The sequence below is a fragment of the Lathamus discolor genome, chromosome Z (genome assembly GCF_037157495.1).
Source record: "Lathamus discolor isolate bLatDis1 chromosome Z, bLatDis1.hap1, whole genome shotgun sequence".
In the NCBI taxonomy this organism is placed as follows: Eukaryota; Metazoa; Chordata; class Aves; order Psittaciformes; family Psittacidae; genus Lathamus; species Lathamus discolor.
In genome coordinates, this window is record NC_088909.1 from 62,416,140 (window position 1) to 62,659,932 (window position 243,793).

A 243,793-nucleotide genomic window follows, 5' to 3' on the forward strand; every position below is an offset into this window, starting at 1 on the left:
GTAAGGTCTTTCTGCCATTCTTCATTTGGCCCTTTTCCTTACAGATAATAAGTTAGTTCTCCAAGCTGTGACCTTATATAGTGTTTTCCAGCTCTTTTTACTTACACAGGACAAGTTACTTGCTTTTTTTCATATGACTTTTTTGTAGTGTTATACCCTTTTCCCCTAAAAGCAACCTTCTTTTACTATAAAAAGGGTCTGTGAATAGATGCATTTTTGTGCCCACTTTTACTGATTTGCTCTTCATACTACTAAAAGCAAAGGGCTGAACAAGTTTTAAAACTGAGAAAGGTAATGAACAATGAATATATATTACAAATGTGTTCTAAAAAACTCCAGACTCCCAAACATGACAGTTTCCGAGAATCTAATATTATCTGGAAGGTACCTTTTTGAAGTTAAGTGCCTCATGAAACAACATATTCAACACGTAACAGGCTCTATGGTATTGATTGAAAAAGCATCTCTATGGTACTTCAGCAGCAGGAGGATACTCCCAGAACTAAAGAATTAAAACAAACAAAACTGCAGGATGGAAAGTGTTGATGAAGTAATTCTAGGAGTAAGACAGACACATGTTTAAACACAGATTTTTGGAAAGAAGTCCATGAGTTGAGGCAGAAAACTTTCAGATGTTAATAAAAAGATTAAAAAATTAAATGCTATGAGGGAAAAAATGTTTTAAAGGTGTCTTGTAAAGTTAGAGTTTGGCAGAAGAAGATGGAATATGATTTCCTATTAAAGATAAGAAGTGATGAACAGCTTAGCATACTTCATCAAAATAGTCCTGTTTTGGCCAGGAAAGCATTTCAAAACACCTTTGTAAGGGTAGCACATATTCTTATAAACTGCACGGGTTTGTTTTTTGTTGATTGGTTTTGTTTCGAGTTTTACTTTTGTATTGTAGTTGCTGTGGGGCTTTTTTGTTTTATTTTTGGTTTTTGTTTGTTTGTTTGTGGTTTTTGTTGTTGTTGTTTGGTTGATTGAGTTTGGTTTTTTTTTCCTTTATAGACTTCCATATCTTAAAAAAACCAAAAAACTGTGTTCCCCTGAAAATGTGTAGTCATTGACTTGGATTAATATAAGCTGCTTTCCCATTCCCTGCACTGGCAAGGAGCCACTGACTAATTATTGCAGGCAACCAGCTTACCCAAATGCATTTAGGAAGCTCATATTTTAATTTTATACTGATTTATTGAGAAAACGAAGATTTTTATTTTTATTTTCCATAAAAAACTGTGCAGTCAGTGGAAGCCCATGGAATATCAAACACCTTCTCAAGAAGAAGCAGAAGGGGCAGGAATGGGCATCTGAGTTGCCTTTTCTTCTTCCTCACTATGTGTCAGACCCTCCTCAGAGGTCTATAATTGACAAGATTTATTTTCTGGATGAAAAGCAGAAATATGCTTCTGTGCCCAACATCTTCCAAGAGGAACAGACTTTCAGTCAACTAGAAAGAGCTCCCCACCTCATATCAATTTTTTTGGCCTTTTTTTTTTTTCTGTTACTAGTGAGAAACACGGTACAGCTGTTCACATTGAATACCACTGTCTTTGGCATAAATTCCCATTCCTGCATTTCTCTGTTGCTTCTTGAATCTGTAATTCCAAAGATTCAAGTGAGATGCTATGCCTAATCCTATGTGGTTTAGGGTAGGCTAATCATAGTTTCTCCACTGAAGTACTAGTTGAGAATACTAGTAGAGAGTACATAATGTAAAGAATACATTGCTTTTCATGTAATCCAAAACAATTTTGTTTTCTCTTTTCTTGCTTTTAAGTACAAATTTATTCAAAGTATAAATACTTCATTCAACTTTTGCAGGTGAATACTACAATTTCAGCCTCATCCAATTGGCCTTTGGAATAATTCTCATCTTTCAAGGATCTGTTACCTCCCTTTCCAAAATGCTACTGGAAACATGAAAGTTACACAGTCAGAATCAGATCACCTGCCATAACATTTGAAAGGGGTGTTCGAGCCCTATAATCAGCAACATAGCTGTCCTGGGACTGGACTGACACGGGCATGCCCTGCTGTGTGGCAGGGCTGACAACATTTTGGAGTGTCTCCAGCCAGAGGGTCCCAAGATGCTGGCTCACCTCCTGTGTCAAACCTCCTTGTCAGCCTCTGGGGCCTTCACTGAACGCCACTGAATAGAAAGGGTTTGTTTGTTTGTCCTTCATCTACCTGTCTTCAAACCCCTTTCTCTTTTAAAAGGACTTAAAAATCTTGGTAATGCTAGCATCAGCCACAGGATCAGTGTGGATAATCAGTCAGGATTCACCTTAAAAGATAACAAATTACAATGTACCTATAACAAGTTTATCTCCCACTGTTTTGAACATTAGAGAATTTTTTAATATCAATGAACCAATATGAAATGAATTAATGTTAACTAACACCTTGAATATTATCTGATTTTTTTGTGTCTGATTATTGTAAAACAGCAATTTTACTTGGAGAAGCAGACTATAGCAAACAGTATGCCATTTGGAGTGCAATTTGTAGAATAGAAATACTCTTATTACGATCACAGTGCTACTTTATGCACAAGTCAAAACTGAACACTCAAGTCTGTGCAGCTGTGCATTGACAAGAGGTGGTGCTGTGGCACTGATGCTGGAATTACTTCACTTCCACCCACGTTCTTCTTTTGCTCTTTACTTGGAAATAAGCAATTTAGAGCCCACCATCCAGAGCATAGCAATACTCTTTTCTCAAATTGGAAAATGTAGTTATTCAGCAGAACTTTTAACTGTTTATAGAATTTAAACGGTTGTGGGTTTCGTTGGTTTATCCATTTTTATTTTTTTTTTTTTTTTAATCCCTCTGCATAGCAAGGTAATAAAAACACACGAAGAGATGTTCTTTTGTGGTTAGTTTTTGGTTTTGTTTTACACCTTGCAAACTTTTGTTGGACATAACTTCAGCAGTGTCTGTGAGCTAGAACTCGATTCAGATAGGCTGTGATGAACACCCAAGCAAAATGTCAAATACCTGAATCTGCTAGTATGAACTACTTGGAAACAAAATACTTTTACAGTTCTATATTCTGGAGGTTACAATTCTGAAAATGTCTTCCAGGAAATGGAAAATTCTAATTCTTAATTGAGCTTAAGGCAGGAAGGGGCAAAAGACCTCTGAGTGGAGTAAGAAAGGCTTAGATACACCCACATTTATTTTTCTGCATGACTTCAATGCTCCTGAAACCAAGAAGCTAATAGCAATGGCTTGGATCAGACATGGTGCGGGCAACCACTGTGAAATCCTCCCTGTGTAACTCTTTTAACGCACCTCACTGCTGGCTTATGGTATCCCTCTTGGTTCCACTCCTGGACCTCCCTTGAGTGGAGGCTGCCAACTGTATCACTCTCTGCCAAATTACGTGGTAGTTTTCCTATAGGTACAAATTGTGCCAAAGAGAGATTTATTTAAAGAAATGAAGCAGGTATTGAGATGTCGTTATAAATAAAATAGCACTATTTATAAGCTAAGCTAGTTTCTGATCTTTTTTGATATGTACATATAAACAATCCAACTCTTGTTAAAGTGTTTGGTTTGGTTGTTGGTTGGTTTTTATTCCAGTTATAAAATAAAAAAGCCACGCTGAGCAGGCTCAACTACAAAAAGGTTGGTTGGTTAGTTAGTATGCGTAGTAGCAGCCCCAGGAATAAAGTTGAGAAGAGCCAAATGTGGAACAAGATTCAGTGGAACAACTTCTTCTGAAGTTTTAAAGGTTCCTTTCTCAGAGTTTTGTCTATTGACACACAAAGCGACAAAGTGATTAGTGTTCCCATGTAGCCCACATGTTGCTGGATCCCTCAGTAATACAGATGTGTAGATATAAGACAGGAAATTACCAATTTTGGATTCAACCACTGCCAGATGAAATAAAGCCACAGAGCTTAAAATCTTAACAAAAACATTTTTAACATGGTAAGTGCATACCCTGGCTTGTTACTTGACTCCAGCATTTTGGAACTAGCATTGATGAGAGAGAAGACAAAAGGCCTGGTTATATGTTATATATGAATATATGTTATATATGAGTATGCGAACCCTTCGGGTAGGATTTTCAGAAGTGCTTTGTGCTGGATTTTCTTTGCTCCTCCTGACATCAACAGGAGCAGAAAAAAGTCAATGCTGACAATGCTACTCTTAACATGTTCTATTGTAGAATCTATACCACACATGACCCCACATTATTCCTCTTTTCTCTCATCTACTTATGTTCTGTTATAATTCATTCATGCTTCAAATTGTTTAGCCAGGAATATTCAGTGGCTAAAGTTACGTTCTATATTTCATTCTTAAAAAGACTTGCTGCTTTTAGGGAATGTAGGACAAATATATGCCATATTAGAAGCTATCTGAGTGTAACAGCCACATACTGACTAATGCAACAAAGACACGGGAGTTCTGTTAAGATAAGAATAACAAAAATGGATGGTTGTTCAGAGCTCTCTAGTCTACAAAATGGTCTAGAAATCTTGCAAATGCAAGGAGGCATTTCCAATGAAGTTACTTGCACATTTTGGTTGTAGCCAACTAGAAGTATCTCAGCAACAAACTTTCTAGTTTTATTTTTGGTTAGCTGATAGTTTCTATTTTCACCAAAACTGAAAGATAAAGAGGTAATTAAAACATGTACTTGTATGGTTTGAACATAGAATCATAGAATAGTTAGGGTTGGAAAGGACCTCAAGATCATCTAGTTCCAACCCCCCTGCCATGGGCAGGGACACCTCACACTAAACCATCCCACACAAGGCTTCATCCAACCTGGCCTTGAACACCGCCAGGGATGGAGCACTCACAACCTCCCTGGGCAACCGATTCCAGTGCCTCACCACCCTAACAGGAAAGAATTTCCTCCTTATATCCAATCTAAACTTCCCCTGTTTAAGTTTTAACCCGTTACCCCTTGTCCTATCTGATCTAAAGTGGAGGATAAAATCCTGTTCTAGGTTACACCACAGCAAGACTGGACTAGTACTAATCAGTGAATTTTCACTAGCATTTTACATAAACACTAAACAAATTAGGATTTAGCACACAGTTTAGATTTTTTTTTTATTTTTAATTTTTTTCACCCGAACACCAGCATTATAAACACATAGAGAGTAAGAAATCAAAACCTGTCCTTTCCAGGTAAATATACTCTAGAATTAGCCTAACATCTCTATAAGCATATAATTTCTTCATTTCTACCTGGTGAAAATGACAGAATGAAGAAGTTTTTGCAGAATTCTGGAAAAAGTTAATAAAGAATTAATGTTACCAATGAATCAATATGTGCAGTGATACAATTCCATGATGAACAAGACAAATGTGTCTTGTCACCATTCTTGGTTATCATTTTCTTAGGTTTTGACCAACTACCCCATCTAGAGCTGGTTAGGATCAACAAAAGAGCACCTGAACATCAGAGATATCCTCATCTGAACCTGAAATCTAGGTTGGATTATAATCCTAGATTTGAAAATGGAGGAAATGTGAAGGAGTGTAGACTCATCCAAACAACCTGGATTATTGTTGTTCTTTTGCCTTTGGATTTCACTCCCAGACACCACTGGCTAATTTTTTTTATCCAAGCAGACAGTTTAGTATGGACTTCTGTTAGTTTTTTGTGGTTATTTAATGGAAATGCTCAATACTACAACTTTGTTAGAAATCCTTTTAGGAATAGCATCCTCTCACTTTCCCCAGTTTTCTAGTCAAGCAGTATACTTTTCAGTGATGGTAGTGTTTTCCTTTATGTATGAAAAGTTAATTGCAAAGGTAGATGTCATCAGGTTTTAAATTATTAGGATTAGTTTTAATTAACATTAAGTGGTAGGAGCTTTTCCTGCCATAACCCTGAAAGCTTCAGTTGCCATGACAACTACTGTATGTGTAACTTTTTGATACAGAGCAATTACTGCTGCTGCTTACGTAAAACTTTCCAAAAGTATTTTTCTTTTTTTGTCTTTTCTTTTCTGAACCACAGAAACCATAAAAGTAAATTCAACACCAAATCAGCTGCTAAAACAGGAATATGGAACGCTGGCATATTTCCCTCTTTCAACATGGAAGATTCTACACAGCAGACAACGGTGACCTAGTTACAAGAAGTATTATAGGAAATAAAAATGAAAACGGAGGAAAGTAGTATCACAGGCCACTCTTTCATACTGTTGGTGGTTCCTCCTGTGAATAATTCAGAAATAAAAGTATTCTTCATCTTGTGACGCTAAGATTGTTCATCTACAACAATAAAAAGAGATTCATTAGAAAACATTGAGGGAATACCAAAGCTAAATTACTTTTTAAAAGCATTTTAGAATATGCTTTTCTTCATTTTTCTACTTTGCTGAAGCGCTGGTAGATTCAAGTGTAAATTAACCAGCAGATGGCATGAGTGTTTAAGATTTCTACAGCTGGTCTGTAAGTCATGGGCTTACTAATACATGGACGCAAGTATTTCAGAGAGTGCAAACTGCATAGTTGTTGCCTCTGCGACTCTACCTTCATAGCCAGGTTTTTCCACTTTATTGGTGATGTATGGACATCTACTTGATAACTTTAAGACTTGTCAAAGATTATTTAATGTTCCGGGTAATGGTAAAATAAGACTAACAGGACACTTCCAAGACTAATAGGACACTTCTTTGTAGCTGTCATTTCACCACTGCTTTCTCTGAATTTGCAAAACACAGAGACAATATGAAAGAGTTCACAACGGAGAATTTGCGTGTTTGTTTTTTTGTTGGTGTTTTTTTTCTTTTTTCATATCCACTTCAATTCTAGTACATTTCAGCTCTTTTTAATCTATTTGGCTTCCTTTATTGTTGTTATTAAAGGGAATGGAAAAAAAAAAATGCGCTCCATGCTGTCATTGCTTTGTAGTTACTTTTGTACCTAAGATAAATAATTGCAAAGAATATGAGAGCTCTGGACATTGTAGCACAAACAAAATTAGATTTTTAACAGAACTTTTGTGTTACTAAGATAGTTCAGGGGCATGACACATGCAGTCTCTGTTAATGGTTAGTTGATTTCTGAAAAAATGCGTGAGGCAGATGCCTGTTAATGTAAACTCACAAGTGTGACATCAACACTGTAGCAAACTAGCTAGACTTGAAAAGGTGACCCTGTTTAAATAAGAAATTTTGATCCATACTAGACAATCAATAAGAAAGAGATAATTACATTGAAGTTACTGATCCATATAGCCACATATTTTCACAGCTGATAAGTAAAGGAAAACAATTGTATCTCCCCAGGCGTCAACTGAAAATAATGCATTCCAATTTTATTGAAACAACTGCCCACACTCATATAAATATTAGCAAGAAGACTTTGGCGACAAAATGTATTGGGTGTTGCACAACATTCAACTTCGTGGTCATATCAGGGCTTGTCTTTAGCATTTAAGGTATATTCATTGCTCTTCTCTATATTAAGCAACCCAAAATCCCACAAAATGGCAATGACTGTTGAAATATAATCATGACAGAAATAGAAAGCAACTTACAGTGTACTGCAAAATAGTGCCAGTAACTCTTTTATGTAGTGTGCCCCATCTCTAATTTTCAATGGAGAACAAAAATGAAAAGAGAGGTAAGCAGTGAGATGCAATAAGAAAGCTGTAGACCTGAGTCACAAGTTAGAGAAAGATTTAGTCACAACAATACCATCTAAATACAGCTACAGTAAACTGATGCAAATGATCATCAGGCAAATAAAAGGTCTTAAAACAATTCATTTGACTGATATAATTTTATCTGCTGTGATGTTCCTAGTGACTTCATTTGCCAGTTAATAAGGTCTACCTTTATGGCAAGATGTCTTCACTTATTTATATAAATAGACTACCTGTCTCAGCTAAATTGGTACAGCTGCCCTGCACATTGTATACAAAATACATCATTGTGAATTATCTGCAATTTTTCTGGTTTTAAAATGAATTCCTAAAATTATTTTAGGGTGATTCTTTAAATATTCCAGAACAGAATCCACATATATTGTGCATTTAGCATCAGAACTGTCAGAAATCTATGCAGATATATCAGCATATTGCAATTCCCACCTGGGATATATAGCTTCTCTCTGTTGACTTAACATGCTACATCTTTTAAGAAACAGATATCTTGTGTCCTTCTTGGTACTTCAGAGGTAGTTGCAATATGTAACCCTAATACAGCTGCCAAGAGCTCTTCCTCTTGGCAGAGTCAAGAACATTTTTGGGAACCTAACTTCCTCCCTTCCATTTACTGCTAGTAATTTATGGATTTTTTTTATTTCTTGAGGTTGTTTTCTTATACACTTCTCTTTGAAGAATGCTTTGTAATCAACTGACCTTTGATTCAAGGAACTCCCTCAATGCTGTCAATAGCATTTTCTCTTTCTTGCATGAATTTGATGGTGAGTAGTGCTAGTAAAATGTCATTTACTGTCTTGCATCTGTTACCAGCATAAAGGATAACTGCAGTTGTTTGAAAAAAAATGAAAAAAAAATAATCTCTTAATTAATTAGCATAACAGTTAATTATTAGTCTGCACATACAACTTCACAGGGTGTCCTTAAGACAGTAAATGCCAGCAATTGTTGAAATTAGTAATTATGAATTAATACGTGTTTCCCTTCCTAGCTTGTGAAGAATTCAACAGCAAGTAGACTAGAAAAGCTTTGCTGATCCTCCTCAGTAGCTGGCTGCAATTCAGCAGTTGCCTAGAAGTTACAGAGATGTGTCAGTACATCATGTCTGAAGTTAAATGAGTTTGACACCACAGTTGTACAGCTTCCAGACCAGATATGGCTTCTTTGGGTCAGCTTGGGCTAGAGGAACTGAGCTCACATCTTGTTGCATCTGGCTATGTATATTTTGCCTCGAGAACATTACAAGTTCTTAAGTTCTCAGACAAGAGTCTGCTATTCACTTCCTTTTCCCTGGGTTTGATACAAATTTTTGATGCTAATATTCTCTACAGCAAAGGTTGACAAGCTAGCATGAACGGGATACCTCAGGGATACCTACATCTTAGTTTCAGAAACTAAATAATATCTTAGTAACACATATAAACTCCATCTATGGTTCTGGATTAGGGACAAGGTTAGACTTGGAAGAGAGACAGAGCCTAGAGATCCTACTGGTGTGGGGCTGCAAAGAGGCTGCAAATGAAGGGGTGGGCTCTAAAAAGCTTTCTACACTAAGACCATTTTACCCTGGCTGTGGGGTGTGTTAATACTAAACAGGGTGTGCTAAAAGTGGCCTTGTGCTTCTCGTCATGGAGAACTATCTGGGTCATGCTGTATTTTTTATATGTGCTATATCACTCTCAGTCACATGAGCAAATCTCTGGCCTGCAACACGAAGCAGCTTGGACATGCCTATAGTGGGTAGGTAAGGCATATAAGTGATTCTTAAAGGATAAGTTTACCTCAAACTATCAATGTTAATTATCACATAATTAAACACCATTTATGTTGTTGCTTTGGTTTTTTGTGTGGTTTTGGGGTGTTTTTTTTTTTTTTGCAGTTCTCAGCATCGTTATTCATTCACTGAAGGTCAAATCTGAATCTCACTCAACTGGGAAGACTCCATCTGTCTTTAAATAGCATTGCATGTGGACTTGAAATATTGCTTATGTACACTAGCTTTGTGAATATCAAAAAATTGCTCTTTTGTGTGGAAATCATTTCTCAGTAAGGGCATAGCCTCATTCTTTGAACTGCTAATGAAAAAAGTAAATAATTTTATCCCATTGCTGATGAATCACACTTTTCACCTGCTAATTTCTGAATGTATTTCATCAGTTTTCCCATACTAGTGCACAAAGAAACAGCTTAAATTTGTTTATAGACAGTATTCTTAATATGGTCTTAATCCAGACCTGGGGTGGGCTTTTTATTGTTTATTACTGGAAAGGTTTGGTAATTTGCTTCTTTTTGGTTTTCATGTTGTAAATTTCTGGAATGACAAGTAGGGTTTGACATGTGGTCTTTCATAGAATCATAGAATGGTTTGGGCTGGAGGAGACCTTAGAATCGTAGAATCATAGAATAGTTAGGGTTGGAAAGGATCTCAAGATCATCTAGTTCCAAACCCCCTGCCATAGGCAGAGACACCTCACACTAAAGTACGTCACCAAGGGCTTTGTCCAGCCTGGCCTTGAACACTGCCAGGGATGGAGCATTCACAACCTCCCTGGGCAACCCATTCCAGTGCTTCACCACCCTAACAGGAAAGAATTTCCTCCTTATATCCAGTCTAAGCTTCCCCTGTTTAAGTTTTAACCCATTACCCCTTGTCCTGTCAATACAGTCCCTGATGAAGAGTCCCTCCCCAGCATCTCTATAGGCCTCCTTCAGATACTGGAAGACTGCTATGAGGTCCCCACGCAGCCTTCTCTTCTCCAGGCTGAAAAGCCCCAACTTTCTCAGCCTGTCTTCATATGGGAGGTGCTCCAGTCCCCTGATCATCCTCGTGGCCCTCCTCTGGACTTGTTCCAACAGTTCCATGTCCTTTTTACGTTGAGGACACCAGAACTGCACACAATACTCCAGGTGAGGTCTCACAAGAGCAAAGGCAGAGAGGCAGGATCCTCTTTTGGCCTGCTGGTCATGCTCCTTTTGATGCAGCCCAGGATACGGTTGGCTTTTTGGGCTGCAAGCGCACACTGAAGCCGGCTCATGTTCATTTTCTCATCGACCAGCACCCCCAAGTCCTTCTCCACAGGGCCGCTCTGAATCTCTTCTTTGCCCGACTTCTAGCTGTGCCTTAAGGATCATCCAGTCGCAATCCCCTGCCACAGGTGGGGACACCTTTCACTAGACCAAGTTCTCAAAGCCCCACCCAACCTGGCCTTAAACACTGCCACAGCTTCTCTGGGCAACCTGTTTCAGTGTCTTTCCACCCTCATAGTGAAGAATTTCTTCCTTATATCTGATCTAAATCTACCCTTTCAATTTAAAACCATTTCCGTTTGAACCATCACTACATGCCCTTGTACAAAGCCCCTCTCCAGATTTCTTGTAGGCTCCCTTTAGGTATTGGAAGACTGCTGTAAGGTCACCCTGAAGCCCCTCTTCTCCAGGCTGAACAAGCTCTCACCCTGTCTTCATAGAAGAGGTGCTCCAGCCCTCTGATCCTGTTTGTGGCCCTTGTTTGGACTCATTCCTTCTTGTGCTGGGAGCCCCAGAGCTGGACACAGTACTCCAGGTAGAGTCTCAAGAGAGTGGAGTAGAGAGGGAGAATCACCTCCCTCAACCTGTTGATTACACTTCTTTTGATGCAGTAAACCTGGGCTGCAAGTGCGCATTGCTGGCTCATGTTGAGCTTTTCATCCACCAACTGAAGTCATTCTCCTCAGAGCTGCTCTCAACACATTCTTGCCCAGCCTGTAGTTGTGTGACCCAGGTGCAAAACATTGCACTTGTCCTTGTTGAACCTCATGGGCTTCTCACTGGCCCATCTCTCAAACATATCAAGGTCTCTCTGGATGGCATCCCTTCCCTCCAGTGTTCAATAGCACTGCATAGCTTGGTGGTGTTGGCAAATTTTCTGAGGATTCATTTGCTTTTATTTCCGCTACCCTTCTTTTGTACTTTATAGATTTCTTTCATATCCGATAGTTGCTTTATGAAACTCTCTACCTTGCTTATATTGCACATTTAATGAGTAATGTATTACACATGTAATAAGTAATTTTCATATTCACTTTGGAAAAAGAATCACAGTAATGATTAGAAGTCTGCATTACTTGAGTATGATGGTTTATTATCCAGTTTGGTTGTGCCTTATTCATACTTACATATTCAGTTAAGCATGTTACACCTCCAGTTAGTAAGCAACTCTGAACACTCTTTCTCCAGTCAAGCAGAACTCTCTTGTAGTTAAGGTAGTATTGAGAAAACATCTTCCAGAAGGACAGACATGTGCAACAGCTGAACTCTGAAGTGTTTGGCTAATTCAAAATATTTCTATACTTTTGTCATGAAAATACTTGATCCTTACTTACCTTTTTTACCTGTCAATAGCCCCCCACTATAAGCATTCCTCTCAGCAGCGTGTTTTACTGTGACTAAATAAAAGTTAGTAATGGCATACTGACATTTCCTATCAAGCATAATAAGACCTCCTTATTTGAGTTTTTCTTTTGATTTCCTGCCATAACTTCCTCCTCTAGAAAAGCTGAATGAAATTTCATGCAATAGGCATGCCAGGTATTGCTAAAGTATCTAGTGCATATGATAAACTGTCTTACTAAGGTAAAAGTTAGGACTCACTTGTGGTTTTCAACCTTGGAAAACAGTCTTCTTGTTTTTCTTTCTTTCTTTTTTTTTTTTTTTTTAAATATAATTTTCATCTACGTAAGAGATTATTACCCTCCTGGGTAAAAGGGATATTGAGATGCTAAGAAGCAGGAAGATAACGTGACCTGCTTATTGTTCTGATTCATAGGAAAGGAATCCAAGGACATACAGTAACATGAAGAAATTGCAATGCTTGTCCAATTGACCTGCCTTCTCAACAGGCACTGATTATTAGCATAGTTACAAAAAATATGCTGTGAATAACCAAGTGCCATGTTTCTGTGATGTAGCACTTTGACATGTTTAAGGAAGGGATGTCATGCTCACATATAGCCTAAGGAAGCTTATCAGATGCTGCATGTGGTGCAGTCCCTCTGTGAGTGTAATTTTGTTTTCATAGGATTGACTCATGAATGAATCAGCCATTAAAAATTATTTCATATATTTCATAATTTAGGGCACTAGAAATTACTGGGGGAAAACTGAAGCAGTTGAAACACATTTAAAATTAATCTCACAAGCTGTTTGTTTAGTCAGTATAAACTGAGAACTGTGGAATAAGATCAATCTCCTCTCCAGTAACCACCCACACTGTCCCTTAAGATCTGTGCTATCACGACTACTTCACTTCCCTTTGCTAGTGTCACCATCTAAATATCATCTGAACGTGTAAGCTGGCAAAACTTATTCAATAATTTAACTCTACCATTCTGGATAACCTCTCCAGTTGCCTGGTTAGATTACAGTACTGTAACATGAAGAGCTAATCAGCTATAATCAGCTAGCTAGCTTGTCCTGTGGTTGCACTTTGCTGCTGCTTGTCGTAGCCCTTCAAAAATGCATGCACTCTTTTCTCTAGTGAAGAATTAAACTGACAATTACAAAGCAATGTGTAACAATGATGAGCACAGTTCTGCAAAATAGAAACAAATACTGAGGAACACAGACTATATTTTGGTTTAATATTTTGGTTTAACTTCAGATTTTGGGGTTTGGGTTTTTTTGGTTTTGTTTTCATTCATTTTGTTGTTTCGTTGTTTGTGTTTTTTTCTGATAAGAGCTTAATTCTAGGGAATGGCTACGTACTTCGTTGTAACAGGATATGGCTTAGGAGGATAACTGGTCTGGAGTTTGTGGTTAGACTGAAAATCAGGGAAAGTATTTGGAAATATCAATATCAAACAATGTAAATGATAAACTCTTTAAATATATTATTTTATAAATGCTTTTTATTTAGCTAGTTTATGGCTAGGAAAATGATGTACACATGTTCACAAGTGCTTCCTTCTATTTTTTTATTTTCGTGGGGGAAAAGTCAAGTTTGTTCTGTGTTACTCTTTCCAGTGTAATTTTGTTTCCAACAGTAAATCAATTCCTGCAGCATATGATCTTGGATATTTTCCCCAGTGTGCTTAAGCTTCAACTTGAGCTACAAGAAGAAACCATTCTTAACCTTACTTGATAGTAATGATCTGTACAGCAGAGAAGTCAAAAGCCTTCCTTCCCTCTTCAATGAGATAATTGGTAATAACTCAGTTAAGTAAGCTTGCAGATTTTTAACCAAGACTTCCTAATGTGTTAATTCAACTTTAGAAGATCACGTGACACGCCAATGGGGGGACCCAGTCTATGACATCTCCCTTTCAAATCAATAACCTGTCTCAGCCAATATGTAAGTATTCATACACAGATACACACACACAATGCATATTAATATGTATTTACACACACATAAATGTATGCATATATACAGATATGAGTATTTGTATACATGTATATATGCTCACAAATATATACAAATGAATGTAAATATATATAAATATATATTTGGACACATATGAAACAGTTCTAGCTATAAGAAATTGTGAGTTACAAAGGTGTTAGACTCCTATAATCAAGTAGGACCTTTTAGCCCATGATTCCACAGGGTGAAAATTTGTAAATTTGTTTTCAGATATTGTCTTCTGGTATGCTTACTGTTTCGTCTGTTTTGGTGTACATCTGATAAATATTATTCATCTGTTACCCAGATCCTGAGGGCAAAAACTGGGGGAAAAAAACCTAAACAACAAAAACCAACAAAGGGAAAACGTATGTGAGACTGTGCTCCAGACAGTTATGTTGGTAGTGTGTGAGTAATGACTACTGGCACTTCAGCGTTACCCTGTACTGTTTCTGTCTGGCCCATGCTTCTGTACTTGTATATAATGTTGTGTCCAACATTGCCAAAAGCTTTTCTACACAAACCAAATACTTGCAATTAGTGTTTTCCTTTGCTCAGGAGGCTGTTAACCTGTTAGAGGAAGGAAAAAGACTGTTTTGACATGATTTGATTTTTGGTGGTATTTGTAATTTGGCTTCTTCTCCTCTTGTTTTATTCAGAGAGCTGACATTAATCTGTTTGCTTACTCTTTCCCCTTGGCTCTATGGACATTAAACTCAGGGATGTGCATGAACCTTACAGAATAACAGTATGGTTGATGTTGGAAGGCACCTTGGGTAGTCATCTGGTCCAAAACTCCTGCTCCAGCAAGGCTACCTACAGCAGTTGCAAAAGGCCATATCGAGAGAGTTTTTGAATTGTCTGAGGAAGGAGACTCCACAACCTCTCTGAGAAACCTATCCCAATGCTCAGCATCCTGGGTCCTTCCTCTATACCTGCTCTGTTACAGACGGCGATCACTGCTGCTTTCTTCCAGTTCTTATTTGTCATTGCCACTAACCAGGTGTTCCTGATCTTTTCAACTTGAAAAAAGAGGGACTAAACTTGAATTACATTGAAGGTGCACATTCCTGGTTGCACAGGAATGGACTTAACAGTGCTCTGTAGTGGCTGTTATTGTAGCATAAGGTAGTAACAAATACCTGCTGGGAAGGTAAAGCATTAATTACTTCTTAGCCCGGAAAAATCATGTGGTTATGCTCAGTTGCAAACCTTGTATTTACTTACTTCAGATCATTGATGTTTACCTTCTCTTTTGCAATTATTAAGCCTGTTGTTGAAAATATTTACTTGGCAATAATAAACTGAATGAGAATTACCTACTCCTTTCCTTGCAACAAGGGCTGTAGGACAATGACGAATGGCTATAAATTGAAAGAAGGTTGATTTAGATTAGATATCAGGAAGAATTTTTTACAGTGAGAGTAGTGAGACACTGGAACAGGTTGCTCAGAAAAGTTGTGGCTGCCCTATCCCTGGAAGTGTTCAAGGCCAGGTGACAGAGCAGCATGGTCTAGTGTGAGGCGTCCCTGCCCATGGCAGGGGATTGGAACGAGATGATCTTAAGGTCGTTTCCAACCCAAATCATTCTGTGATCTACAATTCAGTGTCACTAAACTACCTGAAAGAGTGTCATAATACTCCACAGCCCACAGGTGAAGTTTCCTGAGAAGAAAGGCATCCCAGGCTACTCCCTTTTCCACTCTGTTTCCTCTGGAGAGCACAGTTTTGTTCTCCAGGCTCCCTTACTCCACTGAGAGGGTCCTTGGCAGTAGCACATCATCATTTCAGGCAATGAAGATGGTGTTTCATCTAAACAGGTGTTCTAACCAGGTGTTTCATGCAATGAGAGGGAAGAACTGGACTTAGCGATCACAAGCTACTGGAATAAAATAAAAGTAAGTTGCCCTCTGAAGTTTTGTGGTGTGGCATTTAAGGCTTACTTCTTTAAGCATAATATTATTAAAAGTAATTTTAGAACCAAGAGAGTGTATGAGAACAGATTTCTTTGGAAAAAAATGCATGAATTGTCCTAGCATTTTTGCTCACTGAACTCTACTTAGGCAGTTTAAGGATATGAAATGTGCAACATATATACTAGCAGTGCATAAGTTAGGATTCTGTTGTCTGTGTCTAATGTCTAGACCAGGTATCCTGTTCAGTTTAGCAACAGGCCAGCTACTACAGTTTACCAACTATTATTGGTAAATCTATCCAAACATTCTTGAGTTTGGATAAATTTCAAAAATACTGATGCCATTTGCTTTTCTAGTCTGGAAAATGACCCATTAGCTCTTCACCTACCATATGTAAATTACAAACTAGACTATTGCAGCTATAACCTTGAAGACATTTAGTTATTTCAGCAAATTGATTTATTTCAGTATAAAACCGTAAATATTTGACTCGTTATAAAGAGTAATGGTCTTTTTTCCATTAGAAAACATCATTATCTTGGTAGAGTACAGGATTGTTAACTTGTATAATTCTATGATTCTATTATTCCACTTAAACCACTTTCTCATCTTTCAAAATGAATTCCACATCTTTAACTACTTTTCAGGTTATAATACTGATATTTGTAAAATCTCTTGATTGACTTTGAACAAGTTGTATAAAAAGTAACAAAAGTTCATTCTAGATAAGAGAAAGTTCAGATGCAAATCTGTATATAATTGTGTCTGATCCACCTGTCCTATCTTAATAATATTGTATTCTTCCATTTTTTTAGAACTGGCAGAATAATAAAAAAATAATCATTAATTACTTTACTTTGAGTAGATGATCTTGACGATTTCTTCCTTTTGTTTTCAGCTTTTAATTTTTATTGGTGTCAGTGGGAATTCCATATGTAGATCCGAGATTAAGGAGGAATATGTGCCTTTTAAAATACATTGACTGGCAAAGATGTATATTATTTAGAGTTCTGGGTACTCCTCCTAACGCCTTTCAGTAGTTCTGGATTTGATAATATTTGCATTCCATTTTGTAGGAGTTCAAAATCATGCTAGTTGTAAAAATTAAGAAACGCTTAACATTAGGTCTTATATAGAGAGATACAGAAGGACACATTGTACTCAGCTTGTATTAAAGACAGCATGTGTAAATATCAAGAAAAGAGCATAATAAATAAAATGGAAATAGTATCAGTAAGTAACTTCATAGTGGATAAAATAGACATAATTTTAATATCCAATTTAAATATCTATTTACAGATAAATATAGTGCAATTTGCTTGAACTCTGAGAATAATTGCTCCTATAAAGTCCCTTTATGTGCTTGCAGAAGTAAGTTTTTTCAAAGGTAGTAAGATTAACAGCCATGTCTTTGAATTACTTTGAAGGAAATTTGGTGTTAAAGACTTGAAAGCACTGAGACACAAACATTCAGTCTCCAGTGCAGCCCTGAAGGCCACACAGCTCTACACTGCCTTTAAAAATAATTTTTCTGTAATATAGCAGTTTAAATGATGCAAAGAAATTTGTTACATGATTTTTAAGACTCATCAGCGGGATCACTGTGCTAAAGTAATAGGTTAGAAGTGTTGCAAAGCTGCAAGGCTTAAATATCTGGTCTTTTGAGCTACGAGGCTGGACCAACATTCCTGATGAAGGTAACACAATTTATACAATCAGTAATTTGGTCTCATTTACATGATCCAGAGTAGAAATGAGGTCATCATCTCACTATCAAAGAGACGGATTTCTAATCTCAGACTTTCTGTAGAGTCCCAGCATCCTTGAGCCTTCCTCTTAACAGAAAAGATCAGCACCTCGCATGTTCCTGTGGCTCTGTTTTCTCCTCAGAGTCATATGGAAAGCACAGCTGGTCAAATTTGACACAGTGATGAAAAACAGAGTCTAGAATTCTAAGTTATTTTCTTCATTTTCTTTTTCTTTTTTTTTTTTTTAACCCTAAATTTCTCTTTTAGCTTGGAAGAAGGGTTGGCAGAACTAGAAAAGAGAAGTAGATGATTAATCTGAGTGGCCCACCAGAAAATCTTGGCAAAACCCAATGAGGTTACAAGGAATGACCAACTTCTTATGTTGTTAATTTTAAAACTTAAGAACTGGCCTAAGCAGAAGATGCTATCACAGCTTTTTGGAGTTGGTAGGACCTGAAGTTGTTTATGTAGGGAAAGCTAATTGAATATTAGAAAAACGGGAAGAAATGATAAAAAAACCCAGCTTTTTAACATTTTCTTTATCAGAGATATTAAGAATAACACTAAAGCTGTCATAGGGAGTTCTATGAAATGATATTGTGTGTTTAGCAAGATTACCCTCCAAACTAAGCAGCAGGACTCTTTTTTGCTTTACCTGCATATTTCAGCAGAGAACTGAAAGATGGAGCGATTACTAACAGAATCATTACCATACAATTAGCTCAACATTAACTGAAATGCAGGACAAATTAATTTGCTTTAAAATAATTAATTACAGGTATTTGAGAGATGCAAATATTGTAATTCTTTTTTTTTTTTGCATTAAAAAGTTATCCAACTTGTTAATTAAAAGGTAAAAAATGTTTATTTTGCACTGATTACTTCCACGTGATGGCTAGATATACTTTAATGATAAAAATAACATTTATTAAAATTGTTAATTAATAATAGTTAAATTATTTAATTTAACTTTCTGCAAATTTAACTGGTGCAATTAAGTATAGTTATGTAACAGTTATTCTGTTCTAATAATGACATCCTATACCAAAGCAAAAATCATGTTATCTATAGTGTCATTTCAGGATGACCATAATAATGCTTGCTTGTTACAATGTCACAGTAATTAGGCACCCCGGATTAAATTAAATCTCAGAGCAAAAGGAACAAGCTCCAGTGATTTTAAGGGAATTATTCCTGCATGTCTTGGGTTAGCTTCTACTACCCTTTACTTATAATGCAATACCCTGTAGCACCCTTCTAGCTTCCTTGTTTTCGCTGAAAGCACTTTGGCCTAGTATATTAAATTATGAGACTAAAAGAGTTTTAGTATTTAAAATGCTTAACTGAAGTGGCTTGACAGATGTGAAAGCTCACTTCATCAGTCTACAAAATATTACTGCCCTCTATTCTTCATTGGTATCTAGTCTCTGTGAAGTTTCCGCCTTCTATTAGAATATCTGAATGTTATGTATTGAAACTGAGTCATGCAATGCCTTGACAACAGATACCCAGATAACTGCATATTAAATATAGAAGAATTTAGATAAATGGATAGTGATACTGTAGTCTTTCTGACAGTGTAGTACTTCCACTTTATTTTGTGCATTTGATTCTTTATTTTTCATCTGTAGGTACAATTAAAGAGATATGGCACAAGATGGTCTTATAGGTTTCAAGAGTTAAGGTTCCTTGGCTACAAAAATACGGGGAAACTACCTTCATTGATTGCTTTGTCCCATAAAAACTTCAAAATAAATTGCAAAACTATATAAAAGATTTAATTTTGGAAAATACAGGTTTTCCAAACATTTGTCTCAGCAAAGGAAGGTATGTGTAAGGCAAAAAAAAAAGGATTTGTCCCGAGTTACAACTTCCAGACAGCTTTCCAAGCATGTGAACCAGCCACAGTATCACATAAAGTCTTATGTTAGAGAAAGGCTGCAGAAGGCTTGATCTTGTACATGCAATTGCTCTGTTGGACTTGTGCAGGATCCCACTTCGACTGTCAGGACTCAGTGAGGCATAAAGCCAACCACCTCTGCAAAGATTTATTTGCCAGGATCAGAGTCTCAGATGGTGAACATGTGAATTTTGTTGAATGGTTCATTAATTTTTAACAGCTTTGGGGGAAACACAACAAGTAACAAAACTATTAGTTTCACAGCTCATGGATCATAACTCTTAGAGAAGGAGAGAGTGAGCACTGTAATTCCCCACTAAGGGCTCCTATCATCAGAGCATAAACTTCCTCTTACATGGTAGGGAGGCATCCGGCTGCATTTGGCAACCAGCATCAATTACTTTAGAAGCTGGATTTGCTACAGTGCAAGGTTGTAGGGTTTAAAGAGTTATTCATAGGAATACTAATGGTTTCTTTTGCCAGTAGTTTATCAATGTTGGAATATATCCTTAGACTCTTCAAAATATATCCATACATCTAAGTGGATTTGAGCTTTTAACAGGGATTAACCCTGAAAACAGATGATCTTTTTCTCTGTGTCATTTTCAAATTGGAAAGTTAGTATTGATACCTGCACTTTTCAGTTATTGGACTAATTTAAAATGTTTCAGGTTTTGTTTCTCCTAACAGTGCCAAAAACCATGTAAGGGTAACCAAATCTATGAAAGTAGTATCTGAAGGGGGCCTATAGGGATGCTGGGGAGGGACTCTTCGTTAGGGACTGTAAATGATAGGACAAGGGATAATGGGTTTAAACTTAAACAGTGGAGATTCAGGTTAGACATAAGGAAGATGTTCTTTACTGTGAGGGTGGTGAGGCACCAGAACAGGTTGCCCATAAAAAGTAGTAAATGCTCCATCCCTGGCAGTATTCAATGCCAGGTTGGACAGAACCTTGGGTGACACAGTTTAGTGTGAGGTGTCCCTGCCCATGGCAGGGGGGTTGGAACTAGATGATCTTAAGGTCCTTTCCAACCCTAACTCTTCTATGATTCTATAAGTAGAATACTGTTTTCTTCAATGCTGACAGGCCTGTTGAGTGGATCCCTCAATAGCTGGAGGAAAGAACAGCAAATCCCAGTTTTTCTCTAGGAGTGATTTCCAGCAGCAGCATACCTGGAAAGCTCTGACCTACAGTGCAACCCCTGCTAGGCAGGGCAAGACTTCCAGGACCGTGGCAGAGAGGTCAATGGATAGAATGGTCAGAAAGGAGATTCAACAAATTAGATTATCTTTAATAGGATCACTCACTAGTAGACCAAACTGTGAATGAATGCTCTTACGGGAAACAAAAAAAAGACTTAAAAATAAATCTATCTGATTTATCCAGCTCCTCACATGTACCAACACACGTCTCAGCTAGTAACAAAAGGCGTCCTATTCTTTGACAGAGAAGATACAGGAGGTACACGCCACGGGCCACCCTACGGTTTTACCTGCAGGATCATGGAGAGGACACTGGCAGTGGGATATATTTGGCTACAATGTGCAACAAAATCCCTTAATTCAGGGGCAGGTGTGAAGAACAGACATTCTAATAGCACTACAGCTGAAACACAAATGAATACAAAGGTAAGCACCAAAATGATGTAAAATAGGAAAAGAGAACAGGGAAAAGACAAGAAAAGAAAGGGACTAATTGGGGCATGACGTGCTGTGGTATGGAATGCCTCTTTGGCTAGCTTGGGTCAGGTGTCCTGTCTCTGCTTCCTCCCGGCCTCCGCTCATCCCTGGCAGAGCATGAGACTCACAAAGTCCTTAGCCAGAATAAACATGACTTAGCAACAACTAAAATCATCAGTGTTATCAGCTCTGTTCCCAGGCTGAAAGTCAAAACACAGCACTGCACCAGCTACTAAGAAGGAGAAAAACTGACTGCTACTGCTGAACCCAGGACAGAAGGAGGCTGCTAAGAAAATGTTGAACTGGTTAAATTTAATGAACAAAAAAAAAAAAATCTGATAAATACATCATATCAGTTCCATTCATGAAGAATTTTTAAGCCTAAAAAATGCATCTTTTCAAGTAAGTCTTTGATTAAGTAGAAAATGTTGACCAGTTACATTTGAATTTTTTAATAAATCTTCATATAAAACTATCTGTTGCTGGATACTGATGTTATATTTGATGCCATTGTTTTTGACAAGCAGTAGAATATTTTGAGTGTGAATTAGGTTAATTGACAGAATGTGTTCAGAAACTGCTGTCCCTAAACCACTAATTTTAACACATCCAGCATCTGTATTTCATTAGATTTAATTCATGCAGAATAATTGCTTCAATTTACAGTAAGTATTGAAAGCAATTTAAAACATATGTCTCATAAACTGTCTGCCATAATATATGTAGATTTGTTGCTACAGCACAGATGCTTATGCCCAGGATGCTAAGAAATAAGTTTAAGCACATTTTTGCATTTACTGAAAATCCCCAAATTTTTATGTCAGTTCTCGACTTCTGTATATCATATACAAGTATCAGCCAGTCTTTCTTTTTATGGTCCCTAAATAGCTATTGTGTAATTCTGAGATCTGGCATTAACTGATTTTTCTTGGGAGCATCTACCATGATGACATGCCACTAGTTGAGCTGGACAAATGCACTCAGCTAAATTTATGAGAACTGGAAACATCTGTTTACAGGTGAATCCATCCCTTTTCGGATGTGTCATACATTCCCATAGCCATGTCAGATACTTGATAGTTCTGTATATGTATATATGGCTATTCCTATGACACTTTTTAGGGAAAACGTATCTGAGGAAAAACACTGGGTATAAACTTTATCTATGTAGATAAATATAAAGATAACTACAGACTTGAACAGTGGGCCAGCTTCCACTGGGGTGTTTTGACTTCTAGTTCCAGTATCAGAGAATTCTCCAACTACATCTGTGTCACAATCATGGGACTCAGTTTTACTCCGGCTAAGTGACAATGTTCATCTGCAGCAGTTTTAGAGGTACAAGGGAACTTCTAATGTGACAATCCTTACATTGTTTTAATCAGTAACTGTATTTCTTTTCCTAAGCTACAACAGGACACCCACTCTGAGATCTCCAGACTTTTTCTATCAGTGTTTGTACAAGCACACTTTTTTGTGAAGTGGTTTTAGATGTATGAGGTAAACTAACTGCATGGAAATAGTATTTTTTTTATACCGTATATTCGCATTCAACATAGGTGAGTGTCCTGATGTACTAACAAACTTTAAGTAAAATGAAAGTAAACTTTGTTCAATAGCATTTTGTTATGAAAAGTTACAAGGAGATTATACACCAGCAATCCTTGCCCCTCTGACTGAACTTCTTGGGTAAAATTCCGGCACCACTGCAATCAGCTGAGGATTTTCCGTTCTATCCACTGGGACAGGATACCCCCTCCTGTTTCTCACCATGTAGTAAAATTATAATAGAGGAAACATTAGGACTTTTGCAATGTCAGTGTCAGAAAAGTGTTTGTCTTCTATCTATCTTTTAGTTGCAGATAAGATGCTATCTTAATTAAGGCCATTAATAACAATGTAACTGATAACTAATATGGTAATTATTTGTAGTGTTGAAAAAAAAAGTTTCCTTTCATTACAGTGAAAGAATATAGAAGTCACAGCCTTTTCATGCCCACATCTCTGAAAAAGCCACATGCAAATTAATAACCATTCTCCTGACCTTTCAGAAACATCCACCCAAAACCTACAAAAAACCTACCAGGAAACAGGAATCTCAGTCAGTAGTCCCTACGGTAGTTAAGTACTGGTTGCTAAAGTAAAGAGCTCTTTGTCACCTGAACACTTCCTTTGATTCAACTTGGAAAGTTTGCCGGAAAATTGTTTGAGTTGGCCTTTCCCCATCCAGTGATTTCTGTGTAGTTCACCTCTAAGTAAATATGTAATCACAACAGCATAGAATTATGTTAAAATCTGACTCTGGAAAGTAAAAGGTTTAGTGGCTTTGTCAAAGTGACCAGAAATACTTTTTGTCATAACGCTAATTGGCACTTTAGTTTTGAAATGTGTGGTATTACGTAGCTTAGTTTTTTAACACTGGATGAAGATAAGACTGAAAACAAAATAAAAATGGGTTTTCTTCTTACTTTCCTGCTCAGAAAAATATAAAAAAATTCATTTGATTAATCACTGACTTCATGGCTCATGTGTGGCCTTCACCTGCATTTGGAGGCTAATATTATAAACCAGTCTATTTTTCTTCTATGAAAGGTCCTTATTGTTCAGCATCATTTGATCTGGAAAAACTGATTTCATTTTTTCCCTGCCTTACTATCAGAATATTCTAAACTAGAACTACTGATATCAGTATGAAAAATAATTTTTTGTGGGAAATAACTTCTCTGTGAATCTGATTAGATCGGGCAACCTGAGATAGAAATATCACTGTCAAGAACTGCCTTCAGTAAGGCTAAACACAAGATTTTCTGAGGATTCCTACTTGATATCCTTGCCTTTTCACAACTGAGAGATATTTGAGGCAGGCAAAGAATAGAAGACAAGCTTTCTATTGCCCAGTAGAAGGAGTTCTGGTTTACTCAGGTTAGATATTCCGAAAGATACTTACATGGCAGTTCATTGTGTCCCCTCCCTTCCCCCTCTCCTCCCCTTCCCCCTTTTTTTTTTTTTCTGCCTCTTTCTTTTCTCTCTCTTGTTTTCTATCAAATCTTGCAATGAATTTCTGAAGTACTAGAAAGCTGATAATGAATGCACAGAGATTTGGATCATCAGTCAGTTCCAGGAAAAATACTGGAACAAGTAGTCATTGTATTGCAACACAGCATTATCTATAGTCTACTTTCCAATTTCCAAGAACAGATTTTATTTTTTAAAATAAACATGTTTAAATACTCTTATGGACTACAGAGACCATGTAGGTCAATACGCGTTTTAGTTTTGCACATATATTTTCAGAAATACAAGGTGTTACATCATAAATACATAGATGCAATTTTTCAGGGGCAGTAGAGCAGAGAATACATGAAGTTCAATATATCTCATATTTCTCTTTAATCCTTTTTTTTCTGAAAATTATTTCCAGTCTTCAGTTTCCATATTTATTTTACAGTGTCAAAGATATTATGGCTTCAAGAAATCACCATGGTGACCTAATATGGAATAATGATATGCAAATATAAAAAAATAACAAGTAATGTGAACAGAATTTGATGCAGAATACTTGAATTCTGAGACTTCACATAACAACATAACTCATGAATGATGGTGAAATTTCTTATCTATATATCTCACTTCACAAAGGCAAAAATATTTCCGAATCCACTCCCATTTACTGTTGCAAGAAGATTTTTTGTCATTGATTTCCACGAGCTTGATTTGAGATCAAGATGAATAGCACTGTGAAGCATTCGTTAACTGGAAAAAGTATCTGTTGATTGTTTGCTTATCTCCTTAAAAGGCTAATAAGGGCCTTTTTGTAGACTATATGTAGGGGTTTGAGTGTCTCTGTTTTTTTGCAGTTTTCACCTTGCAACATTCAGCTAAGCTTTTCTGCACTCTCTTTGTCAAGAAATGTGTGACTGACCCTGATACAGCAGTTTACTTAAGTCTGCAGCTGAGAAGGTGACCAGCCTGTTGAGACAGAAGATTTCTTATAAAGAAGCTATGTAAAAGTCTTAATCCTGCTTCCTATAGGGGTCATTGGGAGTTTTGCATTTGACTTTGTGGGAGCCAAACTGGTCCCCAGTTGAAGAGAAAACAATTACTCGCTGTATAGTGAGAATTTATATCCTGCAAAAAAGAGTGCCGATTATTAAAAGAGACTGACATAACTAAAGGTCACTAGGCAATTTTAGTAGCCTTCAGATTTAGTACTCCTTTTTTTTTCCTTTTATGCAAGAAAAACTCACAGTGACTTCAATGAGAGTTTTTCTTACTTAAGGAGTATAGAAATGGGTACTTAGTAGAGAACTAAAGCAGCATTAATGACTTCCATATGTCATTGCATAAACCTCACTCATATGTTTTTGATTTAATGGATTATAAAACAGCAAACAAAAATATTCTGTGTAACGTTTTTGTGAGAAGCAGAAAGGCTTTAAAGATCATGGATGAGAACAACTGGATTTTAGTTAGATGTGGAGTAATTGTTTGAACTCTGGAAATCAGTTCTACAAAACACTCTCTTGTTCTTTTTGTTCAGTCTATCTGTCTTACATACTGTTTCCATTCTCTTGTCTTCGCCTTTTTTATTTCCATAAGCCCTGTGGGGATATTATGTCAGCACTTCTTGACCTCATGTGGTGAAGTTGTCAATGTTGAATTAAGGTTTTTTTTTTTAATATAACCATACTAATCCCATGCACAGATCCTTCGTACAAAGCCCTTGGTTATATAGTGAAGTGAAAATGCATAGGGTAATGCTGTAATTGACCTAAAATGAGAATGTGGAAGCTAGCAAAAGAATATGAACTTGTTACATAACAATTAACTCAACATACGGATAGCGTTCACCTCTCAGTTTTATGCAGAAATCCTTAAGCACAGACACAATTCCCTGCCATAGAATATGGGATTGCAAAGAGAGCAAGACTGGAAAAGAAAATGGACATAAACCCCTTTGCCACTGAATCTGTAAATAATATTAGCAGCATCTTGAAGTACTAAAAATACCCCTTTTCCTTTCCCCATATCAAGGATTATATCAGCATATCATATAAATCAGTCCTGTAAGGACAGGTGTCCAAAGTGGACTTCTACTCTGAGCTCAGAATCTGGGATTTGCAATTATTCATATTCTCTAACTCAGGTTTTCCTCCATAGCCAGTACTGGGGTTCCTCTTTCAGATAGCTGTAGACAGACAGCATGAAAAGAGCTCCTATTTTTGCATTTACTCGATTCAAAAATTAGTTTGTAATTTACCTGGATATGAACCATTAAAATAGTGTAAGCCTTAGATCGTGATACAAGGAGTTGATATTTTTCATCATATTTATTTAATGAACTGTGCTGTGTTATGCTCTTACTGATGAAATGAGTAAGAAAACATAAATATGGTAGTCTTTTAATGAGCTGTGGTCATACCAAACTAGCAGTTTTCAAGCAAACTTGCCGTGGCTGGTGATTTATATCAGAAGGTCAGGAATTACTCATTTAGAGGAAAAAGGTTGACATTGACCAACAAAGCTGTAGAATTTAGCGGCTTGTGTTAAAAACAGCAAATAATGCAAGATGAAATCGGATAAAAGGATCAAGGCACTGGAAACATCTGCAGGCCTCTTCCTGCGGATTACTACATTTTAAAGGGCTTTACTGAGGGCACTGTCAACTCTTGAGGAAGGAAGACAAGCCAGTAGAAAGAAATGAAGAAGCAATCATAATTTCATACAACTGTAATGTAATATTCCCACTGTCTACAATCTAAATATTTTCTCCAGCAGTTTATATATCTCTTTCCCCACTAAGTTAGGGCTTCCTCCATTGTACACTTCCAGGCCTTTGACTCCCTCCACTGTTTGACATGATTTCTCTCTCAGCTCTCATTCTTCGAGTGGTGTCCCCACTCAGTGTGGTCGTTCTTTGCAATATTGCCTGCCTGGGGCACTGTGGCGCACTGTCTTTTGAAGTTATCAGAAGGAAATGAGACCATTCATGGAAAACAAGTTGTAGAGAAAGAATGAGTAGCTGGTTATTATCTCAGAGCATCTCCCATCTCTCACAATTCCTCTGAAATCCCAATGGAGTGTTCCAGCTGAATGATTTGGTAACTGAAAGATTACTCATCTAATCGTAAACTGTTTATATGTCATTGATGAGGAATGCTGCTTCTCCATTTTGATTTTAAAGAAATTATTTAATTGATATAAGCAGACAACTGAACAATCCCCCACTCAGAGATTGCTAAAACATTCTGTCCCCTCTCTTTTGGATTTCTGATTGCTAGTACCAGTAAGAAATTATTTATCAGCACATAGGTGATGCCTTCCGGGTGGTAGCCCTATTAATGGTTATGTGTTAGCTGTGCAAACAGTAATTAGAATTGTATTTAACTTGATTTTGGGCAGATAAGACATCACAAATTAAATTATAAGCAATAACCTGCTATGTAAACTTGATAAAAGAAACTACAGTGACAGCAATCAGTCACTGAAACAGCCTCTCAAGGGACATGGTGGAGTCACCATCATTGGAGATTTTTGGTCAGGATGCTAGGTAATTTCATCTTGGCTCCTTTTCCCATGAAAGGTTGGACTAGATGATCTTTTGATGTCCCTTCTAACCTCAGCTGTTCTAAAATACTATCATTAAATTGAAAATAAAAAAAAAAAAAAAAACACGAAAGATGTAACTCAATAAAAAGAATCTGTGTCCTCAAAAAGTTTTTGTCTTAATGTTGGAAGGAAGTTTTCAAGGCGTTCAAAAGTAGAGACAGGGGTCATCTTGGACATCTTTGTTCATTGTCCTGCACATATAATACGTCTACAATTCCCAGGAAAACAACCAGGAGCTTGTGTCGGAGCCAGAAGCAGAAAGTCCTTACAGTCTCTAGAGGTATGCTAGTCTTGTTGGCTTTCTCGACAAGGTTTTGATACCTAGGTAAGCATTCAAATTCAGTGCAAACCCTGAGTCTTCTTATTGGAATTTACTACTGTTTCTTCTACCTGAAAGTAGTAGTAGTTGCTCAATATACAAATAGTTGTGAAAATGTGTATATTCATCCTCTCTACAATGATGTAATTAGAAAATTAAAGGGGAATATTATATGCAATGTATTTCCTGGGGTACACTGCAGGGCAGTTTTAGATATAAAGTGTGTTACAGTATCATTAATTAAAAATTACTGTGAAGGCTTTTTGAGTATGTAGATAAAATGATAACACAAGATCAACTAAAAAGTGGATAAGTTGAACCAACATTATAAAAAAAAATTACTCTCCAGACACTATCCCACAAAACCTCAGCATTTGTTTTTCATTTATAAACTTTGGTGGCAGAACATTGATCACATTGTGTCAAAGACTTAAAGAAATATCACTTTGAGAAGAAGGATTTTGTTAAAGAATGTACTTTGTTAGCAACAATGGTAGGAATAATGTATAGAGTGTAACATATACATAGGGCATGGCTTCCAGCTGTTTGACTCACAGCTATTATGTGCACTGTGAAAGAATAAGTGAGTATTTCAATAATGCAGCAAAACATTTTGGAGTCTGTTGATTACTCTTTCTGAAGATGTAAGGAAAGTTTCTTTTCACTATTAATTCTGAGGTACACAATAACTTCTTCTAGGTAGATACGAAAAAATTAGACCAACCAGTGAATTTCTGAGACTAAAGCTAGTTCAAGAAAATCTGTCACCTATTCCTAAACATATTTTTTTGTCTTAGAATTGCTAACTTTCCAGAAGCAAATGAGATTTCAAGTCAGTATTACAGTTAATATATTTCAAAGTCTTTTATTCTGGCATTGATTTAAATCTAGGCAAGTGAAAATTTTGGTAAATTCACCTTTTAGGAGAAATTATATTTGTGAGAATTGTCTCAGGTCAGTGTGTATTAAAAAGGCGGCTGTATTTTTCCAATTTCTGCCCTTCTGATTTTTTTTCCTGTTTAATGCCAGATACTCTTCAAATTCTATTTGAGGGAACTTCTTTAAGGCAGCCTTATTGGTTTTACAATACTTTTGAACGATCACATTTTCAATGGGAAATGATTTCTATTTCTTCATCCATTTCTTGTTCATGTGTGTAAACTCTTGAACACACCCAATGAATCTATATTTCCACCTAGGAAGAAGTGTATATGTCCAGAAAAAAAAACAGAAACTGAAAATTGAGGTAAATGCTACATAACATTTGACTTTTGATGATTGGGTTGAAAGACTGGGTTGCTTGTTCTGATGTCACCACATCCCACTGGCTACAATACTCTTCATAATGAGAAACTTGAGTTTTGAACCAAATATAAGGACCTTCTAAACTAGGTAATTCCTTATGGCACAACATTTTAGTGAACAACACTGAAGTTTAAGTATAAAATGTACAAATTGGGCAGTGTGTTGAAACAGTGTGGAATTAACTAAAGGGGACCTGATATGCTTAGGCAGATATGAATCCTGTTTGTGAGCCTGCATTTAAAGGCTGTTATTTTGGCCATAAACACAAGTACAATTTACAAACAAGAACGTCTCTTGTTAACCTCCTAATACTTCTGCCAAGAAATTTTAGAATTGAAAGATAACGGAAAATGAGACATGATTTAAGAGGTTAAGTATCTCTTCAGTCTGCTCTGTGGGATCCAGCCTGGGATATGCAAGTGGCTGCCAACCCACCAAAATATAACAAAAGTTAAGCAATGAAATGAATTACAGCCTTTCTCCTAGGTGTTTCATTTCAGCAAATAGCCTGTATGTTGGAACGAGAAACAAACAGAGTAATTATGCTTGTATATAATGCAGGGCTCTGTGTGTGTATACATGCCTTATTACACAGTAAAATGAACTTGTTAAACCATTTTTTCCCCATCTTTGCATCCAGATTTCATTTAGAGGAAAAATGACAGGATTTAGCTCTCTTACTGTCATTTCAGGAAAACATTTGTGTTGGGAGAATGGCCACTCAGAAGTTGGGGTTCACCCAGTGAGCCTGAGCACAGACAAATAACTATTTTCCTCTCTTTGTGTTATTCTGTCCAGCTCACTGGTATTTCTGCAGTCATCTTACGGCACTACATGTGACTCCATCCTTACACCTGAGGTGAAGCTATTCACCGCTAGTATCTTCTTTTCCTCACTAGCATCATTTTCTTTTTTGTCCTGTCTTGCATTAATAGTGTTCTTGGCTGGCCTTCTGCATTAGTCTTCACTGTTATAATATCAGAAGTTATTTTCTTATTTCAGCTAATTTAGTCCGTGATTTAGCTGTTTATTTGCATTGCAATTGTAAGGAAAAAAAAAAAAAGATGCATTGATGGCCCTGATTCTGAGTTTGGAACAACATGAGCAGACCCCCAGGCTTCTAGGTAGTTGCTTAAAAAATAAATAACAAAAAGAAAGAGAACAATAAAGCTCCATAAAAGCTCACAAGTTTGTCCACATGGGTCTAGTTATTATGTGATTTGGGCCCAAAAGTTATGTCCTTACAGATGGTCTGTAAATAACTTCTCTTTTTCTAGGTGCTCTTTTTTTAATTTTGGTTACTTGCATAAGTCACATCGCTATCACAACACGAGTGGGGGCTCCAAAGCCATAATTATATCTCCAAACCATTGTACAAAGTGATAAAAAAACTTGTCAAGGACCACAGAAGAAGGTTAGGGCAGAAAAAGCGTGGCATTTGCATTTCCCACAACCTTTTCCAGTCCTTGAAACGCTGGTACATCCTTCTGTTTCACTGTGACTGTCAACATTGTGAATCATAAGTTGTCCAATCTGCAGTCAAGCTTGAAAGCCTTAGTTATTAAATATGGGTAATTCGTAAAATAAGAGAAACTTAAAGGAGTTAAATAAACTTGCAAAAAAGGGGGTTTTAGTCAAGAGTGACCAGCATTTGTATTGACTGTACATTGCTAATTACGCAACTAAACCTCCTCAGAATTAATTTCTTCTGAGAAAGAAAGGTAAGTGGTGGATACTTTTCATACATAACTTTTCCAAAACATGCAATGTCCTGTATGTATGCTGAGTTACAGACAACTGGGCTTGGAAAAAAAGAAAAATATCCATATCTGGGATAAAAAATAAAATCAATGGGAAAAAACATTGCTGATATTAGGAATGGTACAATTTCACTTTCAATTTTTTAACTCTGAGTGAACATTTCACCTATATTTTGTAGTTAAAAACAGATAAACAGGTTTAGATATTAAGAAATATGAAAAGATTATGTTCCTCTGTAAGGAATTCTGAGAAAACAACAAAGTGAAAATGCTTCGTAAATAATTATATGAAGACTGATTTGTCCCCAAAAAATGTCTCTTTAGCTGTATTAATTCAAATTAAACCATTAAATTTAGCTTATGCTGAAGAAATCTCCCCTCTTCTTTGTGTTTTAAGGGCTTCTGCTAGGAACAAAGGATATTTGTCCTACATTTCAAAGTATTTAACAGTGATAGTGTAGAATAATAATCTTCTTTAGAAATATTCTCCATCTCTTAAAGTCACTGGTTTGTTGATTTGTTGAGGGTTTTTTGTTTTGTTTTGTTTTGTTTTTTTAATATTATTTTTTTAATCACTAAAGCTTACCTCATTCATTGGCACTTTTCTTCTTTCTGGAAAACTCTGACATACAATTTATTTATTGTAGTTTCACAGTTGTTTCTGCTTCATCTGTCACAAAGTTCTCCTTACACAAGTGCAGAAGTATGCAACAATGAAAAATAATGGCAGGAAAACACTTAAACAAACATTTCCAAGGCTGCAAGAGAGTTTGGTCTGGCATGAGAGAAAAGAATGAAGGTTCAGGTCATGGGGGTAAAATGGTTCTTTATTTTTTTCTAACCTGTTTTCCCCTCCTTTCAGTGATATCATAAACCAAAACCTACTAGTAACATAAAACAATAAGCCACTGCTTCGGTGAATTTATGTAGACCTGTATTTCCAGGAGCTGGTGAAACTAGAGAAAAGCTGCTCTTACTTTATGAGGCTGAACTCCATCAGATTTTTAAGGAATGATTCAACAAAGGTAACTAGTTATAAAAATAATTTTTTAAGTTTTCAGTTTACTAAAATGCACCTTGGACCTTTGCCCAAGACAAATATGTTAGATTTTGCTTTTGAAGTACCTACAAGTGATGGTCATTTATCATATCCCCACTGAAAGGTCTCAAGTCTAAAATGAAAAAAACTGCCACTGCCTTCAAAGAGTGTGAATGCAAATAGCATTTGGGCATTGATTTTAGCTGCAGATTCCCTCCTTGCAGCTAGTGCAGAGGTCATCAGGCATACAGGTGAAATGAGTTTCTGTCTGCACTTATCTCCTCTTCCACTTCTTTCTAGTACAAAACTAAACAGTGTCTTAAAACTGCTTAACCTCATCTGCTTGTCTAGTAAGAAACAAGTATTAAAAGGCACAAAGATTTGAAAAAGTGGTTTAGAAGCAACCACCTCATGCTTATTATTTGCTGTGTTTTATTTCTCCCCAGAAACCAACTGTACTTTTGTGAATGGGCTTAGGTACAAGAAATGGATGAACAGGCAGTTTATGAATAAATCTGGACTGAAAATCTACACATGCACCTCTTTAAATATTTCCTCAGAAAGCACTTCAAGAGTGCATGGACCCCCTTAGTTCTGAGAGATGGTGCTACACAGGGCTCTGCTGCCTTCATGCTCTCCTGACTCACCAGAAAGCTTCTAGTTATTGTATTCCTCGTTTTCCTCTTCAAGAAGAAGATGATGAGCTTTCCATTGTAAGATATGCAACTGTGGAAGACCAAGCAAAATTACATGTAGACGAATGAGGAGCTGAAAACCAACGTGAATGTTTAAAATTTTGAACACTATATATTTAAATATTCACATAACATAAGCCAAAATTAAACTACATGTTTAGTGATTTTTATCACTGTAATATATATATGGTTCCTCTTCTGTGCAGCAGACTGTTCTAAAGAGAAATTCGGGTCCAAAAATTGACACAAATATCTATGCAGCTAGACACCCAGAGATGAACAGCACTGACTCCAGTGCGACTTGCATGCATAAATACTGTTGTAGAGCTGAGCCGTAGTACTTAGCACTGGAATGGTTAATGACATATTTGGGATGTCTTGCAGTTGAAGCTGCCTAAGTATGTTTGAATTATTAGTGGGTTAGCAGAGAAAGCAGGAGAGGCTACTTAAGCATTTCTTACCCCGTTCAAGTTGTTTATCAAGTTCAGCCAAAGTTAAATGTTATGTTCAGTGCACTTCAAGTTTTATAGGTGGTATGGGGATAGATACATGAAGGGCTGTGCTACTTCTGCTTGTATGCAGCAATTGCTAACCTTCTCTTGCTCATTATTTAAAGCTGGTCTCCATAGGTCTCAACTATTTGGGACACATACATATAGCAACACCCCTACATTAATATGGCTCTCCTGAGATCACAGCTGGGACACAGAGTTTCTGTAGTTGCTTATGATTAGACAAAGAGTTATCACTTCCCAGATTTTGCTTCTTATGTCGCTGTAGACTCACAAATCTTGGTTTTGTAGCCTGTGCCCACTTAAATTCTGGAGACGTCCCAGGGAGATAACAGTTTATTGATTCTATTTATTTATTTTAAATTAGCCTTGCTGTGACTGAAATGGGTTTTACTATAAAGACTTTAAAACCACTGCTATTCCTGAAGGAATAACAAATCAATATGTTCATATCCACCTTCTCTTATACTCTTACTGTGAAAAATGGATATCCATTACTGCACTCATACCAGAGGGTACCATTTGCTAAGTGAATAAATTATGTTTCCTATTTAGTAAATAAATAAATCTTCAATTCGTATTTTTAAATTTATTTATTGCTTGCAAGGATTTTTCTTAGGTGAAGCTTTTAGTTTCATTTTTTTTAGTGCTGTCCTTGCTAAGATCCTCCAAAAATTACTTGATCCACATTCTCCTTGTTTTGGTTTTCTGGAAAAATCTGAAGAAACACGGTGAAGTTTTGGTGTCTGTCATATCATGAAAGGCAATCAGAACATCACATGTGAAATACAAAGAAAATTAATTGCACACCCGTAACATCTGTTTCATTAGCTTTTCAGATTTACCTGTGTTTTGGGAGAAGAAGCAATTCAGATACTGCCTATTTCTACAATGTCCCTAGCTTCCAAGGCTATGATTGGTGGGAATGCAGTGCTGCTATCAATCTCCAACAATAATATGAAATAATACTTACCAAAATACATAAATAATGAGGCAATGTTTTGTTTTGTTGTTTGGTTTGTTTTTTTTCTTTTTTGTCTCCCTTCTCCTTTCACCATAAACTTTAGAACTAGTTAGACCATCTGCAGTTTGACAACCAGACATTCATTTATTAACTATCTCACAAAAGTGCTGTGGTCATATCTTCTGTCCCTGAAATTCAGCTCAGTGAGAGGGAGAAAGATACCAAAATGGTGTTAATAAAGCACACAAATGGGAGAGTAAAACCAGCTGTTTGGTGTGCAGAGTCTTTGCACGGAAAGCAGTCTGACATACTGCACCACTACAGTACATATTGGATCAATCCCTTCAGTTGTTGCATTAGATATATAAACAACTGAAGAAAGGCTGAGCTGCTCTCCAGCTCCTCTCCTCTTTTCCTTTCTATTACCCAGCTGTGAGAATTCATGCAGACATTTTTATTGATGTAGAGTTAGTCCTGTTTTGCAGGATTAAGCTCTTAGCATGTCACAGCCTCCTAATAGGTGATACTTTGCACTTAGGGAATTTGGTCAAAATTTCTTTCTGTCTTCCTCCTTCTTCCCCCACCTCCTTGTCTGACTTTAACGTCATAATTTACATTTTTGAAAAAAACTATTAAATAATTGCTGAACACTTGCTTAATCTTAAGACTTGTTATGGTCATTTCAAGAAAGCGTGTATAATGTATATATGGATTGAATTTTTAATATATTGCATATATTTTATACCTTTTGCATGATGTTGATATTTCCTATGTAATGCATGGCCACACGTGATGCATATGCCCTACTATGGCACTATACTTAGGTACACGATGGGCAGGGATGCACTCGGTGCTCCCTGGTGGAGGTCCTCCTGCAGCAGGTGGCTGAGCTGAGGGATGCTATTAATAGGCTGCAAGATGTCAGGGTAGCTGAGAGAAAGCAGGACTGCTTGCTTCAGGCCCAAACTGTGCACGGGCCTCAAGCTTCTCCTTCAGCTCATGAAGGAAAGAAGGAGGCCGTTACCCCTGGAGACTGGGAATTAGTGACAAAAAAAAAAAAAAAAAAAAAAACAACAAATGAAGGAGGAAAAGGACAATTAAAAGCAAGGGTTTTCCTCCGAAATCTGTTGTCCCCACACTGAACCGCTTTGCTGTTCTGCAGGAGGCTAATGAGGAAATGCACTTGCACCGGAAACAGCCAGCTGATGCACAGGTAAAGATCTCTACTGGCGCTGCCAAGAAAAAGCGGCGGGTCGTAGTAATAGGGGACTCTACTTTGAAAGGGACAGAAGCACTTGTCTGTCTGGCTGACCCGGTCTTGAGGGAGGTGTGCTGCCTACCAGGGGCACAGATCAGGGCTGTTACAGAAAGGTTGCCGGCTCTAGTAAGACCCACGGACTACTACTCACTCCTAGTGATCCATATGGGTGCTAGGGATATAGATAACAGTACCCTGGGGAATATAAAGAAAGACTACAGAGCCCTCAGAGAGGTGGTTAGGGGCTCTGGAGTTCAGACAGTCTTTTCGTCAATTCTTCAGGACACAGAGGAGGACCTAAAAAAAGCTAGGAGAATTAGCCAGGTTAATAAATGGTTAAAAGGGTGGTGTCATAGTCAGGGGTTTGGGTGTCTTGAACATGGGACTGAAGTCTGTAGGCCAGGTCTACTGGGGGCTGGTGGAGCTGCTCTGGTAAAGGGAAGAGCACTTTCGGTAGGAGGCTTGCCAGACTGGTTAAGGAGGTTTTAAACTAGATGTGTTGGGGGAGGGGGGCATCATTCCATCCCAACACACCCAGTCAGTTGCCAACACCTATAATAAATGCTCGGAGCAATGTAGATATATTCCAGCCGCTCCAGCCAACGAGCCAGCTTCATTTGGAGCTTGGCTCAGATGCCTCTATACAAACACCCATAGCATGGGGAACAAACAAGAGGAATTAGAGATGTGTGCACATCTATGGGGGTATGATATAATAGGCATCACAGAAACATGGTGGGATGGCTCCTATGACTGGAGTGTTGGAATGGAAGGTTACAGGCTCTTTAGAAAAGACAGGCCCGGCAGGAGGGGAGGGGGAGTTGCCCTTTATGTTAGGGATAAGGCTGGAGAGTATGGAACTCTGTCTGGGGGCAGGTGAGCAGTTTACAGGGAGTTTGTGGGTCAGGGTTAAAGGGAAAACAGCCGTGGGAGACATTACTGTGGGAATCTGTTACAGGCCGCCTGATCAAGGAGAACCTGTGGATGAAGCACTCTGCAGACAGATAGGAAAAGCCTCACGCTCGCAGGCCCTTGTTCTCATGGCTGACTTCAACCACCCTGACATCTGTTGGAACGACAGTGTGGCCCAGCACAAGCAATCCAGGAGGTTCCTCGATTGTGTGGAAGACAACTTCCTTCTGCAAGTAGTAGAGGAGCTGACAAGGAGAGGTGCCATGTTTGACCTTGTGCTCACCAACAGGGAAGGGCTCATTGAGAATGTGGTACTCCAGGGCAGTCTTGGATGCAGCAATCACAAGATGGTTGAATTTGAGATCCCCAGGACAGTGAGAAGAGCGTGCAGCAAGCTCACTGCCCTGGACTTCAAAAGAGCAGACTTTGGCCTTTTCAGGAGCCTGCTTAGTAAGGTTCCATGGGATATAGCCCTGGAGGGCAGGGGGACCCAAGACTGTTGGTTGATATTCAAGAATCACCTGCTACAAGCTCAGGAGTGTTGCATCCCAACTAGAAGGAAGTGCAGCAGGAGGGCCAGGAGACCTCCTTGGATGGATAAGGAGCTGCTGAGGAAAATTCAAAGGAAAAAAGAGGCTTATAAAAAGTGGAAGCAAGGACAGGCGGCCTGGGAAGAGTACAGGGATGTTGTTTGGGAAGCTAGGGACAAGGTTAGGAAGGCTAAGGCCCAGTCAGAGTTAAACTTGGCTAGGGATGTTCAGGGGAAGTTTGGATTGGATATAAGGAGGAAGTTCTTTCCTGTTAGGGTGGTGAGGCACTGGAATGGGTTGCCCAGGAAGGTTGTGAGTGCTCCGTCCCTGGCAGTGTTCAAGACCAGTCTGGACGAAGCCTTGGGTGGGACGGTTTAGTGTGAGGTGTCCCTGCCCATGGTGGGGGGGTTGGAACTAGATGAACTTGAGGTCCTTTCCAACACTAACTATTCTATGACTCTATGATTCTATGCTGAGGCCTTATTGACACTCAGATATACAGCTAGTAGTAGCTGATACTTCAAAAAATAGAGAAAGATACTCTTAATCCTATCCATTCTTCTGTTTACTGGCTCTGCAAATGTGCAAATAGCCATAAGTATTAAATCACTAAACTAGTGTAGCATGTATTTTTCTGCAGAAATACATGATTATTTTCAAAATTGACTGCAAAAATTATTGTTAAAAAGGAAAGGCAATTTAATGGGGCTAGTCTCACAGCTGAGCTTTGTAGGTGATGAATTTACTAATGGCTTTCACTGATCTTGCATCGATCTGCTTTGGGTTTTTTTCAATTTTAATTTTAATTTTAATTTTAAAATTTTAATTTTAATTATTATTATTTCCCTCGGTCATTAGTACGGGCAAGCACTTTCTCCACTGGCTAATTGCTGAGAAGGGCTCTAAAGAGGTACCTTGACACAATAGCAGTTGACAGAGTTGATAGCTGCTCCAGCCTCTTCACATGGCAGTCACAGCCTCTGATGGAAAAGTAGTTTAAGGAGATGTAGTGAAAGCTCTGTGTCTGTAACAGATGAAAAGACAAATCTTGGACTCGAAGCAGTGCTACCAGTTCACATGATTCCTATTGCTAAAGTTGCAGCATTTGTTTCTTTGTTTTTCCTAAAATCCTAACTAGGGAATACTTGTGATTGAATAAAAATTTTAACTCAGAATATAAATTTCTAACTCCCATTTTACCACCACTCCTCCATATCTTCTCCCCAGTCTCCTAAAATTCACTCTTAGATTTGAAACTCTATAGACTGTAAGCAAAAATATATTAAAAGCCACTTTTCTAACCCATGTAGTAGCTGATAGTAAAATATTAACTACTTCAATGGTTGTATCTTTAGACTTTCTCAATAATGTTTTCTATCACATTGGTATTAGATTGGAGATATACTATAGCACTGAATAATTATGTTTGTAGTGCACATGTGTGGTTAATCTAGTTGATAGTTAGACCATAAAAGAATTAAGGACACAAATCAGTGAAGGGTGTAAATGATATTGTGTGTCATATTTCAGTTTTTACAAACTTGTAGAAAATTAGGTGCACAACAATTCATAATAATGATATTTTCTGTCATTGACTGAAAGAGCTGAGAATTTTAACAAGTGCAAGTTTATTTAATTAAGTTTAACAAATTCCTTTAAAATTATTATAAGCATTGATTTTATACAGATTGAGAAAACAACTGGAGTTTCTCCAGCCTCAGAGTTTGCATAATTGGTGTACTCCATACAGAGTTTCACTCTGTAGCTAGTTTCAGTAAAATCACTGGATTTACAGAATTTTTTTTGCTATCTGTTAAGTTCTCCACTATTGAAGCTACAGGTGTGGGACTTCAGAACTCCTAAGGGTATAGCAACAGTGAATTGCCAAAAAATGTACGGGCTTCAGTACACCCTGTAGTGTCAAGTCAATCTTTGATAAATTAGAAATACATTGTATGGAGTTTGATTCAGACTGAGCAAATTTTGAAGGCATATATCTCCATTAGACATGACTTCTCTTTGCTTACTTCTTATTCAATCTCTCTTTTAATTTGGGCATAGTTCCTTTGTGCTTCTCTATCAGATCACAGAAGCTCTCAGATCACTAGGATTTACAGACTACATACCTGGTCTTTGCAGAGGAAGTCTTGAAAGTGGTAAAAACTGTAAAAGGTAGGTGTTTGTTTTGCTTACGTATCCTTTTGGGGTGGAGATTGGGGAAAGGATGAGGGTCTTTTGTGAAGTTTGGAACAAGTTTGAATTTGATTGTTAATTTGATTGAATGTTAAATTACTATAGGACTTGAGTTAATTGCCACATCCTGGAAATACTCTTGGGTACACATTAGAATAAAGACTTTCAATCTTATGTTTTGTTAGTTGAGGGATTGTATTTTTGTTTGTTTGTTTCTTGGGGTCTCTTTTCTTCTTTTTTTTCTTTTCTTTTTGGCAGAATTCACCTTGGTAGATTCTTTTCCCTGCTTACAACTGTGAACAAAAATATTTCAGAAATTAATACTGAACATCTTCATCTAGCCCTAGTCTTCCAAAGGATCTAACAAAGACATCCACTATTTCCTTCCAGTTCTCAGCAGCTGTCTTGCAAATCTTTAATCCAGTAATCACCTAAAAATCCCAGTGAAATGAGAGGTCAGTACCTAGAAAAGTATAGAACTCAGTTACTACTTCTGAAACGAATCTGTTGTCTCCAGAACATGTGGAAAATGCCAGAATAAAGGGTTTGCCATCCCCCCAGATACTTGCGAAGCATGGGGCTGTGGAAGATTACAATATTAGAAAGCCATGGGACATAGCAAGAACATAGGTGAGTCCTTTTCTTTTTTTTCCTTTCTTTCTTTGCATGTCTTTATTTCTCTCTGGCTGTCCTTTTTTGTAAAGTAGAGAAATGTAGTAATGTGATCAGAAAACAAAATCTTCAAAAAAGATTTTAGTTTTAGAATTGAGTGAATGTTTAGTAAAGAAGCGATGATATTTTGTGTTACAATTCACCCCATTAGCATCATGTAAAGCTGTGGAATTTGCTATAAATCAGCATTTTAATCCATAAGATAAATATTTTTTTAGTTCTGTAAGCACTGTTGTGAATGAGAACATGTGGCTGAAGCAAATGGTGATGAAACTTTTTTCATCAGGTCATATCAGCATGAAATATGTGTTCTATTATTTATAACAATAAAGGGATTTATTATTAAAGAGTTGTTTATTCACACTTATTACAATTTTATGCAAAAATCACAAAAATTGGCTTAAAAGAACAAATAACATTTGCAAACACTATGCAGCTGTTAATGTCAGTTTATCCTTTTGTTTTGTTCATTACGTGGCAGCTGGAGATTTGCTCTCCATGGGCTTTGCAGAGGTCAACAAAAATCTTTCTTGTGATTTCAAAGACTGTATTCCTGTCTTAAAAAAATAAAGCTTGACATCTTTCAGGACATAGTCTGATTTGTTAATACAAAACTGTATATGTGAATGTTTATATATAATGCTAAAGATGTAGATTCTTGCCCATTTTTGGTTCTGAGTTTCATGTGGACTCTAAAAAACCTGTCTCCCTTATCAAACACCATTATAGAGTTTGGGCTTACGTTAATGATTTATTAGAATGGTACAGTACAGCAGTAGGATGAATTGATTATATGGCTAAACAACCTCATTTGTATTTCACACTTGGTTTTTCCATACAGATTTGAACTGTAGCTGACTGAAACTCACAAAAAATTTAAATATTTCTATTTCTTTTGGAAAAGATCTAGTATGGTGGAATGACTACATGTGATCTCAGTTCCTATCAAAACTGGAGAAATAGTAATGTGGTGAAGGATTTATCTAGCTGTAATAGGAAATTACAGTGAAACCTCTGATTTTATTTTCCAGATTTCTTTGACAAGAGTATGTGGATGTGCTTGCGTATGTATGCAAAATTAACACTATTATTTAGATGTTGCTTGTAAATGAGAGAGACTTGGGTGTTTTGTCTAAGAAGTGGACGGAAGTACTATTTTTTTTTTTTTTTTTTTTTTTTTTTTTAGAATTAGGATGAGACATTTCACAGTCGTGTTTTTTTTTTCCTGGCAGAAAAGAACATGTAATATTTCCTCAGAGGGACTCAGAAGCTGGTTGGGTCAGTTGTTTGCACAAAAGTAAAGGCTACACTTCTTTTAAAAACCTCACACTGAATATGTGTAAGTCTGTATGAATTATGTGAGAAGAATTCTGGTAAGAACTGGCTGGAATTTTCACAGAATTAAAGCGACCCAGGGGAAAGAAGAGGCTTTTCTCCAGTGTAATCCTAAATGGTCCCTTCCAACCCAAACCATTCTGTGATTCTGTGATCATCTCTGTCTTCTTGACCTTTGTTCATTCTGCCTGTCAAGGCCCAAACACTTGCATATTACCATAAGGTGCAGCATTTTCCATCTCTTCTTTTTTTCAGTTGTTTGATTTTATCAAGTTCAGTTATAAGTCCTGGAGAGTTTAAAGATGACCTCCCCAAGGAATTACACAAGTATATTTCAGTCTAACAGTGCTGTCTGAGACAGTCTTCATCAACTTCTACAATTTCCATCTGTGTCACCATTTGAAATTACTCATTTGTTTGACTAGTAGTGAGAGAATTAACATAGTAATGACCTAATTCTGTAATACCTGTTAGGATACTAGGACACAGAAGAACTGTCTTCAAGAGTACAGAGCAAAAACTTCATTGGTTAGATTTAATTCCTTAAAAAAGACCCAAAACCATTGAGCAGGTCAACCTTAATTTGTCTTCCAGCTTTAACAGTGTGAGAAAACTAGCTTATCCTTTTCTGATTGTCACTTTTCTAAGAAATAATCTACTTTTCTACTTGAGACACAAAGTTTGTATGGGGACAAATGTATTTTTTGTTCCATATTGACTTTTATTCCAAGTATGTGAGTACGCTGATATAAAGCACATAGGAATACTTGGGAATACATATACAGTTCCTTTTTAACAATACATATATCTTATATTTCCATACTCTACATTTTACAGATTTTTACATGCATTATTCCGTATTCCTTCAATAAGTCCATGGAGGGAACAATCAGTTTTTTCATTCAACACCATTTCATCTGGAATACTTGTATATACTTTTTTTACATTGTGTGTTAAGAGTGTGTTGTAACAGACAGTTCTAAAAATACTCAAAGAACATATATTTAGAGTAAAACTGTTCTTCAAAGAATACACAAATACTATATTTTGCTGGGCAGAGCAAATTAATTTACTATTTAAAAAATATGTACGTACTAACATTCATGACAATGATTAATCAGGTTTACATAAGAGTTTTGCTGTAAGCATAGAAGTTCAGGATTGTTTATCAATCTTGTGCTAATAGCATTCCTGAGTATTCCAGTTCTTTTATGTTCTTGTCTGAAGTCTTTATTCTCCTTAGCTTCTCACTCATGCTGTTTTGTACTCATGAGTGAAAGATGAACTAGAATGAATAGACTCAAGTTGTGTCCACCTTTTGCTGATATTTTTTGCTGCTGCAAAAGTTTTGAGATTATTTTTCTGTTTTCTTTTGAAGGAGAAAGGGCTTAATTTATCCTGCTGTTTATGAAACACCACTCTATTCTGAAAGGAGGTATCTCAGATTATGTGTGTGGTTACATGCTATATTTTGGCTTTACAGTCAAGAGGTCTCCCGTTGTATTCTCGGATGTCTCTGTACTCCGGAATATCCAAGTCCTGTATACACCTGCCTCTGCATCCATACCGATCTTTGTATTCACAAAATAATGTATGTGCACAGGTTTAGATTTTGTAATACTGAAATGTAATGCTGGAAAAATTATCCTGCTTTGCTAGTCTGCTTCCTTGTTGATAGTTTCACATAAACTAAACTGACAAAAGAGCCAATTAGCCATTTTCACTATTTCTGTCATAATGTATCTAATCAATCTCCAACTATTCATCAATGTAAACAGTAGATTTTAAATCAGTTTCTAACAGATCTGTAAAAAACTTCATCATATGTATACAGCCTTCCTTGAATGTAATAGGATGGTGCTAAAAAAACCGATGTTCCTATCAAAGACCCATAAGTAATACCAGGAGAATTAAAAGGAAAACTGCTGACTTGATCTCTGATTCAGTGGAATCATAATACAGTATTGCAGATTTATACATAGCAGTTCCTAGGTTTTTTAAATAGGTTCAATGTAACTTGAGTAATTTCCAGTAGCACTGAAATACAGCAATGAGTATTCAGTAAGTACTCAGTTCTAATCTGGGAAAATGCCTTAAAAAAGTGATTTAATAATACTTTTGAAGTTACAATTCTGAGCTATTAGTCTGTGGTATCAAATAATCCCTTATGAATTAAAATATTTAAATTCAAATGCACTTGTTTGTTATCTGGCTCCTACTGTTAGTATCTTGTAACTTACATTATAAAAATTCCCTTTTTATTGTGAAAGGAACTGTAAATAGTATCATTATACTTGTTATATTTGTATAAGTATCATTATATTTGTATAGGTATCATTAATACCTATATAAATTATGTGAAATTCACTGTCTTCAGAAATATTTCTTTATCAAGGAAAAATGGCTTTTAAAATAACTAGGTAATCCATATACTGGTAGTTATAACAGAGAAATATATTTTGAAAAGCCACATCTTCCAAGTGGAATTAAAGCAAGACACAAAACATTGTAAGCAATTTTTTTATCTGCCAAAACATGAGTTCAGAGTGATGCTTTTGTTTTATAACAGATGTCCACGTAAACATCCAAAGCAGCAATACAAATTTGCTCCTCATATTGGCTTTGCATAGAGATGCCCTCAACTACAACTGCCAAGAAAAAAAACCCCAACAACCAACAAAACAGAGAACCAAAATAACCCTAATTACCACAGATTATTTTATTTAAATGAAGAAAGAATTAACTTTAAACAGTTTGGTTTTAAAATGTATTTTAAAATCATTTGTTAGTGATTCTAAATTTGGCTAAAACTTCAAGAATCTTTGCATTTTAGAACAAAAATATTTAGTTTCACTTAAATTTCATAGAATTATCTTCCTGGAGACACAAAACCAGTCTAAAAGCATAGAATATGAAACTTCACACACCTTTGCAGATAGGTAAGGCAGCAGTTTTCCCTAGCAATAGTAGTGCAGAGTTGGGAACTCACACAACCCATGCCCAACCTTCAATCAGCTCATGTCCCTGTTGTATATCCCTTCCACCAGGAGCTCAGTATGAAAACAACATCAGGCACCTGGACCAAAGACATGTGGGCCCAGTTCAATTTATTATTCTCTGCATCAGCTGTACTGTATCATTGAATGATGAGAAAGAGATGATGGCCATAGCAAGAAGAAGGAAAGAAAACAAACAAGTGGCAGATACCCATAAGCAGTTATAGAACATTACTTATTTTCTCAGGTTACTAGGATAACTGGAAAACAGTTCTGTTAGGCTTCTTACATATATCGTTGTTTTCAATATAAGGGAGGCTTGAATACTGTCACTTGGGTAGTACTGAGAGTGGAAACTATTTGATTTGATAGATAGGCAGACTGCTATTTCAAAGGACCAGTAATGAATGTGTAATTACTGAGTACATTAAGAAATTTTGAATTTTCTTTTTCATTTCAGTTATACAAAGTGGAATAACAAATAAAGAGTGTATATGGACCTTGGACTGATTTATTTTTCATCTAGTTTAAACATATTTAAACGTTATGAACTTAAACATTGTTTGTGGTCTGTTTATGCTGCCAAATGCAATAAAAAACTTCCAGCAGTGCTTTATACAAGACAAAAATCACAGTAGGAAGTCAGTAGATACTTCTGTCTGAAAATTATTTATTATTTCTTATTCTTTATTTTTACTCCTGGTTTTCAAAATCTACAGTTACAAATATAAGCCAGTTGCTAATGGTAGAGAAGTGTTGCTTGCCAATGTTTTCTGAATTTCTTTTAATAGCATATTTCTGCACATATGTATTTTCAAATGATTAGGATTTCAGCTGTGTGAAAAAAAACACATTTGTGGAAAATTAAAAAAAGAAAAAAATGTGAATTGTTTTGTTTTGGCATATAAAATGTATGTAAAAGAACTGCTGAAATGATGCACTGTGGATCTACTCACAGTAATCTAGAGACAGTGCATCTCTAGACGTCCCATTACGTGGGAATTACACTATGGAGATGTAACATAAAGTAACAGAAAAATACACAAAAGAGAGATTAAATGTATGTAATTTAAATGCACCACGAAGAGCACACTGGAGCCTCAGAGAAATCTGTAATTTTATACCCTAACAGACCAGCTAACTAAATAATTTAAGGTATTTTCACTGCTTTGCTCATGCATTCTCCTGCATGTGCATGAGAATTCTCATCAAAGAATGTATACTAAAGTAAATGCATTTCAAAATAAAATCAAAAGATTCATGGAAGTGAATCTTCTCACCAAATGTAAATAGTGTAACAATAATAATAATAATAATAATAATAAAGGAAAGAAAAATTTCCATTAGTTTTTTTTTACAGGCTACTTTACAGGATGGGACAGAATTTGTAAATTTGCAATACGATGTAATGCAGTTTTCACTGCAAATTTGAGTGAACTCCTATCTGCTTTGCTCAAGCAGAGTTGAGAAATAGATAAAGGCACAGCTACCAGCTCCAAAATAAGGTGGCCATTTTTTACCCTGAAGGCTGAATCTACAGACTTAGTGCCTGCAGCACACTTGCTGTTGTAGTCTACCCACATAGTCTGTGGGCAAGAGCAGGGCATTTATGGGGGCCAGGGGAATTTCTGAGTTGTTCTGCAATCTCTAATCTGCTCTTGCAGTTCTTCTGAGCTATGTGTTCATATTTTACATGTCCTTATTGTCTTTACATTTGAAATTGTCTCTCTTTGCAGAAAAACTGCTTCTAGCTATGTCAGCTTGTCCACAGCAGGCTTGAGCACCATCATGCACTACTAAGTGCCCAAGTGAGGACACTGTGTCTGTATTGCTAAGTAAAATAAACCAAGACCCAAATTCTCGCTCCAAAGCCAAGCAGCAAAGCCTGGTTTGAGTCCACACACCTAAACTTTCCATGTCCACAGCTAGATCTCCTAAAAGAGGACAGTCACATTGGAGCCTTACTATATAGTTCCTGAGGTTTGTTATCACCCAAATTATGCTTGGGAAAGCACAGGATGGCCTCAGCCAAAACTGCCAGGGAACATCCTAATGACCAAGCAGAGCAGGCAGGCACATGAGAGAATTCACACTGTATATAGGCACACAGACCCATCTTTTTGCCCTTGAGGTACTTAAAATCTTGCAATATCTTGGTAAAGAACTCACTCGAGGCTGGTCTTTCCAGATATAGAGACCTTGTGGAAAAGGCAGGACCTGCTAATTTACTCCTGTCTTGCAACAAACTGTTGTAGTGTTCTTTGGACCTTGTTCTGAATCATCATCTTGTTAGAAAGAAAGGTCATTTGTGCCTGCTGAAATGCAAATATGTAAGAGCGAATAAATTATTTTCCAGTGGTAAATCTGGAAATTGATGTATTTCTACACCTTGTACTTCAGTTCTAGTCACTAGCTCATGGTAGGAATGGTTTCCCAGGTAAGGCTGATCAAATAGGCCTCAATTCTATTCCTTGAGTGGTTCTGTAACTTTATATTTGTAGATTATTTCATTACCATCACTGTTCATATTTTTGAAGTTACGAAGAGGTAAGGCAGAATCTTCTGTATATGCTTAACTTTACCCCCTCCACATCTATTGAAAGTTTTCAGTCATACTTTGATAACAGGTGCATATTAGTATTAATGCTTCCTGAGACAGTAAGTCTAAGTAGTCAGTCTCATATGAAAATGAATATTCTTTCTTCCAAGCTTCCTAATTTTAATTTAATATTCAAGACACATCAGCCTTTTCTTCAGTCAAAACGTAGCATGTGATCTGGATGTCATAAAATATCAGACAAGCTATAGAGAGAGTACTGTACAGACACTTTGGTAGAAATAGGAGGCATCTGTAAATATATTGGTAAGAGAACAAAACCACAACGTGACAAGTGAATTTATATGGGACAAGGTGCTGAGAGAATCTAATAAGTATAACCTCTCTTCCAGAAGAAAAACTACTGGTTTATAAGCATTTACAATTAATAGCCACTTATAATTGTTGTAGTTATTAGTGTTGATTTCACTCAAGTGTAAGTTGCATAAAGCACTCACGCCCTGCAAATCCATAGCACTGAATGGATTTTTACTTTTCTTCTCATTTTGCACATTGAAATCTTCCTAGGTATTTCTTCTCCTCATCTTGAAGACTGCTTAATATTTTGGGATGTTAAAAATATCCCTGGGCACATTTTTAGCCTGGTTTCCTGAGGAAACAAGGCTTAGGCAGTCATGCTGTCTGTGCGTCTGTGTCTCTCTCTCTAGTACCCTGGAGTCCCTTGGACAGTTTCAACAAAATTTGACAGACATTGAATTTTCAAGGATATTAGCTCTTTCAACCAGCCTGCACAAAATATTGCCCAGGGGCCTCATTCAGGCTCCAGAGCTATTTGTTTGATCCACCAAATTTGGGTTGCTCTGTTTAGGCTCACCCAGCAGCCAAGAAACAGCAACCACCCGGGCAGTCAGCTCATGGAGAGCTGCCGGTCAGTCAGCACGGCTGTGATTTTCACCAAGCCACAGTGCGTGCTGTTTCTTGCTGGGCTGTCAGGCCAAGAAAAGACAGAGAAACCTAAAAGGTTGTGGGCAGGCTCAGGTAGGATTAAGGATATGGCTATGTAGGACTGCAGGGCACTGTGATTTAAGCATTCCATAAAATAAATATATATAAAAAATAAATTCAAAACCAAAATCTCTGTACCTTTATTTGCCTTTTGTCACAGAACTACTTAAATGGTGAAACAAAACACAGGGCTCAACAGCACTTGCTAGCATCCAAATAACAGTTCTCAAAGCTATGTGCACAATACATCTGTTAGGAAGCAAAGAATATCTAAAAGCTACAGGAACAGGCACTCACATACAAACCACATGTAAGCAGGTGTTTGTAGATATATATATATATGCACATTTGCATCTGAATGCACTAAGCCTGGAACTTTCATAGCATGAAGGACTTCGGACATAGCCCATATAAAGAACCTCTTGTCATTTCCAGCGCATTTTGCCAACAGGGCAGTCATTTGCTAATTCATTCCTAGATAATGGATCAGAGTATGTGTTCACCAATTTTACTGTAAAGATTACTGATTTTTTTTCTTTTTTTTTTTTTAATAAATAAGATTTTTGGATAAATTATGCCATTTGTCACCAGCAGGGCTCACACTACAAAATGTGTGAGCTGCAAATAAGCTTCATAACAGCAATGGTGTCAGAACTAGTAGTTCTAGTAAGCAGCTTTGTTTCAGAAAAAAGTCAGAAACTATTTCACAAATTTCTTTCATTGCCAAAAATCTATCTTAAAATGTGTTAAACATTTGCCTTTACTCTTTACCATGAACTGCTGTCTGTCTTTGGTTAAGAACTGAATGATTGGAGCCAAATGTTTAAAGCAACAATTTAATATTTTTGTTTCATTTCATGAATAGTCGATGTTAAAAATGAAGAAAAATTTGAAGGGAAGAAAAAGAAAATATTCAGAGGGCACAACAGAGTGGACGGCAAATGTCCTATAAGTAACGCCAGCAGGCAGGAAATAACATATATTAAATTCAAAGCAACCATTCGTGTCTTCAGTCTCTCCAAGAATGCTAGTACAAATCCAGCTGGCACCTCAGGTAGGTTCTCCAGCCACATCTGCCTGACGCATTTGGCTCTGGGACTTTTTTTTCTTTTTTTCTTTTCTTAAGGAAAAGTCTAAATGCTAAGAAAAGTATGAATCATTTACTTCAGGATTTCAAGGAACAGATAATTCACCACGTGGCAACATTTCTCCTCATCAGCTTTTTCCTACTGTTGTAATGCTGCGCAGAAACAACTGAACTGCTGTGACTGCCATGCTTAATATTATTTAGAAAGGCATGGCTCTATTTCCATCATGTATTTGCACTGTGGTTTTCCTTATCCAGCAAGATGCCCAGTTACTAGCTTGAAGAAATGTCAACTTTTTGCTGTTGCAACTAGAAATCCCTGAAGGAAAGATAATAGCACATCAGTGAGGAAATCAGTGTTCATTTTGTCCAGATACAGCACTAGTTGGTTAGAATTGAGTTGGTCCAAAATGTTTTTATAAGATACTAGAAATCATTTTACATCACAAATTATTTAGCCAGATCCCTCCTTCATTTAATACTGTTGACTTTGGCTTAAAATCAGGAAGGATTTGGATAACTGACTAGAAACAGTCTGCAGCCTCAAAAGGTGAATCTAAATTGTCAAGTGTCTCTAACTTAGAAGTGGGGTTTTGTTTCAAGCTGTCTTTTTTTTTTTTTTTTTTTTTTTTTGTAAAGCAGGACAACACAGGATTATAGAATTTAAATGCTTTGTATTTTAGTTACATGTTTTTCAGTTTGTGAAAGTACGAGTTATTTGTTGACTTGAAATAAATGTCTTTTGTATATCTGCCTGCATGCAGTCACCTGGAAAATTTCATATAAAGTCCAAATTCAGTTTGAGTTTCAGCTATGTGAAACCTCAAAATGACAATGCTGTACAAAAAAAAAAAAAAAAAAAAAAGAACATTAGAAATAAAGAAGTGCATTATTCAATCTATTTCTTTATGTCTGCACAGCATCAGGCAAAAAACAGCTCTCAGTATACCATAAGAAATAACAAATAAGCACAAGAGAGTACAACTGAAATAATCCCAAAGAACTAAAGCCAAGCAATTACATCTTTTTAGATATACTGACTATAAAGCAGTGTTTTCCTTGAGGGAACATGAGGTTAACCATATGGCACACTGACCTAATCCTCAGACATACAAGAATGAGAGGCTTTTGATGAAGCATGGCATTGCTATCTACATCTGTGACACAGGAGAACAAATTATGTAGCTCTGTAGATAATTTGGTAGTCTTTATTAATAATTGCAATTATGCAAGTCAATATTTGTGTAAATATTAAAGTATAAGGTTTTAGGATATAAACTAAGCAGTGATGGAGCCAGGAAATCAAGTCCCCTATGTAGAACAGTGACTCATTGCAGTATGAATCATTTATGTCTAAAAGCAGAACTGGTCCTATTGTGTTTTGCATTGTGTCAGTATTTCCATGGTAAATCATTGTTTTCAGGGCTTCTATCCATTGAAAATAGATTTTTTAATTAAAACTGGTACACAAAACACTAGGCCAACAGTGCAAAAGCTAATGACTGTAAGTAATAGGTGTTTTCCTATACAAAAGCAATTTGTGTCATTTGTATAGATGTTCAAGACAAATTTGATTTTCAAATTAGTATTTGAAACATGCTTTGATTTTGTGAACTTGAGAGGAAAAAAAATCTGTGTATTTGAATGTGTCTCATTATTTAGCTTTTATATTTTTGTTCTGTCATTCCACTGTCTTTTCTCCCAATACATTGTACCACAGACACGTTTGCTTCAGGATTTGTTTACTACAACAGTAAACCCAGTGAACTTCTATAGGGCCTAGTTCTTTAGTCAAAACCAGCAGACTTTTATCTCCCTGTGTATTCCTTGTGATTGGATTTCTACTTATGGCTGATTTCCTAAATGTTTCTTAGCAGGTATAATGGAAATCTGGGCTACAAGCATATATGGTTTTAGTCCACAAGTTTTAATCAAACTTTCATAAAAAAAAATCTTTCTCAGTAATGGCAGTACATGAATAGTTCTAGATTTGCCAGACAAACAGTTTTAAACAGGTGTCATTGGTTTCAGGTAGGCTTGTGACTGGGATAACTAAAACTTTCAGGTCTGACAACCTCTTTCTCCTTAGCAAAATTATAGAAATGGATGTGGATAAACGGGATATTCCTATATAAGCATTTGACTCAGGTATTAAACATTACTAATACAGCTGCATAATCTGAAGATTGTCTGCCATGTAAATTATTTTAATTCCCAGGTTTCAGTACTTTGGGCTCTTGTACGCATGCATTTCCCTACCAGGAGCCTGTCCTGAAACATATACAGGTTGTGTGACACAATTTGTTGAAGGTGGGGTGAATTTAATAAATGTTGAAAAATATTAACAGTAGTAGGGTATCATGCATTCTGTGAACCTTCTTTATTATAACATGGACTATCCTGTGAATATTTGAAATTTTCTGGTCTAATTCAACGAAGTTTTGTCTCTAGGGCTCTATCTGATACAAATCTTATACAAATTTTTGCTAACATAAATTTCTACCTCTGAAGATATTATGGGGTTTAGACACTTTTCACTTTCTCAGAAACGCTATTTTATATTATTACACAGGCTGCTTGTCGAAGCCTTCATTTATTCCAAAACTTTAGAGGCAGTATTGTTTTCCTAAAATGAAAAACTTTCATCTATGACTACATCTACTGCTAGCATAAAAAAAAAAAAATACAAGTGTACAACTATGACAGTAATTGTTGAAATTAATAGCACCACTCAAATTATCATTAAAATGTGCTTGTGACAGCAAATCTGAGAGTCACCTCCGAAGTTAGAATGAAAGTATAGAAATCTCACAGCAATTAGCAAAGTTTAATTTTGCAGCCCTCAGATAAAACCCACACAGAAGAGAATATGAACTTCCTTGGGACAAGGTGTTTCAGTGTTTCCAAGTAATTAAAATCGGACTGAAAAGAATCCAAGAAATACGATGTGTAATCTGACATTTTTACTCCAACTTTAATACCATCTTCGAGTTCTGAGAATAAGGACAATTCTTCTTTTCTAATTATCATCTGATTTCTTGGCATGAAATGATGAAACATTTTTTACTTTTCTTTTTAATATGGACATTTATAGTTGAGGTTTATGTAGATCCTGTTCTTTTTTGCCATCTAGTATACCTTAAGTTTCTCTTGAAGTCTTACAAAATTTTTCCACTGAGGTCAATACAATACAATGCTCACTGTCTTCAATATTAAGAGGGCTTTTTAAAGCAAAACAAAACAAAAACAAAACTAAAAACATTAGAAGTTTTAGTACCTTAGAAAAACAACTGAGAATGACTACATAACTGTGGCAACTTAGCCTGTATGATCACCTGCTACCCATGCCGTCATCTTCTATCACTTGTCTTACGATAATTCTTTCTTTGCAAACAGATGTGCAAAATCCCATGAAAAAATGAGGTTTAAATACCTGTGATACAGCTTCTTTACATAAGGAGCAAAGACCTTGTTCCTGGTTTGTAATCTCCAGTTCAGATTGTAAAATGATGGCAGTTACAGCTTCTTTCAGCTAAGAATCAGATCCAGTGTGGATGACCAGGTATTTTCCTTGTACAGCCATACTTGTATAAAGAACTCCATAGCAGCAAAATAGTAATCATATATTTACTGTGCTTAATATTTAAAAATGATTTGATTATTTACTTGCTAAAAGAATACATTACTGAGTGGCTTTGTGAGTGAGGGGTGGGAAAGATTACTAACCTCAGTTTACTCTGACCTTTTCATAGTATGCATGTAATTACAGTTATTTTCAGGGAGGTTAGATGGCTCTCAATTTAGAACAATTACTAGCAAAACTTTCTTCTGGAAATTGCTGGTGAAATTTTGATCACCAAGATAATTAAGACCAAGAATTGCAAAGGACTTCAACTGAGATATTCAGAATCGCCTCATTCCTCACAAATTGACAAACAAATATGAAAACTTTCAAGCATTCAGCTACAACTGGGTGCAATTAGCAGCTAAGGTGCAAGTTTGTGGTACAAATACGTACTCATTTATTCTTCCACATAAAACTGAATGTACACTTCAAAAACCTATTTCTGTTCCTTAAAAGAGAATTACATGATGCCTGGAATCAGTATGTACAATAGAAGAATAGACTAAAATTTACCGTATTTATTAACGTTAAGTTGTGGGTTTTTCAAAACTTTAGTTTTCCCTTGTGCTTTTCCAAAGCTTATTATGAAATAAAGAGTCAGTAAAAAAGAAAAAAAAACAAAAGGAAGAAAACATAGAAAGAAAACAAATATCAGCCAGTGATCTCTGAATAATTGTTTTTAAAGTGTCAAGAAAAATATGACTTTTACTGCTACAGGGTATTCAGGTTTAAAATTAAGAAGGAAAATTCAGAGGGTTTTTTCTGTAATTGCCTTTTCTGTATAAAGTCAACATGTTAAACTTCTACCATTTTTGGTTGCCTTTTTTTGTGGTGGTGGTTTTTGTTGTTTTGTTTTGTTTTTTTCTTTTTTTGTGAGAGAAATCTTGTCATTCTTGATTTTTGTTTTTTTTTTTCCTATTCTGGCATAAGTTCAGGTTTTAACCTGAAAGAACTCCGGGGAGAAAGATGGGAGAAATCATCATCCTTCACTTTTTGGAGTGAAAGATTACTGACAACACTGCACCAGCCTACACAAAACATGCAGGAGAAACAGATGGGAGTAAATATCATAATCTTGTTTTCTTCTCATTATGAGTCAGGAGAGCAATTCCCTGCGTGGGTGGTATGTACTTCATATGAAAGGATGTGACATTTCCATTTTCCCCTTGCAGCCCAGGAGACAAGAGATGTCTATATGTCACGGATATTCCTACTCCAAGCACGAAGGGGGTGGTCAGTTGAAGGGGAACAGTTAAAGGTTTTGGGTTTTCTGTGATATACTCACTGCGGACACCATGAGAAAATATTTCACACCTACTACAGTCTTTACTTTTCCAAAAGGAGAGTATCAGTCATATTCCATGGATACGTTATCTCTGGCATGGATTATCTGAGTGCATCTGCATGGGGAAGTTGCTCTGTAGGTTTTTGGCAAAGGTCTCACAAGAGACACTGGGAACTTTCTCCAGGACTTTATTGTCTCATTCAGTTATTTCATCCTTGAAACTGCCAAGTGGAACTTTAGCTAATGCCTATAGATAATTTAGCTATAATACTTTACTCACTTCACTCACATACTGGCAGTATGCTTGCAATGTAGGAGGACTTTTTTTAATAACTGTTTGTTCTGGAAGCTTGCTGCCATTAATAGGAAACACTTTCCTACCTCAAAGGTAGGAAAACATATGCATGATTCTTGCCATCCTCAGGTGTTGCATTCAGAACTCTGTCTGGAGTTTGCAAATAACTCCTTAGTAAAAACTGCAAGTGTTTTATACTATATACATAAATACCTGAATTTTCTTAAGAGAAAGTTAACAAAGCTGGTTTGGATGTCGAAGAGTGACAGCAGTGTGTTTGCTCAGGTGGAAACCAGGTATTCAATAACAGGAGCCTCTGTGATGGAGCTTACTGTGCATAAAAGGATGTTGGTGAAAAAGGATTTATAATGTCAGCCTACAGGCTCTTGAATCAGGTGAGAGAAATAAAAGGGTAAATATCTTCTGCTTATATGCCTCAAGGGGTGGTCTTTTATATAAATGTGCATCTATTACATATTTAATAATAACTCCACCCTTGGAGATACCCAAAATCTCACTGGACACAGCACTGAGTAACTCTTTTCAGCCTCAACCACACTGTGATTCTGTGTAATGACATCTATGTGATAATCTGCAAAGTCTGGTGGACTATTAGTTTAGTTGGATGCCTTTCCTTCCTCACTCATATTCCAAATGCTAACTATTCTTATTTGAAATGGTTGTAAAAGAAAACAAATAAAACTTTATTTCTAGCTTTCTTCTATTTTTGAAAATTCCAACTCTAGATGAAAACAACTTAGAAGTTGTTCTCTCAAAGAAGTTAAAACACTTTGTGGTTTCTTTCTTTTTCCATTTTTTGTAATTTTATTTCATTTCCATAAAATGTTTATTAGGTGTAATTTGTATATCTGCTCTATATGCTATGCCTTCACACACAGAATTCGGTAACAGCTGATTTATGGTTCATAGTAAGCAATATTTGCACTTGAGTTATATCCTTGTCAATCTAGAAATAAGGGATGAAAAATTCTAACTCCTTTTCATCCTTGAAGCTCTGGTGCTAAAAGCCAAACACTAGAAGTTCCTGAAACATGAGGTTTTTTGGTTGTGGTTTTTCTGCATGAAAAATATCTGATCTTGAGCACATGGAGCTTGTTTCATTGTAAGTAAAGTACTGGGGGTGAAATATTCAATACCAAAACTGTACACTGAATTAAACTGAACTTCACATTCAATTGCAGTAGGTAGTTGGGATACTTTTAATCCTGATTTGTTTGTTTGTTTGTCTGTTTGTTCTGATCCAAATGGCATGGAGCCGCATGTTATAAAGATTATTTTTCTGAATTGTGGATTTAGGGGTTTCATGTTTGCACTTAGCTTATTGAGAGCATTGTGGAAAGGTACTGGTAGAAATATTGTAGGCAATGGGGCTGGATAATTTATCCCCAAAAAGGAGCCACATGGGCAATTTCATCCATGTAACTGTCTGGGTTTTTTTTAGGTTTTAGTTACTGTTGTTTTCGTGTTTTGGGGGGGGGGGGGGGGGGGGGAGGGGGTTGTTGGTTTACTTGGTTTTGTTTGTTTTTCTGGTTTTTTTTTTTTTTTTTTTGTAGTTTTTTTTCTTGGTTTGGTTTGGTTTGGTTTGATTTGGTTTGGTGCTTTTTTTTTAATGCAGATGTTTTGCCTTTGAAAGGTTAAATCAGATACCATATAGACTTTTATTGGCTAAGGAGTCTCCCCCACCCTGCTTCCATTAGAAGCCTTTGAACTCAATTCATATCTGCAATCCTCCTTCCTTTACAAAGTAATGTCAAGATCTTTGGAAAGACTGTGGCCTGTTTAATGTCTTATTTGTCACCTAGTTAAATCCTACTGTTTGACATTTAAAATTATCTCTAATAGCTTTACCTCTCTTCTAGAATCTTTGTCCTCATTCAGCATAGACTTTGTATAATCTTTCATAAAAGACGATGCCTAAACCCAAGTAACATGTATGTTACATAGAATTAAGAATTGTAAAGGACTATATAAACATCAAGTCCATGGAGACTCAGTTGTATAATTTCAACTGTAAGGAAAAGAAAACAGATGTTATACACTAAACTTAAACTACCTTAATCATAAACTGAAAAGATTAAAAAAGGGAGAAACTACTTGTTATTATTACTACAATCAACTGTAAGACCACTTCCTCCAGTTATCCACTTTTTAAAATGGAATTTAAAAAAGATTGGCAGATTGCTTCTAATGAAGAGTTTATGCAGTTACTTTTCTTAATTTATACACTCTTTATTAAAAATAATTTCCCCTAATAGTTCATAAGTATAAATTAAGGAAATACTCTATTTCCGATTACACTGCAGACTTTATTGTAGCATAGTTGCATTAATCTGATATTCAGACTAAACTTCTATCTTTGAAATTAGTAATTTAAATTACATGTTGTTTTATTCTGCAATCTTGGTAATTTTATTTCTTAGGCTCAAAATTCACTATTTAGATTGAAAGTCAACTTTTGTCAGAATTTATTTTCCACAACTTTTAGCATTTGGCACAGATCCTGACTACTCTCTTCACGGAACAGAGCTGAAAAAATGTGTATACTTTCCCTTCCTTAACCTTCAAATGGTGCTCCTGTTTCTGTGCCTCAGCATTCAGGTCTTTAGTTGTTTCCCTGCAATTCTTTGTGGGGTAGCGTTGAAAATAAAGTCAATGAAATTGTCTATGTTTAATTCAATAGCAAGTGTAACTATAATGGTGGTGGGGAACTCAGCATCAGACACATTCTGGCTTCTTGGTGGTTTTGACTAGGAAAAGCTCTCTACCTAGGTGTTGTATCTAGTAACAATCCAACCTAGAAGGATGGTGGTAAAGCATTCCATATGATACAGTGACTCAGGTTAAAATACAGTGGAGAAGGACTTTTACTTGTGTTTATAAAAATAGGAGTAGGCAGAGAAGAGAACAAAAGTATGTATCATATATATAAAATTCATTGTTCTGACATGGACACGGAAACCCATGTTAATAAAGCTTGTTGTGACCTCCTGTGGGTGCACCATCTGCTGTTAGCATGAAGAAAATGCCTTCTGATCAGCACAAGATTGCTCCCTGAATCATAGCGAGATGTGAACTTACACCAAAATAACTAGAAACAGCTCAGCACACATTTGTGACTGGCTGTTTTCAAATAACCCTGCATTTCTTTGCCTAAGAGAAATCTCCTGTTGGCTAGCTTCCTTGCCAAAGCAGAGTGTAAACACTGATGTCCATGGAAACAAATTTCTTCAGCCTGACATTTCCCCCAAACTCTGAGATTTGTGGCACAGTCCTCTGACACCTATCCTGCTATAGAGATCTGTCATGTTATTTAAGCTTTAACTGATAGCAGTGTTTGACCTTAAAAACAAAGTCAATTCCTAAGATAGCAATTAGGAACTGAGCCAAATCAAGTCATGAGGGTAACCATACTGATGGTGATAGACTTAGCATCACAGACATTGCATAAGACCCCACCACCACTATGCAAAAGAGGAAAAACAAAAGCTATCAGAGTCATAGATGACATTTCTGTAGCAAATACTACATAAATATCCAGTTATATAATCCAGCTAATTAATTCAAAATACACTTATCCCAGACCAGTTTATATTACACAGTGATTAAGCAGTGCAAATAACTGATATCAGAGAACATCAGACCTATTCAGGGAAGGGAGGGAGGAGATTATAAAAAGCAACTTTGTACAGGGGGGAAGAATCGTGTTTCAGTTATGCATTTTCCATTCCTTAGCCACAACCAAAATTGGTTTGAACCAATTTTCAGCAAACTTTTGAAAATCTATGAAGAATACAAACAAAGAAAATTACCTTAAATGGCTAGCTAAACTGTGGCTGGCTTCTGCATTGTAGAAGTCTGGTTATGACTGCAAATAGTCTGGAGAAGCTATTTTTGGCGGTTCTGTGGTGTGGAAGCTGGACGTATTTCTTTGCTTTAAATCAAACACTATATGTGGAGCTTCAGAGATGAAAAAGAATAGAAACTGAAATCTTCAAAGTGCTTGAGAACTGATCAAAAAGCTAAAGGAGAAAAGAGCAGTAGCAACAAAACAAATGAAAACAAAAAGGAATTAATAAAAAATGAATTAACACATTCTCTCCATTAGAGTTAAGAATACTGCATTTGTTTCGGGGTTCAATCCAGGGCATGTGGTGTTCGTTACAGAGAAATATCTATAGTATGTAGTAAAGAAGCAAATGTAGCAGCTGCTGCTCAGCATTTTTCAAAGTGTGATTTGTATTCCTGGTGAGTATGCAACACAGGAGGAAAAGTACCATCAAACATTTAAAGATATTCCTAGGGAAATGCCTTTGGGCAGGACAGGACACAACTGACCGTACAAGCACATACATTTACTACTGGAAAGGTATAAAAAGAGTACATTTACTATCCATAACTCATGTTAACTCTGACAAGCACATACCGAGTGCAATCATATTAACATTATATTCTGTATAGAGTACCAGAAACGATATGGAAATATAGTTTCCGACACAGGCATCTACAAAACACAACTTGTAAAATAGCAAAGCCACACAGCACAACCTACTCAATTGCCTTCACTGCCTCTGTCTTAAAAGTTGAGTCTGAGAGGTTTAACAAACTCTGTATTACATTGTGTTTGGCTCAGAAAAGGGAAGTGCATTGCACAGTTGAGATTTTGTTTTGGTTTGGTTTGGGCTTTTTTTTTTTTTTTTTTTTTTTTGTTAAGAAAAACTCCCTGCTTAAATTCTCTTCTGGAAGAAAAGAAATTCCAACCTGAGACCTGAGACTACATGACTGCAGCTGTGGCAGTACCAGCTGGATGGCAAGGCAGGCTGAGGCAAACTTGGGCTCTGTGTGAGCCCCATACTTTCAGCTGTGTACAGGGCCAGGTCCCGGGAACGGCAGTTCCTGCAGCTTCCAGTGGAAAATGCAACCTACCAATGAGACCTGAAAGCCTTTGCATTCCGGTCTGTGTTGGAGTAAAACTGCAGGAACCTCCTAGTGACTCATGTGTGGCTACCTCACTGCTACAGAACTAGGAAATCAGCCTAAAATTACCCAGTGTTTGAATTTTTTTCACGAGTTACACATACCCTATATCAAATGCAGAGTAGTCAAACCCAAGCAATGATTTATGTAGCCTTTGTCTTGAACAGATGATAAACTGCCACCTCTGAAGTGATGGTGACCACTTTCCTCTAGCAAGAGACCAGTTTACCATTACAGTTAGCATAAGTCCAAACCAAACTGAACAAAAAGGGGCTGAGAGCAGCCTGCCTCTACCTGACAGGGACATGTAATACCATCAGATTCATTCATTCAAGTTAATCCAAGCCCTGCTCCGTTATCATGGGTGTTTAGCCACCCTCCTTGATTGCATCTCCTTCCACAGTAATAACTTGCATTTACAGTGTATAGGTAGGTATTAGGACTCCCCTGTGAGGTATTCCATTAATTCCTGTTGTCTTGCTGGAAGCAACTTGGTTTGTCATGGTCTGCTGTGACACAGCCTGCCAGGAGACAGCAGCAGACATGCTCCTAGTTATGCTTCCAGCCCTTGGGAGAGCTGGCATTTTGTTTGTAAGAGGAACTTTTTGAACCAAGAAAGGAATCTGCCCTCAGTAATACCAGTTAAGCACAACAGGGCAAGCATTCTGCTTTGTTCAGTAGTGGGTACTGTTAAGTATAAGGAAAGAGAAAGCAATTTTGTGTAACTAGAAATTGAGACCTTATTGCAGAGCTCTGGCCCCACCTATCAGATTTCCTCATTTAGAAAGCATGTATCAGATCACAAGTATTTTCATTTTCCCTGTTCAGATCATCTACATGCTGTGTATATATATCACAATTCAGTCTTTGCCTACTTTGAAGTCCTTCTCCTCCTTCCTTCTCCCCCCTACTCCAAAGGAATGTGAATTCTCAGATCTTCTTGCCCTTCTGTGTCACCCTCTCTAATGGGATACTCTTGATAAATGTCAAATCTCAGCCTGCTTTCAAAATCATGGAATCCTAGAATAGTTAGGGTTGGAAATTACCTTAAAATCATCTATTTCCAACTCCCCTGTCATGGGTAGGGACACCTCACACTAAACCATGCCACCCAAGGCTCTGTCCAACCTAGCCTTGAACACTGCCAGGGCTGGAGCATTTACTGCTTCTTTGGGCAACCCATTCCAATGCCTCATCACTCTCACAGTAAAGAACTTCTTCCTTATATCCAATCTAAACTTCACCTGTTTAAGTTTAAACCCGTTACCCCTTGTCCTATCACTGCAACCCCTGCCAGAGAGTCCCTCTCTGCCATCCTTGTAGGCCCCCTTCAGGTACTGGAAGGCTGCTATGAGGTTGCCGCGCAGCCTTTTTTTTCTCCAGGCTGAACAGCCCCAACTTTCTCAGCCTGTCTTCATACGGGAGGTGCTCCAGTCCCCTGATCATCCTCGTGGCCTCTCTGGACTTGTTCCAACAATTCCATGTCCTTTTTATGTTGAGGACACCAAAACTTTGCATAAGTACTCCAAGCGGGGTCTCACGAGAGCAGAGTAGAGGGGCAGGATCACCTCCTTCGACCTGCTGGTCACGCTCCTTTTGATGCAGCCCAGAACACAGAATTTAGCAACAAGTGATAAAATAAATAGAAACAACACTGAATTGAAAACCTTTGTAAAACCTGCCCTTTTGAATTTTTTAGACTATAAGGATTGATCAGAATGATCTACTCGGTGATTCAGCAGAGAAATTTCAACTTTTTTTTTTTTTTCTTTTTTTTTCCTACATTTGCACACTGATGTTGATTCTGATTAGGAAAGGTTCATGAATCTGAAACTAAAGTAATGTTCAGAGATTTACTACCTGCACTAGAGGGCTTATCTTTCTGATGCTTGATATCATTCTAAAGATGTATCTCAAACATCTTTCACACATCCAATGTGATTTTAATAAAAAACAGCTATTGACCTCCATCGATATAGCAGGACGATTGATTAGGGAAAAGGGTACATACAGGAAAACCAAATGAATGCAAACTGTTATGAGTAAAAACGGAATGGAAATCAGATGTATAAGAATTCAAGGAATAAAATTTTGGAAGAGCTTTCCTAGAGGAATAAAAAAGGACAAGTTCATTTTAAGTGGAAGTTTACATGATCATGGAAGAGAGTACATAAAATTGTTTGTAGTAAACTGAGACTAGAATAATATTCCAAAAGGATTTCCCAGTTTTGTATTCTTACATCACATCAGAGAAAACCACAGGTAAATGGGGTGCATGATTTTTATTATGCAGTTGCTGAAGCTCTTATTTTTATTTTTACTTTTTTTTAATGAAGAAATGTTAAGTTTTCAAACCAAGAGAGTCTGGGTTTGTTTTCAAAAGGGATACTACTCAGCACATTACACAGCTGTAACTACTGCCAAAAATATTAAAAAGTATCAAAATGAAGTGGCTATTGTCAAGAAATTACTACTTACGAACTTATATTCCATTCATTTAGATAAGTCTCTACTAGAAGATGGATTCATTTTCTTAAATCATCTGCTTGCTTTTGAATTCTGTACTCATTTGTTCCTGTAAGTGCATGTTCAGAAATTTACAAAAAATTTTTTCTAAAAAGCTCAACAGAAAATGATAGACCTGTTCTCGAAGGATTTATAGGATTTACTTTCTGGGGCTTATGATTCAGCATAGGATTTAATGTGATGGTTCAGCTTCTTTTTATACATCTAAGAAATTCAATAATTCTGAAATCTCATCTTTCTTGCCACACTATAAAGTTGGTATCTTCAAATGAGAACCCCTATAAGTCTATGAAATATTACACAATTTTACTATTTCTGTGTTTAATTAATCAAACTAACACATTAAACCTCATTATCGCTTTAATGTTGCCATTTACTATTTGTTATTTTTAAGGCTATTTTTGTATTGACAGTTTAAGCAAATCCTTGGTTTTGCTGACCATGGTAATCCATAAGTTACAGCTCAGCAGATGTTGAGCACATTTATATGCTTAAATAGCACAGCTTGTGATTCTTAGTTGAATTTACGGTTAGGCAAGGTATGATTTCTAAAAGGAAGCTGTAGAAAAACAGGGGCAATTAAGCCAGGTTGCAACTTCGCATAAACCCTAAATTGAGAATAGCCATGACAAGGTAATAAATAAATTGAGTATCAATATTTGGCTCTTTTTTTTCCCTGTGAAAAGATCCGTTTCTGCTTGTGAGTTTCACTTGCTTCTTCCTGCCCCAGTACATCTGAAGGCAAGCAGTGAAGGCCCAAGTAACACTTTCTTCTGGTTTTCTATCTCCTATGGACAAATGCTGATAATTAATCACAAAAATCCCAGTCCTATCCAGACACATTTATTTTCCAGGTGTCCTTCTGCAAATTTAGGCTGTGAATGAGATTATGTCTGCCTTTTTATGTTGCTCGCTCTGTTGGCTTTACAGCACAGTACCCCCAAGTGGCCTTTTTAAGACAGAATTCAAACACAATAGTTCACTGATGTTTTTTTTGAACAAAACTGAAGCTGAACTAAGATTGGAAAAATAGAGAGAGTAGCAGGAAGCACTTCAAAGGATCCTATGTAAACAAAACTGCAGCTCAGCGACCATGTCAGAAGAAATGAATGTTTTACATAAAATCACGCAGAAGACAATCACCTAAATTTTCATGTTGCAATGTCTGTGGATCCTGGTTTGTGGTTTTGCTCACTGTCCATAAAGTGGTAACACTAATCTTCAAAGTAATTTTTCTCCCCTTCACAGAGGTTTTCTATGATCATGAGCCAAGAAGGATCTGGTGTAGCTCAAACTTGTTATCATGGCTATAACATAGCGTATTAAACAGCAGGGCAAATGGTAGACTGATGACAGTGACACTGCGAAGATTGAAGAAAGGAGAGGAAAAGGGAGAGGGAGCTTCACCAGAATTCTTTCTTTTTTTTTTTTTTTTTAATTGGCAGTTCCATCTAATGTTAATTCATGAACTAAAATGTAGGACATTTTGAACTGGCATTTTCTGTTTCAGGTTGTCAGTCAGGCTGTTGAAGTAAAAATTCTTCAGACAGTTGTTATAAAGTGCTTTGATTCAAATCATGTTGTTTTAAACAGATGCAGGGCCATATACTGCAGAATGCTTAATAGCTTCACTGAATTTACTAGGAGGTAAAGTCATACTCATAGTGGTCAGGGAGCATTGTGTTTTCATCAACATGTAGCCGCAGACAGAGGTACTGGCTCCAGGATTGGCTTGGGACTGCTGAGGATGCTGAAAACACCTCTTGCTGTAGCCTTTACTCGTAGCCCAATGAGAGTCATTCTAGTGATGAATTCTGAGGCAGAAGGCAAAAGAACATTTTTAAGGAAACTTGCCTGGCTTACACAGAATGATGTTTGTATCTGATTTCTTCCTACCATCACCATAATCATTACATAAAAGCTACTATATACTGCAGTAACTGTGTTTCACTGCAGTATGGTAGGATATCAAACCTTGAACTGAGGTTTCTGGGGTATAACCCTCTTTGAACTGTGCCAGTCAATCCATCTGACAGAAGGACAAGTTGATAACATGACAGCAAAGGGCTTCATGTAATATGATACCTTTAGGATTTTTTCTGTTTTAAAATATGAAATATATATTACTGTGTGAGATTAGGTTTTCGTGTCAAAGGCAAATTGTATCTCATTGATACACATCAACACAATAGTTGAATAATACTACCAGCTAAAATAACAAAGTTTAAATAAACCATGTATTGTCAGAGTCTACATGGTAGTCTATACAAGAAGTGATACGCTGGGTTAATATTGTTGTTTCAAAGGTGAGGTCTGGATGGAATTAAAGTAGCAACAGTTAAAAGTTACCAGAAACTTCCATTTTATATTTTGTTTCTTTTTCACCATAGGATTATTTCATTAAAGAAAAGGAAAAGAAATATTTAGCTGAAAATACAAGGGAAGATTTAGGATTTGATACATTATGATACACAACTCTGAGTGCTCAAGAGTCTTCTATTAAGGGCCACCTTCTAGAAATTCTGTCCAGATTACCCACTATGGCCAAGGCTGCGTGGCTTGCACTGGCTCCCACCAGCCAAAGTGATGAATCTGTATCTTCATTTTTAGGAATGGAAAATTTACCACTCTCTACAAACGATCATGATAATGTTATGATTTGTCACATAGTAGATTAAAGATTAAAATACTGAAAACTGCATGGAGAAGCTATAATTCACCTTCTCAATTTGTTTTATTATTAATGGTGTTACCAGTTAGATGCTGCCGACATGAACAGGAAAAGAAGTTCTCTGCCCCAAGGAACATATAGCACAAGGATCTGGTCCTGTATACTGCTGTGCTTACATGTGCTAGCATGTATTTTCTGTTTGCTTGTTGACTATGATGCTTAAAAGTTCGGTTTATTCAAGGAAAGTTCTCCCCTATATCAAAGGTAATTTTGAGAGTAATTGAAGTATGGATTTTTTTTTTTAATACTATCTAGTACTAGATTCTATTTTAAAAATCCATATGAACTGACTGGTAAGTATATTGATGCACATCAGATTATAGGTTTGTACATATGCCTAATAAAACAAGCATTCTAACTAGTCCTATGGCTACTTATTTCAACTTTTCTAAATCACTTGAGTTTGACGGTTTGTTAACTTCCTGATTTTTTTTTTTTTTAATGTTACCTCCCTGTCACTGGATACTTTCCCCTCTAAAGCCCTATCACTTTATCAGAAAAATGGACTAACTTTGCAGCTAGTCAGTTGCTGGCTATTCATCTTTACCTTGTTATCTAGAACCGTGAAGATTACACAATTTTTATTAGGTTATTTGTTCGGGGGTTTTGTTTTGCGGGTTTTCTTGTTATCATTTATGGACTTGTTAGGTCTGCATAAAATACATTCACTTATAAGAACTGAGAATGTATAGCATTTCCGCATTTTTAAATAATTCCTGTAATTTTTCTGCAATTTCAAATAAGTCCAGTGTAGGTCTGCAAGTGAAATTTGGCCTAAATAATTTCATTTCTACTTGAGTAATCTGTTACACAGGTAGGTATGACGCTGGCAGAATATTTTATTGCATTGTGTAAATAAAATCTAAACCCAAATGTTATTTAGCTGGTACAACAGTCAAACCTTATGTTTCTGAAGAACAGTTTTGAGACTGAAGATTCAGAGTTTCTGCAAACCATGAGATGTTGCCTGCCACAGTTTTAGAGTGAATGCTGAATATCCTGTAGTTTAAACAAAAAATCAAGAGAACTGTAGTTATGTAGAAGCAATTATTTTTTTTACTTCATAGTCTTTGGTTGTGGACAGACACAGTCATGTTTTTTAAGAAAAATTTAATAAACATTTCATATGAGGTAGGAGTGTAAAAGCAGAGAAAAGTAACTCTGCCATACAAGAAATCTGAGTGCTCCATAATGATTTTCTTTCAAGCTGCCCCACTTAACCAACATAGTCCTAAAATAAATAATTGTCTTCAGTCTTCTTGATTTTTATATTTAGATCAAAGAAAGTCTTGTGAATAATCTTAGTCTTTCAAGAAACTTGTTTTTTTCTCTCTGTAAATTTTCCACCTATGGAACATTGCCCACATTTGATCTTATAATGACCTTTTATTTGCTGAAATTTCCAGTCGCTCATTAATCACTGCTTATCTGGACTATTGCAATTCCCTCTTTATAGTCTTTATAAATCCTTATTATCTCATGGGGGGACTGAAGTATCATAGCCAGATAGTACTGTCTATTCAGTAAATATTACTGTCACCAGCTTCGTCTTCCACAGACTAATCCCTAGCTTTCTACTTAGACTGACCTTCTAATCAACTTCAAAATGGTCTTTTTCTAAATGTTTAATAAATTATTCTAATTCACTATATTAACTTGTTGTCCAACCACACCTAACTTTGTTCTTTCATCTTAGCAGCTTCCCTGTCTCTGCTTCATAATTTGAGCTGACTACTAAGGTCTCACTTAAAGACATTGCCCATCTTTACAGTGTCTCTATAACCAAGTAATTATAAATCTCACATTACTTTTTTTTAGTATAGGTTGCTTGATTTTGTGCAAAACCTTGTCTGATATGCTTCACACAGAATTGTGTTTCAGAATTTGCCATTATGAGACTGCAGAACAAAACAAAAAGATGATCCATGATATTTGTCTTTTTAATGCCCAAAATTGAAAAGGGAGTGTGGATTAAAAACACATACATAAGAATATAAAATCTACAGTGGCATGGTGAATTTGTAGGTTTTCAATTTTATAAACTGATGCATTTCAAATGCATTTACTACTCTCATTTTCTGAGCCTCAGGTGCAAAGATAAAAGAAGATTTGGACAAGCAATATTTTTCTATTTTATTTTTGTTAGAATGTCTATAAATTTTTAGCACAAGACAAGATATAAAACAATTTTGATGAAAATCCTTTGGTATGATGCATAAAATAAGTTGGGAGAAATGCTTTATAGAAGGAGATATAAATTCAAAGAAAAATATTATATATTAATTCTTAATCCCAATGCTAAAATTCACATTAGCTTTTCTAATACAGAGGGGTTTGTGAATAATTCCTTTCCAAGCTAAGTAAATGACCACTTGTCTTTTCATAAAAGCAACAAAACTTTGTAAGCCTATGAGGACATGTACCACTTGAAAGAATAGACTTACAACTGTCAATACCATCTCTCATTGATGGCAAGCACTAAATTTATACCAGAACTCACTTTCAGGCAAACTTACGCTGGCAAGCTCCTTTTCTAACAAATGGAAAGGGATATTCCTGCTTTGAATCATCCTTTGAAGGACTTTATTTCATTCTTTCTACTGGCCACATTTTGAATACTATCTTGAAAAATACAAAAATTCAAGTATAGATATTTTATTTGATGAATTCTCATCCATGTCACAATAGGCTAATTTATAATGTGTGAGGTCTGTTTTCTTTCTTTTTTTAAAATGCTGACTTGCAAAATGAAGTAGGAAGTAATTGACATACTGCAGGCAATTCCCACATTTTTACTGCCCTGGATATACATAGTTTTACATGAGAATCCCTCCTTTTACTAGACTAATTTAAGGGATTTTTTTTTCTTAAACTCGTGTTATGAATTACTGTATGGTTTAACCTGAAGAGCTGCTCTGTAATGTCTAATTTAACGTAATAATGATGCTACAATCCATGAAACTGTACTTATGAAACACCCTGACTTTTCAATGAGGTACAAAAAATCGTGAAGTACATGAAAGCTGCCAGTAGAAAAGTAATAGAAACAGAAACAGAAAACTGACAAGGTCAAGTCTGGAATATTTCAAAGACTTAGCAAATGACAGATCAGTGTGACAGATGCATGAAGGAATAGATTCCTGGAAACTTCTTTTATAATTAGTATATGAGTCCTGAGTATCTACTGGACACTATTCAACTACACCTACATTGATTGCTTAAATAACATTGTGTACTCTTTTCATATTATGGCAAGGTCACCACAAGTTCTCATGTTCAAATCACAGTATGCACACTGAGAGTAGTTGACCATTCACCATGTCAGGCAGAAGATTGGTTACAAAGTATCTAAAAAAAAAAAAAAAAAAGAAAAATACTATTAGAAATCACAATTATCACAATTTAATCACAATTTAAATTAAATGCGAGTGCATTGGGTGCTCACGTTTTGCACAATTTAAGTGCATCTGTCAGACTTAGAAAGGATTTAGAAAGGTTCTGTAAATGCAGGTGAATTTAATCTGTAATTATCACCTCATAATTTTAGAACTACAAAGATGGAAACATTCCAGACTTTTCCATAAAACAACCTGATTTTGAAACTTGCTACTTTTTCCCTCTCTTTTGGTATAAAACTACCGTGATTTCTACATAAAGCCATGTGATGTGAGGAAACATACCTAAACATGGAAACAAAGAGTATTTTTTAATAATGAAGACAGAGAAAAAAGATAGATTAGAAATTTAATGAACAGAAACAACAGGATTTTCTGATGTATCTAAAAGGCAGCTTGAAACAGACTTGCGAATTTATAACTCAAGGGAATGCTCAAGAACCACTAGTGTAGTTTGCCATTAGTTTATGGACTATTGCTGAAGCAGTTGCTAAGCTATGTCCTTAGGCTTTCCACCTACCACAAAACAATCAATTTTATGAGGGCTCCTTCAGTGCAGAGTAAAACAGACAGATTGATGTCCTAGGACCTTTTTATCTTGTATCCTGGAGGAAGCCAATCTGAGAGTCAGCAACAGTGAGGAGCTCCGGACACAACAATTGCAACTGCAAAGATACACACAGCAGCTACAGTGAGAAAAGAATTATTTTGAAGACACAAGTAAAAGTAATAGATATCAGTTTAACCATGAATAAAAGTCAGGAACTGCAGTTATCTTACAAAGGCAACTCAAAATTCAGGCTAAAGAACAGGCAAAATACTCTGCTGCCTGCCCTTCCACTCTACTTGTCATCTCAAAAATAAAATTAAAAAAAGACCACCCATGCAGTCAGTTATGTTAATTAATATGTTTGCTACATTACTAGCATAACTAGGCATTACTAAAAGGTATGCTACTATACAGACACGAGCAAGGTATTCCCAGGTCCTGAGCCAATAGATCCATTTAACTGCCATTAGAATATCACTTAGCCCACGCTAGTAAGCCCTGCTGCGAAGCACTGTGTATTATTTTTGGAATGAAGCCATGTGGCATGACTTGTATTGGTTGAAAGTGGAAGAGAGAACAAGATTATTTGATAGCTAAACCCCATATAAACATAGTTAAAATATAATTACATAATTATGTTTTAAAACATAATTGCACCAAACAGTTTAGTTTGCTCAGGCAGTTTACTTGTGTACCTCTAAAATCAGTATTTTCTACAAGTTTAGCCAGAGCCCCACCAAAGAACAAAATGAGTTACTTGCTTTTTTCCATACAGAAATCACAATATCTGCTACCTAAATGAGTTAGAATTAACCAAATTAATTTCTTCTTTTTTTTTTTTTTTTTTTTTTTTATGCCATGCTATAAGATTCCATTTCATTTTAACTATTGTTAGACACGATGTTGGAAATTAAGGGGAAGTACGATTGCAAAAAACCTTATTTTATGTTTCTCTCTCTTCTTAAATAATTGATAACCCCCCAAATTACCATAAATGATACTTTGCTAAAATCACATTTTATATTAAGATTGATTTGCAAATAACATATATATATTCTTAGAAAATATACTCTTTTCTCTAAGACACTGCTATGATTTTTAAAAACTCTTTATTTGGGAGGATAATATTACTTCCTGTGGAGACTTCTGATATGTAGATGCAAGGCCACTGGAACCGAGATACTGAAGGATGCAGATCTGTAAATCAGATTGCTTAGGAATACCTCATTCTGTACTTACAATTAGATGTGTACCAGAAAAAAATACTATTTTCAGTCAGGGTCTTTACTTTTTAAACTATTGTGTGGTAAAACATTTTTTACATTTTGTAGTTCTCCAGTGCAAGAGGAAGATGTAAGTAGGTATTTAGGTTGTGTGCTAGCACTATTTCTATAGGAAAAGAAGACAAGTGTAAAAATACAAAAGCCAAATAAAATCATTGAAGAATCTGATTCTTCACCTACATTTCACTTATAAACTGTAATTTTGGCCTGGCCTGGGCCTCTGTAAGGCCAGCATAGACTGACGAGAAACAGCAACAGGGATTTCTAGAATAAATAATATTTGGCAAAATATTTAGAAGAAACTGTTATAGTTTCCTGCACATGCTATAAATGAAGAGAAAACCAAATCAAATCGAATTTTGCAGTCTGAGCAAAAACTGACAAGCCCCAAAGCTAAGCAGAGAAAAACAGGTATGTTCACTGGGGCTGGGTGAGAGCCATACCCAAAGCAAATCTACAGTCCATACCCACAGTAAACCTGCAGTCCCTAGAGCTTCCCCAGAAGACCATAAATCCTTATTTTCCAAAGATAAGTTTGCTAGAAAACTTATCTTGCACTCTATTTTTGCACTCTATTTTTCAAGACGTGGTATATCTAACATAACAGCAATGGATAACGCACAGACCAATGAGAGTGACTGCAGGTACTCTAGTTTGCGGTTAGGTATAAAATCACACATCCCAATCCAAAAGGAAAACCAGGGCAGCAAAGTACTCTTAGAAAAATCATGTGGAGCCATTCCTACCTTGCATTATCAAATTATATGTTGGCATCAATCAACTACAAATGTCATATTTTAATAGAAAACTGGAGGTAGTGGGCCTATAATATATAAAACTGATGTCAGAGGAAATGAGGAATTGCAGAAGTACAAAGAAACTAAAACGGTCAAGCAGAATAATCAGTATAGTGGAGTAACTAAAGATACAGGAAAAGATACTGTATATCTAACAGGGGAAAACAAGAACATCTTGTAGTGGGGTCCTCAAAATCTAGTAGACAGAAATTGAGGAGAGGTAGGTACTATCATCTCAGCAAAAACAAAGAGAAAGGATAATGGGAACCTGCTAATTTGTATCAGAATGTCTTAAGTAACAGTGATAGCAGGTTAGGACTAATGCCTCTAACAAAGCAAAGAGATCCCTAAAGATCTGTAGCAAATGTAGTGTCTGTGCCTGAGGGGGAATCCACAGATCCAAGCCACGAAGACACATCACAGATACATCAAAAATATCTGATATGCTTTATGCAGTGCTCTGCATTCAAACACCTTGTCTTAATTACACACCATATGCCATATTACTTTTTTAGCAGTCTGAAAGTCTACTGCATTAGCACACTATCACCAACAGAGCTGTATCCATAATAATCCTCATAAAGTGTTGGTAAATGCTCCTCATAAAAGTTCAGTTTTGGTTTTTCTGGGTTTTGGTATCGCTCTGTGTTGGGCTCTCTGGACTGAATTGGTTTGTTCTGCTTCTGCACCCTGACAGCTACGGAACTACGATATGTGCTCACGTCCTCATGACATATGGCTATTTATTTAAAAATAAATTATGAAGATAGAGCACAAGTAAACGAAAAGTTTCCTGATTCCTGTAACCTTCACTGGACTTGGGACTGGTCCCATAAATAAACTCATTTGCTGTTGTTGCAAGCTAGCCTTTTTTGAACTTTGACAGATACCTACTTGCTTGCATGGGCTTAAAAATCTAAAGGCTTATTACAAGCTGTTTGCTCTTTACATTTTTCCATCATGCTCTGTGCTGTGTTGCAGCTCTAAACAATTAAAGTTTACAGTTTCTTTACCTCAAGCATACACCAAATCTTGTTCTTACTTATGACATGGTGAGATTCAGCACAGTGAAATCAGCCAATATATCAGGATTTAGCCTATGAATTTTCTATGAGAAGCATAAGCAAAAAGTGAAGTTTTATTAAGAGGGGAAATTGTTTGAGGTTTAGCATGACACCTACCATTGTAAGTGGTAATTCTCTTTCACTTTGAGTAAAGCAGAAATAAAATGTTTAACATTTGGTTAATGCTCAAATTGATGTGTTATGCTATGCTGGTGTTTATTTTGTTCAAGTCACAAAAATTAGATTAGCTTGTCTGGTAAAACTTACTTAACAATAAAGCTACACAATCACAGTCATTAATCATTTCCATGTTATATACACATCTTATAAAAAGTTTGAAATTAAAAAGTTTGAAATTAAAAAGTTTGAAATTAACCTTGAATGTATTGTTTTGGTTTCACAGCAGCATGTTTTACGTGGGGTTTTTTTCATTTCCAAATGAGGAAAAAAAAAAACAAAAAAAACCCCACCTAAACAAATGAAACTCTACCACCCCCAGAAAAAAAACAACAGAAAAGAAAAACAACAAAAACCCAAAAAAACAACACAAAAACCAGAACAAAACAAAGCAAAAAGACTCCAAGAAGCCCCAAAAAGCTGTTTTGCAGCATGGGGTTTTTTTTCTTTCTTTTTTTTCTTTTTTTAACCTCTCATTATACTCTTATGGTCTGCTTTGCTGCTAAGAGTGACAAGGGCTTTGGCAAGTATGAAAGCGCAGAAAGCTATTGAGAAACTTTATACAAGTATCTGTACATGTAGGGATATTTTCAATATACATTTTAAGTGGTTTTACTATTCATGCTATCTCTTCACCACAACCTCACTTTTCCAGGGCCACACATACATGAGATTTCTTTCTTATTCCAACCCTCTTACAGCTGAGGATGAATAATAAGGACATGGGAGCTGAGGAAGACACAGGTATGAGGACAGGATCAGGAACAGGACTTGCACTCAGTGGGGAAAATGACAGTGAGGAAGTGATTTCTTGGTTAAAAGAAGCTCTGGGAGATAAACCAGTCCTGTAGCACAATGATGTGGAGAAAGAGAAAGGCTAATGTGATGGTGAGACTGAGAAGGATGTTGGAATAACTCAGGAATCAAAAAGAGTGTACTGACATCTGTTTAGGCGATCTTTAAAAGGTTAATATTTCAGTAGTTGTGTGCTTCTTGACCATTCTGGGAGATGCTTGAGTATTGCTAAGAATGTGGTCAGAAAAACCCAAAGATGAATAAAAACAAAGATGAAGATAGGACATTATTTGTGGTAACACCTTCAAAGATCAGTAAATAGTTCACCAAAGCAACCACATGGCAAATCCCATAGAATCAGAATCATAGAATGGTTTGGGTTGGAAGGGGCCTTATAGATCACCTAGTTCCAACCCTCCTGCCATGGGCAGTGACACCTTCTGCTAGACCAGGTTGCTCAAAGCCCCATCCAACCTGGCCTTGAACACTTCCAGGGATGGGGAAGCCACAGCTTCTCTTGACAACCTGTACCAGTGTCTCACTGCCCTCACAGTAAGTAATTTCTTCCTTATAGCAGATCTAAACACACCCTTTCAGTTTAAAGCCATTCCCCCTTGTCCCATCACTACATTCCCTTGTAAAAAAAACCCTCTCCAGATTTCTTACTGGCCCCCTTTAGGTACTGGAAGGCTGCTCTGCAGTCTCCCTGGAGGTTCCTCTTCTCCAGGCTGAACAAGCCCAACTCTCTCAGCCGGTCTTCATAGAAGAGGTTCTCCAGCCCTCTGAGCATCTCTGTGGCCCTCCTCTGGACTTGCTCAAGCAGATCCACATCTTTCCTGTGTTGGAGGCCCCAGAGCTGGATGCAGTACTGCAGGTGGGTCTCATGAGAGTGGAGTAGAGGGGGGAATCACCTCCCTCAGCCTGCTGGCCATGCTCCTTTTGATGTATATGGTTGGCTTTTCTAGGCTGCAAGGGCACATTGCTGGCTCATGTTGAGCTTTTTATCAACCAGAACAAGTCCTTCAGGGCTGCTCTCAATCCAGACTCTGCCCAGCCTGTATTTGTGCTTGGGATTGTCCCAACCCAGGTGTAGGACTTTGCACTTGGCCTTTAGAAATTTATGAGGTTCACATTGGCCCACCTCTCAGGTATGTCAAATCTCCCCTGGATGGTATTTGTTGGAGGGAAAGAGATGATCTCACAGTGAGTGACTTTGCTACAAGTGGAGAATGAATTCGGGAGGTAAAGTCTGCAACAGGGAGACAGCCCTACTTTCAGAGTTACATCCCAGGGCATTCTGAGGGGCAGAATGACTAAGAAAGACAGCTTTCTTAGTTTTAGGGCAGAAAAATGCAATTATATGTTAGTACAACAAATAATGGAAGGCAAATCAGTGGGAGAATGATAACTAACTGCTACTATCAGAGCTGCAAGCTTTGAACAAATAAAATCCAAAGCGAATGTTCAAACCATTAAGGCTTTAGGATGGGCTTAACTGTACGGAGCATGTTTCTGTCAGTAAGGAACAGGATATTACCCAGTGTGCCAATAGGTACTGAAGAGGAAGATAGTGTTTGCAGTAAGGCCGTGCTTATGCAGATGTTGAACCTGGCTTAGCAAACGTTGAAAGTAAAGGCTGTGTCCCACACAGAAATGCTTGGTCTGAGCTCAGCCTCCCATTTAGAGTGCTCCCTGGGGTGATGATGTTGAAAAAAAGAGCTGCCATCATTATGGTTCTGGCTAGGGTAAAAGAGGCAGATGGGCTGCTCAGCCATGTAGCCAGCAGCTGTGTTTTGGGTTACAACTATTTGTTGAGCAGTACAGAGGAAGTCTTCAGCCTTGCAATGTGTGAAGGAACAGTTTGTCTAGAATGTAGCTTGTTTTTCATGGATGTGAGGTAGTGGGAGCATTTTCCTTATTCCCCATGGAAATGAAGGAGGATGTCAGTGGACAAGCAGCTGCAGAGCATAATTACTATTAGACTCAGTCTCAAATGAGGTCATAATAATAAACATCATAAACATTGTAAAGTGCATTTGATGTTCTCTTTCAACATCTGTAGTTTGCTTAGTATTCATGGAAGCCATCACTTCAGGAACAGAAAATGATACATATTTTTGTGAATAAAAATTGCTCTAGGTTTTCTGTTTCCATCTTTTCCTTTCTCTACTCCTATACTCTTTTACTCTTTTTTTGAAGTAATCTGCTCTTCCGATGCTTATTGCTAAGGCCCAGTTTCCTGCTAAGAAAATCTTATAGAGGGAGTAAGTGACCACAATACAAGGCAGACACTGTTTTGCAGTAGAATTTCTAATATTCTGGCATAATTATTTCTCTGCAGTAAATGTATGTTTTCCATCAGACTTTGCTCTACCATGTGGCTTAATCTTCTTGATATTTTGCCCAACATATTATGAGCTCAAGCTACTATTTCTTTCCTTTGTACAAGCCAGTAATATAAATGCTAGAGCAAATGGTATAAACCCCAATGGAAAACACATATCTATTTCATTGGGGTTATTAGTTGCCAATGGGAATAAACAGATTTTTGTCTTTGAAGAGCTCATTGGCTTCTAAGAAAAAAAAAAAAAAAAAGCAATACAAAAATGCTTTTTAACCTTGTAAATCTATTGGGACCCAAAACCAAAATTTCATTTAGTATTTTTGGGAGAGTCTGCTGACCTTGGCTTGAACAAAATCTGTAAGCTGTACTTTAGCCCACACAGCTTTAGATTCTCACAGTTAACTTCGAAGATATCCATTACTGCTTGTGTCCAAACTGAAAAAGGGTGTTGGTTTAGAAAACAACTGCCTGAGCCTCCATGATGAACTCCTCTATTAGATCATCTCTACTGCTTTCCCTACTATTTGAATACTTACCTTTTTCCTCAAGTTTGGCCAAGACAGTATGTTTCCTGAACAGTGTAATGCACCTATCAATATTCTCTGAAAACCTTATCCTCATACAGGAGTGCAGTGTATGCAAGAAGTGCAAATTCCCACCTACCTGTCTTGCTCTCTCTATTAAAAAAGAAACCCAAATGCCTGTTATTCTTAATTGATCTGAATTTCTATCATCAGATTATTCAAGAAAATACCAAAGTCCCTCTGCACATTTCTTGCAGGCCCCCTTTAGGTACTGGAATACTGCTGTAAGGTCTCCCTGGAGCCTTCTCTTCTCCAGGCTGAATAACCCAAACTCTCAGCCTCTCTTCATACGAGAAGTGCTCCAGCCCTTTAATCATCTTCATGGCCCTCCTCTAGACTTGATCTAACAGGTCCACACCAGTCTTGTGCTGGGGGCCCCAGAGCTGACTGTAGTACTCCAAGTAGGGTCTCACTCTCGCCACAGCAGAGTAAAGGAGGAGAATCACCTCCCTTAACCTGCTGGTCACACATCCTCCCAGCATATGGTTAGCTTTATGGGCTGCAAGTGACATTGCTGTCTCATGATGAAATTTTCATCAACCAACACCTCCAAGTCCTTCTCCTCAGGACTGCTCCCAATTCATTCTCCACCCAGGCAAAACCAGTATGGTCTGTCCATAATTTCTGTCACACTTGCAGCATTTATTACAAATATTTTCCTTTAAAGACATTGGTGTCAAAGTGTAAACATAGACAAGTACTGCTGTTTCGGGTATGGAAACACAGTTTGCGATGGTTTGCAGCTTAAAAATAATAATATATAGAAGCAGCAGATGCCTCAGCATTTCTCTGCTGCATTCTGAGGCTCAAACCCTGCAGGCAGAGACCATGGGCAATTCCTGTTGATGTCTGAAAGAACTTTTATAATCCATAGGTGAATTGCTTATAAATATGCCTAATCAACTTTTATAGTGTGGTAAGAAATTCTCACCTTCTTTGTGGAATGAAGATTTCATTTCTTGAGCCCTGTACATTTTCACTGCATTTATGTTAGCTTGACAACACGATCCAACAGAAAGTTGTAGATTTTGTATGTATTCTGTATGTTTCCTTATTATCGCACTATGGCGTCTTTTTTTGTACAAGGTAAAAATAATGTACCTCAGTTGTACTTTTACAACAAAATTAAAATTTGGACACATTAATGTTCAACTGGGTCTCTTTCTCCTGCTTATTAGGCTAACTGCATCAAGACTCATCAAACATAGGTTGTGTTAGAATCTCTGCCGCTTTTTGAGCTGCTGTTGCTACTTCTTTTCCTGCTGGGATTCTCCAGCAATTCTGATGGCAAGCCCATACTGCTAAGTCCAACAGAGTCTATCAATTCTGGGTCCTCCCCGCACACACTGTGACACCTTTAATGGTAGGGTGTTGGATTCATTGGATGTAGGGATCTTCAGTTTATAATAAGATTATAGTCTCAGGTGCAGTTTTTTTACACTAACATTCACTTTAATATTTTGACACAGACATCACTTGTTAACCACTGGTGCATTGCAAGTACACTAAATTCACTACCACAATGGTAAACTTTACTTACACAATTAACCATGGGATATCCTCAGCCTTTCTGAATTGTCACCAAATATTTATAGCATTTTGCTGTTAATTTATGGTGCCATTTTTAGAACAACTTACAATTGGTTGTATGGCATATACCATGGTTGAAATCCTGGCCAAAGGATATTATGAACTTCCCTTGCTTCAGTAGGCTACCAAATGCACATATTTCAGATTTTTTTAATTTTGTATTTAAACAGACAATAATATTTTATTTTAAATTAAAGGTTTAAATGATTTCATTTAACTGTATTCAAGTAGAAGTATTTTACTTCTACTTGAGTTGATCAAGTGTGAAGGAACTTACTGCCCTGGGCAAGGATAGTATCTTTATGAACATCCTTAGAACAACTTCAAAAATTCATCATTTCTGTAAGTAGGAAAAAAAAAAAAAGGAATAATTAAGGTTGTTAACATCACTGCATATTTAGTGTGTCTTTCTTGGATCTCCATTTTGGAAATAGTAACAATGCAGTTTGTAGAATCCATATTCTATATAAACTCTGATTAGAAATCCCTCTGAAAAATTACACTTAAGGATTGTCTGGACCATTTTCTGATCCAGACTGGCTATAAATAGCTCTGAAGATCTGTTTTGCTGCCTATTAAGTCATTGTTAAACTGATGTGCTCACAGCTGTAGGTGCAATGCAGCCTAATAATCCTTTTCAAGATTTAGCATACCAATGTTTTACAGTATCACAGGAGATAACCAGAGTGTCAACGACAAATACACTGATAAAGTCCGTATTTTATGCCACAACCATTCAAGAAAAAAGTATATGAGCTTTCTTTTCCATGACATCTGTAACATCTCAGTCAGTGACTACTTCCAAGTAATTGTCTACTCTTGGGGTTGGTTGAGTGTTTCATGATGAGGAATTTTTGTTATACTTGGATAAACTCACTAAAACTCAGACTTGAGTTTTGGCTTGCAAAGCAAAAGGCTGGCTTCAGAAAGGACAAATGTTTTTTTGGCTTGAGTTTTGGTCAACAGTGTCTCTTGGTGAGACTCTAGGAACACTGGGGAAGTTTCAAACTGATGAATAAGCCAAACACTCAAGTTGCTTTTGATCAATGAAATTCCTGGGAGAAAGCAAGATACCAGTTCATTTGTAATTGAAAGGGGTGAAAACTTGCTTTACTTCTCATTTCTTTCTGCACTGACAAGTGTTCAAATTACTGATGTGCTATCAAACTTCCCTTCCATGACAGTACAGCCAGAGGGGAAAAAAAATGAAAATCTAAATCCTTGTTTTTTAAGTGTTTTATAATTTGTGGCACAAAACTGCACTGATCTTTAATGTTTGCCACCTCACAATAAATGAGAATGAAGAGTGTAAAATTAAGCCATTGATGCTAACTGAACTAAAACAGGTTATAACCATCGTCCAATATGACAGAGATAAATCGAACTAGGAGTAATTCTTTATTAAATTATTTAATTTCTTTATGGGCTAAGAACAACCTTCCGGGTCTTCTACTCCTGTTTTTGAGACAATTTGGGATTGTGTGATTAAAATAGTAGTGGTTTTATCTATTACTTAGCTTTATATTTTAATTTACTAGGTACAACTACCAATAGCCATCTTCTCTTTTGTTAAGGGCATGTACGCAGGTAAATTCATAGGGGAGGAAAATAAGCAGAATTAGCCTTGTGAAAATTCATCAGAAAAGTTAATGGCATGTCCTACCCTCTTTTAGGGTGGATTGTAACTGAGGGATTACAGCACTGTTAGCAAGAGTTCCTCTGAAAGCAAACTTCTGTGATGTTCAGCTTTCATTTAATTTCTGGATGCAATATAAAGTTTGGGTTTGCATTTTGGTTTTGTGTTTAAATTTCTATCTCCTTAATTTCATTGGTTCTTATGTGACTCAGAGCTGCTCTCAGAACAGGGTTATCGTGGCAGGTGACTATGTCTTCAGTAGTTAAGCTAAGGGAAAGTGTTTATTCATGAGAAATTGGATACAAAGTCTTTTTGAATGAACGGTTTTTCATAGTTAAAAAATCCCATATGGGGTTATTGCAGTCTTTTGTGGAGAAGCTGATTGGTATATGTGAAATCCTTAAGAAATTTCCAATTTTCACAACAGAAACTCCAGTTTGACTCTGCTAAATTATAATTATTACTAGGATAATTCTGGCAGAACTGGCAAAGACATCTGATATATTTCTTGCCCTTTAATCCCTGATGTGCCTCTTGTTTGAGTTACAAATGATCTAAAGGCTGTCTTTGTTGTGTCTATAGTGAGAGCTAAGGGCCTAGACCACTAACAAAATTTTCAGGTATAATAGAATCATATACTCTGGGATCCTCCTGTCCTTTCAGTATAGGATTAGACAGGACTGCTGCATGCAGTCCTGCTGCTGCATGCAGTAGGGTTTACCACTAAATATATTTCCCAGTGTATGTCTCTATTTTCGTATGTATCCCCTTTTGGATGAAATCCTGTTGTTCCAGTGCATTTTACTTGACTTTAATTTACTTGACATCTTCTAGCACTAGGTCTGGTTGCCTCAGTCATTATTATATCTTTCTATAATGACTGTTTCTTTGTTTTTCTTACTGTTCCCTTACTCACGCCTCATACTGCCCAAGGACCCCTCTTTGTCAAAGAACACAAATCTCCATGTCACTCTACTTCCTTACAGCCTTCTGTTTCTATTTCTCACCTGATATACCCCTAAGTTTTCCTCCCTGGGAACCTCAAGTTATCCTTATTAGTTTTAGTTATTAAACACACTCAGCAGCTGAGTAGTAGGAATCCAGATACTGTGTTCAGGTTGCAGGTGTATCCTCATGCAGTATGGACACTCCTTTTACTGACAGGCTTGTGGGTTTGCCCATATGCCTCAACAGCATTTCCAGATTCCTGCGTGAAACAGAGGAACACAGAGCAGGACTTTCTGGTAACCTCCCAGGGGCTGCATTTTAAGCCTATGACCCAGGTGTTCTTTGGTACCTCTGTCTATCAGTTCACTAATGCATGGATCCTTTCAACCTTGCAAATTCCCCTGAACACTCAATGATAAAGACTATTTCTTCGTCTTGACTGGATAGTAGGATGTTTTCTTTGTGCGTGTGTGCGTGTGTATCTGTCTGGTCCAGATGCCTTTCACAATCACTTACTAAAACCTACTGAAAGTATTGTATTTGGGGGTGTGCCCAGAAGAAAATATTCATGATCTTAGTGCATTTTAAATTGTTCCTGGTATCCTTGTTTTTGTTGAACATCATCTAAGGCAAGCCTCAAGTATATGCCCAGAACAAAACTGGACATTAAGTTCACTCTAACTTTCATGGAGCAAAATCAAAAACTTGTTATGATTGAAGGGACAAAATAGCAATTCACACAAGTATCTTTCTGTGCAATTAGGCTGTACCTCTAAATTGTTCCTGGCACCCCACAGCTGGAATCCTCAGTTAGTACTCAGAAAAATACGGACTTCTTCGTGTGCTTCTTCTCAAACTGTGAACAAACACATTCTGTTCACTGCTGATTCTATATTGTTGTTGATTAAATAAAAACTGATTTTTTTTCTAACTAGTTCACATCACCTAAAGTTGAAAAATGTCAGCATTTAACATCACCATACAAAAAGCAAAATGACTGCATAAAGCAAAAAACCTTTGGTATGAGAAATAAGAGATAATAAATCTCCAAGGTAAAATAACTTCATTTCTAAGAAACCATTTGAATAACATGTTTTAAAAAACCACCAAACTAAAACAAAAAAAAAAACCCAACAACAAAAACAAAAATAAAAAAAAACTAGCAACCAAACAAAAAAAAGAAAACACAACCCCACAAACAAACAAACCCAAAGCCCAAACTCACATTTCTCCTACATAAATTGGTTTTGAAAAGACATCAGCAAGTGCCAGATATTGAATACACATTAACATATAAAAGTGGCTGGTCTTGGATCAGCCATCCTAGTCACTTGCCATTGTAAAACTGAGAACTAAGATTTTACCTTAAAACAGCTGTGGTGAAATACAATGAAATATTAGCTCCCAGGTGGGAGCAGTGAACAAAAAGAATGATACCCTCATGGGAAGGGATAAAGATCTTCCAGAACAATTGATCACTGAGATAAAATATACATATATTCTGTTTGACTGTATTTGAACCACTGCAAATAAATAAATAAGCAAACAGGTAAGTAAATACATAAATAAATGGCTCAGAGACCATTGGATACCCTTCCAGTCTTATTAGCTGTCTAAGTATGTAGAAGTATGGAACCGTGATGCTGGCATAAAAATAATCCTGTTCATAATCTTAATCTCAGCCATTTTTGTTTATTTTGTTTAGTAAAACAATTTTGTTTCTTTCCTTTAGTATTGTTTCCCTAATTTTTGTCCCCTGTGTTGCCTAAACTTTTGGATAGTGAAAATCAGTGCTTGGTCCCACAGCTGTTGAAGCTAATGAAAAATTCTATCATCTGCATGACTATATAGAAGCAGAACAATATTTACAGCTAGAGAGCTAGCAACAGTTTTCCATAGTGTTCATTGTACTCATTTCCTCACTCTTACATTAGTTTAATGGTTGGGTTTTTTTTTCCTTTAAATAATCCTTTAAAATTCCTGTAGACTTGATAGCTTGCATAAATTCAGACTTGCATTCTCCCCGACAGAACACATACTCTGTTGTTTTTTCTTGACAGCTTTCTTAAGGATACCCTTTGGCTATTTTGTTTTTATGCTTAAGGTTATGCGTACCCGCTCTGACATTTTTAAGAAGCTCTCATGCTTAGCTGAGTGACTCTAACGACTGATTTTTTTTCAATGTCATATTGTGTGGGGCTTTTAGCTCTGTCTATAGTTCCATCCTTATCAGAAAGATTTTGGGTTTGTTTTTTTTTTTTTGTTGTTGTTGTTGTTATTTCTTTCTCCAGACTGTTCTTGTCTGTAGTGTGGAGAGTAAGAGACAGTAATTGTGATCTCACTGTGTTACCATTCAGTGCTATGATCCTATTCAACCAATCTAGACATACCTCTACCAAAAAAAAAAAAAAAAAAAGAAAAGTGAATCCTCTCTAACTGTCACATGCTCCAGCATTTTAGTTTTGCATACAATTGTAAGCCTGTATTTGCTTCCAGATTTTCACAAAGACCATGGACAATTTCTGTTTGCTGTTGAGTACATGCCCACATTGTATCCATGTGTGTTGTAGGCAGAAAGTGTATTTCTACCCATCATAAAGGTTACAAAAAAGGTTAAAGAATAGTACTATCACATTCCATATTAAATCCCTCCCTTAATCACTCTGGTGCTGGACACTGCAACGGACAGCAGGATGGTTGTTCTGACTAGCTTCAAAGGAGTGCAAAGGAGAAAGGGTGAAATGGTTCAGCAGACTTACTAAGCCATGGCTGAGATACACAACTGCTCCTCATAGCAGAAGGGGAATAGGCAGAAGCTTAGAAGGACGCAGAGTAAAACTTAAATGCCTAAGAGAACAAAAGGATGATGATGAGGAGGAGAAGGTTTATAACTACCCTTACAGAGCCTGAGAACTTCACCTCTCCAGTAAATTTCTCATGTTCCTCCAGAGGGTGGCTGATGAAAATACACCTGTAGTGTGTCAGCACATTTATTCCCTGTTGTTCTTGATTGCACAACCCAGAGGTTGGGAAAACCAGAATAATACTTGCCAGTGAAATTCACTTTGGGTTCCTTTCATATGAGCATCATGTAGCATTTCCAAAAAAGGTAATGCTAGTAGTAACCATGGTGGCTTTAGAGGCAGACATTTGGTGAGATCATTTTATTTGCTTTCAGTTAGATTAGATTAGATCAGGTGAGATCACTAGGGAAACAGGTGAATTTTTCTTTTCTGTAGTAAATTTTGTGCTCTGTATGGAACTATTACACTCTTATTTTTTACTTAAGAATTGTAGTCTACAGTCTCAAACTTTCTAGAAGTTCTTTCCGTTTGTTTGCTGGCTATTACATTGAGAGAGAAGTTTACTAGAAAGATCATACCCACCATTTCCATGAGCAACTGAAATTGAAAGCCATTAGGAAGAAGCAGGTCTTATAGCTATCACAAGTTAATAAAGCACCCATGTGGACAGGCGTAGCTCTTTGGCTTATGATTAGAGGATCTGCTAAGGAGAACAACAAATCACCACTATGTTTCCTAATGCTGAACCTGAAAGATATGAGAAATTACAGGAAGGCAGAGAACACACTATCAAATATACATTGAGGAAGTCTCTATACAGTTTTTTCAGCTAATACCTGGAATGTACCTCACTCAGAGGTACCAGAAATCCCTTGTTATCATTATTAATTTCACTCTAAAAGCAAAATAGGGGAAATCAAAGAGTGCTAAATTTCTCTTCCCCTCTCTTTTTACTGGTCTTTTGAATATAGCAAAATCTATCATAATTCTATATGTCTTTGCTTTTGCATAATACTTATTCTAGAAGAAATGGTGTATTGTCCTGGAATACAATGTTCCAATACTGACTTATATAATTTAGCCATTTTAGAATGCGTTGCCTACGAAATAACAAAAGGTAAGTATATTACATAGTTAGCTCTTATGCTTACAAAAGATTTAAAGTCATGAGACTTCTTGTCTGGGATGAGGACCAAAGTCTATGTCAACAAATTTCCATACGGGTTGCCGGATGCCTTCTTGTAATTCCTAAATAGTTTTGCTTTCTAAAAGCCAAGGAAACAAAATATTTGTAAGCACTTTTGCTTCAGATGTGCTGTTAATGAAGAAAAGAATGAAGAGACACTGAAAAGAAACAGAATTTTGGTGAAAGAGCCTTCTGTTGAATGGAATAGTTCATCTAGTCCAACAGCAGCAGAAAGTAAATGAAAACGTGAACTGAATCTGCAGCTGAAAAAAGGGTAGAAGTTAAGCCCATTAGAAATGCTTCTGTCAGATTTCTGGCATAGTTTTGGCCTTATATTATATGTCTAAAATACTGTAGGTATGTTCTCAAAATAATAATAATAATACAACTGCAGTAGACATTACAGCAGTTCTTCTTGAAGAAGCAATAGAAGTTTAATAGAAACCATCTGTTAAGATGCTTGGACTCAAGAGGCCATTGTTTTCACTGGTTATTTTGATCTGTTCTGTGACATTTTTAAAAACAAACTCTTTGCAAAGATACCCTATTTAAATAATATCTAAATTAGAATGTCTGTATTTTTGTATTTTGGGGGCAGGGGGGGAGTGGGAATTTAATCACACTTTACTTTCATTTACTTTGTAACTGCTTATATGCTCTCTTATTCATGGCAATAAGCTATTGAATAAGCTGGAACCATTTGCTACCTTGTATTTAATGAAGTCTTACACTAAAGCTTTCTTGTAAGCATAGAATAGGGAGTTGAAGCATGTCACTGGGATCTTGTAATGGTCAACTTTTCTTTCATGATTTTTGACACTGAGCTCAGTAAGATGTATCTGGGAGGGGGATACTGCCAAGGATCTGTAATGAGATAAACTCTGTCTCTGCAATGATTAGTAAATAAGAAGTTTTTATTAAAGCAAAAGCCATAATAAAGTAACTTTTTTACCTCACCACACACTCCTTAACTTTGTATGTTCCTTCCTTTAGAGGCCATCCCTATGCACAGCACTGCACTGTCCCCTGAAAAAGATCTTAACTAGTAGGTTTCAGTTCTGCTAGCAAGAGAGGTAAATTGGCTAAAACACTAGGACTGGTAAAGTCTTAGAACCTCTTCTTGCTCCACATAGGTTTTGCATTGTGGCCATTTTACACAAGGGATCTTTGCATTGCCCTGACGACTAGCAATGCCAGGGCATGTTAATCCAAAGCAGACACTGAGAGGTCGTGGCAGCACAGCTGTATTGAGGGAGCAAACTGAACAGTGGGTAAGAAAGGAGACTTACCTACCTAGGGATGAGCAGATGAAGTGAACTGAGATAATCTGATTGTAATTAATGAGCCTAATCAAGAAAAGGAGCTAGATTCTTAATCAATTTAAAAGCACCTGAGTAGAAACTGTAACTTTTTCAGAACTCATATGCTTTTTCTGGTTGTACCCTAAAACCAATGGATGTTTTGCTTAACACAAAGTCAGGCTTTACACTGCATTACTTGCAAAACAGCATTTAGGCTTGAAAATAAGAAAAAAAGTTTATTCCTTATCATATAATATTATCCATACTCTGGTGTCTGTAACAGAACCACCATTTAAGTTACTGATGTTAAAAGCAGACTCAAATTTGATAACAAAAATAATGTTTAAAGCAAGAAAAATAATGTTTTACAGATCATCAGTAACCCAGATATTGTGCTCGGGATGACATACAATACATATATGCCATTTCAAGTTCACATGAATCATAATTCCGTGTAGTTATGCACCGTAACAGGATTCAACTGTTACTGATTCAGGTTGCCACTAAATCAGTAAGCTGAAAAGAGATTAAAGTCCTTTTTATCAATAGCACTGCAGCTTGAGCTGGGTGCCTCCAGAGAGGGAACCCAAACAAATAAATACCCTTACAATCTAAGTCCCCCACCCCTCATGACATATTTCAGAGCAATAGTAATATTCAGATCTGGGGTCTTCTTGCTATTTTATTGGTTTGATTCATTTGCTCTTTCATAAATAAGTGGTTGTTAACTGGTCATCTTCTCATACAGTATCACATTCTTTTAGATCAGTTTTGGCTGGGTTTTTTTAGTTAGCTACCTGGCATATTGTAATATGGTCGTTATTGTCCACACCCACACTCTATAGGCTTTCCCTATTCTAGCTATTAACGTTTAAGCTGCTACCTCAAAGTTCTACTAACTAACTAACCAGTTCTAACTAACTAGTTCTACTACCGCAAATTCTTGTGAAGTTCACTTGAGTAAATCTGTAGCTGCAGAGCTCCCTCTAGCAGAGTTCAGTTACTCTTAGTCATTTTTATCCAGTGTGTCCTCTGAAGTAGCTCTACAACTGCTTTTCCCTTAGTTTTCTTAAAATAAATGGCTTCATCTAGATGTTTTTTTCAGAAGTCAAAGTTAGATATTCTGGGAATAAAACTTATTTAAAATTAATTTATGAAATGCAGAAATATTATTTTCAAAATAACATTCATAATAGCCTAAAAGACAAAAAACAAACAAAAAAATCCCCCCCCCCCAAAAAAAAAAAAAAAAAAAACGAAAAACCAAAACCAACAAAAAACTTCTTTTGAAAATATGTAAAAAGATACTTGGAAAAATCTTTGAAATTTTTATTCACGTGTACCCTTTTGTGAGTATGTAAAATGTATTTCAAAAAGATGACAACAAAACAAAATCCTCTGTTGAAGGTATAAGAAGAAATCAAACATGCATTAAAAGGGCAATAAAAGATTATCACAACCACTTTCAACCAATGTCACCCTGTAGGTTTGAGAAACAAGCAGTTTCATTAATATATGACTGTTTCCACTGAACTGTTAGTACACACAACTTATATTTGAACAGTCAGTAAAACAGAAAGTGTTTTTTCTCAAGATCAAGCCCCAAGAGCCTAAGAACTTTAATATCTCCTGCAGATCTACTATGATTGGCGTATTTATTTCTCTAAAACAACTCAGTGTTTGTTTATTGTAATATAAACTCCTGATGGATACTAGGGGAACAAATGATGTAAACTACTGACAGATGCTAGTGATTTTAAATTAATCATTTGAAACATGGAAGTGAGATTAGTTTTACCTGGAAGGGTGTTTCTCTTCTAATAGAAAGTTTGCTAGAAAAAAGTGTGCAGAAGTTGGACAAAATGTCTTAAATGCTTTAAAATAGTATGCTTTTTGTGAAGCTCTGTAGGTTACTAAAGCAGGACCAAAACTTCAGCAGGCTTCATGCTGACTGCCGGTATGTCAGAGGGCCACTGCAGGAACTTTACAGCATTCATATCCATTAAAGGGGAAAGGATGTGGGGTTTTTTGTTGTTGCTTTTTTTTTTTTTTTTCTCTAGTTGTCTTCTCATTGTTCATCAGTTTTGCTTGTGTTTATGAATCACACTTCTTTACAAAAGAGACACTTGATTTTGTGTACTGGTAAGGATTTAAGAATGGAAGAAATGTAAGTAGGGAAAAATTACGATGTGTTAATATGGGCAAGATGACACTCCACTGCCAGCCACATCTGAACTGCACATTTGTGCTGGTTCAATAAATGCAGCTGATCTCTTGTGTACAAAAGACTGAATAGTTTACTATAACATGTTTTGCAGTGCAAAGGGGTGAAAGATTTTGCCCTCTAAGCGTGTTTTATTGAATGAGCAGTGGTCCTTCTCACTAGCTTTTTCACAGGCCAGCAGAAAGGAGAAACAACTTACTCATTTGGTGCATTTTCATTACCAAGACAGCCATTTCAAAAGTCAGGAGGGATAGTTAGAGGAAAAGTTTGCTTATTTGGCTAATTTTCACATAATTTCCTGCAATCAAACAATATCTCTGTTTGCTTTTGCTTTGCCTTCATCCTTTTTTTTCTCTAGAAGTCATACTAAAGGAGTATATAAACTATATGGACCTCCTGCCATGTAAAAACATGTATGTTTCTTAAAGAAGTTTAACCTTCATGACCTCAGGTCAAAAAGGAATTAAAATTGATCTACCTTTATATAAAGTGGAAAACATGTAATATCAATAATGCTTTTATAGACTGTGAAATATTAGTGATAGTTACCATGGTACCTATTTACGTTCTTTGCCAGCACTAAGCTAAGCCTGAATGCAGTTTTCTGGTCTTAAGTTTCTTCTGAACAACCAAATGGCTGAAAACTGACTTTAAGATTTTGGTCAAATGGTAGGAGTCCTGCCTGTGTAAGAGGTCATTTATGCTGGAATATCTGGCTGCAAAGAAGGAAGCTATTTAACCAGGCAAGGCACCCCACTCTTCCTTTTCATCTGCAATAACTTGAACTTGTTAACTTGCAGGTTGTATTATAGAGCCCCTGTCTCCCTACACCCCCCCAGGATTCTTCATTGCTTTGCAAAAATTATTTCTTTGGCTCCTTTTAGCATTTGAGAAACTCTTCCAGAAGAGATGCAATTACACCCAAAGATCAAAGGAAGTCTTTCTCCTTATGTCTGCAGACTGATGCATGAGGGGATAAGTAATGTACAAAGAAATCTTTCTACGTTATGAAGGAAATCGGATGTGCTGATTTGGCACCAATCTGCAGATATCAAACACAGGTTTACTGTGGCAAAAAACCCCCAGCCTTCTGTGATCTGTATTCTGCAAATACTTACCTTTCCTAGGAAACTGCAAAGTATAAAAGTATATTTATAATGTTTTAAATAAAGGCACAGGCCAGATATGCATAATACTTACATTCAAAATATGGTATTTTCCCTTTAAAGTCATCTTCTTATGAACATCTTAGTTTGTACAATAGGTTAAGCCAGTTTCAAGTCAAATTTCATTCACTCTTGCACAAAGGTCACTTACTCTGATTACAAACACAAACGAAAGTCCAAAACATGCGCTTACTGAGAGAAGTGGTAAGGCTTCAAGAAGAACCTGTTTTGAGTTAACTCCATTTCCAGAAACGCATAGGCCAGTTTGAGAGTTCAGGGGAGAGCAACAGTGCCCATCAGAGGTCTAGAAAACATGAATCTAAAAACATGACTGGTAGGAAAATACTGTAAAAATGTGTTGAACCTAGAGCAAAAAGACCTTAAAAAGCAGTGATAAATGTTTAATAGGCTTCTGCCAAAAAGAGAAATGGAAACAAATTTTATTCCTATCTACAGCCAGCAAAGTAACAGATTAAAAGTTGGGGAAAAAAAAAAAAAAATTAGATCAGACCTAAGGAAAAAGTAAGCTTTCTAACAGTTATGAGAATTTGATGCTAGAGTTGGTATCAACTAGAGAACAGAGATTTTTCACCACTGGGGTTTTAAATCTCCTGATAGATCCAAATCAACAATTTTAAGACAGGACACTGGCATGACAACTGTTTCTTGAGCTGGATGGTGGCTAAATGGCCTGCCCAACCATATTTTGCAGAATTACATTATGTGGAGAAGTGAGCAAGAGGGAAGCTTTCTGCTATGCTTACCCTATCTCTCCCTACTACCATGATGAATAGGTATGTAATTGGGTGTACTTAAGGTCATCTTCCTTGGGAAAGAAAAAGGGAAACACATCTAAGCTTTTCTTTGAGCATCTTCCCACATTTATACACTTCCTTGAAAGTGTGAGCTACTGGAAAATAAGCTCAATATAGTCAGAATTGACTGTATTGGCTACAATATTCGGGAGATCACTGGATTCTGTCTAGGTCCTTTGCTTCACCAAAAATTAAAAATATACTTTCCTATCTTTCAGTCATGTGAGTAGATTAAAATACTGAAAACTGCAAAAGGCTATGATAGTAGGACCTTTAACATTCAGGGTTAGGTACCACATGACTTGATTTGCAATAAGCCATTACTTCGATGTCTTATAGGAAATATTTCTATTGATAGGAAAATTCCCCTGTGCAATTATTATCAGAACAACTGCTAGCCTTTCTTCATAGGGTATCAAATCCTTCTGTTTTTTACTTTTTATTTTACCAATATGCTTATTCCACCTTCCCCAGGTGTCATAAAATGTACTTTGAATACTCAGACTGACCATGAAACTGGCTTATACTGCTGCCTGGGCATGGAGGTTAAATCACTGGTCTACAGCTCTTACTTTGGATGAAAAAGCAGGAGCAATCATGGACACCAGTTTTACATCAGCAGGTTTAGAAAAAGTATTTATAAATAATCCCAATGTTTTCTGACAATACATAGTAGTTTGCATTTCATTGGACAACTGAACTTTGGATATTAGCAACATACAGCACTTTTAATCTTCAGGGTGATCTGCAAACAGGAACTAATGTCTCCTTTACAGCAGAGATCTTTGAGCTCCCTGTTGACTGACACTTCTAGGCTTTGGCCAGGAACATGATCACCATTGTGTGTCTTGTGAATTTGTTTATTTCTACTGTCTGACCTCACTTAAGTACACTGACCTTTGTGCTTTTATTCTTATCTGCCTCAGAGTAATGGGCAGGAGAGAGAGGCAGAGATTAATAACTGAGGAACAAAACTGAGAACATCTCATGTGACACCAGTTTGCTGGGGTTTTTCTTCCCCACCTTAATTCAAGCAAAACAGTACGTACAGAGTAGCTTGGAACACTTCAGCTGTGGGTCTTTGGCTTTTTGCCTGTTCAACAGAGGTCTTACACAACCTGTGGTTTATGTGCTGTCACCTTGATTTCTCCGCATTTTAGCTGGTCTCCTGGTGCCACTGTTTGCCATTGGCCTACCTTCAAAGCGAGTGCCTGTGGACGGTACTCATCTGGTATGCAACATACAGTATGCTTTGACAACTCATGTGGTCTTAATGGGTTTCCCAGTTACAGGGGCTAAAAGAGCAAGGCAGCCTGTTCTGCAGGTTACCATGCAGCAGTTCTTATGAATAAATCCTTTAGATAGGAAAAAGTAAATCATTTCTGTGATGTTTGTTTTTTTATCTGGTAGATATAATAAAGTCTTTCTCTTCTGCGGCAGGGGAAAGTGCAAATAGGATATCCGCAATGTCATTTAAATGAATAATGACTTGGAGGCTAGTTAACTTCATTTCTATAAGGCTTCATGATATCTTCAGTGCTTGCAGCTAGGTGCCATGTTGAAGAAGGATGTCTAGAAATCAGAGTTCTCTTTGTGTTATCTTTGTTCAGCTATCCTATTGCCCTCTTTAAATCTATACGGAAAGAAATACGTATTTTAGAAAGCACAGTTATTTATAGGCCTCACCTTACAAAACAGCAAGGAAGTGAAACCTGCTGCAAGGACCACTTCCTTTGATTTACTTACAGCTTTTGAAGTGGTATCTCATTATCTCCTCTTCATCCTTGCTTTTTTTTCTTGACTTTGTTATCTTGATCAGCTTTCAATCACCTCATCTTCTTTTTCTGCTTCTGAGTTAATAGGATAATACATATGTTGTTATAAAATAAAAATAGTGATGCATCTATACTGATAAACTGAAGATGATACAGGAATTTAACTGCCAGAACCTGTAAAAGTAATTCAATTTTTTAAATCTTTCTTGGAGCCGTATTTCATGTTATACAAAATTTATCTGCCTTGTCTTTTGTATTTCTCACTTTTCATTCCCATTCCTGTAGTCTTCATTTTTATCTTCAGGTTTATTTTGTTTTCAATATACCGATTTCTTGAAAAAAAAACCCAACCCCCAAACAACAACATCACCCCTCACCCCCCAAAAAACCCAGCAGGTTTTTAGGGCTTTTTTTTTTTCTGAAGCTAAAATGGTGTAAATACCTTCTGAAGGTAATACCAATTGGCCATTTAAACTGTGTATGTAAGTAATGGAAAGTTATTTTTAACTCATTGTATGATTCTTGACATAAGTACTCCGCTTCTTTGCATAAAATCAGAATGAATTCTGAAACAGACTGGTTGCCTAGCAGGGCTGGGGGAACTATAGCTTATGGAATCTTTTAAACTTACTAGTTTACACATACAAGATATTTATCCAGCATTCACTAACAATCTAATCTACTTGTCAATTATTCTGGTTTGATAATAAATGCCATAGTTTTATACCTAGTCCTAGATGTTTGCAGCTGCTACTAAACACTTCCTTTCTTGTACAGCTTGTATTCCTGCTTTCTGTCCCCAGTGAATTTTCATGTGGGGACATGCCAGTAAGGAGAGGACGAAGTAGCCTAGTCAAGTTGCCTACATTAGGAGAGGTTAGAACTTTTTAAAAATAAAATGCTACAGTCACAAATGGATAGTTTTTCACCAGGAACCAGAACTCTAATTTTCCACCATTTTTGATGATACAACATTTCTCTGATTTCTAACCTGCTCTTACAGTCTGGCAGAGGAGTCAGTTTCATTATTTTCATTTCAGAGAGGGACTTCCCTCCACTATGAGTATTCATGTCCATGAAGCTATTTTAAGGATATTTTTGATTACTGCTTTTCTTTTTTTTTCACAATATGACTTGGTGAAATAATTCACAGGGTGAAAAACCTCAAAATTGTGACCTTGAATAAATTTAACTGAATTACATAAACTCAATAGGATCATAAGAATTGGTGGTGTAGCATAATAGCACATTGCTGCTATGAGTTTACCTTTGCACTTTTAGAGGTTTTGCATTTTAAAGCAGTAGAGGTATTAAGCTCACAGTAGTTTAATGCATGTCTTACTCCACAGGTCATCTGATTGGACTACTGAGTTTAGATGTAACTCTGAGATTTGCTCTGAAGAACTGCTGAAGAGAAATTGTTTGAAGTGGTCTTAAATACATACATTTTAAATAAACCCTTAATTTTGAGCATGTAAATAACAGTATAGAATTACAGACTAAACATTCAGACTCCTGTGAGCTAATAGGCAGTGGAAATTCACTGTTCAGTTCAAGGGACAGCGAACACAACATTTTCTGAAATGGAAAAAATCTTATTTCATTCATGCTTAAGTGGAAAAAAAAAATGCATCAGTTCATGTTTATCTTGCAGAAAAAAAAAATTATTTCAATATGCTTTTAAACAAGTTTATTTATACTGAGATAACATTTGCAAAGCACCCTAGAAACAGGAAGATGTGAATTTCTGTTTCTAATCTCAATGGTCATACGATACACAGCCTTAAGGTAGTAAGAGCCATTCAAAACAGAATGGATTTTTTCCATCCATCCAGCCTATTTTGTTAAGTTGTAAAAATCTGAAACAAATGTACTCAAAGATTAAAAAAAAAAAAATCAATGGTATCATCAATCTCATAAAGTATATGCATTAATAATTAACTATTTTCTTGTGAGGAGGATTAAAGGTTTGGGTTTTTTTTTTATAACAATCACTTCAGGCAATCTTGTATACTTTGTAAAGCTGAGCTAATTTTAAATCATTTCTGTAAGTAAAAACTTGATAGATTTTACAGTTAGATGATTAAGTAAAGAGAAGAAATAAACCAAGGAAAAGTCACGACTGATGGTGGCATCTGTATTGCTAGAGACTGACATTTTGAATTCAACAGTATGATTTGTTCATACTTATCTTAATCCTCGGAATTAAATCACTGAAACAGATTTCCTGTAAATTGGTGCAAAAAGTCTGCCCTTGCTCATGTAACCAAAGACAGTAATGGCAGCACTGATTTAAATAAAACCATAGTGGTGAAAGACATAGAGGACAAAAAGATGGCTTGAGAAGTCAGTCACCACTGATGAGGGCACTATCAGGAATGATTCTGGCACACTGAAGAAATGAGAAGTCAGCGGGTGGTGGGGCCTAAGAGAGCCCTTGCCCTGGCAGCCCCTAAGGGACCAATGGCATAATTCTGTAAATTTAACATCAGGGAAGACTAAACAGAGAGGAAATTGCCAGATCGCTATTGATTTCTACAAAATTAGGCTGATTTAGCTCAGTCAGGAAGGACTGACAAGGACACATTCTCTACCTCATTTTCTGTAATATATTTCTCATGTCAGTAAGATGATCTGGATTATCGTTATGCTTTACAAATCAACACATTCTTTACTTAATGCATTTGTGATTCTGCACAAGTCCCTCAGAATGCCAAGAGGCTTAGACCTTTCAGGTAGGAAGTGCAGTTTTAGAAACCTATTGGAGCAAACTAACGGCTTCTTTTCATTTTGCTTGACATTGAGCTTGAAAATATTATTTCTTCCAATTTTACAAACACATTGTTAATACCAGCCCTCCTGCAATATGTTCTGTAAAATAAAAACTATTTTGCAAAGCATTTTGGTGGCTTTGTGATGAGGAAAATAAAGTCTTTTGTGCAGTACATGTGGATACAATATTATTCTCTCTGCAAAATAATTGCAGTATGAAAGCATTGTTTTGTTAATTTAATTCTTATTCTTTTAGACATAGACTTCTCTGCACTAGTTTCACAGTGACGACAGTTAGCATGTGGTGGTCTACAATACCATCTACTAGTATTAACCTATGACCAGACTCTTTGTTAAAATTAATGAACACCAGTAGGGGCTCTATTTTATAGTGTACTTTCCCCAGAGTTAAACATAGAGAACTTCCCCATATATTTTTACTTTAACTATTGAAATGATAAAAAGAAAACATAAAATGAGCTACAGAAATTTGTTGCTGCTCCGCATTGACTTTAGTTTACCTTGTATTCGTATGTGGAGACTTATTTGAAATGTTCCTCCTTTTTTGGCTGGTGATAAAGTCAAACATATTAAAGTCTTTCTCGATTGGCTTCTTAGAGTCTCTTTACCCCCTGCAGCTTGTGTTGAAAAGGCCAAAATCTGCTTACCTTACCCGACAAGAGCAGCTCTTTTGTCTTTATAGTAAGACTATACATGTGCATAAGAGAAGCAGAATTGGGTCGAAAGGGACTAACATAACTTCGGCAGACTGAAAACAGTTACAGCAATTCAGTTTTAAAATAAGCAAACACACATGCCATGCCTTTTACCCTTAACAGCCCTGCAGGCTGTTCCTGCTGGCTGTCCATTTATATCTTTTGGGATGCAACTACATGCGCTGTAAGTAAAGATTTTCTCTGTGTATTTTTTCGACTTGTCTCTATATTCTGATTTGGTTTAAAAAAATACAACTGGAATTTGTATTCAGTATTGGCACAGGAGCTTATAAACCACATTTTACAGCATTTTCTGATCAGCTGTAAGAACAGTTTTGGCTGTGGAAAGGCTGCAGTATTGGGCTTATTAACTAATTCGCTGTAAAGTAGTATGTATGTTGTTATTTACTTGCAAAACAAAACTTCACTTTATATGCATTTTTCATTTTTAAGGTAATCTAATTATCAGGCAAATATTAGTTTGCAGGCTCTGAAACCCCCTTCCTACATTGGTAGATGTAAATCTGTCATCTTGTTTTTACTAAGCCCTCTTATTTTGGTTAGTGCAAGTTGGGTCAGATGCCAAAAAAAAAAAAAAAAAAAGGGAAAAAAAACCCCGAATCGACCACTGTATGACAAATTGGTTTTTTGTTTTTTTTCCTATAAAACCAAACAAATAATTAAAGATACTGTTTGGAGGCAGTTGAAAATATGTACCCACGAAGCATAGGTTTCAAGCAGCTATTGAACGCAACAGACAGCAAACTCCAGCTGCCTTTGGCTTTTGTGGAGTCTAAACGTGTTTTTTATTTACAGCTCTAACATGTGATTTTTGTTTGTTTGTTTTGCTTTTCATTTTATACAACTAACTTTTGGAAGGCATTCTTGCAGCGTCGTAGCTTACTCCTAACGGCACAGACGGCTTTCCTCTCCACCCTACGCTGCTCTGCTTTACCCCAAGGCGTCACGGTCACCTTTGACACCACCAACAGTAGGTAAAGCAGCAGAAGTTGTGATATGAAATTAGGCTTGTAAAGGGCGGGTTTTACCTGTTGCTTCTGCAGTTTATGCTGGCGTTAGACGTGCATTTAAAGCTTTTGCTCGACTCCTCATTTACTCGTTCCTCTACTGAGAGGGATCGGGGTGGAAAGTGATGGGTTTCCACGCAGAGCTGCGTAACGGGGGCAAGAGAAGTTTAGAATCAGATTACACAAGACCACGCAGACACGGGCAGCCTCGGCTGCTCCTGGACTCTGAGGCGCAGGCTGCGCGGAGCGCGCTGCGCCCTGCCTGCTGCCAGCACGCCCGCCGGGGCGCGAAGCGCGCAAGGTAGCCGCGTGGCGCTGCCCAGATCAGCGGCCCACGGAGCCGCCCGGGCGCCGGCCCTCGGCGCGGCGATGCAGCCGGGGCGGAGGCAGAGGAGGTGGGCCGCGCCGGGTGCCCGCCCGGGTGGGGCGGGGCGGGGCCGGCCGGGCCAGGGCCCGGCACGTCCCGCCCCGTGGGGGCGAGCGGCGGGCGGGGGCAGCGCGGTCGCCGCCGCCGGGGCGCAGCTGCCCGCCCGCCGCCGGGCTCCTGCCTGCTTGCGCCCGCACGCACCGGCACCCAGGCGCGCTCGGCCCCGCCGTGCGCTGCACATCCAGCGCCGCCGGTGCTTCCCGCCTGCCCGCCCCGCCGGGGAGCGCGCTTCGCTCTCGGCTGCGGTTTCTCGGCGGGCGCCCAGGTGGCTGTGCCCCGCGGCGCTCCCCGCCCGGCCCGGCTCTGCACAGCCGCCCCTGTCCCGTCTGCCCGTGTCTCGCGGGCGCGGAGCCGATGGGGGCGGGCGGGAGGATGCGCCTGAGCCGCGTCTGCTGCGTTTTCTATCAGCTGTGCGTGCTGTCCAGCGGGCTCGCCGCAGGTGAGTGCGCGCCTTTCGCGGGACGGGACGGGGCGGCTTCCGTGCCCCGCCTGCTGCCAGTGGCCAGTACTTGCCCATTGTTGGGCGCCTTAACAGCTGCGCCCGGCCCCTGCAACCGATGGGCGATCAGATAATACGAGCCCCGGCTCTGAGGGCGCGTTGCAATGCCCTGGTCTTCATACACAGCCCTGTCGCTTCTGCAAGGGCTGCTCCTACCGTGAGTGGGATGAACGTGTAAATGAAACTGTCTTCTGTCTCAGGCTGGTGGAAGCTGTGTGTTCATGTTTAGAAACGTAATACTGGCATGCTGGGATTCTATGTAAATTGTGATATGGTTTGTGTAATATGCTGTCATTACAAGTTAGAGATTTGAATTCAGTTTGATTATAGTGATAATCATGCAGCATGCACACCTATCTGACGCTTGTACATGCACTCGCAAATGTGTGGCCATGGGGATGTGTGTGTTTGGCAGCACTTTAGAAATTATTGTGGGTCTTGCAAAACTTGCCGAGAACATGGTTAACATTTTCAAGTGTTTTTGTTAAGGTTTTCCCTGCTAAATTAGCAACTTTTTTTAGCTGCATGAGAAAGTTGCCACTTTGTCTAAATGAGGAAAGATTTGTATAACCCTCATTGCATGGAGGTGGTGGTCAGGGAGAATGCCCTCAGCTACTGTTACAACTTCTGCCCAGCCTGAGCTCCATCTCTCTCGCATGTGCTGTGTCCCAGACCTTTACACAGGCACAGGGACTTCCAGTGGCTGACCCAATTACCATGTGTAAGGACAGGATGACAGTAGCAAGTGGAGCCGGCTATGGGCTTGGTGGGCTGCGAGCCAGGAGGCGAGTGACATGGGAGATACAGGGTAGGTTTCTGACAGGCTCTGGGTGCTGCTGGGCACACCACTCATTTAAAGCATCTTCTGGCCTTCCCACAGGTCTCCATGCTTCAGAAGAAACTGAGGAGTGGGAGATTGTCTTCCCCGCGCTGTGGAGCAGGGGCCAGCAGGAGCCAGCGGGTGGCAGCGGTGGTGGTGGGGGCTGCAGCGACAGCCCGTGTGGGAACCGCAGCAGCACCCTCATCATCCCTGTCACACCTAGCCTGGTGGCCGGCAGCTCCCGGGAGGTGCGTTCAGTCTCCTCCTCGGTGGACAGGCAGGCACCGGCTGTGGGGGAGGCAGCAGAGGAAGAGGACACTGAAGATGAGTATGAGTCTCAGGAGTTTTACCACTGGTCCCCTCTGCCCCAGGGGTCTGGTGCTGCCTCTCAGTTGCCACCACCACCATCCCTGCCACCACCGCCTCCAGCAGAGGATGGAGATGAGGTGCTGCTGAGGATCCCGGCTTTTGCTCGGGAGCTCTACCTGCTGCTCAAGAGGGACAGCCGCTTCCTGGCCCCTGGCTTTGCTGTGGAGGAGAGGCTTGGCGGTGAGGGCAAAAGCCCATCCGGTGCTGCACAGTTGCAACCTGAGAGAGCTTGTTACTACAGTGGCGCTGTCCTCCGCTACCCAGGCTCCTTTGCTTCCTTCAGTACCTGTGGTGGATTGGTAAGATGACCTTGCATGCAGGGGTAGCACCAAGGTCTCTCTCTGAGTGTCCACTTCATCTGCTGCTTTTCACTCCCATGCCTTTCCTGAGGTCTTCCTTCTTTCATATCCTCTTGGGTTCTACCTTGCTACTTACCCTTATTTTAACCATTTTGTCATTCATACTTTTATTACCCCACTTATAATTTTCCTCAAATCCTACTTCTGCCTTGGTCCAGTGAAGTTTATGTGCTTTGTCCCATTTCTAGGCATGCTTTTGTCTCTCAGTCCCACACCTTCCTTTTTTGGATCTCTTTTTTTTTTTCCTATGCCATTCTTTCTTCAACTTTCCTAATGTCTCTAATTTTATCGGTCTTCAGTCTGTGTGTGTGATTGGTTACTTCCATGCTCACTCTCCTTCCTTCTCTGGATCATCATCTCTCTTCCAGTCCATCTGTAATCTGTGGTTTTCTTCATTCCCACCCTGTATTTTAAAGTTATCTTTCTCATCTGTGTTGTCTTCCTTATCTTTTACATCTCGGGTTTCACACTGTTTGTTCTTTCTTCAACCAATATTTTAGGATTGCTTTCTCATCTTTACTCAATTTCTTTCTTTCCTTTGATCGTTTTGGACTTTTTCCTCCATCTCACAACTTCCCACATGTAGTACAAGTAGTTACTTGGATTTGGGACTCCATATCCTTCTTTCCTTTCAGTTTCTCCATAGAAGTACACAGTGAGTATGTTCTCAGCAGAAATGTTTAAACAGTCAGACCTTTTGACTGGTTGTTACTTCCATGGCATACCTCCCCTATTTAAAACATATTTCGCCTGTTATAATTTCTGTTGGGTCAGTTATGATTTTTATAAGATAAAGACCTGAACTGGGGACACTGACAACAGCAATGGTGATAGAGTGAGCTGCAATCCCAGGGCACTGGAAGTGGATAGAAAGAGTAGAAAGCAGCTGGGATGATGTAGAAAGCTGGCAGGATTTAAAATAAAACCAATTATTACTGCTATTATTCTCACTTTGGGCCTTTATATAGCATCATAAACATTCATGCCTGCGGCACTTTACCGAATATAGAATATAAATGGTACAGTAGTGGCACTAGGGATAGTTACCATCGTCATGACCCATGGGTTTCTGGGTAGCTAGATGCGTGTAAATCAGCACAATCACATGATGGATGTTTCCTTGTATTTCTTTCCAAATTTGAATATCTAACTTGTTCCATTGTCAATTCATGAAGATATGCATGCCTGGATTTATTTGCGTGGTCATGAAGTGAAATCAGGTAGAGTGTGGAAATTTTGTCTGGCTATTCATTTGCCTGTTTGGACTCACTCAAGAGTCAAAACCCAAATTGAAAGTGGTGGAGAAGGAACATATGGGGATTGACACCAAATAAAATATTTGCCTGCACTCCTGCAAAGTGAAACCACCAAGTTTCACACAACTCCAAGTGGTTGGCATCTAATTATTGACATTTTGTCAGATTTTCCAAAGCATGGTGTCAGAATTAATTGTGGAGAAAAGTCAGCTGAAGGTGGTTTGAAAGCAATCAGGTGAAGGACTTTTGACAAAAAGCTTTTGACTCCTGTACTTGTTCTTGTTAGAATTTTGTTTCTTTCTACATTGTATATGGGTAAAATTAGGTTAGAGGAAATCTTTGCAAAGAAATTGGGAGAGATCATTATCAAAAATGTCTGCTCAAAAGTGATACACATCATTGCATATCGGTAATTCCTTTGACTTGATTTTTAAATTAAAATTCACTGTTTAAACAGGCCCCAGTTTCCTAGGACCCCTATTTATAATTTATGATTCAGTCAGACTTTTTCTGAGAGCACCAGCTTACTCACAGCCTGCTAGCTGTTTAAGCATGCATGTGCCCAGGTCATGTGCCCCATTCAGAAAGGGGAACATGATCTATAGTTGAAATATAAACTATTTTATCTATCTCAGATAAAACTGGGAACTGTTGTTGATGTTGACCGGTGTTGTCATGATCCTCAACTTCATAGTCTTGTTTGCAGTGAAATAGTTAACCAGCTCTTTTTCCTGAGAGTATTACTGCGTAAGTCACATAGTAAAAAAAACCAATTGCACAGTGCTATTATGTCAGAGTTGTCATAACAAATCTTAAGTTGTTTGTCATTCTTTATTCAGTCGTTGCTTGGGCTCTATTACGTATGTAAGTTGCTCTATTTCCAAGTCTTGAAAAAACATCATACATACATTGCATATTCCACCCTGTTTTGTTTCCTCTAGGCCTTGCTCTGTAAAAACAGCCAAGCAACATTTTGAACTACATTTTTTCTTTTAAGATATGAAAATACATTGAAACTTGAACTTACAAGTATTTAATTGTAGCTACATCAATTACAATTTATTTTTTAATGTTAAATATAAAGAAATTTTGGAGAAAAATACGGTATGAATGTCTTTGATATACTGTCATTTCAAAGCCTGGCTGATTTGGGTTAGGATTACTAGGTTGCAGACACTTCATAAAGCTAAACAAGTGGGCTGTAAGTCCCTTACTGTGCAGTTTAGATTCCACTCAACAATTTTTCTTTTGAGTGTGAAACAGCATCTCAGTTAAAAACAAAACTTCCACCATTCCACTCCTTAAATAGTAACCTTTTAGCGAATCTCTTTTTTCACCAAGGAAAGTAACTGTAGTCTGATAGACAATAGTGATTTTGCCACAGAGGAGGAAGGGTGAAGAAGTGTAAAGGCCAATAGAAAAGTTTTAGCTGTCATGTGCAGGGAAGGGTCGTACATGGCAGTACAGACATCTGGCTGATACTGCAGGGCTAGTTTTGTGAAAAGATCTTTGATAAAATGAAAAAATGGCCTAACATGAAATCGTTTTGCCATCCACGTTAGGATGCTGGTGTTTGTTCTGACTTCTCAAGGCATGGAGAGACCATGCCAGTGATGTTCAGGAAATTGCAAAAATGTCTATGTAGAACTGCTCCTTCTATAGGCAGAAAGACAGAAGAATATTATTACAGATGTTAGGCACTTTATCCCCTTAAAATGGGATTTAGATGCTTTTTGAATAGTTCACTGGTTGCAGCTGGCACAAGCATGTAAGATACAGCACAATGTTAAAGCTTCCCCATATTTCTTATTTCACAGTTCTTGAGAGCTTCAGTAGAGTGTTTTTTCTTGAGCTGTTCATTAGAAGCCAGTATGGAGGGGTGATAATAATGGGGTTCATAGCATGCCATGTTATGAAGATACCATCTTAATCAAGTGTAAAATGAGAGCTGTAGTCCCAGATAAATACTAAACAACTTCTGACTGCCAGGATTGGCTTTGTTTGGCAACCTATCTTGACAAATGAAGGAAACATAACTCAGTGGGTATTTTCTAATCAAACTAAAGACTGGAGATATGCATGGCCTGTCTAGAAGCTCCATCACCGTGACCTTGGTGTAATCTCAAAGCTCACATCATCAGTGGTGATGGTCCTATCCAAATCCCTGGTAAAACACCTGTGGACTCTTACATCCTTTAGCAGCTCACTGGGATTCTGCACTGCTTTTCCAGGAAGATTAATGAGAGGTTTCCAGGTATTCTCTGTCTGTATGCTTACTGCTTGTTCATCATTAGCAAAATGCCAGGATGTAAGCAGTCCTGCTGATGCCAGTGAGACTGTTCTTCTGAAAGTGATGAATTGCCGAGCTGGAGCATTAGTTATGAAATGCTCGCTGCTTGCTTATCTTTTGCCATAATATTTGAAACAAAGACCAAAAAAAAAAAGAATGTTAAATGTTGTTGAACAGTTTTCTGTGTAACTGGTAATATGTTTAGCTTACAACTGGTAGTTCTTTCAGGTCTGTTACTAGCATGGAAGTTGAAGTAGTCTCACTATGTTTGCCCAAAGAGAGCTCTAACGAAGGCAAATGTGCACTTTATCCCCTATTCCTTTAATTTCAGAAACAGAGGCCTTCAGTGTTTTTTCTCAGCACTGAATTGCTTAGGTAGTGATCTATGGCTGTGTGGTGACAGGCAAGGCTTTTCCCAATGTTTCTTTTTAACTGAAGCGGTCAGCAATACATAAAGAATGGCTAGGTAGAGAAAGGATTTGAATGTCTTCTTATACCTAAACCAATGGGTTATGTTTAGACTGTTAGGAAGTTCAAACAAGAACAAATGTATACACAGAGGATGGACAGGAGAATGCGGCTTCATACAGCTATGCTGTTTCTCGCAGCACTTAGTAGGTTGTCTAACAGAACACGTGTGGAGATCTACCTAAACAGGCAGCACTGCCAGCTGGGTTAATTTACTGGAGAGAAGCTTTGAAATGCATCTGACTGGTTCTGTATTTTCACTGGATCTTAAGAATGTGAAATGGTCAATAGCATACTTATAGTTCTGTAAACCCTTAGAGTCAGTGTCTAGTTTCTGCAATTAAAATCAATGTGCCTTTTCTCAGTGACTTGGGTCCTAACTCTTCTCCAACCCAGTACAGGGAAGAGCTCTCTCTAGAGAAATGTATGCTGATTTTGGTAGGCCTCATTAAGAAGCAGGTATTTAAAAATCTGACCAATACTTTATTAAGCAGTCACAGATTTACTCCAGCTGTTATACGTATATCTAAAGAGCACCATCCAAATTCATGTAGCCAGCATCAACAAAAGAATGGATGTCAGTGGTTCTGTGTCATGCAGAGATGTGCCAACAAGTGTCATGGGACATTTTAAGAAATAATTCTGATGGTAACCTCCTACTTTTTAGGAGTGTGAAAAAAAAACTGTGCGTCTTCTTTGGCTGATGGAATGCTCCTATGATACTTCAGTAAGACTTGAAAAAAGCCCTTGAAGCAACTTTACAGAAAATGCATCTTTTTTTTTTTTTTTTTTTTATTTCTGACACAAACGATGTTTTGAAGATTAGTGCTATTGGCTGATAGTAAGGAAATGACAGATGATGGATTCAAAGTATTTTATATTTTGATTTTTTAGGATATTCTAAATTCACGTGACCCTCAAATTCAGGACACATAACAGGGCTCCTACAAAACTGGAATTTTTTATTTTGTACCTACATATCGAGGATAGTCTGACTTTACATGTTGTCTCAGAACAAGCGGAATGAAATTGTAAAAGAACAATAGTAATTAAATAAAAAAACCCCAACTTTCTGTATTCCTGAAATTCTGCACACAGTCACGTTTGAGGACAGGATTGACATCTTTCCTCCTAGAAAAGGATTTTAACCAAGATTTTTGTGGGGGAAAACTCCCAAGGTATGTAGTTTTAGTACACTACCTAATGATTCCTGCGGTGATAGTAGTGTCTGACATGGTGAGTGTACATGAATTTTTTTTTGGCAGCTTGGACGGTGTTGGAGAGCTGTATTGAATTGTTTTGGTTGACATTTTGGTTGTGGAGTTCCTTTTGGTGGCGCTGCAGTACTTAACCTGCTGCAACTCCTTTTCTGGCATAGGGTTGCACTGACTGGGAATGCCTTGAGTGCAAATAATGAACCTGACATTTGCTTCGCAATGCACATACAATGTAAAACATCCCTGCTTTTGTGGAGCTCTTGGAGCAAGTGGTTGGGAGCAGCTCACGGGCTTCATAAATTGCTCTGGGAAGTTGTGTTGTTATAGATTGTGACCTCCTGGTGTAAGGCTCTGAGACTTACAGGCTTCTTGCTTCTGTTGAGCTGGAGAACACCTACCACATGACACATCCTGGACCATACAGTACCAACATGCAAACCTGAAATGGATTAAATACCAAGCCAATTGTCAACTAAAAATAGTATCTCTGCCTCCCTACTTCCGAGATGTTGCAGTTACAGGTTTGTATTGAGTAACTTCCAAACCAGATGCTTTTCCAAAAGAAATTGGAGACAATTACAGCTTCTTTTGTGCTGAGGGTAAGCGTTAGAAAACAGAACTCGCCAACAATTTTTCATAAGGGGGAGGGGGGCGGGGTAAGGGAAAGATTGCAAGCAGTATTTATGGTCCATTTGATACATACAGGTTAAAGTTTGAGATTACAGAAGGAAGATTATGAAATTAGATAGGATGATACTTAAAGACTTAAAGCGAAGAACACCCTCCTTCTATACATGCAACTTCCTGGGATTCTCAAATGAAAGAGAGGAAAAATTCAAGCAGTAAAATATGTGTTTAGATTCCGTCTCTTTAAAAATAGGGCTAACAGAAGACAGAAAGATTTGGGAAATCATAGGTGTTTTTTTCAGAGGCTTTTTCAGTTACCTGTTTAGAATGCTAAACTCTTTATTTCTTAGTGCAGAGTCTGCCTACTGTTGTATTGTGAATTTGTTAAATGAATGAAACTTTGTGAGAGGAGCAGAATGAAGTGTGTGAATGAGTGAACTCTGCGAGTATCCCTTACAGAGAGCTCTCAGGTTCACTAAGATTTCCTTTGTTGAACTTACATCTTATTTGTGTTTTAGACATCTTTAAATGGGCAGTATAAAATAGTTGGGCTAGGTAGGACATGGGTGGAAATGTTATTCCTTCTGGATTTACGTGCCAGTGGAAAGTGGGAAAGAGGAGGGCAACCAGGCTTCTAGGGAGTCTGGTCTGCAACAGGACAAAACAAGTTGTTTACTTGTGAGTGCTTAGGCGCTACACATCTGCATCCAACATAGGCTTACCTGCTTTTTTCTTAATCTCTCTGTAGTACTAAAATCTCATCATTAACATCAAGAAAGTGAATATGGCCAGTTGGAATAAACAGCATGTATGTGCAAGCAAAGCACTGTTAACAAACATTGCTTTATCCTCCCTGAGCAGCAAGTTAATTACAAACAGACTACTGAATATGGCAGTTTGGTTTTTTGTGTGTGTGTTTTTTTTTTTTGTGTGTGTGGGGGGGGTTGTTTGTTGTTGTTTTTTTTTTTTTTGCCTTGGTTTTTGTTTTTGTTTTCTTTTTTTCATAAAGAAAAGGAGTATGGAGATGGTATTCTTTTAAATGTTTGGTTAGTGTCGTCAGGAATCGTAAACCAAAAGATAAAAGACTAAAACCTCTGTGTTTCTATTTTCCTTCTTGAGCCCTGATGATGCAGTGTCTTGCTATTCATCTTTGCCTTTCTGGATGAAACAACACTGACTGGATTTTTGTTTTGTGTATCTGAGAACTCTTGCTAATTAATAAGAAGGAAAAGTCTTTTAAACATAGGAACAATAGTGTTAATGTAAAGCTGAAAGGTTTAGAAAATCAGTTTAGATTTAGCCTGAGACTACTTCTGAGCTATAATCTCTGTTTCCTTTAATATTAAACACTGTGGCATGGTATGTGAGATGTTGGGCCAACATGCCTCAGACCATGTGGTAATGATTCCTTTCTTCTTCTAAGAGCTATCCTGTAATCATGTAATCACTCCATCCTGAGACAGGTTTGATTTGTGATTCCAGTCTTGCTTATAATAGTCTGCTGTTCTCCTAAAGTGCTTAGTTTCAGTACAAATACTTCCTTTGCAATGTATTTCCAAGCCATAATTAGAGTTGAGAAATATGCTATCCCAGAGTAGCTTTATTTTAAAAAAACTGAGGCTGTTGTTAATCACTTTAGATTGCTACCCCTTGTAATTATTAAGTATAAAATTATCCCAGTCATTTTGCAAGATACAGAAGTGAAATAGTAAATCTCACTTTTTCACTCAGAAAAAAACAAGTAAGTTCATTGAGTACAGTTTTTACATTAATTAAATTAGTGAAGTTTTGACCCCTGATTTGAATGTTAACTGTTTTAAAAAGAAAGGACAGAGCACAGAGACTCTCCCAGCTACTTCTGTTGTGGCTAATGAAATAGTGAAATTAGCATTTTTCCAAGTCTTGTATCCCTGACCATTCTTATCTCATTATATGTGCTGTTTCTTCTGTAGCAGATAAACCAGAATTTTTAAAAGAAACATATATTCCCTGTGTTGCAACCCTTTTAAAAGCACTGTTATTTGTTTTTATTTTTCAAGATATTTATTGAACATTAAAGAATGGAGATTCATTTTGATAGTTAATGCAGATTGTGATAGGGAGAAAAATAAGAAGATCCATGATTTCCAAGATGTAATACTGTAAGAACAGGGAATCTGGGAAATAGGGAAAAACAAGTCATCAGGTATGAGGGTCATTGTGGGGTTGATGGTAGGTGAGGATATTCAAGGAGGAGTCTGTGAAAATTGGTCTTGTAGAGGTAGCATGCAAATGATGCACATCTCTCTTTGCTACTTGATAAAGAGATCTACCAGGATGTAAAGAGATGAGTCAAAGCCATTTGGATTTGTAGGAGAATGGGATGTTTGCAGAAATTCCGTAGAGTGTGTGCCTTTCCTTCGTTTACTCAGTCTCTTGCTAATGACTTTAGGGGCATGACATGAGGGTTGATGGGTTGCTCCTCATTAAGCAGAAGCAGCGATGTAATGGAAATAGTGTGAAATATGCTGAGCATATATGTGTGTGTGTTATACTGCATATCCACATGGTAGCTGGTCAGACTTTTATAAAACAATAGACCAAAATATCTATATTAGATTTAAAATCAGTTGTACATCTGTTTTACATTAGCAGTTCAGTTAACCCTTCATTGTTAACCTGTCATTGCCTGGACAATCTGGTCTTCTTGTTTATTTCTATTGCTTTTAATAATGGCATAAATAAGCAGAGGAAATGAATAAAATTTCTAGTGTTAGTTGTGGAACAATGTATTTGGAATGATAAATTGATATCATAACAGTTGCTAATAATCATGCATCTGCACGTAAGTGAATAGAAGTAAAAATTTTTGGAAGCCTGTGCTATGTATGTTTTTCTTGGGTCTGCTCGTACTTCAGTCAGAATTACTTTCTGAAGGAGTTTTGCAACCAAAAATGTAGAAATTTGCCCAAAACTTACTTGTGAAGTGATATAGTTCCTGTGTGATTATCCTCCAAAGATTGCATATGCTTGTTTTACGATCTTAGCTGTGCTACCTTACGTTCTTATTACATGTCAGAAGTTTAACCGGGTCAAATCAGGTCAAGCTTATTTAGATAGCAGTATGTTAAGGAAAATACAGATATTTCTGCACATGTTAATGGGGAAAACTTTTTATGATTCAGTACGGAGTAAATATCCTGTTATGTCCTTCTGGGCTTAGGGGGAATGCTGGCTGTGAAAAGTGCCTGAGTAATGGCTACAGCCACTGTAGTAGCGCTATCTTTTATACAAAATGTTAAACTATGCTTCAGATGTGCTTAAAATTCTTGGCACTGTTTTGTCAGTGAGAACACTGATTAACCTGGCAACTGGATTATAACTTTGAAAACTCAGGTGTAACTCTGCCTCAAGGCTTCTGGTGTGAAGTGTTTCATGCTCCTTCTGGATATGGAAGACAGGGAAAAAAAAAAAAAAGGCAAAACCAAGACAGAATAACGGATAAAAAAAGCTGTATGCCTTTTATTTTGGGATATTGGAGCGGGTGAAGGGTGAGTTTTTATTGCGGGTATGTGCAGTGAACATATAGCCAGGTTTGTAACCATATTCTTGGGACTCAATTGTGGGCTTGCTTAATTTGCTTTCTAAAAATACTCTCTAAGAGTAAAACTGTCTGGATCCATGTTTCTGTTGTAAGCTTTGGATTAAACTCTTTTAAATATTCTATGATTCTAATTTAGGCAATTTTTAACATCTTCTGAATTTAAAAGCTTAGTGCAAATTATGGAATGGGAAGTGGCTTAGGTGATTTATATGCCTGGATAGCAGATCCTGGATCTCTTTTGTCTCTCTGGAACATAAACCGTCATTAAGTAACATACGAAGACAGGATGAGAAAGTTGGGGGTGTTCAGCCTGGAGAATGCCGGAGACTCTTCATCAGGGACTGTAGCAATAGGTAATGGGTTTAAACTAAGACAAGGGAAGTTCAGGTTAGATGTAAGGAGGAAGGTTTTTACTGTGAGGGTGGTGAGACACTGAAACACGTTGCCCAAAGAACTGGTAAATGTTTCATCCCTGGCGGTGTTCAAGGCCAGGTTTGACAGAGCCTTGGGTGACATGGTTTAGTGTGAGCTGTCCCTGCCCATGGCAGGTGGGTTTGGAACTAGGTGATCTTAGGGTCCTTTCCAACCCAAATCATTCATATGATTCAATGATTCTATAATATGAGGGGACTGGGGGAGTTGAAAGTAGAAGAGAGTTTAATAGAATAAAATGCATGCAGTCAGTTGTACTATGTTTCCTTTTGTTTTTTTTTTTTTGTTTGTTTGATCACCTGTTTCTCTTGTAGTAACCTATCTAAGGAAGCATAATAAAAAAGATTTCTTTTATGTCCCTTTAGTTTGTTATTGTTGTTGTTTTCCTCTAATACTAAATTATTTGCATTGGAAATGGCAGAAAATAATTCCTTCCTTTCTTGTTTCATTTTGCTTGTTTCATGTGAACAAATTTGCTTAAAGGTGACAAGTCAGACTGATGCTACTTGGCTCAAGATAGTACTGTCAAAACACCATTCTGCTCACCATTTGTATTCTTACACACATAAAATCAAACGCTCTACTTTTATTTCTCTTTATTTATTTCTCTTGAAGCCACCAGTTCTGGATTGATGTAATTCCACATAGAGATATAAAAGCCCCTAATTATAAATTTATTTTATAAATGGACTAACTCAATTTTTTGAATTATAGTTCTGTGTCCATAAATATAATTTATTTTCCTTTCCTGAATTACTGTTATCCAGTTAGTAGGTCTGGCAAGGCATAGATTTTTACAAAACTGAATTTCGTAGAGTGTTGCCTTGAATTAAATGGTCTTTGAATGCAGTTCAGCCTCTCTGAAGAAAACTGAAATAATGGAGTAGTGGATAGATATTTCAATGAGGATTAGCAGAGATTAAATTTCTCTATGGGCAATCACAGGCAGGTTTTGGAGCTGTGCCATATCTCTCTGTGGCTACTATGAGAGCACATGAGTCTGAACAATGGTAGCTCATTCATATGCACTTATCTGAGTGTTTTACATGGATGAATCAATTTAAACTTGGATCCTTTGTATTGGTCTTTTTGGTACTAGCCTAGGTGTTTTGTCTAATGTAGGTTACATAGACAGTGGCTGATTATTTCCATTTAAATTTCCTGCATGGTGCTCAGTGTAGAATGCCTTGTGCTTTTCCTTTGTGTACTATTGCATTTTTGCCCACATAAAGTAAAATTTCAGATTCTGATGGGATTAAATCCGGGCTTGCACTGAAGAAATGAGTTTAATGCAGTTTCATTAGCTAAGGGTACAGCAGATTAATTTGTATTCCAAGAGTGGGTTTTAGTCTTACCACAAGAAGTGCTGAGGTTACTCATCTTACACCAAAATGATCTAAAGAAACACATCTTTACACGCCCTGAATCTTTAATTAAAAGGATTTTTTCCATAGGTGATATGTTTCCATGGGTGTTTCTAGGACTAGTCATTTTTAGCAAAGGGGCTTTCTTATGCAGTATTAACAATTACAGGAACTTTGTTGAATACTAAGTGATCTAGAATGTCGCTAAAACAGTTCATTGGCTAGTATTTTTAGCTTAAGTTTTATGGAAGGAAGTTTTTTAAACCCTGTCTTACTTTAGAGGAGCTGTTGTATTTATTTTGGAAAGGGATATGGTTGAGGTTGTGAATTGTTTTGGGGTTTTTTAGTAGTAAACCGGTGGTGGTGTTCCATCTAATAAAGCATGTACTTGAGCAAAACCAAGTGATTGTTAACATTGTGCATCACTCAGTTATCACATGGTAGACATAATTTACAGGTTATGTGGCTGCTTTAAAAATTGATTTTTCTGCCAGTTCAGCTTTGAATTGTGCAAATAAAGGGTTGTATCATGCTTGTTCAAGTATAGTTGTATCTTGGTTTTCAGTTTGATTGTGCTTTGTTTTATTGGTCTGTATTAGTCATCTGTGGTTGGTTGAAGATATTGCTTCAGCATACTTTATGAAGCAAAGTAAAATAAAGTGTTTCCAGAACATTTCATAACAGGCAACAGACAAGAAACATTTTTATTCATTAGCTAGTTGGTGCATGCACCAAAAATGGAGTTCAGGTCATGCAACCACATACAATCTCTGTTTAATGTGTGCTTAACCAAGCAAAATGAAGATCTTTGTCTGTGGGACTCAAGTTTTTGCTATCTTTGAATTTTTTACTTTGGTTTAGCAGCCTTGGTAGTTGATAATGTTGATTAATTCCTTTTGTGATGGTAGTTACTTCCTTTAGTTCATTTGGAAGCTGTGCTTGAATCACAGTCAGCTCTGATCATTGTGGTTTTGGTGAACCAAACTGCAAGCATGGCTCTTGTGAGTTCCTGTACTGTTGCTGTGCTTTCCAGCTTCTTGAAACACAGGCCTACATAAAAATAAACCGGTTCTCTATCCCACATAAGGACAGATCAAAATACAAACCCTGAAGGCCAAAATACTGGGAGACTGCTAAACAACTTCTTTTAAAAGTAAAGGTTCTTGATTGTAGTTGACTGTTTATAGAGCTGCATGTACAGAAAGTTTGTGTGTTCTCTTACTAGAATAATAAATTCCACTTTAATTAGATTTGTTTCTGATTAATAGTGTCTTTCATACAAGTGAAGAAGAATAAGCTAGGTGGCCAGTTCATCACTTTTGCACAGATGTTACTTTCTAGTTTACTTCTCTGTACTAGCTGTAGCTCCATTTATTAATTATTATTTTTTAAATAAATCAGTTTTGTAGCATCAATATATAGGCAGTATATTTTTCTGTACACCAAAAAATCAGAACCTTAGTTGCAGAGCATAACTTTATCTTTACTATCACAGAACCACCACTGACCTAAACTAATATGAAATCAGATCTGGATCTGCTTAGGGTATAGACAGAGAGAATACCATATCTTGCTTCATTAAGCTTATATAGACCAAAGCAGATTGAGAGTTCCATCAACTGTCTTCCCCTTTCACATTCTAAAATTGGGAAAGTCTCTTCTGATCTTAACTATAATGTGGTGACCTTCCTAATATAGTATGAGGGCTTTATGATAGCTGGCTTAAACACAATGGTTTTGAAAGTGTCATAGGATAGTCTTTAGTGTTGTGATTCTAAAAAATAGGAAGTGCTTGATGTTAGGTAAGGTTTCTGAGCAACAGATACCTGTTTTATTAGTTCCACTTATGTAGCTGGAATAAATGGACAACCTTTAAGGCTTTCTAGCCCTTCCACAGAGCCTCTGTTTCTTCTGTAATAGAAACAAAACTACTTGAGAGATAAGGATAATTCCAGAATATAACTAGTTTTACTAATCAGTTCAACCCTCTGAGAGGAAGAGGAAGAACTACTGAGTGAAGGAAGAAATGATCAGAGACCAATAATTTATTACATGGTGGGCTGGCAGAATAGGTGATAGTTATTTTGTGACATAGTCATGGTTGCCATAAAATCTGTATTGTTTTAGGCACATAAGGTTGAAAATACCTTATTTGTTTTCTTAAAGACTGCAGAGTGTGCCTTGTGAGCAGTTACAGACATTCTGCACATTTAATAGCTGCACATCTAATGGAAGTCTGGCTTGCCAATAGCTGTCTCTATTCTTAGAGGTATTAGTCAATCCTTGAATAGTCATTTGGAGCAAATGCATACAATACTGTTCTATAATTTAAGTTAGCTTGAAAATTGAGATTTTTCAGTGTGTCTTCAACCCATTGTGTCTTAAAAATATGTTTTAAGCCATATGACTGTCACATATGTAATGTAAAATTTGACTTTCCATTTCAACAATGGCTTGTAGCATTTGGATCAGAAATGCTAATTTGATTTTAAAAATGTTATAAAATAAATTCACCTCTCCTAAGAGCTCTTAAACTTCCAGAGTGCTGCATAAGGAAAAGAAACAACATGCCTGTGGCAAGTCTGCATTTCTTAGTTTGTAGTTTCCAAGTATAAATCGTTAGGTGTTAATAATTTTGAATTTATGATTTTTAAGATATATTTATGGAATACTTTTCTTGAGTGAGCATAAAATTGTGTATGTCAAAGAAAATGGAATTTTATGTACTGCAGACTCACCAGATCATGCCTATATTTTATAGTGGCTGTTGCCTTTTCCCCATTTTCTTTAAAGGATGTAGAACCTAAACACTTGATAGATTAACAGATGTGTAGCTTTGGAGAATGTGTATTCAGAATCTGGGTAGCTGCAATTTAGTAAGAAAATACATTTATTTACATAGTAATTTTAGCTGGTAATGGGAAAAAAGGAGGCATTTAAAGCATGCTTCTGTCAAACATTTTTCATGTATGTATGTTTGCATGCAATTGCTTGTTTTGTAGATGTTGCAAGTAGAAACTAGGCTTTAAACTGTGGTTTATGTCAACATTTTAAAATATAGCCACTAGTTTTGAATATCTCAGGTTATTAGTATTCAGCATATAAATATACACTCCTGAAACTGAATACTAGTTAAGAATATATGAGCTTAAGTATCTTGGCCAAATTTATATTGCAGCTCGGTGACAAAACAAGATTAGAATGCAAAACTTAAAAAAACCCAGAGAAAAAGTAAATAATAGAGTTGGCCTAGAATTTAGAGATCAGGACAGTATCAACTCTGTACAACATCACAGCCAATACCTTGGAAAAAGATATTTGAGTAAATTTTCTTTCTTTCTGAATGTATCTTACACTTCAGTAGGATTATATAAACGTTCATTATGCTTTTTCTCTTTATTTACATGCATCCCTTGAATTGTATTCCATGGTCCATCTGTTGCCCACAAGGACCAACAGGTCCATTTTAGATCTGCTTGGCATCCATCCATCCATCCATCCATCCATCCATCCATCCATCCATCCATCCATCCATCCATCCATCCACCCACCCACCCACCCATCTATCCATCCATTCATTCAACCATCCATTCGATGGAAAGTCCATACCACTGCAGGGGGTGAATGTATCCCACAGGCTGGACTTGGCAGTCATCCTTGCTGAATTTCATAAGGTTACTACTGATAACTGTTCATAAATGTATATTTATACATATATTTTATATGTGTAGGTGGGGTGGCACTAAAATGAGGCCACATGAATGATTGGTCTTTCTGAGACCCACATTCCCATTGTTCTGTGACTTCTGTAAAGATGATGGGGCTCTTCTTGGCTCATAGATAATGTTCTTTGTCCTGTCATGCCTCTTCAGACACACACACTTTTAAATTATCTGATGGTTCAAATTATTTGAGTGTTACCAGTATCTATTATAAATCATTAGGTAATGGAATGATCTTCATGTGACACATTGGGTGTAAGTTATCTGCAGTTCTGCACAGTTGGTTTTTTTTTTAGAAAAATAGACTATACAACAGGATTGGTACATTTAACTTTAGAAGTTGTTTATGACATTTCTGTTTGAAGTATTTGAACACAGCATTCAGAATTGCCTTATGGTAGTAGTTTTCAATGAATTATAAGTACTTCAATTGCCCCATACCAGAACAGATTAGACTTGTCTCTGTGGAGATGAAGATCAGCATACACACATCTTGTTCCTTGAACAGTCTGTGTAGGGTAGTGATTGTTCCGGAAACAGTCATCTTAAGAACTATAGGGTTTTGCTCAACACCAGTGTCCTATCCGCCTCCTTTTAACATTTAATATTTTGAAATTTGAGTTATGGTGTATTAGTAATTTTGCAGGTTTTATGTTTAAATTATGGTGTGCCTTGTCAGTGCAAGACTTAGAAGGGTTTAGGATGAGTGCTGGGTTTTAAAGTATTGAGCCTTTTCCAGTGTTTTGACACAATTAATTTGACTAAAGCAAACTATAATTAAACTATACTTCTGGGTAACTGCTGCCAAAAAACAGTGTAGAGTGGAGAGAGTGGAGTCCATTTACAATGTGTTGTTGAAGCAATAAATCCGTGAAAAGAATAACTTACATTTCATTTCAGTAAACTTTTTCTTGAAGTTTGTTTTTTGTCAGCAAAGGAGACTCTGTGAAAGCTTATGGATGGTGTAATGAACCTGCTGGCACATTACTTAGAAAAAACAATTTTCACCACCGTATTTGGCTCATAACATGTTGTATGCCTTACAATACAGAAAAGTAAGTAGCATCAAAGGCAACAGACAAAACTAGCTAGATCTAGAAAATTTAGACAAGAAGAGATATTTTTGTAAAAACACAATGTCAGGTAAAATGACGACCTTAAAATAATGAATTGGAAATAACAAATGGTAGGAATCCCGTTTATCCCTAATGGTGTGATTATGTATTTGAAAGTTGTTCTGTGCTATCTCACTTCTTAAAGACATTATTTTCCATGAGAGCTGGACACCTTTCAATGGAAGATAGCTTTGGTATAACTTTGCATGATTGTTCTGAATTCCCAGTCTCGCAAATTTAGCTGGCAGAGTGAGAGACAGGTTCCAGTAAATTTTGCCTGGTTTTCAGTGTGACTTTTATTCATATTAATGTGGAGAAAAGGCAGTGGTTTCACATGATGAAGAGCATATTCGTTTTGATGATTCAGTATATTTCAGAAAAAAACTCTCTTTCGCTGGAAAGTTCCTGGACAGTTCTAGTCATGAAGAACCTAGCTTGGATGCTTTATGAGAGCAGGAGGGGAGAGCAGAAACAATAGCTGGGGAACTGACTGTTTTAGTGATAGATTCAGACCTGGGAGGCACAGGGGAATTAAACAGACCAAAGGCGGGTGTAAGTGGCTTCTAGTGTGGCTTACTGCTTTTATACTACATTTACAGATTTGCTTTAGAAACTGGTGATTTAGCTGACTGTGACAGGAGGAGGAAAAGATTGTGTATTTGCTGATCACAGCATCATTATGAGCCATGAGGCATGATGTGGGTGTGAAACATGCATCTTACCGGTGAAAGACATTTAGTGGGGATACAAACTTGTCAATTCTGATTTGACAAAGGTGCAGTGGAATGGTAGATGAAATATGGCTGGTAGTTCTGTTTGCTGGTATTTGTAGAGAGGAAATCAGTTGTGGCTGAGGGAGTAATTATGGTAGTAAAGCCTGTTTCATCAAGCAACAGCTAAAAGCTGGTGTGTTTATCATCACACATCAGAAACTGGGATACAATATGATTACCTCTTACAAAAACACTAGAGTGAATATTAAGGAGCCTGGAAGGCTGTCCAAGGAGGAAAACAAGGTAGAACCAGGATCAGCTGGATCTAAAGTATTAGCCATAAATAAGGTTAAAAATTGGAAAGATTGCCAAATATTAGAAAAGTCTGAAAATAATTTCAAATAAATTTCAGTTATTTGAATATATCAAATATTCATAATCAAATATATATATAAATAATTTCAAATAAAATAGCAGTTCTATTGAAACTAATTACTAGTAACAGCAAGGAAATACATTAAAAAGAAATTTAGGGTGATAAGGAATCTGTGTTACAAGGGTAAGAAAGCCTTTATTTTATGAAGTCTTGAATATATCGGGTGCTGGCCTTGATCTGTGGATCTAACATATCTAAAATACAGAGGCAATGTACATTGCCTATTCTAGACTTTCTTGTTCTTTGTTAATTTTTCACTCCTATAGGATTTAAGCAATAAGAAGTGCGGTAGTATAATGAGAATGAAATAATGCATGCTACACATCACATAATTTCATTAGATTTCGCAAGTAACATTTAGCTGAATCTGTTTTTAATATTCAAGTGAACCTTGCAAGCAAGCCTACAATTTCACAAGTGATGTATAATTATCTTTCTTTGCTATCCTGGCTAGAGTAAAAAGATCAAATGTCTTTTTATGACTTCGAGACAGTAATAAAAAACATGAAAATCCATTGTGCTAGTTAAGTCACTAGAGGAATCAGCCATTTGTCCTCTCGACTGGTGCTTCTTTCAAGACAGTGTCATTTGTTTATGGAAAATATGCATGTCCTGTATTAATGCCAAGTGCTCCGATCAGCACTGGAGAAGTCCAAATGATTCACTTGACAGTAAGTGGTCTTTTCGGCCAGAGTTTCTCTCTTTCACAGAATACACAGCTTTTTTGTGTATTGGGATGTGTTTTCCTTTGTCAGGTTTGGGGGTGAGGGAGGAGGGTTGGTTCTTTAAGCCACAGCTTAATCAGGCAAAACCTGGGCAAGAGCTTCTTGAGTGGGGGAAAGGAAAAGGGGCTTTAATATGTAATTTCAGCATTTGAAAATTGGTTTATCAGTTCTACTGGATTTTTTTTTGAGATCAAAGCACAAGTGTACAGTAGTTGAAAATGCACTGACTTTTCTGGAAATAGTGGCAGAATCTGAACAAGTGGACTCCATGAGTGATATGACATTATTGTTGCAATGATCTATAGCCAGTTGATATTTCTATTAAGATCAACAGAGGAATTAGCATGTGAAGAACTAGTCACTTGAACCTGACAACCAGTATGTTACATTGCACATAAAGTTGTGCAATACACTTGGAGGGACTTGTGTCAGATTTGTGAGTTTCACTGCTGATGGAAGTGATGGAACGTTTCTGATTTTAAAACACCACTATGAGCTTAGGAAGCGCATTTTGTGCTTTCTAAAAAAGATACTTAAATGAGAGAGATTAGAATTGATAAATTTAATGTATTTTATCTGCAGTTTTGTTTTGTCTGTGTTGAATGCTTGTTTACTAGTGAGTGGCATGGTGTGTGTTGCTGAGTCTTTATCTTGGAGGTGTGACTGCTTATAAGCTGTGGACTTCATAGCCAATGATATAAATTATAATGAAGCATTTTTGTTAGCTTGCAATAAAATTTAAGTCCATCACCAAGAATACCTTAAAGAGAACTGAGACATTTCTGCAGATGCCTTTTGCATAGATTAAAAATACATCCCAAATGTGAACATTAGCCATGTAATTTAGACTCATAGAATCAGAGAGCGATTTGGGTTAGAAATTACCTGAAACATCATCCTGTTGCAACCCCTCTGCCATGGGCAGGGACATCTTCCACTAGATGAGGTTGCTCAAAGCCCATCCAACCTGGCCTTGAACACTGCCAGGGATGGGGCAGACACAGCTGCTCTGGAGAACTGGTTCCAGTGTCTCCAGAGTGAAGACCTGTTCCAGTATAACCCTTATAGTGAAGAACTGTTTTCCTAGTATCTAATCTAGATCTCGCCTCTGTCAGTTTAAAGCCATTCCACTTTGATCTGTCACTACGTTTCCTGCTAGAAAGTCCCTCTCCAGTTTTCTTGTAGACCCTTTAGGTACTGGAATACTGCTGTAAGTTTTCCCTAGAGCCTTCTCTTTTCCAGGCTGAACAAGCCCAACTCTGTCAGCCAGCTTCATAAGAGAAGTGGTCCAGACCTCTGATCATCTTCATGGCCTCCTCTAGACTCGATCTAACAGGTCCACATCCCACTTGTGTTGGGGGCCCCAGGTCTGAATGCAGGACTCCAGGTAGGGTCTCACTCTCACCAGAGCAGAGGGGCAAGATCACCTTCCTTGACCTGCTGGTCACGCTTCTCTTGATGCGGCCCAGCATCTTGGCTTTTTGGGCTGTAAGCGTGCACTGCCAGCTCATGTAGACCTTTTCATCAGCCAACACCCCCAGGTTCTTCTCAGGGCTGAGGAGTATTCAGGGTGTTTATACTCTGTAAGTGGCCAATGTGCAAATAAGCCTATGCATATCTTAAAAATGCAGACTACAGTTTAGAGTTACATGTCCTAATCAAATGCAGACTACAGTTTAGAGTTACATATCCTAATCTTACATGTTTACCTCCTAGTCTCAGGTTTTTTATCAAAGAAAAAGAAACATGAGCTTCTTATTCACAGATTGGCACTATTTGGGATGATTTGTGTGAGTAGTTTTTTGCAGAGCTGTGGGATTCTTGCAGTGAATGTAGCCTGTCACCAACTTCCTAGTTTAAGCTCAAATACCTTTTGTTAGCTTATCCCTATTTCAGCAAAATCTGATTGGAAGAACCCATGTCTTTGAGCAAGATAGGTTGTATGTCTCTGAGAACTGAGTAACTGAAATTGAGAACCTGAAACTGTCATAAGAATCTTGTTGGCTTAAGTTTGGAACATGGCTATGAAACTGAATGCTGCTGCTGAGAAGTTCTTATCACCAAGTAAATTTGCTGGTTCTCCACCACTCTTCACTAAGTAGAAAACTGAATGTATAGAACCCTGTGCAGGCCAGATAAAAGGTTTTCTTTTTTAGGTCTGGCAGGAAGAGTTTTCTCTACAATGAAATGCATTTTTGGTTTTACTTGAAAAAAAAAAAAACATTCCAAGCAAAGGTTTTTTAAAAAAGTTAATGTAGCATTCATGTTGCAGAGCTAAAAAAATAGAATGTCAGTTTGAGCAAAAGTTAATATTGCTGTTGGAACTTTATTTTGGCAATGCTGCAGTATTTGCTATCCTGGATTATTTTTTTTTTAAGTTATTACTTAACTGCACATATAATTATATATACATTCTTTCTAATGGCTCTGATTTAACTTTGAGTTGGAACTTTATAATTCAGAAAGAATAGGTGAAGTAGGATTATAGATTTCCAAAGAATTTTTATGAAAAAAGAAGAGGGGTCGAGGAATTAATCCTACCTATACCTTGTTTCAATTCACCGTATATAATGTGATATGTATTAAAAATGCAGATAAAGGTTTGACTTGATGTTGTTAAAGGTCTTTTCCAACCTAGTTGATTCTATGATTCTATGATTCCATCAAAATGGTATTATTGAACGTTTCCTGGTAATATTCAGAGTGTACAGTTATACTAAATTGATTTTAAAATCAAGTGAAAGTTCATGTGTTTCCACTTGGTTTTCATAAATATGAAATGTTTTATGTATGGGACCATTAATAAATATTCTTAAAGTATTAAAAAAAAGTTATAAAGTTGCTACGAAATTGCTAACGTTACCATTTTAGAGAACGTCTGATAAACCTGCAGGTGTCACTTCTCAAATAGACTACTTTGTTTAGATATCATCCTGCACTGTGAAGACAGTTTAAAAATCATAGCAAATATTAGAATATGGGCGATTTAAGCAGTACTTGTACCAAACACAACAGTAATTTCTAATAATGTGTTTATAGAGGGCGACTTAGGACTACAAAAGGAAATATTTTATTTCTGTCTTGGAAACATGACATTCGCAATATGGAGGAAATGCCAAACATCTTAGTGTTTGGCTGGCTGTGAATTAATGGGCAAATGGAATTTTGAGGGGTGACAACTACAGACCCTCTGTGTGGACCTGATGCCTGTAGTTTCTTTATCATTTGGTCTTCTTTACATCATTTGGTCTTCTTACTTCATTTTCTTTTCAACAAATCAGATTAATTTGGATTTGTGTCCTTTGCATGATCACCTTACACTTCACTCTCCACTGTCACCTTGAGAGATTCTTGCTCAGTTGACTAAGTTTATGTGAATAATAGTACCTGTTGAAATGTGTCAGAATATGCAAACCCATCTCAGTTTTGTATGCTTCACTATTCTACTTCATTCTAACATTCATTTAACAAAAATGAAGAAATCCTTCTGCATGTGCAGCATCAGTTTTGATAAAAGTAGCATGAGCAGCATCCTATAAAGAATGACTTTCCCAAAGATTCAGGGTATTTTGTATCTTGAACCATACTGAAAGCAGTGGAGTTTGGAAGAGTTTAAAAGCTGTAGAAAAGTTGTTTCTACAGATCTTAAATTTGGGGGCCAGTACCTGAACACATGCTTTTAACTGAGTAGCCTGCATAATAGTCTGTTTCTCCTCCATCTGGGCTATACGGTATGGCCTGTACATACAGCACTCTACATATATGTGTACTTACATGAGTGTAGACTTACACAAAGAAAAAAAAAAAAAAGAAAAATCACAGGAAGGATTGGATTGAATGCCATGTAGGCAGCTGAAAACCAGTCAACAGACACAATACTGACTCTCTTCCTGCCATGACTTCTAACTATGCAACACAGTGGAGTGAGCAGGTAGATAGAGAAAACCTCTAGAAGTACAATGTGTATGCTGTACAAAGACATAAAATGCAGTTAATTGAAGACAGAAGTTGCTGGTACATATGTGTTGTTTCTTCAGCTTTTAGCAAGGAAGGTATTTGCAGATGGAAAACTGTCTTGTGTTTGAATAACATGAGCATGTGAGCTTCTTACCCTGCTACCTATGCGATTTGAAAAGCTGTTTGAGCTTTGTTATAAAATTAGTAAGAGCTAGAGACTTTTTGTGTTGAGTTTAAGCTGAAGGTAGGTTCTGATGGCATTGTTAGAGTCATGATACTAAATTTAATCTGGGCTTTTAAAATCATGGGGGCAAATTTTCCTTAGAGTGGGATACCAATATTCAAATTAAAGGTTTTGCTTCTTTAGTCAAGAATAAATATTCAGTTCTGGAACATTTTGCAAATAGTAAAGAGTCTGAGATTACCAGAATGTGTTTCGAAACTAGTAAGTATTGAAGTAGTAAACAAGAACTGCATTTTGCACTGTATGTTGAAGTAAACCGTTCATTTTTATACTGCAGATGATACTAACATTTTTGTCCTGATGGATGTAATAGGCTTATTAAGCTGTACGTACATTTTCTACATCTGATGGTGATGCATTTTTCCTATGACAGTATTATTACTAGTTTAGGGCAGTATGGTAGGAACCTGAAGAAGTAGTTTCATACAGTCATTCCTAGCACACTGAGTGCATCTGCTTTGGATGAGACACAGTGGAGAGTACACTGCAGGGAAAATTTTTATTGTGATCATGGCAACTCTATGTCCATTTATTACTAAAATCTAGTTTAAGGTGACTGTTAAATGCATGAGGAGGCAAAAGACTAGTAAGAAAACAGGAAAGGTGTAACACAGTGGTAGTTTACTTCAGATGAGAATTAGCAAATTTTAAATCTACCACTCATTTAGAGGAACACGCCGTTATTAGATAATGTCTGTGTCCATGCGAGCATGCAGCTGGTAGATTGCCTCTTTGGGATGGCACCTTGGACTGCCCTGTGCCAGCCACAGCTGATGTCACTGGGCTCCAGCAGACCTGCTGTATGGCCCACCTGAGCCACTCAGCCAAGATGGCAAAGCCTATGGAAGAAAGAAAAGGTAAAATGCTGTCCAGCTGTCTGAGGAGTGAGGAAATAAAATGAGAATAACATCCCTGCAGACACCAAGGCCAGAGGAAGAGTTGGTGCCCCTGCACTGGAGCCTATCTCCTCACTGCAGGTTCCCCAGGGGTCCTCCCTATGAGAACCCCAGGCCAGAGCAAAGAGAACCCTGCAGACCATAGAAAGCCTGCTCTGGAGTCAATTTATCCTGAAGGACTGCAGCCCATGGAAAGGAAGAAGGGGGAAGTGTGAGAAAGCAGCAGAAAAACTGTTATGTGCTGACTCTAGCCCCGATTCCCCACCCACTCTGTGCTGCTCGGGGTGCAGGGCAAAGGTGTTGTTTTCATTTGGCTTTGTTTCTCACTATCCAAATATTTTTTTAATTGGCAAGAAATTAATTTTCTGCAAGTCAAGTTTTATTTGCCCATGATGGCAATAACTGCCTGTCCCTATCTCCCTGTCCCTATCTCAGCCCATGAGATTTTTCTTTTTAATCCTGTTTTCTCTGCCTGCCCTATTGGGGAGTGGGTGTAGGAGAGCAGCAGGGTGCATGCTGGCCAAGGTCAACCCACCACAGTAGTGAATTGTTTAGTAAATGAATTATTTTGCTTTGACATATCAATTGACAGAATTAGAAACTACTACTACCTGAATGACTAATGATAAATCATAGACCACTGAGACTCATCCTTTGGAGCTGGCGAACTGTTTAAAAAAAGTATAAAAAGCCCTAATATTCCGACATTTGTTAGAAGTCTGTGTATATAGTCTGCATTTATTACTGCTTTTCAGTGAATATCAGTGAGTATCAGTGAAAACAACATACTGGCAAAATGCTATTTTGTAACTGTCTTGTGGCATGTAAGGTCTCCTTTTTAACACAGTCTTATCTGTGCCCCATCTCTTTTCTGGGATATTAAAAGAAGAATGACTTAATCTCAAACTGTGAAACATACATGTAGGTATTCTTCCGTCATCCCCCCCTTTTTTTTCTTTTTGTGATGATAGCAAGGAAAATACATTTTATTCTTTTCTTCTCAATTCCTGTTCATAGGAAAACATATGCATTTTTCTTACATTCCTTTGCTGCCTCATTTGTATAAATACTGCAAGAAATAGTATTATGTTAAAAATATGCATTGTTTCAACTTTGAATGATAACAAGCTGCCACTCTGAATTGGTATGCAAGGAAAAGTATATACGAGTTTAAAGAAGCCTTTGCCAATCTCGACATTTCCTGGCTTATACTCAATATCTGGTAAATATATGCATAGGTGGTCTTCACAAATTTAGTTTGTTTTTATGTTTGTATAGCTTCTCATGGTAATATAACTTTATTAGAAACAGTAGACTTCAGGTTGTTGTAGGATACATGGCAGAATATCAAATATATATGCTCCAAATAGGAAAAAAGAAATTGCTGGGTTTTTTTAGGTATGAAATGCTGGGCAGGAAAGATTAACATTAGCATTCTAACATAGATGTTAGAAATGAGGTGGCATAGCAGTTTATGCTATGATGTCTTCCATCAGATGCAACTGCCCAGAATATCAAAATATTTTTCATTCTTCATCTTTCATCTATGATATTTCCAATTGGATGTAAGAAAAAAGGTCCAGCTTTTGTATTTTAGAAGAATTCTGATATGCTTTCTTTTCACAATTATTAGCATATTTCAGGTGTGAACTATTTTTATTTTAGACAAGACAAAGGTCAATTTTCATTCAGGGCTGGTGTTTCCACATGGCTTTTGTTTAAGAAAGTGAGAAATCTTAATATGACCTTAGCATATTATGGAGAGCTTTCCTTTGTGTTCATAGTCCTATGTAATGCTTTACCATGGTCATTTGATGAAGTCTGCCTTGTACCAAAGTGCTGCATAAAATAAATAAAACGCAAAGCAAGTACCCAGTCATCCTGACTTAAGGGGTCTGAGGAATTTTTTGTCAAATGAGGTTGTCCTGGGCTTTGAACTGTGCTGAGACATATGCTTGCAACATTGAAGTTTTATTTTATTTCAGGTGAGAAACTGAAAATGCAAGGATACATGAATGCAGGGGGAAAAATGGTTTATTGTGTTACCTCTGCATGAGATAAGTCCATCGTCCTGGTAGCTTTTGCAATTGCAGCTGTGAGCAGTGTTATTTTTTCAGATGAAACTATTTGGAGATGGATCAGTTCCTCAGACCACACAGTTCTACCCCAGATTCATATTATTTTATTTTTTTTTTTTTTTTAACTTTTGGTGTGCATTTTCATGAAATGGAGGTTTTGCCATTTGAACTTTCTGAAGCCTGTATTTGGCCCTTGCATCTAATATCTGAAAACATGTTGAAACTGTGGTGGTTTAATGCATGGCTTTGTTTTTCTCTGCTTTCTGTGTTTAGTTTTATGGTAGAAGATCTTCACTTCTAATGATTATGAAAACAGAGAATGAAAACAGAAAGACGACAAACATGCAATGATTGAATCTTTGTTCAAGTGGACTAAGACCTTGTCTTTTCTAGGTGGACAGGGGGAATCTGCAGCACCTGCAGCAGATGGTGGATAGCTATTCCTGTTCTATATCCAGGGTTTATCAGCATCTTTCATAGGCTAAATAACGATTAAAATTAAAAATCTGAGTGAAATTCAGTGCTAGACTTAAAACTTGAGTGAAAAATACTTTATGCATTTTATTAGTGTTTGAGAGCTATGTTTTACACTAAAATTTCATTTATCGTAACTTAGTTTATACTAGAAAAGTTAATTGTTATTTAAAAGTAACAGTATTCAAGATACAGAAGTGGTATCTGGTAGGTTTATGGAAAGTACTTGGCAATTCAAAGTACCTAATATTCTAAATAGATAATATTTAAAGCTTATGGTGAAGATAAACTGGCCTAAAAAGTAAGTTCAAGAAGGAAATGGAATAGCCAGAAAAACCCAACTACACTTATGTTTCTGTACAATATAAAGAGTGGCCGTTGAACCTGTTCAGTGTTCTGTAGCTAGTGTAGCTGACTGATCGAAAAAATAAATTCATGCGTTCACATTTATATAATGTGCTTGTCCAGAGAGATTGTTTTGGGTTTTTTTTCTTTTTAATGTAATGCTGTCTTATGTGAAAGAAACTGTATTTTGTACCAGCTATAGAATGTAATGTAATTTTCTTGCTTTGATCAGAATTTAATTTTGGTGATTTATTGATATATCAGGTAGGATAGGCAATGTGATAATGGCATCTACATAATGCCGGAAGAAACAAAATTCTTTTGTATTTCTCTCCATTCATACTATATTATAACATACAGAAGAACTCTTTGCTTCTCTCAGCCAGATGTACCACATTGTTTGCTTTTCAGCAAAAGTGTTTAATAGGTTTTTAAGTTTAGGAAATGAGAAAATTAACCGTCAGTCTTGCTGATGAATTTTCTAGGAGTTAAAAAAAAAACAGCCTACAAGACCTTGCTGTTCCTAGCTGTACTCTTGATAGAAACTACTGTCTGTTGGCAGCTTAACAATTTGAGCTGAGTTAGATTTGTATGGTATTTATGTGAATATGTTTCATAGTTGTTTTTTTAACTTTGGCCACACTTTTGTAATATTGGATATACATCTGGTGTGTTAGCTTTCTATATATTTTTGTACGTATAAATATGTTGGGACTGGGGAGAAGCTAATCAACTAGATGGCTGGATTAGGATGCTTTTCTGTTTTAGCTTCTGGCAAGCCAGGAGGGATTGCTGTCTTTTTTTATTTTTTTATTTTTTTATTTTTTTTAATTTGAAAAAGTGCAAAAGGAGTGTCACAAGATGTCTTTTCCAGCTTCGTATTTGTTCAGGATGTATTCATATGCCCTAGATTATTTGTGTTATTTCATTAAATATAGTTATCTAAAAATATGACAATACACTGAGTAATAAACCTAATGTATAAACTTCTCTGTACATGCTGTACATATTTAAATGACCCCATGGGTCTCCTAAAGCAAACTTTTAACATTCCATATCTTTTACTGTGCATCTGCTGTGGGCATGTAGCCACCCACCCACACAAATTAGTTGAAATAAAATGCAGTTCACTTCAGTAGAATAGCTTGTAAAATATAAAGGTAGTCACCTTGCTGGTAAGGTTACTAAACCAAACGGTTTTCTTAAATAGAGTTTTGTGGGTATTTTTCTACTGCAAGACTGCACAATTTCATAAACTCTTTAATTCTTATGTGTTCCTTTTGTTTTCCTTTGCAGATGGGATTTATACAGATTAATGAGGACTTCATATTTATTGAGCCACTGAATCGCACTTTGGCTGTGACAGGTCATGCACACAGGGTATACAGACGAAAAAGGTCCACAGAGGAGAAACTTTCTGAAAAGCCAGCTTCTCAGAATCAGTACTGTGGTGTTGTTACAGGTAATATACAAATCTTGCTGAAAAATCTAATGTAGCAGACATATTTTTAGGATATGCAGAGAGTAGTTGAAAACAGCCCCAGCAAAAGCATATCTGATTATTCTTGTACCAGTAACTTATGGTTGGCTTTGAGGTGACATGCTTAGGCTGCTTTTTCACTCGTTGGAAGAGGGTGAATATATATCCATATATATTCACATATATTAATATATATGTATATTTGAAAGTAGAAATCTTCAGGTCTTTTTTTGCTTCAACTTAACAATTACAACCTATTTCTTGTCCTTCTGTGTTTTTCTAGTTACTTAATTGCTTATTATGTGCAGTGATTGTATTTAATTTTTTAAGTGGTTGCACAGTCTATCACGGTTTTGGTTAGTAGTAAGTCTTGAACTCCCAAATGGGTCTGACACTGATATGAAATGATGTTTATAACAGTGTTCTTGTTCTGATTGACATGTATATCTGTATGAAACAATCCTAATGTATCTTCCTCAATGGCAGGTAGAAGAAATTGTTGAAGTAGCAGGGTTTCAACAAAAATTTTATACATAGGGATGGCTTCATAGTTTTCAATGGAGAGGGGAAAAATGACTTGTGAAAGATGACATTCTGTTATTTCTGTTTCACTGGCAGCTGCTCTCCTTCAAAGGATAGAAGACATCTTAATCTTTTGACCTCAGCATGAGGGTGTTTTAATGTTGTTGTGAGAAATTATTTTTCATCCCAGGAAATAAAGCGGAATGAATGTATATTTATAGGCATTTTTACCATGTCTCCTTAAAACAGTAAAAGCGAGATACTGACGAAGTGGAAACAGCAAAGCTGTTTTCTACTTTGCTAGTAGAAATAGCGAAGCTGGCCTGATCGGGCTAGGGAGCTGTAGTATGTGACATTTGGGGTGAGGAAGAAGGAACTGAGTTATTTAAGCAGATAAAGAAAGGCAAAGGAAGGATGCGGCTGCAGTCTTCTGGTACCTAAGGGGCTTCAGAGAGAAGATGAAGCCATGCGAGATATGGTACGACAGAATGAAAGAAAGTTGTAACATACATTCAAGGAAATTTCAGTTGGGCATAAGGAAGAAATAATCTCAGCAAGCACATTTTGCACTGGAAGAGGTTGCCTGGAGAACCTGTGAAGTCAGCCTCCTCAGACTTTAGAAAACGTGGCTGTAAATAGCTCTAAGAGAGTTGATCTTTGATACTTGCCTTGACTGAAGCATGAGGTTGGCCTAGCTGACCACCGGACATCCCATCTAAGATGAACTTTTCTGTGGCTGTGTGGTTCTTCCTGAACATTTCTACTGCTCTGTCCATTTTATGTGGTTGCAGAAAAATGTGTCAGTATTTTTTTCCATTATTGCTTTTATAATTAGGCATCCCTCCATGGGTTGAAATCAAAGATGAAGCAGCAAAGCAAGGCTCTTTCTTGAGTTATAAAGATGAACTAAGTAAATGACATGTAACTTCCTCCAGCAGGCTGTATATTTCTCTTCTAGGTATTGTGTTGCATTACCACAGCTTATCTAAAAGAGAAGTTTTCTTTATTAGCAAAAGTTGTTCACATAAATAGTGTTGGTTATTCTTCCCCATTAGTAATAAGTAAGTTAGAGATACATGCCTACGCGTTTGGGAGTGAGAAAGAGAGAAAATAAGAAGTATGCATAATGTTTGCACTGGGAAAGGGGTGAGAGGCATCTGATAAATAGCAACAATAGTATGAAATATGAAAATGAGTAAAGATGCAAACTCTTCTCAAGGACATTATTTTTCTCTTGTATTCATTACCAGTCATCCTTTCACTTTCTCTTATGCTCTAAAATGGGAAAGCCATCTTACTCTGTTTTAGTAATCTCATGCTCAGGGTTCTGATTCGGTGCAAATAGTCTGTCAACAGAGATTCAAATATTTGATTGAAATAGGTTTCATTATCTCTATTACAAGCCTGAAACTTTGAAATAACACAAGCTGTGCATAACTGATTAGCATCTGCTGGCATAGCCATGTTGCCAGGGGCGTAAATCTGCAATTTCTAACTGACGCTGTTGCTGTAGCAAGACCAGTCCCTCACCCTGCTGCTGCAGGTTATTTTACTAAGAGGCGCTGCAGTAAGTTACATACGTAAAAACTCTGTGTAGGACCAATTTGCTGGTATGACATGCAGTTAGCTAAATATCACCTAAATATTCACAGTACAGGCACAACCTTGAAGCAACAAAAACAAACCTTTCAGAAATATTTCAAGTCAAATCCTAAATTAAGTAGCTCGGTGAAGCAATGATGAAAGATACGAGTATGTGGGCTCTCTGATGCTTTCAGGTAAGCACTTTGATAGTTGTAGCTGTATGACACACAGGAACTATTTGTCTTGGCAGTAAGGCAACTTCTTATCAGTATGGAACTATCTTACAAGAGGATCTCTTGCTTCTGTGGTACTCAAGTCAGAATAGGTGCTCTGAGACAGGCTTTTAGGCTGCTGGTTTAGGGCCAGATTGATCTGAAAGACTGGCTAGCTATTAAGCAGTTGTGTTATTGCCAGTGATGAAATGTAATTATTAGAAGGGATGAATGTCAGTGCTGGAGGTGTTGAAGGATCACTTCTGGAAATAATAGCTTTTCATGCACATCTAGAAAAGGCAATCAAAGAAGATATTGTTTGTTGTCTGTTACTGTTGTGGGCTGGATTGAAAGATGTTACACAGCCAAACGTGTTTCCAGAGAACAAAGAACTTGTTTTTCTGAATGGGGTGGAGCTTTCTTATTAATTAGGGGTAGGAGAGAATCATACAAACAGAAGCAGATGCTTTTTGGATTTGTAAGAGTGTGCACGTATATCCTTTTCTTGAATGTGTGAGTTATTTACATATGTGAGCCAGCTGAACATACACAGGTCTCACGCTTCACACCTTTCTTAGCACATGGTCTTTGAAACCTTTAAAAGCAACCAGTTCACAAGTGTTTTATAGAGAAAATGTGAGAGAAGCAGTTGCAGTTAGAGCAAGGGGCCACACTGGAAAACCAAGCTCTTTTCCTTCTACCTAATCTGAAGCACTTGCTCAAGGGTGAAGTTGTTTGTACAGTAAACCTAACTCATTGTAAAAGAATGGGGCACATTGAGGGCAGGGAGAAATCTTCTTATATGGTCACTCCTTTTCACAAAGGCTAGTGAGCAAGACCTGTTATCCAGGGTACAGTAGGTTTGAGTTTTGAATCACTTTTATATTTGGGACACTGGAAGCCTCCTCTTTTACTTCTCAGTTCTTGCAATAAATGGTATAATGTTCTGAGTTATGAGTACATTGTGCTTCTCCTCTTAGAGTGATGCTGTTTTTCAGGAAAAAGCCTGCCAGTTTCACCTGATCAAAAGCAGAAGTTTGACTTTGTGGAATGTAAACTGGGTAGTCAGCTGGGAGAGCTGTGTTGGTTCTTGCTCGACAGCCTGTTTCAATGTGATAATAATGAAATAAAATGCATAAACAATATTGGTCATAGGTCTGGATCTATGAGATCTGACTGGATGGAGACTGGTGCACTTTGAGGTATTGGTTTCCATTCCTTGGGCAAGAAAGAAGTTACCATTCTGCTTTAAGACATTCAAATACCTATCCGAACTATAGTGAACATATAGCTTGTGGCTTCCTGAGCTCCTGAATATTCCTTACCTAGTCAGAATACTGCAGTTTCTGTTTGGCTAGGGTACCCATTTTCTTTTTTCTGAGAGAAGAAAGCCTGGAGGGTAACGGTGGTCACGCTGTAGTGTTAGCCTCCTGTGGACATATTCAGGAAATGCTTTTGTGCCTAAGGACTTGTTAAGTGTCCTGGAGTCCTGTAGTCATAGCTCATTCTATGTTGTCTCAGATACTTTATGCAGCCTGTGGTTATAGTAGCTGGATTTTCAGCTATTTTAGTTTCAAGGGCAAGGAGGGGAGAGGGAGAGGAATTTTTATTGTTTTGTTAACACTTCTTGGTTTTTTCTCTTATTTACTAATTGCCTACTGAATGTCAAATGCACTTGCTGCAGTATTTCTAGCCTTCTTGCTGGAGTACTGGGGTATTTCTAGCTTTCCTTTCAATCAACTGCATTTCAGTAAGAAATTAATATGGAATCTCCATATTTTCTATAGTTGCACAAAACATGGAAGTCTTATTGCACAGAACCCTCCTGTAGCATTTATTGCTTTTATTTTGCTAATTGCAGTTTTTAGACAAATTTATGTTTCTTTATTCTCAAGAGGCAGAGTTGGGTTCTTTTTTTTTTTTTCCCCAGTTAATCTGACTTGTTAGCACATGCATTATTGATGTTGGTAGGATTTTTTGCAGGAGGTATTACCTCCTATGTACTGTAGCTTCAGTAATGAGCAATTCTTTGTAATATTTACTTATGAGTATGTAAAGAAACAAGTGTTTTTGTTAAAGCCTATTTTGCATGTTATCTGCCAGTAATCATGGCAGTTTTTTGATTACTGCTGAACCAAAATTACTAATTCCATTTATTAAGGCTCTTAGTGATGAGCTAAAATTTTCAGATAAATGAGCTCTCACATGATGGGGATTTCTGCCAGCAATTTAGAAAGGGTTGGCTGGCCAAGAACAGATTGTCCTTTGGTTTGTTAACCCAGCAGATATCTGATGCAAATGATGGGCACTGCCCCTTGCAGCCATGTTGTCTGTAGAGCTGTGCAGTCTGCTTATCCACTACAATCCCGAAAGACAGAGGTTTCAAAAGTTTATGGGACTGCTGTCATCTTAGTGTTTAGCACAGTGCTGTATTTTATTGTGGGCTGCTTATTCTCAATTCTGAAGAAAAATGCACTACTAGCTAAAACTTCTGGAGGGGTGTGTTAGCAGACTTCTCTGAACAGCCATGCTAATATTAAAGTTTTCACCTATTAGCTGCTGCTTTTTACAAAGAAGTGAATAATTAACAAACTGTGTTGCTGGAAACTGCAGTGGAATCAATTGCTGCTCGTAGGAAGAAGGCAGATTGACCGAATGGCTCATGAGAGATCTTTTTTAACCCGAATGAGTTTACAGTTTAAACTTAGATCTGTAGGCTACTCTTGCAGCATTAGATGCTTCTGTGGTAAGTCATAGTTGTGTAGCTTGTAGGGTGTGGTTTTTTGGCACAAATCCTGACACTGAAGTTGTGTTAAAAATCATCCTTAAAAGTGTGACAATGATACACGTAATGTATATACACGTAATGAATATACTAGGCTGTAGATCCACAGCTAGCAAACACAAATAAGGCTACAGGCTAGCTGCTGTGCATTTAAGGCTAAGCAAGTATCTGAAGGATCAAAATGAGGAAGGTTAAAAGGAATATTTAGGTAGCTTATGAATTTATAAGTTGTTTCTAATTCTGTGCAATCAAGCAACAGTTGTTTATTTCTGGAGAATGTATACTTTTTTGTCTTTTAGAAAATTTGTTTGCTTAGCAGTGTTAGCATGTCTTACATTATCACCAGTTGTACAGGAATCCGTAAGCCTTTCTAAAATATAACAGGCTGGACTCAAGCACTCACATATGTAATCTTCAAGAAATTACTGCAGAAGATAAATGACTTTTTTTTTTTTTAATCGTGGATACTTTTTACATTGAAAAGTATATATCTACATTTTATTTATATTAAATCTGTATTAGGCATACATTTATATTAAATCATGGATATTTCTTCCACTGGTATCTTATATTTTAAAGGTAATTCATGAGTTCAGTGTCTTTAAGGTATATTTTTAGCACTTTCCTGAAGAGTAATTTATTTTTTGGAGAGTAGCCATGTGTTATAAAATGAGCCACAGGAACTTTCCTATTGGAGATGAGACTGATTAATTACAAAATATTTCCTCAAAATTTCTGAATATTTGATTGTTTCCAGAACATGTGTTTATAATTGTCATCTCAAGCATCACATTTTGTTGTAAATAGAGAGCCCAATATTCCATTGTGGAAGCTGGAAAAAATTTCACTCAATTTCAGTGACTTCAGTGAGATCAGTCCCAGAAGTTTTATATCCTCTCAAGGACATCTAACAGAATTTAGCTATTACAACAGGGAGTTTCATTTTATATTTTGTTTTAAATTAAATTATTTTTAATATCATTGCTAACTGCTGTATGCATATCTGACCACTTTCTGGCTTGTACTGCTTCTGTATATGTTTTTTTTCTTTTTCCATATGTACTGTAGCAATAATGGGGATTTTGTTATGGTTTTTGATGGGAAAGTTAAAATTAACATGAATGGTAACTTCTAGGTAACCATAAATGTAATGTATTTTCAATTTGGACCTTTCTTTGAGAAGCCTGTTTTCAGGGTTTTGTTTTGGTGTTTTATTTTAGCTGCTTATAATGACAGCAGCACTGACTTTAACATCACTTTTTTGTTTCCAACAAGCCTATACCCTACGTACATTTCTCTGTCATTCATCTAAAATATTCTTTCCTTTTTCCAAATCACTAAAATGTCTTTTCTTCATATTGAATTTGTGGCAAATCTGTATTTGTTGTCTTTTATGCTAAGACACAGTTAATCAAGATGTTTTCTCTGTAATTCATGTAAATGGGCAGATACCAGTTCTGCATTCTCAGTGAGACTATTTTTCTGTCAAATCTAACATGGTTTTACAAATCAAACTGGGCAGAATGTATGCTTTTATAGAAGTGTTAGGTAAAAGGATGCAAAGAATCTGAGTTTATTCGAGCTGCTGGATAAGATTTCTGATTTCTTGGTGTGAACTGTAATTTATATGCAGTACATGCTTTCAGTCTGAGCCTCAGAATTGCCGTGCTAAGTAAGTACATATTAGAGTAATATAATAGCTATTAGCATAATATATAATTAATAAATAATATAGAGTAATAAATAGTAGCTATTAAATTGCACATAATCAGTTATACCGTAATCACAGATAGCAAATCCCAGGTGTACTATATGGGTGGTTTGAAGGATGAGTTTTTCAAGGTTTTTTTATGTTACAGATAAAAGAAAATCCAAGAATCAAAAAGTATCAGAAAGTGGAAGAGGAAAACGATACTCTTACAAGTTACCTCAGGAGTACAATATAGAAACCATTGTGGTGGCAGACCCAGCTATGGTTTCGTATCATGGAACAGATGCTGCCAGAAGATTTATTCTAACCATCTTAAACATGGTAGGAAATTTAAAATCAATTTTGGTGCTTTACCAACCACACATGCATGATTTCATTGCTCCTTTTGATTATCCTGACTGAGCACCTGTAAGAGACATTCAGTACATGACCATTAGCAAGCTGTAAAGACTTACTCCATATGTTTTGCAGCATAGAACCATGGTGCTGCAGACTTAGATCTTCAGTGTCTGGTCTTACAACTTCAGGGTAGCCAGAAAGTGAGAGCTGAACAGCATGATTTTTTGTTAGAAGCTCATTATGTTGTTGGGAAGGCTGGGGTATTGGGTGGTTTCTGATGTTCTGTGCTTGTTATGAAGATGCGTTGTTGAGAAATTGTTGAGATTGTTGTTGAGAAAGATTGTGTGGTCATTAGTGGCTGAAAATAACAAGGGGTAATGCACTCACACAATTGCATCCCCTCCCATTTGTGTCTGGAGCTGTAGTGTGCTCATTTGGTGCATAAAGCAGTGAAAATTAGCATCTGCAGTGTACAAGGAAAGATTCTTCTCAGGACAGAGCATAAACTGTAAAATAAATACAAACTTTAACTATTCTGAATGGTAGTTATTGCCATGTCCTGGCTCAGACCACTCAGGACACAATCCTGGATGTGACTGAATAGAATTTTTCACGTGAATAGTGTTATATGCATGTGTAAACATTTTGAGATACAGGCTACAGTTCATAAAGTGGTCATGGCCATTGAGGGGAAAAGGTTTATTTTGTGCTCCCAGAATAAATGCTGCCTAAACTCTCCTTTCCCATCAGAAGACTAACACAATACATTAACTTAACATTCTGCTCAAATTATGGAGAATAAAAGCAGTCACAGTAAAATATCAGGTTCTGTTGGTTTTAGCCTACAGTGTGTTGTGTGCAACACAAGCATGACATATTTTAATTTACTGTTTTTTATCTTAGGTTTTTAACCTTTTCCAGCACAAGAGTCTTGGACTACAAGTAAATCTTAGGGTGACTAAGCTTGTCCTCCTTCATGAGACTCCCGTAAGTATATATTACCTTTCTTTTAGCTTGTAGAGGGTAATGCTACTTACTTTGTTGCTTCACAAAGGCTTGCAATAGTGAGTGACTGATGGTTGACAAATTTCTCAGCTTTTGAGCATTATTGTCCTGGTTTCAGCTAGAAGAGAGGATTTTCTCCCTAGTAGATGGTACAGTGCTGGGTTTTGCCTTTAGTATGAGAACACTGCTGATAACATACAAATGTTTTAGTTGTTGCTCAGTAGCACTTACTCTGATCAAGGACTTTTCAGTCCTCTTATGTTGTGCCAGTGAGGAGGGACACAAGAAGCTGGGAGAGAGCAGAGACAGGACACCTGACCCAAACTAGCCAAAGGGGTATTCCATACCACAGCATGTCATGCCCAGTATATAAACTAAGGGGAGTTACCCGGAAGGCCCAGACTGTTGCACAGAGATGGGGTGGGTATTGGTCAGTGGGTGATGAGCAATTGTATTGTGCAGCACTTGTGTCTGGGTTTTGGTTTTTTGTTTTTTTTTTTTTTTTGGTGGATTTTTTTTTGTTGTAACTTTTTAACTCTTTAACTGTTGTTTTTAAATCTGTTTTACTCTTTGTTGTTAAACAGTATTTTTGTTATTTCCATTATTAGTAGTAGTATTATTACTTATTTTAATTATTAAACTGTTCTTATCTTAACCCATGGGGTTTAACCTTTTTTTTCTGATTATTCTCCCAATTCCACTAAGGCTGGGGGAGTGAGCAAGCAGCTGCATGGTACTTAGTTGCCAGAAGGAGTTAACCCATGACAGCTAATAGTTATTTACAGTGCTGGACAGCCCCAATAAAAATTAAGCTTCTCTTAATTAATGAGCTGCTGGTATTGAGATTTCTCTGTACTTGCAGCTGGAAGTCAGTCAAGCAAATTTTCCATGTGGAAATCAGCTAGTTCTTAATAAAATCTGGTTATGCTCTGCTTTTTAGTGTATCTGTCTTAAACCTAGTGGACAGTAGGAGGAGAACTGGTCATCAAACCCCTAGACAAACAATATTGCACCTTTCAGGCGTCGTATCAAATCCTGTTCTTCATTCTGAAGAAAGACAAGTCAGCTGATACCCGATCGAGACTTTCTGTTAACCTGTGGTTTGTACATCATATTTCAGGACAACATTAACTTGATGTCTTGTTCCTTTTCTACAAAATATTATATTCCTTTAGTACTTTAGTTAGTTAATAAGAAAAAGAGATTCTCTTATCCATTTTTCTGATTTTAAAATCTTTTATTTTTCCAGTGAATAAGAAAGTATTTATTTATTCTGCGTCCTCTCAGCAGGTGGAGAAGTCTCATTTCCTACTCAAATTCTGGATCTTCACATCATTAATATTTCTTCACTATGGGTAATAAAAATCAGCGAATATTGAGACGAGAGTTCAGTGAACAGATCCACTGTATGCCACTGAGTGCACTGTCTTCACTTGTATCTTTAATGTGAGAAAAATGAGGTCTCTTTGGCTGAAGTTCAAATCATTCTGCTGAAGATACCATGCCACAAAAAGGGGAATGTTTTTGACAGTCAAAAAGTATTCTTAGTTCTATTTGCAGAATTATAATGTTAATAAAGTTAATTGATTTTTCTTTCCAGGCAGATATGTATATCGGACATCATGGAGAAAAAATGCTGGAAAGCTTTTGCAAATGGCAACATGAAGAATTTGGCAAGAAGAATGATGTGCACTTAGAAATGTCAACAAGCTGGGGAGAAGACATGTCTTCAGTTGATGCAGCCATACTGATCACAAGGTAAAATACTGAAAGATGAGCACTGAAAAATAAGCAGTGGCCTAATCCATACACAGATAAAAAAAAAATAATAGATCACCAATAGAGTTAAGATGAGGAAGAATGCAACTTAAGTCTTCTTTGCAGAGCTCCAAGCTTATGGTAAAGTGGTTGTAAAGACAGTTCAGAAAGCAATAGTTCCAAGGTGGTAAATATCTGAAGTGACAAGCAGGTCACTCTTGTTTCTTCGGCTATATAGCTAAGGCCATAGGTTAGATGCCTCTTTCCATGTGCCTTCATTTACCGAAGGCAGCACACACAGACCTGTAGATACTTTCATTCAGAACACAAATGCATATTCAGAGCTGGACTGGCATGACATTACTCACACTACTGAGTTTTGTTTCCCTCTAATGGATCTAGAACTGGTATATTTCATTGTGTACTAATGGTACATCATGTACACAGTATGTACTCTGCAGCCATAGGGATGTGATCCCAGATCTGCTGTTTCTTATAACTCTGAATTATCAGGCATTTAACAGATTTAGAAGGAAATATATCTCCAGCTCACCTCTTTCCTCCTTAGCAGATGCTGTCATGGCTTAGTCTGCAAGTGGTGTGAAGGGGGATGCATCTTGATGTTCAGGCAGCATACTCCCCATTATCAAAAGAAAAGGACAGAATGATAGGCCTAGGGTTGGGCCTCGTGATATTTTTTGAGGCTGACCTTGGACTGGAAGACTTTCAGAATCCCCTTCCAAAGAAAATTCCTGTGATTGGATATATTGGAATACAATTGTTCTGTCCTGTGGTTCCCTAAATTTCCATTTTGGAGAGCCTGTCACATACTGGAAAGAAACAAAGAAGTCCAAATTGTCTGGTGACAGTTTTGTTGCTACTTTTGCGGTTTAATCCCATGTCTTTTGTTAGAAAAATGCACACCCATCTCTTCTTACTCTGTGCCATCCTCTTCTGTTTCTGTCTTTGTTTTATGGATTGCTGGGGCTTTGAGGGGGCTGATTATTTTTTGTGAAACATCCATATGTTAGCTAAGCAGTAGTCCTTCACACAGACTCCTCTGAACTACCATGGAAGACATAAGAAGTAATGTTCTCTGTAACAGATTTCCAGTAGGTCATCAGAAAACATACTTGGGATGACAGGCTGGAAAGAAGATTTTCAGATTAAGGCTTCTAACTGATTTTAATAGCAGTGAATGTGTTGGTGGGTGAAGAGTCTAGATGGAGAAGGAAAGATATGAGTGAGCAAGGGCCAAGGTATAAAGGGTGAATGAGTACAATACATGGCATTGAGTTGATGAGCATAGGTAATAGACCTTCTTACATCTAATTGTACTTTTTGACTGTTCAAGGGTAATTGAGCAACTGCATACTGCTTGATTGCTAGAAATGTGGGACTGTTGAGTGACCTCTCTCCTATATCTGGCTGTCCTATTTGAGACACTGGAGGCAGCAACAGCAGTGGCTTAAGGGAGTATTGGGTGCTTCAAGCCTGCATCTGCGAGGACAGTAAGTCTAGGGCTGCATTCTTTAGATGGAAGGTGTATCTTAAAAATAATAAGACACTGTGAAGTAAATTATATAACACATTTTTCTTTCATTTTTTCATCTTCACCTTAACCAGCCTTTATGGGAAGGTGCAGAAAAAATCTGAACTGATGCAAGTGAGGTGTTAATTAAGCAGTTGGGAGACAGTGGTCTGGAGATGTCTTTAGCAGTCAGTCTGTTTGAACACAGGTATTTCTAAGCATTTCTAAGTGGTAAAAAAGCTTTAGAAAACATATGTTAAGACACGCTTTTCTGGTGTGCTTTGTGATAATGGTGTTCTGATTTCACAGAATCATAGAATGGTTAGGATTAGAAAGAACCTTAAAGATCACTTGGTTCCAACCCGCCTGCTAGGGTCAGGGACACCTTGACTAGATCAGGTTGTGCAAAGTCACACCCAACCTGGCTTTCAACACTACCAGGGATGAGGCAGCCACAGCTTCTCTGGGCAACCTGTGCCAGTGCTTCACCACTCTCACAGTAAATAATTTCTTCCTAATATCTGATCTAAATATGCCCTCTTTCAAGTTAAAGACATTCAACTATTCTTTCACTATATGTCTTTGTACAAATTCGCTCTCCAGTTTTCTTGTAGGCCCACTTTAAGTATTGCAAGGCTGCTATAATGTCTCCAGATTTCTTGTAAGGCCCCTTTAGATATTGGAAGATTGTTACAAGTCTCCCCTAAGCCTTCTCTTCTCCAGGCTGAACAAGGCCAACTCTCTCAGCCTGTCTTCATAGGAGAGGTGCTCCAGCCCTCTGATCATCTTCATGGCCCTCCTGTGGACTTCCTCCAGAGCCGTCTGCAATTTTTTACCTGTCAGTTTCAATACATTTTTTGGAGTAAATCTCTGATCAGTGTTAAGGAAATTGAAGTAGAGAGCAGGGAAGTGATTGGTTGGATGTCAGATAGCAAGGCAGTGCTGGAGCCAGAAATTAGAGGTCTGTTCTTTGCCATTTTTACTTTTTCAGTGGTATTACTCTCCGAACTGTACTGCCTCCCATCTCAGAGCTGCTTTAGCTGTTAATAAATCATACCAGTGCAGTTTGCTGACTGTGGGAATGTTTTGCTAATCCAGGCTCCCTCTGCACATCGTCAGGTTTATGGTATAGCTGACCCCATGTATGGCTCCACTTATGTGTTTTGTTAATTCAGAGCCTCGTTCTGTTTTGCAAACACAGAACAAGCTTCTTTGTCAGAACTTCCAAACAGCTTTGGACAGCAGACCTGCTTTACTGAGAGAAATAATTTTGTTTAGACAGATGAACGCCAATTGCTTGTTATTGCTCAAGTAAAAATGTAAAGTTTTGGTTATCTAGCACATCCTGTGGCAAGCCTCCTAAAACTTACCTATACCTCCATTTTTGTCTTGAACAATAATAGAACAGCAAGAGTGCTTTGAAAAAGGTTTCCTGTGCTTTCATATGCCAGTTGTGTGTAGTAACCAGAAGAATTAGAAATGAAGTCATGAGTGTTCCACAGTGACAATTTGTAATGCTTAACTACAGAGCAAAATATGTTTGTAATAGAGACCTTTACTTAGCAGTCGAAGAGTTGTCATAACCTGTTCATGAGAAAGGTACTTTTCAAGACTTACTCTTGCATTTGTTATATAAAGCAGAAGGCAGAACCAGCTTTTCCCCATGACTTTCTTTGCTGTCCAGATAGTCTGTAATGGTACATGTGAATCTGCTACCAATTTGTTTGTTTCACTTTACTGACTTCCTGTTTCAGCCTGTGAGGTTTTGTTTGCTTTCCTTTTAAACTGGCTTTTTCTGATGAAGTAATGTCCTGTTTAAAACGTGGTGCCATAAAGTAGAAGGAAGACAGAAAGAAAATGTTTGGATGATGTATTTAGAAAAGATCCCTAGGAAGGTTAGTGTTGGGTTAAAAGGTAAGACAATTTGTCAGAAAATAAACCCCTTGTGTTCCGTCTGGTCCTCAGATATTAGAGGGGCTGGGTGCTGCTGGGTTAAGATTCTGAGTGATGCCCAGTTTACCACTAACAGTCCCTTAGTGTTTAATATATTGAACAATCATGATTCCTGATGAAGTAATAACACACTTCACCTTCAGTCTAATTGTGCTCATGAACTCGCACGGCCACACTGAAGGATTTGGTCACGTTTAATGGGAAAACTATTATGATTAGCTGCTTAAACAGTGCAGTTTATTGAAGCAACAGATACAAGTTCTTATGGATTGCTGGTGATAAATACACTGTCTACAAGAGCACGTGCAAATAATAGGTTATACAAGCGAGTGATAAAGTTACGAATAACACAGCCTGGTTTTAAAATGTAAAAGTGAAAAGTAACTCTATATATAGATTCCTAATTTTCCTGGGGAAGGACTTGGTACAGTGCAAGTCTTACCCAAAGACATCCCTATGAGGGGAAGGAAGCTCCAGCCCATCGACCGGTCCAGGGGGTCAAGGGTAATCTGCTGATTGAATCTTCCTCGACTTGGCCACAATGATGTCTTCCCTAATATTCCCCCGTCCTTGGGCCATTTTATACTATTTTTCACCTTCAGGGTGGAGCTTGAGTGACTCTAGTCATGCATACTTTTATTATTATTGGCATAAAATTCTCTCTCTTAGCTTTTAAAGGTATATACCACAAAGAATTCAAAGAGCATGCTCAAAGAGGGGTGGTCTCACTTTGGAGGCAGGTAGCATCGGAGATGGAGGTGTGTTTTTTGTATTAAAATGCATTATGATGAAGCAAAGTTTGCACAAAGGACAACATTTTGTCGAAAGATGACAGACTGTTAGCTTAGGGTAGCAATTATGCAGCTTACTGGTTTTTAGTACCACCTAGTTCCCGTCTCTGCTGGTGTTATGACAGAGCATGACTGCAGAATCTCTATTCCGCTCCATCCTCTGTCAGTGTTACCATGGGAGCCTCTGTGGAGTGAATTCCTGACATATCAGGTGTAGCCTGAAAGTCCATTTTTCCTTTATGTGTGAACAATGTTACATTTTAAATATAAGTTTAATTTCTAGTTACTTCACAGCTAGGTATAAGGATAATGTGAGAATTAAGACAGAAGTGTTTTAAGGACTCTTGTTAAAACTATCATAAATAAGCATTATTTCTTTAGAGGTATATATATCAGGAAGTACTTTTCTCTGAGGAAAAAATATACCACGGTTCATCAGCATCCTCCTTGTCTTTTAAGTGACAGAGTGTGAGAGCACAGAGATAAGCCTTGTATTTGGTGGCCACCGAGATGATATTACTAGTTGCTATCTGCATAGGCTGTCAAACCTGAACGAGATTACTGAAAGTAAGGCAGGAGAAGGTCCATGGCATCCACAGTTGCTCTATGATGATGCTTAAGTTCTTCTATTGCTCTTGCTGCAAACAAGGTAATGAAACCTTTGAAGTGTAAACCCTCCCCCCCTTCAAAAAAACCCCACCCTAATACAAGAATGAGGCAGAATCTACCTTCACTTAAAAATTATGTATCGTGCTGTTTTTCCAGTGTGTAGGTCAATGTGTGTCACAGTGGTTTTTAGAAAAATGTGTAACTAAGAAAATAATTGTTAAAAAATCAAGTGCTGTATTCTTCTCAGAATTGCCATTTTCACATCTGCTTGTGTTAGAAAGCTGACCTCTGATTTTCCTAGCATCATGTACAAAGTGATCTTCTATGTTCACAGTGTACATCAGCTGTTCATTCTTACTGATTTGCAGTATCTGAAATCTCTTTGCTCTGGTTGATATTTAATTGAAATAGTGCTGCAAGGCATTTTCACTGTAAGAAACTACTTCATTCTATAAAATAGATAAAGACATAAACAACAGTTAGATTTGCTAAATATTATTTCTTTTTCAGTTGTTCAAACCCTCCAGAACTCTCCCCAAAGTTTGGACAAGAATTTCTTGAGCTTTGCTATTATGCCTGCCTTCCAATGCACAGTAGTACAGCTCTTTTTCTGGCTTTTCCTTTTACTACCATTCTGATGATGAAGTTTTGAACCAAATCAAACCAAAGATACATCCTCAAGAAAATCAGAGGTAGAATGACCCCTGCAGAGACCCCCAGCACAGAAACTAACATTACAGAGCCCAAAAAGGCTGCAGTCTTTAGCAGTTCAAAATTGTTGAAATGTAATGGGGTAGAGATTGAGTTATTAAGCTCCTACTGCTGTCCTTGAACTTTTAGTGAAATTCAGCTCTGTAAAAATGAGTTCTTGCAAGTGCATGGTGAGAGATTAATTTTTTCTTAATTTTGTTTTCACAGTTATGTTTTTCTCATTACTGTAATTTCAGTACTGCCCACTGTGTAGTTTTGTGAAGCTTTACGATGTTTAGTGCTTGGGGATTTTTTCACATCAGCAGCAGACATTAAGGGGGTTCATGAGAATCTTAAATGCCCTTGATATTAATTATTTACTAAAAGGATTGTAGATACATCAGGAAGCATGGAAATGTGAAAGGAGCATACTTTAGAAGGAACAGTGTCTTTTTTAAAAACCACACAATCTCCTATATTTATCACTTTAATCTTAAAACATGTTCTGTTTGTTTTAGTTGGTTGGTTTTTTGTTGTTTTTTTTTTCTTCTTCTCTAAGTTCAGGGTGTCTGAAGTGGTGCTCGTAATAATACATGTGAGAAAAATCTGCAAGAATTTACCTGTTTCTGTCAGCTTTATGTTTTGAACTTTGGTATTCAGGCTACATATGTTCTGTTCATTCGTACAGACAGCATTACAGAACAGATTTTTTTTTTTTTTCTATGAACAAAGTTTTTTTTATTCTAGTTAGCATCCCATGAATAAGTTTATGGACAACATTGTGGCTGGCAAATTCTGTTTAAAATGTGAATTCCTAGTAGTTAGGAAATAGTTTAATCCTAATGACTGTTAAGATAATTCCACCAGTTCTTATCTGATGTATTGCTGAAGGATACAACTTGGAAAAATTATAAAACACTATCACTGTGTCTTTTGCTGTCAGTTTTGTTTTATTTGCTGTTGTTTGGTTGGTTGGTTGTTTTTTTTTCCTGCATATAGTCTTTACCTTTCATTTAAAATGCAGCATGATTTAGTTTTAGGTGGTCCTTCGAGGAGCAGGGAATTGCACTCCATGAACCTTATGGGTCCCTTCCAACTTGAAATATTCTATGATTCTGTGATGTCACACACCTAAACTGAATTTTGAATCTCTGATTTAGTGCAAGTCCCTAACATTAAATTCAATTGGTTATTTTTACTTTTTTTTCTTTTTTTTTTTTTCCTGAATGACAAAGCTAGACAGTCTTAAGACAAAGATTTCAAAGAAAGGAAGATTAACTGTGCCCTGAAGTATACCAAGGCCACCGTTATGTACTTTCAGAATGGACAGTTGTGTCCTATTTCTAATTTTTACTACTTCAGCTTTCAGCCATGGATCTCTTTTTACCCTCAGCTGCTGTTAGAAAGCTCCTCCCTGTGTAAATACTTGTAGATTCTGCTCAAATCACAACTCATCTTTCTCTTAGATTAGTTCAGAGAGGTTTCTAAGCCTGTTTCTTCATGTGTAATCATTCTTTTTGCTCTTTCCAAACCTTTCCCTATTACCCAGATTGTTTTTTTGAAGCATAAGTGTAAAAATTGGACACAGTATTGTGTGAACGGTTGTACTGGTGCCACGTCTGATATTTTCCTGCATCTTTATCCAAGGATACTGTTCAGTTCTACTGCCTGGTTTCATATGCTCTTTTCTTTTTATTGTTGCTGTCATGGTGTTGCTGTATCTGGAGAAGTTTGTGGGCCCAGTTTTGGCTACATTAAAATAAAAGTTACTCAGATGACTCACCTTTAAATTTTGTCTTCATTCCTATTTGTAGTCTACCAGAAATAATTTCATTTTCGAACTTTACCAAGAGTACTCTATTACTGTCTTCCAGGTCATTGATTAATGCTAATGCTGCCTAGATTTTGTTGGGCTCCAGTCAAAAATACCTTCCTTGGCTTTCTAACATTTCCGTATCTGCTTTGAGATGTTAGCTATACATTCAATTCAGTTATTTGTTCATTTATCACACTTCTGATACTTATCACACACCTGTTATTTTTTAGTTTGGCTAATAATTATTATCCTTTTTAGTCACAGTTTTATTTTAAAAAGCCTAAGTGATATGTTAAGTATTTAAAATATTTGAATATAGTATTTCCTGATTTGCTAAAATACACTGCCCTGTGCATATGGTGCATTTGAATTTACACTCAAAATACTAAAAAGTTTCTGAAATAGATTTGATTATAGTAATATTATGCATTTGTTTAAATTCCCAACTGAACAGTAAATACGTAATTTATTTTTTATCTGATTAACTCTAAAATTGATTTTTATTTGTTTTTTAAGTACATTTAGTAGTGAGTATAATGTGCTTAGTTTATATGTGTGAATCATTTCAAAATGACCTTTTACATGAAGAGACAAGAACATCTGCTGTGTTGTCATTATTCGCTTAGCGTGGTGCAAACAAAGGCATTTGCAATGTGATGATGAAGTTATTTGTACAAGGACCATTAGCTGCGACCATTCTTTAAAAAAAAACCAACAAAACCCCTATGGTTTGAGAAAACTTGTTGCTTGCTAAGTAAACCTCAAATATATCTTAAAAAGTCCTAGAATCAATGACAACAGCAGGAGTTACACTGCAGCTTCAAGCCTACACTACTACTTTTATCATAGAACCATAGAATAGTTAGGGTTGGAAAGGACCTTAAGGTCATCTAGTTCCAACCCTCCTGCCTGACCAGCACTAAGCCGTGTCACCCCAGGCTCTGTCCAACCTGGCCTTGAACACTGCCAGGGATGGAGCATTCTCAGCTTCCCTGGGCAACCCATTCCAGTGCGTCACCACCCTTACAGTAAAGAACATCTTCCTTATATCCAATCTAAGCTTCCCCTGTTTAAGTTTGAACCACTTATCCGATGTCCTATCACTACAGTCCCTAACGAAGAATCCCTCCCCAGCATCCCTATAGCTGCCCTTCAGAAACTGGAAGGCTGCTATGAGGTCTCCACACAGCCTTCTCTTCTCCAGGCTGAACAGCTCCAGCTTTCAAAGTTGTGAAGATTAGAGAAGTTAAGAAATTGAAAGGAGGGTGAAAACCGTAATGAAGATTTGGTAGACAGGTATAATTTGTTATGAGGATTATCTTCTTTCTTCTTTCCTCCAATCTACTGTATGAAACAAAATTAATTGGACAATAAAACCAATAAATAGGTCTTTTGACTAGTATGCCAAAAACAAGTGTTAAATTTATCTAAAATGACAAATTAGTGCAAAAGCCTGGATTCTTCTTTAGTCTTCCTCTGCTGTTTTTGATTTCTGTTGTATATCCCATCTACACTTCAAAATTTATTTTAACAAAGAGAATGTAAAGAGTTACTTTATATTTAGAAATTGGATAGTTAATCTCTGTTTACTGTGAAGGCCCTACATAATGCTATACTACTTGATTAAAAATGTGCTAAGTATAATTTTCTGAAACAATGTATTAGCCGTTACCCATTCTTGCCTCAAATTCTTTTCTAGGCTTAGTCAGCTTGTTCAAGCTTGGAAATCAGTCCCTGTATCTCATAAAAGTTCCTCTTTTCTCTCACTTGAATAAGGACCAGTTTTCCCTTCCATATGCGTTTAGAGTAATGAACATTTTTTGCTGGATATTGGTTAGAAAGGGGGACTTTAGTATGCTTTAAGCAGTTTCTTGCTGTCAGTGTTAGACTAACTTGCACCATGAATTCTTCTATTTACATTAATGGTAATGCTTATATCTTTGCTGTATTTTGCTAAGACAGGAAGAAAAAGAAGAAAGACTCTCAGTGGCTTTCCTGAGGTCTTTGTGGTGTGCTTTATTGCTCTATTTTATATCTCCTCTTACTTGGAAGAGTCCATATCCTGTATTTTGTTTTGTGTAGTTTCAGTATGCCAATTCCAATATATATACATATATATATATATATAAAATATAAACATTTTATATGTGTTTACATATGCCTATGTTATATATACACACAAGAACGTAGTTATAATATGATGGAATATTCAAGTTACCATGTGGGAATTAGAGAATGGTTTCTGTGAGATTCATTGGTAGATCTAGCTAGAGCTGTAAATCTTTACTAAGGAACCTAGTCTCAAATGTATGTAATGCATTCATATTCTTGGAAATTAAAGGAGGTATTGCATTCTTTCAATGTAAATCAGGAACTAGGAATGTTTTATTGTACATCCCTCTTGCCAAATCATAGCAGTACTGTTTCCCCCAAGCCCCATAACGAAGCTCTGGATGCATAGCATAGCCATAGTCATAGTCAGCCAAGAAAGAAAAACAAAACAAAATCAGCTCAGTAACTGTATGAGAACAAAGCTGTTACATAAGCAGAAACCTCATGGGTATAGGCAATTTTTAAATGTCAGATGGTATTCTTTTACATTTGCTTTTTTTTTTTTGTTGTTGTTGTTGTTGTTACATCAGTTAATATTTATGGCAGTTGTATGAGTGTGTGTGGAAGACAGTTTCTGTCTAGATTGTCTTTACACATGTTCTCTTCCTTCACCACAAGTCCCATATTTCTAATCGTTCTGTCATATTGCTTAACAAGACAATAAGTCCCTTGTGTCACATAGCACAAAACAAAGAATTATGTTACAAACCAGTGCGTTAATGCAATTTTTGCAGGTTTGAAAAAAATAAAAAAACTTCCTTCTTTATCTGATTATAGTTTCTTGTTCATCACCTTTGGTTCTATTTCCAGGGCTCTTCTAAGAGGATCCCCAGACTTTTATCAGTTTATTCGCAAGATTTGTTTCTAGCACTGTTGGTTTGCTTTTCTACTACTTATCTGGCAATAGTTACTCAAGATTAAAAGCTATATATCCCCATGTCTCTGGCTATGTGGCCTTTAACAAGTATCAGAAATTTGCCAGCCTCTAAAGATTGCTTTGGGGTCTACATTACTCTGTGGGAATAGTCTGTGGGGAAACAAGCAAAATCACAAAAAGCTGTTGGAGTAGTAGTTACATTTATAAAAATTGTAAGTATCACTAGTCCACTCTCTCATCTCAAGCACCAAACCATTCCTGCATTCAAGTTCCTGGAAAATGAGTGGTTCTATATGTGTGTATGTTTATCATTATCAATCTATGTGTATGTATCTATGTAGCTTTGTAGACAGAATATAAAAATGAAATATATCTGGCCCATATGGTCTCTTTCTAAAAATAGAGATCATTGCTCTTTGGTACAGTTAAAAAACAGAAACTTCTTGAGTACATGTTGGAATGAAATTCAAGTAACTAGTTAGTATTTTGCTTAGATGCTATATGTGGTATGGAGGGTTGCTATTTGTTCCCTATTGGTTGCTTCTTCCCCTCCCAAGTTCTTGCATACCTCAGCATCCCTATTTTTACTTTAAATAAATAAATAAATAAGAGCATGAGTTATGAACACTCCAGTAAAAAGCGGCTTTTCCTTTGCTCTTTTGGTAACTTTATTACATGTCTCTGAGAACAGGTAAAATAGGTGTTAAATTAAAATGAATCCAAAGGAGGTGTTCTTTAACATAGAGGTTAAATATTAATTCCACTTCATGCAATTGAGCAGTCTTATTTATAGAGCTATGGCTGGAGTAAAATCTGTCTTGGAGATAGGATAGTCTTCTTCAAGTGAATTAATTTGTAAGTTTCCACTACTAGAATAAGATGCCCTAGCATTAATGTTTCTCCAGAATGTACTCCTATTAGTAATTTTAACCATTGACTTTTCTTTTTTTGTTTGTTTTTTTTTTTTTTTTTTTACTTTCTGACTCTTATTTCTGATTTAAATGCTGGATTACAATGCTGCATTTAGATCTCATGTTAAACACTAAAGATATTTCCTGTTTGAATCCAAGGAAAGACTAACTTTAGACTTGTTAGATTTCAGGGTACCTATATTGGGAAAACCAAACCAAACCACCTCCCCACTGAAAAAAAAAAAACAAAACCAAACCCCCGGCAATTAGCTACAGTTCAATATAAATGTATGGTACATGTTTTGTCACCTGAGTACTCCTAAATCAGTTCTGAGAACTAAAGTTTAAGTGTTCTGGGTAATCCTGGCCTTTGCTTCCCCATGCTCTTTGTTGAGATAATGGTATTTTGTCTTTATTCATTGAGCCATACAAAATATTTGTAAATAGGTTACACAGTCATTACCAGGCTGACAGCTTGGCTTGCTTAACATTTTTCTTTTTCCCCCCATTCTAGGAAGGATTTCTGTGTACATAAAGATGAACCATGTGATACTGTTGGTAAGTAAATAAATGTAAGACACTGTGTGTATAAATCACTTCAAACAGTAAGGGTTACATAAATAAAGATGTGAAACTAAAAGATGGTGCAGCATTGGTGAAGGATAGCAGCACTGGTGATGGATAACTAGCTAAATTTCAAAGTACATCTCAAATGCCAATAATACTTTGTTAAGTTTGTGTATGCGTCTAGCAAAACGATATGTTTGAGTACAGCATTTCCATCTCACTCATAGAGAAAACTTAAATATTTTTTCTTTTTAATTTCACTGACAGTTTAATACAAAATTATATAAACATTATTAATTCAGAATATGAAGCTAAGCAAGTTTGTTTATGATTCGTTTTTTCTGCATTGGATTTATTTTGGTGCAACCATGTTTATGATGTTTAAAAAAAATTTCTGTAGTAATATAGAAGAGTGATGCAGTGTCAGTGTAACTTCAGAAGAATACAGGATGTGAACTATTGTGCAAGGCATCTTCTGACGTCTTCAACTAAACTGAGTGCTAGCTGCACTGAGTTTTTCTATCAACTGTCATTAATTTAGTTCACACCCTTTAGGGAATACTTTTTTTCAGTGTAAAGATCTGATGGAAAAGGTAGCAAAAGTTAACAGTTCTTCTGTTCAGTAGTAATTCTGGATGAAAACATGCCATGACACTAAATGTAGGATGTCATAGCATGTATTTACCCTAGAATTTCATTTGGCTAATAATAGAAGTTTTTAACAGTTCTGTGTATGTAAATACAAGTATTCAGAACCTAAATTGTTTCAGTAAGATTATAATAACAGTAATGGACTGTTAACTGTTACCATGTTTGTGCTCCCTCTTAGGTAGAGGAAAATCAGATTATTTTCTCCCCGTTTAATTTCAGTGGCAAATGTTTGGGGAGAATTCTTATGTAAACTGTATTATGTCACTATTTGCTCGTCTTTTTTCTTCTGCTGCTGTATCATCCCCAGTCAATGTGAGCATGTCTGAGGCGTGGATATGAATGAGAATCCTTATAAATGAAGAAGCGAATATTTCTCCCAGCAGTTAGTGGTTAAGAATTCATAGTATTCTTCCACTATTTTGTATCTTGATCATAGGTGAATTTCATATGACTGGTTAGTGCGCAGAGGCATTTATTTTTGTCTTGTTAAGTGGAAAATGGTTCCTTCCAGCTGACAGACAAAGCAATGTGACAAGGAATCTTCAGCATCTTCTGCTGACCTATGTTGAATATCAAATCTGGAGTACTTCCCTTATATCTAAGTCAGGATAGGCTGATATCTTGATTTCACAGATAAAGTGAATGTATTCAAGGATTTTGCCTAATAAATGTTTCTTCTTTGGTTGATCCTTGGAAATAATAGAATGGCTATTTATCTGTGAATTTATCAAAGGAATTTTAAATGAGATAAGTTTGAACTGATTCAAGTATGTGATTCAGAATTCTATGATAAAGAAGCTTAGATGAAATTTGCAAATAAGGCAGTGCATTAATTGTAAGTGCACAGGAAGTAAAGAGTTTGCAGTCTCAATATAGTGATAAGCAAAATGTAGTTGTCCAGTTGTTGTCCAGTTTGGCATTTTGTGGAATGGCTGTGGGCTTTCCCTCTCTGCCTATTGTTTAGAATTTCTTAAGGAATTGAAAAATAGTTCATATGTGTAGTTCTTTCCATATAGCTGCAGTTGTGCAGCAAAACCCAAGGTGATTAATTTCCTGTTGCTCCATCATTTGTCATATGAATTTAATAATTCATTTTCTAGATGAATGTAGCACCTTTCTGTAAAATGTGTATAATTGCTTCCATGCACATTGACAGTACTGTAAGTCTATGCTCACTTTTAAGAGATAATGTCTTTCTTTCTAAGCTCTTGTCCACCATCATCCATGAGCCAATCTAAGAAAGAATGTTCAAAAACAAGGGAGAACTTGGTGCATTTCTCTTTAAGAGAATTTTTAAGTTGTCTTACTGGCATGGATGTATTACATCGATATGTTAAGGATTGCAAGTTTACATCCAAAATTGTTAAAAAGTACATGTAGGTAGATGGTGGTTTCAATTTAGCATCTTTTCTTTTACTTTGCATTTCCCTAGGAAAACCCAAATGATGATTTTTAATCTTTGATTAGATCATGAGTAAAAGTACACTGGAAGGTAAGAAAGAGCAATTTGATCTTGCTATAGATCTTCATGCAACACGTTTATAGGCAAAAGGAGTCAGCATATTCTGGGGTTGCTTAACATGCTGTAGATTATAGAATTTACCAAAGAAAGTAAATGAGAAATTCTAATATAGTATAAGTTGTTCAGTTCCCAGCTCTCAAGAGCTATCCTCTCCTTCCCCCCCCCCTTAACATGCTGTAGATTATAGAATTTACCAAAGAAAGTAAATGAGAAATTCTAATATAGTATAAGTTGTTCAGTTCCCAGCTCTCAAGAGCTATCCTCTCCTTCCCTTCCTTCCTCCAAAAAACAAAAAAAAAACTCTAAAGAATGCACCACAATACAGACTTTTGTGAGCTGTAAGCAGTGGAATAAGGCAATTCTCTATGAAGTGTTAACATAATTGTACATTTATGTGAGCCAATCAAGGTGATCTTTGTAATACATTACACAATTCAGAAATGAACGTCATGAGAAAGGAATATTTACAGGACAGACCTCATTTTTGAAAAGGATTGTCATGTTAGGTCATAGTTCTTTGCAGTGATAGACACTAAACAGACAAATACTGGATTTATTTTTTATTCATTAAATGCCAAGACTCACAGTTTTCAAACTGGTTATGAGTATCCACTTAAGCCTGATGGAGTAAGTGCCAATATTCTATTTATCTAGACAAAGTTTTCATGTATTTAGATGACATCATTTTGTTCTTCACTTTGAAACAAAATACATTGTGCCAATCTTCCAAATACACTTTCACAAAAGCATTTGAGATGGACAAATATTGAAATTTTTCCCATAATGATAGGAAACATGTTTTGGAATGTTTGTCAATTTTTTACATTCTTAATAATGAGAAAAACTTCTGGCTCTCTTGATGATTAAACACAAAATGTATGAATATTTCATATCTGATAGTTTTGAAAAGTAGGCATAAATAGAAGAATTAGTTCTGGAATTTTATTCTGTTTCCCAAAGTGTGTTGAAGTTTAGAAAGTAATATGTTTTTATTTTGTGCTTTTCAGATATATATTAAGTATTATAGTAATGCTTGAAGTGTTTGAAAATCAGTACTGTAGCCAGAAAAGTTGGGGAGCTACTCTTGCTTCACAGTGTAAATCCAGAATACCTCCAAATAATGCCATCCTTCACTAATCTTTTCTGTAAAACAGTAAACCACATTCTCATGTGGTGTCAGCCATCCCAGGTCAACTGATTTCAGCTAAGCTATTCTGATTTTGGCATTGTCAACTGTCACAGCCCCAGTCAAATTCTTTTTGGCTGGAGAACCACAAGAGAATTGTTTTAGGCTAAAAGTTGATCACACCCAAGTGTTCTTGAGCTTCCTCTGGTTGGTTGGCTGCAGCAGTCTTTGATTTTTTTTTTTTTTTTACCTTGCTATTCTGCTTATGTGTATGCTCCCTGCCTCCTATTCCAGCACAGAAGTGAGATCCTGTTAGTCTGCCTCTGATTCTCACAGCTCTTCTATAGCTTAAAGAAAGGCTTTGGACCTTGCTTTACTCTATGATAACTATGGACATACTATGATTAAAACAGAGAGCTCATCTGGGGGTGGTAGAATATGTAGATGTTCTTCAAATTAAATTTACTTTAGCTAATTTAAAAATTGGTAGATACCTGTAACTGTCCAAGATTCTCTTCCACCAGAAGGCAACTGGTTTCTGGGAACGGGGCATTTCTGTCCTCCAAACAGGTTTTGTTAGCGTAGTCAGAGGGAACTGTCTTTTAAATGTGTGGTGAATTGGAGTTTTGTTCTTTTTCTTGTGCTGTAGGCAAGTAAAATTATGAGTCTAGATGTCTTTAACAAATTTCTGTAAAGTCTAGAAATAATTCAGTTGTTGATTTTCAAAAAATTAAGTCTTTACGAAAAGAATCAGCATGAACCGTAAACTGGAGTCTAGTGCACATTGCATTGTTCTCATGTATGCATCTTCTGGTGTTAATATTGGAGTAACTGGAAGGCGCAGTGATTCATAGGGCAACTTGTTAGTGGGTTATTGCACAAACCTCAGTACTAGCAGATGGAATTCAAGATATTTTCTCACTTCCTTCAAGAGTTAAGCTAACAATTAAACACAGCAAGGCTATTTCCTGAAGCTTTTGAAATTCCCTTCCTTTGTCTACCTCTCCTCAGCAATTAAGTTTTTGAGTCTCTGAGACATACTTCTTTGGGATTACATTTGTTGTTTGCTGCTAGGTACTGTCTTCTGTGAAAAAACTGTAACAGAGAATTCTTACTGTGAATTGTTACAGGCATGGGCAGATTGCAAAATGATGCTCGTCTTCTGTTGGCATCAGTTTGAAGCCTCATTAATCTGCAGGAGCAGAGGGAATGAATGGTTTTAAGGGAGTCTGTGTCCTTTCTGGGACTGCCCCACTTGGAGGCTGCTCACAGCCTTGGCTTAGCATCCCTCCGCCTCCTTTTCCAGTGTTTCCTTGTGCCAGCAAAATGACTCAGCTAATCAACACAAACTCGCTGTTGTGTTTAGTGCAAACTGTGATTGTTTACTTAACTTGCTATACAGTTTTGTTTGTAGCTTCCATGCAGCTCACTATTTGCACCAAAGCTGTAGGTTAGGCTGATGGACAGGTCCTGGCAGGATGCGTGAGAGCTTCTTATGCTCTGGTTCCCTGTGTTCAGGGATGCACAAAGTTCTTGCAGCACTATCATCTTAAAATGTTTTTCAAAAGGCACAGGGATGAGCATAATTGCTATAGGTGGAAATACTGGCAGGCAGAATGACCCACACAAGATAAGTGAATTGGCAAGTGAGAGGATCAGGAAGGGAACAAAGCATATTCTTTCTCTCCATTCAGTCTATTACATTGTCTGCATTTCTAGTGCCTCTGACGTGCCTTCTAAGAAGATCTAAAATGTTGGTGTGCTGTCATATCACTGTAAGCTGTAAAGCTCTAAGTAAATTTGTCCTTAAAGAACATGTGGAATTTGAATATAATTTGCAGTAATTAAAAATAATTTGCAGTAATTAAAAATAATATGCAATAATCTGAAAAAAATCTTCTCTTTTACTATGTGTAAGCTGTTGCTTTAGTAATACTATCTTATACTGAATATGAATTGCAGCTCCTACTGTTAGCTGTTGTTCTTCCAAGTGAACTAAATGATCAGAGGGATGGAACACTTCTGTGAGGACAGGCTGAGAGAGTTGGGATTATTCAGCCTAGAGAAGGAAATCTTATTGTGGGATTTCCAGGGAAACCTTATTGTGGCCTTTCAGTACTTAAAAGGGGCCTATAAGAAAGATGGGAAGAGACTTTAGCAGGGCCTGTTGCAGTAGAATGGGGGGTGATGGTTTTAAACTAAAAAAGGGGAGTTTCAGGCTGGATGCGGGGAAGAAATTATTACTGCCTACAGCAAGGGTGGTAAAAAACTGGCACAAGTTGGCTAGAGAGATGATAGATGCACCATACCTGGAGACATTCAAGGCCAGGCTGGATGTGGTTCTGGGCAACCTGGTATAGTTGAAGATGTCCCTGCTCATTGTAGGGAGTTGGACTAGATGATCCCTGAAAGTTCCTTCCAACCCAAACTGTTTTGTGCTTCTGTGATTCTGTAAGTCTATATTGAATGTAGACCAGATATCAGACACTAAGCACCTGAATCCTTGTCTTATCCCTTGTCATGTGCTTTCTGATTTTTTAGGTAATATCTTCTCTCATCGCTTGTCAAAAGTCCACAGGTGTATAACACGTACTCTATAAAATGTTGGGACCATAGTTCATGTTTCAAAAGATTCATGATAACTAGAAAAATGTCCTAGTTTACTCTGATTGCGACTAAATGGAAAACAAAAAAGGTAGTATTTCCAGATTCAGTTATTGCAAGCCTTTTATTGCACTCAGTTAAAATATATGCCTCTGTCAAATGAAGGTCAGGATTTTTCTCTGCATGTATAAATTGAATTTCATTTAACCTAATATGTCAAAATTATGAGTAATTTTGAAGATAGCTTTTGCCTTAAATAGAGCGACCTCAGCTGACTGCTTTGATACTATCTTCTTACTGCGGCACGGAGATGCTTCTTTTTTTTTAAATACATCTCCAGCTGACAGACCTATACTGTTCAGCACAATCACCTTTCCTTTAAAGCTGATACTGTTTGTGTATACTCTTAGTCCTGGTTGAAATTCGCAAATAATCTGACATTTCAGATATAGTAAATGGAGCTTTTCTGATGATTTAAGAAGAACATGGTTTCCAGCATTTCACTGATCTTAGAGAATTGTAAATGCGATGTTTTCATTATAGTCTCCTAGAGGTAATTAATTGTGGTTTTCAAATAACACTTTTTAATTTATGATCTCACAAATGGGCAGGCTTTGCTTAAAAAAAAAAAAATTAAACCTGATACTGCATCATTTGATCCTGTATTTCCAGATACCATTTTCAGTTAAAACTTCAGCTATAAGAACATTTATTACCATAAATGTGCTTCCATATAAGCTGTTTACTAGAAAGCAGTTTCCTGTAAAATGCTGACATTGCAACCTCTAAAGATAACTCCCTTAAAACCTCTTGTGAGATTGTTTTAGGGGGATGGTACAAATACGGGATATTATAAATTTCTAACTTGGGTAATAGTGTTGCAGAGATAGAAACAATAGCAGAAAACTGAGGTGCCATGAAGTCTTCATTGTGTTGCAAAGGATCTAAATAGCATGGATGCAAATAATAACCAGTAAGGAATCAGGCAAACTTCTACACAATAAAGACCACGAAACAAAGTGAAAGAACATGTTTTCCATCCAACTTAGCAAAATGCCAGGGATAGATTTATTTACTTTTCTAATGTGAAAGCTGTAGATCCTTAATACAAAAGACCTGGCCTTTTCCTCCAAAACTTGCCCCCAGGGGCAAGGGCTTAGTCCGGCCCTATCCATTAAGATATACAACAGAAATAGGAGATAGGCAGGCTATCACTGTCAGTGGAGGTTAATGCTAGAAATACTGACCTGAATGCTTAGGGCCTACTACCAGTGAACAAGAAGCCAAAGAAGTCGCACAGAACATGGGCAGCACAACTGCAGAAGTAAACTTCAGAAATCTGTTTCTCTGTGCTTCCACATCTGTATCTGCCTGGCGTCCCTCCTCTTATCCAGCAAATCAGTCTGTTGTAGTCTTGTATAGCTGCCCTTGTCCTAACTAGCTAGGGGATAGGTAACAGTTTGCAGAGAAGCAGGGTGAACTCTCTCATGCTGAACTGTATGCCACTGTGGCTGAACTCCTGTGGACACTTGATACTATTAATTCAAAGTTAGTTCAGTTAGATATGTACTGCAGAGCAGGAACCCTTGCAGTGTTAGCTGTGTAGGCAGGGTTAATCTTTTTGCCTCCCTAAGGCTTCTTGTGGCTAGACAGGATAGGTTTACTGGACCCTCTAAGGTTTCTCTAGAGGAAGGGAAGGGAGGGAAGAGGTACTGCTACAATGTTTTCAGTAGGCATATTTGGTTTAGCAAGGATAAAAAAGCAAGGGAAGTCTGTACCCACTCTTCCATCCCTGGCGATGTTCAAGGCCAGGCTGGACTGAGCCTTGGGTGACATGCTTTTAGTGTGAGGTGTCCCTGCCCATGGCAGGGGGGTTGGAACTGAATGATCTTAAGGTCCTTTCCAACCCTAACTATTCTATGATTCCAAGCCCTCCACACTGTCAGAACTGGATCCTGCAGCATGTGTCCTTTTCTGGAAGATGCTGACAGCTGCTTATGTTGTTTAGAAAGTGGGTTTTGTTTGTTTCTTCTCTTCTGCTGAGGCACAGTTGTGGAAGAACTGCACTTAAGACAGTTACAGATCAATACTGTAGGTTGTTCACTTGCTGACGCTTCAAGGGGTGCAAGGGAAATTTCTGATTAGTCAAGGAAAACACGAATCCATAAGCACTGAGGCTTGTCATTTACAGTACGTACTAACTTTGACATGCATTTTTGGTAACAGGTTTCTCTGAAAGAGAAGTAGCCTGAAAGTAGGTGGTAGGCTAGAACTACCTCTACAAAGGATGGAGTATAGAACCTATGTATAGGTCCTGCCCTTGACAGGTGGGAGATGTGGGCTTGTGAGAACTTCCTGAAGTTTAACAAGGCCAAATGCAAGGTCCTGCACCTGGGTTGGGGCAATCCCAAGCACAAATACAGGCTGGGCAGAACAGGGGTTGAGAGCAGCCCTGAAGAGAAGGATCTGGGGGTGGTGGTCAATCAGAAACTGAACATGACCTGTCAAAGTGTGCTTGCAGCCCAGAAAGCCAACTGTATCCTGGGCTGCATCAAGAGGAGAGTGACCAGCAGGTCGAGGAAGATGATTCTGCCTCTCTACTCTGCTCTTGTGAGACCCCACCTGCAGTACTGCATCCAGCTCTGGGGTCTCCAACATATGAAGGATGTGGACAAGCTGCAACCTGTGATTTTCAGCCTGGAAAAGAGAAAGCTCCAGGGAGACGTTTATAGCAGCCTTACAGTACCTTAAGGGGGCCTACAAGAAATGTGAAGATGGACTTTTTACTAGGGCATGTAATGAAAGGATAAGGGGGAATGCCTTTAAGTTGAAATGAGGGAGATTTAGATTACATATGAGGAAAAAATCTTCACTAAGAGTGTGGTGAAGCACTGGAACAGGTTGCCAAGAGAAGCTGTGGCTGCCCCATCCCTGTCAGTGCTCAAGGCCAGGTTAGACGGAGCTTTGAGCAATCTGGTATAGTGCAAGGTGTCCCTCCCCACACCACGGGGTTTGGAAGTAGATGAGCTTTAAGGTCACTTCCTACCCAAACCATCTTATGATTCTATGTTACAGCAGAGGAGGTGGGGATTTGGTAGTCCTGGCTTGCAGAGGGAAATATAGGAGGCATGCTTAGAGAATGAAACAAGTGGAGGCTAGCAAGATGATTTTTGTAATGTGTGTGCAGTCATCTGCTTTTTGGAACTTTTTAGCATAGTACACATTCAGGTTAAATATTGGTGAAAAGTGTTATCTTTTAAGTAACAAAATACTGTTTGAGATTGCCACTTTAAAATTCTGTTGGCTAAAGTCACCAATACCTTGAGATGTACACCTAGCCCTCCACTGAACATTGTGACCAGCATTTGTTTCTGATAGTCATTACTAGTGTAATTAAATTTGTTTCTTTTGTTGTAAATGTTGTTGTCCTGAATGCCTTGAGGAATTCAGAGTGGGAGCACAAGCACTTGGACAGACAGACTGGATAAGTTTCTTCCACAAGTTTCTTCCAGTGAAGGGATAGCTGAAGTCTCTTAAACTTTCCATGTCAGAAATGTTCTCTGACAGATCCCCAAGCTTGCTGCCACACAAAATTTACAAAAACAGCAAGAGCATTATAAGCTTTAAATTTTTATCCTGTGAGTTGGTTTACCCCCAAAATACAAAAAATGTCCTGAAGAGAAAATGCTCTGAACATATCCTGTGTGAAGGAAATAATAATTTTTGTCAGAAAGGTTGCTGACATTCAGAGAGCTGGGTTCACTACTTAATCTGCAAAAGATTTCCTATGGAGATTTCCAGCGCAACCTAATCTAAGCCATTCATAAGGTTTTTATGACACCTACAATTTTGCATTCATACGACATGCTCTTTCACAGCAAGATCATAATAATAATGACCTGTACATAAAGGAACTCCTCATACACTGAGGGCAGAACATTATTTAGAGTGCTTTTGTGGAAAAGCTAGCCTTATAAACTTTTGATTTTGTTAAAAGTACTGTAGGTCAAGTGTGTATTCAGTAGCTGCAAATGCCTCAATAAATACAGTGTTCACATGTGGCTTCTGAACATCGATTTTTCTTGTGACATTGCTAGGATTTTTTTATTTAGTATAATCCAAACTATGTAGAAGTGTGGAAAAGCAGAAGTTCCTTAGGAAGTAACATCCATATGATACTACAGTGTGCCTGGTACACAAATACCTTTAATACACAAGATTTCCTTAAATCACCAGGGAAATAAAATCTGCTTTTGACAGTGAGTTACATGTCCACAAGGACAGCAAAACATAACCTAATTTGATGTGAATTCCAATAAATAAACAAACAAACAAAAGCCCCAAACCCCAAATAAATGAATAGAATTTTAGTCTACGTCATGTCATAAAATGTCAAATGAATTATTCACGCTTGGTGCAGTTTCTCAGGAAAGCAGAGCTTGGGAATACAATGTGCGTGCCCAGCCATCAAATCCAGGGGTTTGCTGTTGCAAGCCTCAACTTTATTCCTCTTCTAGATATCTTAAATTCAATTTTAAAAATTAGTAAGATTCTTCATTCCAGCAAAGCTTGTGTAGAGTCTTGGGTTTGCCTTTTGTTTTACTGAGTTGGACTAATTGGCAAGATGCCAGTGAGACCAGGGTGCTAAGTTTTCACACCAAGACAGCTGAACCTTTGTTTTCAAGCAGTGTTGTCAGACACAAAACAACTATGTTACAACACATGAGATTGTTTTATTTTCCAATACTTTATTTAAACTGTTTAAAGTTTAATTAATCTCAATGGTAGTAGGGTAGCACAGAATAAATCTCTCTGAATGGACTCTTGATGGCAATTTCATAATCACTGAGCTTACTTTTAATTACCAACCACTTATCATACTAAACCCCAAGTATTTTCTTCCTTAACCAGTTAATCAAGGACTTACTCCTTCAGGCAATTTTTTTTTTTTATTTTATTTTATTATTTTATTTTATTATTTCATTATTTTATTATTTTTATTTTATCTTATTTTACTTTGAAGTGCTTAGCCAATGCATTTAGGGAGCTGAAAATGAAGGAAAGCCCCAAAGCTTTTCTGTTTTGTTTTTCAGATTTACACTACAGAAGTCGCTTACTGCTTTCTTACTAAGTGTGTGCTAACAATCTGTTTTAGGAAACACTAGGGCCTTTTAATGTGTTTAAGAAGACTGAAGGTTAATTTTCATGCTTACATCCAGTTTCAGAAATTTTCAAAGAAATCTGTAAGTAAATTTTAGATAGAGCTAAGAAAATCTGAGAAAACCTGCATTAAGCTTCTGTTAGACTCTGAATGTTCTGGTGCAAGGAATAATAATTTTTTGAGAATTAAAGTGTAACACATTACTCGTTTGATGTGCAGGATGGTTTTGTGGCTTTGTTGATAGTGTTAATATTTCTGATTATATTTAGTAGTGTTTATTTGTATAAGAGTTATAAATTAAAAATAAATGCAGGATAATTAAGGTAGTATTAAAGGTGATGTTATTCCTTAGTTACTAAAGAAATCAACATTTTCAGATATTGTGGTTATTTTGAAATACCTCTGAGGTTAGTGATTATTTCTTTTTACACTGTGATAACTATTACATCCCTTCAGACCCGTGTCTAATTCTTGTTGCACATTCCAGTTCAGATACATTCAGTTATGCTTTTTCTCATTTAGGTGACATGCTGTAATTGTTCTTAACATGTTTTAGTCCCAGCAGAGTCAACTACATGCTCAGCTGCCGAATTTGGTCTTGACTGCAGTAAGTGGTCTTGTAATATGCTGCAGTATCATTCACAGTTCTTAATTTCATGTATGACCATATCTCTTCTGTGAAAATGTAATCCAGCATTGTAATTTTCTACTAATTATACTACTTCACCCCTAGGTAAATTTTTTGTATTTATTTTGTACTGTTTTCTGTGTTTAGTCTCAACTTATCTGAGGTATTTAAAATTCTGTCTTAAAAGGATTTAAAATATATAGAGAGAATCTTACTATATGTAAAGACTTTTAATGTTACACTGAATAGCATTTGGAAGATTGGTGCTTGGAGCTGTAACATCAGTTTCTTTCATAGGCAAAACTCCTGAGAAAAAAGCATTCCCAAGTACGGACAAAAAAATCTGTAATGTTATACAGTGCATTATTTGCTTTGTGTTAAAGCAAAGTGCAGGAAATTGGAAGCTAATTATCACAATAATTTGTGTTTGTCTTGAGAGTAGTGTGTGCTTTCTAACATAACGTATGAATCTTTCAGCTATGCATGCTAGATTCAAAAGGGGAATATCAGTGAAACATCAGAGTAATACTGCTGTGGTATGCGAGAGCTGAGCATATTTAGGCTAGGGAAGAGTGGTGAGATACAAAGCATAGGATAGAACTGGGCATGGCTTAAGTAAGCTTAGGTCTCTGCTGACAAATATTTTTTCACCAGGAGAAAATTTACGGTCTTAGCTAAACAGACTGCAAGAGATAAATGAATGAGTGATTTAGTGACCCTCTCACTGCACTGAACAGTTAATTACATGCTTAGTAATTTTATTAATCCAAAGTGTTGAAAAACTGAATCAGGCCCATTGTCTCCTGGATCTTACAGCTTCAGTACTCATCTTCTATAGCTTGTTTTTATGTGAAAAGCATTTAGATGAAATCTTGCATACATTCATAATAAAATAGTGTGGGTTGGCAACTGTAAATAATCGTGCATCAATAATCAGTTTTTCTAGATGCTGCAATACTGATATATACCGTGTATTAGTTTATATAAAGAATTGCTCTTCGAGTCATGTATCATGCGTGCATAGAGTTAAATTTTTAAAATGAAAAATTAAATTTGGTGTCAAGCATTACAAATTAAAAGAAATCCAGAATACATGGCTGTAAATAAGGTATACCAGGCATTTCTCCCTTAGTCTTGTGTTTAGCTCTTGGTAGGTATCCTTGTGTCTGGTTGCATCTGTTAAAAAAAAGTGTTTGCAATGTCATATTCAGATACTCAACCTTGTATAGCATTTTGCGTTGAAAAATTACACTGTTTTTTATTGGAAGTTGTTTGCAAGATGAGACCAGGTAGCTCCTTGTGACTAATGCAGCGGTTTCTGTGTCCCATAGCTATATGATAGGAAAAAAACATCAGCATAATGGAATTAGATGGACCATGTAATGAATGCATATTTTTCTCTGGATTTTGAAGAATGGGATTGGTAGCCATTGATACGGGAGTCCTTTAACTCAGGAGGAAACAAAAGGAGCTCCATATAGGTGGAGGGAACTATGGATGATCCATGCAACTGAATCCAACTGTTGTTAAAATACAAGGAAAAGTGCCTCAGAAATAAAAGCAGGAAGGAGCAGAGGAACATGGCCAAGGCTCACTCTTCATTTAAATACTTTGGGCGGACTTTCTGTTTGAATCCGTATCATAGCTCCCTTGCGATACTGAAATGGCAACAGGTTCTTTTGTGTTTCTCTTCTGAGTCTGTATTGAATGTTTTATGTTCTCAGGATGATTGTACTGTACCTTGAATAAAATGTGAGTTTCTTATCAAATTAAGTCATCCTTTACCCAGCTTGCTGAAGCAGGGACTTGTCAGGTGACATGTGAGATACAGGCCTCTCAGTTGTCTTACGTCTTGCAGACTTTGCAAAGGTAGTTTGGATAATGGTTGAAGAAGAAAGACCTGATACTCTCAACTTTTTCAGCTTGCTTTCATGGGGTTCAAGCTTCCTTGTGGCCATCGCAAGAAACTCAAAGAATTTCTGAGTTGCAAACAGTTTGAAAGAGGAGATATGGTCTTGAATAAACTCCTCAGGTGCAGGTATAAATTGAACCAATGATCGGTTAGCACTGACTCTTACTTAGGCAGCATAAGGATTTCCATCAAGTGTGCTAATACAGCACAAAGCAGTATATGCTTAGTTACACTAATAAGAATGGAATACGGGATGAGTATCTGGAGATAACAGTAGTAATTTTAAATAATTTTAGCTGAAAAGAGGTGTGATAGAAGACTCTTCTCAAGGTAGCTTTGCCTTTGTTCTCGCTTATCGGAGAGATAATAGTTAAGCTAGCCATCCACATCTAGACAATGTTTTCTGTATAAATGAACAGTTAGCTATTTAATTCACTTTTCCTAGAAGGTGTGCTACTGGTGTCTGCTAGGATCTCCCAAGATCAGTCATTTTTTTATAGTGCATGTCTCTCATAGCAAAACAAAACTGTAATTTCTTCACATAAAAAGCTTTAAGGTCACAAAAACTTCAAAAAAACTTCAAAACTTTGGCTATAGAATAATAGATTATTCTAAGGAATCAAAAACCCCCAAAGCGAATGGATTTTTCAATCCCCTTAGCAGGCCCTTGTCTCACACAAAAGAGAACACAGATTATGTCATACTTTAAAGGAAGAAAAAAGTATCCTAAATATTTTTTTAAGAGGGGTCCAAATAACAGCAAAATAATAATTTTCATATCAGTTTTAGCTTCATTATCTCATAAAAGCATTGAGAAATGTTTTACAGGGATCACCCCAACTGCAGAAAGCAAGCAATGTATATCTGTGCTGAAGCATTGTTTGTCAAGGAACAATTTTGTGTTTCTACCAAACAGTGTCATTTCCATAGCATGGGTATAATAAAGTAAATTCAAAAGAAGGCATGGAAGGCTTGTTTTTCTCATATTTTGTTGCAGAAATAAAAAAAGTTCTAAAGAAGGTGTCTAAGAGTGAAAATTGCACTGTCTCATGAGTGATTTCACATCAGTTTGTTGCATGGTGGATAGTACCAAGACAAGGGGAAGAAGGGACCAGAAATTGTTATAGGGAAAGCCTATACTGCACCTATACTGTAGGTAGCTCCCCTGGAAGTCTAAAGCTTACCCTTACATCAGTACTTTCATAAACATGCTGTTATGTACACCATGCTTTCTGTTTCCTCGGGCCAGGGCCCTTAAGTGGTGAGGCTTTTTTTAAATACGCTTTAAAATAAAAAGTTGGATTTTTTTAATGTGTTCCAGACATTTAAAATATTTTAAAATCAACCAAGCTTTTCTGTACATTGTTTCAATAGAAGTATGTTTAAAAGAGTGCTTACATTACATTAAAAAAAAAAAGGCAATTTAAACTATTGACAGTGGCAAGAAAGTATACAATAGCAAAGCTGTAATGAATTATTAGAAAAGGTCATCCTATAAAATTAGATCAGTTTGTGTTTCTTAATGCTAGCAAGTATTCAAATTGCAATTTCTTGTACTACTCTGATATTCTTGGCAAACTAGAATTTCACTTGCCTTTTGGCAAGGGTACCTCTCTTTGAATTAAGTCTAGAGTCTGTGATTCCTACTTTTCCTTCTAAAGCTATACTGTAGCAGAAGCCTCAGTTTGCAAGCCTCTAGAAGCTTTCATACAAAGTGTTTCTATAGGGCTAGAAAATTAAATTGGTCCTCTCTTTCTGTGAAAGTTAACTGTTTTTAAATACTTGTCACAGTAAATCTATGTCACCTATTTCTTACAGATTTTTGATTGGGCAAATACCAGATATGAGTCATCCAATATTAATCAGGCTGCTTAATCATGTATGATATTTGTTCACCGGGAGTTTTACTTCTCAAAAAATGTTCTACAATTAAATACCTAGACCTGATAATAATTTTTCTATGTTAACCATTTTGACAATGGAACATCTATTTTTAAATGCATCTGAAGAATAATTGTTCTCTTTGAAGAACTTCACAGAGAATTTTCCACTTTCAAGAATGCCTTCATTTCTCAGACTTTTCTGTGGCACTGTTCAACACTTAGTATCACAGATATTCGTAGCGGTCCTACATGCTTCCTGCCTGGTTCAAGAGCTACCGTATGCTCTGACACAGGGTTAGTTTCCATCAGCTGAACAGAACTTGACTCAAACTGAAAACAACAGGAAAGAAAAATGTATTTTAGAAAGGGCTAATTTTGTATTACTTTTGCTTCTTTCAAAGAATATCATCTGTGGGAAGCAATGAAATGCAAGAGTATCGGAATCCAATACTCTCTGACCAGGCTCTATTAGATATTTCACATGAGGAGAGTTTAATGTTTAAAACAAAAATTACTTATCTGATGATATTGGATGTTACGTGGGATTTTAATTTAGCAGAGTAAATTACAGCAGAGTACTGAAATCACAGTGCAAACACAGTATAGCCATTGCAGAACAAATCTGATTCCTATTACTGGCATTTACATGCTCACTATCACGATGCTTGGTGTCCCCAAAAGCCAGGAAGGAATATACGAGTTAAAGTCAGCTCAAGTCCTTCTCTCTGTTCAAAGTTCATTCTGCCAGTTTTTCAGTTTTTATACGCTGTTGGGCTGAGCCACATGTGTACTCACCCCTTGCTGGGCAGGCTAACTTAAGAAGCTGTTCACACTCTTTTGATCAACTCAGGGAAAAAACATTTACACAAGCATTTAATCCACTAAACTGATACAGGCACTCATATCAAACAAATGCTCCAGTCCCTTTTCTGTTGAGCTCAGTTCAGCTTTCTTTGCAACAGCTGTGGTCAGTCACTCCCTACATTCTTCCCTCAGCCCATCTCATCTGACCCTTCATCTGTTTTAGGGATTTATTGACCAAACACAAAAAAGTTTGGGTTTTTTTAATTGGTTTATGGAAGTGAGGCAGGTGTGGAAAAGAAACATGAAATGTGGGCTAAGTAAGGATCAAAAGAGAAGAAAAAATGTGTTAATACATGTACATAGAAGCAGAAAGATAATTAGTCAAAGGAATAGATACAGCCTCCATACCATGTACACCACCTTGTAACACTGTATACAACTGTAGGTGCAAATCTGGAGTAGTGGTATATCTGGTTGCAAAGATAAATAAGTTAAAGGAAAATATATGTTTGGGTTTACCAGATTTTCTAGTAATTGTTATGATCAGTTAATAGCAGTCTTTCCTTAGCTTCTAAATTAGGTTTCATTGTATCAAAGAAAAGCGTAATTCAAGCTCTGCTTTTTTCCATCTAACATAATGTTTTAAAAGATGTTTCTTCTGAATGGTCTTTCTTATGCTCTATATGTATATAAGAAAGTAGTGGGCAATAATAAAAGCTTTTATTTGTAAAGAGTAAATTCTCATTTCTGTTTCGCTACAGCTAGTCCCAAGGTGAGAAGTGTCATATGCTTAGATATGATGAGAACTGGAAATGGCTAATTCACAAAAATACCTTTCCCTCTTCCTTTTTGCCCCAAGAACAGCTGTGGTCCCCAGAAGGTGTCGATAGAGAAAGGTTTGAAATCAGCCTGAAAACTGCGAAACAATATTGTCGTATTTCCCTCATGTAAAGCAAATGTAAATGTAAAACAAGTTTGAAAACACGGAAAGCAAGTTTGAGTTGTTAAAATACTTCCTCTGGTGTACTGCAGTTTCCATAGTTGTCATCTCCCCATCTTGTCTGTAGAGTAACAAGGATTTTGTCAACATAAGGAAACAGAATTTTATGGTAAGAAATGGGTACCAACTCTTAATCTGAAGCATGCGATACTAATTTGAAGTAAACTGCATATCTGTTATGACTGTCAAATGCATCAGTGAAAAGCATATCCTCAAGATGAATTTATTTATGCGTGTATTTGGTGAGAACTGTTCTGAAACGGCTGGCACTCAGCTTGAAACCTGTTTCTGGGTTCTAAGTAACACGCTTCCGCTGTACTTTGGAAAGCCTCACTCAGTTTTATTGCCAAAGAAGTGAGGTGTCTCCTTTTCAAAGTCACGTCTTATTTGATTGTATACAGCAGAGTTCCAGGAAGCTTTTATACGGCACTTTGATAATTTATCTATGTAATTTAAGGACTGAAAGCCTTTATTGTGTTAGCCCTAAAAATAGACTTTTCTACATCTGTTCAAAAGTTAAACTTATAAATGTAGATCAAGGTTATTAATTTTCTATGACATGTAAAACAAACATCTAGAAAATGTTTTTTGCAAATCACATGAATAGGAAGTTAATGGATCAGATTAGTTCAATTGCTTGTAAGACTGACTTACACTGCTTAGAAAGATGAAGTTTGGTTTTTATTTCATATTAATAGCATGAGAGAATATTAGGCAAAGCAAACCTTTAGAATATACTACTCCATGTGCTGTGATTTTTCACATTTTCTTATAGAAGGAATGACTTAGGACCTCTTCAATGTCAATATACACAATCTAACCAAGTTTTTTTCTGTTTCTAGATTCCAGGTGCAAAAGTCAAATGGGGAGGGAAGGGAGTTGTTGACTTTTTCAATTTATGGCTTTTTTTTTTTTTTTTTTTCATTTTCCAGTGTGCAGTTTTCTTTTGCATCTTTGTCTTTTCCTGTTTATGCATATGTTTATGGATAAATTTTCCACTAGATGATGTTGCGTTTACTTAAAAAAAAAAAAAAAAGGCAGTTAAAAGATTTAAAACTATAAGAGCTCTACAGAGTGGCCATTTCATCAGTGTATTGTTCCTTTGAAGTTTTTCCCTTACATTTTACAGATTTCTTTTTCATGTATTGCTTCAAAGTTAAAAAGAAAAAAAAAAGAAAAAAAAACCCAAACCAGGGGAATATATCTTTGTATTCATCTTGAGAGAATTGCTTTCCATGTGGGCTGCATTTTAAAAGAAGATCATTATCTTCCAGCAGTTCTTACATCCCATCCCTATAATAAGACATTAAACATCTGTGGACTGTTCATAAGGTGCAAGAACTAAGGACCTAAAACTGCATAATCACATATTCAGAAGTTGTTCATGGGTATATGGCATACATTGTATGGCCTCCCCATTTTTAGATTTTGTCTTCACTCCAAGGATTAAAGTGCAGCAGTTTGCTTAGTAGTCTATTCTGGAACATAAAAGTCACATACTTAGGTATTGGTAATGTTTTTCTGGAAGCATTAGTTTTTCTGAGGTGTACATAAAGTAACAAAACTGGTGAATGTAATTTGAGTTACGTTTATGTAAAATGCAGCAACAGTTGATTTCTTTTTATCTCACTATTTTTTTCTAAAGTCTTGCAGTTCTGTGTGTGCGTTTGCATATATATACACGCGCATACAGGTATAGTTAACACCTAACTCTAAAAAGAAAAAAATAAATATTTGTAGGCTTTTCTCTTTGCATTTGAGATTCTTGTTTGTGAACTGTGTTGTTTGAATTGCTGCCATGTTTAAGGGCTGCTGATTCACTGCAGACTGACAAGATTTGTTTTTTGTAGAAATCAGCAGTGTCTGGGATGCAATTCAGAGGAGCTTGTGTTAATTAGGCACTTAAGTGACAGCTCTGTGGAAAGTTTTTTTCTCTTGTTTCTTAAGAAAATCACCTGGGCTGCTAAAAGCATTAATTTCTTTAGATTAGCAATCAAGTTCTGTTAAGTACTACCATTTATACTCACAGGCCCATTTATTTGCCAGTTCAAATTTAAAACACTTATGTTTGAATCCAAAGCCAGACATACTTGGGCATTGTGTGTTTCTATTGAAGTGGTTTGATAAGTTTGTGCCTCATTAGTAATTCAAACTAAGGTCAAGCTCTCAGAAGTATATACCTACATGTCACCTTTGAAGGTGATTGTGATTCAAATCATTGTAAGTTTTTCTGCATGTTTTCTATGCATTTATGGCTTACATGTATTTCATCAGTGTCATAAACTATTGTTTGTGAAACTCAGTGTGGAAACTTCTATACATAAATATTACTTTTATTCATAGTCTATGCTTAAGAAATATTAGTTGTATGTGTACTAATTTAGTAAAAATAGTTCCATCATTCATGAAGTTCATGATCAGTTTCAATGTTCCTGAAGTTATATCTAATATGTGGATTTATGTTATATCTAATGTGAATTTAATAGTAATAGTGTTCTTCATTATTTTACCTAGATGATAGGGAATGCAGTAGGCACTGGAAATCTGTTCTGTTCTACCGTTTTTGATGTTGGTCCAATTTGACAAGTTTTACTACTGGATAGATATCATAACAAAGAACATACTATCCGTAGACTCCTGAGAATACAACATACTTCTTCACTAAAAAATGTTTTAGAATGTTTTGTTTTGGTTTGTTTTTTTTTTTTGTATGTTTGTTCCTAAACTGTGCTATACGAACATATGCTCTCTTCAGTTCTTTCAGTTTCTTTTTTCAAGTGTTTGGAACCAGACATACGCATTTGGATTTCATGGAAATTTTTTATTTCATCTGCACTGGAAATTCATCTAGTCTGTGCTCTTCATCAATAGTAGAAGGAAGGTCTGGGTGATCCCCTATCCCACTTCATCAAAGATTATGTTACAGGAATTTTGTTCTGTATTTTTTATGGTCATTATCATCTTATCATCTAGAAAAATAAAAAATGTTCTGCAAAACAGAACATTACTGTTCCCAAAAGAGAGATCTGTGACATAGCTCATGAATGTATAGAGGTGATATCCAGGTAATATAAGTGGACTAAACTGGTGGTATGTAGAAGGGTCTCTTTCTCTTTGAAAATCATCTAAAATTAGAAAGTAGATTTTGAAGTAAGTAAGGGAGGGGATTCAGAATAAGCACAAACCAAGTTTGAAGGTGTTGTGAAACCAAGGAAGGTCAGAGAAAAAGAAATTAAAATGTGCTAAGTAAGTAATTTATGTAATTAAGACTTTCAGAATATTAGCTATATTTTATTGGATCACTATAAATGGAGAAATAATAACCATTCTCTGGTCTTTTAGAATGCAGTTTTACAAATGCAGACATACTATGGTGATCAGATGATCATATACTTAGATGATCAGAGGGCAGGAACACCTCTGCTATGAAGACAGATTGAGAGAAAGACCTGGGGCTGTTCAGCCTGGAGGGGAGAAGGCTCTGGGGAGATCTTTCAGCAGTCTTCCAGGACCTAAAGGGAGCTTATAAGAAGTATGGAGATGGACTTTTGTCAAGGTCATGTAGTAGAAAGATAAGGGGGAATGCCTTATACTGAAAGGGGAGATTTAGATTAGATATTAGGAAAAAATTCTTTACTGTGAGGGTGGGGATACACTGGAGCAGGTTGCCCAGAGAAGTTGTCGCTGCCTCGTCCCTGGCAGTGTTCAAGACCAGGTTGGACAGGGCTTTCAGCAAACCGGTCTAGTGAAAGATTTCCCTGTCCATGGCAGGGGGTTTGGAACTAGATGATCTCTAAGGTCCCTTCCTACACAATCCATTCTATGATTCTATATCTGAATCATACTTACATGTTGTATTGTCACTATAAGAAAAAGCCATGATTGTATATCTGACTGCATATTTCTTCATGTGATTTTGTTGGTTTAGTTAGGGTTTTTTTTACTGGGGATTTTTCATTCCTGCAGGCAATGTTGACAGTAGCCTTTTAATATGTGTACTGTTGTGTGCAGCAGGCCATGAACGAGTAACAAAGCTAACAAATTTGTTTGGATATCTTAGTTGGTAACTTGGTTTTGTATGTCTCTGTGAGCTGAAGCACAGCTTTTCAATGGAAAAAAATGTGTGCCTAATTTGAAACAATAAATAGTTTGATGATTTGTAGAGGATGCTCATTAAGTTACCAGAAAGGTTTAAAGAAAATTTATCAAATAGAATGAAATGCTCATCTCTGTGAATAGCAATAATGGTAATAGTAATAAACTCCTGCTGTGACTTTGCAGAAGTTCTACTTTTTTGAAGGAGCATGTATTTCTTTTGGATATATGCATCTTTGATGAGAAAATGTAGTTCCTTATGTTGTTCTTCTAGGGCTCAGTGGTAAAGCTTTACTTTATTTTTATTTTTTATTTTTATTTTACTTTATTGATATTGCATGTATTTTCTTCAAAATTAACATGAGAAATTGGTGTCTACAGAATGAAATAATGTGAATATTTTATATTTGCCACGTATTCATCCAGTGGGTTTCTTTCATAATAAAACACAGTTTTATTTACAGATAAATAACAGGGTCCATTCTTGAATTGTCAGTGAAATGCTGCTACTGCTTTCTAGACAACACTTTTCACATACTAAGTGTTTTAATTTGAAGTTCTGTGTTGAGAGGATGAGGCTCACTAGGAATACCTTAATCATAATAAGGGAGCAATTGTTTGTTGCTTTGGTTTTTTGTTGGTTTGTTGGTTGGGGTTTTTTTTCCCCTTGTGAATTTAACCTTGGAGTTGTTCCAGCTGTGTTAATAAACTACAGCAACCTGCAGTGAATATGCATATATTTAAAGCAGAAATTCCTCCTCTTAATGCAAAGACAACTAAGCAAGAGCAGCTGCTTACTGAAGTCAGTTTCTTTTTCTCTACATGTGAAATTAATAACCAAGGACAAGATATGAAACTGGTTCATGGCTAGTAGTTGGCTGATTTACACCCAGTAGCTGCTGTTGGATGTGGCTTTTATATATGAGGTTTACTTTGTGTAATAGTGTAAAAGTCATAAAACATTAGTTGCATTGGCTGCTTTTGGACATTTTTAGAATCAGAACTCTGATTAAATGAAATGCAGGTCTTCTGTTTCATATGTTACACTTAAGTAGGTCAAACATAATCAATTCCCCTCAAGGAATGCAAAATATAAAAACATTACTGGTGATATAGATACAGAGTATTGTTGAAAATGCCTGCTACTGCTGACTGCTTCTTCTAGAGTAGGTGTGTGTCGTGGTTTCAGCATGTTGAGGGAGGAGGGAAAAAAAGATGTGTAATTGCTATACACTTCTATTATATACCTCCCAAAGTGTAGAGGTGGTAACCACACTGGGAACGCAAGCCAGATCAGTTTCATGATCAATGAGTCTATTGAATTACAAGTCATTACCATAAAATACAATGAAACAAGAACCTTAGCCCAGGGCCCCCAGCCAATAAACACTTAACACAGCAAATACCAGCTGTAAGTAAGGTACGACATGCTGAAACTGTGAGATCAAGAGCAACAACTTTGAGAGCCAATAAATCAGCATTGTGACATGTGACTATTAATCTGAAACAAAGAATGCTTATCGCAAATACGATTAGACACACTCTGGTCAGATCTGTCGTTTTCTCAACTCTTCGTGCCCCACGTTGGGCACCAAAAAGAACTGTCATGGTTTAAGCCCAGCCACGCAGCTGTCTCTCTCACTCCCCCATCTTTTCTCCCCTCCGCTCCCGGAGGGATGGGGAGGAATATAGAAAGAATGTAACTCCCATGGGTTGAGATAAGACCAATCCAGTAACTACGGTATAACACAAACCACTAGTGCTATGACCAATAATAGTAAAGGGAAATAACAAGGGAAGAGAATATAACCACTCACCACCTGCCGACCGATACCCAGCCCTACTGAGCAATGATCTTGCCCTTCCGGGTAACTGCCCCCAGTTCTACATCCTGGGCATGACGTGCTGTGGTATGGAATACCTCTTTGGTTGGTTTGAGTCAGGTGTCCTGTCTCTGCTTCCTCCTGGCTTCCCCTCCTCCCTGGCAGAGCATGAGACTCAGAAAGTCCTTGGTCAGAGTAAACATTACTGAGCAGCAACTGAAAACATCGGTGTTATCAGCGCTGTTCCCAGGCCGAAAGTCAAAACCACAGCACTGCACCAGCTATTAAGAAGGAGAAAAATGACTGCTGCTGCTGAATCCAGGACAGTATGAAACCTGCTATGTGCATAGTTCTTTGGGATCAAACTGGGGCGCAGGCAGGTACTGGATAGCAACTAGTAGTACTCATGTTTTTGTATGGAAAGACACTGCTAGTGCACTTGAATCTGCCATTTTAGAGGCCAAAAGAAGGTTAGGGGACTTCTTTTCCCTACAGAAAACTAGAGAGCACCAAACAGTTTTCTGTTAGCACTCATTAACAGTCAGAGGGAGGCTGGGGGATTTCTCTTTCTGTAGACCCCCAGAAGTATGTTTTATCCAACTCAGGATACCCATCATCAGTAGGTGTCCTGGTTTAACCCCAGCTGGTGACTTAAGCACCACAGAGCTGCTTGCTCCCTCACCCCCCAGAAGAATGGGGGAGAGAATTGGAAGGGTAAAAGTGAGAAAACTCATTCATTGAGATAAAAACTAATTGAAATATTATTATGATCATTAAAAAAAATTATAATGAAAAGGAAAATAACAAAGAGGGAAAAAAAAAAAAACCTCCAAAAACCCAAACTAAGAAAGACAAGTCTGATCGATGCCCAGACACTCCCTGAGCCGTGGCCTACCCCTTAGTTTTAACTCTGAGCATGATGCCATAATGTATGGGATGTGTATGGAATATCCCTCTGGTGAACTGGTGTCCGCTGTACTTGCTCTGTCCTCTCCTAACTTCTTGCTCAGCCCCAGCCAACTTGCTAGCAGGGTGAGGAGCAGAAAAGGCCTTGACTCTTTGTAAGCACTACTCAGCAACTACTGATATGTTGCTGTGTCATCAACACTGCTTCCAGCACAAATCCAAAACACAGCTCCATGCTAGCTACTGTGAAGAAAATTAACTCTACCCCAGCAAACCCCAGCACAATAAGGAAGGTATTTCTGAATTTTGATGATAGTAACAGGAATGCTGACAAGACTTCAAAATACAGCACTGGATTTTTTCTATACCAAGACTAAGTTTTCCTTTTTGGTTGAGCGCTTTGTAAATTAATTGCGTCAGCTGAAGCCAGGGCCCCGATGTCTGCTTCTTCTGGTATCAGTTCCAGCTCTACTACTTAAATCTACAGCATTAACAGCAGCTCTCTCTCTTCTAGTTTGGTCATCAAAACTTGAGAGAAAATACATATAAGTCTGGAACTACATGGCACAAAATAGCTTTTGAAATATTTTTCTTATTTCAGCCACCGCGATGTAGCATTAAAACCAAAACATTACATTTCAGAGCATTTCTTATATCTCTTATTTTCAATGGAGTTAATATAAATGATACTTGTATTTAGCATGAAGTGTCATTTGAAGGATTTCACATTTTTTACTTTAAACATGTTTTGCCTTTTTTTGTAACCCAAATTATTTTTACTCCTGCTTAATTTTTTCTCCCATCTTTGGAAAGAAATAATAAACGTTGGAATATTCTGCCTTATTCACGTCTAATCTGGGATTTTTTTCGTTCAGTCCTAAGCAACATTTTTTGTCACGAGTTCTATGTCAAAGAACTTTCAGCCAGCTCGGTTAAGAGCAGCATTGCCAGACTAACAACGGGCTTACTACTTGAATTTTGTGTTGTGGATGAGGCATTGTGCTTACAGGCTGACAAATACTTGGATTCTAAGAAGAATGACTTTTATCTTGTTATGTTATCTTATTATGACTAAATTTCAAACACTGTCAAACATTTCAAACTTGACCTTTACATACAAACATCCAGCAAACATTTTGGTCCAGAGGGCACCATTCCATTAAAAGGATGTTCCTGGGAAGAAGGCCAAACACTTGAAACAGCGTTTTGATTGCTTACTTTGAAATTTCAAACAACGAGTGACAATAGGTCCCCACTAAATATATTTGTGGTCTGGAAAAAGTCACTTTTACTCAAATTAAGCTACATATTCCTCAAGCTTTTACAATTACAGACATTTTACTTTTTAGAAGCTGAACTTGAACTCACAAGCCTACCATTCAGGCTTCTATTTTTTTTGAAAACTTAGGTATCACATAGTAGAGGCATTATAACCTGTACAATGAATGTGTTTGCCAGGCTGCAGACTCCTGTGGATTCTTCTCTGACTCTCTTACGCATTTTTTAAATCATCAACATGCTGAACATTGTCTCACTACTTAACAATGATAATGGGGAGGGTATGGCTCTGTGCTTTGTTTTCTGTTCTTCTAAGTCAGTCAGAGGAAATACCTATTCTGATTTCTGTCCTATAGCTGTAGACATCTATTTTCATTTACAGTAGTATCAATACACATATGTATGTTCTATCACATCTCATTAAGGTACCTAGCAATGCTTTTAAAGCATACAATTTCTGCACATTGCAGTCTTTATAATCATATTGTTGTGATTTGTTCACTGGTTGTGATTTGTTTGCTATCTTTTATCCAATTCTGTGCTAAAATCGGTTGTTCTGCCTTACAAGTAAGTAAACCTTTGTCAGATGTCTGTTTATATATTTGGATGGCACTTACCAGAATAAGGTTTCAGATCTGTTTGGGCTCAATAATGCCATAATACACACAGATAGTGATAACAAAAAATAATTCATTGTGGTGGTTGTGTTTCCTAGGTATAGCATATCTAAGTGGAATGTGCAGTGAAAAACGAAAATGTATAATTGCCGAGGACAATGGTTTGAATCTTGCTTTTACTATTGCCCATGAAATGGGTCACAAGTAAGTATGTGGATAAGAAACCCTAGTATTCATTTGCATGTCATATTACTCTGATTTGACTAATTTGATTGTGTATTTTAGTTTTTCCTTCCTCTTTCAGAAATGCTTTTTAAATTTTATGGAAAATTTGAAAAACAGTGTTTTTGTTAATAATAATAGTGACATCTGTTGATACATAGTATGTAAATTAAGAAAATGTTTACAACTTGGAGTAATACAGATGTCTTTATAGCTACACAAAAACCAGGTTAGCTGGGAGGACTGACATCGTCTAGAGGAAAAACAGGTGCCCCAAGATGTTTTTTCTTCTGGGACTGTGATATTGTGTATCAGATCCAGCTCTGACTATTGTTGCCAACAAACATTTTAATGAGACCATGAGTTGGAAGAGCCTTCATTTAATTTGGCTTTCTCAGGATAGATCCGGTTAAAGTGTATAATGGTCACTGGTCATCGTAACATTAATATTGTTTCTTCCTCCCCTTAATAGAAAAGAATGACAAAGTGCAGGTGAAGATAACTTTCCTTTACGATTGGACTAGGTGTTTTTACTCATGCCAAGAGGAATACTTTGAAGCAAAATGGAAAATTTCTCAAATTGCAGTAATCAAATATGTTAGTAAAAGTTTTAATTCTTGTCTTCAGTACTTGCTGAAGAAACATAAATAGGAGAGGTCTTATTTTTAAATAAAATAAAATAAAAGGGAGGTGTGTATTAATCTGTCATTTTTACCTGTAATGTCTGTTCCAGGTATCTGTGTATACATTTTTAGAATAGCAGCTTCAAAGTGTTGACAGAGAGGGATGTTTTGTTAAATCCTTTGAACCTCTGTGCATTGAAGTTAAGTATCTTAGGACAAACACTCTGAATTGAAAGTGATTTGATTTAAGTTTGGTCAGAGCTGAGAATGGATGTCATTGCATCTAATGTTGAAACATGAGTGGATTACAAGAAAGAATTGAAACTTAAAATATTTCTGTTTAAAATTTGTTCTGTATGCAAAATAAGCAGATTCAGAGCAATTATGTAACTTGTTAGATGCTGTGTGAAATCGATATTTTCTGTTTTTTCTCTTTTTGAATTTTCCTAACTGCAGAAAGCAACTCCAGGTTAGTATGACCCAACCTGTTTGAGTGATACTTATGATAAAGGAAAGACTTCAAAAGAAAAATCTGTTATTTGTTTGTGTTTTGTAGCCATATGCTCTGCTTTTACCTTTTTAGTTTTTTTTACTGTAGTAGTGTTTGCTAATAATGAAAGAGAGGAATGGCTAGAAGAAGACACATTTCTGTACACTTGTTCCTATTACAGTAAACCAAGGATAAAGGGAAAGAAACAGTAATTGAATATGATCTGCAGATAAGTTCACTGGTGGAGTAAATTAGAAAATTTATTGAGTCAGGTATGATAATATCAGATATTTTAGAGAAATATAAGTACTGCTTTATGCTCACAATAGAAATATGTTTAGAGAATAAAACTTGAAGGTGCAATTTCTGGATTTGAAAAAGAGAGGTATTGTGATCACAAAGAAGTGTAGTACTTTATGCTTCCTGAGAAATGGTGATGTACAAAATCCTAGATGCAGAAAATGGGAAGTAGGTATAAAATTCTTGCAAAGTTATGGGTGATGTGTTGGTTCTGCATGAGCAATTTTGAGAATGTGAGATACTGATTTTATGAAGAAGTTTATGTCTTGCAGCAGATAAATCAGATCTATCTTTGACATTCTGAGAGCTGCTCTATGAGAAACAGTATCCGTAACAAGTTGGACAGGGAAGCTCACTGTTGCTCCCCAGCAGTTCCTCCAAGACTGCTGCTCAGGCCAGGCTCTATAACCCTTGTTGTATTCGGCAGCAGCCTGACTGTCAGAGGTGTTGAGTTTTAACTGTTTTGACTGATTTTCATCATTATTGAGTTTTTTGTTCCAATAAAATTATTGTTGACTGTCAACTGAAGTGCAGACACAGGAACCTAACTTTGGAAAGCGCACTTGCAATTTGCAAAATTAAGCTTTAGAATTATTTTTAAAGCACATGCAAAACAAATTACAAGAAAATATCTTTTCCATACATGTATTTGTGTCATTGACACGTTTAGAGAGAAATGGCTGTGCTTTTCTGCAGTTTGTGCCTAGCTGCAGAAAAATTGACATATTTTTATATTATTTTTTGTATTTTTTTAATACTTGTGGTAACATTTTCTATCCTGTTTATTCAAAAATGCTCACTTTACAGGAAGTTTTATTTATATAGTACTTGTTTGATAAGAAACTGCTTTTATTAAATTTACTCTTTATCAAGAAAGATACAATGCTTCCCCTTTTGTTTGTTACTTACTTTATTGTTTTTATAAAAGGCAGTAGGGGATTTTCACTTTGTATTGAATTTTAGCATTATATGTTCTTTATTTCAAAAATGATTTTTATGAGAATAATCCCACTAATTTAATCACAAATGCTGCCTTTTTTACTATTAGGTTGGGAAAAGGATTCATAAGATAGCTTTTCAGAACTATTGCAATAAAAAACCCACAGTGCGCTGTGTTTTTAAAAATAGATTTTTTTTTTTTTTATTATTAGTATTTTATTGCATTTCAAAGCATCTATTAGATGTTCAACCATACAGGCCGGACAACTCAATACGCCTCCAATGACAGTAAATGCAAATCAGTGGCAAAAAATAGCGTTGTCCCAATAGAGTCACAAGGTTCTTGACATCACCTTTGATTCTGTCATTCAATTTTTGTGCTTTATTAGGTAAGTTCTTTAAAAACCGATAGTCTCCAATCTTCCTGCGTGTGTATCAAAGCAGGCATCTGTGTTCTGAACTCATGAAGTTATGCTGATTTAAATCAGCCTAGGATCTTAGTGGGCAGATGGATAAGTCTTACCAAACTTGCCAGTGGTCTGGAAATTGCCCAACAAAATAAATTTGCAATTAGAGATGACAGAAAATGCAGTTGGCTACATATCATGCATTTCCATTTACTCAGACTCTCAAAATCTACATAGTGATTCAAAACCATGAAAAAAAATGGTTTTGCTTAGTCCAGTTCTAAAAACAGAGGCTCAGTAAAGATCTTCTTACTCAGTAAAGATCTTCTTACTTTCTGCAAGCACATCACAATACCTAACAGAAATCAAGCTGCAATAGCCTTTTGGCTAGAAAGCTGAAGAAACAGCTTAGGAAGAAATGAATCACTGAGACAGTGAAGTAAGCCTACATCAGCGTTTTTAGTAAGTTAAGTTTAGATTAATCAACTTTCTCTCTAGCAAGATATCAGGCTCCCATTTCTCCTAGACTATAATATGCCAGCATAGATTTAGAGTTAACTCTCCTTAGAACAGCATTTGTAAACTCAGCCGCTAGTGACTGAACATCCTACAGGATGCATAGGCTTAATTGATAGTCTAATACATTTAAAATAGCTGTAAAAAAGTTGGCAAGATATCATCATAATGTCAGTGTTTTATGTTTTTGTTAACAAGGAAAGCTTTTCTTTTTTTTTGTCTATTCATTGAGTAAGTGATAGCCTAGTCTTTTTTCCTGAATACATATTTTCTTCAATTTGGAGAAATGTCATATGTCAGTGTTTTTCATTGGCATAAGATTAAAGACATAAAGTGCAGACGTAATTGTTTATCTGAAAGTACAGCCATTTGCGGGATGTGGCATGGGCATCGTATTTACCAGAAGTGGATAGTTTCCCTATATTACATTCTGTCTAAAAAAAACAAACCTTCAATGACAAGTAGTATCTGTCTTCATGTTATGATGCTAAATACATCTGCCACATCAAAGCTTTAAATTATTCATATACTTAAGTCAAAAGACCATGGCAAGGTGCTATATCTAGATCCAACTTCTTGAAGCGTGATAGAAGTTGTTGGAGTAATAGAGAAGAATACAGAAACAGACATTTAGCAAAAGATACAAACTCTGCTGGACGTATGCAGTATATGTTAATGTCTGTATGTTAATATACATTTTGTATTTTTTACCTAATTGTTTTAAGATAGATAGGCTACATCCTAGAGAATGATCAATGGTTCATAAAACAGAAATATTCATTGCATAAACATCATTTTTTTATTCTTCTCATCAAATTATTAACAAGAAGATTGAGGTTTCCTTGTCTAATAGACTTTTCCTTAGAAGACAGTGTTTTTCCAAAAGAAATAATCTTCTACGTTTTACCATCATAGTTTTTCTGCAGCTGGGTTACTTGTGTTGCAATTCATTCAGCCTAAATAATTCATTTACAAGTACTAACGATGTGTCTTATCACATTTATGCAATGACTTGTGAAGCCCTTATGTATTTTAGAATGCTCGTGAAAAAAATAATAAAGGTTTACTTCACCAGCTGGGCTAAACAAAAGAAAACAAAATATTTTAATGCATTTTTTTGCATTAATTCTGTAAAATGGCTGATAGAAACCTGCTGCTAGCCCATTTGGTTAATTTTCCATATAAAGACAGCAGCGTGATAAAAGTTTTTTTGTTTAAAATCTGCAGTCTAAGAACTAACAAACTAGTCCAGCTTCTGTTTTCCTGTCAGTAATAGTCAACGAGTGGTGTTATTTTCACTTAATCAAATACATCTGTGTGATACAGTGATATGCAAGATTTCATATTACACAAATTCTTGTGACAATCTTTGTACTATTAAATGCCATATACAGATCTAAACCTTGGCATTTCCAAATCTATAAAAAGTTTTGATCATTCTAACATAATATTGTGTGTAGTTATGACAAAAAAGAAAACAATGGAAACAATAGGGAACATAACACTTTGTAATTAATAATGATTTTTAATTTTTTTTTTTAATTAATACAATCCATTATAGGTTTGTGATTTATTTGCTAGAATTGAAGAAAAACTATAGGTTAATAATTGCAATAAATTTACAAATGCTGTGTCACAATCATTTATAAAAAAACAAATTCTGTAAGAAATCACATGGCAGCCTGATCCCATCCCACATCACAGGCATGAATTGGCAGCAGCACTCAGGGACTTACTGTCTCCTTCACAAGGGGAAAGTTTTTTTCAATAATTTTCATTCTGACTTGAGTTTAAACTAGTACTATTACCCTGAATCCGCAGTTTATACTCATCACTCCTCTGCTGCTTACCTCATGGGCTGACCTCTTATCTTTTAGGATTTCTGAATCTACTATAATCTACTATACTATACTATACTATACTGAATATTCAGCAACCTACCCCTATTTCGTTGGGTACTTGCTCTCATGCTTTTCCTCATCCATCTCTTATCTCCTAACCTCTTTCACTGTTAGTGACTGCCTGAATGGTAGTAATTATCTTTAATCTTTTTAATTCTAGCTGCTTTCTTTTATTCACAGATAGACCTAAAGTAATTCTCTACATCCATCTGAATTCATGTTATTATTTGCTCATATATGAAGTTTTTGATACTACTTAGTCTTTGTGCTGCATTGCATGTTCTAGCTTAATAGCATCATTCTTGTTCAGCTCCACTACCGTGCTTTTAAGTGGAAAAAGATGGTGATCACTTGCCTTTTGCAAAGCACAAAGAAAATAATGAATAAATAATAAAAAGCTTTTCACCTGAAAGAGGGCTGGGTCACTGAGCAAATGATGACATGAATGTCGGACATGTAGGAGACTTTTGGAGTCATATAGTGAGAATACAAAATAGCACTTTACAATGCTGACCTAATTCTTTCCAAAAGATGAGTGCATAGCCTTGTTTAACTTATTTAAATATAGTATAATGACTGAGGAACCTTTGTTGAGCCTTGAAAGAGCTTTTATTTCTTAATACTCAACTAAAATCAAATCAAATCAAAGTGTGGTACTTGGTATTTTTTTTTGTGGGGGTTGACACTGGAAGGCATTTTGTGCCTGTAAGCCTATAACCTATTCCCTTGGTTGCAGGAGAAGTGCTGTCATCTATCTTGAATCCAGCTGTATGCATATAATTGCAGCAGGAGTGCATTGTAAAATAATATTTTTTTAACTGAAAAAAATGCACTAATATTTGTCTCCTGCTTTCGGTCACCTGAATTGTTAGCTCTGACGTTCAAGCAGAGCGATGTTAAGGGTTTTCCTTTGTGGTGTTCCTACTGCACATTAAACATCAATAGGGATCATCTTCAAAATTTAGTAGAGATTGTTCCAACTTTCTGCATGATATCACAAAAAAAATCTGGCAGTGTTTTTTAAACAAGTTTTAGAAGTTTTATTAGATAAAAATATTTTTTTCAGTTGACTTGACAACCATGTATAATGTAAGTGGGGTTTATTTGACCAAGGCTCTTTTTCAAAATACTTTTAAACTGAGATTATTAAAATACAGTTTAATTTCATAGTCTGAGTTGAAATATTGCTAATATTTGAGTTAGGGAATGCACTCCATAGGATGTTTCCTACTTCCATATGTCATCTGCCATATATAGTCTCTTACCAGAATGGGTGGAGTATTTTTGTGTATCATTGAAAAAAATAACACTCCTGTTCTTATAAAAGAATTTATATCTATATAGATATCATCAACTACTTTGAAGTACATCGCTGTTGTCTTTGTTAATTATGTTTTTTCGGACTGTTACAAAGTTTTCCTCTTACTCCAAACCCACTATCTTCCTCCCACATGCATATGGTGGTGTTTTGCATGAGTTTGAATGATAACAGCTGTAGCTGAGAAGAGCTTATAGACAGAAACAGCAATGTGCCCAATACTAGCATAATAAACTCTACAGGAAGAGCACAGAACAGCACCTTACACAGACAGTTTCTGCTGTGCCTTTGTTTTAGTGAAAGCATATAGTTGTCTCCTTCCTGTAGACAGTGCAGCAAGGAAGGCTAGCAAATGCCATGAGCACAAGTGTGGGCATTGAATATCGTTATACCATTGACTGTTAATGAAGAAGCTGCTACACATGCTTACTTTACATACTCTCTTGCTGGAGAAGGTCACAATGACTGTTCACCTTCTTTCTTTCACCACACACATTATGTGGTGTACTGATAGAAATCAGGAATCAATACTACTCCATATATACTTTTATGTGGTCTTGGAATTGAAACTAGGTCATATAAAAATACCGTACTATACCATACCATAGAAGAGATCAACGGTACACACTGAGGAAAAGATTTCTAGTAATTTTTAAGAGCAGGTTCTATTGCTACTTTAGCATATTTCTTGTGTATTGTTTTGCAATGTACTTAGTTCTTGTTGGCATAATAACCTGTACTTCCTTTTTGAAGTAGCTGTTCATTCAGGTAGTCAAAGGCTTTGATACTGGTCTTCACTATTTGCTGGATATTTTGTAATGTGTACTTAGTTTGGAGGTGAAAGCATATTGAAGAATAAACTCTATTGGATTAGTGCAGATACTTTGAACTACATTTGAATGTCAAAGCAGATTAGAAATGCTATGAAAGAATAGCATCTGAAGTATTGGAAGATGGTTGAAATTATATTTTTTTTATTAGCGTTTAATGTTGCTGATATAATGTTGCTTATATAGTTGTTATAAGTACAACAGTTACAACTTCACAGACAATTTTGTCCTCAGAATTCATGTACTGGTAGACTACACAGAACACTTCTTTGGTAGTAGATTGGAAAAAAGGGTTACACTGATGTTTGTATGTGATGTTGGCTAGTGAAACTGGTTTTTGAAACAGGAAAGGTCTTGGTTAAGCTCAGCACACATTTTTCTCGGTGATTTTAAGGACTAGTTTATGACAAAGTCTGACTTCAAGAATTGCTCTTAGAATATACTGTGGAAGGAATATAATAGTAATTTGAAATTATGTTTTGTTTGGTTTTCTTAATATTAAAATATTTTAAATAACATATATATGTGTTAATTTCCACTTAGCATAAATGGAGACATCATTCTATAATTCTGTAATAAGCCGTATCACGAAATTATATGTACTTATGTCGTGGTTTAAGCCCAGCCACGCAGATCGCTCTCTCACTCCCCCCACCCTTCCTTCTCTCCCACTCCTGGAGGGATGGGAAGGAGTATCGAAAGAATGTAACTCCCATGGGTTGAGATAAGAACAGTCCAGTAACTAAGGTATAACACGAAACCACTACTGCTACCACCAATGATAATAATGATAAGGGAAATAACAAGGGAAGAGAATACAGCCACTCACCACCCGCCAACTGATACCCAGCCCGACCCAAGCAGTGATCTTACCCTTCCGGGTAACTGCCCCCCAGTTCTACATCCTGGGCATGATGTGCTGTGGTATGGAATACCTCTTTGGTCGGTTTGGGTCAGGTGTCCTGTCTCCACTTCCTCCCAGCTTCACCTCCTCCCTGGCAGAGCATGAGGCTCAGAAAGTCCTTGGTCAGAGTAAACATTACTGAGCAGCAACTACAAACATCAGTGTTATCAGCGCTGTTCCCAGGCCAAAAGTCAAAACCGCAGCACTGCATCAGCTACTGAGAAGGAGAAAAATGACTGCTACTGCTGAATCCAGGACAACTTATATGTTATAAATGCTTTATTTCAAATCATATTGTATATGATACTGATAACTGAGTACGTTTGCAGCAAGGAAGTATATAACTTGAAGCGCTGTAAGCAAACTATTTCTTGTGCAGTCAGCAAAGTAAAATCTCATCAGATTTTCTGTGTTCTTCCATAGTTCTTATGGATATCGCTCTTCAGATAAGGATGTCTCAAATTCTGTATGTGAGGCATGTAAAAAGAATGTAAGGAGAGTGAAAAGACATTTTTGTGTAGTTACTTTGTCCCATTCAGGTCATTCAGGAAAAGACAGAAATTGGGATGAGAGCTGGGATGAGAGTCAGTCGTATTTGTTTACCTCAGTTAGACAGTTTACAGCTAATAAAATTATCCACTTCATGCAGAAGCAGTTGTTCCAGTGCTCCAGATTGTGGAGTGTACACATCACTGGAAGAGGCTGAGCACCCTGATAAGCAAGATAAAGCCCTACATGGTGTTTAAATTCATGTCATTAGTAAACCCAAGGTCATGTAGGCTTGCAAGATGATATAAAATTTGATGTAATCATGAGGGATTTTGGGATAGAGTGGGGAAAAAAGTGAACTGGTGTTTTCAGTGATGGGTGGCAGGCTTTTTTGCCCTTTGGCACTGCAGTCTGGTGAAATATAGAGGAGGAATTATGTACTCTAGTTTTTCTATCAAGACAGCAAACTTCTCACATCTTTGCAGTGCCTAAGCAATTCGACTGCTCTTTGGCTGAAGGAAACAGTAAGAGGTATAAAGCTTTATTCATCCTAAAGTTTTGCTTTTCTGCAGCGCAGACTAGGGCTGCAAAATTCCAGCACCACTTTGAATCCAGTGCTCTGGACCGTAGTTCCATGCTCTTTTAAAAATCTTCAAAATCAGCCTAGAGTATTTCATTTATTTATCTTAATGCCAGTTAAGCATGTATCCACTTTGCTAGTTTTGAAACCTTCATTTTGATTGAAGTCTATCTTCTTCTTCTGTGTTTACTTTTTGTGAATGAGAGTCACAATGAGTCTTCATTTCAGTTGATGTAGTTAATGGTAACGAACAGAATCTTTGGAATTAAGATAGAATCACTGCCAAAGTATGGAACGATTCACTGATGTAAAAAAGTAAATTTCCAGTATTTCTGTTGCCCTTCAGCCTGAGAAGTACAGTTCATTAAACCTGAACTAGTTGTGCAGTTCTGAACATTCAAAAAGTTGCCCAAAGTATATGTTGAACAGCTCATTAGATAGTATCTTTCCCATCAAATGGATGAGGCTTCAATTTCACCTTGTAGTATAGAACTGTCCTCCACACACAATTCCATGAACTTGTGTGAAAGGTACCATGGAAAAACATCAGAAGAGAATTCTTACATATAATATGCATGAGTTTTTCATAACACTTGCAAGAGTTTTAACATATAAACATTTTGAAAACAACTTGTTATTTTGTTGTGCTTTGGTTTATTTTTAATAACTCCAAAATTCAGCATGGGGATAAACCACGACAATGACCACCCATCCTGTGCAGATGGTCTTCACATCATGTCTGGGGAGTGGATTAAAGGACAGAATCTTGGGGATGTTTCATGGTCTCAGTGCAGCAGGGAAGATCTGGAAAGATTTCTCAGGTATATCATTCAAGAAAACTCTTACTGTATGTCATGTACAGATAGCAGCAACAAATATAATGAAATAACAAGTTTTCAGTATTTTTACCACTTCTGTGGGAGATATCTGTTTGTATAAGCCATCAAAATAATTTTAATTGTCATGAACTATATAATATTTTACAGATTAAAATCTGATTTCAACAATTAATTGTATTTTTATATTTGCATGTGTTAAGGTACATCATTATACTTAGATATATTATATACATTTATACATGTGTAAATATATATTAATATCTTATGTATTGAAGAATGGTGGACCGTGAATGACCTATGAACATTATATAGGTTCTCTGATCTATCTTGTACTGTTTAATATCAAACCATGCAGTATAATTACATTATTTCAATTTTTAATAGAAATTTACTATGAAATATTTACTAGACAATAGTATACCCAAAAAACAAATTAAAACATTTAGTTTCATCTGTATGGATCTGCTCCCTAAAGCTCTGTTCCTTTATTAAGTTTAAACATTTAAGCAGTTCTCAAAGGTCTGCTTCATGACACTGGAATAGGTAGTATAAGTTAGATGTGTCAGTCTGACACATCTGTAGTGAATCTAGACAGAAATCAAAACCATGATTTGGTGCTTTAACAAACAGATTTAAGTATTTTCCTTTTTTTTTTTTTTAGTTTTTGAGAGAAGTTAAATTTGGCTACCAACTCAGAAATGTATGTTTTTAAAACATATACATATGTAATTTGAAATTATTAATTTGAGGTCCTCAATTCATATTTCAGGTACTTTGAGATGTGAAAACTAAGCTAGACACCTGCCTATGCATTATAAATTGTCTATTTTTCATAACTGTTTAAATCTCTGTCCAAGTCTTAACCAGTTCCTTAAATTTTGCACTAAAATGTTGTCCAGCACTTTCCTGAAATTCCTATTATAGCGTATAAATTATATTTCTTTCCTGCAAATGTGCAGCATTGGAAAAGACCGTTAACTTTTACCAAGTAAGCCATATTAATTTATACAAAGTAATTTCTCTGAATGACAGCAAACTGCTGCAAATGAAAAATCTTAAGAGTCTATATTTTTCTAATGTCAAATGCATGTTTAAGTCAGCGTGACAATCAGACTTTTTAGGATTGCTCAGCATATGAATCTTTGAATATTGCCAGGTCAAAGGCCAGTAACTGTCTGCTACAGACGAATCCTCAGAGCCTCAATTCTGTGATTATTCCCTCCAAGCTCCCGGGGATGACCTACACTGCAGATGAACAGTGTCAGATTCTGTTTGGACCAACAGCTTCCTTCTGCCAAGAAATGCAGGTAAGGATGAGTGTATACTTCAGAAAATATACCTACCAACTAATTTTTTCTGTGAGGGATATTTTGTTTGTGAGAAAGGGAACATAGTATCTTTCAAAAGAGAAGTTTATACTTTGCTATTTTCATTTTTTTATCTTGTAAGTCTTGATTTGGATCTCCAAACATCCTGAGTCATATTCTATCATACCATACCACTGATATCTTCTCTGTACTTTGGAAGAAAATGTCATAGTGTGAAGACACTTTGTGGCAGTGAATGGAGTATTTGCAATTTAATCCACTTGGGACCAGGTTTCATTTACAGGTTCAGTTTCATCACATTTTGGGTATTGAATTTCCCTATCTGACCTATATGTATACCTGCACACAGCACCAGAGTATACCTCTGAACATATGCTGCCACCCAGCAGTCCCTTATGAGCCCAAGTGGAGCTCTGCAGTGCCATGGCAGTAGGAGTTCCAGTACTTAAATGAGTTTGCTGACATAGATTTGTGTCATTGCATGAAACAGTGCCACTATATGTTAATATTGAAAAGACAGATTACTAAAATTGAATAGGTCCTGATGAATTTAAGGCCTAATGCTAGCAGACTTCGTATTGAAGAAGCATTTAAGGACTTTGAGAATGGTTTTAACAGAGAAAAATCATCCTTCTTTAGTGTGAACAGAACATTAAATATGCTGGATTCCTCAAGACAAGATGCATAGATATTACAAAAATGCATAAAGAACATGAAGTATGAATACATATGATAATATAGTGATGATAAGGAACCGTGAAATAAAATTTCATCAAAGACAGAGCAGTCAGCATGGAAATGTCAGGAGTATTTAATATGAAAGTATAATTCCTTACTCCAGTTCTTCAGTTCTCTTCGTCTTTCCCACTTGTACTCTTTTTAGCAAGTTTCAATGAAAGGAATAATTATCCTAAAGATTCTTAAAGGAAACATTGCAATACACATATGACTAGTGCATGCACAGTGAAAAACCCAAAATAAAAACAGAACAGGAGCTGTAGGATACTACGTAGTTATCATTCAAAATAATACTTACTGAAAGCATTTTTACTTTGAAAGATGAGCAATAGAACTCAGTGCAACAGTTCTACAGATGTTCCTAATTACTTCTAAGTGCTTTTTTCATGAATTGCAATCTGTTTCTTGTTTTTCAGTACTTTGTTTTCAATTACAATATGTTATTTTGGTTTCTCATTCTCTAGAAACCTATTTTGAACAAGAAAATGGTACAATGTTAGCCTGTTATTTCTTATAGGTCTTCTTTACCAGGTAAAAGAGTTTGAAAAGTAATTGAAGAGATAGTCAAAGCTGGAGACTTGCTGTTATATAATACCTTTACATGCTTTTCATTTCTCTGGGCACTTCTCCTTTAATACCTTTGTGCTTAGTTCTTATTCAGTCATTTCAATTCAGATAGCCAAGTGGTCCTGTGCCTGTTATGTTTCATTCACAGATTCTTCTCTTCAGGTCCTGACTCCAAGGTTTCTTTGGTTTTCGTTGTTATTTTATTTATGTTAGAAAGTTAAATTTAGTTAAGGCCACCCTGTTAGTGTTCAACTATTTGCACTGAGAGTAATTGTCCATTTCTAATAATCTTCAATCATTTTCTCCTTTTTGGGGGCATTTTTTATGTAAGAAAACACATTTTGGCTAAAACACTTATTCTTCCTTTTTTCTGCACTTTCTGGATCATTACTTTAAACTAAAACGGTTAGTTTAAGAAAAGTAGTAAATATTAGTATTAAGATACCATTGTAACTTAAATGCAAAGATAGGTATGTGTGCTTGCTTTGAAGAAAGAACCTGGTAATGATGCAAGACAATAAAAAAGGCCAGTGGTCTTTTCAACTAAAACCCTGCAATTTTTTTTCAGTTTTCTTCATAAAACAAGTTTGTTGCTTGATAACCTTATGGTCTTAACTGTAAGAAAAAGAAAACTTCGTAACAGTTTCTGAGAAAAGAGCAAAGGGAAGAGCCTTTTCACAAAAATCCTCTGCAAAACTGATAACCCTGAGCCAGAAATCATATAAACAAATACCGAACGACAAAATTATTGTAATGCATCTTGTTGTCCACAAGCCAGGAAATGAGAAAGAAACAGACTCCTTGAAGGTTCATTTAAACTTCAATAAATTCAACAATTTATAGAACCAGAAATACTCAGATACATTCTACTTGCTGAATAGTTCGTGCACTTCAGTGTAACTGTGAGAAGATTATGAAATATGTCAGAGTTTTAGGGTTTTTGTGACTGGAAGATAATTTGATGAGTAGACTTCAATGCAGTCTTTTACATTAAGCAAGTATGTAACAGTTTTTCAGGAAAGAAAGCAATTGGGTAGTAATGGAAAATAATTTTCTTAATGATCTAAAAATAATCTACAAATAATGTTGTTATTGAGCAGCACTTTTGTATCATTTACAGTCAAATTACATGGCAACCTCTCAGAAACAGTTCAGATGCCAATGATTTTCCCTAGTTATCAAGAATTCCTCTTTATAATTTAATAGTCATTTTCCTAAAGCAAAGGACTGAAGGGACCACTGAGGGCCTACTCCCATATATTCCTGAGTGAGTCCCTCCCACTTCTATTTCATGTGTCCAGACTTTTTTTCCTTTTCATCTTTATTTTAAAGACTTTTTTTTCATGCCCTAAGCAAAATTTATAGACCCTGAGAAAGTGTGAGTGGATCTCAGAATGTAAGATTTACACCATGTTACCATGCTTATCTTGTAAGGGAGCCAAATTTGCTTTTATGCCCATGATGTCTCACACAAGAATCAATTAGACCCTAACATTGTTTCACATAACAGATAGTGAGATCATGGCCCAGAAGTTGTTCTCTATGATTAAATGTGATTGTAGAACTTGACAACTTAATATAATTGTTGAACTATTACATGCTGGCTTTTAAGATTAAAGTCCAGGATGCGAACGCTATCTAGTCAGTTCCACTAAAACAATTCTTGTCATAACACAGCTGCAATTTTTGCAAAGAAGTGGAAGGCTGGTTATATTTCATGGTGATTTTTAAGGCATTTCAGGGAAAGATCACAATGAAAAGAACAAAAGTAATGAAATATTACAGCCCTGGTGAAATATCTGTCCTCATCTCCCACCACCACACTTTAAACAATCTTGACTTTGCACAAATACAGTTCTGAAATGTTCTTTTTGTCTGTAGTCCTTCCTCTCAACTGGACCATCTTTCCAAATACTTATATGGTTGGAAATGCATCCTTCTCGTGCACACAGACCTGCCTTACTTTTTACATTAATTAAAAAAAACCAACAAAAACCTACCCCAAGAGCTGGAACGACTTCTGCTATTTCTGTAGTACATTGTGACTTCATGTTGTATTTTACAAGATTTTGCTGTTAAAAATTCGTTCTCTCAGGAAAAACAAAACAAAACAAAATACTTTGTGTGTGCTTGGCAATATTGTGTTTTCCAGTGTACACACATTGAATTATTTTACAGATTGTGAATATCTAATATCACATATATAAGTTTATCATCTCCAATAACTCTTACTTCTCTGGCTAGTCTAAAAGATTTTAATGCCTGTTGAACTATGTTTGTGATAGATAACTAGTAAACCTCTGTGAATGTTAATAGCTATTTTGATTTTGACTGAAATCAAACTTCGTTCCCAGAGGAGTAAATTTCTTGTTTAGAAGTTTATGCTCAGAATTTGAAGTGATTGTAATATTGACACTGGCCTCCAGATTTTCTGTTAGTTTTCATATGTGCATATTTTTTTTTCCCCAGACATATGCAGAAATCCCCCAAATGTCAAAAGTTAAATTCTAACAGTAGTTCTCAATTCTCTTACTAGTGCAGCAGCAATACAATTTGAAGAATAAAGAGTAAGGATGATTTGTGATTTGTAAAGAGCCTATTTGTGATTTGACTGAAATGGAAAGCCCCAGAAAAAAAACTTACAAGTCATCCTCCATTTCTTTGGACTGGGGAATCACAAAGGCTAGGATGAAATGTTATAGTAATATTGAATGCTAATTTTAAAAATTGCCGAAGAGAAGCAAGTGGTTTTAGAACACAGTTCACTTAAGGCTCAAAGATGTTCCTGGCTGGGGAAGTTATGTTCATGGTTCGTAAGGAGGTGGTACACAAGTATTTGCAGAAACATGCAGATGTATACAAAACATATTAGCAAGTCAAGTGTCTTTACTTGATCTACTTTACACAGCTCAAATGCATTTATGTGGTCAGGTACCCAAATCCTTGTGAATCTGACCTCATGTTTTCCTGAGTTTAGAAGAGTTGTTTCCAGATTTGTAAGGAACTGTAAGTTTGTTGTCAGCCATTTTATAATGATATAAGATTTAGGGATATTAAAAAAAAAATAGATTAATTAGAAACATTCGATTAGCATATATTTTCGTGGAGTTGTTCCAACAGTATAGTTTGTTATTTCAAGGCTGGTATGGAAGCACTTTTTCATGAACATCTGATACTTTGTCTCATTGACATTTTCTTCCAAAACTGGCCCAGAAATTTTGCTTAGTTTTAGCTTTGAAGGTCTATCTTACAGTGCATGTTAAAAATAAAATAAGAAAAAAACCCAAATCAATTCTCCCATGAACAAGAACAGAAATTAGTTTGATATTTTAAAAACGCTTGGTAAAATAATCCAGAAATGGGACAAGACTTCTGTAGCTGTATTGTAGGATATGCATAGGCTATCAATTGTCTTATTAGTTCAAACTGCTACAATCTTTGACGTTTTTTGAAAGCTGATGCTACAGACATTTTTACATGCAAGACTCCCACTGGAACTGTGCTGTTCCCTGGTTTAGACACGATCTTTTGTTGAATTGCGTTTCCTGTGCCGTAAGGCTTTTTTCAAGGTAGCATAAGACTTATCACACATTTTCATGCATGGTATAAAAGGCAGAGACTCTTACTGGGTTTACCAATGTAACAAATAATTTCAGTTAGAAAAAGTTCTGGCAGCCCTGATTTCAGAAAAACAATTTATGTTATTCTGCCTGCAACCCATCTCCTGATCCTTCTTGCCCCTCTTTGGGAATACTATACATATTTGTAGGGAATCAGTCTGCACATGCAATAACATTCACGCCGCAATTGAGTTTCACATTCCCTCTGTACTCTTCCACCCAGTTTACTGTAAAGACAGCAAGGAGAATGAAATCATGACTGAAAACCATGGGAGAAGGAGGACTTTTTAGAGGAAAATAGGGAAAGCTGCCAAGGAAATCTGGGGTAATGTAAGCCAGCATTCTTCAAGGCTGAACTTTGTTTTGAGGAACATGTAACTATGATGTTCTGATGATGATGAAGGGGGACAGAATAAACAACTTTTCTTCCCACCTCTGAAATTCACCATTGACAACTACTGCAGTCATCTGCCTTCTCTTTTTCCCAGCAAAAATATTTCACCCTGATTTTTCAGTTTACTTTGTGTCTTCATTGTGGGTATCAGATTTGGTGGCTGTCTTGAGATATTTCTACAGGAATGAAGTAAGATAGCAGCAGTCATTTGAACGGTATGAACAATGGGGACTTGGAAGTCCTAGAGCAGTATAATTAGTAAAAGCCTTAAGCAGAATTTGTGCACTTTGGGTTTTGTGCATGTTGGACCTGTCTTTAAACATACTTCATTACCATCAAGCTGTTAACTTCATGACAACTTTAGTAGATTGCATGCAGAAAGTCTTGCATAACATAGATTTTGTGGTTATCCGTGTGTTTGGCTTTCAGCATGTCATTTGCACTGGGCTGTGGTGTAAAGTGGAAAGTGAGAAGGAATGCAAAACTAAACTGGATCCACCAATGGATGGAACAGACTGTGACACTGGAAAGGTATGTTTCTGGTGGAAAAGCAATATAAATTATATTGAACACCTAGCAGTTAAGGAAACAAGCTGAATAGGTCTTCGTATTTGTTTAAGTTCTTGCTGCTTACCTCATTTATAATAAAAATCATACATATATAGTTGATTATATTATGTATATGATATGATACATTATATATTACATATTACTTATTGTATGATATAGATATGATTTAGAAGTATGCTTCTCTAAAACAGTGAATTAAAAAAAGCCAAAGCGACAGATGTTTTGATGCTTACATGGTTTTATTTCAAATTTGGTCTGGTTTTGTATCCTATTTATGAATGGAATGCCATTACTGTAAACAGAAACATAAGCTTTCAAAGATAGATACAAAGTTCTCAGCTATGATTTAAGATTTAAGATTCCTCACCAGAGGAATTGATACAGAGTGTGTTTATCACAAGTGATAAACTTTGTAAATCACCATTTGTAGTGTCAGTGCATGTAAAAGAGTGATGTCATTGCAAGTATGCCATCAAAGACAAAGTAAATGGTCACCTAAAGTCAGACTTACATAAAATGCCCTTCAGGAGCTTTCTGGTTTGAATAATCTCTGTCATCTGTTTATTTAACTGCAAATAAAGATAAATAACCACAAATAGATAATAGAGACGAGCATGGATATATGTTGGGATTTTCATAATATTGTGCTGACAGCTGTCTCCCACAGGAGTGATTTGCTCTTTGGATTGTATTACATTCACCAGAACTGTCATCATCACCCTACAAAAGTAAACAAATCTATAAACTGACAGATAATATTGGATAATACACTTTTCCATACTAAAGGAAAAACAGGGCTTATTCTTTTTCATATCTTTAAAATAATGATATTTGCTGCAAACTTTTGATTTTGATAAATGCGTGTAGCTGATAATCTGTCTTGATATTTCTTTTCAGTATTTGGAAAGTCAGGGACAAGCCTTTTGTTTGATGTCGCAGTCTTTAGATTGAGACTAACATCCATGGTATGGAATGAGAAAGCAGTACCTCTTATTAAGACTACTCAAAATTTTCCCTGTGAAACCATTGCCATCGTGAACTGGGCACCCAAGATTAGTATGCGTTTTGCTCATTAATGTCTGACTTGTGAATAGAGATAATAGCAACTTCTTGCAGAGGACTCATTCTAACTGTGGGAACATTATTGGTAGTGACATGGGTCATAGGAAAGTCCAATGATGAAGGTATCACTGTTCTCTTTATTGTAGAGCTTAGCCAGCAGGGAGTAAATAATTACGGCTAAGACAAAGTACCAATTCTCATTCGAACAGCTCATTGAGCCTTGTGCCAGGCTCAGAGATCTCTTATGTCTAGCAGTAAAAAGCTAAGCAGACATCACTGAAGCATCTCAGAGGATTAGAAGGGATTATTCTTCTTTTTTTACTGTATTATCTGTCCAAAATGAGCTGCAGATTACACAGATCACTGGATTTGTTTTGGTTTAGTGATACTGTAGAGATGGAGTATTGTTGCCTTGTGCTCCTCTTAGGACCTTCTGAAGAGAGGGAAATTTCAGTTGCACAGCCTGTCCAGCATGGTTGATTTTAAGTCAAGGATTTATAAGCATCCCTCAGAGTCTACATTAGACAGATGCCATCTCTAGAGAAAAAACATGTTGCCTATTACATTGGAAGGAATATCTTTAAATAAATCTGAATATTTTTGGTCTCAAACATACAAGAGCATAACAAAATCTGTGGCATAATTATGCCATCATTGTAATGCCATGATTTAAGGAAAAAAATCGAGATCAATTGATCAGTGAAGACCAGTTTGAAACTGCAGGTGAAGCTTAAAATATCCAGATAAGGATTTACCACAGACAATGTGACAGTAATCCTAAAAATTACAAAAGCCTTTATGGACGGCATTGGTGGCATGTTTTAGTTTGCTTGAAATATGCGACTTCTTCATTAACTTTATCCATTGATAACAGTAATTCACAAATAATTCAGAGCACAAAGAGAAATGGGTTAAATTACTGATGTTAATGACATTAAGTGTTCACTGTTTACTTGTAGCCTTACTGTTTTGTAATAGCTGAAATTTTGCAATATGTGGGATGGGTATTCAGCTGATATAAGTTGTTAATGTACTAGTTTCTGCAAAGTTATGATTACTTATACTAGATATGGACATAGTTTACAGAACATAATAATATTGATTGGATAATTTTTGAGTGAGAAATTGCAGTTGTCCTGGAAAATGATACATGCTAACAAGATTATTGAGGTAATTATTATGATTTAAATAAATACCAGAAATTCTGATCTTTCTCAACGCTAGCTTATTAAGGCTTCTATTCTCTCTTTGAATACAAGTTGTGAATACAATATAGTTTTCTCTATTACTTGTAATATCTCTTTCAATTGAAATTGTCACTGGATGATCAGGGACAATGCAACCACTGATAGTTACGTGGGAGCTGTAATTGTAGTTCGTTGTAACAGTGAACCAAACGTGTCCTGAGATCAGCCCTGAACACTGTGCTATGATCATTTTTACAACTCAGCTAGAGGATGATCCCTGTAGTGGGTTTGGGCTAGATCCAGCAGCGCTTTCCTAAGAAGTGCCCAGTCTCAAATAAAGGGGCCAGCATGGTCTGGGGACCAGAGAAAGGTCTCTGGCTTTCTTATTTACTAAGATAGAAAAAAAAGTTTTGGACAACAACAGGAAAAAAACCATACCTGGCTCAAACCATATATTGAACAGAATGTTTATGTTATGCTTCCTGTGTGCTTGTGGAGCAGTGAATTGTTTTGCATATGACTTGATTTATTTACCTAAGAGCTGAATTTTCACCTAGCAGTGTAAGGCTGGAGAGTGTATCAATCGGACCTCTTTTGTGGAGCATATGGAGGGGGAGTGGAGTGCCTGGAGCCCTTGTAGCCGTACTTGCAACACTGGAATCAGCAGTCGACAACGCAAATGCCCTGGGTAAAAACAAGTTCAGGTTTCCATTGCTGTTCATCAGAATTTCTGAACAGAATTTAAATCTTATGAGTACAGAAGCACATCAAGATAAAGTTGTCCTTATCAATAAGCAATTAATTTTTTATCAATACTGAAAAACACTTAGGGGAATAGGTATTTGTTGTTTGGAGCTTTTTTTTTATTGAATGGTAACACTTTTTATCATCTTTTCTGCTTCTGTCAAAAGCTTAGATAATATTAATGGGAAAATCAGCTTTCTTTTTAAGCTTCACCTGAAAAAACAACAGAAAATTAAATTCATAATTTTTAAATTGCAGAGCTGAGTAATGAAGAAAAGTGGAGAAGAAAGGAGAGGGGAGAGGAGGAAAGGGAAGAGGAGGGGAGGTGACAGAAGAAGAATAGAGGGAAGGGGAAAAAAAGGAAGGGGAGGGGAAGAAAAGAGAGGACAGAGAAGGGAAGGGGAGAGGAGAAGAGGAAAAGGGATAGTAGGATGGGAGTGGAGCAGTGCAGGGCAATTAAGGGCAGAGTAGATGACTTACGAAAATAATAGAACAAAGGGGAAAATGAAGAAAGAGGAAAGAGTAACAGATTTGGGGGAAAAACGATGACAGGAAAGACAGATTAAAAAAGAGAAATTTGCATAATGAAATGTGAGGAAAACTTGGATATGGCTATACAAAAGCGTGGTAGTCTAACAGAAGCCTTAGATGTGCAGAATGCTTTCATATTTCCTGCCATCTAAGCACCACTTCCAGCTGTATGCCTAAAAGCTACTTCTAGAATTTATGATGTCTCAATTTTGCTTTCATTTATTCATTTTTCCAGGCAAGGTTACAAGTAATTAGCTCCAGTTTCTGCAGCTCTCAGTTCTTTTGAATTTGTTCATTAGGAGCTGCAAGCACAACTGGAGAAACCAAAAAGAAACAAGATATGTTGTCCGAACTTTGCAACACCACTCTTGTTAAAAACGACAGGTAGCAAACCAGCAGGTCTTACTTCCTTTCAGTGGCACCTTTGCCTCAGTCCAGCTAGAGAAAATTCACCTGAACTATATCAAAAGTGCAGCTGAGGTTCTCTTTACTGAATGCTCCTACTAGTACTAGTGCTTCACTGGGGCCAAGTGTACATTGTGGTTTAGCACCCATGACTCTTTGTATGTAATGAAACCAGTACAAACAGAATGCAAACATGCTTTGTTCTGTGACGTTGATATTTTTGTTGGTGATTTTTTAATGTTGTTTGTCAACAAAATATATTTGTTATTTAAATGTGTATAGCATAGATAAACTGTGCTGTAAGTTTGACAAAACATTTCAAGCAATAAAGCATTATATTTATGCCATCTTTTCTAGTTCAGGCCTTGAAGGAGAGTGTCAAGGTCCAACGATGCAGTATAGAGTATGTGAAAATCCTTCTTGTCCTGCTGGCGTGCCTGCCTTCAGGGACTGGCAGTGTCAGGCTTTCAGTGCCAGATCTTCCTATCAGAAGCACGTGCACCAGTGGCATGCTGTTGTTGATGATGGTAAGTATAAACCATCACCACATTCTTATCATCAGCCCATAAGGCTTATATCTTGTTGCTATTGTTGTTGATCAAGACAGATAAAATAAAAACTAAAACAAGCAAACAAATTAACCCCAAGCTGAAGATTTTTGGCAATTTTCATTTCATAGACAAGATCTGGTGGAACTTTTACATGTCCTGAATATTTTGTCTTATATTCTTTTGAATCTGTCCTTGATGTGTAATGACTACATTTGAACTGAAATTCAGTATCAATTTGGTCCTGTTTAATCAGAAATGAAGTATGAAGTGACTCGTAGATATAGCTTTCTAGAGGAATGCTAAATCTTCAAGCTTGCATAAATCAGTTAGCTAAAAAGACAATATGGATATTGTAAGCTTCTATTTTTAAGGAAGGAGATACCACATTTAGCGTAACACTTGAGTATTTCACATACCGGTGTTTGATTTTGACATAAGTCCGTATGTAATGCATACTGCATACTTAGATAAGTTTTCTATAAATCCTAACAGCTGCTGCATGCAAAGTCCAGGCATACTGCATGCATGCTTCAGTGTGACAGACTCGCTTAGATATCATACCATTAGGAGTGTGCTCAAGTAAGGGTACAGTGATGTTGAACTTACGGTATCTGCAAAGATAATGTTGGTGTAGAATATCAGCAACTACAAAACAAAACATTATACCCAAATTCTTGCTAGGAATGTGAACAATAGCTGCCATTCCACTGAATTTTCGCTAAATTTTTATGTGACTTATTTACTCTAAAACCAAAACCAACAACAGCAGCAACAACAAAAAAAAAGAAAACAAAACAAACCAAACCAACAAACAAGCAAACAAACAAAACAAAACAAAAAAAAACCCCACCAAAAAACAGCCAAACAAGAAAACATCGGAAAAACTTCAGTTATAAAAACAGTTAATTTGAGAAATTAACAAAAGCACAGCAACTGGTGATAAAGAGCCTGGAACGACACAGGAGTATTGTAGGTGTGTTGTCACACATTATTGCCATTTATATTTAACTCTTACAACAAATTACCAGAAACCATTAGAAAGCATAGTTTTTAAGAGAACTATTTTCAGAATCCTGAAAAAAAGTGAATTTCTTATCAAGAACTTAATGTATGCCTAGCTAAGTGAGGATTTATTATTTTCTTTTAAGCCTTTTCTCAGGGTGCCAAATGAAAACTTTTGAGACTATTTTCATTAGGCTTCTATATTAGCTCATTTCATAGTAAGCAGAGCTCCAGTTTTTTATAGGCGCTTATCTAGTGAATTAGGTTTGGTTCCTTTTACTAAATTTCATGTTAGCACAGGAACACATGATTTATATCCTAAGGGATAAAAAATTTTCAGCCCAACTTTGAGAGCTTCAGTCATCTGATGAAAAATCTTGACACTCTCCTGACCCATGTTAAGGACTATGGATGGTTGCTTTCATCTAACTTTGCTCTGAGAGATACTATTGTCCTGAGTTTGTCCTTCAGGGACATAAAAGCGGACATCAGCTAAAAAGTTCCAGTATTACAGAAATACATTGTTCCCAAATCCTTAATTATTTGCATTTAGTCTTTAGCAGACACCACTTGTGCTCCGTGTCCAGAACAGTTGCTTTACTTGAACAAGGTCTCCGGTAGTCAGTTGAAGTTGCCCTGTGTTTTTGAGTTACTGTCTTTTTTGAGTTTAGTGTCCTTAAAATAATGCTTACGTTTTTAATTTTGTATTAATTCCAAAAATGCTGAAACATCCTTAAAGGTTCCAGGGAACTTTGGGATTGCTATTTAAGGAGCCTAACAGGAATGCAGAGGGCACAAAAATCAGGCAGAGACTTCAGCCTCTCAGCTGGAGATGGTTTGTGTCTGACTGGCTTCACATATTGGCAAAAGAAATCACATCTGTTTGCACCAGTACCCTAGAGATACCCAGAGGCTGTGTCAAATTTAGTAAATTAAATGTGCCCAGAACACTCTGATGTGTAAGTCAGCTGGCACATAAGTCCAGTGTCTGTACATTTCAACTTTTTTTTTTCTCTAAAAAGGGTGGTGACATCCAAACTGCTTTTTGGAAATGGTCCTTTGCAGATGGCAATTTCCAGTCTAGACCAAGCTAGTGCTAGTTAGCACATGCAAAAAAATGTGGCATAGACTGTTTTACAGTTCAGCTGTATAGACAGTAGAATTCCAGTGCCCATGAATATTTCCTGGAACTGTTTAATTCACTAATAAAAATGTACTCCAGGAATCTAGAAGTCAGTATGAAGTCAGAGTGGCATAGACTGTGTCCAAGTGAAATCACTTTCAAGTTCAGGATTGACTCTATCCTTTCAAAAATCTGCAAGAGATTTAGGAATAACTTCTGAGTTTTACACTTGTGAATAAAGATGTGAAAAAATCATGTCATTCTGTACTCAGTTAACACTGAAAGGAGACAGTTCATTTTATTTGGTATTACCTTGGCAGTGTTGAAGCAAACTTCATTATTTATAAGTGATGACCATTAGGAATACATGGATACATAGGATATTGTTACTTCTTTATTCCCTTTTAAAATTAAAAATTAGAAGAATGTTTTAGAAATGTAGCAGAAAATTGCCTGACCTTGGTAAAGATGTTAGGAAGAATGTTCAGTTTTCTTTCTTTTTTTTTTTTTTTTTAATGAGGACTTTATAAATCCATGTATTTTTCTTCCTAGGGTGTCTCAGCTACTTAATTATTTTTCTTTATGACCTGCGTATTTAGAAAATCTGGAAACTCTTAAGTTACTTTGTTAACAAATATTCATGATCTTCCAAATATATGGTAGAATTAAACTATAGATTGCAACCAAAATATTCCACAGCTGTAATGTGCATATTCTTAATTGCAGCAATGAACATGACAGGAGTACTGTCTAGGCAAGTTTATAGCGCCAGTAAGCTCTAGCAGGAAAAAGAACTTCGGTTTTTCAAACAGCTGAGAAAAGGATCACAATCTTTTTGTTTTCACTGTATCTAAGATAACTTGTTATACTAACCTAGATTTATGTCACACAGATAAGCAAATATCAGTTTTAAAAATAATGTTGATAATAATGTTGATAAGAATAATTCTGTATTTTTTTAAGTGACCTTTTACCAATTTGGTGGTTTTTTCTATTAATTGCTACCACAGAAAAGCCATGTGCCTTATTCTGTTCACCAGCTGGAAAGGATCAACCCATTCTTCTAACAGAAAAAGTGATGGATGGGACTTCTTGTGGCCAGCATGGGTTAGATGTCTGTGCAGATGGTAGATGCCAGGTACGTATCACTTGTTTCAAACATAGGTACACAGTCTTACATATGCTAGCACATGAGTTTGTTACATATATGTGTGATAGCATGTTGCAATATGTGTGACCAAATCTGAATGTCTCTTTTTGTGGCATATTGAAATATTTTAAGCTAATTTCACTCACTGCAGTGCAGTATGTGAAGAAGCTGATGGGTTAGCTTGGGAAATGTGTATCTGTGATGATAAGAATACTTAAACTGCTGCCGAGTGGAAAATGAGTATAACTGATTTAATCTTGTAAGGTAAACCTCAGCTTTCAACAGGTCTGGAAATTTTGCCATGGAGTGTACGTATGTATATCTAAGTCTTCCCTTTTCAAGAGTTAAAAATTTTACATTTTAATAAAAGACCAAAGAGGCAGTGTAACAGATAATAGTAATAACAGAGTAGCAGATAATTAAAGCTGAGCACTTACGCTGTTTGTCACACTCAGAATTCATTTGGTTCACAGTTCTTTTATTGCTTTTGTAGTGTATCATATGGAAATTCTCCTATGTAAAAATCCACAGGGCTTTTTTTTTTAGTTTGTCATCTTCTCACTGCACACATTGAATTCAGTAAAAAACCCAACTTCTAACACAGAAACAGCATTGCTGGATACTGTAATAACTTCAACAAATCACTTTATAGATGCATACATGCATAAACACATGCAAATACATACATGTAGGTATAGTTATCCTTTCTTGAGTGACTTAAGTGCGTGCAAAAAGAATACTTTTGAATACTTGTTGATTTGGGGCTTTAGCTCACCATGTAACAACTGCGGGTGTAATCAAAAAGATGATATATAGACCATTTTTACCATGGGGGGAAAAAAAAAAAAGAGTTGTTTTTTGAATGTTTACACGGTAATCAGTATTTTGAAATCTTTATTGCTTTTCATTGATTCATCAAACAGCCTTGAAGTTTAATTGATTTCATCAGATACATTTATACATTGCACAAATTTACACTGTGATGACTTCTCCAGACTTTCATAGGCTTTTACTTCATATCAGGCCAGCATATACTAAATGTATTCCTACTGTCAACCTACCATTCACATTTATTGATAGAAATGTGTCTAATATAATGATGTGGAGGTGCTCGATTAAACTCAATTTGTTTTAAACTGAATGTTTTTTAACAGAACATAATTTACATTATGTATTCCAGACATGTTTACATTCTGTTTGAAATTTAGGCTCAAAAACATTAGGTTGACCTTAAACAACACTTTACCGCTGTGAGCCGGCAATGTGCACTTGCAGCCTAGAAGGCCAGTTGTATATTGGTTTGCATTCAAAGGAGTGAGGCCAGCAAGTCAAGAGAGGTGATTCCGCCCTCTCCTCTGCTCTTGTGAGACCCCACCTAGAGTACTGAGTCCAGCTCTGGAATCCTCAGCACAGGAAATATATGGACCTGCTGGAGAGGGTCCAGAGAAGGGCCACAAAAATGATCAGAAGCACGGAGTGCCACTGCTATGGCGTCAGGCTGAGAAAGCTGGGGTTGTTCAGGCTGAGAAGACTCCAGGGACGCTTTTCGGTGTTTAAAAGGGGCCTATAAGAAAAATGAGGAGAGACTTTTCAGCAGGGCCTGTTGTGATAGGACAAGGAGTAATTGTTTTAAACTAAAAGAGGGGAGATTCAGGCTGGATTTGAGGAAGAAATTTTTTACAAGGGTGATGAAATATGGGATGCGCCACTCCTGGAGACATTCACGGCCATGCTGGATGTGGTTCTGGGCAACCTGATCAATTTGAACTAGTGATCTGGGCAACCTGATCAATTGGAATTAGTGATCTGAGCAACCTGATCTGCTCATTGCAGGGCGATTGGGCTACATGGTCTGTGAAGGTCCCTTCCAACCCAAACTATTCTATGATTCTATGAACCTCCCATATTTTGAGTAGAAAGCAGTAGAGTTGTACATGTTGAGTCGCTGAGCAGGAGGGCCTGTGAGGTGTGTGCTGCACAGGGTGAGGTGGGAATGTGGTTGTCTTCCTCTTGGAGAACAGCTGATAGAGTTAGGCAGCCATATAAGAAGACTGAATGCAACAATCTACATTAAATCACAGAAAAAATTACTATGGAAGCAATCTCTGTACATGAACTAGTGCAACTCTCATTCCATGCATAGCTAGATCATGTTAGTTAGGGTGTCTTGCAAAAGGGTGAGATGCCTGCTACTAAAGGCAGCTTTATGAAAAACATGGCATTTGTCACAATAGCTTTATTTTCTTCTCCCACAGAAATTTGGCTGTGATGGTATATTAGGATCCCTGGCTCGTGAAGATCATTGCGGTGTATGCAATGGTAATGGAAAGTCATGCAAAGTTATTAAAGGTGATTTTAACCATACTAGAGGAGCAGGTAAGTCTGTTTATCTCAAATAATCAGAGAACCAGTAGCTGTTTGATTACTTTGAGCATTGGGAACTTTAAAAAGCTGCACTTCTTTAAATTATATCATTCCTCACAAGGACTTCAGATTCACTTTCATTAAGATAACAAGACATTTAAGATAAGAATGCATGAGTATTTTTAATTAATTGCAAATTGTTTCAATTATAAGGAATTATCTAATTTGTCTTCTCTTACGGCACATTAGTTCATAGAAGTCTGATTTTTAAAAAATCTATAAACAAATATACCATAAATTCTTATAGCTTAGATTGGGAATTACAGACCAGTCACTCTCACCTCTGTGCCTGGCAAAATCTTGGAGCAGATCCTCCTGGAAGGCATGCTAAGGCACATGAAAAACAACAAGGTGCTTGGTGACAGCCAGCATGGCTTCACTAAGGGGAAATCCTGCCTGACCAATTTTGTGGCCTTCTATCATGGGGCTACAGAACTGATGGACAAGGGTAGAGCAGTTGATGTCATCTACCTGGACTTGTGCAAAGCGTTCGACACTGTCCCACACGACACCCTTGTCTCTAAATTGGAGAGACATCAATTTCATGGATGGACCACTCAGTGGATAAAGAACTGCCTGGATGGCTGCACACAAAGAGTTGTGATCAATGGCTTGATGTCCAGCTGGAAGCCTGTAACGAGTGGTGTCCTTCAGGGATCGGTGTTGGGACAGGTCTTGTTCAACATCTTTGTCAGTGACATGGACAGTGGGATTGAGTGCGCCCTCAGCAAGTTTGCTGATGACAGCAAGCTGTGTGGTTCGGTTGATAGGCTGGAGGGAAGGGATGCCATCCAGAGGGACCTTGACATGCTTGTGAGGTGGGCTGATGCCAACCTTATGAAGTTCAGCCATGCCAAGTGCAAGGTCCTACAGCTGGGTGGGAGCAATCCCAGGCACAGCTACAGGTTGGGCAGAGAAGAGATTCAGAGAAGCCCTAACTATTCTATGATTCTATGATTTAATTTTCTACAAAATAAATGTTCAAACTATGATCTGTTACCTCGAGTAAAGCTACTAAACCAAGCTAGGCAGTGAGAGAAGATAAAGCCAAATATGTTAAGAATTCTTTCACATTTTCATTATTCTTTTTTATTTTTATCATAAAAATCAAATAGATTCTCTGATGCACAATGAACATGAGATTTTTAAATATTGCTGTGATCTGTTCTTGGAATGAGCACAATTGACTGGCACACTACTATTGACAGAGTAGAGGATTAAAATCCTAATAATATGGTCATGCACCATGTTTACCTTCTCTCCAAGAAAAGTCTTGTCTTTGAAACAGCGTTTGGCCAGCTCTTTTCAGCATTTGTTTGCCATTACACTTTCAGTTTCTTGAGTAGAAAATGTGCAGAATTTCAAGACAGTAAATAAATCACATCAAAAAATACTGAGATTAGAGCAGACAGTATAGCTTTAAAAATCATCTCTTAAGCTAAAGGTAATGCAAAGCAGGGATCTCAAATCATGGAGGACCACAAGACCAAAAACTATAAAGAAGTTGACTGCTAATAGAAATTAAAATATGTCAGCTCTCTTTTGTAGCTAATTTGAATATCCACATGCTTTCAAGTTTATTCAGGGTTTTGTGTATTTTCCTTCTTAGGAAGCTGGACTGTCAACAATACCTAGAAAGCTTCACTAGTGCTTGAAGAAATTGAAGCTAAAAATGCTTCTTTGCAACAATTTAATTTTGGTGTTTCAGAAAGGTGTTGTAAATGCTCAGTACTTTGATACAGAACATTACATAGCTACACAGAATAAAAATTTGGTTTACTTTACAATTTCTTAAGTTCTTAAGGGACAAGCTAAAATAGGTAAATAGGTTTTTATTTATAATATTCTTGCTTCCAAAGTGTTTTTCATCTGCATTGCCTTTTCACATCTTTTTCTTAAAGCAAACTGTTCAACACCATGTTTTAGTCCAACACTTTCAGAAACCCACTGTAATGTAAAGCAAATAACTAATAAGGAAACTTAAACATTAAAGCTATTCATATCAGGATTTGAATGTGTTGAAAACAGAAGAGGGACATGGAGCAAAAATATAAAACAAACAAACAAACTAAAAAAAAGCAAAACAACCCCACCCCTCCAAAAAACAAAACAAACAAAAAACCAACAAACACACAACAGTGGAAGTTTGCTTGGGTTTTAGTGCCATATCATTTGCCTCCACACTCAGTGAAGTCGGAATCCCTTTATGGTCATACGGAGGTGATGGTGACACTAAACAGTGTCCAAAGACAACTTCAGATCCAGCCCCAGCCTGCCCAGCCTCACTAATTCTTGTTACATTTTACTTTCATATACTCTTTTATATTATGGTGTGTATACTAACACATAGGGCACAATTTCATAGCTTGCTTCAGTATTTTAGAAGAACCCGCAAACCAGTACTATATTAACTTATTACATTTAAAAAAATAATTCTGGGAGAAGAAATGAAAAAATGTACAATATTAATTTTTCTACACTTTTTTATTTAACTTGGGACATCTGGTCCCATGTTTAGGTTATGTGGAAGCTTTGGTGATACCTGCAGGAGCAAGAAGAATCAAAGTTGTGGAAGAAAAACCAGCTCGCAGCTATTTAGGTAAATGTCATCTATTTTGGTATTCATGTCCTGTTTTGGACAACACTGAAAAGCGTCAGCTAAAGATGCTTATATGATTTAAAAAATTACAAAAAAAACAAACAAACAAACAAACAAACAAAAAAAAAAAACAACAACTGAGTGGAAAAAAATACCTGTGAAATACATGCCTAAAAAATTCTGTAGAAATAAACAACAAAGTAAAAAAATGGTAATGGTTATAGTACCATTCTTCATACAGATTTTATTTTGAGCTTTCGTCTCTTGTCATTTTGTTTAGAGAAATGTTTCAAAGAATGTATCAGATGATTTAAGAAAAAAATCTGCATACATGAACATTTGCAATTTTCCATATTGAAAGCACTAAAGAAAATATTTCACATTAAAAATAGCAAAAAGAGTTTTATGCTGAAACATGGAATGATTTGTGTTCAGACAACAAAAGAAACCCCACACTGACCAGCATATAGCAAACCACCAACAAAGCCAAACAAAATTTGTAAAATCAGATTTAAAAAGCAGAAAAGTATTTCTTTGCATTATTTTGAATTGTCTGACTGTTTTAATGGACAAATTTAATCACAATGAATTTTTAGTTTAGGAGGAGGGCGCATTTGGGGTTTTTTTGTTGTAGTTGTTTGGTTTGGGTTTGAGGTTTTTTTGGGTTTTGGTTTTGCAGGTTTTGGGGTTTTTTTTAGTTATACACTTAAATGAAATTCTTTTTCATAGAAAAATGTTTTTTTCTCTGCTTCAATGAGTTCTGAAGCTGTGGTGTAGGAGACTATACTTTGTTAGTGTTATTGTTAACAGTGTGTATCTGAAGTATCATAACTGGTGCTGTTCCATGCCCTCCTTAAGTTTAAATTGGGAGAGACTTAGTATGAGAAATAAGATAATGAAGAATTCTTTAGTTTAATCACTGTTCTTAGTTCTGCTCAAAAGTAAGATCTACATTTAAAAAAACTTTTTTCTGTGTGTTCTCAATTGAGAACATTCAATGGAGCGAATTCAGAAGATGTTAAATCTTAGTTATGACAGGCTAAGTTATCAATGGGTGACTTTGGGTTTATCATGGGGTCTGCATCTGTTGTGTTAAGATATGAGGAGATTTAGAGATCTCAGTTATTTCAGTGTTCACCAGTGGACCACAGATGTGGATATATAAGAGTGTCCAATCAAGTTGGGTTTTTTTTGTTGTTCGTTTTTTGTTGTATTCCCCCCCCCACCCCCCCCACCCCCACCCCCCGTGTGGTGGACAACAGAAATATAATTGTACTATTGGTTTTAGTTGTTTTGTTGTTTTTTCTTTTTTTTGGGTTTTTTTTTTTTTCTTTAATAATGCAAAAATCAATAACTGTTGGAATTGTATTTAGGGAAATCAGTTCTTTTTCTATGAGTAGGAAACTGATTCATCCCTTACCTTAAAAAAGGGAAAAATTATGTAATGCTTTTCGCACTCGTGAAATACTGTCAGTCCATCTGCTTATTTTTGAAAGCTGCTAATTAGCTTTTAATTGTATGTCACTTCAATTTTACTTTTCTTAATTTCACTGTCAGTCTGAATGAGAATCAGATAGTATTTCACTGCAATATTTTTTTGTTAAGCCTTTATGGGGAACCAGGAACAGGTCTATTACAGTATTGCAAATTAAAACCTGTGTTGTTGCACTTTTTTGGTTTCTTTGCTAGTGGAAGGTATTTAAACTTTCTTCATTTACAGAAGATATATTCTGAAAGCATAACAGTCTGAACTGAAAAGGAGTGACGTTTTAAATGGGAATATTTTTTGATAGGATAAAAGTTTGGGGGAGAAAGCATATATATTTTGTATTAAAAACAATATTCTTCAAAATACTGTGATTAAAAATGTGAAATATAATACAGATTAAATTCATGATTCTGATTTGTTTTCTTTTACAGTTCTCTATGCTAACTTTGTGTTGCATAGTACTTTACATTTCTGTACCTCTTTCTCTGTACATTTCTCTGTACCCCATTTCTCTAAACACATTTTAGCATTATGTTTTTTCAAATAATATACCTTATTATACAATTAGTAATAGTATAATTGGAGATATAGCTGTAAACACAATTTAATCCAGTGTACGCTGAGAGCTGTGGCTTACGAAGTAGTAGCTAATTTAAACTGAGGGAATATTTGATCTCTGTTGTATAGCACAGGTCAAATACAGAGGGAGTCAAAATGAAACACCCTTCTCTGTATTTAGCTGGTGGTCAGGAACCAGACTCACTATGATCTGGAAGCTGCAATGATGTTGCTAAAGTGATGACTAAACTTACAGCACACATCAGTAGCATCATTGTGTGACTGTGTTGTTGAAGCAGATCTTCAGAGGAGTTGTACCTGACCACCTCAAATACCTTCTTTATCTGAGGTATATCAGCATATACCACAGTAGCAGGATCTGTGACATCCTAGGAGAAAAGATAATGTGTAGGATGCAGCTGCTTTTTCTGAATTGATTGTCTGTTGCAGTCTGTCCCGTATGTTCTCCCCTGCGGGGAGGAATGAGCAGTGATATAGCCAGACATTAGGTATTTGTTCCCTACTGAAGTTATATGAGAAAATGCATGAGAGACTCTGATTGTTCTTGCATCAATATTCAGCCATAGAAATTACTTTGTAGCAAGAGTGTTTATTTAATTTGAGAATATTTCCTAAAGATTATACCTATTAATTTTGACATTTATTTTTAAGAATGAGCTAGCAGTAATAACCCTGTCTGTTTATAACAGTGTTGACGTAAAACTTGGCTCATATTCGATTACTTAAAAAAAACTTATTGTAAGAACAGCTACAAAAAAAGTTATTTCAATCATTATCTAGATTCCTGTGGGCTAAGATAATGCCTTTTGTGTTGCTAAATTTTCATGTATATTTGGCAGGTGTAAAAATTTTTTCAAAAAAGTTTCTTAATGCAGGATACAAAAAGAAAGATTACAGTAAGGAACTTCTGGTCAAACTGAAGTGCAAGGAAATGCATAGGCAGTGGAACCAGGATCATGTATCTTGTGAAATACATAGGGGTGCTGCTCAGATATGCACAAATGAGATCAGGAAAGCTAGAGCACAGTTGGAGCTGTGTTTGGCAAGAAATGCAAAGAATAATTGGAGCTTCTGCAGGTATGTTAGAAAAGGAAGGTTAAAGAAAATATACACACATACACGGACACGTATGCTGATAAATAAGAGGAGAACTAATAACAACAAACATGGAGAAGACCGAGGTACTCCATAATTTTTTTGCCTCAGTTTTAATGGTAAACAGTCTTCCTACATCTTTCAGCTCCCTAAACTTAAACACAGTCGAATGAAGTTCTTTCTATCGCAGGTCAGATTCAAGAACACCTGAGGAACCTGAACATACAGCAGTATATGGGACTCAATGAATGCATCCCAAAGCCCTAATGGAACTGGTTTATGTAGTTGCCAAGCCACTCTCAAGCATATTTAAAAAGTCATGGTGGTCAGGTGAAAGCCCCAGTGACTGCAGAAAAGGGAATGTTGCACCCTTTTAAAAACTGTAGTAAGGAAGATCCTGGGAACTACTAACCTGTAAGATTTAATTCAATTGAAATTTTCAAAAAGTTACTCAAATCTCAAGACTTACGGCTCTTAAGATGGCTTTGAAGGGAACACATGATAACCTGAATGGAAACAGGTTGAACAGGTGAAACAATGATGCCGTTGACAAAAGATGCCAGTGAAAGTTCTCTTATTTATGATTAAATGTCAGATATTTTTTGTATTTTCTGGAAAAAAATAAGGGTCAGGCAAAATGACATTCTCTTGGTACTTTTCTTGGAAAGCATACTTAAATTTTGCACAGAACAAAAGGTAAAATTCACAATTCAAAAAGATGTCAACTTTCATCTTAATTTGGAGCAATTACCTTTCTTCTTAACTTCCCTGTAAAGTGTGGAAATTTCACCTTAAGCAAAAATTTCTAAGTTAGTACAATGGTGTAGTATTTCACATTTTCCCATAGAAAAAATATAAAGGATTAACAGAAACAGATTTAGCAAGTGGGCACTGTTGCTCCCCACTGAGCACTGGGAGATGCAATAGCTGAACTGTGAAATGTTGCATCTCTATGGCTGCGTAGCACATTGCACCTCATGAAAATAGAACTGTATATCCCTTGTGCAGTAATTAAAAATACATTGCACTCACCACCACCACTTAACTGTCACTGTGATGATGGCTGGTTTATGCTCTGCAGAGATAGACTTGTAATTAGCAGCGTTATTCTAGCACTGAAAATTTGGTCTTGGTTACAGATGAATTAAGTTTTCACAGCCTGAGGGGTTTTTTGTCTTTTTAGTTGTAGATGTATTGCTGGATTTGTTTTATAACCTGAGAGAGGATACATTTGTGCACTGAATTTTCTTCCTGTATGTCATTACTTTGTACAGAAAATCCTTCTCTATCAAAAGCTAAGTAGATTGGGAATATGTGAGTTATTTGGAGTAAAACTCAGTGAACTTGCTTACAATACAGGGTACGACAGAGTCAAGAGTGAAGCTGGGTTGCCTGAATTCAATCCTAAATTTTAGGCTTGAGGATACCCTTTCTTACTTTGTTTAACTCCAGTGGCTCAAGTGAGGAATCTGAAAGCAGAAAATGCAAGATATGGCATACTGCTTGTATTCTGGGGCTGGAATTCCACTACCCTGCCCAAGTTACTGTGCTGTGACACGCATGTTCTTTTTAAAGACAAGACAAAATGATGCGAGGTCTGCTGCTCTCTAGGGAGAGAATGCTGCTCCATCTGAGCAGCATGACCCAACTGGACCTTGGTGCTTTCAAGTACGTTTGTTTTGGGAAGAGGATTGGCCCTACAGTTTAAACACTAAATAGAACTTAATTACCATTAATAACAGAATGACTAAATCTAAAATACCAATTTTAATATCTTGTAAAATCACTAGTATTTTTTAGTACAGAGCTGTTCTACAGCATTAATGGATTTTATAGTCTTAATATTTCTAACACAGTGCTGCAGTGGTACACAGAAGTGGTGTCTTATGCAACTGGATTTCTGCCAGTCCATAGACCTGTTGCCATTGTTTCCCATAGAAACAAAACATAACAGTATAAATATGAATAGGAGAGAAGATAATTATAGGAGTGACTCACATTAACTTACAACTTTGAAAAAGAAATTTTGGGCAAGCCTTAAACTGTCAAGGTTCTCTTACAAAGGTCTGATCCCAAACATGCAATTTCGGTGAAGAGGAATGTATGAAATGTCTTGTCAAGAAGGTGACTTCAAGTATGTTCTACTTCACATGACTATTCAGACCTGATCTGAACATAAAAAAATAAAGTAAAATTAAATAACATTACAAGTCCTTTACAGAAGAATCTATTTCATTTACTATAGAAAACTAATGTGAAAGCCTATGTGCTCAATGTGTGAGTTAGATTTTACCTGACTTGATGACACTTTTGAATATAAATTTGGCCAACAAAAGGAATGATCAGCCAAAATGAACAAGCTTTTTCTGTTTGTTAGAAGCATCAAATTATATGGTGAAAGTGTTTAAATAAGTATAGATGACAGTAGTGTTGTCACATTTGAAGGTGAAGAAATAGGCACTAATGTAACTAATGTAAAATAACTAATGTAATTATTAGAGGGGAAAGAATTCTCAAGATGATTTTTTTTTTTTTAAGATTTAGCCTAATTCCACAGATCTTGAATGTTGTCTTGTGAAAATTTTGTTTACCATGACTTTATGATTATAGAAATTACCACCCTGGGAATAGGTAATTGTTACCTTTGCTTTAAATAAATTCTGTGATCAAATTATGAAATATGCTGGAGCCTGTCAGTCTCTTCAGGCATTAAAGCACTGATGTTAACTTCAAGTAACGTTAAACACACATAGTTTTGCCAAGCATTCCTTCCAGAAAGTGTTTCTAAAGCATGTTCCAGTTGAAGTTCACGTATATCAGGATCCATAAATATCTTTTGCAAACAGGTGATTTCACCTACTTTTCAAATTATCTGAACAGGAAGTGAAAGGAGGTCCGAATCACTATGGAAGAGACATATTTTATATTGGGCTTTTTTCATATATTTTGCAGCTCTTCGAGATACTGGAAAACAGTCAATCAATAGTGACTGGAAGATAGAGCATTCGGGAACATTCAATATTGCTGGGACCACTGTCCATTACATTCGGAGAGGTCTCTGGGAGAAAATATCAGCCAAAGGTCCCACAACATCACCTTTACATTTACTGGTATGACAATATGGATTGGGTTTTTTTTTACCCGATTCCTATTATATAGCATAATAACTAATCTTTTTTCCAGTCTCCTGAAGATAATGAGATCTGCGTATGCTTATATACATATATACACCTGCTTATATATATATATATATCTGTTAACCTACTTCCTAAAAAATGCATTTAAGTCCAAGAATAATCCTTGCATTGTTGAGGCAGGATGGAAGGTCCCACCATTCCTACAAATGTCGTAAAAAGCTGATGTGCTTTAGGAGAGCGATTCAAATTAATATAAAATGGTTTTCATTCTGGCTCATTATTGCACAGCATTGCCATTTCTGTATTGCAATCACTAAGTTCTCCATGAAAAAGTAGGGGTTTGATGTGTTCAGTGTAGAGGATGAAGAGTTGATAGCCACCAGAGAGGGAGACATGATGAGGAAGTATTTCACTATTCAAAATCTATCAAATGCAGTAAGGTGACTGGTATATCCAAAAGAGTTTTAAATCTGATGCATCTAAGAAAGGTCTCCTCTATTTAAGAGCACTGAAATTACAAGACATAATTGTCCTCCAGATATCTGGTGAATTTTGTGTGCTTGTTTATTGTTTAACCTTTATGTTAAGTTAAATAATTTTTCCCATTGTCTTGCTTTGGATACTCTCTTTAATTTTTTCTATGAAATCCATTAGGAGATTGAAAGGCATTAAGTCATTATATCACATTTTTCAAGATTATCTACTCACAGTTTGTCTCCCACAGTGTCTATGTACATAGGTAGGTTTTCCTTCTCTGTATCTTGCAGGTGCTGCTCTTCCATGACCAGAGCTATGGTCTACACTATGAGTACACAATTCCACTGGATCCTCTTCCTGAGAATCAGAGCTCTAAAGTACCGGAGCCTCTTTTCATGTGGACTCATTCTGGCTGGGAGGACTGTGATGCTGTATGTGGAGGAGGTAAAATAAAAGAAAAAATGTGCAAATGCGCACACGTATGTATAAAAAAATAAAAATGTATCTATATATATATACAATGTGCATGTATATACAGAATACATATACATGTGTGTATACAATGTGCATATGAAAATCTATGTATACCCTGTGTGTACATGTGTCTCTCAAACACATGGCATATTGACACTTAAGGCTCTGATGGCCAGTGCTGTATATTTCATAGTAATATCTTTATTGTGGCTTGTATGATTCCATACAGTGGTGGACATACTTCAGTCTCATGCTTCCTGATTATATTAAAAGAATAATGATAACCCTAGGAAAAGATTAAAACTAAATAAAGTAAGTAGAAAAAGATGCTAGTGAAGGAGCAAAATCTAGATCAGCAAAGCAAATTCAGGACAGTTTCCAAGAAGAAATACAAGTGCAAGGGCTAGAACAAGAATAGAAAGTTCATATGCATTCCGCTCTGTATTTGGAACTTTTGAAGATAAATGATCTGTAAAAGACATTTCAAACTACAGAAAAGCTCAACCCAGTCTCAGATCAAATGTGTACAGTTAGTAACATGAGTTGAAGATGATCCAGAAACATATGGAACAAATATTACAACAGCAGATATTAGTATGCTGGTGTGATATTTTTCCTATGTTTATGTTTATAACCATAAAAATGTGAATTTGGAAGAACAGAATACGGTTATAAAAACAAATATTGGAACATGAACAGTACTGCTGTAAGAAAATCCTTTAAAAGTGCTGTTTAGAAAATGGTTATTCAGATAGATAATTGCACTGAAAAAACACTTCAGAGTTTTTTTTTAATTAATGCAGCCTATAGAGATCTCTTCATACCTTGTGCAATCAGTCACACTTACACTGTGAATACTGTATTGCCTTTTGATACCTGTCATTCCTGCTTATGACCTTGACAGTCATGGTTGCTCTGACCAGACATTCTGAACACTGCTGTGCACCTTGTGATTGAATAAGAGGGCCTGGAAGTGCTTTACTTTCTCATAACAGCAGCTTAAAGAACACAGTGTTCTAGCTCCTTTGACTCTGTGAACAATCCTAGTGTCATGACAGATTACTGTAGTTTCCATAAACATGCTTTTTGTGGTTTGGTAAGAAGGCTTCTTCCCTGAAGGTATTTTGTACGTGGTGCTAGTAGCATCCCCTGTTTCTTAGTAGTGCATTCCTATTCACTTGGAATATTCATGCTTTTTACAGTTTCCTGAAGTATTTTTAGAGTAATTTTAATGCTACCACAGTCTCTCATTATTGCCCTAAATATTTCTGAAGTTACCTATCATCTGGAGAAGTCTTAAAATTCAGCATGTTGGTAATTTATTCTACATTAACACTTAAATAAATAAGTGTTTTACTGCAATGTTTATCATATTTTTCTGTTGTAACTGGCCATCATTTTATGTTAATGTCTAAAATAGCTGAGTTAATACAAAGTTCCATAAGAGGAATTTTTACTGCAAATATTGTGAAATAGACATGAAAGATTTTTCTTACTTTAAACTTAAGCATTTTAACTGTTCTTTCAGCTCTTAGCTTAAATATGAAGCAATAATGAAATTTAAATGCTTCAGCTTGTACCCTGTGCAAATATTTATGATTCAATTTTTAACATCAATATTTTGATGAATCTAATTAAATAATATTACTAAATAATATTAGTTCTGCTTAAAGTGTATGTCAGGATGAAACTACTGATGAAGCCACGAAACCATGATGAAACCATGATGAAACCATGCATGTGGTTTCATGCATGTTTATGAATGTAACTAGCCTGCAACCTCCTGTGTTGCAGAAAAGCTTTTTGTGGGGGAGAGGATAGGAATACATAGCTGTATTATATAAATGCAGAAAGAATTGTCAAACATTTCAAATGCTGTATATGATAGATTAGTTGTATGTGCTGTCAAATACACAAGCGCTGTGTAAAATGTCAGCTCTGGTCACGCACATAATGCACATTTGTAACTTAACTGTTCCATCCACAGGCACATTTCTGACCGCTGGTGAACATTGCGTGCTGGAGTCTGCCCCGCTCCTGCACGCACCTTCTCTGTTGGTAAACTTCCAGATAGAAACAAGAGTGTCAAAACGTAACTGAAGGAACAACTAATTGAAGTCTTTAATACAAAGATTGCTAGTTGTCTAAAAATTATGCTGCAGTCTGATTGCAAGTTATTGCTTGTGGTAGTAGTACTGCTTATAAATCTGCTTTATGACACTTCCAGCTTCAAGAGACACTGGGCTACAACCCATGCATCAGGGCAAGGTTTCTGTACAGAACATGCTCTAGGTCTCTGCAGGGAGCGCCTAACTTCCTAAATGATTACCCTACAGATCAGGTCAGTTGTGTGGCCTCATTGGTTCGTGGGGAATAGTGCAGACTCCTTACTGAAGGCTGCATGTGCTGAATTCCTTCAGCTGAGTACCAGCCAGTCTACCAGTGTGCTGCTAAACCAGGCAGTACTACTAAGCTCAGCAAGATGGAGCATCAGGACCTGCCATTCATTTCATCATTTTATATATAAATTAAACACCATACTTTTCTATGTAATTTTTCTGCAAGCTTTTCTCAATGCTAGGGTTTCAGTGATTTAAGAAAGAAACAATTATTCCAGTAAGACTAAGGGTTTGGCCTATGACTAGTTACATGAATAAAGTAGGAAAACTGTTGACCATAGTGTGCAAAGACTGGATTAGAGAATCACCTTGTTCACTACAAACTTTAATATGTCTCTTAGGCTCCCTACTAGCTTTTGTTTTCTTGTACAGGTTTTACAATTCTTTTAGCCAAACTGTACATAAAATAGCTGTAACTGATAAAGATACCTTTGTCCTTTTTTAATGAAGTTGCATGTTTCTGGTTTCCCCACATACGTGCTTCATTTTAAACTAGGTGAAAGAAAGACAACAGTCTCTTGCACGAAGATTATGAACAAGAATATCAGCCTTGTGGACAATAAGAAGTGCAAATATTTAACAAAGCCTGAACCGCAGATCCGCAAGTGCAACGAGCAGCCATGCCAGACCAGGTAATATTGTTTCGGTTAAGTTAAACTGTAATATCTAGATGTAAAAATCTTAGGAGCTAAGAGACATGACTGATTCTGGCAATTGATATGTATATTACATGCATCCAAAAGGTTATAATGCAAACTGTAGGGAAAACAGAAACACTGGCTACTGTTTGCCCTGAGTTTTGATGGAAGAGATCCCTTAAGCACCATGCTTTCATAGATTCTTACTCAATAAAGCAACTCATTACTTTCTTGAGGAAATGTTCTCACACACTGATGTGTACTACGAAATTGAAATTTAAATGCTGTTTATATAAAGGTGGATTTAATCCCTTGCTCTTAATTAATGATATATTTTAGGGTTTTGTTCAGTCAAGGCTTCTGTCCTTTAAAAGCTCTCAGTAAGCTTTCAGTGCACCAAGTAGTAAATAAATAAATAAATCACTGTTAATCAGGTATTCTACACTGATGTGACTTGAAATGTAGAACACCTTCTGCTCACTTTTCGCCTCCTTCCCCATGTGCTCTTCTGTATATGAATCAATAGGTAGAACCAGACTCTGATGGTGGATTAATGGAAGAAGCAGAAGGAGCTTTCTTTCTGTGAATTCACCCCCAGGAGGCAGCTGCAGCATGTAGCCTTTGCCCTGCTAAGCCCACCTCATTTGGTCTCCCTGCAGCAAAGATAGCAGCCTGCTCCACGCACTGGCTGGCCAGGCTGGAACAATGACCCATTTCAGAGTTTGCCATCCTGTTTCCATATGGTAGCTAAGAATTATGGCTAAGGAAGTCCCCAAGAATTGTGTGGTCTTTGTTAAAGTATCTACCACCTTTCAAGGTGGGGGAGGTCAGCTAGCAATAGTTGGCTAGCATCCCCAGGAATAAGCATTGGGATAGGTCTACTGCAGTCATCTGAAGGAGATATACTTGGCATTTTTAAAGAAAAAAATCAAACTAAATAAAATGCAAATATTGTTGAAGAATTTATGGAAAATGAACTAGAAGACAGCTTTCTTGGAAAAGGTAAAATACTGAAATTGCTAAAATGCAAGGTATGATACATTTTAAGTAAGACCAAACCACTGAGGTTTGGACTTCCTCAGACTTGGGCATTACACTTTGGAGGGATTATTTGTATTTTATTATATACATACTTAAGGAGATCTTTATTTTATTTTATTATTTTATTTTATTTATTTTATGTATTTAACATCACTGTGCACTTAATGGATAGAAATGGAATAGTCTAGATTTTTTTCTGAGGCATTGTCAACTATGAATTTTCAGTGTTCTGTACTCTTTCCAGCTTATTAAATGAAACATTGAAATGTTGCTAATTGCTTTGCTGAGAAATGTAAAAAGGCATCATAAGCAGTTTTAATCCAGTATTAATGATTAGTACAAAACAAAATATTGTTAGCTTTCAGTAGAAATTAACTAAAGCATATGCTTGCATAACTAGTTGTTTGTTATTTGCACTTCAAGAAGTATCTTAAACTCTGTTGAATTATCTTGACAGGCTATGATTTGTAAATTATGTCTCTGGACTGATAATAAAAATAATCTTAGTTAAATGTTTTATTTTCTTACAACAAATGTGTGACAGAAGGTTGGATCAGGTTAATGAAATATCAGTTTCCTAAAAAACTTTTCCTTGCAATCAATGTCTCCTGGGATACACTTGTGTACTGCATCAGTGGCAGAGCTGTTTGATTTTTAAGGGCACGTGGACATAGTCTGGAGATTCAGAACATTAGGGGAAAACTATATTCTGGAACGACTGCTCTCCAGGTATGTGGGCTCTGCCAAGTGGCATCAGCCTTCTTTGCTGCTGTGATTTAAACCACAGAATCTGAGTTAGGCCTGACCCTGAAGAACATGAAGAAATCTGAGCTTTTATACTTCCTCCAGAAATATACTTCCTCCAGAAGTATAAAATGAGCAATGAGCCTTTCACACAGGATTGATTCTGTCCTGCAACTGAGTATTTTCAAAGAATGCTGGACTTCACATGGATGGCATGTAACAGTCAGGCTATCACTCTAACAGTGATCTATCATCTTCAAAATGTATGTTGTGGTGCTTTTCTGATTTCTTGTTACTGCATTGTCTGTATTTCTTTGCAGATGGATGATGACAGAATGGACTCCATGTTCAAGGACCTGTGGAAAAGGGACCCAGAGCAGACAAGTAGCCTGCACGCAGCAGCTCAGAAATGGGACCCTGATCAGAGCTAAGGAGAGGGATTGCCTTGGACCAAAGCCTGCTTCTGCACAGCGCTGTGAAGGCCAGGACTGCATGACTGTGTGGGAGGCAGGAGTCTGGTCTGAGGTGCTGCATTTATTTATACAAATAGTCCATAGTGATTATTTATGCCTTACCGGGTTTTGCGAAAATGATTTTTTCAGTGACAAGTGGCACAGGTCAGCCTGATGATTTTCGTGGTCCTCATGCAGTGATCTAGCAAAGGGATTAGGGACTAGGAAAGCCAGCCATGTGGAGCTACTACATTTTACCTAGTTAATGTCCTGGAACAGTTTCTTTTGGACAGTTTTCAAGAACATGTCATCATGTATCTCCTGATTGTATTAGTGAGTAACTAAGAGTAAATGGAATTAACGCCATCACGTATAAGCTGCCAGACCTTGGATTCAGAGTAGAAACTTCGTTTGACATACCTTTGTACCAAGGGTTGCTGATCAGTGGATGGGTGCTGCTATTCTGCTTCAGAGAGGCTATGAGGGGAGCCTTTCTCTCTCTTCTCACCTCTGTTTCCAAGAACGCCACAAACAGTGGGCAAAAGGGCTTCCAAATGACAGAATTTTGCATACATTGCATCCTGAAGCACTGCTTTAGAATGTAATTGTTATTCAAAAAGCTTCATTAATTTAAGATCTTTTAATGTGCATCTTCATTTGGCTTTCTTGCTCTTCTTAAAAGCTATACTACTTCTAAAAGTAATTGACTGTGGAGAAAGAAGGATGTTGTTACCGCTTCCATCTGGGCAAGCTGAATGGGTTGTTTGAAGCTTCTCTCTCCATTTGAAGAGCAAAGGCAATTCTGAATGCCTCCCATACCAGAAGCTGAACTATGGATCCCTTCAGGTTGAAAATACAAACAGCAGCTTCTGAATGTGGATGCAGGCCCTTCTTTGAGGTCTCCTACTCACCAGCATCCCTTAATCCCCAAACAAGAAAGACAAAGACACAGGAAGTTTTTCCAAAGACGAAAAGCAGATGCTAAGGTAGAGATAAGAGAAGTATATAGCAACAGTTCCTAGTTTGGTAAGCAGATGTCTATAATGCAAGGACTGTTTGTGAGAAGAATGGTATTCACTTTCAGAGGTGTGAGAAAGAAACCCAGATTGTTTAGTTGGTTTGTTTTACTTAAGAGATGAGAAATAAGTGAGCATGTTTCTGTTGGAAGCAATAAATATATTTTGAAGAGTGAGGTGTTTCCCATGGCCAATCCTACTATCACTGTTACATTGGAAGCTGGCCATTACTGCTTCCTGCAGTTATAATCAGCTTGGCAAAAGAGAGTTTTAATCTGCAAGCAGTGGGATGATCAAAAGCAGTGATAATGTTTTGAGAAGGAAATGGCATAATTTTTGGCAGAGTTAAGTGGGAATGGTAGAAAAAACATAGATTATGATCTTCTGTGCAACTCAAAGAGAGTTTTCACATGCTGCATATGCAGACTTTGAATTTTCAAATTCAGTCTGGATTCTTGCATAGTTTTAGAATATTTACTTTTCTGGTTTAACTTTTTTCCCTCCCAAAAAAGGTCTCTTAGACACTAGCAGAATTTTTCTGAAGTTGCTTCATATCTTATTCTTGTGAATATTATGTAGATTTTCTTTCATTACACTTCCTTTCATTTGTAGAACAAAGATTGCCTAATGTTTTCAGTATAATAGTTCATCATAACTTTTCAGATGTTTTCTTATCCAAAAGCCTAGGTTTTCCTCAGGCAAATAATTTTTGATCTAACTATGTGTTTTTAGCTGAAAATGCAAATATTATCTTTCTGCCCATAATGATTTTTGTTCATTTGTTAATTTCTAATAAATCCAGTTCCTATGCAATTGAATATTTGAAGGTAGGAAATCACTGAAGTCTTGAAATATTTATGTTAGCCTGGCAGAGGTCATTAGAAGGGAATAAAATGTGGTAACTATGACTTTTATGGAAATCTGAAAAACATCTTTTTCCAACAGTGCTCTGTAAAGTGTGGTAAGGGGGTAAGGCATCGGACTGTGAGGTGCACCAATCCCCGCAAGAAATGTGTTTTGTCCACAAGACCTAAAGAAGCAGAGGACTGTGAAGACTATTCCAAATGCTTTATCTGGAGAATGGGAGACTGGTCTAAGGTGAGGCATTCTTGATACTAGTGCCCCAAGGCATAATATGTTTTTCAAGCCAAATTCTTTGTAATAATTGCTTTTAACAGAAGTGTAGGAGTCTCCAGCTGAGAGAACAATAAGGCTACAAAAAAAAACCCACCAAAAAATAACCCAAACTACCCAAAACAGGTGGTCACACTGAGACCACCATATAAACGAAAACCAGAAATAAGAAAGCATAGATGAATCTTCACTATCATGAAAGTCTGGTATAAGTTAAATGTTGTCAGTAGGCAGGCAAGCAGCTTCAGAAGCTGTAGCTCATTTCGACATCACGGTTTGCACATTTCATTAATTTGTGTTTGCAAATTTTACTTGTCTTTCCAATAAGTTACACGCTCCACCCTTATAAAGAAGGACCTTTAGCCTATTAAATTTCCACACCATTTAATATCTAGGAAGCATCTATTATTGTCTGTTCTGAACACCTGACATAGTTGTCAGTACATTATTTCCTTTGAATACGGATTTTTATTTCAGTGAGGCACATAAGCACAGGCCAAACTGTAACAGAAAACAGTGGATAGATCTGTAATTGAGTGTGTTGTAGGTTGAAGATCTGGTGCATTTTTGAATATCAAAAACATGCTGTAATACTGAAATTGAACCTTGTCAAGGTTTTCTCTTGCCATATCACAGACCACACTTTAGCAGAGAGACTGTAATTTTTTTTTTTTTTCCTTTCTTCTCTTCATGACTTTGCACACAACTACTTTCAGGGCATAACATTATTGCAGCAGTTTTTAACTTGCTTGTATGGAGAAGTATTTAATGTATTTTTAGTTGTCTTTCATGTGAGGTAACAGCTGGAAACAAGGACTAAAGCCAGCAGTGTATGGCTAGCCAGCCTTCCAAGAACTAGCTGCAAGTACTCTGTGGGCAAGTAGTGTTTCACAGAATTCTGCTTGGGAGCTCCCATTTTATGATGATAGGGTACAAATTGTCACTATCACATTACTATTTATTCCATTCCTTTTTTCAGTTTTAAAGGGTAAAGGACAATGTGGCATGATTTGGATTTTTTTTCTTATAGTGGTGATAATTTAAAATATTTGAAAATATTTTGGAACAGCTTCACAAAAACTAGAAGATAACCCCCATACCTTGGTTACTTCAAAAGCACAAAATAGTATAATCGTTATTTTTTAAAGCAAAAGAAGCAACTAACCTTCAGTAACAGGGTTAATTTTACAAGAAGATATGTTTGGCAATAAGGTTTATATATACCACAGAACTGCAGTAAAAAACTTCCATCATTTAACGCTAGTAGCAACAGGGAGTAGATTATGGAGAAATGACTATCTGCTTTCTTAGTTGAGGCAGTTAAATTTGGGGTGCTGAGGCTATGTGGGGATGCTTAGACAGTTACACTGTGTTCCCAGTGCCCTCTGGAGAAAAGATCTTTATCTTCTAGCTCATATATTTTTCACAAACATCCATGTCATGGAGGAATGTACAAGGACTTACTTCTTCCTGTTTAAAATTTACTGACATCTTGTTAGTTCTGCTTTCTTCCCACAGTTAAAGCTGTAATGCTGTCACCAAAATTGTACTTTAAACTTCAAAATTAGAAGAGGAGGAAATAATTTCATATGAAACTGACAAAATAATCTGCTGAACAGTTAATATACAGCCTGTGAGTTGTGCAGCTGAGATTTTCCAAGATTTATACCAAAAAATATATACTTTAGTTTCTCTACGCAGACATAAGTTCAATTTAAAATGTAGTTGGATTTTTTTTTTCCCTGTTGCTGTTCTGTTCCATTGCTAGAGTACCTAGCAACATGAAGTCATGGCATACATGTTAATATGTCTGCAATGGGGAAAACAAATGGAAAACTCAGATAAATATTAATCTTTGCTCAATGTTTGTTTCTAACTCAGAAGTTGAGTGCAGCCTTCTGTGTTCACTGTTTTTGCTCTTTAGGATTGTTCTTGACATTGACAGAAGGCTGTTCCTTTGAGCAGAGCCAAGTTCACCCAAGCTAACGCCAAGACTTGGCTTGAAGAAGTTAGATGACATCTTTCACACATTGAATCAAGAGCCTTAACATGATCCTTTATTGGCTTTGCTGCTCCCCTCTAACTCCTAAGGCATAATTTTAAATGAAGCTTAAATAGCACTATTACTGAAAAATAACATTATTAATAATCATAGCAGTGCTTTAATGGAGTTAATTTGTTATAGAGGTCCAGTCACATAGAGATCAAATAATTCTTATGCTCAATGTTTTAACATTAATACCAAGATCAAATAAAATTTGACCAAAATTGCAGCTCCAATAGTCAATAAGTACATCAATCTTTTTAAAACCCTGATTAATTTAAAAGTATGCTGTATAAGCTAGCCTGTATGCAGCATTAAACTCCGTAATAGCTCTTAAGTCAGCAAGCTGGTCAATATGCTAAATATTGCTGCTCTTAACATCAGTTGGCCTCTGTCCCTGCCTTCATGAAGAGAATTAGTATGATGAGAGAGTAAAGAATAAAGGTTCAAACTGAGCTTCTGAAGCTCATTACCAGTTACATTATCTTTTCCCAGTGAATGCTATCCTTGGAATACCAAACTTAACAATTCAAAGGTTAGATTCAGATGAACAAAGCTCATAGCTACTATAGCACTGGTTAGGGTGAGGTGTAGCTCAGTCTTACTAACAGCAGTGTCCTTTACTAAGCTGCCTGTTGCCATTCATTTCAAGTCTATGCCAGGATAGGGTCACACTCAAAGGAATTAATTATCTAAAGGTAAACAAGTAGGCAGGGGAGAAGTGAAATGAAATGCACATGAACTTCGTGTTTACACATCTGCCTGGCTTACTAGAGAAGTTCACATCATTGTAGTAGTCACTCTCCAAAAAAGACTTTAAATGTCAACAGCATAGAGTGGTTGAAAAACAGGACTAAGGTACTATGCTTCATGTAGGAATTTTTTAATTGTTGTTTTTACTGCTAGTATGTAGAATCTTCAGAACATCAGTGGAATAAATGAAACATGAGAGGCAGGATGAATTTTGGGAAGGGAGAATAATTTGGAAAGTGGGTTTTTAAAATATTAATTAAAAGCTTAAGTTTGATATGATATTATACCAGAAACTTTTTGGAAAGATTCGTTAGGGGACAATAGGATCAAAACACTGTACAACAGAGTAGAATTTAGGAGCAGCCATTTGTAAGCTGAAGTATAAAGTATGTGTATAGGAGCCCAGAAAAGATTTGGCTATGGAAGCTGGAAAGGGAATGCATTCAGTAGAAACTGAAGAATCATCAGCAGTAGAATTTCTAAATAGTGTCTACTAGACTGAAGATACAGAGTAGTCAAATACAACATCTAGGATAATGGTCCCAATGGTTCAGAAGACGAACCTTTTTTTTTTGTTTGGGGAACAAAGGTTAATCTGTTAATTTTTTTCCACTAAGACTGAAAGAACATCTGAAGCTACTTTCCAATTTATTTATTTAAGACACTACATGCAAGTGCCCACTAGAAAACACATGTGTCTATTGTTGGGGAAGTCAAGCCTCCAGCTGTTGGGGGGAGACAGAATGAACCCAACAGGTCACAGAGAGATGTCCCAGTTGAGTGGTACAAAAAGCAGCTATCAGTGACGAGGACTGTTCCTCTTCTGTCTCAACCAAAGAACATGTCAAAATTGACAGATTAAAAGAAAAAAAAAATTCTTTTTTGCCAGCAATTCAACAGCATGGAACATTCAGTCTTTAAACTGTGTTCTTAAATATGGAAACCAGCCCTAAATTCCCACAGAAAATTGACTCAACTGCTTGCTGCTCCTCAATTAAAACAAGTAGAATTTGGTTAATATTAGTGTTACTGACAAGGTAATTAGCCTTGGTTTTATTCTTTGGATTCCCATTCAAACTTGTTAGCTTTTTCAGATTCCAGAAACAGAACAGTGCTGGCCATAAGTCAAAATATGACACTATTAGTAGATCTATAGACAAAGAAACTGTGTTATTTTTGTGAAATAATAGAAGTCAAAATAATACTGCCATCATGTTAATAACTTTTATATTGACTTAATTATACAGTTAGTTTCCAGCAAATGAGCTATGTCTTTGTTTCAGAATTAAAGTATGAGCAAATCATATGGAAGATGTCAATATAATGAAATGAGAGTGGGGAGAATTTTGTACATTTCTAACCAATCCAGTAATATTAACATAATTTGTTTCAGATAAAGGTGGCATGTTTTGAGATCAATGTACTGTAGTATTTTGCTTGGAATAAATGTAATTTCATGTTAGTTTCTAGAAAGACAGAACAAGACCACCCTTAATACTAGGTAAAAACACTAATAAGACTGCAAAAGATTTAAAAAATATCCACTTTTTACACATACAGAGTTGCACATAAATGGGAAATTCTGGTATCTGTACCACACTTAGATATACTGGGACATCTTTGCTGGTTTTTTTTTTTTTGCTACAAGCCTCTTTAGGATAAGCAAAGTTCTTGTGAATGCCAAACTGGAAAGCTGTACTTAAGCAGGTCTGTACAACCACAGTCTTGTTGCATGATGTGCAGTATGCTGCAGGGTGCCATCTGAAAGAGTGGTATGGGAAAAGAGGAGATTCACTTACACAGCCTGTCTGAAAAAGAAATGGGTAATATTGACGAATTCAGCTATTGCATGAAATTGCTTTGGATTGTGCTGATTTTAAGGAGGTTTCCAGGGAGATGCATGCTAGTGTCACAGATCAGTAGTTAAAAGGTTGACTGATTTAACAGTTAAAGGAAGTCTAGGAAAATCTAAAAGAAAAGGAGAGCTGAAATATACTGGAACAAGCTAGGGTTTTCTTACTCCCTGGAAGTAGAATTAAAATGATAAAAATGCTGCTAAAATAGATAGTTGAGAACTTTATAAATAAATTATGCTTTCCAACAGTATCTCAGAACTAAATATTGTTAGTATGCAGTCATAGACTTTGAACTTTTGGGCAGCTTTACAAATTTTATGGGTGCTCCCTCCAGCCATAACCTCCGTGGTTCTACCTACAGCCTGAAACCATAGCTATAAGTGAAGCAGTCTGGCTGCTATTTGCCTTAACAGTGTCTGCCACTCCTTAAAATTGACAGGTATGATTGACACTGTTCTGGCTTACTGGTGTGAGAAACCAGATTTCTCTTAGTGAAGCAGAAATTGCTGTGTTACTTGGTGTGAATTTTGAAAACTTTTCACTATGCCATGTAGCCCATTTTATCTGAAGTTGAATAGACTGTAGGTATCCATGCTGTACCCATGATCTCTATTTTGCTGTTTTCTGTTGTTGACATCTAACTGTCCCTTTACCTTCTGTAATTACCTTCTATACTGGCAGTTTGTCCAGCTGTTTATTGAATTGGCAGATTTGGCAATCTGGCATTGCCCAAAAAAGATAGGTAGCTGTGATAGTTATTTTAGTAGTATTCTGGATTCAGAGATCCAGGGTATCCACTTTGCTTTTTGATGTGACACCTTTCTTTCCAGACAAATTACTCTTCCTACAGCCTTACTGAAAAGTGGTAGAGTGGATGTTTGGTCTGAAAAGTGCTGGTACTGTCTTTTAGCATTAATGACCCTTTTCAACTGTGATGAACAGAGTCATACTCTAGAGTCCAAAACCTGCATAAAGTGGACTTCCAAAATGCTAATTTGCAACTTTTTTTTTTTTGTCATTTTAAAAATAGTCTTTGACTATACACAGTGACATAAAAAATTTGAATGTCTAGGATGGTAACAATATTGTTCAAGCATGACTTCAGCTCCCAAATATTAAGCTGACATGTTTTCATGAAAAGTGAAATAATGCATAACTCGCAGGTAGATAAATAGTGTTTTACCAGTGAAATCTTTATTCTAACACCCTACCACACAACCATTACAATGCAGAACTTTATAGCCCAACTAGCAGGATTTGTATCCTAGAGTACTCTTCTGAATGAGGAGTAGTAGTAACACGGAGCATCCCTTAAGTGTCCTTGTGGCAACACTAATTCTTGCTCAGTCAGGATTGATCTAAAAATATTATTCTTAACAAAATTTTATAATATAGGGACTGTGCTCATCATCAGAATTCCAGTGTCTCAAGTAGCTATGCTAAATTTATGTGTAAAAAATACCATCACATAACACCACAAGTCCCCTGATACTTTGAACCAAATGCTTTTTTTATCTTTTCAGTGTAGGTTTTTGCTGCATGTTCATTACTTTGTCTTAATGTCTTGCCTTAGCTTAGTGATACACACCAGGCAAATAATTCCATTGGTCTGTTCGTGAAATGCCTAGATTTTTTTCTCTGATAACTGAAAAGTCATTCCAAAGCTGTTAGTGTGTTCAGGAAAATGTCCAGTACTGAAATCTAATCCAATAAACATTTTTTTTGCCTGGTATATCTCCATCTCTAAGATCATCTCTCTCTCTTTCCAAAATATTTTCCTCAGCATCTCTGATTGTATCATCTGCCAACATGTAACTCATTTAGCTGGTTCACTTGGGTTCTGTTAGAATTTATGTAATCCTTCTGCTCTTATGGGATCTGATTTTTGTGTGTTGGAAAACTTTTTTTCTTTCATGCATTTTTTTATTGTATCTTTCATGCAGTTAATACAGATAATACTGCTTCAGGTGTTCATTCTTGTGATAAACTTGATCTTCTATGAAGTCCTCATTTTCTCACAAAAGTATAGGGGTTTTTTGTTATTTTGTTTTAATTTATGTGATTCCCACTTTTTACTATTTTTAATAACTTGTAATTAGTTACGAGCTGAAAATATTTTAAAAATACAATTACTAGCTAATTCTTGAAGACTTTTTTAAAATAATTGTTTCAGATTAAAGACTGTGATTTCTGACTGGCAAAACAGAATCAAAATAACTACTTAACATTATTCGTTTACCAGTTTTAAAGACTTACTGGCAGTATTCTGTATTTTTAAATACTCAGAGAAAGACTTTCTTTTCCACTTTATCTGTGCTGTTTCAGGCTGTTGTTCATAGGTCTGCATTTAATCTCCAGAGTTCCCTCATCTAACCTTGCCACAAATACTTCCAATAATGTTGACATCAAACAGAGTTCACATAAAAGCAATGATCATTCTTTGGGACGTTTATCACGGGATCACATCAACTGAGCTCAACAATGTCTGTCTCCTGGCCCTTTGATAGCTCTTTCAGGACAGTCATGCTTTTGGGTGATCTCATCATTCATAATGAAAGTGTTACACTTCAGTTTTCCTACTAATAACGCAGTTAGAATCATTATCTGGAAATTCATTTTCTTCCATTGAATAATGTATTTAGACATTTTGAAGAAATAGTTATCTGTGAAAGTTTTATAGATAGTTATAAGTTTGGGTTTGGTTTTAGGGTTTTTTTTACTTAATTTTCTCTGTTTTGCTTTTAAGGTTTTTGTTTCAAAAACAACTTGTTATGTGGGATCACATGGGATACACTGGTCTCAAAGTGGGGGAAAGGATCTTCGCACAGGAGGTAGCAGGGCTCATTCATAGATCTTTAAACGAGACTTGAAAGGGAAAAGGGATAAAACCAGGCTCACTAGAGATAAGCCTGAGGGGAGCATGTCAGTGTTTGAGGGATAGTGAAGGACGAGGTCCTTCGGCTTGCCATCGCAGTGAAGGTAGGGAATGGAGATCTATAAGGCAGCAAAGACATAAGGATTATTGATGTGTTAGAAACTGTGGAAGCACCTGAGAATGGTCATGTAGGAATTAGGGCTTCTTCCCCCCAAAAAATGGAGGGATCAATAGCCCAGGGGAAGTTCACCTGTACCAGTGCATGCCACGCAGGTAACAAACAAGAGGAGCTGGAAGGCATTGTGTCCAGGAGGTTCCTGGTGTGTGTGGAAGATAACTTCCTGAGACAATTGGTGAGGGAGCCAACCAGGGAAGGCATCCTGCTTCCCTGTTGTTTGTGAACAGAGAAAGACCTGTGGGTGATGTGATTGCTGGGGGCTGACTTGGGCATAGCAGTCACAAAATCATGGTTTTCACATCTCGGAGAAGAAAGGAGGGGGTTAGCAGAACTGCAACCTTGGACTTGCAGAGGGCAGACTTTGGCCTCTTCAGGAGCCTGTTTGACAGGCTTCCTTAGGAGGCAGTCCTGAAGGGCAAAAGAGTCCAGGAAATCTGGACATTCTTCAAAAACAAAATCTTAAAGACACAGGAGCAGGCTGTCCCCATGTGCTGAAAGACGAGCCAACCGGCCAAGCTGAAAAGAGCGATTTGGCTGGAACTCGGGAAAAAATGAGAGTTTATGACCTTTGGAAGAAGGGGCAGGCAGTTCAGGAGGACTACAGGGATGTAAGGTTATTCAGGGAGAAAATTAGAAGGGCCAAAGCCCAACTTAATCTGGCTACTGCCATGAAAGACAATAAAAATGCTTCTTTAGATACAAAAACAACAAAAGGAGGGCTAAGGAGAATCTCCATCTTTTATTGCATGTGGGGGGAAACACAGTGAGAAAGGATGACGAGAAGGCTTAGGTATTTGATGCCTTCTTTGCCTCAGCCTTTAGTAGTAAGACCAGACGTTCTTAGGACAGCCAGGCCCCTGAGCCAGAAGACAGGGACAGGAGGCAGAAATTAAACCCCTATAGTCCAAGGGGAAATGGTCAGCAAACCTGATACACCACTTAGACACACACAAGTCTATGAGGCCAAATGAGATCCACCCAACGGTATAGAGAGAGCTGGTGGAAGTGGACACTGAGTCACTTCCAGTCACTTGCAGCAGTCCTGGCTAACCAGAGAGCTCCCAGATGACTGGAGTTAGCAAATGTGACACCTATGTACAAGGGCCAGAAGGAGGATCCAGAGAGCTACAGGCCTGTCAGTCTGACCTTGGTGCTGGGGAAGTTTATGGAGAAGATTATCTTGAGTGCCATCACAACATGTGTACAGGACAGCCAGGAGATCAAGCTAAGTCAGCACAGGGCACAGGCTTATGAAAGAATGGTCCTGCTTGACTAATCTGATCTATGACAAGGTAACCCACTTAGTAGATGTTGTAAAGACTGTGGATGTTGTCTACCTAGACTTTAGTAAAGCTTTTGACCCTCTTTTCCACAGCATTCTCCTGGAGAAACTGGCTGCTCATGGCTTCATGTACAGGTGTAAAAAACTGACTGTATGGCCAAGCCCAAAGAATGGTAGTGAATGGAATAAAATCCAGCTGGTAGCCAGTCACAAGCTCAGTACTGGGCCAGTTCTGTTTAATATCTTTATCAGTTATCTGATTGAGGAGATCAAGGGCACCCTCAGCAAGTTTGCAGATGACACCAATTTGGGTTAGGAGTGTTGAACTGCTGGAGGACAGGAAGGCTCTGCAGAGGGATCTGTGCAGGCTGCATCGATGGGCAGTGGCCAGTGGTATGAGGTTCAACAAGGCAAAGTGCAGGGTCCTGCACTTGGGCCACAACAACCCCATGCAATGCTACAGGCTTGGGGAAGAGTGACTGGAAAGCTGCTCGGTGGAAAAGGACCTGGGAGTGCTGATTAATGGAGCTGAACATGATCCAGCTTGTGCCCAGGCAGCCAAGAAGGCCAATGGCATCCTGGCCTGTATCAGTAATACTGTGGCCAGCAGGGTTCATCCCTGCTGTGCTGGGCACTGGTGAGGCCGCATCTCAAATCTTGTGTTCAGTTCTGGGCCCCTTGCTACAAGAAGATGAAAGAGGTATGATTAAGCTGAAAGAGGGTAAATTTTAATTAGAAGGCTTTAAGCAACCTGGTCTAGCAGAATGTGTCCATGCCATAGATGGTCTATAAGGTCTCTTCCAACCTATGCCATTCTATGATTCTATGATTTCCTGTTGTCCTGTATCTTGTTACCTGGGAGAAGAGACCAATACTCACCTTACTACAACCTCTTCTCAGGGAGTTGTAGAGAGTGGTAAGTTCTCCCATAAGCTGCCTTTGTTCTATGCTAAACAGCCCTATTTCTCTTAGCTCTTTACCAGATTTGTTACTGTTCGTTGGACATGCTCCAGCACCTCAATGTCTTTCTTCATTATAGAATCATCATAAAATGGTTTGGGTTGGAAGGATCATACAGTTCCAAGGAGGTACACCTCCCACTAGACCAGGTTGCTCCAAGCCCAGTTCAGCCTGGCCTTGTATACTTCCAGGGATGCGGCAGCCACAGCTTCTCTGGGCAACCTGTGCCAGTGACTCACCACCCCCACAATGAAGATTTTTTTCCTAATATCTAATATACATCTCCTCTCTTTCAGTTTAAAGCCATTTCCCCTTCTTCTGTCACTACATCCTCTTGTAAAAAGTACTTCTCCAGATTTCTTGTGTGCCCACTGAAGTACTGGAAGGCTGCTTTAATGTCTCCCCTGAGCCTTCTCCAGGCTGAACAAGCCCAACACTTGATCCTGTCTTCATCTTCGTGGCCTCCAATTGCACTAGGGGAGGTTTAGATTGGATATTAGGAGTTTCTTCACCAAAAGGGCTGTCAAGCATTGGAACAGGCTGCCCAGGGAAATGATGGAGTCACCATCCGTGGAGGTATTTAAAAGATATGTAGAAGTGGCATTTAGGGTCATGGTTTAGTGGTGGACATAGCATTGCTAGGTTAATGTTTGGGGTTGATGATCTTAAAGGTCTTCTGCAACCTGAATTGATTCTATGACTCTATCATGGTATTTCATTAAAAAAAAAAAAAAAAAAGGAAAAAAATGTCCTTGGGGTTCAGTTTCTTCATAAACTCACAAGTTGTTGTTTGGGCCTTTTTAAAATCTTTCATATCCATTTAGCTGAGTTACCTGCTATCACTTCAGATCTTCATGATTTAAAATTTGGTAGATATAGTGAAGGGAATTAAATTCATTATTAGGGATGAGCTCTATTATTTAAGAGGTCATCTTAGATCACTTATAAGAGTACTGGAAAAACCTGAGAGTGCATGGTGTTCTTTGAAAGCAAATAATTTTCTGTGGTAGAAAAAAAGCTTTTTGGACATATGTTTGTTTGATTTCTGGAAGGTAAATAGATAAACTAGTAGAAATTTTCAAGAGGAAGGGAAGGGGGTTCTTGGAGGGCTTTCCCGCCCCCTCCCCGGCTCCTATGACATTTGCTTTATGTCCTTAATGGTTTTTTTTAATTGCCTTGTCATTAGAAATGCCATAATCCCTTAATTTTGGTTTTGTGCTGATGAACTATGTTTTTCCTTGGAAGGTTTTCTACGGAACAGCAGGTCAGCATTGTGATACATGCTAGCATTAAATTATTAATGAACTAAGAGTTCATTTTCATCAGTCCAGAATGACATACTCAACTAATTTCATTGGAAAGATAAAGGTAATTTTGAGGTTGTCAAATCTAACCACTTCCAGATTCCTGTCTGTTTGATCCATGGAATCATAATGGAATCCATAATCAATGGAAAGTCATCTGCCAAAATACCACGCAGTGGTGTCTCAGATATGAAAGTGTGAGATATAATAACCACTAAGCACTAATGGCAGCAATATATACAGTATGACAAAGTGTTGGCAGTATTGAGTTTAATCCACTAAGTATGAATCCTCTTACAGAGTTAAAAGTTCCATCTGTACAACCAATTTTATCACATGGCTCTAACAAGTAATTTTTTCCTTCACGTTTCTTTGCTGACATACTTTGAAAGTAACATACATCCTTAGTGAAACCTTTAGTATCGTCAGAATTGATAAAATATCCATAAAGACATTGAAAACAAGACATAGTTCTGTAAAACTGCTGTTGGGTGGAGTTGTTTGTTTCCTTGGCTGGAGGGTAAAGATCCCAAAGAGATGGTGCTTGGTTTGCTTTCACTTCTTAGAGTATCACAACTGTCACAGATATGTATTATTTAACGACAACAAAAACCAAACAAACAAAAAGTTGAATATTTTATTTCAGCTTTATCTTTATTTCCTTTAGAAACCATAAAGGAGAACCACAGTTCACAGAACTGGGAAAATAAAAGCTAGGGCTTCACATCATTGAGGAGCATTGGAAGAATTTTATGATTGCCCTACAGATCTATAAATTGTAATGGTCTTCAGTTAATTTAGAGTATATCACATTTACGCTTAAGCAAGGATACATATTTTGCTGGGCATCTTTACCTGAAAAAAAGAGGTAGCACTGGAGTGGTGAAACTTTGACTTGAGTTTTGGACGAATTGCCTAACTCTTCTTTTTATTTTTTTTTTGGTTGTTTGGTTTGGGTTTTTTTAAATAGAAAAGCCGAAAAGCCAAGCTTGCCCTGCCATTTAAGAAATGTTCTTTGAGGATCTATTTGTATGTAATCAATAAGCCTGAAAATCTCCACTTTTTACTGTAGAATACTAGAGCCATGTAGAATGCTGATGGGTAAATGATCATTTGATCATTCACCAGCTTATTTTTGTAAAATCCACCCATATTCTGATGTCAAATATTACATAACAATGTGCTAAGGTCCTAAATAAGAATAAAGAACCGACTGTTTTCAGATGGAGGCATGCTTAAAATGGTCTTAAAACTTGAATGTATTTTTGTATTAAATATAGATTCTTAGAAATTATAAATGCAAAATTGAAAATCACATGAAATTAAAGTACATCTGAAGCATATAGAGAACCATGGTTTCCTACCTCTATTACAGTACTACAGTTTCTGTCCATGCTTTGACATAGTTCATTAATGATGGAAGAAAAACACTGATATCTGCCTTGATCTGGGGGGATGTCAATGAGAGGCTGTAATACAGTCCATTATTTTTGTGGATCAGTATTCCAGGTTGTCATAAATGGAGTCTTTGCAGCTTAATGCTGAATTTTTCAGGAACTTTTATCTTAGTAATTTTATTTTTTTTAATAATACAGTGATAATCAGGTTTCTGTTTGTAGAGGAAAAGAAAATATTCATCATAAAGGCTTTTAAGTCAGTATAAAGCTAGTGGCAGAATCCACCAGAAAAAAATGCCTTTACCATTTGCTCTTTTTCTGGTTCCAGAGGGATCCAGATCTATTCTGTGGGCCCCATTAGAAAACTTTAGTCTTGCAAGAATTTTTTCCTTCAAAATTCAAGGGTATTCTACTTGTTCCTTACATAGTCCAGTAAGAAGTAGACGCTGTGTCAGCCTTCCCTGAGCTTGAGGACGCTCTTGTCCCACCAGTAGTTCTCCAAGCAGGCTTCCTAAATGCACTTATAAGTCCACCTGTCCTAACTAATTTCACTGTGATATCAAGATTTTTAAATCATTATGTGGGACACAATGTTTCATCAATTCGTCCAAGAAGGAAACTGGGGAAATGAACCTGGCTTTCAAATACAAAGAGTTTGCTATTTCTGAGCTGACACCAGTGGGTCTGCTGAGATTGAAGCCTTTCAAAACCCAGTATTGACTCAGAGTAAATGAGTAATGACACTCTCAAGTATAGATTTTTATACACTGTCCTAGAAAGAAAATATTTTTGTTTTTGTTTCATTACTAATCATATTTCGCCAAATTCTACGTGTCTTTCCTAAACCAAATTTTACTTGTAAACTTTCAGTTGCTTCTTGTCTTGTTACCAAAGGCAGTTTCATATCATCCACCAAACAACTGAATTGTTCTGCATGGGAAGCAAACTAGGATTTCTCTTTTTTTTTTTTTTTTTTTTTTAAAAAAAAAAAGGAAGAGAAAACAAAGGTCTAGATTCCTGAGATAAGGTGATGAGAGTTTCCTTCACAGCATCCTTATCTCTAGCCCAACTTGTCTAAGGTGAGCTGTGGCTCTGTCTGTCTCACTTTAAAGTCTTATGGTTTTGAACAGTTATTCAGCAGCAATTCTTCTAGAAAGAAGAGCTAGAAGGAAAAAGGGGGGAGGGTGAAAGAAATAAGGACAACACAAACTTGCTAAACTTAGGAGACCAACAGCAGAATTTTTTCAACTAAGCTTAGCACAAGTTCTGAATTTTTAATTTGGCATACTGAGGTGTTGGGTGTGTCAGAAATGAGAGAGGCAGAAACACCTTCCTGGAAATGATGCATGGGAGAACTCGGACTCCATCTTAGGTTTGGATCCATTAGACCCTCTTTTTTATTACTTATGCTATTCATAAATTCTTTTATTAAAAAAAAAAGTGCTGAAATAAACTGCAGATTATTTGCTTTATTTAGGTAACCTTTAAGAATATTGCTAAACCCAGTATGGAATATTTGTTGAAAACAGATGCACCTCTTTATATACTACCTGCCTTCAGAAGTAAAACTCCTAAAAATACAAGTTGCAGAAAAAAGACTGTAAGCATGTCAGCAAATATGCATCCTGTTGCTCAATTCTGATTGCTTGCTATCCTTGTTTCACACTCACTTTATGTAAAGGTTGAAACTGCTTAAATGCTGGAACTGATGAACCTATACATAAATGATTAGGAATGCTTTGCTAATAATTTCCAGTAGGACTCATCACTGAGTTTCATTACGAGCACATCGCTCTCCACTTTGAATGCTACTTAGACTTGTAAAACATTTTTATTGAACAATCCCATTTATTCTTGAAAATAAATTGTCCAGGTCAATTCTGTTAATATTGTCACAGATTAGGTTTTTCACTGTGGATTGTATCAGCGTCTGCAGTGATTGCCTATTGTCTTGGCAGAAAGATGCATTTTGACCATTACTGTCTGCCAGTGACAATTTTTCCCTTAATTTAGGAATTCCTGCTTCTTATGAAGGCCAGCTGGAAGCAGCTAATGCATTACAGCAACTTCCTCAGCTGTTGGCCCTGGGAATATGTATTCTCTCCAAAATATATATCTTTGGCAGGGAATAGAAAGAAGGAATCTTGGGTAATGGGTGTGCATGCCAAGTATAGGGATTGTTATATTTAACGCCTAGGTTTCTGTCCTTGAAATTATGTCTAGAAGAAGTTCAAAAGTAGGACAAAATTCAAACAGGGTGGATAGATTTTATTTGAAAGAAAGAAAAAAATTCAAAAAACATAGCTGTTAACTATATTTATCCAGGATTTTTTGTAATCTTTAGCAGGAGTATTTTACATGTCTTGCTGCTTGAACTGTTTTACAGTACCTTTAGGACTGTGTCCAAAATGCACAGATTAACAGCCTCATAAAAAAACTCTGGCTGCGTATTAGAACATTTAGTCAAAACCTACAAACACAGTTGTCCTATGGGAATTTTTACTAATCAGCTATATGGCCTGAAAGTGTAGGTCATCTGAACAGTCAGGAGTAAAATGCAATTAACCACCAAAAAAGAAAGTATAGTATATGCAAGAGTGACATTTGGGAGGTGGAGGGGGTGAGAATAATCACAGACTCATAGACTAGTTTGGGTTGGAAGGGATCTTAAAGGTCACCTGGTCCCAACTCCCTGCCATGGGCAGGGACACCTTCCTCTAGACCAGGTTGCTCAAAGCCCCATCCAACCTAGCCTTGAACACTGCCAGGGATGGGGTAGCTATGGCTCCTCTGATCTGCTGAATTGATGCAAGTTGCTACAGATTGGAGTGGGCATTTTCTGTAAATTTTATGTATGTAAATTTTATGTTTATATATAAAATCATGGAAAATACAAGCAGTTTTGACAGATAGATTGCTTTCTGATTAAATTCACTGCTTAATGTGTAAAAATAAAAGTATTTTTTGTTTCCTATAAGTTGAAAGTTTTGTTACAGTTATAAACTTGAAAACTCCACTTGAAAGCAACTGTGCAGCTTTAGCTACATACCACAAGTGCTACCTAAAATGTGACAGCTGTACATCCAGTGAGAGGTATTTGCCTCAGGTTGAGTATCTTCAGTGAGAGAAAACCAAAAGTGAGGCAGCCTTAGGAGACAGTTTTGAAAGAATCTGCTTCAGCTAGAATGTACAGATGCATATGAAGTAAAATGACCATCAAAATGAGGGTTGCTCTGAGTTGCATCTGGCTGGTCTGCAGAGTTGAGGTGTTTCCTAGTGAAACTGGACCAAGTCCATACCTCTGCAGAGTGAAAAAGAAAAATATTATTGTGCCTTTTATCCTCAAATATTCAGTGACTGCTCTCAGTTATACCAGCAGTTGGCTGATGTGCATGCAGCACAAATTCAGGTTTAAGACCACTTCACGAAGACAAAGATATATCTCACTGTTTGTCTCTGTAGCTAGCAAATGCACTACTAAATGCCATACCTGAAGTGTCTTTTCCCTATTTCATACCACCTTGAATGTGAGATAATATAGATGTGTTTTGGGTTTTTTTCTGTCTTCCAATCAACAGCATTCTCAATTATGAAGTCAGACACTGCTGCTGCTGCTGATGTGTGAATAGGAAAGAACATAGCTTGACTGTTAGATTCCTGGTTGATTTTAAAAAACTAGGGGGTTTTTTGCAAACTTCATTTGTAAACTGATCAGGCTGGCTTTGAAAGTTTTTATCGTAAATCACAGTGTTGTAGCCCTGCCTCTTCACGGTTTTCCCCAAATATCTTACAAAACTTAATAAATGTTCACAGTTTTCTAAAATTAGAATAAATACAAAGTTAAAAATTAGTAATTTCTGTTAAAAAAATATGAAAAAGGAGGTGAATTTCTTTATTCCCTGCCTTGCCACATATTTGCTATATGAACTAAGACATTTTATTTTGTCATCTTTTGGTGTCATTTTCTTCGTCTAAAGTTGGGATGTTAATAAGTAGATCATGCAAGACTAATATTAATTGTTCGCAAGATGTATACATCGTGGAATAGAAAACTACATTATAATGCTTCATAGCGCTCTTTGAAATATCTCAGAAAGGACAGTAGCAGCTCAGTCATTCAAGGAATGTTAATTCACCAATTACAATTTTAATACCAAAATCTTGCCAAATTCTGCATAGAAATTCAGAGCCTAATCACTGATTAGCTGAGAGACAGTCTGTTTGTTGCATATTGTCTCAGTTGCAGTCATGAGAAGCTTTTGGAGCAGAGTTTACTTGATAGAAGATGTGCCTGTTAGTATAGTGCTCTCCACAAAGGCATCTGCAAGCATGAATTATTATGCATTATGAATTAGCAGATAAACCATTGGAGCCTGTTTTGTCAGCAGAGATCTAGCGTTTTTAAATCCCATTTTCCCCTCCAGTATGCCCAATGGCGAGGTCACATCTATTCATTTTAGGATAACCAAAGGTTAAGGACAAATAAATTATTTTCCGGAAATCTTATGTACCAGATCCACCTGCCTGTCCTATTCTCTTTCTCTGTAACTGATAATATATACGTACATATTCCAAGCTCAAACATGCTGTGATTTTGGTTAATAAACATGCAAGATTTTTACTGAATGGAAAAAAAAAACAATACTATAAAATTAGTCTAAGTGAAGATCATTATGATAATCTTTAAAGATTGTCTTACTGCTTTAAATGTATTATCTTCAGCATATTACTTTCCTGTTTCCTTCATTCTCAGGTGTTGGATTTTTTAGGTTGGTTTGTTGGGGGTTTTTTGTTCTTTTTTGTTTTTTTGGGGGGAGGTTATTTATTTATTTTTCTATTCCATTGTCTCACTTGCTATTACATGAGGTTATTTATTTATTTTTCTACTCCATTGTCTCACTTGCTATTACATGGGGTTATTTATTTATTTTTCTACTCCATTGTCTCACTTGCTATTACATTAAAATATTCCAAAGAGAAACCCATCTGAAATTATGGAGAGGGGAACCCAAGAAGCGGCTGGAATTTTGGCAAGATTATAATCAATGTTCTGGCTGCTACTTGTCATTAAATTTGAGTATACATATCTGGTTATACATATTTACCATTTGCATAATATTGGTCATTATAAGAAGTCAGATTATTTTTAACTGTACCAGGAAAAGGCAGACAATTCAGAAAAAGAGACTTCGTTCAGAGGCTTTTTCTCATGCCATTTAAAAGCAGTATACTAAATTCAAATTTGATGACAGACTTCTACCGTAAAAAGACTTCAGCTGGATTCCCTCCTGTAAACAGCATATTTATTCATATGTTAACCTGTGGTTGCTATTGAATTATGTATTCATAATTAAATATCTTCACATGCTTTGGCTCATGCAGGCTGTATCTGATTAACTTTTCAAGAAATTATAGCTCTTTCTTGACTTTATGGAGTTATTACTGATATACATAACTGAGAACAGATGCAAAATCAAGTCTGCTTGTTGTCTGTGTAGAATGTCTGTGTAGAATACCTCTTTTGTTGTAGCACCCCGTCCTTGTTTTTCTCATTTCAGTATCTTTTTAGATGTTACTTGAAGCCTCCCAAGGAAATGTATTCTGAATATTTATGTAATTAAGATGTTTTAGATAAAAACGTTTTCAGGATTATGTGGATGGTAGCAGTATGAATGTTCAGACAGTGTTCATATCATTCATTGCAAGCAATTTATTACTATTTGAAGATGTCCCCTATAGTAAATTTCTCCAAAACTGTATGAAATTTGTGAGTACTTGAGTCAAAATTGTTAGCAGGTAGCAATTTGTAGTGAAAGTAATAGAACATATATCAATGGACACAAAAGTAATTCAGGTCCTGTGAAATTCTGATCACAAAAGAACAGCGAAGGACAGTGATCACAAAATACAGTATGTATTTTGTTGGTTTGGGATAGGTTTTGTGTGCATCTATACAGCACTGTCCAAGTTTTCATTTTATATATTAAGTTCCTGTGATAGAATTTGAATGTTACCCCCATTACAGTGCTCAGCTGATACATTTTCTCATCTCATTCTCTGTGGCAACAAGATGAGTAGATTAATTAAAGGCCAGTCAGTATGTGTCACGTCTGTTTCATTTGTGGGATACACACAAAAACATGAAGATGTCACATGAAGACAGGAGGCATACACTGTTCAGTAGAAAGAGCACTTCTGCACTGGCAGGAGTAATGGCTTAATTAAAAATGCTTCTCTCCACCAGTATCACTGAGCATTATATTTTTTTCGTTCTCTTTCACCTCTAATAGTAAATCAGGATATGGATATAGGAGAACAGGCCCTGCTCCTTTCAGGCACATTGCTTTGTTTTGCTTTCATCATAGGCTCCACAGAATGGACTTTTACAGTGAAGGATGCTGGAATCAGGCCTTCACAAATCTTAGAAAGCTGCCAACAGAAGGAGCAGCCGTTGATTTCACCTGGTCTGGCATTTCACCTTTATGTTTACAGGCAGTATCTTTCCAATGAATGTATGTGTTCTGTGTGTTCCAGTGCTCCATTACCTGTGGCAAAGGGATGCAGTCCCGAGTCATCCAGTGTATGCACAAGATCACAGGAAAGCATGGCAATGAATGCTTTTCCTCAGAAAAGCCTGCGGCCTACAGACCCTGTCATCTCCACCCCTGCAATGAGAAAATTAATGTTAACACAATAACATCACCCAGGTTAGGTAAGCACTCAAAATTATTCATTCCCTCTGGAAATCTGTTTTTAGTTCTTTCTCTCCAGAGAGTGAAGATTATCCCAGTTTAGAAACAGAGGGCTAGGACTCAGGAGATGTAAATTCTATGCAGAAACTTGTCTCTCTGCTTCAGTTTTCCAGTGTGTATATCAGAGACTGTACCTCAGAATGATGAAGGTTTTTGTTATCCAAGGAAGAATCATGTTATGGATAAAAACATAAATGAAAATATGTTTATATTAGATTATAAACATATATGTTTCTATATATATGATTTAAATTTTATATATAATTTATATATTTTTATGTATCATATGTATATTACATTATAAATTATATAAGATGTTATAAGCATATTATATTTGTTTATATATATATATGTCCACTTAATTTTATAAACCCATCTAAAGAAATTATGTTGTTTTCTCTTTTAAGCTGGGCAAACTATGCTCTCGTGATATTTGTAAGATCAAGGAGGCCGTTATTTGCTCCTTAAATACAAGTAGCTCTTTCCACTTGTCTTTAGTTCAAATGTCTTCAGTCTATGCCTGATGGATCAGAATGTGTGAAGGAAAATTAGTAACATGAAGACATTTACTGTTCCTGGAGGAACTCAGGTTGCTGTTGGTTTATATTACAGAAATTACATTACTGCATGATCACAGAACTGTTAATTTTGTTGCTATTTCCTAGTGGGTTGTTGATGATGGTCTTACTATTAGCTCCGCACACTGTTCATCGGCTCCTTAGGCATGACTTAGGGAGTATTCAAAGGCTTGCTGTAAGACAGCATGCCTTTTCCAGCTGATTTTCCAGAGCCCTTATTAAGAGAAACCCTCCTGTCAAATAGATTACTCCTGCAGGGAAAGCAAGTCTTACATTTCAGGCTGTGTGTAATACTTCTTTTAAGTCAGTGAACCCTGTTTTCTTTGAATCTTTTAACCTTTAAACATTTCTGTGTAGTAGTTATTGTTTCAGCTTGTTGGATGACATCGCATCTGTTGCTTATGGCCCTCTCCTTTGCTATTTCACTCTTGGTTTAAGGTCACCCGTTGTAATTTATCTTAGTTCAACCAATCTGTTAGAATCAAGAGGCTATCACTCTATCACTGATGCTTTCTCTATGGTGAGCTATAAGCATCTTTGTGTTACAGACTAAAGAGAATCACAGGGTTTCACAGAAAAAAAAATACAGCTTCAGATTCATTAAAATTTGACATAATGTGAAGTGCACAAAAAAAAAAAAAATTGGCTATGCTGCCCTCTTAGAATGGATTATGAAGCATTGGTGTCAGTAATCTACAGGTCAACCTCATCCAGCAGGAGTCAGATTCCAATCCAGTAGAAACATTAACATCTCCAAAATACATAGTGCAGTGCTTCTCTTGAATATGATTATTTTGGCCTCCAGTTACATTACTATTATGTAGAATAGATCCTCTGGATTGGGGCACAGAGCTAGCGAAAGCTGATATGGATTACTCCATCTCTTCTCTTTCATAAGTACACTCAGTTTTTTCTCTTTCCCGTCTATTAAAAAAGGAGAGTAACTTAGATCTTCTGTGAGATTAACCTCTTTTCAGTTCAGTGTTTATGATGATTTTTGGATGATGTCTGTTTCTTATGCCTTATTTTTCACTGTTTTCCCATGTTAATTACATGTATGCACTACAGTTTAACTAACAGAATGTGCAAAGTATCCAAATTTGGTACCAGGGTCCTTCTATAATAATCACTGTAAGAGGCTTTTGTAAGCAAAACAGGTGGATAATGAACAGATGACTTCACAAGAAGACAACACAATGAGAATATGCCTGTTTTGTACAACAGGCATACAACAGAAGTCAGGCTTCTGAATCTGAATGTTTATCACTGCTAGAGAGAACTGAATAGTTATAACAACCACGGGAGGAGGTAGGCTAAACCAAATGGTGGCTTTTCAGGCTAGTGTGATATCCTTGTCATTTTAGAAGTTTTCGGAAGAACAGTTCAGTAGCCAGGATACCCAGTTAGAAAGCAGCAATAGACTACTCATACAGCAACCTGAATAACTGGTTGGAGACATGAAAGGTCTGAAAGTAAGGATTAATAGCCTAGCTTTGACATGGAGGTGGAAAGATCCATTAGAGTGATTAAAAAGAGCATGATACAGTCAGACTGATGTAGCAGAAGACAATAAAAAACCACCAACAATATTTTGAATGTACTTTGAGAGAACAGAAAAAGGTAAGGAATGCACAGTGTTTGTGCATTTAGGCCTAGACAAGGATATTTGCCAACATATGAACTGGTAATTGACTCCACACTAAGTTCTGTTATTGTAGATAAAATGGATTTGCGTTAGAAATGTACAATGGGACTTGCTGTCTTCAAATCTTGTAAAAGTGCCTCGTATTGTGGCATCTGTAGTGTTCAGAATAGCAAGAAAGTATGTTTCTGGTCCTTTGATCAAAAAAGCAAGACAAAATTAAAGGTCTTGTAGATTATTTCACTTACAAAGAAAGATGATGTAAGACATCATGTAGTTTTGTTCAGTTTCCATTTATGACAACATGACACAAGGACTTGATTTCTTGAGTAAAAGCTGATCAGAAAACCAACAGCAATCTCCATGCCTTAATTCCTACATTTCCCTACCTGCCTCTGATTAAAAAGGAAATATCCCCCTTGTAGGAGTCATTGAGAACCCTATTTTGGTATTATTCAGGCTGAGGCTTCCTATTTTTCCAGTGGCAACTTCTGTCTCAGGCTAAGAGCAGTTTCAGTTGGAGATACTGCTTCACATATTTTGTTGGACCTGGCTCTGCAGCTCCCATGTAGTCCTGGTCTCAACCCCTACCTGCCTCTGTATAGGGCAGAAGGATGGACTTCATCCTCTCAAGAGACAGCTGCATGAAATTAAACCAATTAGCTTCAGTGTAACTAAATCCAATTTAGAGATTAAGTTGGCTTTAAAAAAATTTAATGTTGAAAATACTTACAGCCAGAGTAATTTTATTTTTTTGTCTTTCTTTTGTGGAATATCTACATCTGTCCTCCTTTCCATTTCCCAAGTTCACTTCTGGTGAACTTGTCACCTTTGCTACCTGATTCCTCACTGATAAACATACCCATAATGTGTATTTTACTTTGCTGTTATTGTTCTTTCCCAGCTGCTTTAACGTTCAAGTGCCTGGGAGACCAGTGGCCTGTGTACTGCAGGGTGATAAGAGAGAAGAACCTCTGTCAAGACATGAGGTGGTATCAGCGGTGCTGTGAGACATGCAGGGACTTTTATGCGCAAAAAATGCAACAAAAGAGTTGACCTCTGTCAGGCTGGCTGGCTCTCAGCTCTTTGCAATCTTATTATTTATAAACACACACACGTACACACACCCACGCTTCTTCAGACCAAATATTATCAGATTACATATAATTTAATCAAATTAATTTATTTTTGCCTGCCAGACATCCTTAATTGTTTTGGTTAGACAGCAAACTTGTTTTAACCTCTGACATTTTTGTACTTAATTTTTATATGAACAATTTTGGATACATTTATCAGAATTTTTAAAAAATAGTAACTAGTATTTTAAATGTTTATTTTCAGTAGGGTCGTCTCTCTGTTGCCAAAACAAAGTCATGTTATCTTGAATTTATTTTAATTTAGCTGAATAGTTTTGTTGTATATAGAAATAAAGCCCTTTTTAATTTTATTCTATTTTTGGCATTTGGAGTCAGAATGATCTTGTGTATTTTGCAACAGATGTTGAGGTGAGTAAGCTAACATTATTGAACAGGTTATTACAGAATGTATTGTGAAATCATTTCATTTGATTTGGAAGCATTGAAGGGGATAATCTACTGTAATTTATAGCATATTATAAACAAAGTTAAAATTGCTAAGTGGAGATTTTGATCATTCTCATGGACACATACTTGAACACAAGTATTGAATCAATGAAACACTGTAGAGATTTACACTGAATCACTGTTGCACTGTTTGAGGTAGTGTAGAAGAATGCAATCCTAGAACTTGTACCATCCTATGAATCCACATCTGTACTGTTTGTAACATGTCACTTAATTTAAACATTTGGGAAAAAAAAACCAACCAACCCCATGCCCCTCTATACCTTTATGTGTCCTTCTGCAGATTTACAAATGGAAGAGTCCCTCCTCCTGCCACTTCTAGGAATTAATCTGTTAAACATTTTCAGTTCTCTGTTGACAGTTTTGAAAATAGCTTTGTAATACTACTTTAGTTTTATCTTTGTTTTATGAAAAAGTCTTTATAAAAATGAAATGTTTTACAGTTTTGTGAAACGTTATGAAACAGCTAAAATTTTCCTTATGAGAAAATACTGTACATGATTCACATGATTTTTACATTTTCAATAAAAAGTAAAGCGTCTTTTGTTGTTTGAATTTTTCTTCTTTTCAGCATCTGTGCCTGGGAGCCCAGTCCTTCAAGCTCTGCATTGCAGCAGGTACAGCTACTGTAGGCCCTACAAGAAGTGCCTTCTACCTCCTGACGTAGGCACCCCTCTGTAGCTGCAGATGGATATGCCCGTGTGGGTTTTGGGAGATGAAAAGTTGTGTATAACAGGGCAATATTCAGTGGGGGAGAAGTTACTTCTCTCAGGTTAGTTCTATAACCTCAAGCAAGAGGAGAGGGGTAGGTCCTCTGCCTCCATTTTGTCATTCAAGCCTTTAGGCACACTCTGAAAATACGTGGGCAATGAAATCCTGAAGGTAAGACAGCCAGAGAATGAGTCTGAAAGGCATCATATTTTCTACACAAAGCAAATAGGGAATGCACCTTTATTTGAGTGATTGTTCATTTTAATTCTTTACAAAGAGCCTACTGTATAGATGTAATTTAGATATCTACACAATTTAATAAACTGAGGTCCCCAGTAAAGACTACGATCCTGTCCAGGAACAATACCTAACTGCAGTCTTAAATCCCATTCAAATCAATGTATGTGCTTTCAAATAGCTGTACTGTGAAAATGTTTGTTTTGGCATCTTATTGCTGTGTATCCAAAACCTGCAACTTTAATGATGTGCTAATATATAATTTTAAATTAAGTATCTCTTGGTTTTGAAAAGGAAAGAAGGAAAGAAAAATAACATTGAGGTCATGGAATGTGCTATTTTGTATAACTAAAAAGTTTCAATGCACAGAAAATTCAGTTGCTCTGGGGCATAACTCCTCAATGTCACAGACAACTGTTTGAAAGTGTAATAGAATTACTCTAGTTGGCAGGCAAAAAAAAACAATAACTATTTTAAATTTTCTGCATACTACTTTAGTACCCAGTCCTGCTAATACTTCTGCTCTCACATAAATCACAAGTAAAAATCAAGCAAAAACATTTCTCCAAACTAGGGGCCAGAGGACAGTCTTTTATCAGCCAGTGATACCATCTGCACAATTCTGAATGCTTATACTTTGTTGTTTCTGAATATTCTCCTAGCAAGAACAAATGATTTATCTCAAAATAGAAAAGTACATTTTAGCTCTTCCTGTATCTTTTGAAAACTGCGGTGACTTGTGCTGAAATCATCCTCCCATCACCCTTATACATCATCATAAAGAAAAAGACTTTTGGATGGGAGCCAGGGATGGAAATTTGCACAGTAAAACTACCTTCTCTTCAAATGTAATGAGTGGAATGAGGATGTTATAATGCTGATAGCTCCAGCACCGATTCCTTCAGCATTTGTAGTACAAAACTATTCATTAAATGTGTGTGAATCATTCTGGAGCAGTTTTGTGTCCACATAGTTTTTTTGGAGCACTTCCTGTATGAAGATAGGCTGAGAAAGTTGGGGCTGTTCAGCCTGGAGAAGAGAAGGCTGCGTGGAGACCCCATAGCAGACTTCCAGTATCTGAAGGGGGCCTATAAGGATGCTGGGGCCTTCATTAGGGACTGTAGTGATAGGACAAGGAGTAATGGGTTAAAACTTAAACAGGGGAAGTTTAGATTGGATATAAAGAAGTTTTTTACTGTGTGGGTGGTGAGGCACTGGAATGGGTTGCCTGGGGAAGCTGTGAACGCTCCATCCCTGGCAGTGTTCAAGGCCAGGCTGGACAGAGCCTTGGGCGACAGGGTTTAGTGGGATGTGTCCCTACCTATGGCAGGGGGTTGGAACTTGATGATCTTAGGGTCCTTTCCAACCCTAACTATTCTATGATTCTATGATTCTATAGCACAAATGTCTCTTCCTTCTGTGCATGAATTTGGAACCAAGTTATCTTACTGCTCTGGTATCATCGTTCAGAGAAACAGCACAGACCA

The 243,793-nt window shown here is 36.9% G+C and overlaps 1 protein-coding gene across 1 annotated transcript; it reads left to right on the plus strand.

Annotated features, from left to right (window-relative positions):
• The first annotated feature begins 96,225 nt into the window (after positions 1-96,225).
• ADAMTS19 (ADAM metallopeptidase with thrombospondin type 1 motif 19) lies at positions 96,226-240,810 on the plus strand. Its single transcript, XM_065663858.1, has 24 exons — positions 96,226-96,292; positions 97,233-97,840; positions 125,139-125,304; positions 132,285-132,457; positions 133,379-133,462; positions 135,081-135,238; positions 147,043-147,086; positions 173,204-173,309; positions 183,305-183,445; positions 184,620-184,770; positions 190,540-190,641; positions 193,487-193,617; positions 194,305-194,323; positions 194,986-195,136; positions 198,296-198,423; positions 200,691-200,811; positions 203,378-203,458; positions 209,574-209,731; positions 210,526-210,679; positions 213,605-213,740; positions 215,852-216,056; positions 217,945-218,097; positions 237,317-237,494; positions 240,659-240,810. Exons 1-24 carry the CDS (start codon positions 96,226-96,228, stop codon positions 240,808-240,810), a joined length of 3,567 nt encoding a protein of 1,188 aa, XP_065519930.1.
• Positions 240,811-243,793: the final 2,983 nt, after the last annotated feature.

Bases quoted from the DNA above. Each gene is read 5' to 3' on its own strand.
- ADAMTS19 (XM_065663858.1), top strand. From the start codon at position 96,226: ATGCGCCTGAGCCGCGTCTGCTGCGTTTTCTATCAGCTGTGCGTGCTG. The intron at 135,239-147,042 runs GTAAAATACTGA...CCCCCATTCTAG, and splicing joins GCAGCCATACTGATCACAAG to GAAGGATTTCTGTGTACATA. The intron at 200,812-203,377 runs GTAAGTCTGTTT...TCCCATGTTTAG, and splicing joins TAACCATACTAGAGGAGCAG to GTTATGTGGAAGCTTTGGTG.